Here is a 215044-nt window from a genome sequence, read left to right as displayed (position 1 = left end):
GGCTGTGAATGAGTTGTAGTTTCCGTTTATGGTAACAGAATTTGATGCACTGTGCTAGCCAGCTGGAGATGGTGCGTTTAGCCACTGGCAATCCAGGTGCCTTTGGGTCAAAAGAGACAAAGAGTTGAGAAACACGGGAGTCCGAGTTTGTCCTTTCTTTGTAGTATGCTAAAGCTCTTTTACAATCTAATGTATGCAGTAATTTTTCCTTATCATTTGCATGAGGTTTAGGGAAAACTCGGTCTGTGGCTTGCTAGCAGCCACCCTTTTCCATCTGCATACTGATGGCGCATTTGTTCCTGGACAACTTTCCACTGTACCGGTATAAGGAATACGGAAACCTAAAGTAAATCTCTCCCTCAAAACACCCACTACCGCAGACCTAGGGTAACATCGTAACCACGGCTCCATGGCCTCTATTCTGATCGGCGATGGGGCTCTCCGAAAAACCTCACTTCCCGACGGACCCAGAGCTGTGGGGCTGCCAATCCCAGCAACCCTTTTCCTAGCACACTTCGTCGCCGGGTAAGCGGCTCCACAATTGGTGCACATATGTTTGAACTTACAGTCCGAGAAGTTGCACACGGACCTGTTAAAATGCCAGACATCCGGAATTCCGCTCCCTTGTTTGCCCGCGCCGACTGGCACGGACTTTGATCGAAAGGCCGCGTGCCTGCCCCACCAAATCCTGACCCTGCACCGCTACCTTTCCCCCCAGTGGCTGCTTTATTCGTCATCTGGGTCAACCACAACCCAACATGCTGAGTACCCCACGACATCAATTTATTCTCCTCCATCTTGTCTCAGAAGTGCTTATCATAGTTGAGCCATGCCCAACCCTCATAATCCTTGTGCACTGCGAGAATGGCATCCGCGTAGGCTAACATTGGGCCATACTGGGATGCATCCTGGTGTCCTATTACACTGACCATTCTCAGAAAACAATGGATCCAGTTCAAAATGGTTCTAGGCACCTTTCTCCGAGACCCTTGCACGCAGTCACTATCCCTCTTCTTCCTGCCCCGATGTCCCTCGAGAAGTTTGAAAATGTCTATATACTTACGCTTCCTTATTCTCTTTCGCACGGAACGTGAGACATCTTCCCATAATTCGGATAAGGTTACCAGGGCAGGGGCCCCCCTAACACGTGCGCTCCCCCTGTTCCTATCTGCGCTACCCTTCCCAAAGAGTCCGATGATGAGGTCGAAAAGTTCGCCGAGAGGGAAAATGAACTCTAACAACTCGAGCGGTCCCTCTTCCGCCTGTGCTTTGACCTTCCCCTCTTCCCCCCCCCCCAACCTTGCTTGCTGCCGCCGATGATTGCTCCAACTGCCTAGGTGCCCCCCCCCCCTTGGTCTCAGTCCTTACGGCCTGTCCCGCTGCTCCCCTGACACCCGTCTCCTCACCATCCACACACCCCCCCCCCCCCCCCGGCCCAAACCAGACTCACTTCTTGATGAGTGGACCACCGTCGCTCTCACGGTTCCAGCTTCATGAGTGTCTGCCATGCTTTCTACCGCCTCCTCAGTACCGGGCTCCTGCACCTCAGCTGCTGTCACATCCGTCACCTCAGGCACCCTTCGCCCACTTTGCTTCCGCAACCGGTTACTCTGCAAAACAGAGGCAGACAGCGCAGCCACAGGAACAGCACCAGCAAACCTTTCCTGAGGATAACCCCAGAATTGGGTATTCCCCGGGAGAGCCACCCCTTCCGTGAGGACCGCCATGCGCCCCTGACCGCTCGCCCGCACCACACTGTGGGATGTATCCCATGCCCTCCTCGAATTCCCCTTGACCCCATGCCGGTTGCGAGTATCTCCTGTACCTCAGTCCCTCTTCTCCCCACATGCCATAGACATATGCCGGTCCTGGAGACTCTCCATTTCTCCTAGGGTAATAATCCGTCTCCGCCCAGGACGACCCATAGATGTTGAGGGAGTTACCGACTTGTCCCATCCAGCTCGCCCCCCCCCCCCCCTTTGGCTCTCCCTGTCTGTGCCACCCAGAAGGACCCGCTGACGGCTCCTGTCCCACGTACACCTCTTGCTCATCCCCCACTCTGCACCACGCCTCCTGACCCGGCCCCGCTGGTGCTTGCTCGTATAGCATTAACTCTGTCAGTTGTTTCCTCACCCACAGGGGCCATCTGAGGAGCTGACCTTCTGCCCGATCAAGGGACAGGCGCCCTCGTACCCTCATCAGCCCTTGACCCTGACCTGCCCACCGCGCTGGACATAGGGTCCCATCTTCCTCCTTTTCCCCTGCCCTTACCTCGAGCACTGGACAAGCCAGGCTGTTCTGCCACCCCTGTGCTAGGCACGCTGGGCCCTGCAACACCTTTTCCTCACCCTTTACCTTTCCCCGAATGCGACGCAGCTGCCCTAGGGACCTTCCCACGGCCTATAGGCACTGAAGCTCCCTTCTTGCCAGGCCTGAGCCGTCCCCTTATCTCCAGCACTAGGAGGAAGCACATCAGAGGGAAGAAACACTTCCTCTGCTCCTCCCCTCACTACAACTCCGCCTCCCTTTGCTATTACAACCTGCTGGAGCTCTGCGTCGGACTTGTGGTCGCTGACTGCGGCGTCGACCCTCTCAGCCATCTCGCTGCTAGCTGAATCTGGTAAGAAGGAGGGGGGGGGGTCAGGATTCTCTCCTTAAATATCTTCTCAAACTCCCGAGACTCCCCGCAGCGCCCAACCAATGGGTTAGCGCTGTGTGGGGAGTTCAAGCGCTGCTCTCTACTCCCTCCCCCCCCCCCCCCTCCGATCCGGCAACAAGCCACAAGCGAGTCCGCCGCGTGTGTTAGGGCCGTGCAGCCCTACACTCCGGTCGGGCTGCCCTTTCAGAAATATAAAACATCAATCATAATAGTAAAGCCACACTAATAAAAACAGTTGACGAATACAATAACATAAGAACATGGACCAAGGGTCCATCAAGCCCAGCATCCTGTTTCCAACAGTGGCCAATCAAGGCAATGTTCTCTCAACCTAGCTTGATGTTACCCAGGTAGAGAGTCCATCAAGCTAGGTTGAGAGAACATTGCACAAATCTAGTCTTTGGGTGAGTTTCCTCACTCCGAAGGTCATCAAATCTTCACAAGAGAGCACTGTTCTGTTCGTACGTCTCACTTTGAATGTCAAAGAGGCCCCCTAACCCCTACACTAATACATAAACCTCACCTCGAGTGACTAGGTGGGCCTCCCATACAGATTTAAATACCTATCTAGTGTGAGGGCATTATGGTAGGCTCGCTCTCTCTCTCCCTCCCCCCCCCCCCCCCCCCCCCCACCCCCTCTCCCAGGGCCCTGATAGCTTGGCTGGCTCTCCAGGAGCTTAAAACTACTAAACATGGTTCCCCCCCTCCCCCAGTGGTTGTATGTAGGAAATACAACAATTCTGGCACTTATCGCAAACTGTGAAAAAGTTTTCGCAATTTGCGCTAAGATAGTGCTTCGCATAGGTATTAGCGCAAATTGCAATAAACTGCCTATTACCATAAAACACACCTTTTTTCCTATCGCATGCGATATTTAGTGCATTTTGATAAATCCAGGCCTTTGTTTGCTAGACTAGTAAGTACTATAACCAGTCTTTAAGGTTAGTGCATGTTAATTTTAACTGAGTTCAGTGTTCCCATCTGGTTGGAATAATGCGTGGTTGACTGTTAATACTTATGTTCAAGTATAATCAGTTTAGTTTGTCTACAGCAGAGCTTTCCAAACTTTTCATGTTGGTGACACACTTTTTAGACAAACATAATTTCGTGACACAGTAATTCAGTCTACCAGCAAACCAGAAGTTAAAGGTTAAACGAACAAAATGTATTTCAACAATTTATGTATGTTTCCTTAAATATATACATAAAATGTTTCACAACACAACCTCTCATAATAAATATTTGCAGGGCTTCCACTTCCTCCATGCTGATCTCGTACATTGTGAGATCGGCATAGAGAGTGCTACTCTTGCACATTCCCAAAGATTACATGTGCCAATCACTAAAAAGTAATTTTTTTTTTTTACGTTTGCTGTCTGATCTTAGTTTTCTAATCGGTTGGTCACAGGCTTTTTTTTCCACCTTTCCTTTCTTGTTTTTTTTGCCAATTCCTTTTACAGGGTCTTTTTTTCTATTTCTTTTCTCTCCATCTGTCGTCTTCCCTCAAACACACAATCAGGTTCTCATTCTCACACGCTGTCTATCTCACACATTCTCACACACACAGGCTCTCACTCACATGCAATCTCACACATCCACAGCTCTCACTCTCACATGCCTCTCTCTCATACATACATACATACTGTCTCTCTCGTGCACATGCTGTCTCACTCTCACACACACAGGCTCTCTCACTCCTACATGCTCTCTTGCTCAAGCACAGGCTCTCACTGGCACATGCTGTCCCTCTGCACGGGTTGCCGAAGGATGGGCTCTTCAGAGGCCCTGATCTTCCCTGGCCGTGACATGGGATCTGCAGCGGCCTCGCTATCGGGTTTCCTCTTCTCGGGCTGCCGTGACGTGGGATCCGCAGCAGCCCTGCTATCGGGTTTCCTCCTCTTCTCGGGCCGTCGCAACGTGGGATCCGCAACGGCCCATTAATGCTGCTCTTCTTCTGTACGCAGCAGATGCTCCTCCTCCTTCCTGCCCACGCGGCTCCGGCAACGTTTTTCTTCCGGGGCTGCACAGGCAGGAAGGAGGAGGAGGAGTGAACGTGACCCTCTTCTTTGGGCCGTGGTGATGTAAGCTCCACCACTGCCCGCCGATCTTCCTGCTATAGTTCCCTGCTTCCGCCGGCCCTGTGGACCGGGAGACACACCTCCACACTACAGGCGACACACTAATGTGTCCCGACACACACTTTGGAAAGCTCTGGTCTACAGTTTGGCTTTTTCAGAGAATACTGGTAGGCTGATGTTGGGGACAAGGCTATATGATGTCAGTTCAGTTTTATTCTGTCTCCATCTGTTGGTAGAAGTGCATAACCACTTGTGTGGATTGGCCTGCTTTCCTTAGAGGAAAGGAAATTACCAGGTAAGTAGAAATGTCTCCTTTTTCCAGTACATTCAAAGCAAAATACCTATTAAGGAGTCAGCTGGCTACTAGGAGACTGAGGGGCAAAAGGTGTATGCAGGGAGGATAAGGAAATAGACAAGGTAAATTAATTCTTTGCCTCAGTCTTTATGGAGTAGGATGCTTGGAACATACCCATGTCAAACATTCTTTAATGGTGGATAGTCTGATCAACTAAACTAAGTATCTGTGATAATGGAGGAGGTCAGATTAACAAACTAAACAATGACAAATCACTGGGACCGGGTAACATTCACCCCTGAGTTCTAAATCAATTAAACAAAATTGTTAACCTGTTACTAAGTAATCCCTTTCATTTAAAAGAGCCAGAATTCCTGAAGAGTGGAAGATGGCTAATGTGACACCAATTTTTATAAAGGGCTCCAGAGCTGATCCTAGCAACTATAGATCAGTGAGCCCGACATCAGGCAAAATGATAGAAGCCATTCCTAAAAACAAAATCACTGGCCATACAGACAGCTTAATGGGAAAGAGTCAATATGGTTTTACTAAGGGGAAATCTAGTCTTCCCATCATCTAGGAAACCAAAGTACCATCAATGTCTCAGGCCACAGCAGGAGCTCTACCTGAAACCAAATTCAGCATGCTACAACAGATGTATTGAACCCAAGCAGGAAATAACAGGGAAAACGATCAGTTTTAGATGCTACTTCAATTTCAATAAAAAATATATATACATTTTTGAGACTCTAAATTTTTGGATTTCATGGAACAGCAGGACTTAAAACAGAAGTAAACCAATTCTAATTTTATGGAAGAACTTAATTTCACTAACATTCTTGCACCATACACACACACAAAATATAAATTAATTTTATTAGAAACTTGTATGCGACATGCCACAAGCCATTTTTGTTTAATACTACTTGTAATGAATCATAGCTAAGAAATAAGATTTTGATAATCAGAATATACATAATTTAAAGACAAAATACAATTAAACCAAATAAAAAAAATAAATTTTGATTCAATTCAAACTGACAAATACATTTTTAGCCAAATTTCTTTTTGGGATTCAAGACTACTGCCTTAAGGAGAACCATTGTGTTTTTCATCTGAAAAATATGCTTAAAACAACTAGCGCTCCTTCCTATGTAAGCTGCAAAATCGTATTTTAATAATGAATATACATATGCACAACCAAAGCCTAATTCTCTGCAAAGAGAAATAAAACCTGTGCGGTAGGCTTGTACGATCATGGTTTGTTTTTGACATTTGTTTTCATGTGATCAAACTATGATGCCACGAGCATTGTAAAGCGTTCTTTTTCCATTATTATAGTTTGGCGTTAAAAGTTTTCCAAATCAATGGTACTTACTATATTTAAAATCTGGCAAATAGTTTGTATTTAACAAATAGAATCCCTCTGTTATAAAGAAAAATAGAATTTATAAATTAATCTCTCTTTTCTGGACATAAAATATTGATGCTATAATGTGAGGTGTTACAAGATAGCATTTTATTAAAAGAAAAGTCAATTTAATTAAATTTTTTTTTCATTTTTCAAGTAATGCACTTTTAAGAGAAGCTGTAGGGCTATGTTTTTTTAAACGACACACATTGTATTTGCATAGTTACAATTTAAACATTAATTCATTGTAAAGAGTTACATATGCTAAATTATGCTGCAAATACAGGACAGCAAATCCTGGGTAGAAACTAGTGTAAACTTGGAAGGAAACATCCATTTTGTTTAGCAAGTCAAAGGATGCTTTCATTCAAAATTATCCTGCATAATACAAACTTTAAATCCAAAAAACAGCTGATTGAAATGCCCATATTGCCTGTATACAGTAGAAAATCTTCATAGATTTCAGTTCAACAAATAAAATGAGGCACTAGTTACAAGTTAAGTCCATGTACTGAAAATCTCAGTATGTCTTTGTGTAGAGCCTATTGACCAGGTTATGTAACAGTTTACTCCAGTCCCCTACGGAAACAAGTCTTCAGATGATGGAGCATAAGAAAATCCAGCAAAGGCATCATCTGCTTCTAGAACACTCGCATTCACTATGGAATAGTCTGGAGATATGCAGACAGAATATGGAACCATTTCTTCTGTAAATTCTGCATCAAAGTTTCTAATATCATCTGGGCCAACCTAAAAGATTAAAGAAAACAGATTTAGTTAACAGACCCACTGTTTTTCTTTACTTTGGTACCTCTTTCTAATTTCAGCTATCAACTGTCGCAACCTCATTCAACTGCTATACCCAAACTTCAGTATAATTCAGGGGTTATCAACTCTAGGCTCCCAAATAATTTGGTTTTGATGGCAACCAAAATATGCATATTAATCTGGAGTTGAGAACCTTTGATCTAGCGGAAAGATAGGCATGAGGGCTTTTATATGGCAGGGAAAGCAAGCCTCATGCTGGAACATCACTAACAGATTGTAATCAGATAAAATCCTGACACTATTTCCTTCTACAGCATATCCATTTTAGTGGAAATTTACATGACAGATTCCTATGAGCCTATATACAAGGTCACAAAGACTATGCACTGAGTAGTGATAATAATTCCCTACCTCTTAAAGAGGCAGTGGGCACCAAAGATGTAGTATTACCAACCTACCAGAAAGCAGTGTTTGTCTGGGATTTGGGCCTTATGTTTTGGAAAGCAGCATAATACTTGCTGTGTCAGTTATATTTATATAATTCATATTTCAAAAAAAGCCATGCATATCTATACCAAATATTAAAAATTAGTACTTTTCATATTGCTCACTCAAAAATAATCTCATGGGGCAGCCCAATGGCCTTATGGTAATACAGTGCATGGTCATTTGGGATATGCGGGGATGAAATTCCAATCATTGCACAAATAACACCTGCAGGCAATAGCCATATACTGGGTAACAAAAGAAATCAGTTTGTGGCGCCCTACTGACAATTGCTGCTATGATAGCTACATTATAAATAAAGGAGAGTAAGGGAATTAAAATAGGAAGAAACCCTAGTAGCTACAAATGAAGGCTTATGGCACCATAAGCTTAGGTGGGTCCAAAAGAACAAGAGGAAGTATCCAGGCTTTAAAAAAAGCATCTCATAGAAGAGAAAGCATCTTATAAGAAATCTACAGTATAAATAGGAACCTTTCTTTTCAATTTTTATTTTTCCCCCGAAGATAAGCAGCATGAATTAGCCATGCTGTCTAGGTGGCTAGATGGTGGAGCTCTCAAAGATCACAGCTTTGTCAGCGAGGTGCGCCTCCGTGTATCTTCCCACACTACACCGTTTCCTCAGTCCATTTTTTTCTGTGCGATTGATTGCACACTGAGCTCTCTCACCCTCTTCAGAGGAAAGTTCAAAAGAAAAATGCCATCTAGGTCGACATGCCACGTTCACCAGGATTTAAGTTTTGCCAGTGTGGCAAAATAATGTCGATTACTGATGGCCACGATCAATGCTACATTTGCCTGGGCCCAGATCATGATCAGTCGACCTGCTGGGATTGCTGCCGCATATCCCCCCAGGTCCAGTGACAGAGGGGCTGCCTGAATCGCCAGTTAAAGGAGGCGGTGTCGGGCTCCTACGCCCCTTCGGAGGGACTTTCGCAAGATCCTTCTCCGGGCCCCTCCCCGCGGACCTCCAAGGAGTCCTCTCAACATCAAGCCTCCTCGGTTGGGCCTCCCGGTTCGTCCGGGCCTGCGCCGAAGTGAGCTCATGCAACACTGAAGCACAGCGCCGGAGATGCATCAATGGTGCCGAAGACACTGCCGACGCATCACCGATGCACCTGCGAAGAGTCGTCCACACAGTGCATCATCGGCGCCCACACACAAACCACCAAAGCACCGCTCAGCGACGCCAACGCCAACACATCCAAGCCATCTAGGAAAAAAACTTCTTCCAGGCACAAACGGCCCAGGGAGCCTTCTCCCCTGTTGGTGGTTGATTCAGATGTGGGACCTTCTTTGCCAGCCATCTCCCACAGTTCTTCAGCCTCATCTAACTTGTTCTCGGGCCTTTCCACGGCTTCCCAGCTCCGAAGGAAATCAGGCCTTCAGGAGCCCTTACGGGAGAAAGAGGGGCGAGCTCCTGCGGACACCACTCAGCCCAGGGGTCCGGACAGCGACATTCTGTTGGCAGCAGTGCCTCCGAATGGCGCTTCAGCACAACCAAGGCAACTTCCTCAGACAAGCTTGGCCTCTTAGGCGATGTCGCAAATTTCTCTCATACTTTCACAGTTTCTCATGACCGTGGAGCAGCAGCGTCAATATCCACCCAATAGGTCTCTGGACTTCCCTATGTCACCTCAGGACAGCCCCAGTCCAGAGCCTCCTCCAGCAGAGGATTCCCCCCAGCCATCCACTTCGCTAGGCTCCTCTCCACAGGGTACCCCTCAGACCCTGCCGAAAAACCAACCGAGCCTTCTCTCCACTAGAAGATCTCTCCTATTCCAAGATCGTGGAAAATATTGAGATTACTTACCTGATAATCTCCTTTTCCTTAGTGTATGCAGATGGACTCAAAACAAATGGGTATAGTGTGCTCGTGCTAGCAGTTGGAAACGGATCTGACGTCAGCACGGGTACCTATACCCCCACAGGAAGTGCAGCAAATCAGTAATCTTCCTTGCAAAGCTTTTATGGATATATGTGTGACTGACCGATCGATTAAATGAACAGGATTACCCTGACCAATTGATGGTAGCTGGAGACCGCCAGTGTACTCAGCTGGAAGGTGTCAACACCCGGCAGGGTGGATGCCCTATATAAGAAAACATGGCTTACCGTGAGTCGGCGAATCCCCATGTATACCGGCAGCCGGGCGGGATGCTGAGTCCATCTGCATACACTAAGGAAAAGGAGATTATCAGGTAAGTAATCTCAACATTTCCTAGCATGTAGCAGATGGACTCAAAACAAATGGGATGTACAAAAGCTACTCCCGGACTGGGCGGGAGGCTGCCCGAGGACCGTTTAGGATTGCCCTCGCAAATGCTGTGTCCTCCCGGGCCTGGATGTCCAGACAGTAGAATCTGGAGAAGGTATGGAGGGAGGACCACGTTGCCGCTTTACATATCTCTGCAGGCGACAGCTTAGTTTCTGCCCAAGAGGCCGATTGTGCTCTGGTAGAATGAGCCTTGACCTGTAGAGGCGATGGTTTTCCCGCCTCCACGTATGCTGCCTTGATAACTTCTTTAATCCAGCGGACAATGGTTGGCCGTGAGGCCGCTTCCCCTTGCTTCTTCCCGCTGTGCAGGACGAACAGGTGGTCCGTCTTTCGTACTGCTTCTGACATTTCCAGGTATCTGGACGGAGCTGACCATGGCAGGAAATGCTCTGTGACCCCTGAAGATGACATTACTACTCTGCAACTTGTCTTGGCAATAGGTTCACTATTGTGAAATAGAGCAAGTATCCTCAGTGTTCTTGGTCTTGTGGTCAGCCTCCAGGTCTTCCTCAGGTCCTCATCCCATGGTCAGTCTTCAGCATCTTAGTCTGCCTGCATCCCTGTACCACCTTCTCTTGGACAGATCTCTGGTTCTGACTTTGGCTTGTTGACTCTAGACTACACTTGAACTCCTCCTGTCACTGACCAATGACCACGTTTGACCTCTTCCTGCTACTGACCTTTTCTACTCTTCAACTCCACCCATACCTAGCCTGCCCTGGACCCTGGCCTGTGAACAGACCATCTCTACTGATCTCCAACTCATAAGTGGAGGTCCCGCCTAAGACCTCATGGCCTTGGCACCTGAGGCTCAACCTAAGGGGAACAAGGACTGGTATTGGTGAAGTTCCAGTTGGGCCTCTGCCTGAGTCAGCTCTGGCAACTTAACTGTGGGACCTGCAGGGTGGAGCCCTGCAGGTTGCGCCAACACCACCTCAGTCTGAGGGTCCATGCTCTCAACAGAGAGGGAGGATAGGTGATGGCAGAGTGAGAATGACCTTGTCTTCTGCTTATTCATTTAATAAAGAAAACTCGCAGGTGTTCATATCCCTTAGGACAGCGCTTCTCAACCGGTGTGTCGCGACACACCAGAGTGTCGCCAAGCACCGGCAAGTGTGTCGCGTGCTCCCGGTCTCTCCCGCTGCTCTTCCTTCCCTGCTGCCATTGCCGCCGGGCTATCAGTACGTTCAAGCCCAATGGGAATGGCAGCAGTGCTAGAAGAAGCTGTGGCACCTGCAACTGGCCTTTTCTTCTTCCTGTGCTTGCCCCCCCACCCCCTGTGACCCGGAACAGGAAGTGATACATGGTGCTCAGGAAGGAGAAAGAGCTGTTCCGCGTGTAAAAGTAGCAGCGGTGGCTGCAGCAGCGGCCCCCAAGCAATCGAAGCAGCCGGTAATCGGGAAAGGAGACAGCAGCTTGAGCCTCCCGTGAGCGATGGGATTCTTCTTTCTTGGCCTGTGGGGGCTGGAGGAGGAGGCTGCTGCAGCTACCATTTGTACTCGGGGGGGGGGGGGGGGGAGAAAAGGAAGTGAGTGAGAGAGAGAGAGAGAAGCAGCCAGCTAGCCAGCCAGCCTGTGTGTGATTGAGAGAAACTGGTCAGAGAGCTGTTGTGTGTGTATATATATGTGAGAGTCAATGAAAGTGACTGCTCAGGGAGATGACTGATGTGTATGTGAGAGTGTGAGACATTAGTCAGGGAGGTGACTGATGTGTGTGCTGAGTGGGAAGCCTGTGTGTGTATATGGCATGCGAGAAACTGTTCAGGAAGGTGACTGGTGTGTGTGCCAAAGACTGGGAGATGATTGGTGTGTGAGAGACAGAAACTGGTTATGGGGGCATGACTGGTATGGTGTGTGTGTGAGAGACATGGGCCCTAAGGAAGAGGACCATGAGTATAGAGCTTAGCCTCTACTGCTGCTTCTGCTGTGTGCTACGGCCTGCATGGAAGAGGAGTAGGAGAGCTGCTGGAGGGGGTAAGTAAAGGTGGCTTTTTAAGTTTATTTTTCTTGACTGCCATTTTAATTATTTAATATTATGTGATGTGTCTGCTTTTTTGAAATATTTTATTGGTGTTTGGAGAATTTTTAATAGTTTTTATGAGTTTTTAATTGTTGGATGTTATTCTGTTCATAGCTGTTTTGAAACATTTATTCTGCTTATTAGTATAGTTTTACAATTATTTCTGTGTGGGAATCTATAGCTGCTTGCTAGATCTGTTTTCCTAATAAGAGGTGTATTGGTTTTTAGGAACTGATTTAATATTTGTAGTGTTGCCTTTTCATAGATAGGGTTGCTCCTGTTTAATGAGTGTATTCCATAATACAGGTGTAACTGTGCGTGGATTCGTTTATGTGCATTACTTCAGATCCTGGGAGTATGTTAGGTCGGTTCTGTGTGTGTTACTGAGGTGAGATATTTTACTAGCATGTAAGTGTTTGTATCAGTCTTATTTGAGGTGTTTTCTCAAGAGGACATGCATTGGTGGTAAACTGCTGTCTTTTCATAAGTAGGGCTATTGAGCCTGGAAGTAGAAGGAGTTTGAGTTGCTATTACTGAGATGACACCAGAACCAGTAGGGTGAGTTGTATGGGGAATGTCATAATTCTGCTTTACATCCATTATTGTGGGTCAGGGGGGTTCCCGTGGATGCAAACTGTACTTTTACATCTAGCCCCATGACGATCATGGGTCAGTGTGTCACGCATGTGAGGACTATCTGTCAGGTGTGTCCAAACAGAAAAAAGGTTGAGAACCACTGCCTTAGGACATTGGTTTTTCAGGTTGTGGATGTTCCAGTATAGGACCTTAGTCTGCAAGGAATCCATAGGTCATCTTTAGCCTTTCCTTTTCATTTGGAAGTGCAGGGTATGCTTCTAATGGAGTGGGAATCCCCTGAGCATAGCTGAAAGATCAGGGCTTCACCAAGCTGTACTGTATACCACATACAATGCCTTTATTTTTTTCAGATGCTGCAGGGGGATGGCCTCTATTTTGATGGGTGCCTTTAAAACAACTATTCTGGTAATAGGGAGCACGGTCCTTAAAAATCACCAGGATAGAATTGATTTATGTTCTGTTGAAACATGCATTTTCATCCACATTGTTAACAGTTACAGATTTATATCTGTGATACCTGTGTAGCTTGGGCACCTGTGCTGGGTTCAGCAGCTCCCTGAAGGTCAAGATGTGGTCAACTGGATTTCAGGGCTCTTTCGTGGAGGACATCTTATATGACCTCATTGGGATCTCTAGTATTTCTGTAACCTCGTCAGTTGCAGTATGAAAGCTAATGTGGCTACAGCTCTGGGCAACAGATGCATCCTCCAGAGCCCATCTAAGCAAGTTTATTTTCAAGTGGGAAACACTTTATCAAGGACAAACCTTTTGGTGGAAACAAAATTTCAGGGAAGCAGTCGAGTTGCTAGTCATTCAGTTTTTCATTTCAAGGGGCCATAAGGCAAGAGGCAAATTTTCTGGTTTCGCTGTGTCCAGCTGTTCCATCCAGTGAAGACCAGTGGTTTCTCTCGGCATTATCCTTCAGCAATACCAAGAGCAGCCCCGCATATCTTCATGGTTGCACCTTAGTTCTTTCCAATCAGTTCCTGGTGCCTATATGGTACCTTCATACATTTTGTCCACTGGGGAAGTAGTTCTTACTATTTCCAAGTAGCTTCTTTACTTGTATGCAAGGGGTAAATAGCAGTCTTTGCATTTCCCATTTCAGTATGGTTACCCTCCTCTCTATATTAATGACTGTGCAGCAGGGCAAGTTTTTCTCAATCTTTTGGAGCTCACTTCCATATTCCCATCTGGGAAGATAACTTCCTCTATTGTTTGCATCCTAAAAAAGCACTTTCAGTTTAGGGCATTTCCATTTTGGTCTTGCCATGGCTCCAAGAACCTTTCCAAGGTAATGATGGTGGCAGCAGCTTTCTTATGGAAGGAATGGATAATTATGATTCATCCATACCTCAGTGATTGCTTATTAGAATCAAGTCCGACCAGGAAGGTCTTTACAGTGTCCAACAGAGTTGCGCTAGTTTAGAAGGTTTGGGTTGGGTAATCAATTTTGCCAAGAGCAAACTGTTTCTTCCTGGGCTCCAGAATGCCTGGGATCTCTGATGCAAAGCAGGTCAAACCTATCTAACACAGGAAAGAGTAGCCACAATTGTGAGTCAGGTAGAGAAATTTCTTGCTCAGAGGGCTCCCAGAGCTCAGGATTATCTACAGCTCATGGGCTTAATGGCAGGACCCACATGTATCCTTAAGCTTTTCCATCTGTCTCCCTGGTCCCCTCAACCTCTGGACTACACAGTTTGTCATCCTCTCCCAGAGTTGGGGAGGCAAAATCTCTTATGAGAGTTAATGCCACTGAACTTACTGAAGAGAATAAAGCTAGAACCTCCTCAGTGGATGCTCTTCAAAACAGATGCAACATTGCTGGTGTGAGTAGCTCACTACTAGGACTGGGTTGCCAGTCCTAGTAGTGAGCTACTCACACCAGCTCATGGTCCATCATCAAGTTGGAAACTTACACCTTCAGATTTGTTTTGCTGCATTTCTTCCTCTGCATCTCCTGCTTTGCTGAAGAAAATGGCAGTCTGGGTTCTCTTTAATAATGCCACAGCAATGGCTTATGTGAACAGACAGGGAGCACCCGGAGTCAAAGGGTCTCCAAGAAAATGAACTTCTATTTTTTCAATGGGCAGAACATAATTTTTTGCTATTTCTACAACTCATATTGCAGGACTGGGAAACATCCAGTATGTCTCTTTCTTCAGAGATATGCTGGTTCCCAGAGAGTGGGAGTTCAACCAAGAGACTTTTCAGAAGATAGTAGATTGATGGGAAATGCTAATCATGGTCCTAATGTCAACTCACAAGAATGCCAAGGTCCTTTCCTCCTTCAGTTATCGCTGGAAGTACAGCTTCAAAGAGATAAACATTCTAGTCCATAGTTGGATGGAGTGCTGCTGTGTGTTTCCTCTCTGGCTTCTGAGAGGAAGGACCTTAAAAAAGATGGTTCAAACAGTTTTCGCTACTCATTCCAGTGGCTCCAGATTGGCCAAGAAGCCCTTAGCATGCATATCTTGTGAGACTACAGGTTGATTCTTGGATACAATTCCTATGGGATCCAAGTCTTCTAAATTAGGATTTGCATGGAGAGTCCGGCTCCATTTATCTTATGGCCTGGTTCTTGAAAGGTCGCAATTGCGTAGTAAGGAATATTTTCTCTTGGTAACATTTACCCTGTTGAAAGGAGTTTGAAGCATGCTGCAGGGAGTAGTCTGTATCACTGTGGCGATCGGATACCTCCACCATTTTGGCCTTCTTTCAGAAAGGTTTGCATTTAGATTTGATCCCAAAGTTTCAAGTAGCTACTATCTCATGTTATAAAGGTACATTTTGGAGCTTTGTTTTTCTCCCTGATTTCTCATTTTCCTTCAAGGTGTGCAACATCTTTGACCTTCTTTTATATCCTTGGTTCCTCAGTGGGACCTTAATTTGGCTCATAGAGCTTTAGTGGGCTCATTGTATGAGCCTCTTAACAGTGCTTCTCTGTAAGATTTATCGCTAAAGAATTTTACTGGTGACCATTTGTTCAGCTAGAGATATTTCTGAATTACCAAGCCTTGGCCTTCTCAGTGTTGTCAGTGTCTCATAGATCAGTTCTTTTTACCTAAACTTATTTCTGTGTTCACTTAAATCAAACTCTCTACTGATGTTTTCGAGAAGGGAATGTATGGTAAAGAGATGTCATTCCGTTTACTGGACGTCTGTTGGGTTCTTAGGTATTTAGCAGTCTCATCCTTTTTTGGAAATCTGACAGATTGTTTTTATTGCTTTGAAAGAGCGACAGCTTCTAAAGCCTCTTTGGCTAGATGATTTTAAAAAATTGTGATTCAGCTTATTTATTGAAAGGTCAGCAGCCTCTGGAGGTCAGCAAAAGCTCAGCTTTTTTCTTGGATGTAGCTTCCACTCTTGCTCTGGAGGATATTTGTAAGAATATTCCTTACATTCTTTCACTAAACATTTCAGTCTGGATTTTCACGCAAAAGAGGATGCAGCCTTTGGAGCTGGTGTTCTTAAGGCAGCCCTAACTTACTCCCTCCCAGATTAATTGGGCTTGGGGACTTCCCACACATCTAGACTGGTATAGCAAGAGAAAGAAGCAGAAATTTAATCTTACATGATAATTTTCCTTGAATCTTGCTACACCAGCCCAGGACCCTTTTGGGAAGTTGGGCCTGTGCACTTTTTGAAGCAGATTAAGATGCAATCAGAGGTTTACTTTTTTACTTAATTTCCTTTTTCTTCCTCTTCACTAATTCAATACAAGTTTGGAAGGATTAGTTATTGGGCAGATCCTTTAAGTGTTTCAAATTATGTACATGTTTAAGAGTTTGAATCAGTTTTTCTTCCATGGCTTTGACATAAGAAATGGAGAGATTACTTACCTGATAATCTCGTTTTCCTTAGTGTAGACAGATGGACTCAAAACGAATGGGTATAGTGTGCTCGTGCTAGCAGTTGGAGACGGATCTGACGTCAGCACGTAGTACATATACCCCTGCAGGAAGTGCAGAAGCTCAGTAATCTTCCTTGCAAAAGCATTATGGATATATGTGTGACTGACCGATTGATTAACTGAACATGATTAACCTGACCGATTGACAGTAGCTGGAGACCGCCAGTGTTCTCAACCGGAAGGCGTCGACACCCGGCAGGGTGGATGCCCTATGTAAGGAAGCATGGCTTACCTTGAAACGGTGAATCCCCATATATATCGGCAGCCGGGCGGGATGCTGAGTCCATCTGTCTACACTAAGGAAAACGAGATTATCAGGTAAGTAATCTCTCCATTTCCTAGCGTGTAGCAGATGGACTCAGAACGAATGGGATGTACAAAAGCTACTCCCGGACTGGGTGGGAGGCTGCCCGAGGTCCGTTTAGGATTGCCCTCGCAAATGCTGTGTCCTCCCTGGCCTGGACGTCCAGACGGTAGAATCTGGAGAAGGTATGGAGGGAGGACCACGTTGCCGCTCTACATATCTCTGCAGGCGACAGCATCCTAGTTTCTGCCCAGGAGGCCGCTTGTGCTCTGGTAGAGCGAGCCTTGACTCGTAGAGGTGGTGGTTTTCCCGCTTCTACGTAGGCCGCCTTGATAACTTCTTTGATCCAGTGAGCAATAGTCGCCCGTGAGGCCACTTCTCCTTGCCTCTTCCCACTGTGAAGGACAAACAGGTGGTCCTGTCTTTCGTACTGTTTCCGACATTTCCAGGTATCTGGACAGCAGCCTGCTGATGTCGAGATGACGCAGTATTCGACCTGCTTCTGATTTCTTCAACCCTTCCATGGTTGGCAAGGATATGGTTTGGTTGAGGTGAAAGTGTGAGACTACTTTGGGTAAGAAGGAAGGAACCATGCGAAGATGAATAGCCCCTGGGGTGATTCTGAGAAACGGATCGCGGCAGGACAGCGCTTGTAGCTCTGAGATGCGGCGTGCTGAGCATACGGCCAGCAAGAACACCATCTTCAAGGTTAACAAATGGAGGGACAGGCCTCGGAGGGGTCTGAAGGTGGGTCCCGCTAGGAATTCCAAAACTAGGTTGAGGTTCCACAGGGGCCACTGGCCATTTCAGTGGCGGGCGAATGTGTTTGACCCCTTTCAGGAAACGTGAAACGTCTGGGTGTGTGGCAGTGCTGTTACCGTCACACCTGAGGCCGTAGCAGGATAGCGCTGCCACCTGAACCTTGATTGAATTAAGGGACAGACCCTTCTGAAGCCCATCTTGCAGGAAATCCAAAATGATGGGGATTTTAGCGGCATGTGGATTGGTGCTGTGAGTTTCGCACCAGGCTTCAAATACTCTCCAGATCCTTATATAAGTTAGTGATGTGGAGAACTTGCGTGCTCGGAGGAGTGTATCTATTACCGACCCAGAGTATCCCCTTTTCTTCAGTCGAGCCCTTTCAATGGCCAGACAGTAAGAGAGAATTGAGCTGGATCCTCGTGGAGGATGGGACCTTGTCGCAGCAGGTCCCTGTGAGGGGGCAGGGGTAGAGGATCCCCTGCCAATAGTCTTCTCATGTCTGTGTACCAGGGTCTTCTTGGCCAGTCCGGGGCCACCAGAAGAACTAGGCCTCTGTGCTGCTGAATCTTGTGTACAATGGCGCCCAGCAGGGGCCATGGGGGAAAGGCATATAGCAGGATCCCCTGAGGCCATGGCAGCACCAGGGCGTCGATCCCGTGGGATAGAGGATCTCGCCTGCGACTGAAGTATCTGGGTACTTGAGCGTTGGACCTGTCTGCTAGTAGGTCCATGCCCAGAGTCCCCCACTGGTCCACAATCATCTGGAAGGCCGTGGATGACAGCTGCCATTCCCCCCGGGTTTAGGCTTTCTCTGCTGAGGAAATCTGCCGTGGTGTTGTCCTTCCTGGCGATGTGGACGGCGGAGATGTCCTGGAGATTTGCTTCCGCCCAAGCCATCAGGGGGGCTATTTCTAAGGATACCTGTCGGCTTCTGGTTCCGCTCTGTCGGTTGATGTATGCCACCGTGGTGACATTGTCAGACATCACTCTGACTGCTCTGTTTCGAAGTCTGTGGGCAAATCGCAGGCAGGCTAACCTGACTGCCCGTGCCTCTAGTCGGTTGATGTTCCACCCCGACTCTTCTCTGTTCCACCGCCCTTGGGCGGTTAGCTCTTCGCAGTGTGCTCCCCAGCCGCTCAGGCTGGCACATGTAGTGAGCAGGGTCCAGGTTGGGGAGGACATTTTTGACCCCCGGCTCGTGTGGCCGGGCTGCAGCCACCACCGTAACTGATTCCGTACTCTGGCCGGTAGAGGTAGATGCACGGTGTAGTTCTGTAATCGTGGGCTCCACCGAGATAGGAGGGCGCATTGTAATGGTCTCATACGAGCCCGTGCCCATGGAACCATTTCCAGAGTGGACGCCATTAGGCCGAGGACCTGTAGGTAATCCCAAGCTGTGGGCTGGGTGGTGCTCAGCAGAGTCTGTAAACGATTCCGGAGGTTTGATCTCCTCTTGGAGGTCAGGCTGACTTTGTCTCCCTGGGTGTTGAGTCGGACTCCTAGGTATTCCAGCGACTGCGAAGGCTGTAGGGAACTCTTGTTTGTGTTGACTACCCATCCTAGGCTTTCCAGAAGAGATATAACTCTGTTGGTTGCCCGGTGGCTCTCCTCCGGTGACTTTGCCCTGATCAGCCAATCGTCTAGGTAGGGATGGACGAGAATTCCTTCCTTCCTGAGTGACGCCGCCACCACTATTACCTTGGTAAAGGTCCGCGGCGCGGTGGCTAACCCGAAGGGTAAAGCCCGGAACTGAAAGTGTTGTTTCAGGACTTTGAAGCGTAAGTAGCGCTGGTGATCCCGATGGATTGGGATATGCAAGTAGGCCTCTGACAGATCCAGGGATGTGAGATACTCCCCTGGCTGTATTGCACTTCGGACTGACCGCAGAGTTTCCATGAGAAATCCTGGGACCCTTAAGTGCCGGTTGACTGACTTGAGGTCCAGGACGGGTCTGAAGGTGCCCCCCTTCTTGGGTACGATGAAATAAATGGAGTAATGCCCAGAATTTATCTCCCATGCAGGCACTGGGATTATGGCTTTTAGGGACAGGAGCCTCCACAAGGTAGCTTCCAGTGCCGCCCTCTTGAGGGGTGGACAAGGAGATTCCACAAACTTGTCCGGAGGGGGATGAAGGAAGTCCAGGTAATACTCTTCTCGGATGATGGCGAGGACCCATTGGTTCGAAGTATTCTCGACCCATCTGCGGTAGAATAGGGTTAGCCTGCCCCCTATGGTTTCTTCCCCCAGATGGGCCGGCTGATTCTCATTGTGGGGTGCGGCCGGGACCCGAACCCGAGCCGGTTCCCCTCTTGTTGTGCCTGGTCCGAAAGGACTGGTTCCTGGTCTGAGAACAAGGTGCTTGGTAGCTAGTCCTGTAGGGGTTGAAGCGTTAAGAGCTTCTACCTCTGGATGGCCTAGGAAAAGGGCGCTGGCTCCTCCTTGACTTGTCTTCTGGTAGTCGGGGTAATGGAGAGGCGCCCCATTTGTTAGCCAGTTTCTCGAGGTCGCTGCCGAACAGGAGGGATCCCTTAAAGGGCATTCTTGTAAGGTGCGTCTTGGAGGAGGAGTCGGCCGACCAATTTCGTAGCCAGAGCTGTCTCCTGGCTGCCACTGAGGATGACACTCCCTTGGCTGCCGTACGAACTAAGTCGGAGGCAGCGTCAGTGAGGAACGAGAGAGCTGATTCCATTTCTTCTCCCGGGGTTTGTTCCTGGCTTGTGATAAACAGGAACGTGTCACCACGGTGCAGCAGGCCGCGATTCGTAGGGACATGGCTGCTACCTCGAAGGCTTGTTTCAGAATGGCGTCCAGGCGCCGGTCATGTACATCCTTGAGGGCCACCCCTCCCTCCACTGGAATGGTGGTGCGCTTCACAATTGCGCAAACTATGGCGTCTACCATGGGGCACGCCAGCAGCTCCTTGGTTGCCGGGTCCAGGGGGTACATGCTAGACAAGGCCCGACCCCCTTTGAATGAGGCCTCCGGCGCATTCCACTCCAGATCGATTGGCTGCTGTGCTGCTTGAAGGAGGGGAAAATGGTGAGCCGTTTGACGAAGGCCCTCTAGCAGGGGGTTCATTCTAGGTTCCCCTGGGGTGCCTTGGCCCGGGATAGCCAGCTCCGACAGGCATTGAGAGACCAGGTCTGGGAGATCCTCCTTAAGAAAAAAGCGTCTCATGGTTCGATACGGCTCTATCCCCGAGGGAAGTTCTCCCTGCTCGGGGAGCTCGCCTTCTTCATCAGAGCAATCTGAATCCTCATAAGTGGGGCTTCCGGGTGGCTGTGCTTAGGTCTAGAGGGTCCAGGGGCAGGGTCATCCGGTACGTATGGGTCCGTTTGGGGATCAGACTGCATTTTGACAAAGGCGTGAATCCCCTTGAATAATTCCACGCAGGAGAGCGAAGCAGGTTCTAGCCTTAGGGGCACCAGGTCTGTAGGGTTCCCCGGCTGCTCACCTCGGCCTGCTAAGTCCGGGGTGTTCCCTGAGGAACTGGCAATTAATATGGGCTGGGACCGGCCCTGGCCTGGAACTCCCAGGGCCTCCTCACATTGGGCACATAGGGAGTCTGCTTCCTCGCTCTGTGTGGCTCTGAGGTGGCATGCTGAGCAGAGGCCTAGAGCTCTTATGCCTGATTCTGGAGGTGCCGGCTCTGTGGACGCATGGGCTCTCATACGCTCCATCGCGTCTGTTATCTCTATGCGCCAGTGCGCTCCCAGCCGCCTTGTAATATGCGCGAACGATGTGCGCCGATTAATGTGCGCCCATCAACGTGTGCCCATCAACGTGCGCCCAAACAATATAATATGCGCCCAATTACTTTCGGGCGCCTAACATACGCGCCCGTTGCCTGTGCGCTTAGTCTGGTCTGAACACTAGATCGAGGCGGCGAACCAGGACAGATGGCGACAGCGAGCAGGCAGGCAAAATGGCGGGCTTCCACGTAGGCCGACCCCACTAATCCTCGCTCCTCGGAGACCAGCAAGTAAAGATGTACGCCTTACCTGATCTTCGGCACTTCCCGGCTGCGACCCGGGCGGTCTCCGGCTGTGGGGGGAGAGGGTGATTACAGTCACCGCCGTGCTCAAGGAAGTGCACCCGCTGCCTCTAAGCCGCGCCCGAACTCGTCTCGCTCGGGGGCCGTCCTCACCGCGAACGGATCGGGACCGAGGCTGCCTCTATGCCGCGCCCGAGCCCTTCTCACTCGGGGGCTAGGTCCCTGCCACGATTCGGCCACCGGACCGAGGCTCTTACCTCCGAGGGACCACGGAAATCACCTCGGGAAACTCAACTGGGGGAGGGACCCGAGGGTATCACCGCAGGAGTGCGGGGCTCGTCTTCAGGTAGGATCCTTCTATGAATTTAATCGTTAGAATTTGGAAGAACGCTCAGCGAGCATGAGGTAGCTCCAAACTGCTTTGGAGACGGAAATTACTGAGCTTCTGCACTTCCTGCAGGGGTATATGTACTACGTGCTGACGTCAGATCCGTCTCCAACTGCTAGCACGAGCACACTATACCCATTCATTCTGAGTCCATCTGCTACACGCTAGGAAAATTGGTGTTTTGCTGGAGTTGCACCATGGTTACTACCAGTGATGTTTGTCTCCATCTGCTTGTAAGGAGATGGAGACTGGTATGGCAGGATTCAAGGTATGGCAGGATTCAAGGAAAGAAAATTATCAAGTAAGACTAAATGTCTATGTAAGTTTTGAACTACATGTAGGTTCTAATAACTGGAGAAAACTGGAATCTTTGTAGTTTTCCCAAAATCACTGTAGCTACTAGAATAACACTATAGTACAGAAGAAATTATAATTCACCACATAACTTGGGAACACAGCCACCTGATTAGAAAGGATGCACAATTCAAAGGCGACATCCGCTGAAAAGGCTCCTCAAACCAAGTGAGCTATGTTGATCTTTTTAAAGGTATAACCAACAAGGACGAAAGGGGAAAGGATTGGTGGAAACTAAAAAGCATGGGCTTTATAGTTCATTGCTAGAAAAAAAAATAAAGATAATCAAAAGACCTAAAATTAAAAAAAACCAAAAAAAATAAAACCCCAACATCCATGCCTAGCTTTTCCTGCTGTGCTTTATGACAGATAAATTCTGTAAGACAAAAAATAAAAGTGAAAATACATTTATATCAGATAATATATCTTAGAGAAGGGATGGACAGATAAAAGATTAGAAAGACATAATCAAATATTTTGTACTTTTGAATCATTGACAATGCTGCAAATTAAGGGAAATATAGCAAAAGGCATTTCAGTATAACCGCACATTAAAATACAGCCACTTTTGCAGTAAAATTGGCTGTCTTACTGCTGGCACCTCAAATGCATAACAGAACTTGATGGTGAAAGAAGAAATAACTTACTATGTGCCCTCCATCATAGCTGAATAAACTGAAGTATTCAGTATCCCATAATCCAAAAACGCTATATGGCATTGTAAAAAAATTGACAAACACTGTATCCCACAATAATATAACTCTGTCCGAGAATAGGTGTAATGACATTGCACATTTATTTGAGGATAAAATAACAAGTTTATTATCCAGTATAGACTCCACACAAAAACAAGAAATAAATTTGAACCCGAAAGAGGTAACAAAATGGTCAAATTTTGATGAAATTTCAATAATGGAGATTGAAAATCTCATTATGCAATTAAATCCAGCAAATCATCCGCTTGACTCTATTCCAATAATTGCATTAAAACCCTTAGCACATAACTTAGCTCTGTGCATTGCAGCAATTATAAATAGTTCTCTTAAGGAAGGACATCTATCAGAAATACTAAAGGGAGCAATAATCAGACCCATGGTAAACCAAAATAAACTTGATCCAACTGCACTTAGTAATTGTAGGCCTATATCGAATCTCTCCTTCCTCGCTAAATTAGCTGAAAAAGTGGTCCAGAAACAGTTAACTGAACATCTAGAAAATAATAATATCCTTTACCCGTCCCAGTTCGGTTTTAGAAAACATTTTAATACTGAAGCATTATTGATTGCTTTGACAGAAATTGTTTTAAGAGGATTTGACTGTGGCCAAAGATACTTGTTAGTATTATTAGATCTTTTGGCTGCATTTGACATGGTAAATCACACCTTATTACTTGACAGATTATCTGAAATAGGGCTGGAAGAAACCACTTTGCAATGGTTCGCATCATATCTGAATGACCGTTCCTATAAAGTACAAATTAATACCACCACATCAGAGAAGATAGGTCTTAAGACTGGAGTTCCGCAACATATACATGCTGCCATTATGCCATTTTCTAGCTGGACTTGGCCTCAACCACTATTTATACGCAGATGACATTCAAATATTGATACCAATTCATGATACAATCGAAAAAACTTACAAACTAATATCAATGTATCTGACACTTATCAAACAACTTCTAACACAAATGAAACTAGTTTTAAACACAAACAAAACTGAAGTTATCTTATTAGAAAGTCCACGAATATAGGTCACACACCATTAGCACTCCATGACAACTCAACTATTAAGCTTCTTGACAAGGCACAACATCTTGGTATAATAATTGATCCTGAACTAAGCTTCAAAAAACATATCAAATAAAGTGAGCGAAGGATATGCTAAATTAATGACTTTAAAACTACTAAAACCACTACTATCACAAAATGATTTCAGCACGGTTCTACAATCTTTGATTTTCTCAAGCACCGACTATTGAAATTCTTTATTACTTGTCCTGCCTTCCTCTACGATCTGGCCATTGCAGGTCTTACAGAACACTGCAGCGAGTGTCTTATCGGGGACTAGGAAAAGGGACCATATAACACCTATGTTAATTGCCCTACATTGGCTCCCGATTGAATACAGCATTCAATTCAAAGTGCTGTGTATTTTACACAAAGTAATCTGCGGAGACCAGAGAGACTGGTTAAAAACAGCTATACGGTTACATACCCCACAGAGAAACCTCAGATCAGCAAATAAAGGCCTCTTGACTGCCCAGTCTGTAAACTCTGCCAGGTTTTCTTCCTTTGTACCTGAAAACTAGAAGGTGGCCAATATAACATCGCTATATAAAAACGGTTCCAGAGATGATTTGGGAAACTATAGACCGGTGAGCCTGTCTTCAGTGCTGGGAAAAATCATGAAAGCTTTTATAAAGAATAAAATCACAGAACAGAGACAAACATGATTTTTGAACCCAGCCAGCATGTATTTACCCAAGGGAAGTCTTGCCTCACAAATCTGCAACAGTTTTTTTTGAAAGGGTGAATAAGCATATGGATGAAGGTGACCTGGCAGATGTGGTGGTGTATTTGCATTTTCAAAAGGCGTTTAACAAAGTCCCACATGAGAGACTTCTAAGAAATCTAAAATGTCATGGGATAGGAGGAGATGTCCTTTTGTGATTTGCAAATTGGTTAAAAGACAGGAAACAGTAGGATAAAATGGTCTCGTTTCCCTGTGGAATAAGATAAAAAGTGGAGTGCCTCAGGGATCTGTACTTGGACCAGTGCTTTTTAATATATTTATAAATGATCTGGAAAGAGGTCAGAGTGAGGTGATCAAATTTGCAGATGACAAAGTTATTCAAAGTAGTTAAATCACAAGCGGATTGTGATAAATTGCACGAGGACCTTGCGAGATTGGAAGATGAAATATGTTGACAAGTGCAAGGTGATGCATATAGGGAAAAATAACCCAATGCAGTAGCTTCATGATGTTAGGTTCCATTTTAGGAGTTGCCACCCGGTAAAAAGATCTGGGCGTCATAGTTGATATTACATTGAAATTGAAAGTGTGCTGTGGCGGACAAAAAGCAAACAATGTTAGGAATTATTAGGAAGGGAATTCCAAATAAAATAGAGGATGTCATAATAGAGATGTACATTCGTTTTAGATGAATTAGATAACTTCAACAAAATTGTCTAATTTGTCCTGTTTCGGGAGCACCTCAAAACGAACAATAATTTGGTAAAATTTGGAAAAAATTTGAATTTCAAGTTAGTGCTCACTAAGTCCTGTTAGTGTGCACCAACTATAGTTAGTGCGCGCTAACTGAAAATGTTAGTGCCAGAATTCATTGCCAGAGGATGTGGTGTAGCTGGGTTTTAAAAAAAATTTGGATAAGTTCCTGGAGGAGAAGTCCATAAACTGCTATTAATCAATAAAGAATAGCCATTGCTTATTGCCGGTATTAGTAGCATGGGATTTGTTTGTTTGGGTACTTGCCAGGTTCTTATGGCCTGGATTGGCCACTGTTGGAAACAGGATGCTGGGCTTGATGGACCCTTGGTCTGACCCAGTATGGCATGTTCTTATACTCTTAGGTAGCCCTGGGTCATGTTAGGTCATGCTTAGGCTAGGCTCTCTAAACTACTGATAAACCTGCTATTACGCCTGCCAATTAATTTGAGCTTTTTATGGCTTTTCAAGATTTAAAAATAGTTATAACTATCAGGAAAAATTAAGGTACACAGAATAGTCCTAATAGCTTTCCAATGACCTTCTGGAGAAAAAAATGTCAGTGCATTGGAATGTGCAGCAAAGAGTTATTCTTTTATGAACTCACACCAGAACATAGGTAGATGAACATTATATAACAATGCCAATTCCAATAAGAAGAATCAAATTCAAATGCACTGTAACTCAGTATGTAACATAGGAGTAATTTATAACCAACGAATGGCATATATTGTTACGCTTGGGCAGTGATCCGGTGTAGTGAACACCACCTTAAAGAGTGACTCCAGGTGGAGAGAAACAGGGATAGCTGGAAGGTCTCTGATGATGGCTGGGAGAGAAGTGTTGTGGCAGGAGTGTATGGAGCTGGGTGATAGATGGTAAATGGAGCAGAGTACTTGCTGGGAACAGCGTCAAAGTCCAGGCTGGGTCAAGGCAGGCGGCAGGCAAGAGCGTCAAAGTCCAGGCTGGGTCAGGGCAGGCGGCAGACAAGCAGAGACAGAGTCCAGGCAAAGGTCAGGCAGGCGGCAGGCAAACAGCGTCAAGGTCCAGGCTGGGTCAGGGCAGGCAAACAGTGTCAAGGTCCAGGCTGGGTCAGGGCAGGCGGCAGGCAAACAGAGTCAGAGTCCAGGCAGGGTCAAGGCACCTAGTAGCGAGGCAGAGAGCCTAAAGGCCACACACACACACACAGCAGGGTAGAGGGCCCGAAGGCCACAAACGGCAAGGCAGAGGGCCCAAAGGCCACACACACACGGCAGGGCAGAAGGCCACACACACACACGGCAAGGCAGAAGGCCCAAAGGCCACACACACATACGGCAAGGCAGGGCAGAAGGCCCGAAGGCTCCACGCACAGCAAGGCAAGGCAATGCAGAAACCCCGAAGGCCCCACGCACAGCAAGGCAAGGCAGAAGCCCCGAAGGCCACATGCACAGCAAGGCAAGGCAGAAGCCCCGAAGGCCACACGCACAGCAAGGCAAGGCAGGGCAGGGCAGAAGGCCACACGCACAGCAAGGCAGAAGGCCCGAAGGCCACACACACAACAAGGCTAGGGCAGGAAGCCCAAGAGAGCTCGATGCCGAATCACTCGAGTTTAGGGTAGGCAGGGCTATAAGGGAACCTCCAGGACATAGAGCAGGTGGATTGGGCCAGCCAGGAGAGCCTGCTCTAGAAGGACCCCTGGTGGTGAGGCGGATGCATAGCAGCCATAGCCGTAACAGTACCCCCCCCCCCCCTCAAGGCCTCCCCCTCCTCCTGGGTCCCAACTCTGCAGGGGGTACAGCACGAAAAAGTCCAACCCCTCCTGGGGTACAATGGCAGGTTCACACCCCTCCTGAGGAGAAGTGATGAACTCTACCCCTTCCTGGGTTGGCGAAGCGGTCTCAAACCCCTCCTGGGGCGACCAGGTAGTCTCCAACCCCTCCCGGGGCGACAGCAGAGCGGCAGGCTCGGACCCCTCCCGGGGTGACAGCAGAGCGGCAGGCTCGGACCCCTCCCGGGGCGACAGTAGAGCCGGTTCAGCAGGCTCAGACGGCTGAGTAACAAAGTCTGTCAGCAGGACCGGTTCGAATCCCTCCCGGGGCGGCAGCAGGACCGGTTCGGACCCCTCCGGGGATGGCAGCAGGACCAGTTCAGCAGGCTCAGACGGCTGAGTAACAAAGTCTGTCAGCAGGACCGGTTCAGACCCCTCCGGGGGGCGGCAGCAGGACCGGTTCAGCCTGCAGGGTAATGGAGTGTTTCAGATTGTTCACTGGTGGTGGATGTACTTGTGGTGGAACAAATGGAGGATAAAGGCTGGACAGCAAAGGACTTGGTGAACAGAGCTGGATTCTTAAAGCCTAGCTCATGATTCTCTGGTTCAGAAGTGTGGACATGCAGCTTGTTAAAGGAGCAGGCAGCTCTGGAATGTCTTAAAACACAGTTCGTTAGTTGTCTCTGAGCTGCAGCTCAGGGAAGCAGAGCTCTGCTAGGCTTAATCAGCTTTCTCTGTTTTAGAGAAACCTGTTCCCGAGGCTCTATCATGGGTGTCACAGAAGCTTTCCTGACCAGGTAAGTCCTAGGATTTTCTGGGACAAAACTTGTTCTTTTATTAAAAGTTTTCTGCAGGGTTTCATGAAGTAATTTCTTAGAATTCTCTATCCACAAACCGCCAACAGAAACGTATGTCTTAGTTGAGCCAGAAGCAGAATACCGGTTAGTAGAGCTGACTGTTTTTTCTAATGAAACAGCTGTTTCTGGAGCTGAGCAACAGGGGCATGGTTTGCTTGGTGGTAACAGACAAGGAATGCAGGAGCATTTCCACCATCCTGGTTTTGGAGTCAGACAATTTAAACATTCCTGATAAACGGACACATTCTTTTTATGACATTTGCTGCAAGACCAGTGTTCTTGATCTGTACGCTGACAAGCTAAACAGTTCTGATAACTGGGATAGTTCAAGGTCTGGAAACGAGCACAGATATCAAATCTTTGAGACTGAGGCACGATGTGAGAAGTAAAAAAATTGTCTCACCGGTAGTCACAAGTTCAATCTCTCTCTCTGGAGGGTGGCTTTGGCATACTGTTACGCTTGGACAGTGATCTGGTGTAGTGAACACCACCTTAAAGAGTGACTCCAGGTGGAGAGAGACAGGGATAGATGGAAGGTCCCTGATGATGGCTGGGAGAGAAGTGTTGTGGCAGGAGTGTATGGAGCTGGGTGATGGCTGGTAAATGGAGCAGAATACTTGCTGGGAACAAAGTCAAGGTCCAGGCTGGGTCAGGGCAGGCGGTAGGCAAACAGAGTCAGAGTCCAGGCAGGGTCAAGGCACCTAGTAGCGAGGCAGAGAGCCCAAAGGCCACACACATGGCAAGGCAGAGACAAGGAACCTTATAGTAAGGCAGAGAACCCGAAGGCCACACACACACACACACACGGCAGGGCAGAGGGCCCGAAGGCCACACACACACATGGCAGGGCAGAGGGCCCGAAGGCCACACACACACACACACACGGCAGGGGGCCCGAAGGCCACACACACACAGCGAGGCAAGGCAAGGCAGAAGGCCCGAAGGCCACACACACACAGCGAGGCAAGGCAGAAGCCCCGAAGGCCACACGCACAGCAAGGCAAGGCAAGGCAGAAGCCCCGAAGGCCACACGCACAGCAAGGCAAGGCAAGACAGAAGGCCCGAAGGCCACATACACAGCAAGGCTAGGGCAGGAAGCCCAAGAGAGCTCGATGCTGAAGCACTCGAGTTTAGGGTAGGCAGGGCTATAAGGGAACCTCCAGGACATAGAGCAGGTGGATTGGGCCAGCCAGGAGAGCCTGCTCTAGAAGGACCCCTGGTGGTGAGGCGGATGCATAGCAGCCATAGCCGTAACATATATAACATGTATGTCACAAATGCCATTTCTAATTAGAACCACCAAGTTTTTCCTGAATAATATTTCACTTCACTCAGCTAAATACTTCAAATAGCGCTTTAGTTGAGACCAAAAAAGCAGGGCTTAAATGCTGTAATCATTTAATAGCCTCCATATACCATATTATAATAATCAGTCTTAAACATGAGGATTAGTTTTTTTTTTTTTTGTTTTTTTTTTAAACATGTCATTTTTATACTTGTACTGAAACAAACTGTATGATTCTAGAAATATGAAATGGCATCTTTCTTTCTGGTAGGAAACACCAACTGGAATAAAAATTAAGGCATTAATAAGAACATGCCAAACTGGGTCAGACCAAGGGTCCATCAAGCCCAGCATCCTGTTTCCAACAGTGGCCAATCCAGGCCATAAGAACCTGGCAAGTACTCAAAAACTAAGTCTATCCCATGTTACTGTTGCTAGTAATAGCAGTGGCTATTTCTAAGTCAACTTAATTAATAGCAGGTAATGGACTTCTCCTCCACGAACTTATCCAATCCTTTTTTAAATACAGCTACACTAACTGCACTAACCACATCCTCTGGCAACAAATTCCAGAGTTTAATTGTGCGTTGAGTGAAAAAGAACTTTCTCCAATTAGTTTCAAATGTGCCACATGCTAACTTCATGGAGTGCCCCCTAGTCCTTCTATTATCTGAAATAACCAGTTCACATTTACCCGTTCTAGACTTCTCATGATTTTATTTATTTTTATTTATTTATTTAAGGCTTTTCTATACCGGCATTCATGATACAATCATATCATGCCGGTTTACAGATAACAGGGGAGTGAAAACTTTGTTCATTTAACCAGTGCAGAAGAAGCAAAAAGTTACAATATAACAAGGTCGTTGAAACTGGGGAAATGAAGGAGAATAAGAATAGATAGGAATAAATATAAACTTTACAGAGGTAGATTATTTACATTGTGCAGTAATGTCTCTTTGTGGTTAGTATTTACATTGTCCCGTTAGGTCTCAATGGGTGGTAGAATCTGTAGGGTTCGCGTGTCGTAGGATCTCTCCTTGGATATTAGACTCGGGAAAGGCTTGTTTAAATAGCCAAGTCTTAAGCCTTTTTCTGAACGTCAGCAGGCAACACCTGCTGACGTTTAAACACCTCTATCATATCCCCCTTCAGCCATCTCTTCCCCAAGCTGAACAATTCTGACCTCTTTAGTCTTTCCTCATAGGGGAGCTGTTCCATCCCCTTTATTATTTTGGTCGCCCTTCTCTGTACCTTCTCCATCACAACTATATCTTACCCTGAGGAAGAGTGAATCTTGAAATATAGCAGCTATGTCAGGTTACGATCATCTAACCACAGTCTTGCCATTGTGAGACAAATGCAATTGTTTCTGAACTCATACAGTTTGTTTTAGTGCAAATAAAAATAAGGACATGTTTAAAGAAATAACAGTAGGAGATCACGTGATGTGGTGGACTTGGTAGAGTGTCTTCCCTCGAGCTCCGGCTGCCTCCCCGGCGATCCCTTACCATCCTAAATGCCCCGCTGGTAAATCGTGCCGAGATTGTTCCTCCGAGTTTGCTCTACATACCTGCTATCACTACGGGTTCGGCAATGGTGCTGCATGGCGACCAGATCCATTCGTAAGGAAAAAGAGAAGCTGAAGGCCCCCACCCCCAAAATGGCCGCCGCAGCAAAGGTGGATTCTATAATGGAAGGCGAATCCTTGGAAGACAAAATCTCTCATGCTGTAATAGCGGCGCTAGATGTGCGCCTTCATCAATTGTCGGAGCAAATAGCTGATGTAAGGGCGACGCTTACTGAATTTGACGCGCGCGCTGAAAAACTCGAGGGCCGTGTGAGCCTAACAGAGGATGACATCAGCGCCCTGGAAAGAAGGGTAGAAGAACTTACCAAAGCAGCGGCGGTGAGCGAAGAGAAACTTGATGATTTAGAGAATCGATCTCGTCGCAATAACCTCAGTTTTGTAGGATTTCCGGAGGCCCTGCCAGAAGCCGACCTATCCCGGGTGCTGGAGGCATGGCTGCTCAGCTTCGTTCCATCTTTGGCCTCCCTGTCGGGAGGCCTTTTCGAGCGCACCCATCGCTTGGGTTGGCGGGCTGATGGAGAGGAGACGCGCAGACCAAGGGTGATTGTAGCTCGTTTTCTACACTTTGCTCACCTGTCTATCGTTTTGCAACACTACAGAAAAATTTGTGAATTTACCTACGAAACGCGCCGCATTATGGTATTCCAAGACTTTTCACCGAGAGTAACTTTGCAACGAAAGGCCTTTAATGACGTTTGCTCAGAGCTAATAAACAAGCAGATTCGGTTTGCCCTCATGTTTCCTGCAAAATTAAGGGTCATGCATCAAGGACAAACAAAAATGTTCGATTCCGCAAATGAGGCTCGATCTTATGTGCAAGCTCTTCCGGGCCCAGCGCAATCAACCACTACTTGATTCCTTTGGGTTGGCAGTATTTTTCATAAGAATTGCAGCGGATGGGACATCTAATAATATAAAAATAAGCAGCTGGCTTTCTCTTTTTTCTTTGCTTTTTTGAAGCTCAGAGCAGGAACTACTGATTTTTTGAAGATTCTGGCACAGTATTTTACCAGTTATTTTGAATTACGAAGTCGCTGATATTTGTGTACGCGAAGGTACTGTTCTCTATGTACGTGCATGCTAGAACTTCTGGTGGGGTAATTCTACCTTTGAGTTTTATTTTGACATAAATCTATTGCGAGGGGGGAGCGAGGTGGGCAGCCGAGCACATGGGTACATCTACGTGTTCTCTCTCCTGCATCCGGTCTCAGCTTCTTGGGACGGGGTGTTGGAGGGCCCTTTATGCTGGGTCTTGTAAAGTGGAGGGAAGGGGGGGGGAAGGGGAAGGGGGGATGCAAATAGAGAGCCTATGGGGTGTTAAGTGTATAAGCTATCACCGATGGTTAATGTCCAAGCCTTTTTTTTTCAGTTTTACTTGGTTTTAAAGAAGCACCAGTGGTTTACACATTCCAAGGATACAGTACACTCGGTTTGTGAGATATATGACATACTTCTCCGGGAAGTAAATATGGGAAATTTCAATGGCTTTTGATATGGTAACATGGAATGTGGCAGGCTTGGGCACACCTATCAAAAGGGAGAAAGTCTTTGCCCATTTGAACAGACTCCGTGCTAAAGTTATATTTTTGCAGGAAACCCATATGCTTCAACGTGAAGTTCTCAAGCTCCAAAAAAAAAAAAAAAAGGGTGGCGCAACTCTATTATGCCACGGGGACTTCGGAGAGCAGGGGTGTGGCTATAATGATTCATCAGGCTGTTCCCTTCGTAAAACAAGAAAGTGTGGAAGACCCTCAGGGCTGCTATGTTTTGGTGAAGGGCCTGTTGATGGGTTCACCAATCATATTGGCTTCTATCTATGCCCCAAATGTTTATGATCACACGTTTTACACCACTTTACTCTCCCACATTGCCGCACTTGGGGATTGTCCAATGATTCTTGGGGGCGACTTTAATTTCACAATAGATCCAGTTCTGGATAGACAACCTTCCAGGGGTGGACACCAGAGTAGTGAGCGGAAGGGTCCTAATTTTCTTTGCAAGCACTTAGGATTGATGGATCTTTGGCGTGTCCTTTATCCGGGAGAGCGGGAATTTACGCACATAGCGAAAGCACATCCAGCTCAATCTCGAATTGACTATTTACTCATTTCTGAATCACTTTTTTTGAAATTTACCAAGTCCTCTATTGAAGCGCTGGTGATCTCTGACCATTGTCCTGTCTCTGGTACCTTTCAAGCCGCAGGCCCCGCCAGGGGGGGGACAGTGGTGTATTCCAGCGTCGTTAACTAACGATCCTGCTTTTCCCATTTTTTAAAAAAGCAAATGGAAAGATTTTATGATATCTAATGCGCAGCACATGGATCAACAGATTCTTTTGTGGGAAACAGCGAAGTGTGTCTTACGTGGGGATATAATTAGTAACTCCAGTTTCAGAAAGAAAAAATTGGATAAGGAGATCATAGATTTGGAAAAACAGCTCAGAGCCCTTAAAAAGCAAGTATACCCACCAGGAGACACCAAAATTGCCACCCAATTTCGAGAGACACAGACTGCCCTTAATGATTTATTACATACCAGAGCGGCACATACGCTCCGATTTAGGCAATTCAGTGTCTTTCAACATGGCAACAAAGCGGGGCGCCTTCTTGCTCGCCTCTTAAAAGCACAAGAATCGTCTAAATTCATTGCCAATCTAAAAAACAGTAGGGGGGAAATTAAGACCAGCTCTAGAGATATAGCAGAAATATTTTCTGACTATCACAAATCATTGTATTCAGCTGACCCGGTCAACGAGGGAGATATTGCTGACTTTCTGAGGGGGATATCGATGCCCCGCTTGTCGGATACGCAAATTCAGAAACTACAATGTCCCATAGCGGAGGAGGAAGTGACGGCGGCGATCCAGGCCCTTCCAAATCATAAGGCACCTGGACCAGACGGATTGACCTCTGTGTTTTATAAAACCTTAAAAACAGATCAGCCCGCTGTTACAAGCCCTTTATGAAAAAATGACTGACAACCAAAAAATGCCTAGTACTTTAAGAGCGGCCACTATAATTGTCCTTCCTAAGGCGGGCAGGGATCCTTTGTTACCCTCCTCTTATAGGCCAATCTCTTTACTAAACCTAGACATTAAAATCTACGCAAAACTTTTGGCCACCCGCCTACAACCTCTTTTGCCTCTATTGATTTCCCCGGACCAGGTGGGTTTTGTGGCGGGGAGGAGATCTACGGTGAATATACATAAAGTCCTGGCAGCCATGGAAATCTGCTCAGCGTCTAAGGTATCTGAGCCACTGATAGTCACATGTGATGCAGAAAAGGCCTTTGACAGAGTTGCTTGGCCTTTTCTCAAACAAGTACTTCTCAAAATGGGTATTGAGGGCAGAATCTATGAAAATATTATGTTATTATACTCCAACCCTACTGCACGGATTCTGGTCAACGGGGATTTGTCTGGAGCGTTTACTTTGCGGAGAGGCACTCGACAAGGGTGCCCTCTATCCCCCCCTCATGTTTATTCTAACGGTTGAACCTCTGGTTAGTAAGTTGAAAGCCACTCCAAAGGTAACAGGTATACAAGTGGGGAAAAGCTCTTATCTAACTCTGTTGTTCGCTGATGATATTTTGTTATTGTTATCCAATGCCAAAACGGCTCTTCCCGCAGCTCTGGGCATATTTCAGATCTATCAATCTTTGCCTGGGTTTAAATTAAATTTAGACAAAACTGAGACCCTGGATATTTTGGGTAATTTAAAAAACAGTTGGGAAAGATTCCTTGTGAAATGGGCTGTGACTACTATTAAATACTTGGGTATTATACACCCTGACCCAAAGCAGTGGTATGCTCTTAATATACCTCCTACCATCACCAAAATGATAACCAAACTGAAAGGGTGGCAGTCTCTACCTCTGTCTATGCAGGGTCGTATAGCTCTGGTTAAAATGGTCATTGCTCCCCTTTTATTATATAAACTCTTAATGTTGCCCTTTCTTTTGTGGACCAGAGATCAACGTATTCTCCAGACTGCACTGCTGAAATTTTTATGGAAAGATAAAAAGGCACGACTCTCCTATACCACTTTAATGGCTCCCAGGGCACATGGGGGATTATGGGCTCCCAAATTTTTACCTTTATGCCTTAGCGGCAAATCTAAGATTCTTGGGAGATTGGATTTTTGCCTCCTCGGAATACACTGCATTTGACTTGATATGCGCGATGTGTAAACCCTATGATCCATGTTACATCTTACATGTTTCTGCTGCCACTTTTTAATCCATGCATATCCATTTTACGATGGATATGCATGGATACTGTCAGGAAAGTATGGAGAATTACTCGAAAATTGCTAGGCTTATCTCCTAATGTTTCTCCTCAATTTCCTTTAAGGGGGTCCTCACTGCTCTCTTTATCAGTACTATCCTCGCCCCATCAGTTTTCCTTCGCTCAAAACTGGCCTCTTGGAGCTTTTTTAGATCTCAGCACTGGACAACCTTATTCTTTTACCCAGTGCCAAGTCCTGTGGGGCCTCCGTCCTCAGCAGTTTTTACTGTATGGTTACATACGGGCGGGGGTTCTTGCTACCCTGGGGAATGAAGGGGGGAAACTGAGCAACACCACATATGATGATTTAATGTCTTGTTTCCAAATGCATAAAGGGACGTTGTCTTGTTTGTACTCTTTCTATACCGCTGCTCAATCGTACTGCATTTATCAGGGACTCACAGCGAGATGGTCACAAGACTGTCAAGAGGACATGCAAGAACATATGCTTAAAAACTCTTATAGTTTAATCTTTTCAATCATTAGCAACGTGGGCCTACGAGAACTGCAACAATGGATTTTTCACCGTACTATCATCTCACCAGCTAGAGCTTATCACATGGGTCTGATACCATCTGCAGTTTGCCTCAAATGTCCTGACTCTGCTGCCACCCTAATTCATTGCTTGTGGGCATGCCCGGCTATTCAGGCCTTCTGGGAATCCATTCGTGATCATCTCTCTACTATCCTCCAGACGGAAGTTTGTTGGTCCTGCTCATTTTGCTTGCTGAATGACGACATCGGAGACCAGAGCTTGAACGTGAATAATCTCTTTTTCATAGCAAAGGCATGCCTCATAGCCAAAAACTGTATCTTATTGAAATGGCTAGATGGGGACCCTCCAAAAGTCATGTGGTCTTCTGGGTTGACCGAATTATACCAACTGGAATATGGCTCCATGTATAAACGTTTTTCCCTTCGGAAAAAACAAGCCTTCCGGGAAATTTGGGCCTGTTACTACGAGACGCTATCCGATACCATAAGGAATTCTGCTCCACTGGACCCTATAAAATGACGTTATACTCTGGCTTCCAGTGATCCTTATTTATGAGCCCTAATTTGACCACAAGTGTGCCTGCATCACTTGAGTGTACTGGACTTCATCATCAGCTTCTTTTTATAACAATACTTGGACATTGAGGGCTCTCTAGTGGTCTATGGGGGGGGGGGGAGAGAGGGAGTTTCATTGTAATTTGTTACAGCGTGGAAAATGGTTGGGGTGGACTCGCAATGTATTTGGTGTTGTATTTCTCACTTGTTACACTTTCATTTTGAGCTAGTCACCCAATAAAAATGTTGATAAAAAAAAAAAAAAAGCCGTCCTAACCATTCTCCACAATCCAGGTTTCCAAGGCGAGAATTACTCCAATGGTAAAACCCCCACATGATGAATCGTGGGGACAGGGTATCACTGTACACTCTTCCTCATCAAGTCTTACTCATCGAAAGGGGGTGTGGGGTGGGGATGCTCGTATGGGATCTTTAAGATTAAAGGGCACATAGTCTCACAAGCAGAGCCACTATCAGATCAATCTGCTCAAATATGCTCTATCAAAGCTGCCATATCTTTTTGAGGGAGAGCATCTTAAAAACATAGCAGCCTGGTAGGCTGTTTGAATTAGGTCAGCAAACAAAAAGGCATAGAATCGTGGCCTCTCTGCAAGGAAGTGTTAAAGACTGGGGAGTGTGCAACCAGACATTGGCCTGTCCTAAAAGCCATTTATCATCCAGGAGCCTCTAACACGCTGTCAGATCACCTCAACAGAGTATTCCAATCGCACGAGTGGTCTTTGCAACAATTGACAACAGACATACTATTCATTTTAGGGGGCCAGCTGTCAATCGACCTGTTTGTGTTGAACAGAACAGAAAATTAGATACATTTTTCTTCAGTTCTACTAAGTAATCTGACTAGCTGAGAGTGCTTTCCACCTCAACTAGAGTACAAGCCGCATGGACACTTTTCCTCTACTACTGCTGATTGCTGGGAAGAGTAAAAACTTCTGCAAGACCATGCTCCTTGCTTCTTATAGCACCAGCATGGCCCAGACAGACAGTTTGCATATTTTGTACAGCTTTCCAACTCAGAACAAAGGAAAACTATCATCCGGGCCTTCCATACCTCAGGCCAACTATTTGGATGTTGAACATTCAATGCTTGCTCTTATCTTTGTCTAGAGAGATCAAGCACATTTTGGTTTTAGCTAACATGCTGTCTACTTCAAATGGATTGGATATTTCAAATAGTACCAACATGAAACAGTGGACCCATTTTCTTGTGAGCCCAAGCACTTAACATACTTTCTCCTCCTTTCTGACTCGGGCCTTACCACATCATCAGTGAAAATACATCTGAACACCTTAGAGGTTTACCATGTTTAAGTATGCACCAAACTCATCTCCGTCCATAGACTGATGAGCTTTATGAAAGGCTTGTTCCACATTTAGCTCCCAGTACAGAAACCTTCCCTTATGGGACTTGAATGTCATCCTTTCTTAACTCATGGAGCTGCCTTTTGAGTCACTGCAGAGAGATTCTTTTCAGTTCCTGACATGGAAGGTAGCGTTTCTCACCACAGTTATCTCAGCTACAAAAAAAGAGTCCGCGAACTCCAAGCTCATGTCTACTATATGCCATACATACGATTGTTCCATGATCGGGTAGTCCTTCCCACTCATCCAAATTTTCCCACTAAAGGTTGTCTGTTTTCCCATAATCATTCAATCCATTGTATTTTCTACCTTATTTCCAAGAGCACATGTCCATGAAGGAGTCCTTCATGCCTTACACTATAAAATAGTCTCCATTTAGTATAAAAAAAGAACTCAACCGCATTGCCAGGCTTCACATCTATTTGTCGCATACAACACTAACAGTCTTGGCATTATTCATCTAATGCAGTGGTTCTCAACCTTTTTCCCATCTTGACACACCTGACAGACCATGCTTACCATGTGTGACACGCTGCTCATTACAAATAAAAAAAAAAAAAGCCCAGTATTTTTATTAAGAATGACACAAGGGAAAGATAAGTACTCTGAACAGAAATTGCATAAATAGTAAACATCCCATACCAAACAGCACCAATTTCCAGCACACTCAAACAGTAACCACCTTACCTAAGAAAAGGCAACACTGAAATTATACCAGGCCTTAAGACAGCCATACACCTCCTATTAGGAAAACTGAACAAGTCAGGCTGCTATAGAACCCTACACAGAAACTACACGCCAGCAGAATACCTCACCTCAGTCACATGTGCAGACCCTCACCTAACAAAGAATAAAGAGACCATAAAGCACAATTAGAAACATGCAGACAAAAACTGAACTGGAAACCACAACAAGCCAGAGAGACTGTATGCATTGTAACAAAGGAAAAAGGGAAACATCACCAGCCCTCATAAAACAAATCAAGAAATATAAAATCAATAGCAGTAAAATCATACTAACAAAAAGATTTCAAAACAGCTGATGAATGGAATATCCAATAATTAAAATTTGTATTTACTCTGTTATGTTGGGCGGCCGAGGCTGCCTTATAATGCTCTGTTATATGTAAGGGCTCTGCCCAATAGTTCCTGTTTTTTGAGAACTGATACGATGTGCGAACGGCTATCGGTATAAAAGAGACTTTAAATAAATAAATAAATAAAAACATATCAACAATTTCTAGATACCAATAAAATATTTCAAAATAGCAGATTCAAAGTAATGAAAAATAAGTATAAAAAAATGTTTTGCTATGCATACTTGGGAATGTTTGATATCCAGGTGCCCTGAGATTGTTTTGAATTAGCAGGAGGATGGTTTGTTTGCAACTTTCTCTTCTCTCTGTCACACACAAGCTCTCACTCACACTGGCTTTCAATCACACATTTACATACATGCTGTCTCTTTCTCTCCCACACAGGCTTCTCAATCACATCCTCACATGCTCGCTCTCATATACGTATAGGCTCTTAATCATACATACACATGATCTTTCTCACTTAAACATACAGGTTCTCAATCATAACATTCATGCTCTCTCTTATACACAAAGGATTCTAATCACACACAGGCTTCTTAATCACACACATACTTTCATATAAACAGGTTTTCAATCACACACACATGCTTGTGTCACTCACTCTCCCCCTACCAAACTAGCAATAGCAGCAGCCGCCTCCTCCACTTCCAGCCCTCATGGCCTCGAGAAAGGAGTTCTATCGGCCGTGGAGGCTGATGTTGCTCTTTTGCTCCAAGCCGCACTGCTCTTCTTCGGGCCAATGCTGCCTGCACTAGCATGGTTTCTTCTTCCTGCGTGTATGGCCGCTGCATACCATTTCCTCTTTCAGGCTGCGAGGGGCGGGAAGAAGAGACCATGCTGGTGCCACTGATTCCAGCTCTCCTGCCACATTCCACCCAGGCGGAAGATGAGTTCCTATTTCGCTGAGGCAGGAGGAGCAGCTGGGCCAGCGGGGAACCAGGAAGTGTAGCGACACCTGCATGTACTTGGCAACACACTGGTGTGTCGCAATATGCCGGTTAAGAACCACTGATGTAATGTACATTGTCCACCTGATTGTGTTCAGCACTGCTACACTTTACCAGGATTGTAAATCACAGTCTCAGAACTCTGCCTTCTCCTGTTGCTCATCTTAGAGTACTTTTGAGTACATTTGCAAAGCTGCAACTTGGTTATCAGTTCACAACTTTATGTCTCATTGCTATCTGAACAGCCTCTCAAGGACTGACTTACCTTCAGACAAGCAGTTTGCATAACCTGCTCTTACAGTAGCCTTCTCTCTACAGTGGAGTATGGGCCATTTAGTCAGTAAACGTTCTGCTGCAACCCTCAGCTTGGGACTCTCCACAGATCATGGTTAATTCAGCCTTCTTATTGACGGAAGAAGCAAGTTTGCTTAACATAAATAGTGTTTTCCATAGATAGCAAGATGAATTAGTCATGAGATATTTGCCCACCTCCCTGGAGAGTCTACTACTTAGCCATGATATAGACTGAGGAGGCTCTCAAGGAAATGCCCATGCAGGAACTCTCGCACATTTCAGTAAAGCTCTACTAGATAAGAGACAAGTTCGTTCTCTGAGGACAGGCAGGATCTAGTCCTCACACATGGGTGACATAATCAGATGGAGCCCGGCACGGAAAACTTATATCAAAGTTTCTGGAACTTTGACTAGGCACACTGAGCATGCATTATACCACGTATCCGCGTGGGACTCCTTCAATCTCTTCTTTTCCGGAGCCTGCTGCTTCACGGTCAAGTGAGCCTCACTCTTTTTGGGCCCACTTGGCCTGTGTCGGATTGTTTTCTGCATGGTTTTTCTTTTCTCTGCCTCCTGTGATCGACACCAGGTCCTCTCAGTTTTTCCTCTATCTCCCTAGATAGGGTTTTTGATGGTTTTCGGTAAGTTTTTTTCATCTCGATATCCCTGGGGAAGTGCCCACTAGCCATCGACACCCATCATTGATTTTGACATTGCATCCTTTCTCTCATGTCCACCTCCATTTTTAATTCTCAGTGGAGCACAGGACTTGGTAAGAGAGGTAATGGTGGTGGGGCCGCTTGGCAATAGTGATCATAATATGATCAAATTTGATTTAATGACTGGAAGAGGAACAGTGTGGAAATCCAAGGCTCTCGTGCTAAACTTTCAAAAGGGAACTTTGATAAAATGAGAAAAGTTGTTAGAAAAAAACTGAAAAGAGCAGCTACAAAAGTAAAAAATGTCCAAGAGGCGTGGTCATTGTTAAAAAATACCATTCTAGAAGCACAGTCTAGATGTATTCTATACCTGCTATTAAACAATTAATTGTTTTAATTGTTTAATTGTTTTTAACTGTTTTAAATGTTTTAATTGTTTTTAATTGTTTTAATTCGTTTTTAATTGTTTTAACTGTTCCTTGTAAAGCCCTTGGACGTCCACTAATGCCTTTGGCATTTCTCTGTTACATGTAAACCGGATTGATTTGTATATTGTACAAGAACTTCGGTATATAAAAACTAAAAATAAATAAATAAAAATAAATTAAGAAAGGTGGAAAGAAGGCAAAACGATTACCGGCATGGTTTAAAGGGGAGGTGAAAGAAACTATTTTAGCCAAAAGATCTTCATTCAAAAATTGGAAGAAGGATCCAACAGAAGAAAATAGGATAAAGCATAAACGTTGGTAAGTTAAATGTAAGACATTGATAAGACAGGCTAAGAGAGAATTTGAAAAGAAGTTGGCTATAGAGGCAAAAGCTCACAGTAAAATCTTTTTAAAATATATCTGAAGCAGAAAGCCTATGAGGGAGTCAGTTGGACCGTTAGATGATCGAGAAGTTAAAGGGGCACTTAGAGAAGATAAGGCCATCGCAGAAAGATTAAATGATTTCTTTGCTTCGGTGTTTACTGAAGAGGATGTTGGGGAGGTACACGTAATGGAGAAGGTTTTCATGGGTAATGATTCAGATGGACTGAATCAAATCACGGTGAACCTAGAAGATGTGGTAGGCCTGATTGACAAACTGAAGAGTAGTAAATCACCTGGACCGGATGGTATACACCCCAGAGTACTGAACTAAAAAAATGAAATTACAGACCTATTAGTAAAAATTTGTAACCTATCATTAAATTCATCCATTGTACTTGAAGACTGGAGGATAGCAAATGTAACCCCAATATTTAAAAAGAGCTCCAGGGGCGATCCGGGAAACTACAGACTGGTTAGCCTGACTTCAGTGCCAGGAAAAATAGTGGAAAGTGTTCTAAACATCAAAATCACAGAACATATAGAAAGACATGGTTTAATGGAACAAAGTCAGCATGGCTTTACCCAGGGCAAGTCTTGCCTCACAAATCTGCTTCACTTTTTTTGAAGGAGTTAATAAACACGTGGATAAAGGTGAACCGATAGATGTAGTATACTTGGATTTTCAGAAGGCGTTTGACAAAGTTCCTCATGAGAGGCTTCTAGGAAAAGTAAAAAGTCATGGGATAGGTGGCGATGTCCTTTCGTGGATTGCAAACTGGCTAAAAGACAGGAAACAGAGAGTAGGATTAAATGGACAATTTTCTCAGTGGAAGGGAGTGGACAGTGGAGTGCCTCAGGGATCTGTATTGGGACCCTTACTTTTCAATATATTTATAAATGATCTGGAAAGAAATACGAGTGAGAATCAAATTTGCAGATGACACAAAATTGTTTAGAGTAGTTAAATCACAAGCAGATTGTGATAAATTGCAGGAAGACCTTGTGAGACTGGAAAATTGGGCATCCAAATGGCAGATGAAATGTAATGTGGGTAAGTGCAAGGTGATGCATATAGGGAAAAATAACCCATGCTATAATTACACAATGTTGGGTTCCATATTAGGTGCTACAAACCTAGAAAGAGATCTAAGCGTCATAGTGGCTAACACATTGAAATCGTCGGTTCAGTGTGCTGCGGCAGTCAAAAAAGCAAACAATGTTGGGAATTATTAGAAAGGGAATGGTGAATAAAATGGAAAATGTCATAATGCCTCTGTATCACTCCATGGTGAGACCGCACCTTGAATACTGTGTACAATTCTGGTCGCCGCATCTCAAAAAAGATATAATTGCAATGGAGAAGGTACAGAGAAGGGCTACCAAAATAATAAGGCGAATGGAACAGCTCCCCTATGAGGAAAGACTAAAGAGGTTAGGACTTTTCCGCTTGGAGAAGAGATGGCTGAGGGGGGATATGACAGAGATGTTTAAAATTATGAGAGGTCTAGAACGGGTAGATGTGAATCGGTTATTTACTCTTTCGGATAGTAGAAAGACTAGGGGGCACTCCATGAAGTTAGCATGGGGCACATTTAAAACTAATCAGAGAAAGTTCTTTTTTACTCAATGCACAATTAAACTCTGGAATTTGTTGCCAGAGGATGTGGTTAGTGCAGTTAGTATAGCGGTGTTTAAAAAAGGATTGGATAAGTTCTTGGAGGAGGTCCTTTACCTGCTATTAAGTTCACTTAGAGAATAGTCACTGCCATTAGCAATGGTAACATGGAAAGGCTTAGTTTTTGGGTACTTGCCAGGTTCTTATGGCCTGGATTGGCCACTGTTGGAAACAGGATGCTGGGCTTAATGGACCCTTGGTCTGACCCAGTATGGCATTTTCTTATGTTCTTAAGCGATGCCCCTGGTGCTCAAGGATATGTCTATCACGGACCCCCCATGATAGATGGGTCCTCTGCTTGGGGGCATTTCATGACATCCAGGATCGCAGCAAGTGCGCCTAGATAATGCAAAGATGCAAAATCCAACTCAATAAGATGGTGTGCCTCTTCGGCTTGGAGAAGACTGAGCCAGCGGCATCGGTATCGAGGGACCACGGAGCCACACCAATGGACACCGGGCCATAGACATTGGCAGGGCCGTTGGTTTTGTTGGCTGATAGGGGCACCAGAGACTGGCCATTGTCTAGCTCCGCCAGGCAGAGTACATCAGGTTCCTTGTCTTTGGCCTCGGCACTGAGAAAGACCCATTTCGAGCATCGAGTTAAGCTGAAGAAGCATAGACATTGGTCCTTATCTATGCAAACCAGACTCATGCCCTCGCCTGTCATTGAGGTGAGGGACTTCTGTACGCAAATCTCCAATTCCACTAGTAGCGAAGACTCTCTTGAAGTTTCACAAGGACAAGGGAACTAAGATTCTCATAGCCCCTTATTGGCCTACACAGGTCTTGTTTCCAATCTTGCGGAAGTTGTCCATTCTGAGACCAGTTTGGGGACTTCCCCAGATCTCATCACACAGGATCGCGGCAGGTTGCGACATCCCAACCTCCAGGCCCTGTCGCTCAAAGCCTGGATGTTGAGAGGTTAATTTTGCAACCATTCAGTCTCTGAGAATGTGTCTCGGGTTTGGGTGGCTTCTAGAAAGCCTTCCACTAGAAAGTCCTACGGATTGGAGGAGGTTTTCCGTGTGGTGTGAACAGAAGGCTCTAGATCCTGTCTCCTCCTCCACACAAACTGCTTGATTACCTTCTATGCATATCATAAGCTAGCTTGAAAACCAACTCTGTTAGAGTTTATCTGAGTGCAATTGACGCAAACCACCATGGTGTAAAAATGGTACGCCCACCTCTGTACTGCCTATAGTTGTACGTTTTATGTGGGGCCTGCTTCAGTTGAAGCCTCCTGCTGTGTCTTGGGACCTCAACATGATGTTAGCTCAGCTGATGAAAGCTCTTCTTGAGCCACTGTGCTCCTGTGACCTGAAGTACCTGACCTGGACGGTTTTATTTTTGGCGGCAGTCACATCAGCACGCAGGGTCAGCGAGCTCTAGGCCTTAATGGCTTATCCACCTTATACTAATTTCTTTCATGACAGGGTGGTCTTGCTTATGCACTCAAGTTACCAGCCTAAGGTGATTACAGATTCCCATTTTAACCAATTCATCATCCTGCCACCATTCTTCCCCAGGCCCCATTCACATCAAGGCGAACAAGCCCTGCACAGGTTGGACAAGAGAGCCTTAGCCTTTTATCTGGAGTGGAGAGAAGCCCATAGACAGTACAGCCAACTTTTTCTTTCTTTTGATAGTAATAAATTGGACATTGCTGTTGCCAAAAAGACACTCTCTAATTGGCTAGCAGACTGCATCTCCTTCTGTTAAGCCCGGGCAGGACTGCATGTTGGGGGCCATCTGTTGGAGCATATCACATTTGGTACCCCACTTGCAAGCAGTCCCCATGGAAGAGATCTGCAAGGCTTTGACAGAGTTCTCTTCACACATTCACATCTCACTATTGTTTGGATAGGGAAGGCCAACGTGTTGATAGGTTTGGCCAATCTGTCTTTCGGAATTTGTTTGAGATGTAGAACCCAACTCAGTTCCTGCCTAGGGCCAATTTATTTTCAGGCTGTTTCCCCCTCTTGTTACCAATAAAACCCTTGTTGGCACCTGTTTTGGGTGTTTTGTTGATCCCCTTGTTATGTTGGGAACAGCCTGTAGCTAGGGATTCACCCATGTATGAGGACCACGATCTAGCTTGTCCTCAGAGAAAGCAGAGTTGCTTACCTGTAACAGGTGTTCTCGGAGGACAGCAGGATGTTAGTCCACATGAAACCCACCAGCCATCCCGTGGAGTTGGTTTTCCACTACATGGGTATCATCTTTTTTTAAATTTTTAACCTTTAATTCTATGTTATAAGACTGAAGGGTATCCCGTGTGGATGCGTGGTATAATGCATGCTGGGCATGTTCAGAGAGCTTAAGTCAAAATTCTAGAAACTGATAAGTTTTCCATGCTGGGCCCCCATCCGATGTCACCCGTGGGTAAGGACTAACATCCTGCTGCTCTCAGAGAACATGTTACACTTAAGCAAGTATGTCCTAATTTGCTGGCATTTCCATACAAATGTGCTAAACTGAATGCACAGTTTTAAATGTACATTTTATGAGGGTAAAATTTGTTCCTGCATCAGCAGGTTTATGTGCACAAAATGTACAAGTGTGGGTAAAACTGTTCTTTCTACTGAACACACTTTATTGCATCAGCCTAATCTTAGGGTTCAAAAGGCAGTTATATTCCAGAAGGAAAAGTCCTTAAACAGTTATTAGGCAAGTAGACTTGGGAAAGCTAGTGCTTATGTCTGAGGAAGTAGATCAAATATTGGGGACCTGCCAGGTACTTGTGACCTGACTGGCCATGTTAAACAGGATGCTGGGTTCGATGGACCTTGATCTGACCCAGCATGGCTGATATGTTCTTTCTAGCCTGTACCACAACACTAAAATTGGCTGCCTCCACTGTGAATTTTCAGAACTGAAAGGCTTTCTTTTCCCTCCTCCCACCCCTAAATTAATATACAGTGTGTTGCTAAACAACTTACGTATTGATTTATGAATATAGGCAGGGAAGGCTGATTCTAGGACTTAATACCGTGCTTCACTGTGGTCCCAGGACACATTTACTGCTGCTTTCCCTCAGTGCTGGGTTGTAACAGAAATCTGCTGCTGTCACCTTTCCAGCTACTGGCTGCAGGACAAAGCCACTATTCACACTACAAAGTACCAATTCTTGAACACGACTGCTGCCTTTTTTTTTTTTTTTTTAATTTAAGTGATTACTTTTCTTGTTGACTAGCTACTATAAATGGGGAGGGGCATCAGCGTGTGGGGGACACACTGTCAAGATGGTACTTGGCTGTGCCTCCTTGAGTGTACCAACATGTGTTTTCTGTTAGAAAGCTTGCTATGTATTAGGGATGTGCATTTGTTTCATTCGTTTCCCATTACATGTCATTTAGATGTGCATTCATTTCATACGTTTCATATTACATGCTTGTATAGGAAACGGATGAAACGAATGCACATCCCTACTATATATGTGTGTGTGTGAGGGGATCACCGTCTGATGCTCAACGGGATGCCTCCTTACCTGCTTCACAGAACGTTTGAGAAAGTACTTGCCTAAGTCCCAGACAAGTCTGGGCATGTATGATATATAAAGACGAAGATCAGAGAGGATAAATTAAAAAAATTAATGAAAACCAACAGGCAAAAGAAGGCAAAAGAGGGAAAAAAAAGTTCCAATATGGCAGCAGGAAAGGAGGAAATGCTGCATTGTGTTCTGCTGAGAGAACTGTTGGCTTAGTTTTTGCCTCTTCACCTTTCCTTGAAGATGGGCAAATGCAAAGAGAATCAGAGGGCTTTCTAGAGTGCGAAAAACCAGAAGCACAGAGGCCATTGTGGAGGCGGATGGAGAAGCAGCCACCCTGCCATACACTGAAGGTTTGCTGAGCCCTGAAATGGGTGTAGGGTTACCTCCTGGCTCCATCTCATAAGCAACAGGTTAATCTAGTCCTGTTTTACCTCATTGCATGCAGGGACTTGTAGTTCTGATTGTCTCATTGATTTATCTATGAAAATTAGAGCTACAAGTCCCTTCATCCAATTGGGTAAATCCAGGACTGAATTAGCCTATTCCTTATGCCATGGGTAACCTCAACCAAAATGGAGAAAATATGGTATCAATACATAAATAAGAGTAACAAACCATATAAAAATGCTGTAATATTTTTTTAAGGAGAAAAATATACTCCTAGCTGTCTTATCATTAGTCTTATCCTTTTATAGTGAAGCATAAATGTGAAAAATTCTTTATGTGAAAAATGTATGAAGCTTATCTTTTAAAATGTGATTCTTGTTGCTTTGAAATAAGCATGAGGAGCCCAATATGAATCACATTTTGCCAAGAAGGGTGACCAAATGATAAAAGGCATGGAATGGCTCAAGAGTTTAGGGCTGTTAAGCTTGGAGAAGACATGGCTGAGGGGGGATATCAGAGGTCTAACAAAATCATGAAAGGACTTGAACAGGTAAATGTGAAATGTTATTTACTCTTTCGGATAATAGAAGGACTAGGGGGGACTCCATGAAGTTAGCAAGTAGCACATTTAAAACACAATCTGAGAAAATTCTTTCACTCAACGCACAATTAAGCTCGAATTCATTGCCAGAGGATATAGTTAAGGAAGCTGGTAGCTGGGTTTAAAAAAAGGTTTGGATAAGTTCCTGGAAGAGAAATGTATAAACCTCTGTTAATCAATAGAGAATAGCCACTGCTTGTTGCTGGCATTAGCATGGGAGTTATTTCATTTTGGGGTACTTGCCAGGTATTTGTGACTTGGATTGCTCACTGTTGGAGACAGGATACTGGGCTTGGTGGACCCTTGGTCTGACCCAGTATGGCATGTCTTATGTTCTTATGAGAGGTATTGCAGGCGAGAGTACAGGAATGTCAGTTTCAGACCCGTTACTGCTGAGAGCCCTGCAACTCCAAGCTTTAGCTATGGATATTACCATTGGAGGATTTCCAGCAACGTCTGTATTGCAGCAGAACCTAGGAATAAGATTAAGTATCCCTGCTACAACAGCAGCAACAGTGATGTTGGCTGAGATGAGTAATACACCCTTGCTGAATAAAACTACAGTTGTGACTCTTGATACTATCTGGTCTGCACTGACTTCATTAGAGAGGTCAGTTCCTTCATTAGTGGTTTTGACTTCTGATATGTTTGTATGCTCTCAGGTGCAAGAGAAAAGCTTGATGGAACAGCAAGTGAAACAGCTGTCACCTGCCTTAGTGATTCTATTGCAAGATTAAAATTTGATTCACCATAAACTGAAGAATTTAGAGAATCAATCTAGGATCCTCAACTTGCATGTTCAATTTCCCAATCATTTCCCAGATTTCACAGTTAGACCTTTTTAAAACAGTATCTAATGGAGGTTCTTATTTTTGCTTATTTACATAATATATTAACTCAAAATCATAATTGATACATATACTGATTTACAGAGCAAGTTCCAAGAGAACATAGGCAGTGTTCAATATCTCCCAGACTCCAATGTTATTGTTATTCAGATTTTCTTCCCCCCACCTCCCCCAACAATGTATCCAGGAAAGCTGTACCTATTATATGCAAGTTTGGTTTTTTGTTTTTTTTTTGAGAACTAGAAAGCAGAGTGAGGGACAAAATTACTATATAGACAGTTTGGACTTAACTGGGGTCTTAGAGGGCCCCAGTGGAGAGGGACTATATGCACTTCTCTGGCGACCTTTTTGTTTATCCAGTATACAGTCTTCATCTTCTGCCTATATTTTCAAAAGACTCTGACTATTTCAAGGCCAAAAAATATGGATGTTTCCTGATATAGAGTTACTCAAGAGCAGAGGAAAATATTTCTTGGAATGTGCCAAGAAGCTATTGCCCTTGGCACTAAATTTGTATTCAGTTTCTTTCCAAATATATGATCCCTAGGTATGGATAACATGCATTATACTTTTTTCGGCCCATTCGAACTGCATTACTTTTCTAGGCACGTTGGTGCCTTAGTTTGTGGGTGTGGTCCTGAGTAAATGGCAAGTAGTCCTATATAGAGAAGGCGGTTCTATTCTTATGGATTACATTTTATTTATAAATAGTATTCATTACTAGGGACAGATTTAAGATTTTTCCACTCCTAAGCACTGTTGATGTGATTGCCCCCCTTCCCTCTCTTCCTCAGAAGTTCAAGATCATAGGGTGTAGAAGATCTAAGGCACAGCCACACAGTTTGCTGTGGCAGGAATTAGAAAATTCTGAAGCACGTTGGCAAACATTTCCATCTTTTATATTACATTATAAAAACAGTTTTCCAACCTCATTTGTTTCTGTATAATTTACAGAAATGGATCTCAAATATCAGCATAAGGAAGACATTTTGGGGATGGGGTGTGAAGTAGAGGTGAGGGGGCCAGAGATAGAGGAAAGGGAGAAGAAAAGAGGACTAGGAATAGGCAGGTGGAGAAATGAGGAAGATCAAGAAAGGGGGGGGGGGGATTTCAGGATCTGGGGATAGAATCAAAGATCAAGGGAGGAAAGTGGGTGTAGGAGGGATATGTCCCTACTGTGCTTCAGTCCTGCTCTTCTTTGCATCACATCTCTAACCTCCTACCTAGTCTAGCATACATACACATACTTGACACCAATTTCTTCTCTCTAACTCACTAACACAGCTCCCCTATCCCTTCTCTCTCACACACAGACATGTTCCTTAGTTGATCACAGCCCCTCTCCTCACCCCTCACTTATCCCATCCTAACTTTCCAAAATGATCTCCCTTTGCTCTGACAGCTTCAGAGTCACCTTCTCTGCTCCTGTTCCCTGCAATTGGATCAGGAAGCAGAGGGCTATACTCTGTTGAGAGTCAGCACAGCTAGGAGGAGTAAATCTTCAGCCATCTTACTGCCCTAGGCACAGGCCTAGTATGCCTATAACAAAGGCAGGCCTACTCCTATTTCTTGGATGCCTCCAGTCTCTATTGTGGATTAATTGATGACATGGTAGTACTATGTTTGAAAGTATGTGAATAAGAACTGTGAGTCTTGTTGAAAATTACCATTCATGTTTTTGTTGTAGATTTTATTTGAAAAGCAATAAAATTAAAAAGAAAAAGGAACTAGGGACAAATATAAGTGACTGTCTCAAAAATGGAGGTTTTTTTTTTTTTAGGTAAAACAAAGCAGAAAGAATGAACCCCCAAAGATGTAATCTTTCAGTTGAGGTGGTTGGTGGGAGAATGAAGTGAATGGTCTCAATTTGGTATCATCTAAGGTATACCAGATTACTGTAGCATACATTCATCTTTGTTAGAGGAAATGATAGTATAAAAGTTTTGATTAACATTTTACCTACCACATTAGGATTAAATGGAGGGTGAATTTTCTTTTGGATAAGATCAGTCCAGTTGATGGATGCAAAGAAAGGATGGTTTTGAATTTCATGCTGCAATGCAGAAAAAAACATGGTTTTAAAGTAGAATTACAAGCTCTGTCACTGGCATTATAAAGTGTTAGCAAGGTTGTATAAAATACAGTAAGTTTCTATTGGGAAAACATTTTTGACATACTCTGGAAATATCTGAAAAGCATTTTGGTAGTTTTGTAAAAACAAGGTTTCCACAAGTACTTCCAGTTACTATAAATAATGCGCAACTTCAGAACTTTATGCTTGAAACAATAGCCAGTACAAATTTCTAATAGTCTTTCATCCTGAAAACTTTCAGAGTTTTATACAAAAGATATTTATGATCTTGTTATCCAACAGTCATCATTGTTAAACCACAGCTTTCATGAATGGCAATCTCATTTCCTTGGAACTCAGTGTAACATGCAGATTATGTAAAGGAGAAGCATGTAATCTAGTCAATTCTATTTCCAGCAACTATGCCACCAGATTGCCACACCATAAGAACATAAGAAATTGCCATGCTGGGTCAGACCAAGGGTCCATCAAGCCCAGCATCCTGTTTCCAACAGAGGCCAAACCAGGCCACAAGAACCTGGCAATCACCCAAACACCAAGAAGATACCATGCTTCTGATGCAATTAATAGCAGTGGCTATTTCCTAAGTAAACTTGATTAATAGCAGTTAATGGACTTCTCTTCCAAGAACTTATCCAAACTTTTTTGAACCCAGCTACACTAACTGCACTAACCACATCCTTTGCCAACAAATTCCAGAGCTTTATTGAGCGTTGAGTGAAAAAGAATTTTCTCCGATTAGTCTTAAATGTGTTACTTGCTAACTTCATGGAATGCCCCCTAGTCCTTCTATTATTCGAAAGTGTAAATAACCAATTCACATCTACTCATTCAAGACCTCTCATGACCTTAAAGACCTCTATCATATCCCACCTCCAAGCTAAACAGCCCTAACCTCTTCAGCCTTTCCTCATAGGGGAGCTATTCCATCCCCTTTATCATTTTGGTTGCCCTTCTCTGTACTTGGACTGCAAGGGAGCCTTAGCCTTCTATCTGGAGTGGACACTAGCCCATAGATAGTCCACCCAACTTTTTTCTTTTGATAAGAATAGGTTGGGCGTTGCCGTTGCTAAACAGACACTATCCAATTGGCTAGCAGATTGCACCTCCTTTGTTATGCCCAGGTGGGACTGCATCTTGGGGGCCATGTTAAGGCTCATTCTGTCAGAGCCAGGACAGCAGCAGGTCCCGTGGAGGAGATCTGCACAGCTGTGATGTTGAAGTCTCTTTACACATTCACATCCCTTTAGTGATGGCTGATGCTACAGTAGGTTCAGCCAGTCTGTCCTTTGGAACCTGTTTGAGGTATACAACCCAGCTCTCCCAACCTAGGACCCATTGTTTGGGTTCAGGCTGTCTCCCCCTCTGTTACCAACAGCATCAGTGTTGTGCCCGTTGGCATCTGGTTAGGGATCTGTTGGTCCTCTTTGTTTTGGGAAGGAGCTTGTAGCTAGGGATTCACCCATGTGTGAGGATTACCATCCTGCTTGTCCACGGAGAATGCAGAGTTGCTTACCTGTAACATGTGTTCTCCAAGGACAACAGGATGTTAGCCCTCATGAAACCTGCCTGCCACACCATAGAGTTGGGTTTCTCCAATTTATTTTATTTTAATCATAATTCTATGTTACAAGACTGAAGAGGGACTCCCCATGGTATAGGGGATTCTGGGCATGCTCCGTGTACCTAGTTCTAGAAACTGCCAAGTTTTCCACATCAGAGCTCCATTTGATAATGTCATCCAAGTGTGAGGACTAACATCCTGCTGTCTTCGGAGAATACCTATTACAGGTAAGCAACTGCTTTATAGTCACATGGACTACTTTTTTATTTATAGAAACCTCTCTGGCGAGATGCCCTAACTCTCCTGTTTCATTAGTGTTCTTCAAAGATAACTCCTGAACCATGTGCTGCTGAGTGACTGTCTGCTTTCCCCCTTGTTCTAGTTTAAAAGCTGTTGTGTAGGGTAAATAAAAATATATATAGCCTTTATCTTAAAAAGACTGCCGAGATGGCCTCAGCATTATTAAGCAGCTGAATAAACATCCTTTTACTTGGGGTTGTAGCTTGATCTCTTCTCTACAGTGTGCAATATATTATCAGGCTCTTTAAAAGAGACACAAACCTCATCTGTTTTCATTCAAGCAAAGTCACTCTGCTGTCAATAACATATGGACAAAGTGGAATAAGCACATGGAACATGCTCAAATTAATGCTGATGCAAAATATGGGCAAAACACTAAAACTATTTGCCCAGGTTTCAATCAGAACTGTACCTCATTTAAATATGCTTTGAAACACTTGTGCAATCCTCATTCAGAGTAAATAATGCAGGAGTTCCCACATGCACATTGCCTAGTAAGCCCCTCCGTTGTTTTTGTCTGCTTTCTGCACAGATTTGTACATTCTCTCCTACTGTTTTTGGTATTTCTTTTGGGTTCTTAGCAACCTTTTCCCTTTTTTTTTTTTTTTTTTTACACATTTTTTGCTGCCTTGTTGCCTCAGCAGCCCCTCCGAAGTGATTTTCATTATTAACTTAAAGAAAACCCAAAACACAATGATGATGGGTAAGGGCACTGCCCCAAGTGGGTTCAAGACCTGCGTCTGTGTCCACTTCATAATCCAATATCAGCGAACATGAGATCTGCTATAAATGCCTGGGTCCAGACCCCGACTCCACTAGCTTAGCACTGTGGACACATCTCCATGAATCCAGAGGAAAAGAGCCTACAAAATGCAGAACTCCACAGGTCAATCATAGGAGCTGTTCCTTTTCCCGCTGAAATGAGAGCTCATTCACACATCTACATCTCCATCAGGCCCCTCAAGATCTATTACTTTGGGGTTGAGCAGGGCATGAAAGCATAGGGCAGCAGAGCATGCCATGTTGCATTTGTGATTCTTAACCCCCACAGGGGCATCTGCGGCTCCCAAGAGGAAGCATCTCTCCCTTTAGAGGGTCAAAATGATCTGTGCTGTCGAAGTGTCTGGCACCATCTAGGCATTCTAAACTGGTGGCCTCTTGACATGTTCATTGTGCTTGAGGCATCGGTCCCCTGAGGGAGGAGGGGAGCATGACACAGGGGCTCAAAAAAAAAAAAAAAAAGAAGTGTTCCTGCCACATCCCTTCATTCGTGGTCCACAAAAATCTTCGTCACCCTCTCACCTCTTCTCTCTGGACCCTAGAGTGGCCAGACCCGTGTAGGCTTAGAATTGACACCCAGGCACCAGGCTAAAGACCCTAGAACCCATTTGTTTAGTATTGCCTCTAATTTTTTTAAGGAATTTGAGACAGACCAACCTCGAGGCCTTTGAGAGTCTCTAAGGAAAATGAGACAATCCTGGTTTCAGAAGAGAATGTTGCTTCCCCAACACCAGCCCAAAGGACACAGCAGTCCATGGACCAGATTGCAGAGTTGGTGAAGACTTTCTTCACCTTCTTGATATATAGTGACAAGAAAGGCTCTCTTCAACCACTTCTTTCCCAGATGGTGATGGGACTCTCTTTGAGAGCAAAGAGACACTTCCAGAGCCTCTACTACCAGCCCCACCAAGATTCCTCCAGGCCTCTCAGGGGGCTCTCTGGGAGTCAGAGGTCTAGTCCAATTTCAGAGGTTGGAGCTCAAGGTCTAGATGACAAACCTCCCACAGGAATTTTCCCCTCCAAGACGACAGACTTTCACCCTGATCGCCTTCAACTTCATTAAAGTTGTGGGTCGATGTCCTCCTCCCTATCTATGATTCTGAGGAAGAGGGGTCTACTGGAATCCCATCCGACCAGTCACTTGATCCTCCAGAACACACTTCACCTGAACACCTCTCTTATGCCAAATTTTTTGATAAGTTGGGTAAAGCGATAGGAGTCAAGTTTGCAGAAATGCGGATCCTCATACAGAAGTATTTGGTATACACCAAACACCTTCAGAGCCTGCAGCAATCCCCACCATAAGATCCTTTAGGACCTACAAACAAATGTGGAACAATTCTTTATCCTGTCTGTTGGTCTCTAGAAAGCTGGACTTCAAGTACAGGATCCTGCAGATCCCAGGTTTTTGGGTATTTTAGCTCCCCCATCACTCTATGTTGTGGAGTCTGCCCTGAAATGTGCAAGGAAAACCTGCATCTTCTCCAACAAACCCCACCCCCCTTCCCGAGGCAAGGACCCACGGCTGTTGGATAACTATGGTAAAGCAACTTTCCTAAGTTCCATGCTCAATTGCTGTATTATGCTCACCAGCTCTATATGATGCCATACTTGCACGACTAGGTGGAGAAGCTGAAGCCACTAGTCCTCTCCCTGAAGGAGAGCAGGAGGAGTACTGTTAGGCCCTTCTGGATGCAGACGTATGTCAGTGTCATCTTAGTGTACAAGTCCTTCAACTTGGCCACTCGTTCCTCAGTGGTAGCTGCCATCGGAGCATGCCAGATGGCCGGACTGAAGGCTAGCAGTCTTCAGGAGTCCAAGAAAAACTAGCCAATGTCCCTTGTGCTGGAGACAACCTTTTCAGAGACAAGATCAGGGACAAAGTTTCCCAAATCAAAGAACAACATATGGCTATTCAGTCTTACAGGAATGACTGAACAATTGTCCATTTCAAGACATTAGTTCTTCATTTAAAGACTTTTTTTTTTTTTTTAAAGTGACTCCCTTCCATTCTTTTCATACTGGGCTTCTCCCACCCTGCCTCAACAGCAGCTTCTGGCACAAGGGCATCAGCAAGAAAGATGCCAACTGAAGCATAAAAGCAGACCCAGACAAAACCAGGTCCCAATTTTTCACAGGTCCACTATCACAGGATGTGAGTTCCCAGTAAGAGGTCTGATTCAACTGTATTTGACAGAGTGGAGAAAAATCACCAAGGACCACTGTGACCTCAAAATTGTGGATACTGCTTGTGTTTTTCCCAAACTCTAGCTTCTAGTCTTCAATCTGGATTCGTCTCATGATGCTCAATTCTATCAGCAGGCATAGAATAGGTTTCAACTTAAGAGCTTGGCCAAGGGTCCTCCTATTTCCTCATCTCCAAGAGGTTGGGGGGCTTGAGGACTATCCTAGATTTATGAAGTCAATGACAATTTGCTTTGAGAATTCAAGTTGAATGCCCTCCACACTTCTCTCCTTCATTCCACAGGAGAACTGGATGTTCACTCGAACTGAAAGATTTGTATGCTCAAATCCTAATCCATCCTGCGCATTGGAAGTTTCTTCATTTCATGGTGGACAAGGTCCACTATCAGTACAAGTTCCTTCCCTTCGGTCTCTCAGCAGCTTCACAAACAGCTTGGCAGTGGTGACAGTGTAGCTACATCACTAAGGTTTGTGTCTTTCCATAACTGGATGATTATTAGCTAGTGATGGATCCATCTCAAGACACAGTCTTAAGTGCCTGGGACAAGACAATCACCCTCCTTCAATGCCAGGGAATCCTTAATTATCCCATCTCAAATCTGATCCCAACTCAACAAATCAAGTTCATCGGCCTTGGATAAATTCTTTGGTGGAAAAAGCCTTCCTTCCTCCTAAAGAAATCCTTTTATCTGCGGGCCCTAGCCTTTGGTCTGTTGAGATATCCTCAAACTCTAGCTCACTCCATTCTGGTGTTACTAGACTACATGGCCATAACAGTTTCTTTAGTGCCTCTCACTTTTCTCAACACAAGGCCTGTCATGCAATGGGACCATTTAACTCAGCCCCTCTCTCACCCACTGACAGTAATAGATGCGATGAAGACATCTCTCTGTTGGTGGACAAATTCAGTGGTCCTGGAGGTGGGGTCTGGAACTATTATCATATCAAATGACGTTTGTCACCAATATGTCCACTGAGGGATGGGAGGCACACACCAGCCCCACTCATACTCAAGGAATGTGGTCTGAGTCAGAGTGCTTCATATCAATTTACCGGAAATGCCCTAAGAGTTTTTTTCTAGACTTCTCCAAGGGATGAGAATTCTGATCCAGGTAGACAATCAAGTGGAAATATTCTAAGGTCAACAAGCAGGGAGGCCCAAAGGATCTGAGAATGGGTGACCAGCCATGGAGCCTTGCTTCAAGAAGCCTACTTTCTGGGAATTGTGAACGTGTTAGCAGACCACCTCAGTCAAATAATCTTCCCTCACAAATGGACCCTGGATCAGTCAGCGGCAAACAGGCTGTTCAACCTCTGGGGCAATCCATCCATCCACTTGTCTGCAGAGAAACAGAAAAGTCAGGATGTTTTCTTCAGTTCATTGAAGCAAGTTCAGGCTTGTGTCAGATGCTTTCCAGATCCCCTGGGATGCAATATACTAATTGTTTCTACCACTCCCACTAATGGCAAAGATGGTACAGAAAGAGATCAAGGATATAGCACGTCTCATACTCTTCGCTCTGGCTCAGACAATTCTGGTTCTACTGTCTCTACAGGCTGTCAGTTCAACCACCAATTCCTTTGGGAACAAACTCGACCCTTGATACAGAAGGACTTATCCACTGCATCCAAACTTGGCTGCTCTCAACCTGATAGTTTGCATATTGAGTGCTCAGTAGCATCCTCCCTAGTTCTAAGGAGATCAAGGATATCCTGATCTCTGCCTGAAAACTGTCCAGCAGGAAGGTATACAGTTTCAAATAGAAACCTTTTTCCTTGTGTGCCAAACTAGTTCTCTGGACCTATTTACCTATAACCCTTATGACTTACTCAGATATCTACTCTTCTTATTCTCCTCTGATCTCAGCACTTCATTGGTGAGATTTCATATCAGCAATTTAGCGACTTATCACACTGATAGAAGACAAGCCCATTTCTGTTCATCCATTGGTCTCCTAAGTTTATGAATATTTTGATGTAAACTAAACCACCAGTTTTGAAGCCCACTGTTCCTTGGGATCTTAATGTCATTTTAGCACAACTGATAAAGCTCCTCTTCGAGCCACTGGTGTCAGTTTCATTTAAGTTTCTCACATGGAAAATGGTGTTCCTTGTAGTCATCACTTCAGCTAGATGAGTCAACAAACTTTCATACTCCCTGTATCTTCAGTTCTTCCATAACAGGGTGGTGCTTTGCACCCATCCAAAGTGGTTTCTGCTTTTCACACCAAACAATTGTTCTGCCTATATTCTGAGGCCTCATGCACATCAGGTGGACTACAAACTGGCACTGACCTGTTACTTAAAGTGAACACAACTATATTGGTCAGGCTACTCAGTTGTTTGTGTCTCTGATAGATTAGGAATAGCAGTTGCTAAACATATCATCTACAATTGGCTAGTGGACTGAATTGCACATTTTTGTGTGTTAGCTAGCCTTTGGATTATGGATTGTGTCAAGGCTCATCAAGTCAGTCATGCACCCAGAAATTACAGTGACTAGATTGGGAAAATATTACATTTTGTAAAATTTATCTAGCTAAACTTTCTAAGAACTGTATTATCTTTTTGGATATTCTGATTCCTTCCTGAAATGTTTTGTCTCTGATCAACCAGTCATCTAAATATGGATGAACCATTTTTCCTTTTCTCAGAAATGTTGCTACAATCATCAATACTTTGGTAAATGCTGTTGGAGCAGTTGCTAACCCAAAAGGGAGTGCCCTGAACTGATGTTTCCCCATTATAAAGAAGCAAAGACATTTGAGGATCTTCCCTGATTGGAATATGAAAATGCTTCCTTTAGGTCCAGTAATGATAGAAATTTGCCTTGTCGTATTGACATCTTGACTGATCGTAATGTCTCCATATGGAAGTGTGGGATATGCAGACTTGTTCACTCCTTTTAGGCCTACAATTGGTATGGATGAGCTGTATTTTTTTGGAATCACAAAGTAGATAAAGTAAAATCTTTGCCCTTGTTCCTGACTTGAAACTGGACATATTGCTTTTAGTAGTTGTAGTTTGTTTAGTGTAGTTTGTACTGCCACTTATTTTGTGGGAATTGAACATGGAAAGATCATAAATCTTGTATTGAAGTAGCTAACTCTAGTGTACTTCTTCTTAAACTTTTAGTCAATGTGACCCCATCTTAGCACTTGAAAAATTCACATGACCCCAAGACAACAACCGAAACAAATTAGGAGTGTAATCCTCTTCTAACAATTATACCTCCTTCATTCTAGCTGATCCCCTCTCTCAATTTCTGCTGCCCCAACTGATCCCCTCTTTTATCCCTCAGCTCATCTCCCCAGCCCACCCTGCTCTCACCTTCAAGCCCTTCTTATAACCCTGACCAATCCTCTTATCCCCATCCCCCTTCTCCAACTCTTCTTATATCCTCCCAGCTGATCCCCTCAATCCCCAGCTCCTCTTACATCCTCTAGTCCAATCTTCTGTCATTCCCCCTCTCCCTCCACAACTAATCCCTCCCCACCTGATCCCTTCCTTCAAATGGCCCCTCCTCCAAACATTCCCTGGCCAGGGTCTGCAGCAACATTTTCCTTTGAGCCTTGGGCCAAAGGTAGATGACAATTGGTGAGAAGAGAAGGTGCAATATTTTTCTCTTGGGTAGGTTCAGTAGTGAGGATAGAGAAACAGTGTCAATCTCCACCAGCCCATGCACACTCAGTCTTCCCCTGCTGGCTATTCCCAAGCCTGACAGTGATTTGCAAGCAGCAGCAGCATTAATGATGAAATCAACACAGGGTCTGTAGCCTAGTGTAAGCTCATATCTGCTGCAGCAGCTCTGATCCCTCCTTGCACAGCTTTTCCTATTATCATAGAAACTTGTGCAAGGACAGTGCCACTACAGGGCTGAAGACTGCTTGCTGGCTTACAACCCCCTATTGCTGACTTCCACTACTAATACTGTGGCTGCTGCAGTTTGAAGTACTTATGACCTCATCTGGGGTCCTGACTCAAAGTTTGGGAAGCCCTGCTCTAGCTCGTACCCATACTGAATGACGTCCAAGACTCATTGATCTGGGATTATGTGGGCCCAACTCTTGGTAAAAAAATAAATAAATAAATAAATAAGCTGACAGCATCTACCTATAAGCTGTACGAAGAATGAACTCGCAAATCTTCATTGGTAGGAGTGAGTTGTTCCAGATGACCTAGCTGTTTAAGGTCTTGCTTTTCTGACTCCTTGAAAGGACTGCATACTTCCCTTGAATCTTTGTGGCTGGGCTAAAAATTGTTTCCTTGGTCGATATCTTCTTAAATTGCATATTTGTCCATAGCCCCTATAAGAACAATAGGCTATTCACCCTTTATCTTCTGGAAGTCTCTGTGGGGTTTTTTTTGTCTCCTAGGTACTTAACCAATTTTTCAAGCTCTTTGCCAAACTTATTTTTCATTTATTTTTATTTATAATTTTATATACCGACATTCGATCAGAGACATCACATCGGTTTACATTCAGGTACTGTAGGTATTTCCCTATCCCAGTGGGCTTACAATCTAAGTTTTGTACCTGAGGCAAAGGAGGGTAAAGTGACTTGCCCATGGTCGCTAAGGGCCATATTTAGATGTGAACATCAATGGCACTGAAAGAATCGATGTGGGGATCGATGGCATCGATGGTCCGAGGGGGAAAGGGCAGCGATGGCAGGATGGTATGGATAGAGGTACTGATGGTAGTGATGGGGGCATCGACCGCACGAAGGTACCGAGGGAATCGATGGAGGCATGGATTCGACAGCGGCCCTGGCGGCAACGGTAACCGAGGACATCCCTATCCCATTAGCCCTAATAACCAGGCGGGAGGTCGCAGGAGGACACTCGCCGGTTCTATGGGGCTAACTGAGGATGAAAACATAGGGAGAGGGAAGGCCACAATTCAGTTGGTAGGCCAGGGAAACCGTGAGGTGACTACTTCTTTCCTTCAAAAGGACACTTATAGGCAAGCTTTATACCAAGAATCAGCTGCCCATTGTCATAGTCATAGAAGTCTTCTAGTTCCTACTGAAGAAGGAAGAGATCTTAACGAAATCCTTATAAGATCTGGCAGTTGTTGCACCCAGCGTAAAAGGGTTCTGGCTAAATAACTAGTACAAATCGCAATTTGAAATGAAAGAGCTGTGGATGAAAAAGCATATTTCAATATTCTATTTTCCTATCTTGGAGGTTATTTAGTGCTGCTTCCCCCTTCCAATGGTATAGTTATCTGTGTTTCAATTGGTGGTATTTGAAACAAATGCTCTAGTATGTCATATGATAACGGATAAAGCATGGAGAAGGTCTTTACTCATCTGTGACCAGCTTCAGGTGATTTTCATTCTGAGAAGGGAAAGGCTGTCGATTTGCAAATTCCTTCAATAATTGGATCCCAGTCAGGGATCTCCCCCATCTAGTTTTTAGAAATGTTGAGAGATCAATTTACCTGTGAAATTATTGCCATAATTTCGTCTTTATGGAAAAGTCTGATTTCTAAGGCTTCTCTCCTTCTGAATTAAAACCTCCCCTTTTTCTAGGGATCTACTACTAATTCCCCCATTGACATCCTTTTTGTCTATATATAGAGGCTCATTGATAGAGAACGAATTGTTCCACCTTGTTCTGGTAAAATTTTAAGACTCTTAGGTGGTTGACTTGAATTTATTAGAGCTTCATTCTGAGATTTCTTTGTTGGTAAACTTACAAATTCTGTTCCTTGGTTTCTTAAAGGCACTAAAAGCTTGGTGAAGAAATTTGTAGAACACAGGTGAAATTTCACTAGTAGTTGAGATGCTACAGGTCGCATTCATTTTCCTAACCTGCAGCTGTGCACTGATTAGAAACGGACTCCCATAAATTGAGCATCTGTTGTCCTAACCCACTGACAGTCACCTATCCTGAGCGCCCACTGCCAAAGAGGCTGTAGGGACACACAATTTCCTCTAGCGCCTCTTTACAATGGCAGCCCATTTGCATTTTGTACTGGGAGCCCCAGAGAGGTGGAACAGTGTGCATTAAAGGGAGTGGGGCGCTCAATCATGAGCGCCCACTTAACGCACACCGACATTGCGTCGGCCTGTATGTGCACCAAATAGCAGGTTTAACTGTCCGTGCGTAGTTATGATGGGATAGTTTTCAAAGCCTGCTTACACATGTTAAATTCACTTTGAAAACTGGTGTAACTTATGCACATATTTGCTAGCTAATTTATGTGCAATGTTATAAAATTATCCCCATAATGCCCAATGATGCCTACTGTAACCATGAGATAGTTATGATCAAACTGCCTTAGATTGTTCTACTTTCCACACTCACTGCAAATTTCAGTGGCAAATTTATAGGCCTAAACTGTACCATGAGTTGAACAGTTGCATTAATATATTACGTACAAAGTCTTCTTTTGCTCCAAGTCGTTGTTGCCTGTCCTTTTCTAGTAGCTCTTCCAAGATAGACCAAGCTGTGAGGCTGGCTCCTGGTCTCAAAACAAGAGGCTTGTGAAGGATGTTTTCATACATTTCAGCTGTGTCACGGCTGTAAAAAGGAGGCTTTAAAAAAATAAAAAAATAAGTAGTATAGTAAGTAGGGTGTTTAGAGATGACGATCTGATATAACTGCTTGAGCCTTTTAGCTACACTCATGTTATTTATTTGATTAAAATATCTTCTACTGCCACACAATTCTGTCTACAACTATGTGCAAATACTGTAACCACTACTAAAAATAAATGGGATGATATCAGTGGAGCCAACACCACTCTTGGCAATGCTCCATGCATAACATCACCCCCCTTCCCTTAGTAATTTCCTTTTCTGGTACAGATAAATCACACATTTCTACAGAACAGGTTTTCAACTGGGATAATTTTGATATATATAATGCGATTTAGGGTTCATTTAGTCAAAAGAACACCTCAAGTCATAGAGCCCCACTTCTTAAATCTCAATAGCTCAGCCTTCACTATCAGATTATGTGGAACATCATGATTGTGTCACTTAAAGCCTGATTTTATTACTATAAAAAAAATCTGTAAAATGCTAGACGGGAGACAATAAGATGCTCTGGGGGTTGCATTACCTTTAAGTAATTATGCTCTGAGTGAATAACCAGAATTTAATAAATCGTGACTCCTAATTCTAAATCTCACACTAAGCATTATGCTATCCTCCTTTGATACTGAGAACTTTCAAAGCAAATGTTTGAAAACAAACTCTAAAAGATGACAGACATTTGCTTTTCAACTCCTTCATTAAAGGTTATGATGTAAACTTTTGGAATCTATCGACCTTTTGGGAATACTGCCAGGAACTTGTGATCTGGATTGGCCACTTCTGGAAACAGGATTCTGGGCTTGATTGACTTTTGGTCTGACCCAGTATGGCAAATTATATTTTATTTTCTGGCCGAACCCAACATTCTCATATCTCCCAGTAAGCACTAGGAAAACACCATGCTTACATTATTTTGCAGTTACTTAATGCTCCTCAGGGTGAGAGGTTGTGGAGCAATACTCAACGCCCAAGGTAGGGATGAGACTAGCTAAGTACTGACATTATGGCTATGTTAATGGCAGCGCTTCAAGTAGTTCCACAGGGTGCTGCAACCCTGCCCTCAGCCATAGGCAGTGGCTGTTATTAGCCTATTCTCCATCCACAGAAATAAATGAGACTATGTTGGCGTCTGTGCACAATAAAAGACACATACAAAAATCTTGATAGAGGCCCGATCATGAAGGAAAAATTACATAAGATTTGTGCATTCAAACAAAACATACAAAGTAGTATACTACCCAGGTGTTGGTATTTTATTTTCCTTGAAGTCAGACCTGTTAGGTTCTCACAAGTACTGCATTTAAGACAAAATATTTTTTAGTGCTCATAAGGCAACTAAATTTAGTGGCCCACAGGGAAAAGTGGCCAACACAAAAATTAAATTCTCCAAGGTCAAGCAGGATGGTAGTCCTCAGTCCTCACACATGGGTGACATCAATTGGAGCCCAGCACGGAAAACTTTTGTCAAAGTTTCTAACCCCACGTCCACGTGGGTCCCTCTTTAGTCTCTTCCTTTCCGCGTAGCTTTTGTATCGTGGTCATGGAGCTCATGCTTGTTTCTTTGCTTTTTTGCAGATTTTTCTTCGCCAGCATCATGTTGGGTCCCTCTGTGTTTCTTGGGTTTTTTCCCCTATGGTCTAGGTAAGTTTTTCGGCTCTTCGCAGTCGATCACAGACAGTGTCGTCCCCCAGTGGCCGCTGGCCATCGACCACGCGTCGCGTTCTTTTCGCTACGGCATCATCCAGCTTTTGCCAGTACCCCCAGTGCCCCCAGCTTATGCCATCACTGACCCCCACAAGATCTGCATCCTCTGCCTGGGGGCATCTCATGAAGTCCGTGGTTGCGATCTCTGTGCCCAGATGATCCCCAAGGGCCGTCAGACCCACTTGGACAAGATGGAAAAGCTGTTTGGGCCTAAACGTTCGGACCCATTGTCGGCATCTGGAACTACCCCAATTGGGAAGGAGGACCCAGCCTCAATCCCATTGAGTCACCTCCACTGCTGCTCCTCTGTCCCGAGGTGAGGGCAGGGGGCCAAGTGCGTTTGATGTCTTCCCGTTCTAGGTAGGGTTCTTCTCTGTTGCCGGTTCCAGGTAAAGACTGAGGTGAGCATCGAGAGAAGTCAAGACTCTTCCTGAAGTGGTCTTGTGCAGAGAAAGAGTCTCCCTCCGGTGCTTCTGAGGATTCTCGGTGGCCTCCACCAGCTCTGATGGAGGGTTCGGTGTCTCCCGATGTCTCGGGGATGCTCAGATTCCGGTTTCCAGTTTCCCAGTTTTTCAAGGTCATCTTGCAATTTTTCACAATACTCTTATGATTTTACAACGTTGAATAATTTGGTGTCATTGGTAAATTCAATCACCTCACTCTTCGTCCCCATTTACAGGTCGTTTATAAAATATATTAAAAGCAGAGGTCCCAGAACAGATCTATGGGGCACTCCACTATTCACTTTTCTCCACTGGGAAAATTTACCATTGTTTTCTATCTTTTAACCAGTTTGCAATCCACATTAGGTCTCCTTCCCCCAACCATGACTTTTTAATTTCCTAAGACATCTCTCATGAGGGACTTTATCATATTCTTTCTGGAAATCCAGATATGCTATATCAGTTGGAACTCCTTTATCCACATGTTTATTTACACCTTCAAAAAATATAGCACATTGGTGAGGCAAGACTTCCATAGAAACATAGAAACATAGAAATGACGGCAGAAGACCACCAAATGGCCCATCCAGTCTGCCCAGCAAGCTTCCCTCATTTCTTCTCTCATACTTATCTGTTTCTCTTAGCTCTTGGTTCTAATTCCCTTCCACCCCCACCATTAATGTAGAGAGCGGTGATGGAGCTGCATCCAAGTGAAATATCTAGCTTGAGTAGTTAGAGGTAGTAGGGGTAGTAACCGCCGCAATAAGCAAGCTACACCCATGCTTATTTGTTTTTACCCAGATTATGTTATACAGCCCTTATTGGTTGTTTATCTTCTCCCCTGCCGTTGAAGCAGGGAGCTATGCTGGATATGCGTGAGGTATCAGTTTTTTTTCTTCTCCCCTGCCGTTGAAGCAGAGAGCTATGCTGGATATGCATGAAAGTGAAGTATCAGGCACATTTGGTTTGGGGTAGTAACCGCCGTAACAAGCCAGCTACTCCCCGCTTTGTGAGTGTGAATCCTTTTTTCTTCTCCTCTGCCGTTTAAGCAGAGAGCTCTGCTGGATGTGTGAAGTAACAGTTTTTCTTTTCCCCTGCTGTTGAAGCAGAGACTATGCTGGATATGCATTGAAGTGAAGTATAAGAATGGAGTGATCAAGCTAGTTGAAAGGCATCAGGAATAGAGGAAGGTGGAGGTAGTAATTTGGATATTTGGTTTGGGGGTAGTAACCGCCGTAACAAGCCAGCTACTCCCGTCTTTGTGAGTGCAAATCCTTTTTTCCACATTTCCTCTTGCTGTTGAAGCTTAGAGTGATGTTGGAGTCACAGTACCATGTGTATGTTTATTGAATAAGGGTATTGTCTCCAGGCAGTAGCCATCATTCTGGCGAGTCACCCACTCTTCATTGGCGGCCTCTTGACTTTATGGATCCACAGTGTTTATCCCACGCCCCTTTGAAGTCCTTCACAGTTCTGGTCTTCACCACTTCCTCCGGAAGGGCATTCCAAGCATCCACCACCCTCTCCGTGAAGAAATACTTCCTGACATTGGTTCTGAATCTTCCTCCCTGGAGCTTCAAATCGTGACCCCTGGTTCTGCTGATTTTTTTCTTATGGTAAAGGTTTGTCGTTGCCTTTGGATCATTAAAACCTTTCAAGTATCTGAAAGTCTGTATCATATCACCTCTGCTCCTCCTTTCCTCCAGGGTGTACATATTTAGATTCTTCAATCTCTCCTCGTACGTCATGCGATGAAGATCCTCCACCTTCCTGGTCGCCCTTCTCTGTACCGCTTCCATCTTGTCTTTGTCTTTTTGTAGATACGGTCTCCAGAACTGAAACACAGTACTCCCAGGTGAGGCCTCACCAAGGACCTGTACAAGGGAATAATCACTTCCCTTTTCTTACTCGATATTCCTCTCTCTATGCAGCCCAGCATTCTTCTGGCTTTGCTATCGCCTTGTCGCATTGTTTCGCAGACTTCATATCATTAGACACTATCACCCCAAGGTCCCTCTCCTGCTCCGTGCACGTCAGCCTTTCCCCCCCATCGAATACAGTTCATTCGGATTTCCGCTCCCCATATGCATGACTTTGCACTTCTTGGCATTGAATCTCAGCTGCCATATCTTCGACCACTCTTCCAGTTTCCTTAGATCCCGTCTCATTCTCTCCACTCCTTCCGGCGTGTCCACTCTGTTGCAGATCTTAGTGTCATCCGCAAAAAGACAAACCTTACCTTCTATCCCGTCCGCAATGTCGCTCACAAAGATATTGAACAGGACCGGTCCCAACACCGATCCTTGCGGTACCACCACTTAAAACCGCTCTCTCTTCAGAGAAGGTTCCGTTTACCGTCACACATTGTCTTCTGTCCGTCAACCAATTTGCAATCCAGGTCACCACCTTGTCACTCACTCCCAAGCTTCTCGTTTTATTCACCAGTCTCCTGTGCGGAACCGTATCAAAAGCTTTGCTGAAATCCAAGTATATGACATCGAGCGCTCTTCCTTGGTCCAATTCCTTGGTTACCCAGTCAAAAAGTCAATCAGATTTGTCTGACAGGATCTTCCCCTGGTGAATCCATGTTGCCTCTGGTCCATCAATTCTCCGGACTGTAGATAGGTTCACTATTCTCTCTTTCAGCAGAGACTCCATTACTTTTCCCACCACCGAAGTGAGGCTAACCGGCCTGTAGTTGCCAGCCTCTCCTGTTCCCACTCTTGTGAAGCGGGACCACCACCGCTCTTCCTTCTCCAGTCTCTCGGCACCACTCCCGTTTCTAGGGATCTATTGAACAGGTCACACAGCGGACCCGCCAGAACATCTCTGAGCTCCCTCAATATCCTTGGCTTTGTCCCATTAAACATATCCTTGGCTTTGTCCCATTAAACATCTCTGAGCTCCCTCAATACCCTTGGCTTTGTCCCATTAAACTATGTTCAGCAGTTTTGTTCTTTATGATAGTTTCTACCATTTTGCCTGGCATAGATACCAAACTCACTGATTGATAAGGCTCTAGGATGGATGGGTATACAGTGAGTTATATTTTTTTTTATAAGAGATTTGATGGGCTATTGGCCAGACCTTTATGGGAGATGTTTAATGCATTACTTAAGGAGAATAAGTTGGCACAGTTTCTGAAAATGGCTTTATAGTGGTACTTCCCAAAGAAGGGAGGGATAAGATGAACTGCAGGTCATACAGGCCCATATCATTATTAAAAGTGATTACAATCTTTTTTTCAAAAATCTTGGCTAGCAGATTGACTGTGATTATTCCTGATCTTGTCCTTGAAGATCATCATCAGGTCTTATATGGGTAGCCTAGAGAGAGAAAGGTCCACCTCTGATGCTAGCAATTGATGCCAAAAATGCTTTTGATCAAGTTCACTGGCCATTTATGTTTTGGATTTTAAGGAAAGTGGGACTTGCGGACAGTTTCTGTGGCTGGATAAAACAGATGTATGACTTGCCAGAAGCCCAGTTGCAAGCAAATGGGGGTTATTCGGATCCTTTCCTTCTGGGTAGAGGTACGAGGCAAGGATGTCCCCTCTCTCCGTTACTATTTGTGTTGACGATAGACCCTTTTGCAGCAAAAGGTCTGAGGAGCAGTGGATATAGCAGGGATAAGAATGGGGAAACATAATTCAGATTTCTTTAAATGGCAATGATGTGTTCTTTTCTAAAACTATAACATCCTTGCAAATGTTGGTAGGGGAATTAGATGAATATGGAAAAGTGTCAGGTTTCAAAGTCAATTATAGTAAATCTGAAGTACTGAATATAAATATACCACCATCTAGGGACAATTTTCTTTTCCCTGGACCGAAAAAAAAACTTTGAAGCATTTAGAAGTTTATATTACAGCATATAGACATCAATGCATTGGCTAGGCTTTGTTACTGTTGCGTCCGTCGGTGCTAGACAGCTTTGTTACTGTTGCGTCCGTCGATGCTAGACAGCTTCGCCCCATTTGCCTCACCTTATTCACAGCTCCTCCCGCTTACCTAGGAAAGATGGCTACCGCCACATCTACAAGCTGACCTCTCCGGCGTCCCCGGAACGGCTATGGTGCAGCCTCCTGCCATACTCCTCCCAGGTACCTACTAGGGTGCACGTGCGTCACCCACATCTTTATTCCAACCTTGCCGCAAACCTTGGGGGCGTTCCCCCTTGCTGACGTCATGCCATCCGGGTATATAACCTATTCTAATTTGCTAGCTCGTTGAGTTAGTAAGGACTTGAATCCGTTCCTGTTTATGCTACTCTGCCGCTTCCGTGCTGCAGCTGAAAGCTCTCTCCTTGGCCTACGGGTAACTGCTAACCTGGGTACCCGCTCCTCGGGGGCCCTCTGCTTTATTTCAGGTGCCTTACAGGGAACAGGTACTCGCTTCTCGAGGGCCTGCTCTCCCTGTCTCGGTGCCTGTACCTTCTTCTACAACCTGGTGGAATCGCATACTTATAGCAAACACCTAGTGCAGGGGTCAGGAACCTTTTTGGCTGAGAGAGCCATAAACGCCACATATTTTAAAATGTAATTCCATGAGAGCCATACAATATGTTTAAAACTAAATACAAGTAAATGTGTGCATTTTATGTAAGATCACACTTTTAAAGTACAATAAGTCTCTGAAAATATTACACCAGGCCTTAAGACATCAATACATCTCCTATTAGGAAAACGGACCAAGTCAGGCTGCTATAGAGTCCTACACAGAAACTACACGCCAGCAGAAAACCTCACCTGAATCACGTGCTGTCCCTCACCTAACATAGAATAAAGAGACCAAAACGCATAACAAGCATGCAGAAAAAACTGAATTGGAAACTGCAACAAGCCAGAGTCTCTGTATGCAGTGTAACAAAGGAAAAAAGAAACATCACCCATCCTTATACAAACAATCAAGAAATATAAAATCATCAGAAGTAAAACTGTACTAACAAAAAGAACATATTTCGAAACAGCTGATGAGTGGAATATCCAATAATTAAAAACGCATATAAAACATTTCCAGATACCAACAAAAAATTTCAAAATAGCAGACACAAAGACCCAGTAATGAAAAATAATAAGGATACAAAAATTTTTTTGCTCTGCATACCTGGGAACGTTGATATCCAGGTGTCCTGAGATTGTTCTGAATTAGCAGGAGGTGGGGTGGTTTGCCTTGGAACTTTCTCCTCTCTCAGTCACATACCAGCGCTCTCTCTCACACTGGCTCTCAATTACACACCTATACACACATGCTCTCAGTACTCATATACACGTTTTTTTCTCTCTCACTTATATAGGCTCTTAATTACACATTTACACACATGCTGTCTATCTTTTCATGCTTACACACACACACACAGGCTTTCAATCACATAAATACATGCTGTCTTTTTCTCTCACACACAGACTCTCATTCACATGCTTACAAACATGTCCTCTCTTTCTCTCATTTACACACAGGCTCTCAATCACATACTCACATGCTCCCTCACCTAAATCAGCTCTCAATCACACACAGACACACATGGTCTCTCTCTCTCATTTAAACACAGGCTCTCAATCACATACTCCCTCACCTAAATCAGCTCTCAATCACACACAGACACACATGGTCTCTCTCATTTAAACACAGGCTCTCAATCACATACTCACATGCTCCATCACCTAAACCAGCTCTCAATCACACACAGACACACATGATCTCTCTCTTACTTATACACACAGGCTCTTAATCATACATACACATGATTTCTCTCACACACAAAGGATCTCAATCATACACACATACTCTTTCACACAAACAGGTTTTCAATCACAAACTTACACATACAGGTTCCCAATGGTAAACTTACATTCATGCTCTCTCTCTCACAGGCAGGCTCTCAATCACAGACATACTCTCTTTCACATATACAGGCTCTCAATCATTCACATACATGCAATCTCTCTCACACACACACACGACACGACACCCCCCCCCCCTCCCGCGGCCCGGAAGAGGAAGTGGAGAGTATCGGCTGCCTGCGCGGCAAGAAGAGGCCACGCTAGTGCGCTCGGCATCGGCCCGAAGAAAAGAAGACTGCAGCGCGGCTCGGAGGAAAATGAAGAGGTTCAACCGCGGCCGACGGGACTCCGCCTCCGCGAGGGCTGAAAATGAAGAGGTTAGCGTTGGGAGGAGGCTGCCGCGAGATCCCGGGGTGGGGAGAGAGAGAGTGAATGAGCGAGCAAACACAGCTTGCTCGCTCATTCACTCTCTCTCTCCCCCACCCCGGGAACCCGCGGCAGCAGCAGCAGCCTCCTCTCCCAACGCTAACCTCTTCATTTTCAGCCCTCGCGGAGGCGGAAGTCCGTCGGCCGCGGTTGAACCTCTTCATTTTCCTCCGAGCCGCGCTGCAGTCTTCTTTTCTTCGGGCCGATGCCGAGCGCACTAGCGTGGCCTCTTCTTGCCGCGCAGGCAGCCGATACTCTCCACTTCCTCTTCCGGGCCGCGGGGGGGGGGCGGGAAAAAGAGAGTACGCCGGTGCCGCTGACTCCAGCTGTCCTGCCGCGTTCCGCCCGGGCTGACAGCATTTTTAAGCCCAGGCGGAGGAGGACCGGGGAGCAGCTGGGTCAGCGGGAAAGTGTGGCGACTGTCTGCGAGCCAGATGCAGCCCTCAAAAGAGCCATATCTGGCTCGCGAGCCATGGGTTCCTGACCCCTGACCTAGTGAGTACTCTAACTCTCAGTCTATCTCATCCACAGTACTACCTTGCTGGGAAACCGGCTGCGGAGACCAACAGGGTGAGAAGGGCTCCCTCTGCCGAGGTCCCTGAGACTACAACTACCAGTCTGCCTCACTACTGTTACCTCTGGTGGTACACTTCAAGCTGTATAATAAAGAACTAACTGTCGGGCCAATACAGAACAGTGCGCTTCAATGGAGCGCACTGTTAACCTGCCATTGGACGCGTGTTTGACGCGCTAGCGTTACCCCTTATTCAGTAAGGGGCCGAAAACGCGCGTCCAATCCCCCGAATCTAATAGCGCCTGCAACATGCAAATGCATGTTGATGGCCCTATTAGGTATTCCCGCACGATTCAGAAAACAAAATGTGCAGCCAAGCCGCACATTTTGCTTTCAGAAATTACTCAAAGGTAGGCACTAAGTTCTTCAGTTACCGGGAAAGTGCACAGAAAAGCAGTAAAAACTGCTTTTCTGTGCACCCTCTGACGTAATATCATGGTGATATTAAGTCGGAGGTCCCGAAGGGTAAAAAAAGTAATAAATAAATAAATAAAAATTTGAAGTCGGCCCACGACTGTTGGGTCGAAAACCGGACGCTCAATTTTGCCAGCGTCCGGTTTCCGAGCCCGTGACTGTCAGCGGGCTCGAGAACAGACGCCGGCAAAATTGAGCATCGACTGTCAAACCCGCTGACAGCCACCGCTTCGGTCCAAAAGGAGGTGCTAGGGATGCGCTAGTGTCCCTAGCACCTCCTTTTGCCTGTTTTTATCGCCGGGCCTCATTTAAATACGGAATTGCGCGCACAGGAGAGTGGCCTGTGCGTGCGCCGGGAGAGCGGGCGTTCGCCTGCTCTTCTGCAGACTTTACTGTATCGGCCCGTGTGTTTGTGCGTTCTGAGTCTAGCCTAGTACTGTGGCTCCTCACGGGGCTCCTCCCCATGGGTGTGGTCATCTGCCACAGTACCCAAGGATCCACCCAAACACTGCTCAACCATAACAGTTACTACTTTCAAATGTTTTCTATAGAAGTCCATTGGAATATGGTTAATAAAATTCAAAAGAATTTTCTCAGTTTCATGTGAAGATAGAGGTCTCCCAAATGTGAAAATAATTGTATTGGCCTAAGGGTATGGGGGAGCTGGGGGTACTCCAGTTGAAGAACTATTTATATAACTTCCCAGCTTAGAGCACTGATAGACTGGCAGGATAGAAGTTAATTTTATTTTTAAATATTTTTTTTTAACCTGCTAGCTATGTTACTTGAGGCGGCATACAATAAAAACATCCACAACAAAAACAAAACAGGTTGCATTAATATAACATCAAAATGAATCTGGATAAATATTAATAGTATTTTATCTTAGTGCACTAGGAGATCTTTTAAAGTTTCAAATGCTTTGACAAAAAGGAAGGTTTTGAGTGCCTTTTTGAACATGTGATATCTCATAGGTTTTCTGGAATGGAATTCCACAAAATAGGTCCTGCGACTGAAAATGCTTTTTATCGAGAGGTGTCCAGACAAGCCTGCTTAGGAGTTGGGACATCAAGTAATTTTTTTTGCAGCAGATCATAACTGTCTTGTCAGTTTATACAGACGAAGTAAGGCATTTAAACACAATGATGAATTATTGTGCAGGTGGTTATGAATCAAAGTTAAAACTTTGTATTGGATTATCGAGAGAATAGGGAGCCACTGGAGTTCAAACAAGATAGGTGTTATATGGTCTCTGATCCGAGCACCGGTTAAGATTTGTGCCTCAGTATTCTGGATAACTTGTAGCAGGCCTATCGTACTTGCAGGGAGCTCCACGTATAAAGAATTGCAATAGTCCAGTTGGTTTAAAATCAGGGACTACAACACCAATCGAAAGTCTTAATGTTCAAGTATGGGTTTTAACTCTTAGTAATCTAACCCCTAGATTCATCAAAATGCTATAATTTTTGATGGATAATGCCCATGAAAAGGAAAAGGTGCATGGCTATGATAAATTACCATACCACACGCTAAAATTATCTTAGTACTTCACATATATAGTTTATCGCAACATGTATTAAAGTTTTCGCATTCCACAATAGAAATAGACTGAGCCTCTTTATAAGGCTTTCATATTAGTCAATTATTTATAATACTATAGAAGGTCCAGCTAGTAACTCAAGGTGAGGTTTTAGTGGTCTAGGGTTTTGGAGCCAGTTTTTACATGCAGACTGAGACAAACGAACAGCACAGTAGACCTCATTGAAGATTTGACATGATTTGGAGTGAGGAAAGTCAAACTAAGATGAGATTACTTCAGTGTTCTCTCATCCTAGCTTGATAGTACCCTGTAATGAGGGACAGAGCTGTTCAATAGCAGGCCCGAGTCTCTGGAACTCACTCCCAGCGGAATTGAGATTGCAAGCAGATGTAAAATTGTTCAGAAAAAATCTAAAAACATGGCTGTTTGGTATTGCTTTTAAGAATCTAGAAGGAAAATAGGCAAAGAACCTTTTATTCAATTTTTTTATTTTATCTTATTCTAATTTCTTTTAAATAATTTTAGTATATTGCTTTACTCTATTTTATGTAGGATGTTGTATTTTATGCTATTTTGTTTTAAATTAGTCTATGTTTGTACTTTGTAATCTTTTAAATAAGATGTAAACCGCTATGATGGCTTGACTGAATAGCGCGAGTTCGTGCTGCACTGTATGGGATTGAATATCACTGTATGGGCTAGACATGCTCCTGGGGTTTCTAACACTGTGGCTAATTCTCTTTCTCATTGCAAGTGGTCCTTGTTTCGGGAGCTCGCACCAGAAGCAGATCAGTAGGGAGCTTCAGTGCCGCATTTCCTTTGGAGCTTCAGTTCCCGGAAGCATGGAAGCTGCTCCAGGCATCATTAGCTCCGTCCACCTGGAGCAGTTATGTGGCATCTGCAAACAAGGTTGTGTCTTTCCTGGCAGGTTTGGGTTGGCATGGGGGTCCCGTCTCGGATGAACACATCGTACAATTTATTGATAGGGCAAGGGCGAGCAGGGTTTCCAGGGCGTTGGTGGGTAGGCAATTGTCCGGATTCTCCTTTTTTTCATGAGGGCTCATGGCTGGGGTTTTCCCGTAGGGAGATTCCTGGTTCGTCGCTTGGTGCTGGAGTGGGCCCGCGGCGGTACCAGATAAACATCTCCCTATTACTCACAAGATTTTGGGAAAACTATGGGAGTCATTACTCACTATTTGTAATAATGACGAGCGTTGTCTGTTTCGGTTCGCCTTTGTGTTTGCCTTAGCAAATTGGTAGCGAGAGCCTCCCAGGCATCTGAGGCTTCTGGCCTCTTACTTAGGAATGTGAGCATACTGGATGATTCGGTGGCCTTAGTTATTCGTAGGTCAAAAACCAATCAGGCGGGTAGAGGGTAGTCTGTGGTGCTTCATTCGGTTCCGGGACTGCAGACCTGCCCTGTGGTGACTTTTGGGTGAATTCGCCCGGGGGTGGGGGGGTGGGGGTTCACTTTCTGGTTCACCACGACTTGCAGCCCCTGACAAAGTATCAGTTTGAGGAAGTTCTGTGGACGTGTTTGACTGCGTTGGGGTTGGATACCTTGAGGTTCGGGACTCACTCATTCCGGAATGGTGCAGTGACATCTGCGGCGACCTCTGATCTGTCGGGGGGTAGTGATCCAAAGGACTGGTAAATGGAAGTCGGATGCTTTCACCGGGTATGTGCGGCCTGGTAATTCTTAAGTCGTCCGAGATATTGTTTTCTCTTTGCAGGTGCAGCACGCCGGGGGGACGATTGTGTGGATTGTGAGACATTCCTACGTAGCCTGGGCCCATTCCCACTCCCTTGGGCACCCCTATGGGCCATATTTGGACTAGGAGGGTCAGGGGGTGAATTTTGCTGGCTGGGGTGACGGGGAATGCGTTGGGTGGAGTTGCTGCATTGTCTGCAAAGGGGGCTCAGCTGTTTCAGCCCACCGCTGTTTTAATCATCCACCTGGGTGGGAACGACTGGGGCAAAATGTCGGGCCGCAGGTTCATTGGCATGGTGCTCAGGGACCTGGTGACTGTTTCCTGTTTGTTCCCTACCACTGTAATCTACTGGTCCGATATAATTCTAAGGCCTGCTTTGATCGCAAATAAGGTTTGGCACCGTTGTTGTGCCAAGGCAAATCAGCAGACTGGCTCTTGGTTAGCTGGTATGGGGGGGTTTTCATATTCTCCATGATTGGTCTTGGGACCTCGAGGCGGGGTTGTTTAGGGGGGATGGGGTCCATTTATCCTTTGTAGGCTTGGACCTCTTTTTGAATGCGCTGCAAGAGTCCTTGGAATACATACTGAGTGGGGATCCGGGCCACATCTTTGGCGGGTAGCCCGAGCCGATTGGGGGATTATGCGGTGGTTAAAAGTGTCTGACTTGACAGGGGTCAGGTCAGTGATTCCTAACAGAACAACTGGGTACAGTTGTTGTTGGTACGACTCCTTGCTGGGGCGGTGGCGGGGGTCGACGTGGTTGGCTCCTTGCTGAGCGGTGGCGGGGGTCGTGGAGGGCAAGCCAATGATATGACTACATACAGGCTGGGATAGCTGAGTGCCTGTCTTGCTAGTTGATGGCGGATGGGGAATCTGTTGTTACGATGAATTGGCGCGGGCCCCGGGATGCTGTTAATAAAAACTGCGGCCTGTTTGATCCCCAACCTGGTATTGTGTGTATTCATTTGTTGTAAAGGGTCAGGCGCAGGCAGAAGCATCAGTCCTGGCTACCCATATTGCACCACACAACACTCTACCTAAGGTGGTGTCTTGAATCACAATTGCCCTTGGCAGTTTATTTTACTTCCATGGTGTCTAAATTGGCGAAAAAAGAGAAGGACAAGGCACGAAGAGGTGACTCCAAAATGGCTGACCCGCCCAATCCTCCCGCCGCAGTTGAGCCACCGGACCTGCCGAGCTCTGATGTGGCGGCTGCTGTGCTTGCAGTGCTGGATGGAAAATTTAATCAAGTCTACTAGATGGGGGGTCTGGATCCTGCCAAGTACCGTATCGGCTAGATTGCCAAAGTCCTAGATTCCCTTCAGGGGGTATTCTTCGTAAACTAGTTGAAGATCATACTTGGAGAGGTCATACTAGATCCAGTATTGATAAACTGAGACAATATCACTGAACCCATAGTAAAGGATAATTTAATCAGAACCCAAATCTCACCTGCAAGTGGTTGGACCTTTGTGGCAGATAGCTTGGGAATCTTCTTAGGCAGCAGTGGTGAGGACATGGAAGGATAATGACTAGAACTAGAGGGATGTTTCATGGGCAACCATGCAGGCCAAAGTTCCTTTACCTGCCATCTTATGTTATAAAATTTATGAGGCTAGACTTAAGAATCTAAATATGTATACCCTGGAGGAGCAGAGAAACAGCAGACTATGGTAGAGTATGGTAGAGATATTCAAATACCACAAATAAATAAGGCATAAGAGGCACACATCTTTTGGTGGAAAGGAAGACATGTTTTGAGACTAAACAAGAGTTAACTCGAGAATAACAAGAATTTCTTCCTCAGGTGAATGCATGGAACAGCTTCCTAATGAAAGTGGCAAAAAAAACCCCCAAAAAACCCAAAACAAAACAGGAGTTAAAGAAAGCAAAGAGAAGCATAGAGGATTTTAAGCATTGAGGAGAAGCAAGGGTAGAGCCACAGATCAAATAGGGCCTATGATATAAGAGCAGGAGGTTTACCTTGTGATCAATATATGCCATCATACTGTCTGTTTCTACACTATTTATTACATAGAAACATAGAAATGACGGCAGAAGACCAAACGGCCCATCCAGTCTGCCCAGCAAGTTTCACACTTTTTTTCCTCTCATACTTATCTGTTACTCTTGGCTTTTAGTAACCCCAAAAGGGCTTACAATCTATCAGCACCCCACCCCAGTATTCTGACTTCTACCTTCTCTTCTAGGACTAAGGAAGAAAACGTCTTGCCCTTATATGAATGCTGCAGTCAACGTAGCACTCACTTACAGCTCGATACAGTAAAGTGGGGCCGCGGTTACCCCGCTCCTAACCTGCTTTCTACTCACTTTCCAGCCGCGTTAGCCCTTCCTGCGATACACTATCCCCTTTAACCCATCCTTACCGCCTCTTTAAATCCCCGGGTAACCCCTTCCGCACACGGCATGTATATCAGATGTAAACGATCGAATTAGCTATTCCCTCCCATACAGTAACGCGCGCCCCGACTATCGCTATTTTACCCTGCCATTTTGCCCCGCGTTTAACCTGCTAACTTACCGCCTACCCTTACCCCTGCGTTAGAGGCAGGGGTAAGGGTAGGCGGTAAGTTAGCTGAAAGTCCCTGGTGGTCCAGCGGGGGTCCCGGAGCGATCTCCTGGACTTGGGCTGTTGGCTGCCAGTAATCAAAATGGCGCCGACGGCCCTTTGCCCTCACTATGTCACTGTGGTCGACCAATGGCAGCGGTAGCCCCTGTGACGTAGTAAGGGCAAAGGGCCGTTGGCTGCCAGTAATCAAAATGGCGTCGACGGCCCCTTGCCCTTACTATGTCACAGGGGCTACTGCCGCCATTGGTCGACCACAGTGACATAGTGAGGGCAAAGGGCCGTCGGCGCCATTTTGACTACTGGCAGCCGACAGCCCAAGTCCAGGAGATCGCTCCCGGACCCCCGCTGGACCTCCAGGGACTTTTGGCAGGTCTTGGAGGGTCAGGAGGGTGGGGGGTTGTAGTAAATTAAATTTTGGAGGTCTTGGGGGGGGCATCAGGAGGGTGGGGGGTTTTGTTAGATTTTTACTTTTTTATTAAAGATTTGTCTGCGAGCCCTGGACCCCCGCTGGACCACCAGGGACTTTTGGTAGGTCTTGGGGGGGTCAGGAGGGTGGAGGGTTGTAGTAAATTAATTTGGCAGGTCTTGGGGGGGGGCATCAGGAGAGTAGGGGGTTGTAGTAAATTAATTTGGTAGGTCTTTGGGGGGGTCAGGATGGTGGGGGGTTGTAGTAAATTAATTTGGCAGGTCTTGGGGGGCGTTGTAGTTAGTATTGCTCTCACAAAATTACATTTTAAAATATGTGGCGTTCATGGCTCTCAGCCAAAAAGGTTCCCGACCCCTGCCTTAGGCGATTATTGACAGTCATTCTGAAAGCTACCTGAATATTACCCTATAATTCTGTGTATTACTTTGGTTAACACAAATTGCAATAGCAACAGAACAGTATGATAAATGACTGTAAGGCCTATTTGCCATTTTATGGCCTCCCTACACTCATACCTTGCCTTTAGCATGCCTAGAATGCTGCTAATTGCCTTCTGAACTCTTCCTAGTGGGAACATCTATCCCCAGTCCTCAGAACTCTACTGTGTCTCTGTATTATAGAGTCTGGTTTAAAACTCATCATCTTGTTTTCAAAATGTGTCATAGGCTTAATCCTGTCCATCCCTTACCTCTATAATTCCCTACCATTTTATTTATTTGATTTATATTCCGCTTTTCAGGCACTTTTCAAAGTGGATTACAATCAGGTACTATAGGTATTTCCCTATCCCCAAAGGGCTTACAATCTATCAGCACCCCATCCCAGTATTCTGACTTCTACCTTCTCTCTGACCTAGTGATCTACCTGCCTTAACAGCACTCCCTTCATATTGCAAGACTCGCATCTTCTCCTTACCTGCATCTTGGGCTGCTTTTGTATGAAAGCCACTATATACGTTTGTATTGTGTATTAGCATATATGTGCCATTTAGCAATGGCACATAACACTGGGAGAACTTGTTAAATGGTGGCCCAAGATCTAACTTTTTTGCATAATACCACAAGCCTTCAAACCAAAAAATATAAAAGCAACCTAAGTGCCAACATGGTATATACAGGACTTTTGCACAACTTCTCAATGGTCAAACTGGATTTCACTACCTTTAATGTCAAAGATCATATAAAGCCAATAGAAGTATAAAGTCATTATAACCTATTTACAGCTAAACAAAATAAAACTAATATTGTACATACCAGCCCATGAAGCATTTCATAGAGAACAGAACCAAGACACCACCAATCCACTGTGTTGTCATAAGGCTGTTTCTTAATCACTTCTGGGGCAAGATACTAAAAAGAAAACAAAAATTGGCTTAATGATATTTAAACCAGTTTTTCTTCTAGTAAACATGCTAACTTTTCATAGGAAAGCTAGCAAAGCTTACAAAAATAAAATAACTTTACATTATGGCTACAATGACAAGATGTTTCTGTACTACCAAACTGCCCAGAAATACACAAACGAAGAATAGGGCCACCCACTGCCTTGTATACTGCAATTGCAGTATTTTATGCACTGCGAGAAACCCACAGCTACTGTGTTAGTGCTTCTGCATGGTAGTGGTTGGGCTGGGAAAGCAGGATATGTTGATAAGAGTATGGACTTATAAAGCTGGAGACAATAGTTCAGTTCTTTCCACCATTACTTAACTTTTCTGTTCTTAGACTAGTGTTTCCCACCCTCTCCTAGAGGCACCTCTAACCAGTTGGATTTTGAGGATTATCACAATGAATATACACAAGATAGATTTGCATACCTTGGGTCTGCAATGTATGCAAATCTCTTGTACATAATCATTATGGATATCCTGAAAACCCACTTGCAGGCCGATACAGTTCAGTGCGCTCCGGTGGAGCGCACTGTTAACCCGCGATTGGACACACGTTTGACACGCTAGCTTTACCCCTTACTTAGTAAGGGGTAATAGTGCGTCAAAAATGCGCGTCCAACCCCCCCGATCCTAATAGCGCCCGCAACATGCAAATGCATGTTGATGGCCCTATTAGGTATTCCCGCGCGATTCAGAAAGCAAAATGTGCAGCCAAGCCGCACATTTTACTTTCAGAAATTAGCGCCTACCCAAAGGTAGGCATTAATTTCTCCGGGCACTGGGAAAGTGCACAGAAAAGCAGTAAAAACTGCTTTTCTGTACAACCTCCAACTTAAAATCATGGCAATATTAAGTCAGAGGTCCCGAAAGTTAAAAAAAATAAATTTGAAATCGGCCCGCAGCTCGCGCTCAATTTTACCGACGTCCGGTTTCCGAACCCATGGCTGTCAGCGGGTTTGAGAACAGACACCGGCCAAATTGAGCGTCGGCTGTCAAACCCGCTGACAGCTGCTGCCGCTGTCCAAAAAGAGGTGCTAGGGACGCGCTAGTGTCCCTAGCGCCTCTTTTTGCCGCGGGCCCTCATTTAAATACAGAATCGCGCGCTCTGGAGAGTGGCCCGGGCATTCGCCCGCTCTCCTGCGACTTTTACTGTATTGGCCCGTTGGTTAGGTGTGCCTCCAGGAGAAGGGTGGAAAACACTGGCTTAGACTGTTAGGTCTTCAGTGTAGTAACTCATAACCAGGTGGATTATCTTTGTAGAATGAATGGACACACTGATGCTACCATAAATAATAAATGTTACCAAGACAAGTAAATGCTAGTAAGTAGAGTTAAATATTTTACTAGTTAACTGTAGATATAGATGGCTCAAAGGACATGCACAGAGCTACAAAATCTTTTCACCTCAATGTCACAATTCATATCTGGCTCAGGTGGCAAGACCTTGCCATCTGAAAGCCATTCAGTAGCCTGTGTGAAAGGCATGCTTGCTCTTAGTATAGATCCCAATAGAAAGTTGTTCATCTAACTATAAAATCATTAGCAGAACTGTTATGCTTCCAGATTCCTCAACAAAATCATGACTGCAAAGCAATACTAGTAAATTCTTACCAAACATATGCAACTCCTCCCCCCTTGCTGTATTTAATTGTTCTGCTTTATTAGTTTTAAAATAATAAAGATAATTATTTGTATTACTGACTAAATTAGGACTTGGCCAAAGTTCAGTAGTGTGCTTTTAAATGTCACTAGCTCTTTAAGGGAATAATTGGTTACATGTTGTCATCTTTCAATTGCAAAGAGTGACAAAAGAGGGCTGGAAACATTCAGATAACTACATCCTCAGAAAATTTAAAGTGACATCCACAGTGGTTCAGAGTTCCCAAGCAACTACACAAACACAGCTGCGGTGTTCAGAGGATGTTTAGATTTTTCTTGTATATAAATGTTTTTCACATGCCACTTTAGATGAATCATTCTCAGATATGAGATTTGTCACATTTGTAAATACTTTTCAATTTCACACACGAACTTAAGTTTAGCAGAGTATGGGGTATCTGTTTTATACACAGGTATCAAACACCACTGTTCAGCCTGACCACATGAAACATGAGCATGCCATTGGCAAAAGGTAGAGAAGAATAGTCAAACCCGCTGACATTCATGTAGACCAAAGCAACAGGAAGCATGCACAGGAATTTCTAGATGGCGCATTCACTGTATTGAGGATTATTTCAGTTCCATTTTTCGCAAAGTATCACAGCAAAACTCAAGATGTGCAAGATTTAAAAACAGGAACCAAAATATGCAGTTAGCAAAGTCTCTTACTTCTGGTGTCCCACAAAAGGTTGAGGTTGTATCTGAATTAGCAATTCCTTCTTTGCAAAGTCCAAAATCTGTTAAAATCACATGTCCCTAAAAAAAAAAAAAAAAGGAGAAAAACTTTCAATACTGTTTGATTTATTTATAAAATGTAAAAAAAAAAAAATCAATGTAAACAGAATATGCAATTGTGTGGGATGCAGATTTCCACCTGTGAGTGAGGAAAAAGTGCAGAGTTGTGACCATTTTTCCAGGTCACCCTTAAAAAATAAAATTTAAAAGCCTTTTTTGCTTCTCAGACATTTTTTTTTTTTTTTTTTTAATTTTACACCAACTTTCTAAGATGTTTTACTCGAATGACTCCAATTTGCTGGTCTAGAATTTATATTTCCCATCAATAGCAGGGCTGAATTAGCCACACTGTCTGGGAACGTCCTCCGGGCAGCCTTGAGGTGGAGTTTTATCTAGCTGTTACAGAGCTTTGCTCTGTGCGGCTGCACAAGTCTACCCGCATGGATTAGTGCCCTCTATTTCCTCAGTCTGCTTTTTCCATGCTGCCGATCACATGCGGAGCTTTTTCCTCCTCAGTCTTTAAAAAAAAAAAAGGGGGGAATACCAAAAGCACTTCTCAGTGCTATCATGGGGCCGAGACTGCCTGGCTTCAAGTACTGCCAAGTGCAGTAAGGTGAGGTCCATCACCGACGGCCACAATTACTGCTCTGTCTGCTTGGGTCTGGACTACGACCAGTCGTCCTGCCACACTGTTGTTGCATGTCCCCCCCGGGCCCAGCGACAATGTGCAGAAAAGATGGCACGGCTCAGAGAGGACTACTGGGGCTCTTATGTCCCGCCATCAGAGTCTTATTCCTCACCCGGGCCCAGCACGGAACAACCCGAAAAAAAGAAGAGGGCCTCCTCCCTTGGGCCTCAAAGTAAGGGCACCAAAAGAACTAAGATGCCTGCAGTCCCAGAGCCCAGCCCTTCAGGGCAACCACCACTGCCCGGGAGCCCGGTCCATGCGTCAAAGGGACGAGAGCGGGACCGCCGTCTGCCTGACGCCAAAACAAGCAAAACAGACACAAAAGTCCAAGCGCGTTGACCGGCTCAGGACGCCAACACAGGATCGCTCCACACATGCGTCGGGTGATTGCCGCACCGACGCACTGCTTCGAGCCTCAACGCATGACGCAGTGTGCAGCCCCATGATGCAGCGACATAACCCCAGCGGGCTCAGAGAAGGCCGTGTCGCACCATAAGAACTCAGCAAAGCCGGTTGCACACAAACATCGGCGTGACTCGCAGGGGAAGGATGCACTGGACATTGCTTCTTTGTCCGAATACCCCGACTCCAAAGCTTCCTCATCGATGCGGGTGTACTCAGACATCTCCATAACCAAGAAGAGGAGATCTCCTCAACTGCAAGAGCCATTGGTGGAACAGCCCCGCCTGCCACAGGTGGTACCCCCACTGGCATACCGGCCTCGGGATCCATTCTCAGACATTCTGCTTGCCACCATCCCAGGTCCTTCGGGGGGGGGGGGGCTGCAAACCCCCCCTCCAAGAAGGGAGGAAAACATCCAAAGCCAGAGCTCTCTCCAACCCCAACAGTAAAGCCCTAGAGGAGCAGGCCATCTCCAAGATCTCAGCTGTTCTCTCCGGGCTTTTTGCGTCCCTGGAGCCCAGTGACCAAACACCACCTCCAGCTAGTGCATCGTCTGGGGAAGGCCCTCCTGAAGATGAAGCGCAACCTTCCAAGGGAAAACTGTCGAAGAGAGCATGTTCCCCTTCTCTCCGGTTCTCTCCCCAACCAGGTTCGCCTTCACAGGACTCGCCACCCTCATCACCAGGGTCATCCATGGGTATGCTGTCTGACCCGCTGAGGAACCACCTGAACCCTCCTCCCCGCCGGAGGACCTCTCCTATTCAAAATTCATTGAAAAGGTGGGATAGAGACCAAGAAGATCCTGGACCCTAGAGCGGAGGTCATGGGCATACTAAAGATATTTGAGGTGCCATCCGAACTGATGGCTCTCCCCTCCCACGGCATCCTGGACACGGTGCTAGAAAAGACCTGGCAGTCACCATTCTCTACTTTACTGACTTCCAGAAAGACAGATCTAAAGTTCCAGATGAGACAGTCCCCATACTACACCTCTCCTCAACTTCCACATGCCTCCATTGTCGTAGAATCCGCCATGAAGCACACACTAAGATGACAAGGCTGCACTCAAATGCACCACCCGAAAAGGATAACCACTTCCTGGATGACTTCGGTAAACGGTCCTTCCAATCCGCAATGCTGGGTGCCAAAATACACCACCAATTTTATATCACCTAGTATATCTCTCTGAGTGCCTCCAGTCACTGAAACCCTTCTTCGGTAATGATGCATCACCTGCAGGGTTCCTACAACTGGACATGGAGGAAGGGTTTCGTCATCTCCTCTGTACCATCTACGAATCCTTTGAAACATCGTCAAGAGCGTCCGTATCAGCCATAGCAGCTTGTTGTCTTGCCTGGCTGAGAGCCAGTGCAATTAGGAAGGATGTACACGAAAAGCTGCGGACCTCCCCTGTAAGAGCAAGGACTTGCAGGAACAAGTTGCAGGAAGCAGTTTCATTGCTGAAAGAGCAGAATGTAAGAGTCCTATCTCTGACTTTTCCATCAGACCCTTTTGCAAGGCTGCCACGTGGTTGTCATTGCACACCTTCAATCCCTATTACTGTTTGGACCAGCAGACGTCGTCAGACGCAACGCTGGGAGCAGTGGTGTTGGCTCACTTCGCGCGAGTGAACAATCCACGGCTATCCACAGTAAGACAAGTTGGGCTTGCAGAGTGGATACAGAGTTATGGACATGGGGCCCTGTGCCAACGGGGCGCAACCTGGGAGCTGGGGACTCCCAGACTAGCAGGGCTGAATTAGCCATGCTATCGACAGGAAAAAGCAAGTTTGCTTTCCGTAAACTGTGTTTCTGTAGATAGCAGGATGAACTAGCCATGCGAGTCTGTCCCCCTCCCTGGACAGCCTGGGAGGGAGAAGGCGGGGTGAGAATTTCATTTCAAATATTTTCTCTGCTATATTACAGTCTGAGGAAACAGAGGGTGCTAATCTGCACGGGAAGATGCACGAAGCCGCACAGAGCAAAGCGCCTTAACAGCTAGAGAAAGCTCCGCCTCGAGGCTGCCCCCAAGGACATCCCCAGACAGCATGGCTAATTCATCCTGATATCTACAGAAACACTGTTTACAGTAAGCAAACTTGCTTATTCTACATTCATCTTGCACACTGCCATTTTCTGTTCCAAAGCTTCCTCAGAACTTCTTGCCTTACTCTTGCACATCCTATTGGGTAACTTCCCATGCCACATGTCAACTTTCCCCTCATCTGATCAGTGAGGGCTATGGACTTGCCTCACTTTCCAATCTTTCCGTACAAGTAGATTGGGTGCTCTGGCACTGCACAACAGATTTATTTATTTTATGCTTGGAATAGAACATTATTTACTGATATAGCTAAAATTTCATATTTTGTTTCTGTAAATTTATTTTGCAAATCGCCTTGGGTTGTTTGTAGAAAAGGATATATAAAAATTGCCTTAAATTAAAAAAAAAATGCCTGCAACACTTTATGGAATGTTTTTCCACTAGGTATTGTACAGCCTTTGCACTTTGTGATCAGATCAGCACTAATAACCAAGGGGTAATTTTCTAATATTGTGCAGAAAATTGTCAGCAATCGTGCGCACAAGTTACACCAATTTTTAAAGTGGATTTACATGCATAAATAGTCTTTGAAAATTACCCCAGCAAATCTATGCACAGATATTTACACCTGATAAAATGTCTCCACACACCTTTTGTGAAAATGTGCACACTTAAAGATGAATTTTCAAAAGGTTGCACGTATAAAATTTGCATGTAATGGGGAATATGCTATTTTATAAACCCTAACACACTCGTAAGAAAGGGGGTTTGCAAGCAAAAGTACATGTGTAAAAAAGGGGTGGTCCAGGGGTGGTCTTGGGTGGGGCCATTTACACGTGTAAATTGCTATTTTATAACCTGCTAAATAGACTCACATAAGTCTCTTACTTGCAAATATTTACACCTGCTAATTAGCTGGCACAAGTGAGAATAAAAGTGTTTAGTGCCAAATACTGACTGGGTGAAGGGTCTGGATAAAGAGGCTGAAGAACCAAGAGGGTCATGATGACCTAGAGATAGACTGCGGAAGCTGTTGGACTAATTAGTAAAAGTGGTACTTTCCTTTATGTAAGCATTTTACAAAATTTGAAGATTTACACGCGTAAAAACCGACAAATACTAAGTAAAATACGCATGTGAAACTCCACGTGGAAATGTTTAAAATAGGAGTACAAATACACATGTATAACAGATGAGCGTGTTAGCCGGATAAGTCTGAAAAAGCCCTACTTATCCAGCTAAATAACGGGTCTATCCAGTACCGAGCAGTAGGAAGAGCTGCGTTAGTGCCTACGGCACCCGCGGTTACCGCACGCACAGTGCAGCTCACCTACCGCTCGATCCTGAACTCTAATTTCATGCAAATGTAAACCGCGGCTAAGAAGGGCCCGTGAAGCGTTAGGCCCACGCAACCCATTTTACTGGATAGAGCGCCTATACAGTATCCTGGGTGCGCGGGCCCTAAGGCTTCACGCCACGCTGGTATCTGTCATTTCAAATGTCATTTGAAATGACAGATACCAGGAAGTTGCTTCGCCGCTGTCAGTGTCTGTTCTCCCCTCCTCCCGGAGCAGGGCGCGAAAAGCAGCCTTGCTCCGGGAGGAGGGGAGAACAGACACTGACATCGGCGAAGCAAAAAAAAAACAAAACGAAAAAAGCCCCGGCCGCGATCATGGGTGCCGGTCTCCGTGGCAGCCCCAGTCCTCTCCCCTGCTCCCAAAGCCAAAAAAAAAAAAAGCGAAAAAAACGTTGCAGCCTCCCTCCGATGTCCGGACTGGGGCTGCCACGGAAACTGCAACGGCGAAGAAAAAAAAAACCAAAAGCAATTTTGGTTTTTTTTTTTCAAAAGCGACAATTTTGGTTTTTTTCCAAAAGCGATTTACTTTTGGGATCTGTCAAGATCCCAAAAGTAAGTCGCTTTTGGACGCCTGCAAAACTTACTATTCTGAAGCCATCATCAGGAACACATTGCGATCGTAGCTCCTCCCGACGAAGATGGCCGCCTGCACGGGAGGAAGCTACAATTGGCCGCTGAAGACGTGACGTCACGACGTTTGGCCACGTCTTGAGCGGCCAATTGTAGCTTCCCCCCGTGCAGGCGGCCATCTTTGTCTTCGTCGGGAGGAGCTACGATTGCAATGTCTTCCTGCTGATGGCTTCAGAATAGTAAGTTTTGCAGGCGTCCAAAAGCGACTTACTTTTGGGATCTTGACAGATCCCAAAAGTAAATCGCTTTTGGAAAAAAAACAAAATTGTCGCTTTTGAAAAAAAACAACCAAAATTGCTTTTGGTTTTTTTTTTTTTGCTTTGCCGCTGTGTCCCTCCTTCTCCCGGAGCAAGGCTGCTTTTCGCGCCCTGCTCCGAGAGGAGGGGGGGACACAGCGGCGAAGCAAAAAAAAACCAAAATTGCTTTTGGGTTTTTTTTTGCTTTGCTGTTGCAGTCTCCGTGGCAGCCCCAGTCCGGACATCGGAGGGGGGCTACAATGTTTTTTTCGCTTTTTTTTTTGGGCTTCGGGAGCAGGGGAGAGGACTGGGGCTGCCACGGAGACCGGCACCCATGATCGCGGCGGGGGCAGGTGAGCGGGGGCTGGGGGAAAGCTTTCCACCTACCCTTACCCATGCCTCTACCGCCTGGGTCAGGGTAGGCGGTAAGTTTGCAGGTTAAACGCGCGACAAAACGGCGCGGAAAGATAGCGATAGTCGGGGCGCGGGTTACGGGATGCTAGGGAATAGCTAATTCGCTTGTTTGCATGCAATATCGAGCTAATTCGCTCGTTTGCATGCAATATACATGCCGCGGGCATAAGGGGTTGCCCGGGGAATTTAGGACGCGGTAGGAGTAGGTTAAAGGGGATTCGGGATCGCAGGAAGGGCTAACGCGGCTGAAAACGGAGTAAAAAGCGGCTTAGGAGCAGGGTAAACGCGGCTGCACTTTACAGGATAGACCTGTAAGATAGCTGAATAAGTCTAGCTATCTTACTTAGCAGCTACATAGCGCTTTTACAGACTTATCCGGCTATCTTTAAAATGCACTCCAGCGTACCTTTTCAATACAAACTAATGTTTTAGTGTGCATTTACGTATATGTTACATCATGCACGTGCACTTATGCACATGATGTAAATAAGGGGGATGTGCACACGCCCACACACACACATATGGGCATGTTTGAAAGTTATATTCAAACTTTTTAAAATCCAAAAGCATGCAAGTCCAAACCCCAGGAACACTTCAGCTCAATCCATTCATCTTACACAAACCTGGCATACATGAATAAGTTAACCACATAACAGCAGACAATTGTGTATAAAGACATTTCTGTAAGTAAAACAGTTTTACCCACAAAAGTCTCTCTGAAATGTATTCTCCAAATGTCTGACTCAAAAAAACAATAGGGATATATAAAGAAATATAACATTTATGAGTCTCTGCAACAGGAGGTAAAACTACTAGAAATGTCCCACTGGGGTGTGAAATGAAGAAAAATTGGCATAATAGGTTTGCTTTGCAACAAATGAAACCTAATGTTAATAATGCTTTCCTCTCATCCAATGAGCTATTCAACAAGGATATAAAGGAAGCTGCCCACATTCTTTGCTTAAATGAAGGGGGGGGGGGGGGGAAGTCTGTTTACTCTTCCAGTTTGCACTGAGATAGAATACAAGCGTTGCCTATAATGATCCCACTTTATGCCTTAACTATTAATGTAGCTGCAAATGTGCTCCATAGGTCTATCATGTTGCCTGTCCCAGCATCCTATAACTCAGCCTCTGTTTTGGCTTTTCATAATGCCACTCTACTCCTATTTCCATCCCACTGAAAATCCACATACAGAGTTCCTACACCATCCAAGTATTAACTTGATTCATGCTGTGCATTAAGCTCTTCTACCTCAAGATATGACTGTGTTCTAAAATCAGCAGCAGGGACTCCTGCAGACCATGAGTGTTTATTACTAGTACTCTTAAATGTAATGCTCAAATAACACTTTTCAATCAATGAATGCACACATATTACATAAATGAACACTTATTGCATTAATAAGCTTTAAATATGTACATATACTATAATTCATGTTTTGTATTTACCTGCGAGTCTAAAAGAATATTTTCTGGTTTCAAGTCCCTGTCAAGAGAAAAGGGGGTGGGAAAAAGTACCAAAATGAAAATAATTGGATTAGTATAAGAGAACAAAATATTACAGCAGAAGGTTTGCTTGCTCTCAGTGTAGAAAACTTCAAAAGATTACCTGTATACAATTTTTATGGAGTGTAAGTAGCCCAAAGCACTAGCTATTTCCGCAGCATAAAACCTGGCTCTGGTTTCAGGAAAGGTGCGTTCTCTTTGTAAATGGAAAAACAGCTGGAAATACAAAGCCACACTGTAAGCACCCAACAGAACATCTGCAGAAAAGTATGCAACTTTCAAACTCTCTGAATAAAGGGCAGGGTTCAACTAACTGAAGAGCTTTCAAAGTCAATCTATAGCTCAAGAAGAATTTGTAATAGAATCAAACAGCCTTGGCATGTATTCTCTTGGTTTCCGTAATCACTGGATGCTAGGTTTTTCTCCATCCTATAACTCCAGTAAAATTCTATCAAATTAGAATATCTTACCCCTAACTGCACAGATTTTAAGCTGAAAGACATTTTTCCATCATGTACAGTTTCTTCTGCATGTCCCATACACCTATCATTCATTTTAGTCTTTATATACTCTAGCATTGTGATATTATTAGCAATTCTATGTTCAATGTATTTTTTTATAGCTACAAGGAGGATCTGGCAGACCATTCCAAAAATCCTGTCTCTGGGGGGGGGGGGGGGGGGGGGAAAGCATTCTTAAGGCTTGGGGAAGCACAAGGGTAAAGTGGGGAGTGGTAGCAGGGATTACTCAGAGCACAAATGTGCTTTGAAAACTAACTTGGCAACAGGATTATATGCTGTTTCATGGCTTGTGCAAAAGATTCTTATTCACTTTTTAGCCCTTCCACCCATAATCCCATGTGTTTATTTTTACTTTCTTGGGTTGTACTCATTTATATTCAAAGCTAAATGCACAAGAACGTAAAAAATCAGCTACTGTGACCAGAAACAGAGAATTACCAGTTTTGAAATTAAAATTCCAAGGATTTTTGTTTTGTTTTTACATTTATTTATAATTTACATTTCTAAGCCAACTATCTAATGCAGCTCCAGGCAGTCCTACAGTGTAAGATAGATATATATATATAACCCAAAATTACAATACTACAATAAAACAAACACAGGATCACATTATTACAACAGACAAAACATGCAAATGAATTAAAAAATGTAAACACAAAATTTTCAATATACAAAAATAAAATACATTTAAGTAGCAGTAAGAGATAGATTACATTGCCATAATAGTAATGAAGTCAATTTAAAGTTAGAAAAAAAAAAAAGCCAAGTCTTATACATCAAAAATTAAATATCATCCTAAAATCTGAGTCTCTTAAAGCACAGCATTCCACAGAATAGGCCCTAGAAATGTGAAGGTTTTCTTTTGTCGACAACATAACCAAAAACTATATGGCTTTTAATTCAGTGTCCTGAGTTTGAATTTTTATTTTTAAATAAATTTCACAGGAACTTTTCAGAGCTTATTTTCCAAATATTAACTCCAGGTTGAAATCAGAGTAAAAAAGAAAAGGGAAAAAATTTGTTAAAATCAGTTAAAGAAACTTTAACTCATTATTTACACAGTAGCTGAAAAGGACCATTAATGCCTCCACAAACCTACACCGTGGCCCTGACTCTTGCCATAGCCATGTCTCTGGCTGTTGCAGAGCATGTCTCTTACTGGTGCCGCTCCCCGCTTCACTGTCCCACTCCCACTGGGGCCCCGACAGGCCATTATGTCGCTGACCACTGGAACCCAGGCTGCCCTCTTTGCTGATAAGACTTTGTTCTGCGCTTCTGTCTGCCAGGACCCAGGCTCCCCAGCAGCCACATTGCCTCTGTGTGTGCTACATACAGGCCACACATGCTCTACACCGTGGTAACACAAACACCACCTGAACACACACACACACATATTGCCTTTTATATATAGGGGTAGGATCTTAGTAATATGCTGCATCTTCATATAGCTAACAGTATTTACAGTAAATAGTTTAACTATATTTATTACAGCCTAGTGGCTCAGTGTGTGTTGCCATGCAGCTGGTCCCCATTTGATCCCCGAGTTAGGCCTTCTGTAGTGCAGGTCGGCTGGGGTTGGGAATGCTGTGGAACCCATACTCCAATCTCTTGGTAGGAGGCAGTCATGCTAATTAAAGAGTGATACCTGGTGACTGGATTTAGAGCCCATGGCTCTAAGTCTCAGGACTGTTGCTGCAATGAGTGGACTAGAAACAATGGTTAGGTAAGTTGGGCAGATCCTACTAAAATTAGGGAAGAATATCCAGATGGTTGTGAAAGAAGGCTCATGATGCCAGGATCCCGGTCCCAAATGAGCTGGGAGGGGGAGGAAAGGGCACCTAATGAACCAAAAAGGAAAAAAAAATCTCATGTTTTCATTAGTGTGTCAATTTCACCTTCACGTTTACTTTTCTTGAAAATTTCTAATCACTGATTTTCTTGCACGTTTTCAATTATTCGGATTTGCATTTTTGACCAGAGTTTAACGTTTATTTTTCTGTGGACATTTGGATTCAGCACTACATTAAGTGTAATCACAAGCTTGATTGCATCTCTGTAGGCGAGCCACTCATCACTCCAGTATCACCATAGCTTGATTCCGTCTCCACCATACACATGCAGTGGGATTTACATTTCAGAACTACTTCAGCCTCAGCGCTGCAGTAGAAAAGCATCTTTTTTACAAAACTTTTTTCTTCCACAAATTCTTCACCGACCCACTGTCAACTGACCATACCAACCATCAAATGAATTCTCAACTCTAATCTCCAACCAAACTTGCCTCCCTCCTCATCCAACCTAAGAATAATTATTTGATCTGACTTGTTAATCTCTATATATCCTTATTCTGCTATTATGTTTCAATACTGTTAAGAAAAATGTTCATTTTGTAAACCGTTATGATGGCTCTACCGAATAACGGTATATAAAACTCATCAAATAAATAAATAAATAAAAGTAAATGCCTGGAAAAATACGGAGTGAATCAATAGAAACAGAATGCCTTTAATGAATAAATCTGATTTATCATCAGTGAAACTCTGTAAAAACTGAAAAAGCACAGCGCTACTCTTAATAGAAGCCGATGCTGCCACAGGTACTGGAAACAAAAGTTTAATACCGTGTTTCCCCGAAAATAAGACAGTGTCTTATATTAATTTTTGCTACCAAAGATGCACTAGGCCTTATTTTCAGGGGATGTCTTATTTTTCCATGAAGAATTCACATATATTGTTGAACAAAAAAAATGAACATTTATTATGTTCTGAATAGTTGTCTGGTTATGCTGGTTTGTGATGACAACTAACTGTGAATCCTGCAGGGTAAAAAAATCACAGCTGCATGCTCTGGTGTTCTGTGCGACGGGCATGCTCCCAAATAAAAACTTTGCTAGGTCTTACTTTCGGGGGAGGTCTTATATTTAGCAATTCATCAAAACCTCTACTAGGTCTTATTTTCGGGGGATGTCTTATTTTCGGGGAAACAGGGTATTTTATAAACAAAAAGTGTAGAAGAAGAAAACATCACCCTAGTCTGTATAGTAGCTATTAGTATTCACTATGGATCAGCAGCCTCACACTCTACCCAAGAGGGCAACATTCACCCGGCTCTAGCACTTCAAGCAATACCATAGTCAATTTTATTTTTATATTTTAATTTTTTTGCAAATTAATTGCCAGCATGTGACATGGCACGCAAGTGCAATAGGTTACTTTCTATAGCGTCTTGCTGCCACACTACTGTCTAATAATCCGGGGAAAAAAGGGATTCTCCAGATACCCGAAAGGTCTCCAAACACCTTGTGAGACCATAATAGAAGCAAAAGCACTATAAAATACATTTGTAGGCTTAAACTTAGTTGATTTTACTAAACCATTAGCTTAAGGCCTACAGTAATTGGAAAGAACAAGGATGAACAAAACTCACCTCCCCTCCATTAATAAAATCCAGAACAAAGTAAAGCTTTTCTGTGGTTTGGAATGAGTAATGTAATCCAACCAAAAATGGGTGTTTCACGTTTTTCAAAAGTACATTACGTTCTGCCATGATATGCTTTTGCTGCAAGGAAGGAAAAGGTTAGCATGCAGATTGTACATAAAACCAAGACTTTTTTTTTTTTTTGTGAAATTGTAAAATTACTCCATCTACCTCTTTCCTGTTCAGGACAATTTTTTTCTGCAACACTTTGACAGCATAATATTTCCCATCCAGTTTCCTTTTTGCAAGAAGAACCTGATATATTTACAAGAAAAACAAAGGATGAGATCCTGTGCCACAGCAGGGTTATTCTTACCATGCTACCACTCTATTACAAGATCTGTAGAGATGCCACCAGGTCATAAGATCAGATGTAAACATCCACACCAACTGTTTTCCTGCATTTAAAGATAAAAGCAGAGACACACAGACTTCCTATCCTCTTCCTGAAAATTAAAGAAAAAATAAAATAAAATAAAAACTCACCTTGCCAAAGCTTCCTTTCCCAATAACTTTCAGGAAACTGAAGTCTGTTGGCTTAGCACTGAAATCAATGAAAGAAATCAGATTTTGGATGGCAAACACACAAATCTCAAATGACAGTGGCAGTGCCTAGGCATTTTGAGGGGAATATTCAAAGTGGTTCTATATGTAGGAAACGTACGAGTGCATGTCCTGTTCATGAATAGGTTTGCCCAGACTGAGCGGAGGCATTTCTGGAGGCGGGGTTTGCACTTATAAGCAGATTTTTTTTTCTCCCCCGCCCCCCCCCCCCCCAAAAAAAAAAACAAACTGCACACAAATTAGTACATTAAATTGTATGTGAGTAGTTTTGGTGGAAGAATTTTTAAAAGGAAACTGCCATAAACAGACTTAAGAAACTTGGTTGATTTTAGATAATTGGCTAGGTTTTAAAATAAGAATTTCAACATTTAAATGGCACCTTAGAACAAATTACATACAATCTGTGTTGCACAGCAATTTCTCTCTACTCTGAAATTTCCTGGATCCTAACACAGCAGCTCAGTATACCACAGTACACGAAGAATATCCATTTCTGTGTGTGTAGATGCAAGTTTATTCAGATAACTTCTAGATTACAAAAAGTAAATAATACTTTAAGAGCCTGTTTTTAAAAAGTGTTCTTACTACTGTAATGACAAATATAACTTAATTTTATCTGTAATTTTCAAATGGATTTATCATTTTCCTTATATGAAATATAACACCTATCAGCAAAACTTTATGTAAAGCACATTCCGAAATACAATATTGGCTTTTAGTCTTGCTGAATTATCCAGTCCAAGTAGTACTGCATTTCATACACTGGCATGAGGTTGTAGAGATTCAATCTACTCTAAACCACCCAAGTTTACAGACAAGCAACATTTTAATTTCTGTATTAAAAAGCAAACAAACAAAAAAAGCACTTACTGAGGGTTTCCAGATGGTCCTAGGTTGATATTTTGTGAGGTAGAGTTCAACTGTTAAAGAGGAAACAAACCCAACTGATTCCTTCTGCTCAGAGGAGATTGTCTCATTTTCCACTTTTTCTGATAAAATTATCTTACCTCTTCCCCCATTTTCATCCTCTCCAAATGGCTGACCTGATACAACACAGACTTGAAGAGCAAGTCTCAGAGACTGAAGCCCTTAGTGGGCATCACACCAGCAACACTGCTGAGCTCTGCCAACCTGACATTCATATTTGAGTCTCTTGTAGCAGAGCCACACAACTGACCCACTTCTCCTCTGATTTTGAAAGAGGTGGCGATTTGGTTTGCCATTCGGCCATGACTTACATTTGTTTACAGTTTTACAGGGTCAGGAACCTCCACAGATTAGCTATCCATGTTTCAGTGTGCATCTCTGCTGCACAAGAGGATGATTACTGGGAAAGCTCTGAATTACAAATTAAATTAAAACAAATTACAAATTAAATAGAATCTTTGTTTCTGTTCTGGGGGAGGGGAGCCTATATCGGCCTGTATCATAAACAGGCCGATTCAGTAAAATTCGTGGGAGAGCACGCGCACAGGCCACTCTCCTGTGTACGCGATTCACGAAAAAAAAATATTCAAATTAGGGCCTGCAGTAAAAAGAGGTGCTAGGGACACTAGCGCGTCCCTAGCACCTCTTTTTTGACAGGAGCGGCGGCTGTCAGCGAGTTTGACAGCAGACGCTCAATTTTGACGGTGTCGGTTCTCAAACCTGCTGACAGCCATGGGTTCGGAAACTAGACGCTGGCAAAATTGAGTGTCTGGTTTTCAATCTGCGAGCTGCGGGCCGATTTTAAATTTTTTATTTTTTTAATTATTTTTAACTTTTGGGACCTCCAACTTAATATCGCCACTTTCCCAGTGCCTACCTTTGGGTAGGCGCTAATTTCTGAAAGTAAAATGTGCGGCTTGGCTGCACATTTTACTTACTGAATCGCGCGGGAATAACTAATAGGGCCATCAACATGTATTTGCTTGTTGCGGGCGCTATTAGTTTCGGGGGGGGGGGGGGGGGGGGGTTGGATGCACATTTTCAACGCACTATTATCCCTTACTGAATAAGGGGTAAAGCTAGCGCACTGTTAACGCACGTCCAAACATGGGTTATCAGTGCGCTTCGCCGGAGCACACTGTACTGTACCGGCCTGATTGTGTTATACACTTGCTTGAATCTCCAGTTTTACTTTCATTTTCCTCCATGGTATAGGAACATAGCTTAAACAGTTTACAATAAAAGGATTGGCCCATTTTGCTAAATTAACTCTTGACAAATTCCAACCAATCTCTTATTGTTTCCTTTAGTGTGGGGGAACTGGTGTGCTGTGGCTATAAACATGTCAGCAGTTCCCATTTTACCAAAACTTCAATACAACTAAAGAAAGGTTCCCTTTTATTCTTTCCTCCTCCATATCAGGACAGTTCGTCAAAGCAACTCTGAAGTGTATTTGGTGAAGGAACGTAAAAATTATATTAGCTTATTCTGACTCAAACCTTTAAAGTTTATCATCTTTACAATGTTTAAATGAAATGCTCTTCTACATGTATTGCCAAGTGTGAGACCGACCAAAACAGTGCAAATATTTGTAGCCAGCATTGCTATATCCCTGTACCAATCTCTCCATTTACAAAATGCTCCTAGGGAAGATCTGATGGCTCAGCAAGTGATCACGGTCCCCAAGGGAATAGTTTATGATTTGGCTACAACATTCAGGGCATTAGGGTGAGATTAGGTGTTAACTGGCTTTAAAACATTGCTTTTAGAAGCCCAAAACAAATTTTATTAAAAAAAAAAAAAATCAAAGGTTTTGTGTGGCTGCCTGATAAACACTGCTCCTAATGTCCTGTTACTAACAGCTGAACGTACATTACCGAAGTGCAGTTTATGCATTTATGAAAACAGACTGCCAAATGTTTCTTAGGCTCTCTCTTTGCTCATAAGTGCCAAGAATTTATAAAAGTTTTTTTTTATGATCCTGTAGTGGCTCTAACAGAGTTTTGTAAATTGCACTGCATCATTCAAGCAGAAGGAGATTTCTTCCTGAAGAGTGCTAAAGCTTCTGTTTCATCTTTCTCCATTAATTTTTTTTTTACTGGGTTTTGAGGAGAAGGCCTTTCCTACTCATAGGTAATATATGCTGAGCTTACCTTCTGACTGCTCCCGTCATCTTCATCTTCTGATGGATCAGAATGTTGTTTTGGTCTGTCCATCTGAAGGAATGCTTTAACATCAGGGCTGGAAATATTATTTCGTTTATTAATTTGTCACTGTATTACAGTTTCTACAGAAGTACTTAATTTCTCTTTCACTTTCACCTTCAATATATTATAGTGTGTGTGTCCTTTGGGGGTATCAAAAGCAATACTAGTCAATGACTAATCTCAAAATGTATTGAGGAAGAACATACGGTAACTTTTGTATATAGGTACTGAACTGGCATTCCCATTATAACCATTGGTCTCTGTTCAAAAACAAACACTCACTGAATGACAACGAATTTTCTCAGATTTGTTTTAAATGAGCTACTTGCTAACTTCTAGAGTGCCCCCTAGTCCTTGTATTATCCGAAAGAGTAAATAACTGATTCACATTTACCCGTTCAAGTCCTCTCATGATTTTAAACACCTCTATCATATCCCCCCTCAGCCATCTCTTCTCCAAGCTGAAAAAGTCCTAAACCTCTTAGCCTTTCCTGATAGGGGAGCTGTTCCATCCCCTTTATCATTTTGGTCACCCTTTTCTGTACTTTTCCAGTGCAACTATATCTTTCTAAGACAGGAGACAGGCATGCAGAAAAAACTACTGTGAGAAATGTGTGGGGAAAGCATAAAGCAGAATGAATTGACATGTTTAGTTCCTGTTTCCAGAATATTGGCATGTTCAAAATAGCACAGCAAAACAAGAAGTACAGACCTTTAGTAATATTTTACAAACAAATGTATTTCCTCAAATACTTTCATTTCTAACATATCCACATGAATAACAATTTTGAAATGGGTAAAAAATGTATGCCCTTTATAACGCCAGGATTACTTGCTGTCATTTATAGTATAATGCCTTGAGACTTTCCATACACTTTTTATGTCTGAGATCCCAGCAATGCAGCCTACTTGACATGCTCTCTGCTAGCCAGGCGAGGCTAACTGAAACCAGGGATTGCTCTCTCTCTCTCTCTCTCTGTGGCAGCACCTACATTTTTTAACTCATTACTGGAAGTAATGCAGCAATTTGACTGTGTAAAATTATTCAAATCAGCATTGAAAACTTTTCTTCTCAAACGAGCGTATTTTTCCAACAGTAATGTGGATTATTGGTAATTACTTGACTTCAATAACTATGTTTTTGTTTCTTTAATGTTTGTGTGTCATTTCATTTTATGCTTATTTGACATGTATATTGCCTAGTCCTTTTTGCAAAGTCATTGTATCTAAACCCATTTACTGACCTATTTGAAAAAGCATGTCTAAGGATCCTGCAGTGCTACTATGTAGATAATCTACAATTAGAAATTTTTAGTGAGGTCTGCAAATAGGGTTGGTTTTCAGGATATTCATATTGAATATTCATATGATGTATTTGCATACGTATGGTCTGAGAATAGGGCTCATTTACAGAATGTAGCTTGATCCCTCTGAAAACCAGATCCATTTGCAGCCCTGGAGAACCAAAGTTGAGAACCCCTGAACTGTAATAAATTGGAAAAGTCTATTCATATTTATATTATAAAGTACTAACAGATTATTCTTGCAGAGGGTTATCTTGGAAAAGGTGGATGGCAGAGCTATCTACACCAGTAGCCCATAAAATATCTGTTTTGTGCTTAACCCTGTTTTATTAATGACTGCTTGTCAGACCTGTAGCATGCTACAAAACTCACAAGAATGACAAACAAAGTACTTCATCCCCCCACCCCCAGGTGTAATTTTGCAGTTGGAAACCTACATTCACAATAACTATTATTAAACTGAATGACTGAAGAAAAAATGCACCATATCTGACAAACAATCCCCAAAAAAGTGAATATTACTCACTGGTTGCATAGTTCTGGATGTCTGAGTAAATTCTGAATAAAGTCATTCAGTCCTTCTCTTCTTTGCTGAATAAAATCTGAGTAAAGAGAAAGTGTACGATTATAAGAACTGTGGGATGAAAACAGCAAGTAAACATCTTTTAATGGTTCTACTTTTATAGTCAGCTCTGTAGTAATATGTAGAACCCTCACGCCACACAGGGCTGTCATCTACAAAAAAATCAAGTCTGATTAAATAGATTTTAGTCAACATAATTTCAGCTTTTCATAGTATTCAATTTAAAATGTTACAAATCCATCTGAATGATATGGTAGCCTTCAAATTAAAACACAAAAAAAATTAATCCGCTATGTAAATCACAACAGCACAAAAACAAGTTACATGCCCAACTACAGAAACCTCCTGAGTTATTCACCTTAAGCCTAGTGTAAACCATTTGCTGGATCACTTTTTAACCCGAGGCTGGAAATTCAAAAGTGGATCACTGAAGATTTGCAAGTGAGTCACAATATGAAACACTATTAAATAAATCACATTTTATCATCTTTAACTGCCCCTTCTCTGGGCAGGACGGTTCCCTTATTAGCCAAAATGCTGGAACGGCGCTTCTCCTGCAAGACTGAACCACTTGGAGAGCAATGACAGAGATGAGCACCCAGGAGGCGGTGTGGCACTTTATGTGCAGGATGGCATAGAGTCCGACAGGATAAACATCCTGCATGAGACTAAATGCACAATCGAATCTTTATGGGTAGAAATCCCTTGTGTGTCGGGGAAGACTATAGTGATAGGAGTATACTACTGTCCACCTGGTCAAGATGGTGAGACGGACAATGAAATGCTAAGAGAAATTAGGGAAGCTAACCAAACTGGTAGTGCGGTAATTATGGGAAATTTCAATTACCCCAATATTGACTGGGTAAATGTATCATCGGGACATGCTAGAGAAATAAAGTTCCTGGATGGAATAAATGACAGCTTTATGGAGCAATTGGTTCAGGAACTGGCGAGAGAGGAAGCCATTTTAGATATAATTCTCAGTGGAGCACAGGATTTGGTGAGAGAGGTAATGGTGGAGGAGCCGCTTGGCAACAGTGATCATAATATGATCAAATTTGAATTAATGACTGGAAGGGGGACAGTAAGCAAATCCACGGTTCTCATGCAAACTTTCAAAAGGGAAACTTTGATAAAATGAGAAAATAGAAAAAACTGAAAGGAGCAGCTACAAGGGTAAAACGTGTGCAAGAGGCGTGGTCATTATTAAAAAATACCATTCTAAAGCACAGTCCACATGTATTTCACACATTAAGAAAGTGGAAAGAGGCAAAACGATCACCGGCATGGTTAAAAGGGGAGGTGAAAGAAGCTATTTAGCCAAAAGATCTTCATTCAAAATTGGAAGAAGGATCCACACAAGAAAATAGATAATGCATAGGAGTTGGCAAGTTAAATGTAAGACACTGATAAGACAGGCTAAGAGTGAATTTGAAAAGAAGTTGGCCATAGAAACAGTAAAAACTTTTTAAAATATATCCGAAGCAGAAAGCCTGTGAGGGAGTCAGTTAGACCATTAGATGATCGAGGGGTTAAAGGGGCAATTAGAGAAGATAAGGCCATCGCGGAAAGATTAAATGATTTTTTTGCTTCAGTGTTTACTGAAGAGGATGTTGGGGAGATACCCGTATCAGAGAAGGTTTTCATGGGTGAAGATTCAGATGGACTGAATCAAAACACGGTGAACCTAGAAGATGTGGTAGGCCTGATTGACAAACTGAAGAGTAGTAAATCACCTGGACCGGATGTTATTCACCCCAGGGTTCTGAAGGAACTCAAAAATGAAATTTCAAATCTATTAGTAAAAGTTTGTAACCTACCATTAAAATCATCCATTGTACCTGAAGACTGGAGGGTGGCTAATGTAACCCCAATATTTAAAAAGGGCTCCAGGGGTGATCCAGGAAACTACAGACCAGTTAGCCTGACGTCAGTGCCAGGAAAAATAGTGGAAAGGGTTCTAAATATCAAAATCACAGGCCATATAGAAAGACATGGTTTAATGGAACAAAGTCAGCATGGCTTTACCCAAAGCAGGTCTTGCCTCATAAATCTGCTTCACTTTTTTTGAAGGAGTTAATAAACATGTGGATAAAGGTGAACCGGTAGATGTAGTATATTTGGATTTTCAGAAGGCGACTGACAAAGTTCCTCATGAGAGGCTTTTAGGAAAAGTAAAAAGTCATGGAATAGGTAGCAATGTCCTTTCGTGGATTAGAAACTGGCTAAAAGACAGGAAACAAAGAATAGGATTAAATGAACAATTTTCTCAGTGGGAGTGGGCAGTGGAGTGCCTCAGGGATCTGTATTGGGACCCGTACTTTTCAATATATTTATAAATGATCTGGAAAGAAATACGAAAAGTGAGGTAATCAAATTTGCAGATGATACAAAATTGTTCAGAGTAGTTAATCACAAGCAGATTATGATAAATTGCAGGAAGACCTTCTGAGACTGGAAAATTGGGCATCCAAATGGCAGATGAAATTTAATGTGGTTAAGTGCAAGGTGATGCATATAGGGAAAAATAACCCATGCTATAGTTACACAATGTTAGGTTCTATATTAGGAACTACCACCCAAGAAAGAGATCTAGGCGTCATAGTGGATAACACAATAAAATCGTCGGTTCAGTGTGCTGCAGCAGTCAAAAAAGCAAACAGAATGTTGGGAATTATTAGAAAGGGAATGGTGAATAAAATGGAAAATATCGCTCCATGGTGAGACCGCACCTTGAATACTGTGTACAATTCTGGTCGCTGCATCTCAAAAAAGATATAGTTGCGATGGAGAAGGTACAGAGAAGAGCAACCAAAATGATAAAGGGAATGGAACGGCTCCCCTAGGAGGAAAGACTAAAGAGGTTAGGACTTTTCAGCTTGGAGAAGAGACGGCTGAGGGGGGATATGATAGAGGTGTTTAAAATCATGAGAGGTCTAGAATGGGTTAATGTGAATCAGTTATTTACTCTTTCGGATAGTAGAAAGACTAGGGGGCACTCCATGAAGTTAGCATGTGGCACATTTAAAACTAATCGGAGAAAGTTCTTTTTCACTCAGCGCACAATTAAACTCTGGAATTTGTTGACAGAGGATGTGGTTAGTGCAGTTAGTGTAGCTGTGTTTAAAAAAGGATTGGATAAGTTCTTGGAGGAGAAGTTCATTACCTATTAATTAAGTTGACTTAGAGAATAGCCACTGCTATTATTAGCAACAGTAGCATGGGATAGACTTAGTTTTTGGGTACTTGCCAGGTTCCTATGGCCTGGATTAGCCACTGTTGGAAACAGGATGGACCCTTGGCCTGACCCAGTATGGCATGTTCTTATGACTTATCACTAAGTGCTTGCTACATCAGTTCAAAAGTTGTAACAAGTAGTCCATCTTGGGTGTCATCACTGTGGGTGTGGAGTACATCAGTATGGATGCCAGATTGGTCCTTTGGACCAGCTTCAGTCACATTAAGAGTAGAGTCAGTTACCTCTGTGCTAGAAGTTGCACCACTGACCTTATCTACTTTGTTCTTGGGAAGGCTTACCATTAAACCTAGGTATACAGTGTCCTTGTGTCCAGTGCTCGAAGCCTTTAAATGGCCCCACAGGCAAGCAGTGTAGCCTCAAAGCAAGAGGTCAGGAGACCAGGAGCCCTCCAGGTGCAATCACTTAATAGCATGGAAGAAAGATCTTCTACATCTGAACCCTTGGACCTGTGCATCAAAGAGCACCAATGCAAACTCTCCATTTTAGGTTAGCTATTGCCCCACATCTACTCACGAGTCAAGGTTTTTGAGCCCTTATGATGGCTGACGAGAGAAGAATTTGTCCCCGCTTCTTGGGCTATTCTTGTTCCAATGCAACTGGCTACTGCTTCAAGGTAAGGCCTGGCTACCAGCACAATTGTAGTATGCTCTGTAGGTTCTCTCCTTAGTCTTCAAGGGCAGGTTTGAGCTGGACTTACTCATCCTGGAGAAGGTTGAGCAAGCTCTCCTGCTGGCCCAAGCTGCTTTGACATCTTTGCACAGATGAAATAATCTGTGTTGCCATTTTTGCTGGACACATGCAGCTCCTGACATAATGATCCATGTGGGATTTCAACTGAGTACTACTTTATCAAAAGATGCCTCATTTGCTTCTTGGCCATAATGAGGAAAAATCAACTAGGCAAAATCAAAAGATGAAAGTATCTTCAGAAAAGATGCATCGGGGGGGGGGGGGGAAACACTTTACAACTGGGTTGCGGAGAATGCAAGCTTTCGCAAAGAACAACACTACTATAATGTGGCAATGAGCAGCAGCATCTAAGAAATAAACACAACTCCCTACCCCACCTTCCAAAAAACCAAACACTTAGGAGTCAAAAACCCTAACTAGGGACAAATTAACATTTCAGACCAGAGAAATTGGCAAAAATGCTGGTTGAGGATAGACTGAGGAACATCCTTATTTGACAGCGTAAAAATGAAAAACTGAGGAGCTGCTGGTGCAGCGGCACACAGTAAACTACTGTACATAGCATAGCAATACAGGAAGAAACTAGTCCCTAATTTCAAAACGTCAGCCCAACACCTTTCTGTCCTATGGAAAAGCCTTTAAATCAAGCAGACATCTATTTAGTGCAATCTTCACAATAAAAAATATTTAAATAGAGCTGGGAAAATACTAAATTCTTGTGATACTGCAGGCCAATCTGACATTTCTGCCTCCTATACACCAGAAGCTACAAAAAAAGTGAACATAGTGTGCTGCTACAGTACTAATCAGTTCCTTACACTGGAGTCACTCTTCCAAAAGCTCTACTCAAGATGTAGTGTATATTTTATTTTTCACAGCTCTGAAAAGAACATGTCACTACTCACCCGGGTCAAAATTATCTCCAAAAATTCTTTTGGCAGGAATCTTCAAATTTGTGCTGGGAAACTGCTTTCTAAGCTAAAATAAAATATAGGTTCATTAACATTTATTTGTAAAGCTCACTGTCAAAGCCATTTTAGAATGAAGGGTTTTGATATCCTAATATTACATTTTAGATCATTTCAGGTATGGCTAGCATTTTCATTGCTTTCCTGTGTTTTCAGCATTTTCGTATAATTCTGAAGGCGTTCCATACAGTCTTGGTGTGTCATGCTACTAAGGCTGATGGTCAGTTTCACATTATCATACAATTATTGAGCACAAAGGTGTTTTTTGTTGTTGGTTTTTTTTTTGGTTAATATGTTCAATCTGAAAAAGGTGACGAATCTGGAGATAAGGGAATATATCACCCGAAGGTAATTGGTGGAGGTCCTGCAATGCAGGGAAACGTATCAATGCATTCTGCGCCCAAAGGTGCCTAACACAGGTTATATACTTCTCCTCCAAAGTTTTGACATACCACATCCACCCCATACTAATGAGGACTTTGTTGGTTTGTTGTTTTTTTTTGTTTGTTTTTTTTAAGTGGATGCAGTATTGTAGAATATTACAACTGTTTGATATTACCTTTTTTTCCCTTTTTGCTAAATAATACAGTGGATTTAGTTTAGATATTACTAAGGCTGACATTTGTTTCCTGTTTATTACCATTATGATATTAATGTAGTGTCACAGGACTGATCAATCCTTTTCTTTCAGTCTGCATAGCTTTGCCGCTACATCATGGAGGAATATGAAAGTTAAAAAACCAAAAATCCTACAAAAGTGATCAAATTACCACACAAACTAAGACTGCACATTAAATGTAATTCCTGCACAAAATTTCAGTTAAAGAGAAATTTCTACTTCAGCACCTCATAAAATAGTCAGGGTTGAAAGATTTTCTGCGGGTGCTATAATATAGTGCTACACACCCTCAAACAGAGAAAGGATAATGATTTAGCCTATTGTTCTCCAAAGGCAGTAATTTCAATAGTCTCACAATGTCTTGAAGCATGTCTCCCAAGAAAAGCTGCCCAACTCTTCTGGAGCTGGAGCATATTGCTGGCTCCAGTTTGACTTCAAGTCCACACCAAAGGACATGCCAAGAACTAGCTGAACTGGGAGAGATGGCCCAGAGTACACGGACAAAGCAGTCTAAGCACTGTGTTGTCAAAGTACTTCTCTTCCTGTCTGACAGCCAGCAAGGAGACAGTAGCAAATCATAGGGCCAACAGCAATTACTGCAATGGTTCAAAAAATCTCAGCAGCAAGAGAAAAAATGGAGAGAGGAATAAAGGGAACAAGAAAGAAGAAAGGAAGGACAGATATACAATATGCAACAGTAAATAGGGATAGAATGAAAAAAAATTAGAACATAGAAGTTTGGCTAGAGTGAAAGAAAGTGACAAAAGAGCAAGTTATTTGTAGATAGTGAGAAAAGAATGAAGGCAGACATAAGAGCAAGAAAGAAAACTGAAAAAAAAAATAGTAAAGCCATAGAATAATTCCTTATGCTCCCTAAATAGCAACAAGTCTAGTTTACAATTTTATTTAACCCACCATTGCTATGTCCCGGTCAGAATCTACTGGAGCATGGCATCCTAAGTCATAGGAATTGCAAATAAAGAAACTAGCAGCATCTCAAGAAATGCAGTTTCAAATAGTGAGAGATCAGTCTTCCTCAATTTGTAGGCAGAATAGGCATGATAAATGCCAACGTGAAGTATCTTGGTAAGCTCCCTGGATCCCTTGTTGGGGGGAGAGAAGGGCTGCCTCAATTTGAATAGAACCTTATAACAAAGATCAGCAGCAAAAATCGGAAACATCTCCACTCAGGGGACAAGGATGACGTAAGCTCAATCAGGAGAGAAGGGTGAGTGGCTGTTTTGGGAAGTGGGTCATCTATACCATGGCTAAGTCCTTCTAGCCTCAAGCATTAAGTCGTCCCCTGGCAACTCAGTGCTCTTGAGCCCAACTCATGCAACAAGTCCTTTGAAGCAGTTATTTTTTGGGGGCTCAATGAGTACTTCCCTCCCCCTCCCCCCCTTTTTGGCACTAACCTTGCAGAAAGGTATCAAAGCAGCCAAGAACCTTGTTCTCTTGGCACAGCAGTTTCCTCCTGATACTTTGGGTTTCCAGCTGAATCGGCCTCCTTTTGTGTGGGGGTTACAGTACCATGAGCCTTCATTCACACCCACCCAGGCCTTTTCCTCCCAACCCACTTGGCCCAGCCATTGCAGCAATGTTCCCCAGCCAGGGTTCACACATTGTGGTTCTCTTCAGTCCCCACTGAACGAGGGCTGAGACTATTTCCTTCTCATTTTCAACCTCTCTCCTCCCCCCCAGGTCTATGAATTCTGCCTCTAGCATCTGTACAGCTAGCCCATGGAGCAGAATCCTGGTCCAAGAATAGAACCCATGCACTACTACTGAACCATATCAGTACAATTTCTTTGAATTGTACTTTGACTGGGGATGCTGCGGAGACAGCTTTCACGCCCTGGGAAAAGGGAATCCCAGTCACATGACATCTAGAGACTGCAATTAGGGCTCAGAACTGCAGGGTTCATAATGGAGTCCTCAAGCATGGCCCTTGGTGGAAGCCCGTCACTTAATGACTCGGCTAATTAAGTTGGTAAGAGATATGAAATAGAGGGTAGACCCCCAAATAATTGCAAATGAAGGATCAAGGCACCAGGTCCCAGCACTACTTCCAATTCAGCTGGAAGCCCAAAGAGTAGGAAACTGCCAAGCTAAACAAAAAATAAAAATTATGGCTAGTATTTGTTTTTCTGTAGAAGACCCCCTGGGGATGGGGTTGTTGGGATACTTTGAACAAGTTAGGTTGGGATGATAAGGGGTTCTTCTTTTTATGGATGTAGTTGGGGGCCATGATTTTAATAGTTGTTTGTGACAAAAATTAAACAACCCAAAAAAAAGGCATCCAGAAAAAAGTAAGTAAAAATGATGCTTCTGATGCAAACAGCTGAGAAGTTGCTGGGATGTTAGGCAGAAACATTTGGCTGAAAAAAAAAGAATTTTTAATAATTAAAAAGTCTAAAAAGTGAAAATAATAAAAAAAAAAAAATCTGGACAGATGAGAGAATGAAAAGAGAAGGTATTCCAAAGACACATGGGTTCATGGCTAGTCTCAAGGCTCTAATGTCACCACACATCATCTTTAGGAACATTCTACAGCCTGGGAAAGAAGGTCATGACATTTTCAATGAGAGCCTATTAGACATGCTCACCTTTGCAGAAATTATAATTTTCCATTAGCTGGTTTCATGTGGATGCTCCTAAAAAACAATTTATATCCCTGTGTGTTCCTTTATGATTTCAATGAAAGAAGAATTTGGCATATGTTCAAAAAGCCTCAGATTCACCATTTTCTAGTGACCTCTGAAAAAAAATCTGTCCTCCATTATGGTAAATGAACGATGACTTTCAGCTCAATGAAAAGTGAAAGCATGCCCTTTAAAACCTGCAGAAGTGGGCAAGTGATGGGGCACATGGTTCAAGAGATGATCAGGGCACCTCCGCTATTGACTGCAAGACCTCAGGAATGCTGCTGTCTCCCTGTGCTTCAGTGGATGAGAACATGTTGCTTTCTCTCATTTTTGTTGTGTGTACTTACAGACCACTTCTCCCCCAGTCCTAAAACTCAACCAAAGCTAATGTAGTCAGTTTTGAAAAGATATTGGAACTTTGAATGAAAAATTCCACATAAAGGCAAATAACTTATGCTTAGTGCAACAGCTTACATATTTTACTTACTGTATTGTAGAGTTTATCAAACTCCGCGTATCGTCTGAAAACAAACCATTCATTTCTGCCCATGGTGACTATGACTTTGTAAACCTGTAGAAACAAAATAAAGAAGGATACGTATCTGTATCAATGCCAGAAGAGCTGCCAAACTTCAGTATCAAGTGTCTAAAAAATAAAATAGAAAATGTGATCGTGAACCATGCTCAGTGTCTAAACCTCTCTGCACTGCTCAGGTGTGCTACCTGGCTGGGATCTGACAAGTCTATATGGAATAGAGTTTAGAAGGTGACAACACCAGGTTATAACCTAAAGAGGATTTAAGAAGCTATTCCTGTTTCAGTCCCTGCATTGTCCTCTCTTAGCAGCCTCCCTCAAAGGGGCCAATGCAATACAGTGTGCTAAGCCAGGCGCACTGTTTAACCCGCAGTAGGACGTGGGTTGCATAGGCATGTCCACAGCCCCTTATGCTATAAGGGAATTAAGCACCTCCCCAACACACGTCCAACGTGCTGGGAAACTAATAGTGCTCATCATAGGCAAATGCATGTCGATAAAGCTATTAGTTATTCATTCCATATGCAGTAAAAAAAAACCAAAAACAAACAAAAAAAAAAAAGCGTCCAATACATTTTTGTGCTCAGAAATTTAATGCTTGCCCAGAGCAAGCATTAATTTCCTAGCACCCCAAAAAGTTGTACAGAAAAGCAGATAATACTGTTTTTCTGTACATCCTCCAACTTAATATCGTGGCAATATTAAGTCGGAGGAACAAAAGATTTAAAAAAAAATTTGTTTTTAAAGTGCCAGCGGTCAGGTTCAGGAAACGGATGCTCAGTTAACCAGTGTCCATTTTCCGAACCCATGGCTGTGCGCCAATTAGGAAAATGGATGCTGATAAAGTCAGCATCAGTTTTCTTATCTGGTAGACAGTTGCGGACAGCCGCCCACTCCCAGGTGCTGGCTGACAAGGAGGCGCTAGGGGCACGCAATTGACCCTAGTGCCTCCTTGACAGCGTGATACCCAATTAAAATATTGCATGGCGCCCGCAGGAGAGGTGCCTGGGGGTGCATTAGTAAAGCGGCGCTGAACACTCAGCGCCCGCTTTCAGCACATCGGCTCCAAAGACTATGATTGAATCAAATTAACATACCACAGTTTACAGACTGCTCTACATATAGATGCAGCAGGGTGGAAGATAGCAAAAACCTTGTCAAAAGCAAGTGAGAAAAATTATATAAAATTGTTCTTGTTTTCAACTAAAGTTCTATGTTCACAGAGATGGCAGGATGAATGAGACCAGGATTCAGAAAGCCAAAAATATCCAACAGTGGCCAATCCAGGATACAAGTATCTGGCAAATACCCAAACAGTAAATACATCTCATGTTACTAATACCAGTAATAAGCAGTGGCTAAGTCAGTTTGATTAATAGCAGTTTATGGACTTCTCCTCCAGGAACTTTTCCAAATCTTTTTTAAACCCAACCCTGTGACTCAGATTGCTGCAGGAAATCCAGGTTTGGATACCACTTCCAAAAGGACCAGTTGGACTTGGGGAGAGACAGCACATCCACACTTGAGAAGGGAGGGAAAATGGCTGCTGCTACAGTGGCAGCTCCTACAGGCCAACCAGTACTGAGAGTGTGCCACAGAGGAGCTGATTTATTTATTTATTTTGATGATCCAGCCTTGGGACCAACAAGGGAGCCCTGGCTATTTTGGACATCATTGCCATGTTTCCTTCTTTGGCACAGAAATTTGCAAATGGTTATGACTACAATTTGATAAGGCAATTTTCTACACAGTCAATGACATACAATATGCTCTAACTTCACTGAGATTTCAATTGAACTGAACCCATTTCCCTATAGGGAAAAAAAAAACAGATTCTAACTATACGTGGCATTAGGTGCATGTGAAAAGTGTGAATCTAGGGTCAAATTATTGTGTGTCAGAAATCTGAATGAAATTGGATGAACAGTTCAAATATTATGAGCCAGGGCACACAGACTGATAGGGACATGAAGATCTTATAAGCAGGGCCGGTGGAAGAACTAGGCGATCGCCTAGAGCGCCGAGCATTAAGGGACGCCGAGCTGCCGGTGGACCTCATCCCACTGGCGGCTGAGCGATACACACAGCAAGAAGATCAGCAGGGCCGTGGGAACTCACGTCACCACGGCCTGAAGAAAAAGGTCGCGTCTAAACGTGCAGGTGCTCCTTCTCCCTTCCTGCCCGCGCAGCCCCGGAAGGAGGAGGAGCATCAGCCACTGCAGGTGCTCCTCCTCCTTCCTGCCCACGCGGCCCCGGAAGAAAAATGTTGCCAGAGGCGCGCGGGCAGGAAGGAGGAGGAGCATCAGCCGCGTGCAGAAGAGGAGCAGTGCGGCCCGAGAAGACCAGGGCCGCTGCAGAGCCCATCCTGTGGCGACCCATAAAGAGGAGGCCCAGAGGTGAGAGAGAGGCTGAGGCCCTGTAAAGTGTGTATGTGTGCGTGCATGAGATGAGTTGAGAGATTGTGTGTGAGAGTGAGTTTGAGAGACTGTGTGGGAGTGAAGACCTGAATGTTTGCAGAGACAGCAGGTGCCAGTGAGAGCCTGTGTGTATGAATGATTGTATGAGAGTGAGTGTGTGTGTGTGTGTGAGAGAGAAAGAGAGAGGGGGAGAAAGCATGTGAGAATGAGAACCTGACTGTGTTTGAGGGAAGAAGACAGATGGAGAGAAAAGAAATAGAAAAAAAGACAATATAAAAGGAATTGGCAAAAAAATAAGAAAGGGAAGGTGGGGAAAAAAAAACCCTGTGACCAACCGATTAGAAAACTAAGATCAGACAGCAAATGTAAAAAAAATAAAAAAAAAAAATTACTTTTTACTGATTGGCACATGTAATCTTTGGGAATGTGCAAGAGTAGCACTTTCTCTATGCAGATCTCACAATGTATGAGATCAGCATGGAGGAAATGGAAGCCCACGGGGCCTGCACAGAGGCAGCAGAATGGGCTTCAGTGCCAGTAGCAGCAATCAGCACCTCCCCAATAGCCACGTGGCAGCAGTGACAGTGGCAGCAGAGGAATGAGAGAGGCTCTGAGGTTGCTGGCAAAAGAAAGAGAGGGGGTCTCTGCCTTTAGTGTGTGCATGTGTATGAATGGGAGGCTGCCTGGGTATGGTGTATGTGAGAATAAATTGGTGCCTGCCTGGGGGTCTGTGTGTGTGAGAATTAATGTGTGCATGCCTGGGGGGTGGGGAGGGAGTGGTGTGAAAATGAATGGGAGCCTGCCTGGGGTTCAGTGTGAAAATGACTGGGAGCTTGCCTGTGTGGATGTTTATGTGAGAATGATTGGGAGCTTGCCTGGGTGTGTGTGTTTGTGTGTATGTAAGGGAGCCAGTGAGAGTGAGAGCATGAGTGTGTATGAGAAAATCCAGGGGAGTAAGAGTGTGTGGGGGGGAGGGGTGTGGATGGGGAGAGAGTGTCTTACAGCCTGAGAGTGTGTCAGTGTCTGTGAGAGCGAGAGGTTATGGTTGGGTATAAGAGCATGAATGTGTATGTATGTGACTGTATGTGACAGTGTATGTGTGAGAGAATGGACATGTGAGTATGTGTGAGAGAGAGGGGATAACCTCCTAATCCTCGACAATATCAGGGTGACTGGAAATCAAGAGCTCCCATGTATGGATAGCAGGGGCTTTATAAAATCTTTATTAGTTTTAATTATTGTGTGTTATTTGATATATGTGCTGTTTTGAAATATTTTATTGGTGTTTGGGAAATTGTAAAAAATGTATATGATTTTAATTAATAGAAATTCTATTTATCAGTTTTAAAATATTCTTTTATTAGTATGGTTTTACTATTATAACTGATGCTTTATGTTTCTTGATTTTATTGTTGTATGAGGAATGGTGGTTCTGTTTTTCCATTGTTAATACACAGAGTCTGGCTTCTTGGGGTTTCCATTTCAGTTTTTTTCTAATTTGTGCTCCTTTATTTTGTATTCTGTATTTGGTTAGGGTCTGTCTCTGCTCTGTGTGTGTGACCATAATGAGAGATTCTGCTAGCATGTAGTGTCTGTATAGGGATCTATAGCAATTGGGTTTGTTTTGTTTCCTCAGTAGGTGGTGTATTGTTATCCTATGTCCCAGTGTAATATTTACCCTTGCAGGTAGGGTTATTGTTGTTTGAGTCCTTGGTGTTATTACTGTTATGTTACGATGGGATTGCAGTATAGATTTTGAGTGTCTTTTTTGTGGGGTTTGTATTAGTTCACAATGTGCCTGGCAGTGGAAGGTGTTTGTGCTGCTGTTACTGTGAGGTGACACCAGAATTTGAAAATATCTTTTAGTATGATGAGCTGTAAGGGAAACTTCCAAGCTCCATTGTTTGGGGGAATTTCAGTGGATGCACAGAGTTAAAGAACTAGAGGTGCAGGATTTATATTTCAGACTTTACTCTCATAGCCATATAGAATTAGTTGAATGAGGCCATCAAATAATTTTATAGTGTGAAACTGGCCAGCTTTTAAAAATTACGCAGAAGACCCTTTGGACTTTTTTATTAACACTTTTTTTTGTAACCAATTTTAAAACAGGATCCATGCTTTAGAGGTGAGTGTGATGAAGAAATGTCATTTTGGCTCTCCCCCAACAATTCTTCTGTCTAGAGACACCACAGATTTTCTGTGACCTTAAGCATTAGTACAAGAAGGATTGAGGGGTGGGGGATGCTGGAGAGGAACACAAATGCATTGGCCCCCGGGCGCTGGAGACCCTTGGTGCACCACTGGGTGCGAGTCATATGGGGCCGCAAGCGATGGCAAAGAGGAGTGGAGATTTGGCGGGCCGCAAGCAGTGCCCAACCTGCTCGCGACCCAGAAAACCACACAGTCAGCGGGCGTGATCGAGAATGAGGTAGGAGTCGGGGCCGAGACCGGGGGGGGGGGGGGGGGGTCGCAAGGGAGAAGGCTCGCCTAGGGCACCAAATCCCCTTGCACCGGCCCTGCTTATAAGGTCATGTAAGAAACTGGGCTAAAACAAATGGTCAGCAAGGGCAAGTATGGAAGTAGTTAGGTTTCACAGTAATGCAACTTGTATCCTGCTCATAAACCGAAAGGACCGGCTGAGCAGAAAGGATGAAGACAATGATGCCTGGAAAACATCACTACTGCTTTGCTCTCCAAAGAAAATTAGAGAATTTAGAAATTGGAGGGCTGCTCTGGGATAAGACTAAAATAATTAAAAAAAAAAAACCAAAAACAAAAAACTTTATAAGCTGCAAGCGTGATCAATTACTTTACCAAGCAACACTAACTAAATACCAAAACAAATGTTGCTATGCAGCAGATGCAGATTTGCATCTCAAACTCAGATTTAGGACATGTGAGCTAGCTGAGGCAGGGAATGCTGCAGAAACAGCACTCATATCCCCCCCAGAAAGCAGAGAAATGATCATCATTTTAAAAGAGTGAGAGCAAATATGACAGTTGATGCAACTCCATCATTGCTCTCTGCTTCAACGGCAGGGGGGAAAGGAGAACTGGATTCGTACCCCAACCGAGGGCCCCGACTTTTACGGTCTGGAGAAACAAGTATGGGGATAACTTGCGGATGCGGCAGTTACTACCCTAAACCAATAAGCCTGATACCTTTATGCAACTCATTCTCTCTGCTTCAATGGCAAGGTGTTTTGGGGAACTGGATTCAACAGCAACCAATAAGGGCCCCGACGTTTACGCTGTAGGAAACTGATAAGCATGTGGTAACCCACACGTCGCAGCAGATATTGCCATAAGCTTATTGGGCATACTGGATGGACCATTTGGTCCTTTTCTGCCATTATTTCTAAATAAAGATTATAGAGGCCATCTAATGCACCTTCCCATTTATCCTCTCCTGTTGCAATGATGCAGTTTACTTGCTCAATGGTTTTACCTTCAATTCCTCTCAACTAAAGATACATTGCACTTATCTCATATTTTCTGGTATTCAGTTACTGTTTTTTGCCGTCAACAATCACTACCCTTTCGGTGAAGAAAAATTTCCTTACGTTAAGCCCTCAGACTAGCCCCTTTGAGCCTTATATCAACGCTTGCTCTGTAACTGCCTTTTCAGTGAAAAACATTTCTTCTGCATTGGAGAAATTAAATCAATCACTGATGATGAAGATGGTAATCCCTCAGGGCTCCTGTCACATGAAATTGCGGAAAGAAAGGTTCAGAGGAAACACTGTTGGAATTGTGGTCCGGTCTTCTCGCTCCTCCGATGTGGGAGGAGATGGCGCGGCTCGAGTCATAGCTCCACGGAGGGGGCACCGGCCAGTGTCTGCTGCATCTTGGGTCGGCGAGCCGAGACATCAACGGGTGGCTGCGGCATCTCTCGACGGTGGGCTGAGGCAGGTCGTGCTTGCAGCGTTCTTCCCGTGGGATGTGGAATGTTGTTGGAGTGAGCAGGCCAGATGATGTCAACGCTGTTGCTAGCGTCTCACGTTGCTTTGGCAATGAGTCAGTGTAAAGGGAAGCATTGCAGAGGGTTAGCGCCTAATTATTTTTTGTTTTTCTTGCTTGTTTCTGTTACTGTTGTATCTTCCTCAGTTCTCTGCCTGTGGATACTATTATCTTGAATATCTTTGGACTGTATATGCTAGTAGGGATTTAAATTAAATGGTATTTCATCCAGAGTCATAATTTACCTCATTGGTTATGCTTGAGACATCTGCCTGGATCTTCAGATTATTCTTGTTCCCTAATTGTCATCAACTTGGCTCAGATCTTTGCTGGACTCTTTCTCTGCTAAAAGACTTTCTGGTAAGTCCTGCTAGCTCCGATACCCAAGGGCCCAACCTGCGGGGAACATGGGCTAGTAAGGTGAAGTTATTGCCTGATCTATAAGTATTGTCGCCTCCCGGTTGTAGGTAATTCTAAGGGTCAATTCCTTAGTAGTTCCATCGATTCCTCAACCGGATCAAGGGTTCACATTCAAAACAAACATTTATTGAGATGTTGGTAGAAGTCTAAAATAGCCTACTGGCAGAGGTAGTAGCATCCAAAATCGTGATAGACTTTAAAACTGCTTGGGATAGACACAGAGCACAGTGGTAAGGGCAGGTTGGGTAAATGACAGAAGAAAAGGAGAGGGCTTGAGTGTTTGCTCAGTCATATGAAACTTCAGGGGGCCAATGAGGGAAAAATATATGACAATTACTAAAGTGTGGTGAACGACTTCATCAGGTTTCCAGAAAGACTGTGGAGACCTGCATAGAGTGACCATGGCTAGAATTTTGAACATAATAGCATAATAAATGTCAGCAGAAAAAGACCCAAATGGTCCATCCAGTCTGCCCAGCAATCTTGTTTTTTAAATTTTATTCTTAGGTAAAACTGTTGCTATGTGTAGGTTGCACCAGTCAACACAGGTAACCTTTGTCTTCATCTCCATCATTAAGCCATTAGGAATCATTTGTGTTTATCCCATGCCATTTTGAATTCCATTGCCATCCTTGCCCTCACTACCTCTTTTGGAAGGGCATTCCATATATCCACCATCCTTTCTGTTAAGAAATATTTTCCTACTTTGATCCCGACTCAACCCTCTGGGAGCTTCATATTTTGACCCTTTGTTCTACAGTTTTCTTTCCATCGAAAATAGTTCAATTACTGTATATTAATACCTTAATATTAGGTTTCCAAGAAGATTAGAGTAATTGACACAGAACCACCATTGTTATAACCCCATCAGCAACAGTATGGAAGCATTAGACTTCCAAAGAAACTGGAATAATTTGGAACAAGCAATCATGGTTATAACCCTAACATTAATGAGCATGCTTTGGATAGCCTTGGGAAAAGCTACCACTTATCCCTGGGAGTGGGCAACAAGAAATGGTTCTATTGCTTGGATTTGCCAGGTAGTTCCTAGAGATTTGGATTGGCCACTATCAGAGATAGGATGCAGAGTTTGATGGACCCTTGGTCTGACCCAACATGGCACTTATGTTCTAATAGTCAGCAAGCATCAGCAGTTCATTGTGCTCAGTTTATAACAAAAGTGAGTGTCTGTATATCCACACTAAAACACTAAAAGCCCCTACCCCTTATCTTTGCCTTGAGGTCTTCATGAAGCTATGTTTATGGCACTGTTGGTGCCCTTTGTTCCTCTTCTGGTACAGTGGGTTGTTCATGACACACTTGATATCTTGGGGTGCTATTGCCTCTGCTGATACTTGCCAATAAGTTTCATAAAACTTGGATGGAAAACCCCAAAGTTAGAGTCAAAAATAGAATATACTGCTTTCCGCATTGACTTTGATGAAAGTGAATGACCTGAATGAACTTTTGATGCAAACAAACAGGAAACCGAACCAAAACTTTTTTCTATGTACACCCTAGTATCTTAATGTTAATCTCCTTGAAGAAGCCTAGTTTGATGAAATCATGGTCTTGGTCGGAATGGAGTTAGGGGGAATTCACCAGGTTTTCTAGAACTTAACCACTCTGATCTAGACCACAGTTTTGCCATACTAGGCTTCTTCAAGGAGATTAACATTAAGACGCATATATTTCCTCATAATCACCTTCTTTACAACTTGACAACTAAACTTTAAATTCTTCATTGCTTTGGCAATGGATGATTCAATTGTAAGCAAAGTGCTGCCAATAGCCTTAACAGTAGAGGTATTTTTGCTTCAAAGTGCAAGCCTTTTTTCTCTCCTACTGAATTGTATGATTTTTGATCAAATTAATCTAAATTGGGTTCTAGATCTAATTAAAGCAAACTCCCTCCAATTCCAGGCACATTATGATGATCCACAAAACTCTACCACACACACATTCAGAACCTTTGCAGCAACCGTGCCATACCATAATAGCACCAACAGACAGGACTTGCACAGCAACACTGTAAATATAGTAATGGGACCTAGAATACTAATACACCTTTTACTGGGAAAACAGAACTTGCTAGACTGCTATAGATCCCTACACAGAAACTAAACACTAGCCAAATCGTTCACCTGTTGCACATGCAGAACATGGATAAATCCTTAAATACAGAATAAAGGACCACAAATTAGAGACAAACATGCAGACAAAAATTGAACGTGGAAACATTAAGAAGCATACCTGAGAACTTTTGAGTTCTGATCAACCTGAGACTCCTGGGGGAAAGATCCAAGAATTATCCATCTTCCCACCCCAGACTGGACTCCAGCAGCACTCTCTACACCCCTTCTACTCTCTCCCTGCCCTAGGCTGGACTCCAGTAGCAGCCTCCCCCTTCATCTATTCTGAAATCTGACTAGGTAGAATTCTGCCCTTCCCATCCAACCCTCCCTAGGCTGAACCCACAGCACTTTTCACTTTCTCTCCTCCCCCAAAGGTTGGACCTAGCATGCTCCTCCTCTCCCCTCCTGCCCCCAGTGTTCTTTCATTTCTTCATCCTCCTAAGCCAGACCTCACCAACCACTAACACTTCCCATCTGCAGCACAGCATTTTCCACCTTATGCCCGCACAGACCAATGCTAGACAGGTCTCTGTGCCTGACAACCTGCACACTCCTTCCTCCAGCAGCATGGGATAAGAGCCACCTGCTGACAGGTGCAGTTTCCTTCTGACTGCACAGGTTAACACAAAACACACTTCCTCCTTCCAGCATTCTGGGCTATCACCACCTCATGCTCGCCCACCCCCCAAACTCCACTCAACTGCATGTGGTGGCCAGTAGCATGCCCTTCAAGTAGTGATGCCTGTGTCAAAAGTTGTCTGCTATGAGTTGCTGTGTGGGGAATCTGGGTTTGATTACTGAGCCCAGCTTCTGTTCCTTAGTCAGCTGGGGCTTGGAATGTTGCTGAAGTGATAGTTACAGCCCATGGGGGAGGGAGTCTCAGTCATTACAAAATAGAGAGGAACACAGTGCACTCATACCAGGTTCTGGAAGAGTTTAGAGTCCTGAGCCTTTAACTGAGGACTAGTACTGTTGAGGCCAGGCAAAACTGGAGGAGAGGAAACCCCACAGATTATTGGGAAATTAAAGCTCAAAATACTATAACAGTAGAAACTGCAGATTCTGAGAAAGCAGCGGGAGGGGAAAAAACCCAAACAACTTAAATATGGCCTCAGATACAAGCCTTAATGACCAAGAATCACTGCCATCTAAGGGTTGTTCTTGGAACCACTGGGTTAAGACTAATTCTCAGGAAACAGCATGTTCATATAGGCACTTCAGCAGATTTGTCATTGTTGCTAGTAGTCTCAGCAGAGATCATGGGCACAAGACATATGAAATCTGATTTCCATGTGGTTCCTCTTCTGCTGCCATTCCACTATCAATTGATGCGCCTCAGGGCTCTGTCCTGCGCACCCTCTTCTCAATATACACTATTTCCCTTGATGCTCTGATTTCCTCTCATGGCTTTCAATAACATTTTATGCTGGTGACTCCCAGATCTACCTTTCTATATTAGAAATGTAACCAGAAATCCAATCCCTGTCTTGGCCTGCTTGTCTGACTTTGCTGCCTGTATGTCCCACCACTACTTTAAACTCAATACGGCCAAGATAGAGCTCCTTATCTTCCCCCCTGCCCCCCCTTACTCCTTTCTCTATTTCTGTGGCTAACATGGTCATCCTCCCAGTCCCAATAGCTCGTTGTCTGGGACTCATCTTTGACTTCTCTCTCTCTACGCATATCCAAAACTCTACTAAACGTGCCATTTCTTTCTTTAACATTGCCAAAATTTGTCCCTTCCTTTCTAAATACTCTCTCTCCACTGCTATCTGGCCTAAATTCAGCTGCACGACTTATCTTTCATCAAAGACGCTACGCTCATATAACCCATCTTCTGAAATCATTTCATTGGTTCTCTATCCACTCCCGCATACAATTCAAGCTCCTCTTTCTTACCTACAAATACTTTCAACTCTGCAGCACCTCACTACCTCTCCTCTAATCTCTTTCTAAAACCCTCCTCATGCATGCCACTGGCCAGACAAGTCACTCCTATCTGTGCCTTTCTCCACCACCAATTCCCTATCTCCTTATTTTCCACCTGCTCCATGTGCTTGGAATAGTCTTCCTGAACTGGTGCATCATGCTCCCTCTCTCGCTGTGTTTAAATTCCATCTAAAGACCCACCTTTTTGAAGCTGCTTTTACATCTTAGGCCTGATTGTCTGCTTTTAGCCTCATTAACTAACTTTCTTTACTTTCTTTGTTAACCAATGTCTTGCTTTATGAATATGTGCTGTGTATGTTTGTCTTATTAGATTGTAAGCTCTATTGAGAAGGAACTTTCCTTTTTGTGCGTTTATACAGTGCTGCGTATGTCGTGCAGCGCTATAGAAATGATAAGTAGTAGTAAAAATGTACGTATTATAAATTATATGCTGAGATACAGTTTTTTATACCAAAGCATTCTACTTGGCAATGTAATGAGTTCAGTATCTGTGGACCCTTAGTACTGTGGCATGGTTGGCGCAGCCTGGGGGCGAGCCCGCTAGGCCCATGCCGACAGCTGGTGGACCTGCCTTGTGGCGGGATGAACTGGAGCCTCCCCTTCTGGCAGCCGGCAGGACTTAGGTGATTCCCTAGGAAGGTCAAGAAGACGAGAGTCCAATGTCAGACCAAGGTCAGGGATGGCGACAGACAAGAGATACTGAAGACAGGCCAGAGGTCGGAACAGGCAGCAGATGAAGGCACATCAGGAGACCTGTTGCTGAGGTGTCTGATGCTCCTCTGAAGAAGCCTTCTAAGGAGGAGACCCAGTGACGACATCAGGGGGCACCGCAGCTGTTTTCCCGCTGTGCGCCCTATAAGAGGGAGAGCATCAGGTGCACACATGCCTAGGGGAAGCCGGGGGAGCGATGGTATGGTGGTGTCCTGAACTGTGTGCAGCGATATTTGTTTGCTGACAGCGTTGAGGGTGAGTGAGGCAGTTCATGGGACCATCCTGCAAGCCGCCAAACAGCAAAGCAACTCAAAGATTTCTGTCATCCGTCAAGGCATGATTATTCCATAACCAGCTTTCGCTCAATTTAGATTAAACTGAGATTAATCTAAATTGAGCCTGCTCCAGATGATCACAACCTGGGAGTAATTTTAGATTCTGAAATTTCTATGAAACTTCATATACGCACATTTGTCAAGATGTCATTTTTAAAACTGCAGACTGAAACCACTGCTTAGCTGTGATAATTTTTGCTCAGTCTTAACATGCCATACTACTCGCCATAGTTTACTGTACCTCTAATGATGGACCTCCAGGCTTCCACAGTAATGGCTATTCAGATAATTCAAAATGCTGCAGCCAGGCTACTTACCGGCACAAAATCCTTTGAATACATTATCCCAGCACTTCAAGCCTTCTACTAGCTCCCAATGGAATGGCATATTAGTTGTAAAATTGTCACATTTGTACATAAACTAACAGTTGGTCAATTCCACAGATCTATGCATTGCTTCAAATTTATGTGCAATCGCATTCCCTGAAATCAGCAAATAAATATCTGTTTGAGATACTTTCTTATAAGGTGGTTTATCTTGATGAAGCCCGTAATCAGGCTTCTCCCATTAGCTGGCCCCACACTTTGGAACGCCCCGATTATTTATGTGGCCTAAGTGATGCAGTTCAGTTTAAAAAAGCTTTAAAGACTTACTTTTTACAAAAGGATTTTGGTAATCAACCTAATTATTATTGAGTTTCATAACAGCAATACAGCATTTTTATATATATTTTTTAATTTGTGATGTTTGATTTTGTATGTATTTTTTGCCTTGTTTTATGATGTTTGATTCATTTTTTTTTAGTATTTTATGCTCATTCGGGTTTTATGTATGATAATTTTTTATTTTATGTTTGATATTCATTTTTTAAATTTGTTTTTAACAATTATTTATACAACTCTGGAATCCACTTTGAACATTAGAATATGAAGAATACAAATTTCTTAAATAAATAAATTTCTCTTTCACCTGGGGGTAATATACTTACAAAAAAAATGTTCAGGCACGTTAGTGGGGCTTTTGTGGGATAGCCCGTCTGTTACAACAGATCTATAAAATAAAGGACTTCAGTTTGCAAAGATACCAAGGCAACACTAGTTATATATATTATCACTAGAAAAGGACTACATACTTCTTAAGCTCTATCTGCCTTTATTTTTGCCTTGTCCGCTTTAATAACTGCAGCCAACTATACAAAGCTGTGTAAGCCCCATGATAAAGTACAGCAATTCTCTAGCAAGTGGGAGGACTGTTCTGCAACAATTTTTTACAGTTTGCAAGCAACTGTCATGCCTTTGCTTACCAATGAGCACAGCTGAGTGTTAATGCACATCCTGAAGTGCCCCAAATGCATGCTTAAACCATCTTTAACAACTTTGCACCAAGTGACTCATTATCCTGGTTTACTCGATGCTACTTACTGTGAATCTCTTCCTTTTCTCTCTGTGTTCATCAGAGCTGGGGATGCTGACACTGGGACAGTTGCTTTTGGTATCCATTACTATTTATCTTTGGGTAATATATTGACAGGCACAAATTATATGTATCTTATCCAGCAGCAGATTGGAGGTTCATGAGTGCTGATCCAAAAGGTGCACTTCTTTTGGGTTATGTATATTCCATCATGCAACCTTTAGGACAAAAGGAGAACATAAAAACTGAAGCAGCTTAATACAATAAAATTCTATATTGTCTGAAATACTTTATATGTATGACATGTATATTATTCAGCAAGTAGACAAAGTAGTTTGACTTAAGACCTTATTTACAAGTGAAAGTATGTACTAGGAAAGAATGCAATAAAGCCAATAGTTGTCTCTTTATAAATTAAGCTTAACTATAACAAGATCTTACACTGAAAATATTATATTCTAAGCTCAGATTCCAGCTACCTCAGCCTTCCAGTGGCACACATAAGCCTATGAAATAGCTTTACACAACTGCAGGCTTAACCACTGCTTGAATCTTCTCCTAAAGTGGGCAGTAACTTCAAGTATAAATGTTTTAATTCTAGCAAATCATCAACAAAAAACTTCCATGGAAACTCCCATGACAAAAGTGAAATATTGTAATCTAAGCTTCTCTCAAAATATCAGATTCATTTATAGCCCCCAAATGCAATCAATGCACAATTCTGTAGTTCCAAGCATACTCATACTTACTTCTGTAAAATAAAAATAATCTAGCTCTGAAAAAAATACATTGTAGATCTCTCTGGTTACACCTCATCTTCTCCAAGCACATGCACTATGATTACCAATAGGTTACATCTGCTAGTTTGATAAGTTGGAATGTTGAGGCCCAGGGCCCATCAGCCATGAACGTGATAAATCAGAAAAGTGCATAGACATGGGGAACAGATATCCATCAGACAAAAATCCCATCTTCAGCAATTTGAAAATAAGAGCAGGCGCTCTGGAACTACAACACTGGCACAGACAGAGGGTGGAGAAGTGAGTCTAGAAATGCAGAGGAAAATGCCAATATTAAACATACCTTGCAATATATTTTCTTCCCCTCATGCAGTCAGTATTTTTACAGGTTACTTTTTTAAAATGTAAGTACAGTTACTTTTGACTCAATAGAAAACAGGCTCAGTTTTACCCTATTAAATATGCTTTGGGATTCTGCAAAAGTATTAGAACACAAGCGGATTGTGAGGAACTGCACTAGGATCCTGCAAAACTGGAGGAGTGGGCAAAAAGCTGAATATCAAATGTTTGTAAATAAAAAAATCTAACTGGCAGATGAAATGTAATGTGGACAAGTGCAAAGTGATGCAAATAGAGAAAAATAATCCAAACTACAGGTACACAATGCCAGGTTCTGTATTAAGAGTCATTACCCAGGAAAAGTATCTTGGCGTGTGCGGCATCAGATAAAAAAGCAAACAGAATGCTAGGTATGATTTGGAAAGGACTGGAGAATAAAAGAGAGACTATCATAATGTTTTTGTATTGATCCATGGTGCAACCGCAACAGTATTGTGTACAGTTCTGGTTGCTCCACCTTAAAAAAAAAAAACTGAGAAAAATTAGAAGAAAAACAAAAATGATAAAAAGAGATGGAAGAGCTTCCTTACGAAGAAAGGCTAAACAACTTAAGGCTCTTCAACTTGGAGAGTGTACAACTAAGAGGGGATATGATACAGGTTTATAAAATCATAAGTGGAGTGGAACAGGTAAATAGGGGATGGCTATGTAGCTTTTCAAACAGTATAAGACTCGGGGACACTCCATAAAGTTAAAAGGTAGCAGATTTAAAACATACAATCAAGTTGCGGAATTTTTTGCCAGAGGATAAGAACATAAGAACATGCCATACTGGGTCAGACCAAGGGTCCATCAAGCCCAGCATCCTGTTTCCAACAGTGGCCAATCCAGGCCATAAGAACCTGGCAAGTACCCAAAAACTAAGTCTATTCCATGTTACTGTTGCTAGTAATAGCAGTGGCCATTTTCTAAGTCAACAATTAATAGCAGGTAAGGGTCTTCTCCTCCAAGAACTTATCCAATCCTTTTTTAAAACACAGCTATACTAACTGCACTAACCACATCCTCTGGCAACAAATTCCAGAGTTTAATTGTGCATTGAGTGAAAAAAGAACTTTCTCCGATTAGTTTTAAATGTGCCACTTGCTAACTTCATGGAGTGCCCCCTAGTCTTTCTATTACCTGAAAGAGTAAATAACCAATTCACATTTATCCGTTCTAGACCTCTCATGATTTTAAACACCTCTATCATATTCCCCCTCATCAGTCTCTTCTCCCAGCTGAAATGTCCTAACCTCTTTAGTCTTTCCTGTTAGGGGAGCTGTTCCATTCCCTTTATCATTTTGGTCGCCCTTCTCTGTCCCTTCTCCATCGCAACTATATATGTTTTTTTAGATGTGGCGACCAGAATTGTACACAAAGAATCTTGCACAGCTGACTTTAAAAGGGTTTTGGATAAGTTCCTGGAGAAAAACTACATAAGCAATTATTAGCCAGGCAAACTTGGCAAAGCATTGCTTATCCCTGGGAGTGAGCAACAAGGAATGATCTGCTTTTTGGGATCAGTAAGGTACTTCCTAGTAACCTGGACTGGCCACTGTTAAAGACAGAATGCATCTCTTATGTGAACAGCAAGAAGCCTGAGGCACCAAGATGTCTCATAGATATAAAAACTGATTTTATTTTTGGTCTGACGTAGCATGGCATTTCTTATGTTCTTATGTAAGCACCAGAAAATAAAAATCATTCTTGTAGGGGGCCAGTTTGTGAAATAGGAGCAGACTGTAAAATGTAACAGAATACTTTACAAAACTTCAATTTTGTTTCACTCTTATCCTGGCCTTGATGAGCTTGAACTTGTTAGATCTCAGAAACTAAGTAGGATGGGGAGGGAGAGGGGACCACAAGAGAAGACCATGTACTGTGGGGGCTGGATGAGCTTGAAATCATTAGCTCTCACAAATGAACTACGATCAGGGCAGGGTGACAACCTGAGAAGACCACGTACTATCGGCACACAAGACAATGACAAACCTCCAATATGCTGCCAAAAAAAGGTCATAGGCACTGCAATGGAACCACGACTACCTCCCCCTCAACACACAAAAATAGGTTAAAAAAAAAAAAAAGGATAGAAAAAAAAATTGTCATCCCTTATAAACTAAAAATAACAGTTACCTAGAAAAAAAAATAAAATCACCAGCTCTGTTAGTTATTCAAACAAATCATTATGTTTTTTTGGAACTGATACTCTGCAACACTAATAACAAAATATAACAACGAAGCATACCTGCAGGAACCCACAAGATCCAATAATTAAGCCTTAATGGCCTTAGAATTCCTATTCAATAAAATATTCAGGTCTACAGGAAGAGATCTAGAGGATCTGCATAGGTTGGCTCATGTGAATCCAGAGTGGGATTCAGAAAGAAAACTATCACATCACCAGGTGTTGAATTCCACATAACTTGCTTACTAGCCTCAACACTGTTTCCGTTTCCCCCACCTGCAGGATCCATCAATTCTGAGCAAGTGTTGAAATCCTTTCATAGACATCCAAGATAGAAATAGGCACAGAGAAAGAGCTAGAACAGCAGGGGTTACTTATGGCTCTCTCAAGGACAGGCTCTCTCTCTCTGGGAAGTCAATCAACAAAAAGCCTTTAGCCCCATTTGAACCTAGCCATCTTTTTTTTTGTTTAAATTAAAAAGACTGAGGATATGCACACCTCCACCATCTACCTCCCCATTCAGACAGCAGTGTGTAGCAAAAGAGATAAAACCAATCTCCAAGACAAGGTCCATTGTGAATAGCAAGAAGCCTAAGGCACCAAGACGTCTCATATTTATAAAAACTGATTTGATCTTATTCCAAATGTTAAAAAGGCCCACAATAAACAAACATCCTGGCATTAACCTCTTGGATGCCATTTTGCACTATGCAATTGTGCAAATGTTTTATTTGCTGGTGAATTTAACATTAAGAATACAATAAAATCCATTTTTACACTACAGTAATAGTGGCTTAGCCTCATGGCTAATTAAGGTGAGGGTATAAGCTCTGATCAGGGTATTTGGAAGTCTGCAAGAAAGTGCTAAGCTGAACCCTCATATGAGGAAGACCCAGAGTGCTGTGACATTTTTCTGATTTTTTGTTAGGTGTTCATGTCCACATTCTAGAAATGTGCCCAATATTGTACTTCATGGCAGAGTTGACTACAGCAAGCCCCGTGTCACAGATTTATTTAATTTTATTTAAAAAATGTGTAGACTGCACTCTACAAAGGTTTGAAGTGGGGAATAGCAAGTATAAACATGAACAGTCAAAAGGAAAGAAAAAAGTATTAACAACCTTTCTGCACTGCACCCACCAAATAAATCTATTTCTCTTCCTGGAATGCAAAAAGGTTATGTTTGATCCAGATTCCTTTACATTAAAAAAAATAAATAAAGATGAAACTATATGTTTGCAGTTCCCATCCGGGAATCAAAAAACTAACTACTGTGTTACTACAAAAATACCACATCTGAACAAATTTCCTTCATCCTATACAAGTCTCTTTTATGCTCTTTTTTCTTTTTTTTTTTTTTTTTAAACAGCTAAACACACTTCATCACTACATATTTTTGTTATGTAACATAACCCTTTCTAAAAACTTTAAATCAGCCAAAGCTATTGTTTCTTTAATTATCCCCTACTTGAGAGTCCTCTCTTCCGCCTCAGCTCCCATCAGTTCAACCAAGCACTACAGAAACCACCTATGTGCCAAAAATGCAGGACAGTGGCTTCATTCACAGCTGGATTTTAGCGCCATGTATATCTTCCCAGGGGCACTTCAGTATAGCTGACTCTTTTGCACTGACTGATTTGAAGACCCTTTTAAAAAATTAAGCACAAATTAGTGGCCGAACAAATGTCTTAGTAGCTTCAAATTGTTTTTCTTGCTTACATGGCCTTAGTAATTTGACAGAAGGTGTTTGTGTTGAAAGATTCTCCTGCTGTGGACGTTTTAATGTGGCCCTGGCTGGAGGGGAAGGGGAGGAAAAGTGGGGAGCAGGCTTTCAGAATACAGTGAAACGAAGAGAAAAAATGCCTTGGAACTTGGCGCACACAAGTCAGCCTCTTATTGTCTGAAAAGCAAATGTTGCTTACCTGTAACAGGTGTTCTCACAGGACAGCAGAATGTTAGTCCTCACATATGGGTGACATCACAGGATGGAGCCCAATCACGGAACACTTTTGTCAAAGTTTCTAGAACTTTGACTGGCCCCTACTGGGCATGCCCAGCATGGCACTAACCCTGCAGCCAGCAGGGGTCCCCCTTCAGTCTTGTTTAAAAAGCTAAAGGAAGTGCCAAAAAATAAAAGAAGAAACGTAACGAACCAAACACTGCAGGGCGGCGGGCAAGTTTCGTGAGGACTAACATCCTGCTGTCCTGTGAGAACACCTGTTACAGGGTAAGCAACATTTGCTTTCTCACAGGACAAGCAGGATGTTGGTCCTCACATATGGGAGAGTACCGAGCTGAGGATGTCCGAGTGCACCAAATGTATCCAGGTGTGCAAGGCACTAGGACTGGGGTGAATATTGGTCGAGGGCATCCTGAACCCTACCGGGCAGGCGAAAGGGTGTTAGTACGTCAAGTTGTGAATAGGTTACGCAGGACAGATTGGCCGAAGATGGAATCTCGTCTTCTGGCCTTGTCCAAGCAATAGTGGGCTGTAAATGTATGGAGAGTACTCCAAGTGGCAGCGAGCGTAGGTGTGCTACTGAAGTCGCCATGGCCCTCACAGAGTGTGCTTTAACACGGTCTTGAAGTGGAATGCCTGCTTGCTGATAGCAAAAGGATATGCAGTCCGCCAACCAGGAGGAGAGAGTCTGCTTACCCACAGGCTGCCCCAGTTTGATGAAATGGAAAGAGACAAATAATTGAGTGCTTTTCCTGTGGGCAGCTGTATGGTCTAGGAAGAATGCTAGAGCCCATTTGCAGTCAAGGGTATGCAGAGCCTGCTCTCCTGGACTGGAATGGGGCCTGGGAAAAAAGGTAGGTAGTATAATGGACTGATTGAGATGAAACTCTGATACTAGCTTAGGCAAGAACTTAGGGTGAATGCGGAGTACTGCCCAGTCCTGCAGATGTTTAGTGTAAGGCGGATAGGTAACTAGGACCTGCAACTCACTAACTCTGCGAGCCGAAGTGATTGCCAAAAGGAAAATCACTTTCCATGCGAGATAGCGAAGTTCACAGGATTGGAGAGGCTCGAATGGTGGTTTCATGAGCCGACCCAAAACCAGGTTGAGGTTCCAAGAAGGGGCCGGAGGACGCAGTGGAGGGTTGAGGTGACGCAAGCCCTTCAGAAAACGTGTTACAAGGGGTTGTACTGATATAGGAACATCCCCAATACCTTTATGAAAGGTGGCCACCACACTAACATGCATTCTAATGGAGGAAGTTTTTAGACCTGACTCTGACAAGTGCCAGAGATAGTCCAGAAACTTCGAGATTGGACAGGTAAAGGGGTCAGGGGATTGAGCAGAACACCATGACTGAAACCTGTTCCATTTGTAACAATAAAATTTTCTCGTGAAAGGCTTCTGTGAAGCAATCAGGACACGGGAAACTGATTCAGAAAGGTTAAGTGGCTGAAGGATTAACCTTTCAACATCCATGCCGTCAGGGACAAGGCTTGAAGATTGGGGTGGCGCAGGCACCCGTTTTGAGTGATCAGAAGCGGGTCCTTTCCCAAGGGATTGTGCTTGCGAATGGAGAGATCCTGAAGTATTGGAAACCACACTTGGTGTGGCCAGTGAGGTGTTATCAGGATCATGGTTCCCTTGTCCTGATGTAACTTCACAAGAGTCTTCAAGAGAAGTGGAGGGAATGCATATAGGAGACCTGTCGCCCACGAGAGGGAGAACGCATCTCCACCGATGGGTTCAGACATAGTTCTCTCATCCAGTCTAGTTGCTGAAATGCTGTAATTATCTTACTGACGTTATTCTTTCCTGCTATTTCTCTCTTCGCCCAGTTCAATCACCCTTGTTATTTGTAACTGCTTTTCTCCGCACCTTAGATACAGTTAGAAATTATTTGCACCCCTGTTATACTGTAAACCAGCATGATGTGATTGTATCATGAATGCCGGTATATAAAATACCTAAATAAATAAATAAATAAATCAATCTCTTGGCTGCTAGTGAGAGAGCAAAAGTTCTCTACATTGCAGTTTTTACATGTCGCGAAGAGATCTATGTGAGGGTAACCCCATTGTTGGAAGATCGAGTCTGCTACTAAGGGGTTGAGAGACCACTCATGCAGTTAAAAGGTGGCGACTTAACTTGTCTGCTAACACATTGTCCACTCCCGGCAAGTAGGTGGCCCTGAGGTACATCGAGTGGGAGAGGGCCTCCGCCCATATATGCGCAGCTTCCTGACACAGGAGGTAGGAGCCCGTCCCTCCCTGTTGTTGATATACCACATGGCCACCTGGCTGTCCGTCTGAGTCAGGATGAGGTGATCCTGAAATACCCTGAGAGCATATCTGATTGCTCGCAGCTCCAGGAAATTGATTTGGTGTTTGGCTTCCTCTGGAGACCAAGATCCTTGTGTCTGCAGATTGGCCACATGGGCTCCCCAGCCGAGGTTGGCAGCATCGGTGGTGAAAATAATTTGAGGGTCTGGAGCCTGGAAGGCAAGCCTTGGAGGATATTGATCTGATTTTTCCACCAGGCTAGAGACTGACGGAGTGAGTCGGTGACGTGGACAATGGTCGACAGGGGCTGAATGAATTGAGTCCATTGTGATCTTAGAGTCCACTGTGTGCCTCATGGCTAGACGGGCCATCGGAGTGACCTGAACTGAGGACGCCATGTGTCCCAGTAGGATGAGAAAGCGGCATGCAGTCGTGTAGCGCTGAGACTGCAGTTGGTGTGCAAGAGAGACGAGAGTGAGAGCTCATTGTCGAGGTAGAAAAGCTTTTGCCTGCAAGATGTCCAAGTCTGCCCCTATGAATGATAAGGTTTGAGATGGGACTAAGCAGGATTTGTCGTAGTTGACTAGAAATCCTAGCGAAATCAGGGTGTGTAAGGTAAGACGCAGGGACGACAGAGCAGTTTGCTGAGTGGGAGCCCTGATTAACCAATCGTCTAGATAGGGGTAGACGATTGGTTACACCTTGATAGTGAACACTTTGAGTCCTGAGGAAGGCTGCAACTACTACGGGACATTTTGTGAAGACTCGTGGTGCAGACGCGAGGCCGAATGGAAGCACTCGGTACTGATAGTGCTTGGGGCCTACCAGAAATCTCAGGTATTTGCGATGAGATGGAGTTATCACAATGTGAGTGTATGCGTCCTGGAGGTCTAGAGAGCAGAGCCAGCCTCCTCTTCATAGAAGAGGAAGGAGGGAACCCAAGGTTACCATCTTGAACTTTTCTTGTTGGAGGTACTTGAGGGCATGTAGGTCCAGAACTGGACGAATGCCACCTGATTTTTTGGGGATTAGAAAGTACTGGGAATAGAATCTAGGCTTCGTTGGGAATAGGGTACTGGTTCTATTGCTCTGGACTGAAGGAGGAGAAAGACTTCCACAGTTCCAGAAGTAGTGAGTGGTCGGATGTTCCCCACGTCAGCCGAGGTGGGGAGTCCGGTGGGATGGCGAGAAAGTTCAGGTGATAACCCTGAGAGATTATGGCGAGGACCCACTGGTCTGAGGTGATTGTGTGCCACTTGTTGAGGAAATGGCACAATTGACCTCCCACTGGTATCTGGGGCAGTAGAAGCTGGCTGCTGCTCTCTAAGCAGGAGTCAAAAACCGGAAGCAGGGCCCGACTGAAGAGCTGCTTGTGGCTTCTGTTTTCATGTCTGACGAGACTGGGCCTTTTGGAAGGGTCTTGTGGGACGAATCCTAGACGGTGGTGGATAGGACTTCTTTGGACGGAAGAATGACTTTTTAGTATCCTTCCTGAATGTCTGCTTGGAGACATAACCAGAAGGTATCAGAGAGAGCTATCTCAGGGTCTCATGATGGTCCTTGAGTTCGGCCACCGTTCATTGAATCTGTTCGCCAAACAGATTGTCTCCCATACAGGGCAGGTCGGACAATCTATCCTGCACTTCAGGGCGAAGATCTGAAGACTTGAGCCAGGCCCATCTTCTTGCCGAGATAGCAACTGCAGAAACCCTGGTAGCAGTGTCAAAGATATCGTAAGATGATCTTATCTCATGCTTGCCCGCCTCAAAACCTTTGTTTACTAGGGTTTGAAGCTATTCCTGGAATTGCTGCGGTAGGGACTCTGCAAAGTCCTGAATCTGCTTGAATAAGACCCTGTTGTACTGGGTCATATACAGCTGGTAAGAGGCAATTCGAGAGATGAGCATTGAGCCCTGGAAGACCCGGCAACCAATGGCATCTAGAAACTTTTGTTCCTTTCCTGGGGGAAAGGAAGTATGAGGTTTTGATCTCTTTGCTCTTTTTTGTGCAGATTCCATGATGACAGAGTGGTGATCCAATTGAGATTTTTGAAAACCAGGGGCTGCTTGTACCAAATAAGTGGTGTCAGCCTTCCTGTTGACTGGAGCAACAGAGCCAGGGTGTTCCCAGTTCTTTTTGAGGAGATCCAGAAGAACTTGGTGAATAGAGATGGAGGTGATTAGCTTGGGAGCATCAAGGAATTGCAACAACTCCATCATTTGGTGCCTGTCATCTTGCTCGGTCTGTAATTGGAAGGGAACCAATTCAGACATCTCCTTCACAAAGTTTATGAAGGAAAGGTCCTCTGGAGAACGCTTTCTGCTTTCAGAAGGAGAAGGTGGTGAAGGCAAGTCATCGGTGTCTGGTGAAGAATCATCTGTCCAGGTATCGTAGGGATCGACATCTGCACCTCTAGGAGCCCTAGGGGAATGGGGGATGGTTGAATCCCTGAAGGTCCTGGTCTAGGCTCCGAAGGAATCGAAGGAATAATTGGAGGCACCAATGAAGGCATTGAAGGCAACGATGAATGGACCGGTGGCACCGGACGCATCGGCATCGATGGATGTGTCGGATTCGATGGATGGGGCATCGGTAGGACTCCCGATGGAGGGATGTGGAACGATGTTTCTCCTCCCAATGACAAAGCAAGCAGGGAGGGCACCGGAGCCATCAGTGACTTGGGATCCATCAGTGGAAAAGCGGCCATGAGCGCTTGCATCCTCGAGAGCAGCAGTGCCAACGCTGCTGGAATCGGGTCAATGGTCAGTTCCGCATTTGGTACCGTGTCGGTGCCGGAGGAACTCGAAGTCGATGCATCGTCTTGTCGATGGTCTCCTGAACCATCCGGTCCAGTTCTTCTCGGAGACCTGAAGCAAGCAGCCCCGGCTCGGGACAGAAGAAGGAGGCAGAGGCATAGCCGGAGGGACCACTGTTAAAGGCGGGGTCGCAGCTCCCAATTCCCTTTCGGGTGAGGGTTGCCTCGGTGACCCGGTTGCCAAAAAGGTCGGTGTTTCTTCGACGGTGGCTCGGACGATGGCGGTCGATGATTTCGCTCCCTCGATGGTCCGAGGTGTTCGATGGCGATGTTGCTCTCTACGATCCCCTCAGTCCTGAGGGGGAGTAGAGGTAGTCGAAGGCCGAGAAGTCGTCGATGCCGGACGGTCACCGGCCGGTGGTCGATACTGGCGTGAAGTTGACGGTGCCGGTTCTGACGACGTCGATGTGATAGACTGTGTCAGGGTTTGAGCATGGAAGAGAAGTTCCATCTTCTCCATTCTGGCCTTGCGACCTTTGGGTGTCATTAGGGCAGATTTGGTGCAGGTCAGGACATTGGGCTCAGATCCGAGACACATTACACAGACTTTGATGGTCTGTAATGGACATGGTGCGATTACAGTCCGGGCACCGACAGAACCCAGACGCCATGGCCATGAAAAAACTCGAGCCGCAGTAAGGCTGACAGCCAGCAAGCCGCGAGGGCCAAACTCAACGGGAATCGACCGAAATCAGGTAAAAACGTACCGGAGACCTCGGAGTCAAAAATTGGAAGGTGGGACCCCTGTGGGGTATGAAACTTTTTAGTAATTCCGTGAGGAAAATTCCTGTCAGGAATCTCTTTAGGGCTCCTTAACCGCGTGGCTGCTGCTGCGTGGAAAAAAGAAGACTGAAGGGGGACCCCTGCTGGCTGCAGGGTTAGTGCCATGCTGGGCATGCCCAGTAAGGGCCAGTCAAAGTTCTAGAAACTTTGACAAAAGCATTCCGTGATTGGGCTCCATCCTGTGATGTCACCCATATGTGAGGACTACCATCCTGCTTGTCCTGTGAGAATGCTCTATATATGACATATGTATATTACTTAGCAAGTAAACAAAAAGATAGGGTGACTTAAGACAGGGTTTATTGGCATCACTCTCTGAAATGTTATACAGTAGCTATTGAAAAGCAGAAGCAAAACCTCACTCACTAGCGGCTCCTTAGGTGGAGAGGGCTGCACATTGGTCTGTAGTTTGTGGAGTTAGAAGGATGTCAACAAATCTTTCCGAAGGTGGCAATGTCTTTCACCAAGATTGTAGTACAGAGTTTGTGTAGTCACAATGGTCCTGCAGAAAACGAGAATCCTTTTGGATTGTGATTTTTTGTTTTTGTTTGGGGGGAATTCATAAAAGGTCTTATGCATGAGCTTCTTTTAGTCTAATAAAAGGTCTTGTTGGCATAGGTCTCTTCTGCGGTCTCTAAAGCTCATATACATTCTGTGTGTGTGTATACGTTCTTTTAAAGAATCATAACCTTCAACAGTTATACCAACATGATTAAACCTAGTTGAGCACTGTCCCCAATGCACAAAATAAGGGAAAATACATCAACCACAAAAGTAAAAAGTGTGCAAGAGGCGTGGTCATTGTTAAAAAAAATACCATCCTAGAAGCACAGTCCAGATGTATTCCACACATTAAGAAAGGTGGAAAGAAGGCAAAACGATCACCGGCATGGTTAAAAGGGAAGGTGAAAGAAACTATTTTAGACAAAAGATCTTCATTCAACCACCTTCCAAATATAAAAGTCTTGTCATGAGGGATCCTCTATGTTTATCCCAGGCCATTTTGAATTCTATCACCGTTTTTGTCTTCACCACTTTCTACGAGAGTGAATTCCAAGCATCTATCACCCTTTGGGGCTGATATAATAAGACCCGTGCTGAAATTGGTGCTAATTTTCTGCGTGCATTTTTTTTTTTAGTACACACAGCAAAGTAGGTGCCTCCATGGGATGCAATAAGGGGATGGCATGCAAATGGGATACACGCAAAAAAAAAAAAAAAAAAAGCAGAATACCTGATACACACGCCAATACCCGCATAAAAGGCCCAATGCAGAAAGCCGTGGAAAAAAAACAGGCACTAAAATAGGCGCTATTAGAAATGGGTCTGCAACATTTTTCCAATTATTTCAAGTTACTATCTGAAAATAAATTGTTTCAGCTCCTACTGCTTTGCCCTTTTACTCAATTGCTGGCATTAGTGTGGTTGTGTTCATACAGCCTTTTCTTTCCATGTCGAGCAGCCCTGAGCGCTCATCATGGATCAGCCCTGCTGGCAGAGAGCAGGAGCCAAGATGGACCAGCAAACTCCAGGGGCTACAGACAAATGCTGACACTGCCCGCAGCCACAGCATCACCAGAACTGGGACCGAAAGCCACCAAAGCGATAGGACTGATAGTGATCAGCAAGCCCTGGGCACCTCCAGACAGGCACTTTCACTTAACTCCAGCCCTGACCCAGGTACTAGAAAACCTGCACTAAACCATTCTCCCTGCTAGTGTGGTTCCCTACATAGCACATAAATGGATAATTGCCTCCTTTACATGCCATTTACATGTACTTGCACAAAGCTTGCTGCAGGATTTTTGCATGGGTTTGTGCATGTTTTTTCTGTGCTGATCGCATTATTACATACATGCGTAAGATCAACATGGGAAACCCCACGCAATTACGCACACAAAAACCCACGGTAGGTTTTGTGCAGCTTATTACATCGGCCCCTTTCTGTGAAAAAATATTTCCCAACATTGTTCAAGAGTCTACCACACCCAGAGTTTCATATCATGACCATAATGGTTCTAGAAAAGCTGCATTCTTTGTGGATTATGAGACCTTGTACTGTACCAACATGACAAAAAATGATGAGGTACTGTATATGGTTATTTAGGATCACACAGACATCTTTCTGATAGCTGCTCAGAACCTGTGTGACCTTGAAAGCTCAGGTACATGATCATCTTGGTATCATGGAATTATATTTTTCATTATTTCTTACTATGGCGGTATCTTCCTTTGAAGTCTGTTCAACAAGAGTCTCGGGTAAAGATGGTTTCTTGAGCCAAAAAATAAAAAGGAAAAACGTTTTTTCTTGCATTAACTTCATTTTTATTGGGTACAGCAATACAAAGGTAACATTTTCCTTGTAAGGCACTGAGCACACCCAATCTCTCTTCTGTGCAGAGTGAATCCTGGGAGAACAAATATAGGATGGGGAAAAATAGGAATTTTGTTGCACGTGTGCTTAAAACAGTTAGTAAAGCTTCAGAAGAATACTACATGAGTTGTAAATATTCTTGAAGAATATGTATGTTGTGACAGGAATAGTGGAATAATGGTCAGGCTGCTCCTTTAACTTGAGATAGCCAAAGCCTCCTAATACTCCTCAGGATGTCTTAACCCAGGGGTGGGCAATTCCGGTCCTCGAGGGCTGCAAACCAGTCGGGTTTTCAGGATCTCCTTAATGAATATGCATGAGAGAGACCTGCATACACACTGCCTCAGTTGTGTGCAAATCTATTTCATGCATATTCATTAGGGGTATCCTGAAAACCCAACTGGTTTGCAGCCCTCGAGGACCGGACTTGCCCACCCCTGTCTTAACCACTTTGGGCTCTTTAGAAAACAACTTTTAACCACGTTAAACAGTTGGTTAGCCATATGATCAAGTTACAACAATATATTGCAAGGGTGGTCAATTCCTGTCCTCGAAAGCCACAAACAGGCCTGGTTTTCAGGAAATACACAAAGAATATGCATGAGATAGATTTGTATGCCCTGCTGCCATTGTATGCAAATCTATCTCATGCATATTCATTGTGGATATACTGAAAATGTGGCCTGTTTGTGGCTTTCAAGGACCAGAGTTGGCCACCCCTGATATATTGTCATAACCTACATTTTACATAAGTATTTCATGTCTGTTCATTTTTTTGTAATACTGAAAATAAGCATGTATACATAAGAACATAAGAAAATGCCATACTGGGTCAGACCAAGGGTCCATCAAGCCCAGCATCCTGTTTCCAACAGTGGCCAATCCAGGCCATAAGAACCTGGCAAGTACCCAAAAACTAAGTCTATTCCATGTAACCATTGCTAATGGCAGTGGCTATTCTCTAAGTGAACTTAATAGCAGGTAATGGACTTCTCCTCCAAGAACTTATCCAATCTTTTTTTAAACACAGCTATACTAACTGCACGAACCACATTCTCTGGCAACAAATTCCAGAGTTTAATTGTGCGTTGAGTAAAAAAGAACTTTCTCCGATTAGTTTTAAATGTGCCCCATGTTAACTTCATGGAGTGTCCCCTAGTCTTTCTACTATCCGAAAGAGTAAATAACCGATTCACATCTACCCGTTCTAGACCTCTCACGATTTTAAACACCTCTATCATATCCCCCCTCAGTCGTCTCTTCTCCAAGCTGAAAAGTCCTAACCTCTTTAGTCTTTCCTCATAGGGGAGTTGTTCCATTCCCCTTATCATTTTGGTAGCCCTTCTCTGTACCTTCTCCATCGCAATTATATCTTTTTTGAGATGCGGCGACCAGAATTGTACACAGTATTCAAGGTGCGGTCTCACCATGGAGCGATACAGAGGCATTATGACATTTTCCGTTTTATTAACCATTCCTTTTCTAATAATTCCCAACATTCTGTTTGCTTTTTTGACTGCCGCAGCACACTGAACCGACAATATCAATGTGTTATCCACTATGACACCTAGATCTCTTTCTTGGGTTGTAGCACCTAATATGGAACCCAACATCGTGTAATTATAGCATGGGTTATTTTTCCCTATATGCATCACCTTGCACTTATCCACATTAAATTTCATCTGCCATTTGGATGCCCAATTTTCCAGTCTCACAAGGTCTTCCTGCAATTTATCACAATCTGCTTGTGATTTAACTACTCTGAACAATTTTGTGTCATCTGCAAATTTGATTATCTCACTCGTCGTATTTCTTTCCAGATCATTTATAAATATATTGAACAGTAAGGGTCCCAATACAGATCCCTGAGGCACTCCACTGTCCACTCCCTTCCACTGAGAAAATTGCCCATTTAATCCTACTCTCTGTTTCCTGTCTTTTAGCCAGTTTGCAATCCACGAAAGGACATCGCCACCTATCCCATAACTTTTTACTTTTCCTAGAAGCCTCTCATGAGGAACTTTGTCAAACGCCTTCTGAAAATCCAAGTATACTATATCTACCGGTTCACCTTTATCCACATGTTTATTAACTCCTTCAAAAAAGTGAAGCAGATTTGTGAGGCAAGACTTGCCCTGGGTAAAGCCATGCTGACTTTGTTCCATTAAACCATGTCTTTCTATATGTTCTGTGATTTTGATGTTTAGAACACTTTCCACTATTTTTCCTGGCACTGAAGTCAGGCTAACCGGTCTGTAGTTTCCCGGATCGGCCCTGGAGCACTTTTTAAATATTGGGGTTACATTTGCTATCCTCCAGTCTTCAGGTACAATGGATGATTTTAATGATAAGTTACAAATTTTTATTAATAGGTCTGAAATTTCATTTTTTAGTTCCTTCAGAAATCTGGGGTGTATACCATCCGGTCCAGGTGATTTACCACTCTTCAGTTTGTCAATCAGGCCTACCACATCTTCAAGGTTCACCGTGATTTGATTCAGTCCATCTGAATCATTACCCATGAAAACCTTCTCCATTACGGGTACCTCCCCAACATCCTCTTCAGTAAACACCGAAGCAAAGAAATCATTTAATCTTTCCGCGATGGCCTTATCTTCTCTAAGTGCCCCTTTAACCCCTCGATCATCTAACGGTCCAACTGACTCCCTCACAGGCTTTCTGCTTCGGATATATTTAAAAAAGTTTTTACTGTGAGTTTTTGCCTCTACAGCCAACTTCTTTTCAAATTCTCTCTTAGCCTGTCTTATCAATGTCTTACATTTAACTTGCCAATGTTTATGCTTTATCCTATTTTCTTCTGTTGGATCCTTCTTCCAATTTTTGAATGAAGATCTTTTGGCTAAAATAGCTTCTTTCACCTCCCCTTTTAACCATGCCGGTAATCGTTTTGCCTTCTTTCCACCTTTCTTAATGTGTGGAATACATCTAGACTGTGCTTCTAGAATGGTATTTTTTAACAATGACCACGCCTCTTGGACATTTTTTACTTTTGTAGCTGCTCCTTTCAGTTTTTTTCTAACAATTTTTCTCATTTTATCAAAGTTTCCCTTTTGAAAGTTTAGCACGAGAACCTTGGATTTGCACACTGTTCCTTTTCCAGTCATTAAATCAAATTTGATCATATTATGATCACTATTGCCAAGCGGCCCCACCACCGTTACCTCTCTCACCAAATCCTGTGCTCCACTGAGAATTAGATCTAAAATTGCTCCCTCTCTCGTCGGTTCCTGAACCAATTGCTCCATAAAGCTATCATTTATTCCATCCAGGAACGTTATCTCTCTAGCGTGACCCGATGATACATTTACCCAGTCTATATTGGGGTAATTGAAGTCTCCCATTATTACTGCACTACCAATTTGGTTAGCTTCCCTAATTTCTCTTAGCATTTCACTGTCCATCTCACCATCTTGACCAGGTGGATGGTAGTATACCCCTATCACTGTAGTCTTCCCTGACACACAAGGGATTTCTACCCATAAAGATTCAATTTTGTATTTAGTCTCATGCAGGATGTTTATCCTGTTGGACTCTATGCCATCCCGGACATAAAGCGCCACACCTCCTCCCGACTGCTCCTCTCTGTCATTGCGATATAATTTGTACCCCGGTATAGCACTGTCCCATTGGTTATCCTCTTTCCACCATGTCTCTGAGATGCCAATTAAGTCTATGTCATCATTTACTGCTATACATTCTACACTCTTCATTATCTTGTTATTCAAGTACTTCTTTGTTAACCGGATTGGCCCATCAGAGACAGGATGCTGGGCTCTCTTTGGTCGGACCCAACATGGCACATCTTATGTTCTAATTATTTATTTAAAATAGCAAAGGAGGTTTGCCAAATCAAAAGAAGCATTTGGTCCCTCCCAACGCAGTTGGTCGAAACACGGTTCTGTGTCAGGGGGACCATGAAAGTTATGAGCCTTTGTTGAAGACTTCACTAATTTGGAAAGAACACTGTTGTGGACTCTTGATTTGGCAGACCTCCTTTGCTATTTTGGATTTCTCGTTGTGGATGTTTGCGATATCCCCTCTTCTGTTGGGCTAATTATTTATTTCCCATTGCTTCCCTTTTTTCAAATAATTTCAAGGACACCTGCATCTCTACCATTAAGGTTTAAAAGTATTTATTTTGCATAATTGAAAAGTATGGCCATAGTAAATTTGGGTTTCTGGATTTCATCTCAATTGAATCCCATTCCACATGTTCTATTTTAATTAATCCTTCATTGTCCAAGTTAACCTTTTAATTAAGTCACTTCTCCAAAGCAGTTGCAATGTAAAGCTCAGATTTACTTTCTGGACAGCCAAATATTTTGGCAGCTGCTATTTTCAAAGCTATCAACTTTTTCTTCTAGTTCTCTGTTTTGACTGCAGTCATTGTTATTTCAAGAGCTGCAGTTAGATACTCAGTCGCTGATAACCTGGATACATTTTCTGAGAATCTTTGGCACAAATCCAAATAACTTTGGAGTTCAAAGGTTCATGAATCCAGAATCTTGCTTAGCTATTTTGAAGAAAGTTTAGTATCTGTTGCCTCGGATCCTACAGTTGTAGTCTGTTTCTAGGATCCAGCTGCTAGTAACCTTCACAGGCACAGCATTCATCGGCTTAAAGTCAGCCATTTATTTTTTTTCTAGCTCTGTACTGTGGTTTGTAGATGTTATAGGTTCTGTTTGTGTTACAAATCTTTCCACAAGTTTCCCTCGTTGGTTATATTTTAGTTACATCAGGCTATAAAATGATACTTGCATTTTAGCAGACTTATTTGTGCAGTTCCTGGAGCTTGCTAGTGCTGTGTCTGCTCAGGTGATCCTCTTACTACCCCAATACCTTCAGAACCCTTCATGCTTTCCCTACAGTACTACACTGCTCTTTCAGAGTCATACTGCGAGGGAACACATTAAACCACTTCAGCAGTTTTGCAAGCAACAGCATCTACTTAAAGTATTACTTTATCACATTCCAAAAATACATTTAACCATTTATGCTTGTTCACCTTGTAATAATAAACTACAACACAGCAACATTCCATTTCCAAGTGTGTAGATAGATGGAATCAGGACCAGAGGGTTATGTTCCCCTGCCAGCAGATGTAGATGGAGCAAGCTGACATCACAGTATATATACACTCATGCAGCGACCCCCAACCTGCTAGTATTCTCCGTCTCCAGCAGATGGTGAACGTGCATCTCCCTATGGGGATTGCTTCAGATTTTGGAAGGAGAATTTTAAATTACATGAGGAAAAGCCTTGCTCTCCTGCAGTGATACCAAGTGGTCCCTCCCATGGTTAGGAATTCCTGAAGTGATTTCCAGGGCATGTTCTTATATCCCTCAGATGTGTGCCTTAGTCCAGTAGCTGGGTTTCCCAGCATGGACTTAGCTGAATGTACAGCTGAAAGGCAGCGAGTGCAGGAGGCCAAGCACGGCGGTGACAGCAGATACCCTCTCTCCCCGCAGCCAGAGAGAGTCTGTGTTCTCAGCCGGTAAGCGCTGAGCTCTGTTAAGTCTTTAAAAAAAACAAAAAACTAGGAAGAAGTTTTTACCTTCCGAAACAGAGAGAGTTGGAGGATTTCTTCCAGTCTCGGTGCACCATTCTAATGTTGTTCCCGCTCCCATTGGGATTAGAGGAACTAGGCAGCCTGGCGGGTTGAGCAACCCCCCTCCCCCCGAAGGGCTAAGAACATAAGAAGTTGCCATACTGGGTCAGACCAAGGGTCCATCAAGCCCAACATCCTGTTTCCAACAGTGGCCAATCCAGGCCATAAGAACCTGGCAAGTACCCAAAACCTAAGTAACCTATTCCATGTTACTGTTGCTAATAATAGCAGAGGCTATTTTCTAAGTCAACTTAATTAATAGCAGGTAATGGACTTCTCTTCCAAGAACTTATCCAATCCTTTTTTTAAACACAGCTATACTAACTGCACTAACCACATCTTCTGGCAACAAATTCCAGAGTTTAATTGTGTGTTGAATGAAAAAGAACTTTCTCCGATTAGTTTTAAATGTGCCACTTGCTAACTTCATGGAGTGCCCCCTAGTCTTTCTATTATGCGAAAGAGTAAATAACTGATTCACATTTACCCGTTCTAGACCTCATAATTTTAAACACCTCTATCATATCCCCCCTTAGCCATCTCTTCTCCAAGTTGAAAAGTCCTAACCTCTTTAGTCTTTCCTCATAGGGGAGCTGTTCCATTCCCCTTATTTTCGTTGCCCTTCTCTGTACCTTCTCCATCGCAACTATATCTTTTTTGAGATGCGGCGACCAGAATTGTACACAGTATTCAAGGTGCGGTCTCACCATGGAGCGACAGAGGCATTATGACATTTTATGTTTTATTCACCATTCCCTTTCTAATAATTCCCAACGTTTTGTTTGCTTTTTTGACTGCTGCAGCACACTGAACCAACAATTTCAATGTGTTATCCACTATGACGCCTAGATCTCTTTCTTGGGTGGTAGCACCTAATATGGAACCTAACATTGTGTAACTATAGCATGGGTTATTTTTCCCAGTGGGGCGGATTTTTAATGTCCTGCGCGCGTAAATCCGCCCGGATTTACGCGCACAGGGCCCTCGCGCGCCGGTGCACCTATTTTACATAGGCCACCGGCGCGCGCAGAGCCCCGGGACGCGCGTAAGTCCCGGGGTTTTTTTAAAAGGGGCGGGAGGGGGCGTGTCAGGGGGGCATGGCCGAACGACGCGGCGTTTCGGGGGCGGCGACCCCACTCCCCACAGAAAAAGCAGGCAGTGGAGTCTACACTTCAAAGGCTCCTCAGGCTGAGGACTGTGGGTCTGGTCCCATTCAGGAAAGTATGGAGCGATATTCCATTAATTTTGTTATACCCAAAAAGGAGGGTTCTTTTCGTCCCATCCTGGATCTCAAAAGGGTCAACTGTCATTTGAAGGTGACTCATTTTCGCATGGAAACCTTACGCTTTGTGATAATGGCAGTGTAGTCAGGGGAATTTCTGACCTCCCAGGATCTAAGGCCTACCTTTATATTCCCATCCATTTGGAACATCAACGTTTTCTATGTTTTGCAGTGTTGGGGCGCCATTATCAGTTTTGGGTGCTGCCCTTTGGTGTAGCCACTGCCCCCAGAACGTTTTCCAAGGTTATGGCGGTAGTAGTGGTGGCCTTGAGAAGAGAAGGGATCCTGATGTACCCAAACTTGGATGACTGGCTGATTCAAGCCAAGTCTCAGGAAGAAAGCCATCTGGTGACGCTCAAGGTGATCTCTTTGTTGCAGGAGCTCGGTTGGGTGGTGAACCTGGCCAAGAGCAGTCTTCAGCCATCCCAGTAATAAAAGTTTCTGGGAGTTTGGTTCGACAAGGGACGGGACAAGGTTTTCCTGCCGGAAGTTCGAATTCAGAAATTGATGTCTCAGGTATGTCAGTTGGTGAACACTATACGCCTGCTGGTGTGTCCTATCTATAGGTGCTTGGCTTGATGGCGGCAACCCTGGAAATGGTGCTGTGGGCAAGGGCACATATGCGTCCTCTTCAGCATATGCTACTGTCTTGTTGGAACCCGCAGTCTCAGAACTATTCAGTTCGACTCCACGTGTCGATGGAAATCTGCTCTTGCCTCCAGTGGTGGTAGCAGAAGGCTCATCTAAATAAAAAAAAAGTAGTTTCTTTATCATTCCCAATCCAGTCGGTACTTGGGGAGCTCACTGTGAGGAGCTGATGGCCCAAAGGTGTTGGAATGCCAAAGTCCTGCTGGAGCATCAATCGCCTGGAAGCTCAGGCGGTCCAGTTGGCATGCTTGCAGTTCAGCCACAGCCTGCAGGGTCAAGCAGTCCATATGATGACGGAAAATGTGATGACGTAGCCTACATCAATCACCAGGGAGGAACCAAGAGCCAGCAGGTATTGCTGGAAATAGACCAGCTTATGGAATGGGTGGAAGGACATGTGCAGATAATCTCGGCCTCTCACATTGTAGGAAAAGACAACATAAGAGTGGCCATTGCTGAACAGGATGATTCACAAAAATCGAAGGCCACAGGGGGCTAGTACTCCTGGTGGCGCCGGACTGGCACAGACATCCGAGGTATGCAGATTTGCGAACTCCTGGTGGAGACCCCTCTTTGGCTTCCGCCGCACCCAGATCTATTACAGCAGGGTCCGATTCTTCATGAGGATCCGACTTGGTTCTATCTTACGGTTTGGCCCTTGAGAATGCTCGCCTATTGAAGCGTGGGTATTCTTCTGTGGTAATTTACAACTTACTCCATCTCAGAAGTTCTCCACCTCCTTAGTCTATGTGCGGGTTTGGAGAGTATTTGAGGCCTAATGTGAGGAACCTGATGTTCTTCCTCATTCAGTTAAGATCCCTCTCATTCTAGATTTTTTGCAAGATGGAGTGAATAAAGAATTAGCCCTTAATTCCTTGAAGATGCAGGTTGCAGCTCTTGCCTGTTTCAGGGGTCTGGTGAATGGTGTTCCTAGTCGTCTCATCCTGATATGGTCTGTTTTTTGAAGGGAGTGAAGCATCTTAGGCCTCCCTTGAGGTTGCTGGTTCCCTTATGGAATCTTAACTTGCTGCTGGATTTCTTGGCAGGCCCTGCATTCTGACCGCTGTGTAGCCTTTCCTTGCAGTTGTTGATCTTGAAGAACGTGTTCCTGGTGGCTGTATGTCCATTTCCTTGCTGTCCCTGGATGTCAAGGATGTCTCTTGACATCCAGGGATTCCTTTGATTTCAAGAGACCTAGGCTCAGAAACCTCCAGATTTCTGGAAGACAGATCACCTGTTTGTCCTCCATGGTGGAAGTAAGCAGGGCGCTCCAGCTTCGCAACTACCATAGCTCACTGGATTAAGGAGGTAGTCACAGCCACATATGTGGATGCTGAAAAGCCATTGCCTACTCAGGTTAAGGCTCATTCCACTAGGGCTCAGGCAGTGTCATGGGCAGCGGTTAGATTGCCTCCTGTCAACATTTCCCGAGCTGTGACGTAATCCTCCTTACATAAGTTTTTCAGGTTTTATCATCTGGATGTGCAGGCCCGTGAAGATGCAGCCTTTGCATGGGCGGTGTTGACTGGACCATTTGGGAGTAGCTTTGGTACATCCCATTGGTCCTGAATCCATCTGTCTACACGCTAGGAAATGGAGAAATTATTACTCACCTGATAATTTTGTTTTCCTTAGTGTAGACAGATGGAAACAGCTTCCCGCCCTTGGCTGCTGCATGTGTGGGTCAATAATCCTTCTGTGGGGCTCTGGATCCCAAGGGATTACTGATGTGTTCATGCAGTCCCTAGATTGGGGTACCTAGATTCTTACGAGAGTTCAGGGCTTTTTGTTGGTTGAATACAATTATGGTTGACTGTTTTTAATCAAGTTTTTGGGTAGTCTGTCCACAGTTGCTTTTGAAGAGAATACTAGCAGGCTGGGGTCACTGCAGGAGTATATATACTGTAATGTTAGCTTGCTCCGTCTCAGTCTGCTGGCAGGGGAGCATAACCTACTGGTCCTGAGTCCATCTGTCTACACTAAGAAAAATGGAACTAGTCATTAATATTGATAAAACTGAATTCATACACCTGGAACGAAAAAAACATTGATATTAAAACTCCAATTATACTGAAGAACAATCAAAAATTAGAATTAGTAGAAAAGGTAAGGAACCTTGGTGTAATAGTCGACATGGAACTTAATCTCAAACAACACATATCACTTAAAGTAAGAAAAGGTTACGCTAAACTAATGGTCCTAAGAAAACTAAAACCTTTATTAATACTGTCAAACGTCCGAACTGTTTTACAGGCTCTGATATTTGCAAGCACTGACTACTGTAATGCCCTGTTCTTAGGTCTACCATACACCACCATAAGACCACTTCAATTATTACAAAACTCTGCTGCACGGATTCTTACAGGAAAAAATAAAAAGATCATATTTCTGCAACACTAGCAGAATTTCATTGGCTACCCATTGAACAAAGAGTACAATACAAAGCACTCTGTACAGTAATCACGATGAAAAAGCAGAGTGGCTCAACACAGCACTGCGTGTACATGTTCCACAAAGAAATCTCAGATCAGCCAAAGCAGCCCTCCTAACCGTCCCCTCTGTAAAAACAGCAAGACTTACACAAGTGAGGGATAGAGCACTGTCCCTGGCAGGTCCTTCTCTATGGAATAGCATGCCCCCGGAAATAAGGTTACAGAACAATTACAAACTTTTCAAAGCAAGTTTAAAAACCTGGCTTTTTAAACAAGCTTTCTACAAAACAAACGGACAATAAGTTGAGAAATAAAACTGGCAGTAACACTCCAAACAACAAGCACTCAATTTTAATGTTAATAGTATACAGCAAACTTTTGAAAAGGACAAGATTTGTGACAATCAATCAAATAGTCTTTATTTTGAATTTTGTAGTAACAGAAACCTTTTGGCACCATTATACTCGTATATCCCAGTTCTTTATTGAACATAATCATTTGTGCCTTTATGTAAGCCGTTGTGATGGCATCTAACTTAACGACATTATAGAAAAGATTTTAAATAAATAAATAAATAAATAAAATAAATACAAAATGATCAGGTAAGTAATTTCTCCAATTGCTCTTCATGCCAGCGTATTACATTCTGTATCCGGCTGGTCCATATTAACTGATAATCTGTAGTTTTATCTACTTCAGACAACCAAGTCATTAACACAGATGTTAAAAGATCAGTTCTCATGCTGGTCCAGTGACTGCCTGACACCTAGTGGCATGCCTGCAACCCAGGGCTGTCACTGCAATGACTGGACTAAACGTAGGACTATAAGGGACAGGACATAAAACAGGGGAAAGAAGCCCAGGTAGTTGCACATGAAAGTTCATGGAGTCAAATCCTAACCTGGGTTCCAAATGAGCTGAAAGTGCAAAGATGCAGGGGGAAACTGCTGGGTCCAAAATAAAATAAAGGGCAAAGAGCGTTTTATAAAAACTCCTACAGACAATAAATAGGAGACTGTGGCAAAGGACTTTCTAGACATATTTCAGCCTTAGGCAATAAATAAATGTAATCAGGTATCCTTCCAGGCACATCTATAGGGTACTGCCTATTTGTGTCTTAGATCAACACAAGCATTTGATTTTATGGTGTTGCCAGTGTTTTGTTTTGGTTTTTTCCTTCATTTGGCTGCCAGAATTAATTTGTACCAAGGAAGAAACAGTGAGTTGGAAATGACAATTCTTATTTTTGTTTTAGTTGAGAGGAACCAAAACATTAAGCCATGGCTCCTGATCATCACATTTCCCAATACATTGGGCAAGAGTTTATTGGATCACAATTGTAGACTTACAATCAAGACACCTGGAAATTGAGGAGAAAAAATTGCAGTTGCTCTAACAACATTGGGAACTTCTCTATTTTTGTTTCTGATATCTAGGTTTCTTCTACTTGGGGAGGGTTTTTGATTCTGATGGTGAACCCCAATTGTTTGGCCAGTTTCTAAGCATTAACTTTCTTTTTTTTTTTTTTTTTTTTTATTATTGCAGTGGCCCAAACCTTCAATATCTACCTACCTCAATAATTCTGTGAATATAAAGTCTTGTGATAGACCACTGCTTGAAATAAGGGCTCTGGGAGGCAGACAAAACATCCAGTGGGAGCTCTGAGAGGAGAGAATAGCCTTCCTGGTGGCTGAAAAGAATCTGTAAGTACTGCGGGGAGAATTAACTACTGGAGTATATTTTTTATTGTGTTTTTGTGACTGTATTAAATAGCTAGTCAGAAGCAGGCAAAAGCCATTGTTATAATTTTATGTAACTGTGACATTGTACGCCTTCACAATAAAAAATGATTTTGCAAAAAAAAAAAAAAGAAGCAGGCAAAAGCCAAGTGTTTTCTGTGTTTGTATTTCCCTGCCTCCCACCAGGAAATGCTAGAAAGATAAAGTTCCTGGATAGAATAAATGACAGTTTTATGGAGCAATTGGTTCAGGAACCAACAGGAGAGGGAGCAATTTTAGATCTAATTCTCAGAGGAGCACAGAGGTAACAGTGGTGGGACCGCTTGATCAAATTTGAATTAATGACAAGAAGGGGGATAGTAAGAAAACCCACAGCTCTAGCACTAAACTTTCAAAAAGGAAACTTTGATCAAATGAGAAAGTTAAAAAAAAACCTGAAAAGTGCAACTAAATAGGTTAAAAAAGTGTGCAACAGGAGTGGACATTGTTAAAAATACCAACTTAGAAGCGCAGTCCAGATGTTTTCTATGCATTAAGAAAGGTAGAAAGAAGGCCAAACAATTGCCGGCATGATTAAAAAGTGAGGTGAAAGAGGCTATTTTAACCAAAGGATGTTCTTTCAAAAATTGGAAGGATCCATCAGAAGAAAATAAGATAAAGCATGAGCACTGGCAAGTTAAATGTAAGACATTAATAAGACAAGTGGATTGTGATAAATTGCAGGAAGACCTTGTGAGACTGGAAAATTGGGCATCCAAATGACAGATGAAATTTAATGTGGACAAGTGCAAGGAGATGCATATAGGGAAAAATTATCCATGCTATAGTTACACAATGTTAGGTTTCATATTAGGTGCTACCACCCAAGAAAGAGATCTAGGCATCATAGTGGATAACACATTGAAATAGTCGGTTCAGTGTGCTGCGGCAGTCAAAAAAGCAAACAGAATGTTGAGAATTATTAGAAAGAAAATGGTGAATAAAACAGAAAATGTCATAATGCCTCTATATCGCTCCATGGTGAGACCGCACCTTGAATACTGTGTACAATTCTGGTTGCCGCATCTCAAAAAACATAGTTGCGATGGAGAAGGTACAGAGAAGGGCAACCAAAATGATAAAGGGGATGGAACAACTCCCCTATGAGGAAAGACTAAAGAGGTTAGGACTGTTCAGCTTGGAGAAGAGACGGCTGAGGGGGGATATGATAGAGGAGTTTAAAATCATGTGAGGTCAGGAACGGGTAAATGTGAATATGTTATTTAATATTTTGGATAATAGGAGGACTAGGGGGCACTCCATGAAGTTAGCATGTGGCACATTTAAAACTAATTGAAGAAAGATCTTTTTCACTCAACGCACAATTAAACTCTGGAATTTGTTGAGTTCTTGGAGGAGAAGTCCATTTCCTGCTATTAATTAAGATGACTTAGAAAATAGCTACTGCTATTACTAGCATCAGTAGCATGAGATAGACTTAGTTTTTGGGTACTTGCTAGGTTCTTATGGCCATGTTGGAAACAGGATGCTGGGCTTGATGGACTCTTGGTCTGACCCAGTATGGCATGTTCTTATATTCTTACGTACAATTTGAAAAGAAGTTGGCATAAATTCATAATAAAACCTTTGTTAAATATATCCGAAGCAGAAAGCCTGCAATGGAGTACTAGATGATAAAGGGGTTAAAGGGGCACTCATGGAAGAAAAGGCCATCATGGAAAACAAATTCTTTGCTTATTCCTGGGGGAATTCCGTGCAAAAAAATTTTAAATTCTGCAAAATTCTGCAAACATCATATTGGTCAAAATAACACAATTTACATGACAGTCTTTGTAATTACATTTTAAATTATTACAGAAAAAAGTTATTACTTAAAGTTGTAGAATTTTAAATATTTTAGGCAGAATTTTCCTAGAAATTCACTGTAAGAGTGTCCCTTCCACATACACACACCCTCATAGAGGCTCCCTCACTCTCTCGCACACACACATCCCCTCATACAGGGCCCTCTATCTTGCATACACACCCACACAAGCTCCCTTTCTCTTTCACACATACATTCTCACACAAGCTATCTATGTCTCTCTCTCACGCAGCCGTTCACACAGACTCTCTCACAAATACCCAATCCCTTCACACAGGCTAGCATCCTCACATTCACACAATCACTTTATCATACACACGAGCTCCCAATCTCTCACACACCTACACATTCCTTCACAATCTCCTCATATAGGCTCCCTTCTCTCTGAAACCCACACTCAAGCATCCCCCCCACCCACCCTCTCTTACTTCCCATGCTCTCTCACACCCTCCTGCTCTCTGTCACCCTCCCCTCTTATAGGCTCCCTCTCTGAAAACCACAGTCCCCCTCTTACCAACCAAGCTGTCTCTCACCCTCCCCCACACCCCCTCTCCTCTCTCACACACACACATTCTCTCTCACCGGCATCCCTCTCCTCATATAGGCTCCCTCTCTCTGAAACCCACAATCAAGCATCCCCCCCACCCACCCTCTCTTACCTCCCATGCTCTCTCTCACCCTCCCCCACCCCCCTTACCAATCATGCTCTCCACCCCCCCTTACCAACCATGTTCTCCACCCTCCCTTCTCTCACACACACACATTCTCTCTCACTGGCATCTTCCCCCCCCCCCCCCCCGCATGCTCTCTCTCACCCTCCCCTCCCCTCTCTGACACACATTCTCTCACTGGCATGCCGCGGGAGCGCTCCATTCCCAGCAAAGATGAAGGCCCGGTGTGCTGTTCGCGGCGAAAAGGGAAGGCCCCCATGTGCCGCGAACGGCGCGCCGGGCCTTCATCTTTACCGCGAACGGAGCGTTGCCCATGGGGGCCTTCCCTTTTCGCCACGAACGGCACGCCGGGCCTTCATGTTTGCCATGAACGGAGCGCGTCCTGTGTGCTGCGGGACGCGCCTCATTCACAGCATGCCGGGGTCTCCTCTGCTATTTTCTGTGCAAAATTTGGCAATTCTGTGCAGGGGGGGAATTCTGTGCAAATTCTGCATTCCACAGTAGCGCAGAATTCCCCCAGGAGTATTGCTTCTGTGTTTACTGAAGAGGATGTTGGGGAAATCCCTATTCCGGAGATATTTTTCAAGGGTGCAAATTCAGATGACCTGAACCAAATCACAGTGAGCCTGGAAGATGTAGTAAACCAGATTGACAAACTGAAGAGTAGTAAATCACCTGGACCAGATGGTATACATTCCAGGGTTCTGAAAGAACTCAAAAATGAAAATTTCAGACTCATTACAATAAATTTGTAATCTATCATTAAAATCATCCATTGTACCTGAAGACTAGTAGGTGGCCAATATAACCCCGATATTAAAAAAGGTCTCCAGAGGTGATCAGGGAAACTATAGACTAGTGAGCCTGACGTCAGTGCTGGGAAAAATTGTGGAAACTGTTAGAAAGAATAAAATCACAGAACATTTAGATAGACATGGTTTAATGGGACACAGCCAGCATGGATTTACCCAAGGGAAGTCTTGCCTCACAAATTTCCTACATTTTTTTGAAGGAGTGAATAAACATGTGGACAAAGATGAACTAGTAGATGTGGTGTATTTGGATTTTCAGAAGGTGTTTTACAAAGTCCCTCATGAGAGGCTTCTAAGAAAACTAAGAAGTCATGGGATAGGAGGAGATGACCTTTTGTGGATTACAAATTGGTTAAAAGACAGGAAACAGAGTAGGATTAAATGGTCTGTTTTCACAGTGGAAAAAGGTAAACAGTGGAGTGCTTCAGAGATCTGTACTTGCCTAGCACTCGCTGGCCTTCCTCCCCGGGCAGTCTTGGTGAGCTTGAATGCCTTTATGATCCTTGGGGAGACGATACCTCTGATGGCTTGCCTGTGGATTCTGATGGTCTTCCTTCGGATCTATCTCCCTCAGAGGAGCAGTGTCAGTCTCCACCGGAGGACTTAACGTTCACAGGGACATCCACACTATGGTGGAGGCCATACCCTTCCAGTTTATTTATTTTATTTAATATATATTTCTATACCGGACTTCACGAATGGAATTCACATCAGGCCGGTTTACATGGAACTTAGGGGATTAACAAGTGTAACCAAACAAGAAGGCTGAAACAAGCAAAGTTACATATAACAAGGGCATTGAACTTGGGGGCTAAAGTAGCCAGGAAGAAGGTAGAGCGGAATTAGTAACATATAAATAATATAAGACGGGTTATGAGATTAGTAATTATCTTATTCCTTGGGCTGAGTCCGAAGTGGCATTTTGACTAGGGGAAGGCTTGGAGGAAAAGCCACGTCTTCAGTTTTCTTCGATATGACGGAAGAAGATATCCTCCATAAAATGCTGAACATCCTCCAGTTCGTGGACACCCCGAAGGAGGTAGTGGCAGTCCCTGTTCACGAGATCTTTCGTGAGCTGCTTCTTAGGCTATGGGAACACCCCCTCTCCATTGCCCCGGTGAAACAGAAGGCCGATGGGGTGTATCTGGTGCAGCAGGCTGCGGGGTTTGAGAAGCATCAGCTTCCCCACCAGTTGGTGGTAGTGGAGTCTGCACTAAAGGCGGCGATGAGGTCGAAAACTCAAACCTCGGCTCTCCTTAGCAAAGAGCACAGGGCGTGGAATGCTTTGGGCAGGAGGGTGTTTCACGGCTCCATGTTGGTAGCCCATATGGCCTTCTACAGCATTTGATATCCTGATCCTGTTCCTTGGGCCAACCACAGCTGGAGGGTATTCTGTGAGAGCTATATTTAAGACTCCTAGAAGGCAAGGAATACCGGCTATCTTACAAAAGCAATATCTATTGGCCAGGTTCAGGGTGCACATGAATCTGGTTCTGGAGGAAATTGCAGCATGTGATCCCTGGTCAAGGACGGTCATTGCAAGCACTGCGGTCTAGACAGAAGGGAGAAAATGTCTGGGGGGAAGGAGTGGAGGAGGAACACAAGTAATTGTGAATGAAAGTCATGGCACCTTAGCTTCAGTATGATTTAGTCCTGAATTAAACTGGAAACCAAGATGGAGTACAAGAAAGCTGCTGAATAAAAAAAAAAAGGATTGGATAAGTTCTTGGAGGAGAAGTCCATTACCTGCTATTAAGTTGACTTAAATAACCACTGCTATTACTAGCAATGGTAACATGGAATAGACTTAGTTTTTGGGTACTTGCCAGGTTCTTATGGCCTGGATTGGCCACTGTTGGAAACAGGATGCTGGGCTTGATGGACCCTTTGTCTGACCCAGAATGGCATGTTCTTATGATCTCTGGAAACAGGGCCAGGAAGTTGCAGATGGCTAGCCCATCAGCCCCAGAAGGACCTTATGTCCATTGTCCAGCAGGATTTTGAGTGCGGTAAGCATGAAGTGCGGGCTACCTATGACATCTATGAAATGGCAGGCCAGGTTGCGGCTGCCAGTATTTCTTCAAGGCACCTTGCTTAGCTCCGTGCCTTGGACCTTTGTCCCGAAATTCAGTGATTTACCTTGCACTGGGAATAACCTTTTCAGTGACAAGGTGAAGGATGCAGTTGCACAGCTGAAGGATCACCATGAGAGACTTTCCAGCATTTGTCGGCCGGCCTCTCTGTTTCCTAGTCATCTTCCAAGAGGTCTTTGAGACTGGGGCCAGGGAAACTGCTCTAGGGTATACATGTTTAGATCTTTGTTTTCCTTACCGGCGGACAGCCACGAAAACCGACGCCGATAAACCCGGTGTCTGTTTTTGTGACTACTGTTCGCTGCTAAGGAAAACTGATGCCGACAGAATAGGCGTCAGTTTTCGTGGCTGTCCGCCGGTAAGGAAAACAGACGCCGATAAACACATCGTCAGTTTTCCTTACTGCTGTATGCCAGTCACGAAAACAGACGCCGGGTTTATCGGCGTCTCTTTTTGTGGCTGTCCGCCAGTAAGGAAAACCAATGCCGATAAACTCGGTGTCGGTGGTCACGAAAACCGACTGGGTTCGCGTTAGCAAGGATGCGCTAGGGTCACGCAAGCGACTCTAGCACCTCCTTGCTAACGCGACCCCCTAATTTTAATATTGCATGGTGCCCCACTTGGGGGCGCCTGGGGCGCATTAAGAGAGCGGGTGCTAACTGTTCAGAGCCCGCTTTCTACGCGATTTTATTGCATCGGCCCAGAGTGAATCACATTCCGTTCTCAACGAAGACTGTCTTCCTGTCTTTCTCATTCTGGAGATAAAACAGTAGCTTGAAAGACAAAGTTAGGGAAGATGAGGGAGAACTGTGTGGGTTTTCAAAGCGGGTCCTAGCTATCCATGCCCTTCATGCTGTAATCTATTAATTACCACACTACAGGGCTCATGCTGCACCTAGGAAGAGGCGGCATGCATGACTACACATGTTCTCAGAAACTAGTTCCTATCCATTTAAAAGCCACATCTGGTGACTCTTGTTGCCGTGAGATGCTGAAAACAGCCCAAGCGCTGGCCTGGATCTGAGATTAAGGCATTGGTGACTTCGTGACACAACTGATCAGTTCTTAAGGCATACTGGTTCATAAACACTACCCTAGAGGAAAGGCAAGACAGTGGGGGGGGGGGGGGGGGGGATGTGATGGACATTCAAATATCTCAAAGGTTTCCATTCACAGGTGGTGAGCCTTTTTCAATGGGAGAGGCTCTAGAACGAGGAGTCATGTGATGAGGATGAAAGGGGGTAGATTCAGGAGTAATCTTAGGAAATATTTCTTTACAGAGAAGGTGGTGGATGCATGGAACTGCCTGCCAGTGGAGATGTAGACAAAAAACTGTATATGAATTCAAGAAAAATACATAGTATCTCTAAGGAAGTCATGAGAATTATAATGCTAAGTTAATTGGATCAATGGGCAGACTGAATGAGCCATACAGTCTTTTTTTGCCATCATGTTTCTTTTTACAAAACAAAGTTTCTCTCAACATATGTTGGGCATCAAAATCAGACAGACTGAAAGCAGTTCTGGCCATTTAAACATGTCAACAATAAAGAAATAGATCGGTACGGGCCACACTTCCATCATCACACCTACAAACTGTGCCTTGTAATAAAATTGATCTTTTTTAAACATGACCCTTCCCCCCTCATAGCTTTTTTTTTTTTTTTATCCTGCTGTAACACTACTCATGCTGACACAAACAATATTAGAGGAAAAGAGCAGGTCAACTCATTTTTACCCAAAACTTACAGGCCTATTCATTAAAAAGTGCGGGACAGCGGCACTCCGTGTTGAGCGCCAGCTATCCCAACACATCCAGGCACCTCTCCTGGGTGTGTCGGGATAGCTGGGTGTGTCGGGCACGCGATTTTGTATTTAAATTAGGGCCCGCGCCTCCTTGTTAGTGGACGCGGCGGCTGTCAGTGGGTCCGATAACCAACACTTAATTTATCGGTGTCAGTTTTCAACATGCTGACAGCCACGGGTTCAGAAAACGGATGCCGGCAAAATTGAGCATCTGTTTTCGAACCCACCGACCGGCGGGCAGATTTTTTTTTTTCTGTGAACTTTTAAATTTTTTAATTTTTGGGGCCTCTGATTTAATATCGCTATGATATTAAGTCAGAGGGTGTAGAGAAAAGCAGTTTTTTCTGTACACTTTCCCGGTGCTATCTATGGTTAATGCCTGCCTTTGGGCAGGTGTTATTTTCAGTATCCCGGGCGACTAATAGCCTCAACAACATGTATTTGCATGTGATGAGCGCTATTAGTTTTCATGAGTTTGGCCGCACATTTTCAAGGCACTATTACCCCTTACAGAGAGTAGCCCTTCTCTGGGTATAAGGGGTAATAGATGCGTGTCGAAAACGCGTGGCCAAACGGGTGCTAAATGGTGTACTTGGCCGAGCGCACCGTATTGAATCAGCCTGTAAATTAATTTGCAGAGGAACAGCCTGGAACCCAGTTCTGGCACTTCTTTTCAGCCTTAAGAGGAAAAGCAGCAGGGGTGCTCTATTCCAGCCCCTCCCCTCCAGGCAGCCTGCAGGGAAGAGGAGAGGGGTGTGTGCCTGGAGCACCCAGAGAAGGGCTACTCTCTGTTCCTTAATCCAGTCCCTCCTCCACCTCTTCTCTGGTAACATGGGATCTTCTTAGTGTTTGGGTAATTGCCAGGTTCTTGTGGCCTGGATTGGCCACTGTTGGAAGCAGGATGCTGGGCTTGATGGACCCTTGGTCTGACCCAGTATGGCATGTTCTTATGTGGCGATGCTGAAGCAGAGGCAGCAAAGAACAGAAAAAAGGATTTGAATTAGCACAAGTTTGAAACTTGTGAGCAGTAGCGCCAATTGTCAAGGCTTCAACCCCGAACCTTGATGAATGGCACTATTCCTAACAACTTTCATACTTGTGCTAATGCCACCCCTTTTTACCAAAGGTTTAATTTCTGGCAGAACAACTCAGAACAGTATTCTGCCATCTTTGCAGGCAGTGTATATCGGTTCTGGCTCCCCTGAGGAAACAGAATAGAGGCAGCAGTTGCATGGATTATTTATGCCAACCCCCTACCACCACCATCCTCCCTTGGAAGAAGCAGAGAACAGTATTGGAGCTGCCCACCCTGAGATAAGGGCAGCCACTTGGGTTTGATTTTTGTGCAATTTCCCAGCACAATTTAGGAGGCTGTCAGGGTCAGCAATCAACATAAAAAAAAAAAGATGCAAAAAGAGTAGGTGTCGGCCCCATTGTTTCTGCCACTCATGGATGTGTTGGCTTCCTGCTTATCACGCGGCCCTCCCAGGCCCTGCTGCTTCTGCTGCTGGTGACCACACTGGTGAAGGTGAAAGGGCCAAGAGAATGAATGAAGGGATGTGAGGTGGGATGAGTGAAGGAATCAGAGGGAGGAGAAGGAGAGTGAGTATTAGGATGTGGGAGGGCAAAAAAGTGAATGATGGGAATCGGAGAGGTTTTGGTTTGTGTGGGGAAGATGGTGAAAAAGTCAGGAGATCAAAGGTACTATGGGATGTCAATGAGGGGATCTAAGGGACTGTGAGATGATCAGAGTGGGGGGGGAGGGCAGTCTGAGTTAAGTGATCGAAAAGAGTGGAGAAAGGATTGAGTGGTGAGGGGAAGAGTGAGTGAGGGAAGCATGTTTCTTTCCTTCCATGTGCAAGGAGACGGAGGACAGCAGACAGTGCAAACCAGTTTGCTCCTACCTCTCCAAAACAGCGATAAGAGCACACTCTTCCTCTGCCAAGAAGGGAGAGGAAGAGAATTGCTGGAGAGCGTGATTTTTTGGGGAGAGGAGAGGGCTCGAGGATCACCAGGGAGAGAGGGAGTTAGACTTAGGAGCTTTAGAACCATTGGGGGGAAGGGAAGGACAAGGACCATTGGGGTCTGGGGAAGGCAGAGAGGAGGAGGGGGTTAGAGAAAAAGAGCCACATTCCCTTAATTTGCCTTCTCTTTACCCCAGTGATCCTGTATCCCCAGCCATCTTTTACCTACCAGTGCTCATCAAGCATGTGAAGTGTATGTTCGGTTGAGAGAGAGAGATCACATGTTGCCCTGGTCCTGGCCCCTTTTCACAGGTCACACCTCACCCTGCCCATGTCACTCCCCTCCATAGTTTCACTTCCTTTTTGTTTACAAATTAAGCCCTATTTGCATCCTGTTGCTTTACAACATTCAGCAAGAAGCACCTCTAGAGGCTTCATAATTGGTGGTGGTACCCCTGTGCAAGAAGTTTGTGTACTGTAGTACATAGCAGAGAGTATGGGACAGTGTCAGAACAGTAAATCTGCTATTACTGCTGCTGACTCCTATAGAGCTACTAGAGAATGCAGCACTGTCCGGTGATAAATGGAGTTCTGTGGACCTTACAATCTAATCAGGACACACAGACAAGACATCTGCTCTAATAAGGTTGAAGGAACCTTTTTAGGGTAGGCTGCTTCAACTTAAACCTTCATTTTATTATGGTGGTTCCTAGATGACGAGGACCCACTTAATCTGGATAAAGAGGTTGTGACAAGGCATCGAGAGGAACCCTGGACCTTTCCCGACTGACACACAAGGAACCCAAGGTCTAAGGGAAAATGCATCCCAATATAGAGCAAGTGCAGAGTTTACTGTACTTTCCATTTTAATTTCAAAACTAATCTGTGATAAAGCTATGACTGCAAGTGAACATTTCTGCTTCAGATTTCATAACGTATAAACTCAGCTCCAGTCTGAGAGGAGGGGACCATGTCCTAAGCAGCCTCCCTGCACATTTCAATGCTTAAGCACCCAGTCCATGAGATTTGTAGAGCTAAGGAAAAGAAAATCATCACTGATGGCATTACACTTCATCTTTGCTCAAACATATACCAGCTTTTCTCCCATTCTGTATCTATGGGAAATAAAGCTTAGTGAATCAGGCCCTTAGTAAACAAATAATGAACATTTGTGTTAACAGTACAAAGGGGATGATACGATTTCCATTGTAACAGACTTTGCTGTAGGACATGTACGGTCCAGCAGCCTTCCTCAAGATGGTTAAAGCTGAACTCTGCCACCATCGGAATAGGTACACTGGTACAAAGCAATGATGTCCTAGTATTTCTCAACATTGGTTTTAAATTCAAATGATATAATCAGAAAACATGAGAAAGTGTAAGATGTCAGGAATAGCTTAAGAGCTGACTTAGAGGAAACCAAAACCATGACAGAATTCAAGCACAGCTGTAATAAATATGATATAGAGGACAGTGGTTGCAATATGCAAACACCCCACCCTTTCACTCCTTTTAGAGGGGGGGCAAAGGAAGAGGTGTTGAGGAGAAAAAAAAGGTGCCGATAAAAGATGCATGAACTAGCAACACCGTAGGCAGGCTAACTTCCCAGAAATCAAGCAGGTTGAAGGCGACCTGATACTGTACAGACGTTAGCATACCAGCCTGCTAGTTTATTACCTGTGTAGATCAATACAAAGCTTGGTAGTAAGATAGAGGGAATGAGAAGGCCTGGATGTCTGATTAAGTATAAGCGTTTGAATGCTCATCTAGCCAGGATGATAGAGAAGCAAAGAGGAAAACAATAACTGATTTAGAGAAGTGATATCCTACAGGCGATCAAGCTTCTATGGCTCAACAGTGTAGATCAGAAAAATTTGGAGGACTGGATGGTCTTTATCTGCCATCATCTATTACAGTTTGTCTTACGTTGGACACCTGGAATTCTGTGATGCAGTTTTAATTATACTTTTTCATCTAAACAGGCATGTATAGTCTTGTGGACAGGGGGCGAGAGAGACAGATTTAAAGGGAGGGGGAAAAAAAGCATGAAGGTTCCTGTAACTGTACAATTCTTTTGCTGTCCAGTAGCAACTGTTCCTTGTAACACTATTGCAAAACTCTGTTCTGATGAACGCAGCACACACCAGGGCCAAATAAAGAGGCAGTCTGTGCACAAACCTGCTTGTTCAGCATTTTCTTGAGATTTTATGTTCCAACTAAATTAAAGCTCTCTCTTTTTGTTTAACTGCACCTCTAGAAAACAATTTTATTATTTCATTGACTGAAATATAATCCAAAACATACATTTGAGACAAACATTTCTGATTTGACCGAGCTTTGTCAGTGCCGAATAGGGATCGATTACAGGACAATCTGTCACAGATTTCTCTTAGTACAATTAAATGTAGTTGGGCGTGCATGGAGGAGACTTTCTATGGCGAGATATATTAGCTTAGTATGTTAGAGTACTTGTCCTCATTTAAAAAATACTGTAAAAAGTTAACTTTAAATAACAAGTCTTCTCATTGCACACATAAATAGATATAGGTGGTACATAATAGACTAATTTGGTTCAAAGAAGGCATCTGAGTCATGCTAGCATGTTGTTTCTAGTGTAAAATTCAGTGCTTGCTGTTGGCATGTCTAAACTGGTCACACATGTAGGATCATCATGAATGGGATGACTCATAAACAGCCAAGTACAGAAGGGAACTATTTCACAGCTTTCTTGCATCATTTTTTAGTCCATTTCTGAGGACACCTTTCTTTACCTCCATATATGTTACATAATTAAAAAAAAAAAAAAAAACACCGATTACTCAATTTTAGAATTAAAAGGTGCACATTTTGGGGAGATGTACCCCCTATTTAAAAAAAAAATCCTCCTAATCCAGAAGTTCCCAAACCTATCCAGTCAGGTTTTCTGGATACCCGCAATGAATATTCATGAGAGAGATTTGCATGAATTGCCTCCATTGATGCAAATTTATCTCCTGCATATTCATTGTGGATATCCTGAAAATGTGACTGGCTGGAGATCCCCCAGGATAGGTTTGGGAATCACTGTCCTAGTCCACTTTTTATTTTCCAATTTTACTAACAGATTTAATTCACATGCTTTGGCCATGGTCATTACATCAGCTCAGTGTGCTGCGGCAGTCACAAAAGCAAACAGAATGTTAGGAATTATTAGGAAGGGAATGGTGAATAAAACAGAAAATGTCATAATGCCTCTGTATCGCTCCATGGTGAGACCCCACCTTGAATACCGTGTACAATTCTGGTCGCCGCATCTCAAAAAAGATATAATTGCGATGGAGAAGGTACAGAGAAGGGCTACCAAAATGATAAGGGGAATGGAACAGCTCCCCTATGAGGAAAGACTAAAGAGGTTAGGACTGTTCAGCTTGGAGAAGAGACGGCTGAGGGGGGATATGATAGAAGGACTAGGGGGCACTCCATGAAGTTAGCATGTGGCACATTTAAAACTAATCAGAGAAAGTTCTTTTTCACTTAACGCACAATTAAACTCTGGAATTTGTTGCCAGGGGATTTGGTTAGTGTAGCTGTGTTTAAAAAAGGTTTGGATAAGTTCTTGGTGGAGAAGTCCATTACCTGCTATTAATTGCATCAGTAGCATGGGATAGACTTAGTTTTTGGGTACTTGCCAGGTTCTTATAGCCTGGATTGGCCACTGTTGGAAACAGGATGCTGGGCTTGATGGACCCTTGGGTCTGACCCAGTATGGCATGTTCTTATGTTATCGTGTTCCCAAACATGTCTGGTGACAGGATGTTAACATCGCCGTATTGTACAGGTTCCCAATCTCAGCCCATGGCTCAGATATAGAGCCTTCAATTTGGGTAGTTTGTTTTTTGTTTTTAAGAAAAAATAATACAAATGTGTCCTTTTACATTAATATTCATTAACATAGTATCATATCCATCGCAATTAGAAAGATCACTTACATAACTTATAACCAGGTCGGATATTCTCCTATGATGCTGTGGCTAGGGTTGCAAATTTTGACCTTTGCTATGGATCTGCAATCTCCAATGCAGGCATGGATTTGTCAACAGGCACACTAGGCTTGAACGTAGGTGGAAAACATTCTAGGGCAGTGGTTCTCAACCTTTCTAATGCCGTGACCCCGTAATACAGTTCCTCATGTTGCGGTGACCCCTCGCCCCGCCCTTGCGGGGCGAGGGCGGGGCGAGGGCGGGGCTTTGGTCATATGGGGGCGGGGTTATGGATGGGGTTGGATTTTAGTGCATACTTATTTATTATGACATTTATAAACAGAACCACCATTCCTCATAAAACAATAAAATTAAGAAACCTAAAGCATCAGTTATAATAGTAAAACCATACTAATAAAAGAATATTTTAAAATTACTGATAAATAGAATTTCTATTAATTAAAATCATATACATTTTTATAATTTCCCAAACACCAATAAAATATTTCAAAACAGCACATATATCAAATAACACACAATAATTAAAACTAATAAGGATTTTAAAAAGCCCCTGCTGTCCCCTTCTGTGGGAGCTCTTGATTTCCAGTCACCCTGATATTGTCGAGGATTAGGAGGTTATCCTCTCTCTCTCACACATACTCTCACATGTCCATTCTCTCACACACATACACTGTCACATACATACACATTCATGCTCTTATACCCACCATAACCTCTCGCTCTCACAGACACTGATACACTCTCAGGGTGTAAGACACTCTCTCCCCCCACTCACACACACTCTTACTCCCTTGGATTTTCTCACACACACTCATGCTCTCACTCTTACTGGCTCCCTCACAACCTCAGAGCCTCTCAGATAAAACTCTATGCAGCAGAAATAATGCTGAATGTTGAGAATTGTGTTATGCAGACTAATCTGGAAAATGCACTAATTTCTACATGAGTCATAATGAATCAGTCCTCAGCTGCAGGCTTCAATTGATTATCCTGGCTCCCTTTAATTTAATGTTTGCCAAATACAGTTCATGTGTAACAGCAATCCTAATTCTCCACCAGATCAAGCTGATTTCACATCCCACTTCATACTTTGTCACCTCCAGCTGAGTCAAACAATTAATCTAATTATTGCCACTGCTGCCATGTGGCTATTGGGGAGGCGCTGATTGCTGCTATTGGCACTGAAGCCCATTCTGCTGCCTCCTCTGTGCAGGCCCCCTGGGTTTCCACTTCCTCCATGTTGATCTCGTACATTGTGAGATCCGCCATAGAGAAAGTGCTACTCTTGCACATTCCCAAAGATTACATGTGCCAATCAATAAAAAGTAATTTATTTTTTTTTACATCTGCTTCCCTTTATTTTTTTGCAATTTCCTTTTATATTGCCTTTTTTTCTGTTTCTTTTCTCTCCACCTGTCTTCTTCCCTCAAACACACAGTCAGGTTCTCATTCTCACATGCATTTCTCTCTCACACGCACATACACACACAGGATCTCACTGTCACATGCTCTTTCTGTTATGCAATCATTCATACACACAGTCTCTCACTGGCACAGGCTGTCTGAGTCTCACACACAGGCTCTCTCACACCACCACATGCTGCCTTGCTTAAGCACAGGCTCTCACTGTCACATGCTGTCTCTTTCACACACACAGAGGCTCTCACATGCTGTCTCTGCAAACACACACAGTCTCTCAATTCACTCTCACACACAATCTCTCAACTCATCTCATACTCGCACACACCTCTCTCTCACCTCTGGGCCTCTTCTTTACGGGTTGCCACAGGATGGGCTCTGCAGCGGTCCTAGTCTTCCCGGCCCCGCTGTTCCTCTTCTGCATGCGGCTGACGCGCCTCCTCCTTCCTGCCCGTGCGGCTCCGGCAACATTTGTCTTCCGGGGCAGGGCGGGCAGGAAGGAAGTAGGAGGAGCACCGCGACGCGCTCCCTTTTGGGGTTGGAGGAGGCAGGTCTCCAGCTTCGCCCCGCCTCCCCGCAGCAGCCGCGGACCGGCAAAAAACCCAACGGCCCGGTACTGGTCTGCGGACCGGGCCGTTGGGGTCGGTCCGCAGACCAGTTTTGGTCGAACGACCAAAACACAGGCGACCCCTGTGTTTTGGTCGTTCGACCCCCGCCGGGGTCGCGACCCACAGGTTGAGAACTGCTGTTCTAGGGGAAGCAGAATGAATGAAGATTTGCTGCCTTTCAGCTGTGCTGTACCTAACTCGGCAGAGAATAGTCCTCTGCTTTCTGATCGAACTGCAGGGAACAGGAGGATTGGGGAGATGAGTGTGGAGCAGACAGTGCAAACAGAGAGGAGGGAGGTTAGGTGAGGCTAAGTGTGAGTGTGTGGGGGGGGGGGGAATCAACTGAGGAGCATGAGTCAGAGAGAGGGGAAAGGGGGCAGTGTTTGTGTAAGGCAGAGAAAAGATATTGGTGTCAGGTGTGTGTATGAATGCCAGATTGGGTAGGAGGTTAGAGAAGGGATGCAAGGGGAAGAAGAGACATTCCTTCCTCCCCCACGCCACTGAAAGTTTGGATCTTCCCTCCCTTGATCTCTATTATTGATCTCTGTTTTGTTGTCGCCCCCCACCCCGCTCCCTGTTCTTTGTATTTTCCATCTAACATTATGTTATTATATGATGTGCCCTCTAATGCCTGTATAGAAAAACTGTTAAATAAATAATATGATTCCCCAGATCCTAGAACCTTCCTTCATTCCTTCTCCTCTCTCCCAATCCCTGCAGTCCTCCCTCTTCCTTGATGTTCCTCATCAGCCATCCTGCCCATCCCTGGCCTTCTCCTTCTCTACTGCTCCTCTCCCCACCCCCAAGATTTCGTCCCTATGCCGATACTTGAGATCCATTTTCCTCCTGCAATAAAAACAAAAAGTATACAGAAATAAACAAGGTTGGAAAAACTTTTATAATATAAAAGATGGAAATGTTTGCCAACATGCTTTAGACTGTGTTAATTCCTGCCATAGCAAACTGTGGAGCAGTGCTTTAGATCTTCTACACCCTGTTGTGTAGAAGATCTAAAGCACTGCTCTGTTGATATTGCTCTCCCACCCCTTTCCCCTTCTGAAGGGGAAAGGGAAAGGGGTGGGAGAGCAATATCAACAGAACCTAGGTGTGGCATAACACTAAATCCATCACTGTCACCATAGAATTGTAGGAATCAGGGATGCGGCAGGGGCTGCAATAACTAGGCTAAGGTAAGTTGGGAAGGGATATATAAAATAGGGAAAATATTCCCAAGAAGCTACACAAAAAGGCTTACGGTGTCAGATCCCAGCAAGAAAATAGTGGAAAGAACAAAAATTAAAGCAGGATATCAAATGCACACTGAATATTTATTGACACATGTGCATGCACTTCCTCCACTGCATGCAAATACATTGTAGATATCCTGAAAACCTGACTGGCTTGTGGCACTCGAGGACTGGAATTGGCTACCCCCAATCTACATCATATTTTGAAGTGACCTAGTGGTTAGACCAATGTGTTGAGAACCAGGGGTTCAAATCCCACTTTTCTCACTGGCACTACTTGTGATCTTGGGCAAGTCACTTTATTTCCTGTTTCTCCCCATACTCATTTCAATTGTAAACTTTTTGTAATAGGAACTTATTTCACCTAAATTATAATAATGCTGTGAGCCTCCTTAAGCATCATTTGGAAAGACAGGTTAAAAATTCAGAAATTAAATTAAAAATTCAGTTCAACACAAATATTATGTTCTATTATAAAAGGGAGTGAATGGAAAGGGAAGGAGTAAAAAAAAAAAAGAAGAATAGACTGAGGGTATAGGAGTGTAGAGGAAAAATAGGGAGGGAGGCTGGAGTGACAAGGAAGAATGACAAGAGGACAAGTGAAAAGAGTGATGGGGAAGCACAGAAAGTTGTAAAGAGAGATGGGAGTGAGTGATATCCTAGATCTGAGCTTCTCAAACTGCAGGTCAGGACCCAAAATGGGATCACAAAACCTTCAAGTAAGGTCACAAGTGCCTAAAACATTAGTGGTCTTCAGGCAGCAGCATTAGTGTGGACATCATGTGGGACCTATGAGCCAGCACATCCTTGCAGACCCCGCAGTGGTCCTTCCCTTAGAAGAGTTTCTGTGGTAAAAGGAAGCCTTGCATAATGAGGGATCAGTGCTGAGCTTGCATTAGCATGGAAGCTTTGTGCTGACTTTCAATACTAATATTGCTGCCACTTGCAGATCACCATTGTGCTTGGAACCAGCATTAGGGGAGGGCTCAGTGCACGTGAGCCAGTGGAGAATGCCATGGCTCCTCTTCTCATCCACCGCAAAACCTACCCACAAGAAAAATGTTGCTCCTGTCATCAGCCTACCTTCTCTTCCCACCAACGGTCATCCCACCTTTGGCTTGGGCCCAAATGTTGCCACGGGTTTATGTGGATTTATGGAAGAGGGGCTGGTTGAAGGGAGAGATCAGATGCAGGAGGGATTTCAGAATTGGATTATATGAAGAGGAATTGGCTGTGGATGGTGAGAGAGGGGAAATGACAGAAAGTAAGAGGAGCTGGGTTGAGGGGATATGAAAAAAGGGGGAGGGGAAACTAATTGTTCACCACAGCTTAACCTATGTGCCTACATTTTGGTGTGCTTGTCGCTATGAATGGTCAATAAAAATTTAAATTTACAGAAAAAGGGAGAGGAAGAGGTGTGAGAGAGAATGGGAGATGAATGCGAGGAGGAATGGGGAATATGTGGTGAGAGGAGGGGATGACAGGATCAGCTGGGGGTTATAAAAAGCACTAGGGGGGGTAAGAGAATCAGCTGTGGAGATGGAAAAAAGGGCTGGAAGGGGTAAAAGAGGATAGACTGGAGAGGTGAGGGATACAAGGAGGTTGAGAGAGACTGTATGATCCTCCCTGCAGGAACTTGGTTTAACGGCGGAAACCCTGGAAGTAGTACTGTGGGCGAGGGTGCAGATGCATCCTCTTCAGCGCTCCCTGTTGTCTCGGTGGAACCTGCAGTCTCTGATTCAGCTCCACCTGCTGATTGAGGTCTCCTCCCAGCTGCAGTGGTGGCTACAGCCAGATCATTTAAGGAAGGTAATTTCTCTAGCACCACCGGACTGCCTAGTACCGACAGTTGTGAGCCTCCATGGTTGGAGAGCTCACTGTCAGGAGCAGACAACGCAAGGGTGCTGAGATACAGAAGAGTCCTGAAAAGAGTGAAACATCTTCAGCCTCCTTTATGATTTCCAGTGCTCTTATGGAGTCTTAATTTGGTATTGGATTTCTTAGCAAGCCCTACGTTTAGACTGATGCGTATTCTGACCTTGCGGTTACTGATCTTGGATTTCTTGTCGCAATTTGTTCTGCGCATAGGGTTTCCGAACTGCAGGCCTTGTCTTGCCAGAAGCCATTCCTCCGGGTGACCTCAAGGGCAGTACAGCTATGTACTGTTACTTTTTTTTTTTTTTTACCAAAGGGGGTCACTGACTTTCGCTTGAATCAGTCCATCTCCGTGCTGTCTCTGGAAACAGAGAGGGATGTACAGGAGTAGCGTCTGTTGTGACCCTTGGATGTCAAGAGAAATATTGCCAGGTATCTGGAGATTACTAAGCCTTTACGGAAGATGGATCGCTTGTTTGTCCTTCACGGAAATACTAGGCAGAGAGAGCCAGCCTCATGGGCTATCATTGCTTCCTGGATTAAGGATGCTTAATGCTGGGAAACAGTTACCTAGTCGGGTCAGGGCTCAGGTAGTAATATGGGCAGAAGTGAAATTGTCTCCTGTCGACATTTGCCGAGCTGCAACGTGGGCCTCTTTACACACTTTTTCCATGTATTATTGTCTGGATGTGCAAGCCTGGGAAGACACAGCCTTTGCTGGACCCTGGCAGCCTCCTGCCCTATTCAGGAGTAGCTTAGGTACATCCCACTTGTTCTGGATTCATCTGACTGGACGCTAAGAAATGAGAAATTACTACTTACCTGATAATTTCCTTTTCTTTAGGACAGTGAGATGAATTCATCTTCTCTCCCTTGGCTGCTAAATAGTTGGTTGTATTATGGCCCTCCTGTGTGCCTGCATGTTACAGGAATTACTGGTAAGCATTAGTCCAGTCTCTAGACTAGTGTTAATACATTCGTGTCTCAGCTCAGTGTTGCCAGTTGGCTGAGTATTGAAATGGTTATCTGTTTAATCAACTTTTGCTACTCTATCCACAATTGCTTTTGAAGAGAATAGTGGCAGGCTGATGTCACTGTAGGGGTATATATATAGTGTGATGTCAGTTTGCTCCGTCTCCATCTGCTGGTAGAGGTGCATAACACCCACTTGTTCTGGATTCATCTGTCCTAAAGTAAAGAAAATTATCGGGTGAGTAGTAATTTCTCATTCAAGTTTGAGGTTTCTTGGCAGAGAATAAAGTAGAGCACGCACCAGTGTCCACAGCTAAGGTGCTAAACCCTAGGAAGACAAGGCACAAGCATAAGATACAGTTATCATAAGGGGAGGAGCCTCTCTTCTTTCAGAAGATAAAGGAAAGCTTCTTCTAAAGCTTGCCCCTTTTAAAGCAGAAAAAGCATCCCAGCACATACTTATTTACAGTCTACCACGCAGAACTAATCACCTACACCTGGGGTGAGGGAGGGGGGCATGTGTTACTACTGGAGACAGAAGCAAGTGTAAGAATGTACAGCAGACTCACATGTAGGCCTTGAGCACTCAGAAGGCAGCTAATCAAGATGGACAAGTGTTTTTCTCTCCACTCTAAAAGCTACATTGCAGTGTCATTAAACACAGTATATATGTATTTATTTATATATTTATTTAAAATTTTTGTATACCGACATTCTATATATATATATAATATATATATATATATATATATATATTTTACCTGTTAAAAAAATCAAATCAGTTTCTTTGCATATAGTTTGTATTTGCTTAATAAAACCAGAGCAAGTTTGTTCATGAAATGTAACTGTGAACTTGAACTGGATAAGCATTGCTGCACAAATATACTGTGATGACAGTCTGCCAAAAGTGTGACCCCCCAAAGCCAAGAATCAGCGGTGCACAGACTGGACAAGACTAGCATGTTCTAATTAGAGCAGAGCAGGATGTCTTCTGTCTGTGATGGCCACCTTCCCCTCAGATTGAGCCCTTGGGTGCTGGTGGCTGTCAGGACTTAGAAAACAGGAACAGGAAACACAAGGCACACACAGAGACAAGGAAGAACCCAAACCTGAAGATATGATGGCACCCACAGAAGCAGGGCAGGACAGTGTCCACAAAAGTACTGTAGAACCAGGCGTGCATACCATGAACTTGCACAGGGCGGCACATTCAGAGGAGAGATGGAAGCAGCAGCCTGTGAGGCCGCCAGTGGACCTGTCCCACCAGCGGCCAAGAAAAGGAAGATGCCCGTGGAAACCACCTGTAGATCACATCCCACCAGCGACCCAGAAATAGAGAAGGCCCATGAGGCTGCCAGTGGATCCCATCTCACCGGCAGCCAAAGAAAGGAGGAGCCTGTTCTCCTCGGTACTGGCAAACACTGTTCAAAACACGTGCAGCTAGCATGTTTTCTATGCTGATCTCGCGATGCACGGGATCAGTAGTGAGAGAGACTGACTGGAGGGAGAGGAGGTTTATCTGAATCGTGTGTGTGTAGGAACCTGCCTGGGGGTGTGTTTGAAGAAAATTTGTGCTGCCTCACTAATCCATGTCTTACTCAGGATGACTGGAAATAAAATGTTTTCAGGTTTGGACAGTGGTGAATTTTCCATCACCATTAGCTTTACTTATTGGATGTCTGTGTCTTCCATTTTGAAATAATTTGTTTGGGGAAATTTTTAAAATTTTGTATGAGCTCATAGTTATTGAAAGTTATTCTATTCCTTAGATCATTGGAAATATTTTTATAAGTATGGTTTTACTAATATAATCGATTTATATTCCTTGATTTTATTGTTTACGTTGAATGATTTATGAGGACTGGTGATGTTTCTGTTTCTCCATTGCAGCGTTGCATACAGAGTCTGGCTTGTTGTACTTTGCAATTCAGTTTCTGTTTATAGTTTATAGTTTCTTTATTCTGAATTTGGTGAGGGTGAGTGTGTTCTGCATGTTTAACTGAGGTGGGGTATTCTGTGTGTTTAAAAAAAACAACCAAAAAACAAGGAGGGGGCAGCACAGTAATTGTTCGCACAGGGCAGCAAAAATGCTAGTACCAGCCTTGTGTAGAACCACTGCAGAAACACAGGATACATAAAGCAAACTAGGACCAAACACTGGACCAAGCTCTGGCAAAACACTGACTACGAGCCTGGAATATGAAACTGTTCAAACAGGAACAAGATGGCTGCCAGCAGGAAGCGTGGGCCACAGAGTGGAGGAGTAGCATAATAGAACAGTGGGCTGTAAACCAGGGAAGTGAGAGTTCAATCCTACTGCCACTCTTTGTGACATTGGACAAGTCACTTCACCCTCCTTTGTCTCAGGTACAATAGACTGTGAGCCCTCTGAGGACAGAGAAATACTTACAGTAACTGAATGTAATCCACTTTGAAGTGGCTTCAAAGTCAAATAAAAATAAAAATTAAATTAAAAGAATAGTTGGGAGAACTGACCAGAGTGCGCAAGAAGCCCACTGAAGACCTCTGTTGGCAGGATGAAAGAACTGCCCAATAGGGCCTCACATATACACATCTAAAAAAAAACCTGTCATTACTTAATGTTCATGATCTGTACAGCTGTTTTGATGAGAACTGTATTCAGTGGTAATTCAGCAGCATGAGAGACCAAAATCAATTAATGACAGGCATCCAGATAGCACAGAGAATATGGTTTTTAATAACTAAGTGTGCATAGAGACTTGGTTTTTAAAAGTTTAAACTAGAACTTCACTTAAGAAATTAATTGGCCTTCGAGAAATTGCAAGCAGCTCATCAGGATGTCACCTCACATAGATTACAGGCAGGATCAATCAGGATTTTTCAAGCCATCTCTATTGTTAAATAGATCTGGAATATGCTTTGGACCAGGGTGCTACAGCAGAAACAAAATGATTTATATGCATTTGTGAATTGCTTAGTCTCATAGATACTGTACTTAACTTTTTGAAACATGTACAATGAATGAATCTAGGTCAGTTTTGTCTCCGTCAAGGGTAGCTTATTTGATCATGTACATTTTTCCTTTTCTGGAACTGTTTAGGAGAGTTAAGCACTAGGAAATACCAAAGACCCAAACTGGCTGAGATGCATACACTGGCAAAGCATCTATTGCATAACACTAGAGAGCAGCATGCCCTTGTACCGGAATCCGACCAAACTCTATGAAAACAGAAAACAGCAGCAAAATTAAAAAAAAAAAAAAAAAAAGACGCAGCTTTCTCAAGAATAAACAGATCTTAAAAGGAAAATAATTCAAACTACAGCACCATTGAAATCAAAACAAAAGTTTTAAAAATTTTAACAATTAAAAAATATATACTCTTTAAAATATTCAACATTTGTGTGTCCTAGGCCTACATACAGCTACTGCCCTTGCTGATTCTACAACCCAGTGTTTCAAGCACACAAACATTGAAGCGTTACAGCCAAAAAAGGTCATATGGCCTATCTAGTCTGCCCATCCACAACTTACTCCTGGGGGGGGGGAATTCTGTGCAAAAAAATTTTAAATTCCGCATCAAAAACTGAAAATTCTGCAAAATTCTGCATACTTTATATTGGTCAAAATAACACAATATACATAACAGTCTTTAAGTAATTACATTTTAAATTACAGAAAAAAATTAAAGATGCAGAATTTTAAATATTTTAAGCAGAATTCCCCTAGAAATTCACTGTAAGTGTCCCTTCCACTCTCTCTCTCTAGTCCCCTGGCCACTTTGCCTTCTCAGGCCCCAACTCCTCCATCTGCCACTATCTCACACCTCCACCTCTAGGCTCAACCCCTTCAACTCTATCTCCACTCTCAGAGTTTGACCCCGTTCTCAGGACTGCCCCTCACACACAAATGCTCTCTCTCTCTCACACACAAACACACCCCCACACACACACCCTCACTCTCTCTCACCCACACCCCCTCACACACCTCACCACCCCCACACACACCCTCCTCATATAGGCTCCCTCACACACACACCCCTCACACTCTCTCTCTCACACACACACACCCTCATACAGGCTCCCTTCACTCTCGGTCACACACCCCCTCATACAGGCTCCCTTCACTCTCTCACACACACACACCCTCATACAGGCTCCCTTCACACACACACACACACACACACACATCCTCATACAGGCTCCCTTCACCCTCTCTCACACACACACATCCTCATACAGGCTCCCTTCACACACACACACACACACATCCTCATACAGGCTCCCTTCACTCTCACACACACACACACCCTCGTACAGGCTCCCTTCACTCTCACACACACCCTCATACAGGCTCCCTCACTCTCTCTCACACACACACCCTCATACAGGCTCCCTCACTCTCTCTCACACACACACACACCCTCAAACAGGCTCCCTCACTCTCACACACCCCCCCCCCCCATACAAGCTCCCTCACTCTCTCACCTCATACAGGCTCCCTCACCCTCATACAGCCTCCTTCACTCTCTCACACACACCCACCCTCATACAGGCTCCCTTTCTCACTCTCTCGCACACATACACCCCCTCAAACAGGGTCCCGCTCTCATGCATACACACACAGGCTCCCTTTCTTGCTCACGCATACACCCTCACACCACTTCACAGGCCCTCTCACAAACAAGCACAATCCCTTTTTCATACACACCAGCTCCCAATCTCTCACACACATACATACTCCTTCACAATCTCCTCACATAGGCTCACCTCTTGCTCACCCCCCTGCTTTCTCCCATCCACCCCTTCACTGGGGCCTTCATTTTACCGTGAACAGGCCATCACATGGCCCACCGGGCCCTTCATCTTCGACATGAACGGTGCACGCTCCACTCGCCAGGTCCTTCATCTTCACCACAAATGGCACTAGTTCTACTCACCGCACGCCAGGGCATTCATCTTCGCTGTGAACATCGCGTACTCCACTTGTGGCACACCAGGGTCTCCTTTGCTATTTTCTGCGTTCCACAGTAGCACAAAATTCCCCCAGGACTAACAACTACTCACTTTTACAATCCCTACCACTCCCTCTGGAGATCCTCTGTGCTCGTCCCTTACTTTCCTGAATTCAAATACTGTCCTTGTCTCCACCATCTCCACTAGGAGGCCATTCCATGATTCCACCACTCTCTCTGTAAAGAAATAGTTCCTAAAACTACTGCTGAGTCTATCCCCTTTTCAATGACTCCCTCGTTCTAGAACCTCCTCTCTGTTGAAAGAGACCCAACTCCTGTGCATTGAAACCACCTTTTTTTCTGCTAACCATTCTTCTTCCTATGCACCCAAGCATTTTGTGTTATGTGGGACAGATGCTAACACAAAGCTCAAGCTTTGAGCTTTTAGACACTTCTTATATTTCGATAAATTTCACTGCAGTGCTTTGAAGACTATGGAACAGGTCATATAGGTCTATATTCTGCAAAATTCAGGCGGCATAAGAAGAGTTTTATGCAAAGGAATAAATTCTCCACAGACAATGGTTGAAAATTCTGCCCCAGACAAAATTTGCCCAAATATTTAGCCATTTACACAACTCGGGATTTTAAAGAGCAGAGGCTATAGTTTTATCCATTTCTATTCTCCGATTCCACATGTTATGGTGCACTGACTTCCCCAGTCTATGCAACTGGAACTTTTGAGAGGCCACAGACCATTAACCAACAGCTATGCAGGTGTTTGCCAATATTACACTTTCTAAAAAGCTAAAATTAAAGGGAAACCAAATGCTCAAAATTTAAAATAGCTTATTTTCTAGCTGGGTCAAAAGTACCATCATTTGGCTGGACAGTAAGGTTTAGACCCAATTGGACTGTGAACTAGCTGACCTGGAAGACAGCTTCCTGCTTCTGCTAAGAGGATCCCGTTTATGCTAGGGGCAGCAGTTATGTCAGGAAGCCCCCACTACTATAGGAAATGGATAATTGTGACATCTTGCAAGCCTAAGAAGCCTGTTATACTGTTGCTTACTTCAAGTGTATTCAGACTTTCTCAACCTCAGATTTGCAGGAGGAAGTAAAAATATTATGCAAGTGGTCATCTGTTCAGAACATCTAGTCTTCCTCATCATTTCTTTTTCTTTAATGTTCAGAGGAATATGGAATTTTACTAGTCATGAAAAACAAACTGTTGGCAAAGTGTGAGTATGCCCCACCTACACATGCTTTCTCACTATACATCTTAACACCATCCCACCAAGCTGCCCTTTAGTGACATAAATACACCTCCAATGGAGACTGACAGAAATCACCAAATGTACTAGACTACTCACTAGGAAATGGTATCAGAGTGTGAGCCATTCATCTTTTATTCTGAATTCACTTAGCAAGGATGCCAAAAGTAATGCCATCAACTGAACCTCTGTAGATTCTAATTACAACTTGTCCATCATGAGTTCCACAGACAAAATGTATGTTGAAAGGACAAGGGGATATTGTTATGTATTTTGATATTTAAATTTACTAATTTCCTAGCCTGTTGACAGATGGACTCAGGACCAATGGGTTTATGCTCCCCTGCTAGCAGATGGAGAAAGCCGACGTCACAGTATATATACTCCTGCAGTGACCCCAGCCTGCCAGTATTCTCTGTCTCCAGCAGATGGTGAATGTGCATCTCCCTATGGGGATTGCTTTGAGCTTTTTGAAAGGAGAAATTTGAAGTTCTACATTCAGCAATAGAAAGCCCCACCCTCCTGTGGTGATACCTAAAGATCCCTCCCCCAGTTGAGAATTCCTGAGGTGATTTCTCTGGTCCCTTAGGAGGTGTGCCTTAGTCCAGTAACTGGGTTTCCCGGCGTGGACTTAGCTGCTAGTTCAGCTGAAAGGCAGCGGGTGCAGGAGGCCGAGGGTGGTGGTGACGGCAGATGCCCTCTCCCCCACTGCCGGAGACCATCTCTGCACTCAGCTGGTAAGCGCTGAGCTCAGGTAAGGTTTTAAAAAAAAAAAAAGAAAAAGTTTTATCTGAATCAGAAACAGAGGGGTTTCAGGACTTCCTCCGGTCTCCGTTCTCGGCGTGCCGTGCTGATGTTCGTTCCCGTTCCCGCTCCCTTTGGGGAACGGGGCCCCCAGAGGGCTAGGCCCCACACTTAGGATTTTTTCTTGCACACTGTGAGGTAGGCCGCCATGGCCGTTTTTGCAAACTCTTGTGAATGTTATGCTGCCTTCTATAGGCTGTTTGTACGCGCAGCATGTCAGCTCTGTGCTTGCGTTGTGCACTCAGTTTTTGGGCACGCTTTTTATGCACACAAACTTAGTTTACTGCAGCGATGGTGCCAGTAAGCAAGAAGCTTAAGCGCCTATTTGTGCTGCCATATTAGGGTTTCTCAGCAGGACCTGGCTTCTAACCTGTGTCAGCACTGCTCGGACACTCAGGGAGAGTTGTCTTCCTCAGATTTTGCTCAACAAAGCTCTTCCCATTTTGATGATGGGGTGGTCACTGCCTTGACTTGGGGGGACATCAGATCTTGTTTCTCCCTTGACTGGCTCCTCCGCTGACAAAGGCAGTTCTGTGGAACCAGCGCCATTTCCTTTTGGGCTTGGTCTGGACCCGGCTGCTTTTTCTTGGGTGGAATTTTTTCAAAGCTTACAAGCCTTTCTTCAGGCGCAGTCCTTCGCTTCCACTAATGGCTCTTCCCTCTTCCAGTCCTATGCTTAAGTACCAGGGCTCACCTTGGCTCCCTGTGGGTGTTCCCAACAGGAATCCAGATGGCACTGATAAGGTTGATCCCGATTCCCTGGAAGATATAGAAATTCCTCCAGGGCTGGAACCATAATCGAACCATGTTGCGGTTCTTTCATAGAGATGAACTGCCAGCCCTGATTTCCCAGACCTTGAAACAGCTGGGTGTCCCTGGTTCAGATGCTATGTCAGAGCAGAGGAAGAATCCCATTTTGGTTTCCTTAAGTAAAGCCTCTTGTTTTTTTCCCGGTGATGGATGCCATCCAGGAATTGATTGATCTGGAATGGGATGCCCCAGAGGCAAATTTTAAAGGGGGTCGGACACTGGAAGGCCTGGCCCTGGATCCGGCTGTGAGAGAGTGTTTGCTTTTTCCCCAAGGTTTATGCTCTGGTATGTGCCGTGTCTAAGTGGATGACTATCACTGCAGAGGGAGGAGCAGTCTTGAAGGATGTACATGATAGAAAGATTGAGGCTATTCTTAAGCAAGCCTTTGAGGTAGAGGTGATGAATCTATAGATTGCCTCCTGTTGTGCCCTAGTGGTGAGATATTGTCTGCTTCTCTCTCGGGACGTTGATGAGTCTGGAGGGAATTCCAGAGTGATTATGGAGCCTGCTGCCCCTTTTTATCAGACACAGGCTGTGATTTGGTCCAGACCTCGGCCAGAGTGGCTTCGGTGATAGCGGTCAGGTGTTAACTCTGGTTGTGAAATTGGTCGGCTGACACAGCTTCCAAAGCCAATCTTACCAAGATGCCCTTTAAAGGCTCGTTCATTTGGGAGCAAGTTGGAGAAACTGGCCAGTAAGTGGGGCAAATCTCTGGTGCCTTGGTTGCCGGAGTATAAGAAACAGTTGCAGCGCCACTTTCGTATGAGGGGTCATTTCCAGGGTTCCAGGCGTTTTCATCCCTCCAGAGGGACGACCTTTCAGTGGACTCGACCTTTTGGTAGATCTCAGTCCTTTCATCCCCGGCAGCCCAAGAGAGGAGTGGGCTCAGGTGTTGGACCTTCCCAAGCTTCCCAATGAAGGTTTGCCGACCCAACTTCCAGAACAGGAAATAGGGGAACGTCTCGACCCACCTCCAATAAAAGAGAGAGAGAGAGAGATCACGTCGAACCAGTGGGTCCTGGAGGTGATACACGAAGGGTAAGCCCTGGAATTTTGCAGTATTCCTTGGGACATGTTCATCACTGAGGGTGGAGGACAGACATCTGGCTCAGACTTCCAACAGAGGTTGTACGAGGCAAAACAATGTCAGACTAAGCATATATGGAACAGACACAAAACCTTTAGTGATGAAATGAGGGAGGAGGAGCTCAGATCACATAAGACCTGCAGGCCCATATGAGCAGATATCTTTTTTTGCCTGCTAGCTCTCTCTCTTGATTGGAACCAGGGCTGGAATCTGGTGCCATGGGTCTTCATTGCAGAAGAGGATTTGTTCCCCCTATTTTAACAGAGTTCCCCTTCCTCTTCCACCCCCCCCCCCTCCCAAAATTGTTTTTATCTTAGCCCAGTCATTGTAATAACTGTCCTGAGACTAGAATCCTGTGCATCATGGGTTCTAATTCTGGCCCCAGGTACCACCTCTTGTTGATGATTCCCCGCCCCACTCCCACAGACCATTGAAATGTTGCCTTCAAAGCATCTTCATATGACCAGGGTATTAAAAACCTGATCCAGTAATCAAACCAGAGTCCTTCTACATGGCAGCAAGCAACACTACCACTGAGCCACCTGGCCAGCCAACGTAGTCATCTTCTCTGTAAAATCCTTGCTTATGCAACGCTCATCTACATACAATTCTGCTACAATTTTATTTTGGGTTTCAAACGTATGCTGTAGCTATCCGTACAACACATTTAGTATATTCATACATATTCCATCGATGGACTACCTAAAAAAAGTAACAAAGTAAATGTTTCTTAAAATCTGCTTTGAAATGAACTGAAGCTTTTATTGGACAGTGCACTACTCTTCAAGGTTACCACCCAGCTGGAAGGATGTAGTTGCCAAGTGCCAGTCCTAAAGAGATGCCTCAATTTTTATCAGAGAATAGTTCTGCTTTGAAGTTGAATGGTTCCTTTACAATGCAATCTTGCTGAAGTGTTTGGAATATTTGGATATGACTTGTTGTGTGTTTATATAGTGCTACACAATACACTGAGGATGGATAAAGTGGTTTGGATTAAATATGAATATCATTCAAACAGAAAGAATAAGATGGCATAGTTGCATAGACCACCTTTGAATCCTACTGACGGCCATACACTTCTAAATTTGCTCTAGGATGTTTAAAAATGAATGAAACACCATATAAGCCTGAGATACCTGCATGCACTGTCTCAATTATATAGTAATCTCTCTCATACTTATTCATCATGGATAATATAAAAACAAAACCGGTTTGTGGCCCTTGAGGATTGCAGCTAGACATCCCGCTCTAACCCATTCATGTTTCTTCTCCCCTGTAAAATGCTCAGTGGGGAACGTCTGAGAGAGAAGCACCAGCTTCAATAAGGTTTTTTTATTTGTGAAATTCAGAGATGAGCAAAACACATTACAAAGAGAAAATCTCTTTGGGATACAGCCAAAGAAATATTCCTCCTGCCAGTTCAAATATCTTTTATGTAGCATGAGAAGTGCTACATATATGTCATATGCACTAATACAAATCATGATAGCAATAGATATCAAAAAAATGTCTGTCAATCTAATGCATTCCCCCCCCCCCAATATTCAGTCATTTCAGTGCCTTGGGCAAGCTTGGCTACTTGGTAATATGGTATATAAGAACTAAATGAAATGAAATGTACGTAACTAAGGACTTTTGTAGAACAAAGGTTTGGGTGAACTGATGTGTGATGCAGGGCTAAAGGTCTAGAGCTCTATGCCAGTAGATTTCTGTCAGTTTGTGTACTAATTTAGGTTAAGGTGTCCCAAACTTGTTCTACTGAACTCATAATTCAGTTGGGTTTAGAGAAAATCCACAATAAATATGCATGAGATGAATCTGCACACACTGGAAACTTAGTATATGAAAATTTCTCTCAAGCATACTCATTGTGGGGATCCTGAGGAAAGGCTAAAGAGTTTAGGGCTGTTCAGCTTGGAGAAGAGAGGGCTGAGGGGGGGATATGATAGAGGTCTTTTAAAAGCATGAGAGGTCTAGACAGGTAAATGTGAATTGGTTATTTACACTTTCAGATAATTGGAGGACTAGGGGGCACTCCATGAAGTTAGCAATCAGCACATTTAAAACTAATCAGAGAAAATTATTTTTCACTCAACGCACAATTAAGCTCTGGAGTTTGTTGTTAGAAGATGTGGTTAGTGCAGTTAGTGTAGCTGGGTTTAAAAAAAAGAAAGTATCCATTAACTGCTATTTGGCTTAGGGAATAGCCCCTGCTATTACTAGCATCAGTAGCATGGGATCTACTCAGTGTTTGGGTACTTGCCAAGTACCTGTAGCCTGGATTGGCCACTGTTGGAAACAGGATGCTGGGCTTAATGGCCCCTTGGTCTTATCCAGTATGGCAATTTCTTGTGTTCTTATGTTTTTCATTTTTGTGGGATCACCATGACAGTCTACGAAATTCTGGTCTAGGAGGTTACAATTGTCGTCAGAAAGCCAGCAATACACTCAAACTATAGTATAATTTTTTTAATCTGGCATTTACATTTTAAAATATTTAAGGAGATAATATAACAGTGCAAAATTAAAAAACAGGATTTTCTAAGACCAAGGTAACAAAGCCAAAAAAAAGCAAAGATTTAATCATAGTTCTTTTTTTCCAATTTTCTTTTTTTTTTTACTTTACCTACAAAAACCTAGCATGTCCCTATGAGCTGGCGATATCAGGGCATGCAAAGCAATAGTGTGGACTATTCTGGAACAGCTAGGGTGAGAAGTGTCCATGCAAAACTCAGATTCTGTAAGTTCACATAGGGCCTGAGTCACTAGGCTTCCCCCTCCCCCCAATGGACACAGAATGGGAAAAAAGGTTCGGTGAAGCAGCTCTATAAAATATATTGTACATTTTTAAAAATGTCCTATGTCCAAGATGCCTGAAAGGAGAGAGAGCAGCTCACCCTTTCTGCACTAGTACAATAAAACGCTATAAATTGTTAGCTCCCTTACAGCACCCAATTGAAGGGACTGACTGAAGTATTTTAAACCAGCCTCCTTTGGTTTAAACATTTTTATTTTTCACTTTACTTTCTACTTTGCTTTATCAAATTAAGCAAATATGGAAGAGGATCGCAAAGAGTATTTTTTTGCCAAGCATTCAAGGTCATCATAGTAATTCAATTTAGGCACAAACATCTCCCTGTTCTGTGATTAATGCTGAATTATTATGGGATTCCAAGCACCACAAGCTGGGACCTTGCTTTAAAGAAGCTCTTTGTTTTATGATAAATTAATGCAGTCTTTAGATAAAACCAGAAAGAATCCCATTCAGGCAACGCTGCATGCCATGCCTAACAGTACAAGGACAACAGAATTTCCCTTCAATTCCTTATTTTAACCTTCAGTATATATATATATATATATATATATATATATATATTTACCCTATTTTTTTAAGTAAAGTCCTAAAATGACAAAAAGCATAATATGAACACAAACTAAACATGTATAACTGCACAGTTAATTGCAGTACTTTGTCTTCATGTCTTTAATGAAATGTAAAAATCTCTTTAAAATGATGAAAGATAAGTTCTCAAACGGCCGGATTTTAAAAGGGTTACGCGCATAAGTTATGTGCGTAACCCTTAAAAAAAGCCCCTTGCGCGCCCCGAAATTTGCGCTGCCCACCCGAGACGCCCCCGACACGCCCCCCTTTGCGAAGCCCCGGGACGCGCAAAGGGGGGCGTGTTGGGTGGGCAGCCAAATTTCAGGGCGGGGCAGGAGGCGTGTCGGGGGCGTGACGCCGGCCTGGGGGCGTGGTCGAGGCCTCCAGGTCGGGTGATGGCGCGCCAGCAGCCCGCTGGCGCGCGCAAAGTTACTTCTGCCTCTGGCCGGCGTAACTTTGCCAACAAAGGCAGGGGGGAAGGGTTAGGTAGGGGAAGGGAGGGGAAGGTGTGGGGGGGGGTAGAAGGAAAGTTCGGAGCGGCCTCGGAGGGAACGGGCAGCGCGCGCAGGGCTCGGCCCGCACAAGTTGCACAAATGTGCACCCCCTTGCGCGCGCCGACCCCGGATTTTATAGATGCGTATCTATACGTGCGGCTACGCGCGTATCTTATAAAATCCGGCGTACTTTTGTTTGCGCCTGGTGCGCGAACAAAAGTACGCGCGCGCGTAGATTTAGAAAATCTACCCCAAAATGTTTAACAAACCCACAGTCCATGTGAAGTCTTATGAAAACTAATTTACAGACTGTTGCATTGTCCCTTTAAGTTCCCTTTGGGGGACAATTACACTTGGGGGATCATATTATACAGCTGACTATCTTGAGAAGAAAATTGACCCTTCGTACTCTAAAATATGAACACCAGCACAAAAAACACAGACCTGACTCATTGGATCATGCAGTGGGGGAAAAGAGCATGAAAGAGAATGGGTGCAGAGGCAGTGGTGAGAGATCATAAGATTTGCCATACTGGGTCAGACCAAAGGTCCATCAAGCCCAGTATTGTGTGTCCAACAGTGGCCAATCCAGGTCACATGTACTTGGCAGGATCCCAAAGAGTAGACAGATTCCATGCTGTTTATCCCAGAGACAAGAAGTGAATTTCTACAACTCTGTCTTAATAATGGTTTATGGTTTTTTCCTCCAGGAACTTGTCCAACCCCTTTTTAAATATAGCTACACTAATACCTTTCACTACATCCTCTAACAACAAATTCCAGGGCTTAATTATGCATTGAATAAAAAAAAAAGTATTTTCTCGTATTAGTTTTATATATAGAACTTAGTAACTTCATTGTGAGTCCCTTACTCTCTACATTTTTTGAAAGAGTAAACAATCGATTCACGTTTACTCGTTCCACTCCACTCCACTCATTTTATAGACTATCATATCAGCAGTCTCTTTTCCAAGCTGAAGAGCCCTGATCTCTTTAGCCTTTCCTCATAGGGGAATCGTTCCATCCCCTTTATCATTTTGAACATAAAACATGCCAGACTGCGTCAGACCAAGGGTCCATCAAGCCCAGTATCCTGTTTCCAACAGTGGCCAATCCAAGTCACAAGTACCTGGCAAGTACCCAAACATTTATAGATCTCAAGCTACTAATGCTTATTAATTAATAGCAGATTATGGATTTTTCCTCTAGGGAACTTTTTTAAAACCCAGTTATACTAACTTCTGAAACCACATCCTCTGGCAATGACTTCCAGAGCTTAACTATGCGCTGAGTGAAAAAGAATTCTCTTTGATTTGTTTTAAATAAGCTACTTGCTGACTTCATGGAGTGTCCCCTAGTCCTATTATCTGAGAGAGTAAATAGCCGATTTATATTAACCTGTTCAAGTCCTTTCATGATTTTGTAGACTTCTGTCATATCCCCCTCAGTCATCTCTTCTCCAAACTGAACAACCCTAACTTCTTTAGCCTTTCCTCCTAGGGGAACTGTTCCATGCCCCTTATTTTGGTCGCCCCTCTCTGCACTTTCTCCAGTGCAATTATATCTTTTTTGAGATGCGGCAACCAGAAATGCAAATAGCAGTCAAGATGCGGTCTCACCATGGAGAGATACAGAGGCATTATGACATTCATTTTATTTGCCATTCCCTTCCTTTTGGTTGCCCTCCTCTTGTACCTTTTCTAATTCTGCCTTCTTTTTTGAGATGTGGTGACCAGAACTATTACAGTACTCAAGATATGGTCACACCAAAGAATGATATAAAGGCATTATGATATCCTCTGTTTTATTCTCCATTCCTTTCCTAATAATTCCTAGCATACTATTTGCTTTATTGGTTGCTGCTGCACACTGAGTAGATTTCAAATTATCAAGGATGATGCCTAGATCCTTTTCCTGCATGGAGACGCCTAATGTGGAACCTTGCACTGTATAGCTATAAATTGGGTTATTTTTCCCTAACTGCATCACTTTGCACTTATCCACATTAATTTAATTTTCTATTTGCATGCCCAGTCTCACAGTTTTGAAAGTTCCTTCTCACAATCCTCTTGTGATTTAACAACTTTGAATATTTTGTGTAATTGGCAGACTTGAACCCCTCACTCGTTGTTCCCATTTCCAGGTCATTTATAAATATATTAAAAAGCTGAGGTCCCACAAGAGAACCCTGGGGCACTCCACTATTCACCTTTCTCCATTGAGAAAACTGACCATTTAGCCCTACTCTCTGTCTTCTATCTTTTAGCCTGTTCACAACACACAATAGGATACTGCCCCATTCCATGACTTTTCAATTTCCTACGAAGTACCTCATGAGGGACTTTGTCAAATGCTTTCTGGAAATCCAGATATATTATATCAACTAGCGCACCTATATCCATATGTTTATTTACACCCTCCAAAAAAAACGTAGCAGATTGGTGCGGCAAGACTTCCTTTGGCTAAATGCATGATGGCTTTGTCCCATTTAACTATGCCTATCTACCTGTTCATTAATTTTGTTCTTTATCATAGTTTCTACCATTTTGCCTGGCACAACCATCAGACTCAGTCTGTAGTTTCCTGGATCCCTTTTTAAAAATTGATGTTGCATTGGCAACCCTCCAATCTTTAGGTACCATACAGGATTTTAATGCATTTACAAATAACCAATAGCAGAGCCACAATTTCATGTTTCAGTTCTTCTGGCACCCTGGGGTATAAACATCTTTTGCTTTCCTTATCAATGCTTTGCATCTAACTTGCCAAAGCTTATGCTGTTTCCTGTTTTCTTCATTCAGATTCCTTTTCCATTTCTTGAAAGATGCTCTTTTAGCTATTACAGCCTCTCTCACCTCACCTTTTAACCATTCCAGTAGTCATTTAGCCTTCCTTCTGCTTTTTCTAATGCGTGGATTACATCTGTTCTGGGCTTCTAAGCTTGTATGTTTTAAACAAACGTCCATGCCTATGCAGCTGCTCCATTCAGCTTTTTCCTATCTTTCTCATTTTATCAGTCACCCTTTTGAAAGTTAAATGTTATTGCAATAGTTTTCTTTAGTGTCCTCCCTCCAGTTATTAAGTCAGATTTGATCATGTTGTGATCACTATTGCCAAGTGGCTCCGCCTCCAAACTGTTACCTCTCGCAACAAATCCCATGTTCCACTAAAGACTAGGTCTAAAATAGTTTCTTGTCTTGTTGGTTCTTATACCAGCAGCTCCATGAAGCAGTTACTTTATTTCTCGCATGTCCTGATGTGACATTCACCCAGTCAATATTAAAGGTAATTGAAATCACCCATTACTGCGCTGCTGATTTGGTTAGCTTCCCTAATTTCTTTTAGCATTTCATTGTCTGTTTATTCATTCTGGCCAGGTGGATCGTAATGCACCATTGCCATTTTATTCCCCCTTTTCACCTGGAATTTCTAATCAGAAAGATTCAACATTGTATTTTGTTTCCTGCAGAGCTTTCATCCTGCTTGACAGGATTAGGGCAGGGGAAACTGGATGAGGATCATGCTAAATTTGGATAGGCGCACCACAAAAATCAAGCCAACTGGAAAGTGTGCCACAATATAAAAAAAGGTTGAGAAGCATTGATTTAAGGTCTTAAATTAATAACAACACTTTCCATGCTCATTCAGTACCCATCAGGCTCTGTCCTGGCCCCATTAAGTGTCACTACACTGGAACTCCGGCTTGTGCTGACCCTGTAGCAAAAACCAGAGGCAGGTTCCAGCAGGAAAAGGATGCAGAGGTGCGAGGTGGCTCTTTCAATGTCCCCATAACTGTATAGCAGTAAATGATGACATAGACTTAATTGGCATCTCAGAGACATGGTGGAAAGAGGATAACCAATGGGACAGTGCTATACCGGGGTACAAATTATATCACAATGACAGAGAGGAGCAGTCGGGAGGAGGTGTGGCGCTTTATGTCCGGGATGGCATAGAGTCCAACAGGATAAACATCCTGCATGAGACTAAATACAAAATTGAATCTTTATGGGTAGAAATCCCTTGTGTTTCAGGGAAGACTACAGTGATAGGGGTATACTACCGTCCACCTGGTCAAGATGGTGAGATGGACAGTGAAATGCTAAGAGAAATTAGGGAAGCTAACCAAATTGGTAGTGCAGTAATAATGGGAGACTTCAATTACCCCAATATATACTGGGTAAATGTATCATCGGGTCACGCTAGAGAGATAACGTTCCTGGATGGAATAAATGATAGCTTTATGGAGCAATTGGTTCAGGAACCGACGAGAGAGGGAGCAATTTTAGATCTAATTCTCAGTGGAGCACAGGACTTGGTGAGAGAGGTAACGGTGGTGGGGCCACTTGGCAATAGTGATCATAATATGATCAAATTTGATTTAATGACTGGAAAAGGAACAGTGTGCAAATCCAAGGCTCTCGTGCTAAACTTTCAAAAGGGAAACTTTGATAAAATGAGAAAAATTGTTAGAAAAAAACTGAAAGGAGCAGCTACAAAAGTAAAAAATGTCCAAGAGGCGTGGTCATTGTTAAAAAATACCATTCTAGAAGCACAGTCCAAATGTATTCCACACATTAAGAAAGGTGGAAAGAAGGCAAAACGATTACCGGCATGGTTAAAAGGGGAGGTGAAAGAAGCTATTTTAGCCAAAAGATCTTCATTCAAAAATTGGAAGAAGGATCCAACAGAAGAAAATAGGATAAAGCATAAACATTGGCAAGTTAAATGTAAGACATTGATAAGACAGGCTAAGAGAGAATTTGAAAAGAAGTTGGCTGTAGAGGCAAAAACTCACAGTAAAAACTTTTTTAAATATATCCGAAGCAGAAAGCCTGTGAGGGAGTCAGTTGGACTGTTAGATGATCGAGGGGTTAAAGGGGCATTTAGAGAAGATAAGGCCATCGCGGAAAGATTAAATGATTTCTTTGCTTCGGTGTTTACTGAAGAGGATGTTGGGGAGGTACCCGTAATGGAGAAGGTTTTCATGGGTAATGATTCAGATGGACTGAATCAAATCACGGTGAACCTAGAAGATGTGGTAGGCCTGATTGACAAACTGAAGAGTAGTAAATCACCTGGACCGGATGGTATACACCCCAGAGTTCTGAAGGAACTAAAAAATGAAATTTCAGACCTATTAGTAAAAATTTGTAACTTATCATTAAAATCATCCATTGTACCTGAAGACTGGAGGATAGCAAATGTAACCCCAATATTTAAAAAGGGCTCCAGGGGCGATCCGGGAAACTACAGACCGGTTAGCCTGACTTCAGTGCCAGGAAAAATAGTGGAAAGTGTTCTAAACATCAAAATCACAGAACATATAGAAAGACATGGTTTAATGGAACAAAGTCAGCATGGCTTTACCCAGGGCAAGTCTTGCCTCACAAATCTGCTTCACTTTTTTGAAGGAGTTAATAAACATGTGGATAAAGGTGAACCGGTAGATATAGTATACTTGGATTTTCAGAAGGCGTTTGACAAAGTTCCTCATGAGAGGCTTCTAGGAAAAGTAAAAAGTCATGGGATAGGTGGCGATGTCCTTTCGTGGATTGCAAACTGGCTAAAAGACAGGAAACAGAGAGTAGGATTAAATGGGCAATTTTCTCAGTGGAAGGGAGTGGACAGTGGAGTACCTCAGGGTTCTGTGTTGGGACCCTTACTGTTCAATATATTTATAAATGATCTGGAAAGAAATACGACGAGTGAGATAATCAAATTTGCAGATGACACAAAATTGTGCAGAGTAGTTAAATCACAAGCAGATTGTGATAAATTACAGGAAGACCTTGTGAGACTGGAAAATTGGGCATCCAAATGGCAGATGAAATTTAATGTGGATAAGTGCAAGGTGATGCATATAGGGAAAAATAACCCATGCTATAATTACACGATGTTGGGTTCCATATTAGGTGCTACAACCCAAGAAAGAGATCTAGGTGTCATAGTGGATAACACATTGAAATCGTCGGTTCAGTGTGCTGCGGCAGTCAAAAAAGCAAACAGAATGTTGGGAATTATTAGAAAAGGAATGATGAATAAAACGGAAAATGTCATAATGCCTCTGTATCGCTCCATGGTGAGACCGCACCTTGAATACTGTGTACAATTCTGGTCGCCGCATCTCAAAAAAGATATAATTGTGATGGAGAAGGTACAGAGAAGGGCTACCAAAATGATAAGGGGAATGGAACAACTCCCCTATGAGGAAAGACTAAAGAGGTTAGGACTTTCAGCTTGGAGAAGAGACGACTGAGGGGGGATATGATAGAGGTGTTTAAAATCATGAGAGGTCTAGAACGGGTAGATGTGAATCGGTTATTTACTCTTTCGGATAGTAGAAGGACTAGGGGACACTTCATGAAGTTAGCATGGGGCACATTTAAAACTAATCGGAGAAAGTTCTTTTTTACTCAACGCACAGTTAAACTCTGGAATTTGTTGCCAGAGAATGTGGTTCGTGCAGTTAGTATAGCTGTGTTTAAAAAAGGATTGGATAAGTTCTTGGAGGAGAAGTCCATTACCTGCTATTAAGTTCACTTAGAGAATAGCCACTGCCATTAGCAATGGTTACATGGAATAGACTTAGTTTTTGGGTACTTGCCAGGTTCTTATGGCCTGGATTGGCCACTGTTGGAAACAGGATGCTGGGCTTGATGGACCCTTGGTCTGACCCAGTATGGCATTTTCTTATGTTCTTATGTTCTTAATACGTATACTCTAAAGGCATCTTGACCGACAGCAAGGTACCACTGAGAAACCTGCTACCTCTGAGAGAATCAGGCTTGGTTTGTTACATGAGACAAGTGAAAGAAAAAAAAGATGAGAGGGAGAAAGGACCAGGAATCAAGCTGGAAATAGAAAAGACCAATCTAGAAACTGAGCTGGGAGAGGGGAGGAAAGGTTTTAAAAGTATGCATTGAGATGTGGTGGTGACCAGCAACACTCTCTTACTATTGCAAGGAGGCAGCAACAGTTCATGCACTATCTTGACAGTTGATCTGCCCCTGTGCCACTGCACCATCTGTACTCCCAAGCTAGGCCAAGCTTGTTTCCTTTTATTATTTTTCCTTTTCTCTTCCTCTCCTAACAGTTTATCTTCCATCTGTCTCCCCCTTCCAAAATGGACCTCTCTCATCTCCCTTACAGCCAGCCTCTCCTCTTCATCCTCCTTTAATCTGGCTTTCTTCCTATCGAGACTCTTCTTCTCCTATGACAAGATAATGTGGAGAAAAGAAAGGCAGAAACACATGCTGCAGTGGGGAGCAGAGAGATAGACAGGTGTGGGAAGGGGTAAAAGCAAGAGGCTACAGGAGGAGATGTAGACAGAAAGACTGCGAAGGGTACATGCTGGGTTAAGAAATGAGCCAGGAGCTGAAAGAGTAAGAATGGAGCTTAGGGGAGTACACAGGAAGGATGTGGTAAAGGCAGTTTTTTGGACAAGTACATGGAAGAGAAACCTATAAACTGCTATTAGTCAAGTTGACTTAGGGAATAGCCATTGCTTATTTCTGGCATTAGTAGCATGGGATCTATTTAATGTTTGGGTACTTGCCAGCTACTTATATCCTGGATTGGCCACTGTTGGAAACAGGATGCTGGGCTTGATGGATTCTCAGTGTGAGAAGATAATTTTAGGCAGCTAGCTAGATCCCCAGAAGACTTTGTAACAGGAAGAGAGATATGGATCAGAACAGGCCCTAATGATTGATAATTGTAGATAAATTATAGGTAATATATATATATTGAAGTACAAGGATTGTAATGACCCTATCACCGTCTTTGTTTCCCTCTTCATTCCTGAGACTCCCTGACACCTATGAGCTGATAAAGAATTAAGATAACCTCAAAAGACACCTGATGTCTCTTAACAAATGGGAAGATCAAAGAGTAGTACTAATATACCTTCCTAACAAGCTTGTTGTAAATCTTTTGTTAAAATGCAAACACCTAACTTGCAGTCACTAGACTAAAGTCAGAGAGAAGCTGTGTGCAACAGTGAGTCTTTGAACGAGTCTCGAACAAGAGAGTGAAGTTCCCGGCGTCGTACAGCCTTCGTTTTCGAGAGGGAGGACCTATGAGGAGAGTATTCTTTGTATAATACCTTTTCCTAATTCTTATGATTGCAATCTTTACGTGATTAATCTACATAATTCCTATTGTGTTGTATACTTGTATTAGTATTCATTATGATATTGTTTCTCTTTGTTGATTTCATACCATATACTTAAAACAATTAGTAAACTAAGTTTTGCTTTACCAAATTGTGTGTAGAGTGTTATTTGACATAATATACTCCCATACAGCCACAGCATACACTCGGTCTGACCCGGCACAGCAACTTCTTATGTTCTTAGGAAAAGGAACATGTTTGTATCCACAGTCTTGTAAACAAAGCATCGAAGGGAGCAAGAGTTGGTATATTTGTTTAAATTGGGTTGGCCCTGTGCCTTAGCATCAGTGCTGTGTGTAAAATCCAGTTCCCATTCCCAGGTCCAGCTTTTGCATCCTGCACGCTCCCCTTGGGGCTAGTCAGGAATGTAGTGGAGAGAGTCTCAGCTGTTGCTCGATGGCAACACCTGTTAATGGAGCTTAGAGTGCACATGTTCCAGGTCTGTATCATCATTGTGATGGGTGGGCTAAGGGGAGGACTGTAAAACAAGGAGAAACCCAAGCAGTTGCAAATGAATATTCATGGCACCATTACCCAATAAGAAGCTGGTCCCAATTGAGCAGGAAGCCAAAAGGACCTGGAGAAAACTGCCAGGACAAAAAAAAAAAAAAAAAGGAGAAATTACTACTTACCTGTTAATTTCCTTTTCTTTAATAAGGATAAGTGGATCCACGACCAATGAGTTATGCACCTCTACCTGTTTACTCCCACTATGGAGTATAAAAGGCCGGTCTGTCTTCCTGAGAGGTTCAGAAACCTCTAAATATCTCATGATATGCCCCTTGACATCCAATTACCATATCAGGTGATATTTATCCACATCTCTCTCCCTGTCCAGAGACAGCAGGGAAATTAAATGATTCAAGTGAAAATCTGAGAACACCTTGGCAAAAAGGGTGGAACAGTACGCAACTGTATCGCCCCCTGAGTCACTTGCAGAAACAGTTCCCAGCAAGACAAGCCTGCAGTTCAGAGACTCTACACACCGAACAAATTGCCACAAGGAACATAGTTTCAAGGTAAGTATCCTCAAGGAAAGGCTACGCAGTGATCAAAAGTTGGGACCCGCCAGAAAATCCAAAACCAGATTAAGACTCTACAAGGGTACCGGCAACTGCAGGGGAGGATGAAGATGCTTCAGCACTTTTAAGAAACGAGCCACACCTGGATGAGCCAACAAGGGTCCACCATCCACTTGACCTCAGAAATAGGCAAGAGCCACCCAACCCTTTTCTCAATCCATCTTGCAAAAATTACAAAATGAGCGGGATCTTAACCAAACGAGGATGAACCCATTGACTCTCACATCAAGCCTCAAACACTCGCCAAACCGGCACATAGGCTAAGGAAGTGAGAATTTTCTCGCTCGTAGCAAGGTGGCAATCACAGTAGTAGAATATCCACACTTCAGCAACAGAGCTCTCTCAAGGGCCATTCCGTAAGACAAAATTGAGTCGGACCTTCGTGAAGAACAGGTCCCTGTTGCAGCACATCCCTGTGAATCAGGAATCGGAAAGGAGAGTCCACCAGGAGCCTTCACAAGTCTGCATACCATGGCCTTCTGAGCCAATCTGATGCCACCAGAAGCACCATTCCCATGTGACTCTCAATACTCCGCATCATTCTGCCCAACATGGGTCATGGGGGAAAGACATATAGGAGCTTGCCCTCCAGCCACTCCTGCATGAGAGCATCAATGCCCAAGTACTTTTGATCTGTCCTGCGACTGAAGAAGTGAGGTACCTTTGCATTGTGAGATATCGCCAGCAAGTCCAGAAATGGGAGTCCCCAGCAGTCCACTATGAGTTGGAATGCCTCGTTTGACAATTCCCATTCTCCTCGGTCCAGACTCTGCTGAGAAAGTCGGCCCTTACATTGTCTTTTCCTACAATATGGGAGTCCAAGATCTCATGGACTCCCACATTTCCTGCAATTTCTTGGACATCCCAATTTCCTGCGATACTTGCAGACTCTTGGTTCCTCCCTAGCAATTGATGTAAGCCACTGTCGTTGCATTGTCTGACATTATCCAGACTGCTCGACCCTGCAATCCGTCAACGAATCATAAGTATGCAACCAGATGGTCCGGGCTTCCAGCCAATTGATGCTCCAGAGAGAATCTCCTGTACTCCAGCACACTTGCGCTGAACTCCTTATAGTTAGCCTCCCAACCCTGGAGGCTCACATCAATCGTACTATCCAATCCGGTGATCGTAGGGACACTCCCTTCCTTAGATGGTCCACTTGCAACCACCACTGCAATTGCATGCTGACCTCCACTGATAGGTGGAGCCGTATCAAATAGTCATGAGGCTGTGGACTCCAATAAGCCAGCAGAGTACGTCGAAGAAGGTACATATACACCCTTGCCCTCTAGTGTGGCCGCCATCAACCCAAGCACCTATAGATACGACCACACTGTCAAGTGTATTATTTCTGTCAGTTGTACCTGTGCCATCAGCTTCTGAGTGCGGCCCTCCAGCAGAGCACCCTGCCTTGCTTTGTGTCAAACCAAACACAGAGATACTCCAATGTCTGGGATAACTGTAGATTGCTCTTGGCCAAGTTCACCACCCAACCTACTTCCCATAGCAAGGAGATCACCTTGCGTGAGACCCAAAGGCTCTCTTCCAAACTCTTGGTCCAAATCAGCCAATCATCTAAGAACAGGTGAACCAGAATACCATCCTAATCTCAACATTGCCACAACCACCACCATAACACCGGAAAAGATTCTGAGCTCAGTGGCCAACCCGAAAGGCAGTGCTCAGAGCTGATAATGTCACCCCAAAACAGTGAAACGCAGAAACCTCTAATGCTCCAGACAGATGGGAATATGAAGATATGACTCCGACAAATCCAGAGATGTCAGACTCCCCCGACTGTACTCATCACTGAGCATAAGGTTTCCATGAAAAAACGAGTCACCCGCAAATGACGGTTGACTTCCTTGAGATCTAGAATGGGGCAAAAGGAGCCCTCCTTTTTGGGCACAACGAAATAAATGGAATACTGGCCCATATTTTCTTCTGACATGGGCAGTGGCATTACAGCCTGCAGGCTGAGAAGCCTTGACAATGCACAGTCCACTGCTTGTCTCTTCTGCGAAGAGTTGCAGAGAGACACCATGAAACATATATAGAAACATAGAAATGATGGCAGAAGAAGACCAAACGGCCCATCCAGTCTGCCCAGCAAGCTTCACACATTTTTTTCTCATACTTATCTGTTTCTCTTAGCTCTTTGGTTCTATTTCCATTCCATCCCCACCATTAATGTAGAGAGCAGTGATGGAGCTGCATCCAAGTGAAATATCAAGCTTGATTAGTTAGGGGTAGTAACCGCCGCAATAAGCAAGCTACACCCATGCTTATTTGTTTTACCCAGACTATGCTATTCAGCCCTTATTGGTTGTTTTTCTTCTCCCCTGCCGTTGAAGCAGGGAGCTATGCTGGATATGCGTGAAGTATCAGTTTTTCTTCTCCCCTGCCGTTGAAGCAGAGAGCTATGCTGGATATGCATTGAAAGTGAAGTATCAGGCTTATTTGGTTTGGGGTAGTAACCGCCGTAACAAGCCAGCTACTCCCCGCTTTGTGAGTGCAAATCCTTTTTTCCACATTTCCTCTTGCTGTTGAAGCTTAGAGCGATGTTGGAGTCACAGTAACCATGTGTATGTTTATTGAATAAGGGTATTATCTCCAGGCAGTAGCCGTCATTCTGGCGAGCCACCCACTCTTCATTGACGGCCTCTTGACTTTATGGATCCACAGTGTTTATCCCTTTGAAGTCCTTCACAGTTCTGGTCTTCACCACTTCCTTCGGAAGGGCATTCCAGGCATCCACCACCCTCTCCGTGAAGAAATACTTCCTGACATTGGTTCTGAATCTTCCTCCCTGGAGCTTCAAATCGTGACCCCTGGTTCTGCTGATTTTTTTCCTACGGAAAAGGTTTGTCGTTGTCTTTGGATCATTAAAACCTTTCAAGTATCTGAAAGTCTGTATCATATCACCTCTGCTCCTCCTTTCCTCCAGGGTGTACATATTTAGATTCCTCAATCTCTCCTCATAAGTTATTTGATGAAGACCTTCCACCTTTTTGGTCGCCCTTCTCTGGACCGCCTCCATCTTGTCTCTGTCTCTTCGGAGATATGGTCTCCAGAACTGAACACAATACTCCAGGTGAGGTCTCACCAAGGACCTGTACAAGGGTATAATCACTTCCCTTTTCTTACTCGATATTCCTCTCTCTATGCAGCCCAGCATTCTTCTGGCTTTAGCTATCGCCTTGTCACATTGTTTCGCCGACTTCAGATCATTAGACACCATCACCCCAAGGTCTCTCTCCTGCTCCGTGCACATCAGCCTTTCTCCCCCCATTGAATACAGTTCATTCGGATTTCCACTCCCCAAATGCATGACTCTGCACTTCTTGGCATTGAATGTCAGCTGCCATATCTTCGACCACTCTTCCATCTTCCTTAAATCCCGTCTCATTCTCTCCACTCCTTCTGGCGTGTCCACTCTGTTGCAGATCTTAGTGTCATCCGCAAAAAGACATACCTTACATTCTATCCCTTCCGCAATGTCGCTCACAAAGATATTGAAAAGGACCGGTCCCAACACCGATCCCTGCGGTACACCGCTTAAAACCACTCTCTCTTCAGAGAGAGTTCCATTTACCATCACACATTGTCTTCTGTCCGTCAACCAGTTTGCAATCCAGGCCACCACCTCAGCACTCACTCCTAAGCTTCTCATTTTATTCACCAGTCTCCTGTGTGGGACAGTGTCAAAAGCTTTGCTGAAATCCAAGTAGATGACATCGAGTGCTCTTCCTTGATCCAATTCCTTGGTTACCCAGTCAAAAAAGTCAATCAGATTTGTCTGACAGGATCTTCCAATGGTGAATCTATGCTGCCTCTGGTCCAGCAATTTTCCCGACTGTAGATAGTTCACTATTCTCTCTTTCAACAGTGACTCCATTACTTTTCCCACCACTGAAGTGAGGCTAACCGGTCTGTAGTTACCAGCCTCTTCTCTGTTCCCACTCTTGTGAAGCGGGACCACCCCTCCAATCATTCGGCACCACTCCCGTTTCTAGGGATCTATTGAACAGGTCACACAGCGGACCCGCCAGCACATCTCTGAGCTGAAAACATCCAGAAGGACAATGAGAAACTCCAGAGCATAACATTCTCTTATCACCTCCAGAACCCACTGGTCTGACGTGATCTCGACCCACCTCAGATTAAAAAAAAGAGAAAGGTGACCCCGAATCTCCTGTTTCCATGGGTGAATCGTCACACCATCAAGAGGCTTGGGGGCGGGGGGGGCACTACTTCTGGGCTGACTGGGACGAAAGGACTGAGACCTACCCAAAGGCTGCGTCCTCTAAGAAGCCGCTCCTCTGTAGGGTCAAAAGCGTCTGAAACCCCTGGCACAACCTTTCATGCCAAAGGAGCACAGCATCTGCTTCTTATCCTCTGGTAATCGAGGAACCTGGGCCTCACCCCACTTATTGGCTATTTTTTCCAACTCCCAAACAATAGTGATCCTTTAAAAGGCAAATTTCCTAAGATTAGACTTTGAATTTGTATTGGCTGACCAATTCATGAGCCAAAGCTGATGCCTGACTGCTATTACCGAAGTCACCCCTTTGGCCGACGTGTGGACAAAATCACAGACTGCGTCTACCAAAAAGGCAGCTGCCGGTTCCATCACTGCCCTGGCATTCACACCAGTCTCGACTTCTTGAGAGAGAAGGAAATAAGAGCAAGCCACCAGGGAGCAACAAGAAGCTATCTGCAAATTCATTGCCATCGCTTCAAAGACCTGCTTAAGGATGGCCTCAATTCTTCTAACTTGTGCATTCTTCAATGCTGCTCCCCCTTCCACAGGAATATTTGTCTGCTTGGTGATGACACACACAAGTGCATCCAATTTTGGAAAGCGCAAATGCTCTCTTGCAGCTAGATCCAGGGGGTACAGCCCCTTCCAAGTCTCATCCCCTTTTAAAAGTACCTTCCGCGGCGCACCATTCAAGAATAGCCTCCATAATAGGGAAGAGACATGAAGCTTTTCGCAAAGAAATCAAAATGGGATCTTTCTTTGGCTCAGACATGGAATCAGCCCCTGGTACCCCCAACATCTTTAATGTCCGGGAAATCAGAGCCGATAAAGTTTCTTTCATAGAGATGAGTTAACATAGTTTTATAAGACTCCAGCCCGGGAGGAATTTTCCCATCCTTCATCTGTGCCATCCGAGTCCCTATCAGCATGACACGCAGCAGGTCTGGATGACCTCCGACACTTATCTGCAGTACCAGGCCCGCGGGAATCCGCTGCCTGTGATCCTAAACTGCTAAGATTGGCCAGGGCCTTCGACTGCACCTGAGGAAATGACTGCAGCCCTTGAAAAAGTTCCAACCAAGAAAAATCAGAGGGGGCCATGCCAAAACCAAGGGGCATCAGTCCTGCGCCCACTGAACTACCTTCCCCGCTGACAAACCCGAACTCAGGCAAAACCTCTGGTAGCTCTTTTTTCATTCCCTTATCATGCTGGGAAGGACCGGACTTCGTGAAATCAGACGGAGACAATTGTCCCTGAGCCTCCAAATAGTGCTGCGTTAGAGGGGATGTCAGACTGAGAGGTCCGAATATGGCAAGCAGCACAAAGGAAAAGGTGCTTAGCTTTGCTATCGGTGCCATAGAGTTGTCAGTACGTTCCAAGTTAATCCTGGGGGAATTCTGCGCAAAAAAATTTAAAATTCTGCGCACAAAACTGAAAATTCTGCAAACTTTATATTGGTCAAAATAACAATTTGCATGACAGTCTTTAAGTAATTACATTTTAAATTATTACAGAAAAAAGTTATTACTTAAAGTTGCAGAATTTTAAATATTTTGAGCAGAATTTCCCTAGAAATTCACCGTAAGACTGTCCCTTCCACATACACACGTCCTCATACAGGCTCCCTCACTCTCTCACACACACACATTTCCCCTCATCAGGGCCCTCTCTCTTGCATACTCACCCACACAAGCTCCCTTTCTCTTTCACACATACATCCTCACACAGGCTACCTATGTCTCTCTCTCACGCAGCCCTTCACACAGGCTCTGTCTCACAATCTCTCTCTCACAATCCCTTCACACAGGCTAGCACCCTCACACACACACAATCCCTTTTTTATACATACGAGCTCCCAATCTCTCACACACACACACACACTCCTTCACAATCTCCTCATATAGGCTCCCTCTCTGAAACCCACACTCAAGCATTCCCCCCCACTCCTTACCAACCAAGCTGTCTCTCATCCTCCCCCACACCCCCTCTCCTCTAACACATTCTGTCTCACCGGCATCCCCCTCCCCTCACATAGGTTCCCTCTCTCCAAAACCCACACTCAAGCATCCGCCCCACCCACCCTCTCTTACCTCCCATGCTCTCTCTCACACCCTTCTGCTCTCTCACCCTCCCCAACACACATTCTCTCTCATTGGCATGCCGTGGGACACGCTCCGTTCGCGGCGAAGATGAAGGCCCGGTGCGCCATTCGCAGCAAAAAGGGAAGGCCCCCGTGTGCTGCGGGACGCGCTCCGTTCTCAAAGATGAAGGCCCGGCGCGCCATTTGCAGCACGTGGGAGCCTCCCTTTTCGCCGTGAACAGCGCACCAGGCCTTCATCTTCACCGTCAACGGAGTGCGTCCCATGTGCCGCAGGACACGCTCCGTTCGCGGCATGCCGAGGTCTCCTCTGCTATTTTCTGTGCAGAATTTGGCAATTCTGCGCAGGAGGAGAATTCTGCGCAAATTCTGCGTTCCACAGTAGTGCAGAATTTCCCCAGGAGTAAACAGTCATCTGAGAGCATGTGCCCAGCTGTGCTAGCAAGAGGTGCTTGAAAAAAAAACAATAGGCACTCAAAGATTAGGCGCCTAACACTCCATTCAGGTAGGAGCTCAACTGAGCTTGAACGCCTGCCTAGGCGTCCTTAAGCAGACCACTGTGTTCCCACCTAGGCATCCCTATGCGCCCAACTGAGCGCCCAGCTAGGTGCACAAGTAGACGCACAGCTGGGCAGCCTTATGGGTGGAAAAAAGCATGTGAACACCGCTGCAGCCTACCACATGGCAAACAATCTAAGCCTGAGAGCGGAGCCTAGCCCAGAAGGCTGCTCAACCCCGCCAAGCTGCCCAAGTCCTCAAGCTCCCCCGGAAGCGAAAACGGAAGTCAGATTGGCGCACCAAGCACAGAAACCAGAGGGGAGAGGAATCCCTAAAATCAACTCAGCCTTACCTCTTTTTTCTTTAAATTACTCTTTACCTGGGGCTCAGCCCTTCCCAGCCGAGTGCAGAGTCAGTCTCTGGCTGTGGGGGGGAGGGCATAGACCTTCACCACCGTGCTCGGTTTGCTGCGCTCTCTTGCCTTTTGCCTGTTTGGTTTTTTTTTTAACAGCTAAGTCCATGCTGGCAGAAACCAGCTTCCGGACCAAGGCACTCATTTGAGGGAAAGATCTGAAGATATCACCTCAGGAAATTCAACTGAGGGAGAGACCATAAGGTATCACCACAGGAGAAGAGGGCAATAAACGTCTTTTCTCCTTCTACAACAAAGCTTTAAATGCAAACCCCAGTAGGGAGATGCACGTCCACCATATGCTGGAAACGGAGAATACTGGTGGGCTGTCAGTGCAGGGTTATATATACCGTGACGTCAGCTTTGCTCCATCTCCAGCTGCTGGTAGAGATGTATAACCAAGTGGTCATGGATCCACCTATCAGAATGCTTTTCTGGACACACCCTCTGTCTTTTCTAACAATAGTAGTAGTGGTGGTGGCGGCAGGGAGAAGCAAGCATCACTTTAATTAAAAATTCTTCTTTTGTCCATTGTGAGTCATCCACGGTTTTCACCGGGAGTGGGTAATACTGTATTTCTAGCTTGGGCTCACAAGGGGCTGACTTTCTTACATCAGTTCATGCAAGAGGATGGAGGACCGGTTCGCAGTTTCAGTGATCTCCAGTCGGAGTTTTACATTACCCCACAGAGAATTTTATGCTTATTTACAAGTTTGGCACTTTATTGAAGCTGATCTTCTTAAAATGTTCTCCACTCATTGATAAAACTAAACTGGCAAGTTTTTTCTCGGTACCGCTGGGGAAGAAGATGTCTTGTGCCTTTTATATTGCAGCTCTTAAATGGGTGGGGGTTCCTCATTTGCTGGAATCAGGAGCTGATTTCTCCAGTTACCCTCCAATTGCTTATTGTTTTGTACATCTTAGTGCAGTTTCTGAAAATGAGTTACTGAGAGAATCACACTTTAAATGTGTTTGTCATATGTATGTACCCACTACTTGGGCATTTAAAGCCAAATTAGTCAGTTCAGATCTCTGTATAAAACTGGTGCTACTCCAGGGACCTTTTCTTACAAATTCTTGGATTGCAATGTTATAAGTGAATTCTGGAGGAAGATCCTAGATTTTTTTAAGCAACTGGGTGGTACCAGTCTGCTGGGTTTATTTGAAAATCTGGAGGAGATTGCCAACTCTATCACTGAATCACAGCGGCTGTTCCTGCGAAAAGCATTCTTACTGGCCAAAAAGTCGATTTTAGATCATTGGATTGCTGTTAAGGCGCCATCTCTGACATACTAGAGATTATAACTACAAAAATTGGTGGTCTATGAATACTTGACAGCTCGCTGGTCATCGCCAAGGAAATATGCTTTTTTCATGGATACTTGGCAGGCCTATTTAACATCCCTAAACCACGAAATAACCTATTGGCATTAAAATAATGGAGACTTTTGAACTCAGTTCCATATTTCCTATGCATTCCCACAGACCTTTTGGGTGTTTGGACTTGCTAAGAGTATGCGGGCGAATATAGAAGGTCAGATGTGTCTATATTATCCTGTACAGGTCTTGCCAGCTTTAAACTCGGGAGGGGAAAACGAGGAAAGTTCTATCTAGTGTTTTTAAGATTAATGTTTGTTTGCTTGTAGTTGTTGGAAAATGAAAATGATACTAAAAAAAAAAAAAATTCTAATGTCAGATTATCAGGGATGCCTAAAATCTGGGGGCTGGCACCAGACATCATCCTGGGTCCAACAGGAACTCCCACAGATGCCCAGAGCATGGGGAAAGGTGCTGCCACCAGGGCCAGAGGGAAAACATGGCAAAGCTGGAGAAAGGCTGGAGGGAGAACTGCCTGCATCACCTGAATGTAGTCTGCTTTGAAGTGCCTGAAAGGTGAAATATAAATCAAATAAGCAAAGGCAAAGAGTGAAAGAGAGAGAAATAAGCAAAACAAAACATGACAAAATAAAAACCAATGGCCAAATTAAGGGAAAAAAGTTACAAAACAAAAAGGAAGCAACAAATTATTTAAAAACACATAGGTGAAAAATATTTTCACTTGCCTCGTAAAACGTTTCAGCTGGTGCTAAAGTTTCTCTAAACTATTTCCACCCTTATCTTGACTATTTAAAGGTACTGGTCAGACCACCATATACGAAGCCTTGTAGGTCTCTCTTACAACAAGGGATTCAATACTGTGACAAGTTGAGTTTTGTGAAACATTTGGTTTTAATGCTGTGTGAACTGGTTTCATTTAGAACTTTGTTTTTACATAATTTAAAAACAATGGGTAGTATGTTTATGTATTTTAAGCACTGGTATGTCCTAAGAGAAGAACAAACTCAGTTTATTTATTTGATTTATATTCTGCTTTTTGGCAGATTACATTCAGGTACTGTAGCTATTACTAACCTTAACATAAAGTATGGGGGTAACAAGCACAGAGCTGCGATTACTACCCTAAAAAAATGAAAATAAAAAAAAAAAAATTTACTGGGCAGATTGGATGGATAACTTAGGTCTTTTTCTGTTGTCATTTACTATATTTCCATATATCTGCCTGCTAGTAAAGCTGCAAAATGGGCAAGGCCCAGTTTAAGGTATTTCAGACATCCTGGAGGCAAAATTATGATTTCTTTTAGTTTATTAATCCTCAATCAAAACAATGAGATTTTCATAAAACACAGAACATTTTTACAAGGCATGGAATCTAGCCCATTTCAAGTAATGTTCTTTATTATCCACTTCCTATGTGGGAGGGTTTGAACTGTGGCCAGTGGTCAGAAAAGCAGGTACTGCGTCCATCAGTACTCACCACCTCAGCCTCCCTTACAGAGACCTAAATGGACTCCTTGGTGAATGGTGATGCAGAGAAATCAGGCAGTTTAGTTATTCTAACAACAAAAAAAAAAGCACCACAAGAGTTTTAAAACAATTTCAACTTCTCATCTAGAGACTGAAAGGGAAAGAAGCCATAAATCAGTGAGAATCCAAAACTGGATACTAATTCTTGAAACTCTACAGCCAACATAAAAATGAATCAAAGCATCACAATTTCAAGTGCTACATGGAGCACACAAGCCTTAAGACAGCCAGCCTGCGGTATCAAGAACACCAAATGCACATTCAGTATCACGGGGAAAGACGCACCGGCACAGCCAAGTTTACAGTTTGTTGTAAGAAAATAAACAGATCTTCAATATGTAAGGACTACCATTTCTGGAACTATTTTCTCTAAAGCTTCCCCATTTTGTTTGGTGGGGGAGGGGGGGGGGGGCGGGGAGTAGCAGGGAATACAGAAAATAGCCAGTGTGGTTTCTCTCTCTCTTGTTCCACTTTTGCTCTCACTCTGACAACCAATTGCTTGCTGCTTCAAATACTCCCAAAATGATGGCTGAGGGCATGGATATGAGGGCAAGGGAGCAAGAGAGTGAAAACAAGGGTTCAAACACTACACGATAGTTCAGGGTTTCTGGTTAAATTTAATGGAAAGGTTTATTTTTCCATAAGTGATCACACTGTAAGGAAATTTGCACTACCTGTCTTTTTTCCTCGTTTTAACAAAAAACTTTATTCCTCTTATCATAGTAAACTGCAACTGAGTTGCAAGTATGAGGCCTGCTGCTTTAAAAGTTTGACTCACTCTCTTGCAAAAGTAGCAGATTTTTGTTAAAAACAAATAAACCTTACAGAAGATACCAGACACACCACAGAATTTCATTTAAATTAACCTGCACACGCCTCAGATGTTTCTGCAGTGTAAAAATTTCCTAAGAGGGTAACTAAAGCTTTTTAAGCATAAAAAGTGCCATGCTGGTTCAGACCAATGGTCCAAGTCCAGCATCCTGTCTCCGGCAGTGGCCAATCTAGGTCACTTGGAAATACCACATAGATCAGGATAGAGAAATCCCTTTCCTGTTGCTAACTCCCTGAAGCAAGAGCCCTGGTTAAACTTGATCAAATCTTTTTAAACCCAGCCAGACTACTGGCCTTGACAACATCCTCTGGCAACAAATTCCACTGCTTAATTGTGCGTAGACTTTCCTAAATTTCTTTTAAATCTGTTACCATTTAGTTTCATGGAATGTCCCCTTGTCCTAGTACTATTTGAAAGGTAAATAACCATTCATTATTAAACTTGTGGTTGTTTAACACCACTCATGACTCCACAAAGACACCGGTTGTGAAATGGTTCGCTCAGCAGTTATACCTGTTGTGCGCACAACCAAAGCAAGTTTTGCCACAAAAAAATGTGCACAATGTAGATACAGGTAAACGCCCTCCAATGCAAAGGTTATGTTAATGAAGGAATTAGATATTACCACCCCATCCTTCATGCAGAGAAAGGCCTTGGCTTACATCATGCTTTCTTAGTGCTGAAAACATAGGTGCAAAATTCATTTTTACACACATTTAATTTTTTATGCACTTTTTTAGGTTAGTGGGGGTTTGTTTTTTGTTTTTTTTAAACTCCCACTAACTTGTGTGTGTTCAGCTTATTACATAGGCTCCAAAGTCTGGTGGTAAGACATGGGGAGAAGTCTGGGATTTGTATGAACTAAGTATGAGACTTAAATAAACCAAAGAGGTAGACACCAAGGTCTGGAATTTCCTACCAGTGGAGCTGGTGACAGCCAGCACTGAAAGCAAATGTAAATATTTTTGCCTCAGGTATGTGCTAAGTACAGGATTGGGAGGCTGGGTAAAAGAAATACTGGAGTGGGACCTATGGAAATGTTCACCCACCCTAAGCCTCATAAAATCAACCAGAGAGAAAAAGACAAGGTGGGTGGAGAACTGGTCCTTATCTACCGTCATGCACTATATAGCTATATCTTGCTAGCTACGACAACGCACTGTAACAGAGCCAAGAAGATGCAACTACTTTCTGCTATACGACTCGGGCTGCTTTTTGTGTGTCTTGTTTTCTGGTCGACTGGCTGCTTCATAAAGTACATGGTGGAACAGTGGCTTCGCGTGTACAATGTGACTCCTGAAAACAAACGAACGAACTTCACTGAAACAGAATGTAATGTCTTAGCCGACTAACATTTTACTGTAATTGACAGTTATTAAATCCAATCGGTGCTAGCGTGACCCATACATTCTGGGATTTTGCAGCCCTGCCATTCCCAAACCACGCACTAGCAGTCCAGATCACAGTCATACAAGCTGTGTCCAGCGATAACTGAACTTGTACACTCCTAACTTTTGGGACCCTCACTTGTCACCTCTAATTTGTCCCCTGGTCCGCACAGTCAGGGGGGCAAAGCGGTGGCCTTTATCTGCTGTCATACTCTGTTTCTATTATTTATTTGTAGATCTGGAATAGAAAAACATGGAATATTTTTTTTAACCCAAATTTCCATGACTTACTTGGATCAAATGCCGTATTTTCCTATTTGCCAGAAAAATATGGACCTGGACAGTATTTAGAAGTTACCACTGCGACGGAGACTTTCTAACAAGTGTAGCGGACCCGCTCCTGCGCCCCACAGCACCATACAGCAAGTGATGGGACTGTCCTGCAGCTCGGAGCCTCTGCCTGCCGCGATACAAACGCGCAGCTCCTTCCCTCCCCGCCGGGACCAACCTGCAGCGTCAGCGCCGGAGGCAGGGGGGGGGACCCACCGGAACCTGCCAGCTGCTTCAGTTCTTCGTGTCAGCCGGGACCGTCTCCGTCTGCAGACGCACTCCACCGCCCTGTCCCAGGAAGCGGCCCCGACGGCAAAGTTTTCAGTGCGGGCTACCGCATTAGAGGAAGGGAACCGAGAAAAGAAAAGCGCGTGCTAACCGCTCTGGAAGCTCGAAGCGCCCGCGACAGAGGAGGCCTCGTCGCGCGCCCTTTCCGGGCGCTCCCGTGAGTGAGTGTGCGGCACCGCCGAGGCAGGCCCCGCCCCCTACTCCAGCTCTGACGGGAAACCTCGAGCTCGCTCAGGGGAGCGGGAGGCCCCTGGGGGAAAGTATTAGCTGCAAGATCGGGCAGCTCCGAGGTTTGGATCTTCTCGCTAAGAAAATAGCAGCAGGTCGCTGAAGAAAATAAAAAATAAAAAGCACTGCTCGCGATTGTTGTTTAGTAAGGACTATTGTAAAGTACCGCGAAGTCCAAACCGCAGTGCTTTCAGCCCACACCCCGTATCCGGACAGTGAAACAACAACAACACTGCTTTCAGACTCTTATGAAAGAGCATGAAACACATTGTGCAAGCTGTAGCCCGAATTTCTGAAGGGTTGCTGAACGGTTTTATGGGAGGTTTACTATTTTGTATTGTTTTTTCCATCTCGTGACTTTAATTTTTTTTTTTCTCTTCCTGGTCACGGGCGCACATTTCTTGGAAATTAAGCGGATTAGGGAGGCTGAAGCCTCTAGCGGGCCTTTAGGGTACTGTGCTCTGGCTTGCATACCCGTCATAGCGATCGCTTAAAGGTACCCGCGACACAGCTCTCCGCTATGCTTAAGAATTTAGTTGTACGGCTCTTAGTTTATCCTTTGGATGTTTGAGCTGGCAGCACGTTTCTGGCACTTGTGCTACACACAACATTTCTTAGGGAAAAATAATAATAAATAAATAGTATTACCCAATTATTTTACCCGTAATTGCAATTTGTTGACAGCTTTATCCAAAGCTGAAAACAAATACGAATCATAGAATAGCAAGTTACAAAAACAATGTACAAAGCATAATTTAGAAACGTACATCATACTATCACCCTGTTCAACAGTAAAATCAATAAAATAATGATCGGCAATAAAACCTAGGCAATATGCAAACATAAACAAAGGCCCTTTTCACAAATGTAAATTCTAAAGCTTAATAAACTCAATCTTAATTCTTCTTCTTCCAAGGACTGATTATGATTGGGGTAAGCTGAAGCACAGGGCGATAAAGTTGATGCACTTTTCCAGAACTGACAAATTTCGGTGTTCAAGAGCCACAAACAGGTCTGGTTTTCACGATATCTACAATGAATATGCATGAACTGTTTCCATTGTATGCAAATCAATCTCATGCATATTCATTATGGATATCCTAAAAACTAGGCCTGTTTGTGGCTCTTGAAGACTGGAGCTGGCTGTGCCTGTACTAAGCACAGAAACATTTTGCAAAGTCCACTTCATATGCAAAAACAGCAAATGGTGAGCATTATTTGCAGTAGCATGCACTATTTTCTCTTTTTAAACTTTGCAAAATGTTTCAGCTTTGCAAATAGTAAAATGTCACTCATAGTTTTACACTTTGTAAATGTTATTAAAATTACTAGTTATTGAGGTGCTGCTTTGCAAAATTATGCAAAGCAGTTGATTTTGCAAAAACCTTTAAAGTACACCAAGTTTTTGCAAAACTTTCTGCAGAAAAGCTACACATGCTATTTTTCTACTGGGCTTATTTGCATATAAGTTTGGGTAGAAAAATAGCATTTGCTATTTTACAAATAGTGCACACTTTTTTTTTTTTGCTTAGTGCATCAGCTTCAAAGTGACTTGTCTTGTGTTATACTGAGGCAGTGGCAAAAGGGAAACTCTTGTACTTGTCTCAGTATAATATACCTCTCTCAAACCATCAGTTTTCTTTCTTTCTTTCCCATTACAGCACTCTTCACTGGCAGGTTAATTATTTGTTACCTTATGCCATCATAGAGCTTGTTACAATTGTTTTGATCACTTCTTTAACTCTAGTCTCCAAAATATGCATACAATAAATAACCCATCGCAAGCTATTCATGCAAGCTTTATAGCAACATAATGAATCTAGGCCTTGGTTTGATTTGTTTCAAACCACAGTTAAACCACATACCCAGTAATTCAAAGCAAATGCATGGCAATGTGGTTCCTTATTTTGTACTAAATTATTCGCAGATTGTTATCACCCATCAGTCTTAGTTAAATGAGGACTAGAGAACACCAGTTATTCATCATTTTAGAGGGATAGCTCTTTTATTGTGAATAAAAACAAAGACCATCCTTGTGCTCTGTCCACAAACATTTTTCTCAAATCTTCTAAAATTATAGCATAAAAGCACAATCCCTGATATGTAACGTCTAATTTTATGCAACCACATATATTTGCAGTGTGACATTTTGCTAATGTTAATAGTCACATTAATGACTCCTGTTTCCTTTCTAGTACTACAGCAGCTGATATCCTTACCTCATACCTAGAACATCCATTGTCTTGTGCATCACCTGAGCCTTAAACTTTTGTTACTAAACTTTCAGTATTTGTAATCCTTCTAGGGAGGTCATTCTTAGAAAAGTGCCATCTAATTACTTAGGTGCAATATCGGTGCACGTTAAACGAGCGCTCATGATTGAGTGCTCACTCTCTTAACGTGCGCCAATCCTTCTCTCCCAGGCATCTGATTTAATATTTAAATGGGCTGCCGCAGTAAAAAAGAGACGCTAGGGAACATTTTGCGTCCCTTGTGCCTCCTTGGCATCGGGCGCCCAGGAGAGGTGGCTGTCAGTGGGTTAGGAAAACGGATGCTGAATTAACGAGTGTCCATTTTTCTAACCCTTGGCTGTACACAGGTTAGGAAAATAGACGCTAGTAAAATTGAGCATCTGTTTTCCTAACTTCATCACCAACAACACTTTTTTTTTCTTTTTTTTCAGTTCTCCTTTTTTCAGTTCTTCCAACTTAATATTGCCACGATATTAAGCCGTATTTTCTTCTTTTCTGTTAATTTTAGGGGCTCCTCAAGAATTAACGCCTGCTCCAGGGCAGGCGTTAATTTTTGAGAGTAAAAATGTGCACGTCGAGCGCACTTTTTTTTTTTGCATCGGGGGTAATAGCCAATAGCCTCATCAACATTAATTTATATGTGATGAGCGCTATTAGCTTCAGGCTTGTTTGCACGCACATTGTGGACATGCTAATCCCTTTATTGCATGAGGGGTTTTGGATGCGCATCCAAAACGCACGTCCAAGGGCCTGTAAAGTCGGGCGTTCAGCCGAGCGCACTATATTGCATCGGCCTGTTAGTGTTTTTATGGCCTGGCAGGTTCCTCCTCCTCCATGGGGCTTCCATTTCAATCAGAAACATGAACTTTCATTCACAACTACTTGAGGATTTTTCCTCTATTTTTAAATTCCCTCTCAGCTCACTTAGTACCGGCACATTCCAGGCTGGGGGCCACGCGCCAGACCTCCTTCTGGAATCCTGCAGTCATGAACTCTATAAGTCTGGCTACTAGGCAGTGGCGTAACAAGGGCATGTCATGCAGGACAGCTTTTCCAGACACAGCCTGGAAGGGCTCAGAAGACATAAGGCCATTGCAGGAGCAGGAGGAGGCAGCAGTCTGTTTCATGAGAAAGGTAGAGGCGGAGGAGGAGGACTAGGAGCAGTGGCCCATTCCAAAAGAGAGAAAAGAGATTATGCCAGATCTGTGTGCTGGTGAAGAGTGAGAGGAGGCAGCACCAGGTTTGAGCCATGGCAAGATTAAAAATGAGGAAGAGCAGGCTGTGCGGCCCCAGGTGGGAGCTGAAGGAGACCGTGCTGGCCAAGTACAGCAGAAGATAGAAAGGAGTACAGGATTATGAGGGAGAGGAGAAAAGAATGTGGAGGAGTGAGAAGAGAGTGTATACAGGAGAAAAGGCAAAAGGAAAGCATGCAGGAGGGAGAAGGGTGGGTGTGAGGAGTGTATAAAGGGTTGTATAGAGGATTAGGGGAAATGGAGAGCTGGATGGGGGGTGGGGGGTGAAAGCAGGTGAGGAATGGGTGGGAAGGGTCAGATGGAGGCCCTGGGCAGAAGGAGGAGGCTAAAGCAGCTGGCCCAGCCTGCAACCACAAAAAGAGAAGAAAGAGGAAAAGATAGCTAGCCTGGCTTTAGATCTAAGTAGAAGAAGAAAAGGGAAGAAGCTCTCATCCAGCCCATGCAGGAGGAGGAGAAAGCCAGTCTGCAACTGCCGCTGCCCAGGGCCGGCGCGTCCATTTGGCGAACTTCGGCGGTCGTCTAGGGCGCCAAGCCGTAGGGGGTGCCGAAGAGCAGACACATGGTGCCGCAAGTGGAGCCTATCCCACTCCTGGCAACAGAAATAGAGACTGTGTGTTTCCCTGAGAGGCACACAGTGTCGCACCCTCCCCCCCAACCTGTTTCGGCACCGGCTGTTTCTATTTCTCTTTGCCGCGAGCGGGATAGGCCCCTCGTGGCTGCTCTTCGGCGCCCCCTTTGGCTCGGTGCCCTGAGAAGCACACAGTCGGCGTCGAAACAGGTAGAGGGGATGTGATTGGGGGGGGGGGGGGGGGTGGCAGTGCAAGGGTCGCCTTGGGCCCAATATCCTTGCACCTGTCCTGCCGCTGCCCTAGAGCCTCAGAAGTGGAGATTGGGGGGGGGGGAGGGGAGGATACAAAAAAGGTGATGGAGGGTGGGAGAAGGAAGGATACAAAAGGAAGGGGAGGGACACATAAGTTACAGGAAACCTTCCTATAGTTCAGTGTTTCCCAACCTTTTCAAGCCCAAGGAACGCTTACTAAAGTGTTGGGTGGCACCCTAACCTCCATGGAGCAGGCAGTGTGGACGTGGAGAGGAATCATATGGCCAAAAGAAGAATTGGGAAAGCACTGTAGGCCCTGCCAGTCTCTCTTCCAACTTTTAAAACAAAGGGAGAAAGGGGATGGAGAGGCACAAGAACCCATCATGATGGACCACCTCCCTCTGTATACAAGAGAAGACGGATGTTGTCTTGGTTCAGGCAGCCATGAAGAGCTGTAGCCAGGTCATTTGGCACCTGTGGCCAAGTGAAAAAAATGTGCCCTCATCCTAAACACAACATACACACCAGGAGCTGGGAGACTCTGTTAAATGAAGGGGGCTTTAATTTCTATTTTTACTCTGCTGTTTCTTCCTGCTCCTTTCGGCTTCAAGTTCAATCAGAACCAATACAGAGATCCTGAAAACAAGAGCCTTATGTATTTATAAAAATGTATAACTCACTCTATCTACAGTTCTAGGTGGGATACAAAATTACATACATATTAAAACTTAGAACCATCAAAAGGTTCACAAAAAATATTTATACATCCATACATCAAATGTGGTTCACCATATTAAATTAGTTAGGTTTCTAATGTTGGAATAATGAGCATAGAAATCTTTTTAGATGTATCTTATGAACAGAACAGAGAATTCAGAATGAGGCATATCCAATGTACCTTATGTAGAGGCTGGGAAACTGCCCACTAAGATTCTCTTTGACTATGTGGGGGCCAGTTGGATCCCTGGACACATGGACACCCACAGACTTTGTTTCTGCTTTGTAGCAGGTGCAAACTCAACACCCTAAAGCATACAAAGGAACTTTGAAATGAAATCCCAAGCACATTGCTTCCAAGTTCCAACCTCCCCCTTATAACCATGCACACCCCACATCACTAGTCATACCCTTCCCATATGCAATTTAAAATAATGCATTTAGAATTATGAAAAAGAACATTCAGTCTTCTCAGGTAAAAATGTCACTTGCCATATGATGTATATTATATTTACTTGTTTTGCTATGGTGCCAACCCTGCAAAAATGATGATTGAAACCTATATGGTATCATGCCTATGGTGTGTGCTGAGTGTGGGCTTGGCCCTGAGAAAGCCATAAGTAAACTGAATTACAATTACAATATAGTACATTTCTCATATTAAAACAGCACTAACTGCCAGCATTCAAACAGTTACAACCTACCTATGAAATGACTACACTGCAAATATTATGCTAGGCCCTAGTGTTACGAGCGCGCGCAGAGCACGGTCGTCTCAAGCGGGTGGTGAGCCCTTGGGCCACGGCAGGACTCAAGGAGGAGCCCCAAGCCACACCGTGGGAGGTGAGCTGGGCAGGCATGGTGAGCCAGGCGGGTACAAAAGCAGGGAGTAAGGAGTGGAGTCTGACCCTCAGCCGGACCTGCATGCCCATGGCAAGCAACACTGGGAAGTTGATTGATGAACGGTCCTCCGACTGTTCCCGGCCCTTTCGGACCTGCCACTGGGTACGGCAATGGGCGGCAGGCCGGACAGAGGCGAGGGCAGACAGAGTCCTTTACACTGAAGACATCGTAGACAAGGCAGGTGCAGACATCGTAGACAACAGGTGCCGACATCGTAGACAAGGCTAGTGCAGACATCGAAGATGAGGACTGGAAGGAGACATGGGCACTGTCCCTGAGGGCGCCCTACTCAGCCCACCCACGGGACTGAGTCACGGACCACCCCGTCCCATATGCGCCCTACTCAGCCCAGGAAGGCTGGTCGTGGACCACGCTGAGAGCAGGAGAGCACCAGGAAGACAAAGCGGAAGAATACTGCACTCCAGGCAGTCAAGGCAGGAACGCTGCACACCAGGCAGCTCAAGGCAGGAACATCAAGGAAAAGCAGGAACTGGATCAGGCACAGGAGCAGACATCAGGTAACACATCCAGGCAGACATCAGTTGTTGCGGCTCCGGGTCGGTCCCGGCCGCTCCTCCTACCTCCGCGGACTTCCGGGGCTTCTCGGGCTTCCTCGGGTCTCCGGGGGCTCCCACCACGGCTCTCTCCGCGCCTCCACGCAGCGCTCGGGCCTGCCCCTGCTCCCACCACGCGGCTCCTGCATCGCCGGAGCAGCCGGCGTCTCGCCGCGGCTAGCTCCGCCCCCTAGGGGCACGCGCGCGTCTCGGCCCGATTCTTAAAGGGCCAGGCGCGGGAAATCTGCCTGCATCCTCCCCGGTGACGTCAGACGCTGCAGGGCTACTTAAGCCCTGCAGTCCCTCTCCTCAGGGCCTTGCAACGAGGTTCCCAGGGTTGTTCCTGTCTTCAGTTGCTGCGTTCTGCTTGGTGTTCTTCCTTGGCTCCTGACTCGGATCGGCTGACGTCTCTACTTGGCTTCTGACCCCGGACTGGCATTGGTATCTTCTGGCTTCTGACCTCGGACCGGCTTACGTTGACCTCCTGGCTTCTGACCTCGGACCGGCTTTCGTTGACCCTCTGGCTTCTGACCTCGGACTAGCTGACGGCGATCCACTGGTTCCTGACTCTGGTACGGCGAGCAACAACCCTTCGGCTTTCGACCTTGGACTACCGCTGACCAGGCCCCTGCGGGCCCTCCTAAGTCCCAGCGGCCGGGTTCCTACGGGCTCCTCCTGGGGGGACTCCGGCTTCCAGGGTGAATCTCCTAAGTCCCAGCGGCTGAACTCCTACGAGCTCCTCTCGGGGGAGGATCGGCTTCCAGGGCGAAGGTTTCCTCTTCACCGAGCCAGCGCTACCATCACCTCCATCCTCGCCGGGGCCCTTGGTCGCATAGGGCCTCCAGAGTCCCGTCTACGACCTGCCATCAACCTGTCCCTGCCGCCTCCCGGTCGGGGTCGCTGCTTCTACCACCTACAGCAGCTCTTCCTACGGCTCCGATCGGCCCAAGGGTCCACAAATCCTACATCAGTAACATCAGGTAGCGGACATCAAGGTAAGACAGGACAATGAGCCATCAAAACAAGGTAGACCATGGAGGACCTGGATCGAGGAAGAGGTACAGGCAACTGTAGCACTCAATCCGAAGGCCAGTTGCAAGTGACAAGAAAGTCCTTATATACTGGAGGTTGTAGGCAACTCCCTGGGAGGAGTTTGCCAGGACCGCCCCTCGCTGGCCCTATAAGTGGGGTAGAGAGCTGCGGGCCGGCCCCTAGGAGAAGGCCCCTGCCTCCCTCCCTCCCACAATAGAGGCATGCAAGCCACAGGCAGGCCTCAGGAACAGCTAGGCCTCCCAGGCCCTGGAGCAAGTCCCGGATGGTGCACAGGAGAGGCCCTGGCTTCGAAGCGGCCTCCGGGAGGAAGGTAAGATACCTCCTGTAGCGCAGCAACAGGGGGGATTGCAACACCTAGAACACCAATGGACCCTTCTATAAGTAAAACCAAATAAGTAAGCTGCTATAGATCCATACAGAGAAACTATACTAGCAGAATACCTCACCTAAGTCACAGACTCTCAAATACAGAATAAAGAGACCATAAAGAATAAATTGTTGCGAACGTGGCCTTCAGCTGATATTGAGAGCATGGAGGCGCGGTCGCTAGCTCATGGGAGATCGTGAGCCCCTGGACCTTTCTGACAGTGTGTCCCACAGCAAGGTTCCTGGACTACCTCTGGCATCTCTCGGAGTCTGGCCTGCAAACTTCCTCCATCCGAGTACACATTAGCGCTATAGCCGCTTATCACAAAGGTATAGGAAATGCCACGATATCAGCACAACCACTCGTCACTCGCTTCATGAGAGGTTTACTGCAACTTAAGCCTCCACTAAGCCCTCTAGTTCCAACATGGGACCTTAATGTTGTTCTAGCACGACTTGTGAAGCATCCTTTGGAGCCCTTACATTCCTGCGAGCTTCGCCATCTCACTTGGAAGGTGATCTTTCTAGTAGCCATAACATTCGCTTGCAGAGTCAGTGAGTTACATGCACTAGTAACATATCCACCTTATACCAGGTTTCTTCATGACCGCATGGTTCTCCGTACTCAGCCTAAATTCCTCCCAAATGTAGTCTCTGAATTTCACTTAAATCAATCCATAACTCTTCCTACCTTTTTTCCAAGATCTCACTCACAACCAGGTGAGCGAGCTCTACATTCCTTGGACTGTATATGCACTCTTGCCTTTTATTTAGATTGCACTGCACCTCATAGGAAATCCACCCAATTGTTTGTCTCTTTCGATAAAACAAAATTGGGTACTCCGGTAGGCAAACAGACTCTATCCACCTGGCTAGCAGACTGCATTTCTTTTTGCTATCATCAAGCAGGACTTCCTCTCCAGGAAGAGCAATGGCAACGTCAGTGGCACACCTCCGTTCCGTACCTCTTGCTGACATCTGCAGAGCTGCCACATGTGTTGCGCCCGTCGGTCTCAGACGGCTGCGACCTCTGTTGCTCACCTTTTTTCCTGCACCAGTAATTCTCGGACAATTGGGGACCTCTGCTTCTCCCTGCCGCTCTCCTCAGCGTTCCTGGGACGGCGTGGGCAAGCCCGTCCGCCATCTTGAATCGGGGATTACCTAAGGCACGCACGCACATGCCAGGCCCAATCTTATACACGTCATAGCAGGAACCTCGGGGGCGTCCCCTCCGCATGACGTCATCTGCCTACGTGTATTTGAGCCAGCCGATCTGAGCTACCTACGAGTTAGCAAGGACTTCCTTCCTACTGAATTCCACTCCTTCGGAGATGCTTTACTTCGCTATACTGAACTCGTTCCTGACCCAGAGACTCGAACGCTTTAGGTACCCGCTCCTCGGGGGCCTTGTCACGTTCTGGCTATCCGCTCCTCGGAGGGCCTTCCTGCTTGGAGTTTCTCTTCATCTACTCTGGGCTTTCTCTGGGTTCAGCCCTGTGACTTTGCTACCTTCAGCTGGCGGAACCTCTGGTGTACCCCGTGCCTCGGGCCACTACCATGTTTGCCTCAGCAATCTTCCTTGCACACTTCAGAGTGAGGGTACCATCAGTTATTCAGCTCTGCTGACCTCCTGCTCTACTCTCAACATTCTCCTGTGATTCTCGGCATACCCCGCACTGCGGGCCACTACCGGATCAATACAGAGAAGTTCCATCGAAAGAGGGATTCCCCGGTGTACCCCGCTCCACAGATCACTACCGGGGATATCATCATTGAGCTACCCATTCCTCTGGACTGTGTCTCTCCCTTCCCACTTGGTGGGTTTTTCTACATTCCAGTACAATAAAGTCTCTTTGCTGTTGTGTCCGTCTCAGCTGAGGCCACGCCTGTCGTGGTGAGTCCCCACAGGGCTCCTCCCTGTGGATGGAGTCAGCTTTCACCCCCAACCCAGGGTCTACAAACATACCAGATTATAACAATATGGAGCTCTCCATACATTTGCATCTCATTATTGTCTCGACAAGGCTAGTAGACAGGATTCCATCTTTGGCCAGTCGGTCCTGCGAAATTTGTTTCCCATATATTAACCCAACTTCCTTCCTGCATCACAGGGAGATGATCAGGCTGCCCTGATAACCAAAACTACCACAGTTGTTGTGCCTGTTGCATGTCGTTAGGTGTTTTGGCTACAAGTCATTCGGGCATCCTGTAGCTTGCTAATTACCCACATGTGAGGACTACCATCCTGCTTGTCATGTGAGAAAGCAGGATGTTAGACCTCACAAAACCTGCCCGCCACCCCGCGGAGTTGGGTTCGCTTACGTTTTATTATTTTATTTTTCGCTCGTACATTTTACTACAAACGAGACTGAAGGGGGACCCCTGCTGGATGCAGGGTTGGTGGCATGCTGGGCATGCTCAGTGTGCCAGTCAAAGTTCTAGAAACTTTGACAAAAGTGTTCCGTGATTGGGCTCCATCCTGATGATGTCACCCACATGTGAGGACTAACATCCTGCTGTCCTGTGAGAACTCTGCTTTCTCAGAAAGGAGCTCCGATGCGTTTAAGAGCTATTGCTAGTATCTCTTGTTGCAGTGAGGTGCTAAAAGCAGAAAAAATACACAAAAAAATAAACAACAACGAAATGAACTGGCTAAACACCGCAATTCGCCCATACCCCACACAAAGAAATCTCAGGTCCTCCAACACTGGCCTTCTCTCTGTCCCCAATTGCAAAACTGCACACCTCAACACAACCCGCAAACGAGCCATATCGATAGCGGGCCCCACCCTGTGGAATTCCCTCCCCCCCAACTCAGAAATGAACCCTCATCGCAAGTCTTTAAAAAACATCTCAAAACATGGCTGTTTATAAAAGCCTTCCCACCAGACTCTTAACCTGCCCGAACACACTTCCTGACTGCATCCCACCTCCCCCATCGGACCCACCCGCACACCCCCCTCCCCCCCCTGACCCTACTCCCATCTCCCCCACTCCTTACACTACTCCCCCCGTCCCTACTCCCCTACACCCCTGCCCCCCTGACCCTACTCCCCCCCCAACTCCCACCCTTCCCATTGCCCACCTTCTAGCATTCCTGAAACCTGTATATATATACTATTTATGTTAAACTATTTATACCACCTTCTTCTCTTCAAATGTTTAATCACTCTTGTTACTTAAGACATAACAGAATGTTTACCATTTATTGTGTATATTTTTACCATGTTATAATGTAAAATAGTTATAATATACCATGTTATAATGTAAAATAGGGCGGACCTCCCCCCTATTTCTCAGTTTCCTGTAAACCGATGTGATATTTCGATCGAATGTCGGTATATAAAAGAAAATAAATAAATAAATAAATAAACTAAGTTGCTGGTCTGGAGCTGAGCAACAGGCAGTGGTGATTTTCTGTGGCATACCTGATCAGGTCTGAAGGTACAGCAGTGTGCCATGACACACTGCTTGGGAAACACTCTACTAGAAACATAGAAAAATAAACCCACCCCCACCCTTCCAGCAATTATGTTTTTATCATTGGATTTCTACCTTTCTAAAATAAAGTAGTGTGGTTGCCCTGCTATTTTATTGGGATACATAGAAATTAAGGTCAACAAACAAGCTGTAGGTGCACCTTTTTATTGGGCGAATTGAATACAATTGTGGCTAGCTTTCCTGATCTATGCTTCCTTTATCAGGTTAATGCAAAATGATTCCAAGATTTAAAGTAAATGTTTAGCCTAGTCCTATCATTAAACTAACACCTCTGCTGAGTTAAAACGAAACCAATGAATGTTTAACTAACTTAGGGGCCAATGTACAAAAGTACGTTAAGGCTCATATACGTTAATGCTGCGTTTGTCTTAACTCACTTTTTGCATTAGTCCACATTAATGCTAACACAGACTTTTGCCATTAAAAAAATGCTAATGAGCTGTGTTGCATGCAAATGCATGTAAAGCAGCTCAATAATATTCAAATAGGGATAACTCGGATTGCCCCCAGGGAGCAAAGGCCCACATGAGGTCAACTAGCACCCTTCTGTTTGGCAAGACCAGCAGGGCAGGAGCGTTCTCTTTCTCCCTTCAATGACTGTACTGCTGTCAATGGGGTAAGTGGGAGGTCCTGGCTAGCTCAAGGGGAATCTTTTGACTGTCCAGGGGGAAGACTTGGGGTAGGGGGCTGGGGGGTGGAGGGAAGGAAATTGTGGCTTATAAAGGGTCTTATGATAGTTGGCAATGGTAACACATTGGCATCCTTTCCCACATAACATAGGGTTTAACTCCCATTAGCACATTGGTGTTTTGCAAAAGATAATGCCCGTGTTTAACCGCGCTTTCATATGTATTAATGGTTGATTTCAGCTTAGTGCATTGGCCCCTTAAAGATCTTTGCAACTCCACCTTTAACTCGCTTCAGTTTATGCTTCTCTGGACTCAAATCTGATCTGTTTCCTGTTATCCTCTAAGTCTAAAACAATAATGCTCAGTGTGGGAGGTGCAGGCCTGATCTGGGATGCTTGTGCTTTTTACATGGAAGACCCCAGGCAGGATAAAATGTAAAAAAAAAAAAAGAAGCAAAACCCTTCCTTCCTCAGAATGTTCTGCTGACAGGGGGCATTAAGCCAAGTTGAGATAATGTATGGGGACCACAGTCAAAATGGGCAGAACCAGTCAAAGGTACTGGGATTAATGTAGTAATTTTAGGACTGCCAATCAAAGGAAGGGCATTGAAAGAACAAGGTATGGACAAAAATGGAGAAGTCAAGGGTTTCTTTTTAGTTAGGGGATCTTGTCTAGGATAGTGTTTCAGAACATGTGTAGCAAATGTTAAAAGTTTGATAACTTTCAGTGTAACTTCTTTTTATTAAGCCAGTGTCTCCTTCTTGCCAGACACTCTCGTCATTTGCTAAACTTTCTACTGGTTCAAAGGGCTACAAATTAAACCATCAACCCCTCTGTAAACAATTTTAACAAATTACTGTTTCACTAGCTGCACTATTTTGTAGTATGGTCAGTACTTAAAATAGCACACTCCATTTGGTGAAAGTAATTCCATGGGAAGGCATAAACATGTTTTCCAGTATAATTGTATTGTGCTGTCTTAATTTACTGGTTAAATTATGCAGTTGATAGGCTCAAATACTGCAGTCAGCCTCACTGTGGAAATGAAAGCTACATGCCTTTTTCTTAATACACAGAAATATGACAACATGATGTAGATCAAAAGACCCAACTAGTCTGTGCCTTTTCCCTTCTTATTACACTACCACAGACACTGCTTGACCTGCAACTTTACCCTCACTTCCTTACAAGGAAAGATACTTTGTATATGTCCCGTTCTTTCTTAAATTCCAATATTTTTGCCTCTACCACCACTATTCTGTGCATCCATCATCATTTTATATGTCTACCCCGTTCCATCTCTGATCGTGATCCCCTTGTTTTAGAAGAGGGCTTGGCAACAATTTTTAGTGGGGTGCTAAGAAAAGCAAGATCTCTGCAATCCCCGTAATCAATATCCTGAAGGAGAAGTTAGAGGGTTTCCAGCAGGAACAGGAACTGATTATCAAAGGTGTTGTGGTTCATGGACGTCTTGCAGCAGCAAATGCAAGCTAGGCTCAAACCCCTCACTTATCTGGAAATTGTCATGATATTGACCTGCAAGCCACCCTGTGTGACCCACGAGTGAAAAGGAGTATCACCCTTCAGTCCAACAGTCCAATTTACTGGAAAGCAGCAGTGGTGGCTAGGGTAGAGGAATGGAGGTGCCAGAGGCAGAGATGAAAGGGGATGCGGTGCAGGAAAGCGTGGGCACCCCAAATAGCACTTCAGCACGAGCAGCACCATGTTGGCTACCACTTCTTCCTCCACCTATATCCACCAACCTCTATGACCACCGCAGAATGACTCTTTTTTTGTTTCTGTAATTTAATATTAAGTTTTGAGCAAATGCCACGGATTACATAGAATGACAAGAATTACACAGATCATAGCCAATGTTCCCTCCAAGGAGTGACTAGGTGCGTGAACATTTTTTTTTTGTTGTTGTTTTGAGTGAGCAACAATTTTTTTAAACAATTTTTGAGAGCCAGCATTAGCGTTGTCTTTCTGTATGTAGCACAAAGAAAAATGTATGTGATGGACCATGTAAAACTTGTCGGTGATGCTTCAAAATGTATGAACAATCGCTCATGCACTCAGCTTAAGAGGGAAATATGGTTGGCAGCAGAGACCAAGTCTGCCAGCACAGAAGATTCCAGCACTCATTTCAATCATACATTATCTTGCAAAGTCTCTTGAGGACATGGCCACAGATCTTTTGGCATACAGGGCGCAGAAGGTCATAGTCCAGCCAGATCTGACCAAAGTGGCCCAGCATTTCCTTTCCGAACCCCCAATCAGAGTGCCTAATGAACAGGTAACCTCAATGGCAAGAGAAAGCCCACATCATTCACAGCTGGCACCAGAGTTAGTAGAAACATTGGAATTTATTAAAAGGTTTCACAAGCCCAGGCACGGCAAAAGACTTGGCTGTGATTGTCTTAGTTTCTTAACAAACAGACAAAATAGCTTCTGTATTGAGCTGTAGTTTTGCATAATCTCTTCATCTGACACACTAAGCCAATCAGTTTAAGACTTCAATACTTTAAATACCCTAAATATGAGACTCAAATATTCTAGTGGAGACATTGCTACCATTAAAAATGATATATTAAAATCCTAAAGGGAGGGGAGCAGGGTTAAGTGTCTGGGCTTTGCTCTGCCTTCTTAGTTTAATCATCCTGACAATCTCAAAATCAGCCCTTTGTAAGTTTTTTAGTTTTATAGGCTGTGCCAATAAATAGGCAATGTAAAAATCACTGGCAAAAAGAACCCCGAGTGAAATTCACAAGGAGCTCTCCCCAGACACCCAGACTGGCCTTAAAGCCTT

The 215044-nt window shown here is 44.1% G+C and overlaps 1 protein-coding gene across 8 annotated transcripts; it reads right to left on the bottom strand.

Annotated features, from left to right (window-relative positions):
- Positions 1-5889: 5889 nt before the first annotated feature.
- LOC115085416 (serine/threonine-protein kinase Sgk3) lies at positions 5890-200464 on the bottom strand. Of its 8 annotated transcripts, none has more exons than XM_029591409.1 (18): positions 199633-200462; positions 131889-132024; positions 120381-120590; positions 106981-107064; positions 103167-103239; positions 98256-98331; positions 96372-96459; positions 94162-94211; positions 93214-93271; positions 92899-92982; positions 92677-92808; positions 88833-88945; positions 88673-88709; positions 81386-81472; positions 78921-79016; positions 61898-62053; positions 50531-50620; positions 5890-7193 (listed from the first exon to the last, which is right to left on the bottom strand). In XM_029591409.1, the coding sequence occupies exons 3-18, from the start codon at positions 120456-120458 to the stop codon at positions 7023-7025; spliced, it is 1473 nt and encodes a 490-aa protein (XP_029447269.1). In that variant the 5' UTR covers positions 120459-120590; positions 131889-132024; positions 199633-200462; the 3' UTR covers positions 5890-7022. The 8 variants fall into 8 exon arrangements, with proteins under 8 accessions (XP_029447269.1, XP_029447272.1, XP_029447273.1 ...); XM_029591412.1 differs by having other exon boundaries at positions 199850-200462; XM_029591413.1 differs by lacking the exon at positions 131889-132024 and adding an exon at positions 119948-120009 and having other exon boundaries at positions 199633-200461.
- Positions 200465-215044: the final 14580 nt, after the last annotated feature.

This window comes from Rhinatrema bivittatum, chromosome 2, assembly GCF_901001135.1.
Source record: "Rhinatrema bivittatum chromosome 2, aRhiBiv1.1, whole genome shotgun sequence".
Classification (NCBI taxonomy): domain Eukaryota; kingdom Metazoa; phylum Chordata; class Amphibia; order Gymnophiona; family Rhinatrematidae; genus Rhinatrema; species Rhinatrema bivittatum.
Note: the sequence above shows the minus strand (reverse complement) of the source record. Positions and strands in the feature narration are given on the sequence as shown.

Coding starts and splice junctions, on each gene's coding strand:
- LOC115085416 (XM_029591409.1), bottom strand. CDS start 120,458: ATGGATACCAAAAGCAACTGTCCCAGTGTCAGCATCCCCAGCTCTGAT. Junction 96,460..98,255: donor CATCCAGAACTATGCAACCA/GTGAGTAATATT, acceptor TAATATTTCCAG/CCCTGATGTTAAAGCATTCC. Junction 88,946..92,676: donor ATTTTATTAATGGAGGGGAG/GTGAGTTTTGTT, acceptor TTGTATTTCCAG/CTGTTTTTCCATTTACAAAG.